Source organism: Gopherus flavomarginatus, chromosome 1 (genome assembly GCF_025201925.1).
Source record: "Gopherus flavomarginatus isolate rGopFla2 chromosome 1, rGopFla2.mat.asm, whole genome shotgun sequence".
NCBI lineage: Eukaryota > Metazoa > Chordata > Testudines > Testudinidae > Gopherus > Gopherus flavomarginatus.
The window spans coordinates 11163101-11451458 of record NC_066617.1 but is presented as its reverse complement, the minus strand read 5'-3'; the positions used below and the strand labels follow the sequence as shown (position 1 = coordinate 11451458).

At 43.2% G+C, this 288358-nt stretch overlaps 1 protein-coding gene and 1 long non-coding RNA gene across 3 annotated transcripts; one reads left to right on the top strand and one right to left on the bottom strand.

Moving 5' to 3' along the window:
* Positions 1-72948: 72948 nt before the first annotated feature.
* LOC127043201 (uncharacterized) lies at positions 72949-76485 on the bottom strand. Its single transcript, XR_007772166.1, has 2 exons — positions 76035-76485; positions 72949-75988 (listed from the first exon to the last, which is right to left on the bottom strand). It is a non-coding gene; the product is annotated as an uncharacterized LOC127043201 (long non-coding RNA).
* An 87-nt stretch (positions 76486-76572) lies between these two features.
* On the top strand, positions 76573-270033 carry MKLN1 (muskelin 1). 2 transcript variants are annotated; one of them, XM_050936878.1, is made up of 19 exons: positions 76576-76673; positions 87469-87567; positions 109006-109075; positions 123307-123449; positions 125029-125117; positions 141007-141116; positions 148115-148307; positions 157169-157246; positions 158023-158088; positions 172849-172961; positions 206729-206941; positions 208508-208729; positions 219676-219805; positions 244552-244699; positions 245881-245995; positions 250118-250257; positions 253388-253490; positions 261330-261384; positions 264889-270033. In XM_050936878.1, exons 2-19 carry the CDS (start codon positions 87512-87514, stop codon positions 265008-265010), a joined length of 2166 nt encoding a protein of 721 aa, XP_050792835.1. In that variant the 5' UTR covers positions 76576-76673; positions 87469-87511; the 3' UTR covers positions 265011-270033. The 2 variants fall into 2 exon arrangements, with proteins under 2 accessions (XP_050792834.1, XP_050792835.1); XM_050936877.1 differs by lacking the exon at positions 87469-87567 and having other exon boundaries at positions 76573-76673.
* Positions 270034-288358: the final 18325 nt, after the last annotated feature.

The window sequence follows — 288358 nt, the reverse complement described above, 5'->3', positions numbered from 1 at the left end:
TTTCTTGGTGCCTCAGTTCCCCATCTGTAGAGCAGGGATATCACCACCCCTTCATTTCATTATTGTGATGATAAATTAGATTCTGGAGTGATAAGTGCCATAGAAAAACCTATGAGGAAATTAATAATTCTATCTTGACAGCAAGATTTGAATAGCATGCAGTACGTAAGGCCTGGGCCCACACACTGAACAGTGATGAGAAGATAAAATACTGAATATGTACTCATTAAGTAAGCACTGTCCATCCTATGTACCAACTGAGGCAGTGTTCCTGTGGAAAAAGTAGAGTAATCGTGTAACTACAAATTGTATCCTAATTTATACATCCAAGAAGCCCAAATTAACATTGCACAGACAAAAATCAACCCCCTCCCTTGACTTTGGAGCCCAAGATAGAACATCTCCATGGCTGTTTTTAGCTCTGTGTTGTAAACTGTGGGAGCCTAAGTCTGTAGACCCGGGCTCCAAGACTTGGTACTGCAGGTTTCTTTGCTGTGTAGAGATTCCCTAAGTGTCTGTCTAGGATTTTTATTCTTCAAAGCTCTTTAGAAACATTAATTAATCATCACACTAGACCTGTAAGCTGATGGGTACCATAGAAATGCTTAAAATTAAATGATAATGCCCATCTAACAGAATATTTAGGTGACTTCCTCAAGGCTAGAGGAAGTCCATTTCCAGGCGGGAATTGGATACAGGAGTTTACAAAATAATAGTTGTGTATCAACAGTGCACTACCAAGTCAGAGGAAGGGTGGTCCAATGGTTATAGCAATTACCTGAGACTTGGGTAGAGTTCCTTGCTCTGCCCCAGACCTTGGGAAAGTCAGTTGGCCTCTTTGTGCCTCAGTTCCTCATGTGTATATTAGAACTGGGAAAGGTACAAAGAAGGCCAACAAAAATGACTAGGGGGAGGAAACAGCTTCCCTATCAGAAGAGATTAAAAAGACTGGGACTGGTCATCTTAAAAAGAGATGACTAAGGGAGGAATGTGATAGAGGTCTATAAAATCATGAATGGTGTGGAGAAAGTGACCATAACACAAGGGCCAGGGGTCACCCAATTAAATTAATAGGCAGAAGGCTTAAAACAAACACAAGGAGTTTGTACTTCTTCATACAATGCACAGTCAACTTGTGGAACTTGTTGCCAGAGGATGTTGTGAAGGCCAAAAGTATAACTTGGTTCAAAAAAGGAATTAGATACATTTATGGAGGGTAGATCCATCAATGGCTATTAGCCAAGGTGGTCAGGGATGCAACCCCACGCTCTGGGTGTCCCTAAGCATCAGACTGCCAGAACCTGGGAGTGGATGACAAGGGATGGATCACTCAATAGTTGTCCTGTTCTGCTCATTCTTAAGCATTTGGTACTGACCACTGTTGAATACTGGACTATATGGGACCTAGTATGGCTATTTTTATATTCTTATGTGTAAAACGGGTATAATAGCACTGACTTACTTCACAGAATAAATACCTTGAAAAGATTGTAAGGTTTTCAGATACTACGGTAATGGGGGGCCTATACGTGCCTAAAATAGATGGTTTACAGTCAGATTAAAGCCATTAGACTCCAAACTCTTCAGGGCACGAAGTTATCGCACATTCAGCATACAGCTCAGAGATTAAAATGACCTAATAAGTCACTCAGTCCATATCCTTGCCAATATGGGATTGGTTTTTATATTTTCCAGTGCTTTGTCCTGTCTAGTGTGACAGACCCAGGCCAGTGGGGTACAGGAGTTTGGTAGAGGGCAAATATACTGGTTACTGGATGAGTAGTTTTCTGTTCCCTGAGTGACCAAAGCAGGGACTGCACTTGAATAATCAGGAACCTGCTAGAACCAATTAAGGCGGACAGGCTGATTAGAACACCTGCAGCCAATCAAGGCAGGCTAATCAGGGCACCTGGGTTTAAAAAGGAGCTCACTTCAGTTTGTGGGGTGCATGTGAGGAGTTGGGAGCAAGAGGCACAAGGAGCTGAGAGTGAGAGGCTGTGCTGCTGGAGGGCTAAGGAGTACAAGCATTATCAGACACCAGGAGGAAGGTCCTGTGGTGAGGATAAAGAAGGTGTTGGGAGGAGGCCATGGGGAAGAAACCCAGGTAGTTGTAGCTGTCATGCAGCTGTTACAGGAGGCACTATAGACAGCTGCAATCCACAGGGCCATGGGCTGGAACCCAGAGTAGAGGGAGGGCCCGGGTTCCCCCCAAACCTTCTGATCAGACACAGGAGGAGTTGACCCAGACTGTGGGTTCCACCAGAGGGGAAGATCACTGAGGTGAACAAATCTGCCAATAAACGCAGGATCCACCAAGGTAGAGGAAGAACTTTGTCACACTAGTTATAAAAGTTCCAAGTAATACGGCTTCCACAACTTCTCAAGGAGAATATTCCACAGCTCAATTGATCTCACTGTCTGGAGATAACTACTCAGCCTAAATGTTTCCTTTCTTAATTTTATCCCACTAGTCCCATTTATCACCTGCATCACGTTGTAAGAATAAGTATCAAGTTAACAGAACAAGAATGTGCAAATGAGATGCTCATAATAACAGGGAATGATGAACTAATACCTCTGTTAAGACTTTGAGCATTGCCAGTGTAAATTAATGTTTCCAGGAGCATGAGCTAACTAAGGATGAGCTGTGTGCTTGTGAAATAGATAAAAATGCTGGGTCTTCTCTCCTCTTCACTAAACCTTTGCTTAGCCAGACTAAACACATATAGCTCTTTTAATCTGTCCTCAAATCAGTCCATCCTCCAATGTGATTGGATGACACAGAGGATGTGATTATAAACATTATACAGTGTGAAATATTGGTTCCATCAAACTCCGTGGCAAAACTCCATTGACTTCACTGGGCCAGGATTTCACCCTCAAAAGTTTAGTTATGCACTACATAAATCAGTGTTTTAAAATAAGCCAGTTCATCCTATTTGTTTCTCTTTACAGTTTTGTTCTGACTGTAGAAACAAAAAACCATTTGCATTTAATGGCATCATAAGTGGCATATTTTATTCAAAGCTTTAATGAGTTTCTTTGGTGCCCCTGAGGACTTCTCAATTAGGAAGCGAGTATGATACGATTTCAAGCACCCCGCTGTACACATCAAAAGCTTTTGATGACTTTGCTCTATTGACTTTTGCAGTTTCATTGGTTTTACTTTTAAATACATGCATCTCAGACTGGCAGAAAAAAGTAAACAGTACATTTTTTCAGCATTTCAGTCTCATAGAATTAAAAAGCTCCTCAGTGCTGCAGTGGGAACAGATTAACTTAGAATTAACAAGGACATAGACACATGCAATGCTTTTGTTTAGGTTGCAGGTGTGGCTGATCTTTTTAGGCCTAGTGTGTACAGAGATTCTGTACAGGCCTAACCGATTTTGGTTAGAGGTAGGTAAGGTGGGTGTTTACTAAAATCATTGCACCCATAGAACTCCTAGTGTGGACACAATTATACTGGAATAAAGGTTCACTAAAATGGTATAGCTTATTCTCCTTTCCATATTAGAAGATATTTTGTTTATAAACACATTAATATAGAGATTTCTGTCTCCACACTAGGAGGGTTTTTCAGTTTCCTAAACCAATATAATTAAAGCAGGACAACTTTTATGTTTATATGAGTCCTTAGATTGCTTTAGAATTCAGGCCTCCTCTATTATCCTAGCTCTACAACTGATTTTAAAAACTCTACTTCAACAGTCTGGGTGTACTGGAGGACATGGGTTTTTTGAATCTCCTCTGATATGCTGTAACTCCCCCATATTCAGCACTGTTACTTTGAGGGGTTGGATTACTTTACAGGATTTTTAGTTGTAACAGCAAATTCTGTATTTGGAGTTCACCTTTAGCTGCACTTATACCTTGTAAACACCAATCAAGTCATGCAGTTTTGTTTGGTTTTTAGTGAAACAAAAATCTTGTTTCACTGCAGTCTGGGCCCAATCCTGCAGTCCTTAAAACAGGCAAATTTTCTACTGAGGGAGGACATTCTTCTGACTCAGCATAATTCTAAGCTGTGCTTTTAAAGAGAAACCCTGTGATTTGGTGAACACAGTCTCTTAACTATCATACTAATGGCATCTTAGATAATTAAATCTGGAAGCATTTTTTTTTTAAATCTTTCTGCTTAGACCAAACAAATTGGTCAGTTTTATTTTGGATTATAGTCAGTCAGTTTCACTTTCTGATTCTGACTAAGTGGTTTGATATGGAGGTTGGAAACAATACAAAGGAGTGTTGATTTACTTTAAAACAGTAGTTCTCAAAGCCAGTCTGCCTCTTGTTCAGGGAAAGCCCCGGCCGGGCCGGTTTGTTTACCTGCCGCATCCGCAGGCTTGGCCGATAGCGGCTCCTGCTGGCCGCAGTTTGCTGCTCGAGGCCAATGGGGGGCTGTGGGAAGCAGTGCAGGCCGAAAGATGTGCTAGCCGCTACTTCCTGCAGCCCCCATTGGCCTGGAGCGGCAAACTGCAGTCAGTGGGAGCCATGATGGGCCGAACCTGCGGATGCTGCAGGTAAACAAACAGGCCCGGCCCACCAGGGAATTTCCCTGAACAAGTGGCAGATTGGCTTTCAGAACCACTGATTTAAAATACTGTTCTCCATTGGATTATAAAGCCATTCATGAAAACATTTTAACTGGTTCTATATTACCAAAATCTTGTTTTTACAAAATCTAACTTCTGAACCACTGTGACTTGTTAGTTTCCCATCCAGATACCATCAACATTTCCTTTTGGGGTGGATCATGGAGAAATGAAGCTACCTGTAAAAAATGGATATTTTTTAAAAACATCCAGAGGGACAGCTCTTGTATGGGGCTGATAGTAGGATTACAACATGGCAGTGGCCAGTAGAAGCTTGTTTCCTTTTCCTGGCTCTGCCATGGACTCACTTGTGTGACCCTGGGCACGTGTCTCAGCCTCTCTTTATACCTCAGTTTTGCCATCTGTGAAACAGGGATCATGACATTTACCCACCTTTGCAAAGCACTTTGAGATCTACAGCTTGGAGGGGAAATACTATAAACATGCTAAGTGTTATTAACAACATGGAGCCCTAGTACCAGATTTGTAACTGCTGGTCTTTGTGGAACAGGCTTGGATTCCCATATAGCTGATTCAGTCCTTCATTCTTCTCAGCTAGATACACTGAATTCAGTGCAGTTTACTATCAGAGGAGACCTTAAAAGCCAAGCTCCTGTCCAGTCCACATGTACAATGGGCTTTCCATGTAAGTAGGGATTGCCCCGGTTTTCTTGGCCAGAATGTTCCTCTTTGGCCACTACAATGAACCATGCTGTATGCTGACAGTCTGCCTGATTTCTGAACTTCACTGGTGCTGCATGTATATTAGGCCTGATCCTGATGCCCTCTTGATGCAGAGCTCTTAGTAACACTTCAGCGGGTCTGTGTAAAGGATATGAAAAAGCAGGGCCATGCTTTGGGGGGTTCTTTGGGATGGACGGTGCTATGCAGGAAGATAATGTTGTTCTCACTTTAGGAGAAGAAAAGACACAATCCGTCCTCCCACCACAGAGTGCCAGAGTGTTGTAGGTCTGATCCAAGGCCGATTGAAATCCACAGATACCCATTGACTTCATAGGTCTTTGTATCAGTTAGTTCTCAGTCATGGTCTTGCCTCTAAAATAACATTCCTTGGCCAAGTTCTGCTCTGACTAGCATCTGAGCAGTTCCCATTGCCTTCAGCGAGAGCTGCTTGTGTGCAAATGAGAGCAGGATTTGGCCCTTTGTTTCCTGTAAGTAAACTGAATCGAAGGATGTACTGTCCTTGACCGATAGGATTGTTTCTCTATCTTCCTGTGTCTGATTAAATGTAACTTGCACTTGCTGTATAATTTACTCTGATGTTCATTGCTGCAATTTAAGGTGTCATTACTGACACCAAGATGTAGCATTCAATAGGTAAATCTCTCATTAATTTTCCACTAAAGAGCCCTTTAATACAGAGATTTGTTGTAAGCACTAAACATAAAAGGCATAATATCTTATCTCATAGAGCTGAAAGGGTCCTTGAAGGTCGTCAAGACCAGTTCCTTGCCTTCACTAGGCAGGATTTTGCCCCAGACCCATAAATGGCCCCCTCAGGGATTGAGTTCATAACCCTGGGTTTTGTAGGCCAATGCTCAAACCACTGAGCTATCCCTCAACATACACTACATAGCTGAATGTTAGTAAAATAGTAGCACATATAGAAATGCATTACCAGTGAATATCTCTGTGTAATATAGTTTTTATATCCCTTTTTAACCTTAATGGTCTCTCACACATAGTACATTCTTAGCCAAGAATTGCTCACGATAAAAGATTTTTTCCAGCTATTTACTTATGTGCCATTTACTATGTAAACTTTTTTAAAAAAAGATCTCAGTTTAAATTCATCCTGTCTGTTTTGCACAGACATTCAAGAGCAAATGGGGCACTCTTTTGTAAGAGCGACATGCATCAGTGGAGAGCTGGCCACAAGTGAGCCCTACAACTTTATTACAATAGCAGTACTGGAGTTAATTTGATTAATTATAGCAATAATAATGGTAAGTGATTAGTTAATGCCTGGAAAAGCAATTTGAAGCGTATGAACACGATGTAAGTGCTATTAAATTATTACTTGCTTTACTCCCTTGCTTTCCTCTGTATGAACCCTCACTGTGATAAACTATAAGGAACATTATAGTTTATCCACTCAGGAATTGTATTATTGCCTTGTGAAATAGAAAGGTAGTGATGATATCACTTAAACATAGAGCAGACGGAGACCAGCCTAATATGCTTTGTCAAATACATTAAGGGAGAGCTCCCGAGTGGTGTGTAGGAGTGGAGCCAGGAGATTGTTATGTGGACGGTCTCCAATGAGCTCTAGTCACAATAATGCTCTATGGCTGCAGGTACAAGTGTCTTTTACCCCAGGATCTCAGAGTACTTCACAAAGGTGAAGACTGTTTGTTTTCCCCATTTTCCTGCTGGGGAAAGTGAAGCACAGACAAATCAAGTGATTCTACCTGTGCGGAGTCAAAGTCAGGGCTGGGAACAGAGAGCAAGGTTTCCGATTCCCAGCCCACTGCAGGAGAGCATGCTGCTCGCATATTTTCATTTATGCCACATGGTTTTCCAGACCATTTTAGAAGACACACACTGAAAGCATGGGGCTGCCTCAGATTATCAAACTTGTAATAACTAAAGCAAACCCAGTCTTCCAGGTGAAGAGACAGAAAAATGAATACTAAAACCAAACCTTTTCTCTAATAAGAGCTTTCCTATTAAATTGGAGGTGAAGAACACACTGGTTCTCCCATTAGCTCCTATCTTGTCCACTTTGCAACCACTCTCAACCTCTGCATCATCCTCCCTCTTCAGTCCTCTCCTCATGCTCTTCTCTCCCCTTTCATCTTCTCCATTACCTTCTCTATAAAAAGCTCAGTGCACACATCTGTATTTTGCTCATCTTTCCAGTGGGTAAAGAATTCATCTTAATCCATCCGTTTATCAGTTCACGTGCGATCTCTACTCTGATCTGAAGAAGTTCAACAGAGAATTCTGAGATGCCTGTAGTAAGATCTCAGCCAGGGCTGAATGCAAACAGACAGCTAGGTCTACCAGAAGCAATTACTCCAGCAGCTGTTTCCCACTGAGAGATCATCCAGGGGACAGGCAAACTACACTCTTGTTTATGATGCTTTTTAAAACTGAAATAGTGGATGATTTTAACTGAATGTCAGAATTGATTTGTCCCTTGACAGAGCTGGAAACCACCTATATAAAAATTGCTCATTAGCTGTGACTTACAGAAGAGATGGGCCAGAACCAAGCACCCTCACACTTGAGGGAAACTTGGATCCAAATTTAGACTTGCCCCTATGAGTATAATAAAGGATCCAGAAACAAACAAACAAACCACCACAAACAAAACAAAACAAAACAAATGTAAGTAACAAAGCTGCATCTATTCCTCACTAGATTCATTTGCTTGTATGTTATATCCATGCCCCCGACTCTTTTGTCTGTTTGTGCCTTTTGGATTGTAAATTGTCTAGGGCAGGGATGGTTTCTTTATTTATTGATATAGCACCCAACAGAGTATGATCTTGACCCAAGAATTTGAGTGCTACCATAATATAAATTTTTTAATAATGGTCCAGACAAACTTGGATCTGAAATCCTTGAATTGTGGGGCAATTTGGATCTGGATGTAAAGTTTGCTGTGATTGTTTCTCTTCCTCATTGCTGAGCAGCAAGAATTTAGCAAGGAAATACATGAAGTGAGCTAATGCTCCCCCGATGAGTTACATGTACAAATCCATGATCAGGTGCCTCTTGAGTTAATGTCAATAGGAATCTCACTTTGGCTGATCTCCAGGAAGTCTCCCCAGTGTGTGACTAGATCTCCCATGGTGGCTAAGAAAAAGACAACAGCAAATTAAATCCTACTTAGAGCCTAGCAGTGAAGGTTAGATACATCACCTTGGGCCGTGAGCTTGTTTGATGTCACAAGCTGAGACCTTTAGAGAAAACCCAGGGTTCTGGAGAAGTGGTGCCAGGGATTTGTTATTTATTCATTGCTATTTTTGTCATTTGCCTGGCTGTGGTGCCTAGAGGCCCCAACCGTGATCAAGGCCCCACTCTGCTATGCACTATACAAACACATTGTAAGAGACAGTCTCTGCCCCAAAGAGTTTATAATCTAAATAAACGAGATGAACAAAGGGGAAGGAATCAGCTCTGTTGTAAGGTAGGCAGTGCTATGTTGCAGGAGGCTCCATATTCCGGATGCTAAAACTGAGGTCTGCCCCTACTTATGTCCATGACACCTTTCACTGAAGCAAGGATGTGAACCACAATATCCTGGACAGATTCCAGTTCAGACAGACACACTTCCTGCCCCTAAAATTCCCTCTGCACTTCAGATTGGAGACATTCTTCTTCCTCATTTTCTACCATAAACTGTTGCGCAGTGTTTCTCTGCACTCTTAAACCGCTGCTGTGTTTCCCCCCAAGAAGTGGCTCAGTTTTGGAGGCAGGAGAAGGGATTAGAGCTGAGTGAGATTTTTTGACAAAAACTAAAAAAACAGATTCACTGACACTGAAATGTTCTGTGAACTTGTGCCGATTTTTAGCAAATTGTTTCAATTGGGGAAAACACAAAAAAAAATCCGAAAATTTAAATATTTCATTTTTTTCAACATTTTTATTTTAAATGTGAAAAACAAAAAATGGCCTAAATCAAAATAAAATGGGTTTTTGTTTTGGGTTGAACAAAGAAAAAGAATTTTTTTGACTCCTGCTCAATTCACTGAAAATTTAATTTAAAAAAGCAACTCATTTTTGGTTTGACCTGAAATTATTTTAAAAAAAAAAAACTTGGAATAGCCAGCAAACCCAAAAACTCCATTATTTGCCCTGCTGTAGAAGTCATTCTTGCATATGGAGTGGACCCGTCACGATAAAAAGTGCTACATGGAAGCTCTGGGCTGAATTGTGTTCTTGAGCGCTGTTCAGTGGGGCTGTGGTACATGGGTGGAAGTGGCCTAAGGCATCCTACCTGTGCATTGCTATTGTGTGGCACTTTCCTGGCTTATACAGTACCCCGGTGAAATCGGCTAGTGAAAGGATCTGAGTTCCCGCTCCCACTCCATTTACCCGGAGCCTTGCCTGACTTAGAGGAGTCCCCTTCCAGTCTCCTGTGTAGCAGAGTCCTCGTAACTCCCAGAAGGCTGGGCCCAGGATTCCTGGAAGGCTTGACCCCCCCCCCACCTTGTCGTGGTCACTTATGGCAGGTGCTAAGGTGTCCCCGCTCCAGGGTGCTCTCTCTGCACTGGATGCTTCCCTGACCCACTGATCATCGCATACAGTTCAAAGCAAATACAATTTATTAAATAGCAATTGATTTAAAAAAATAAGGAAAAAATGTGACAGGTTAAAGGAAAACAGGTCACCCCACTCTGTGGCATGGGGACACCACAATCAGCATCTCTGGAATGTAAGTTCAGTCTGTCCCTCACACGGCCCAGGCCCTGGCTGTGCTGCAGGGAGGCTGCAGGTCAGACACTTGCTCTGGTGGTGGCCACACGCCCTCAGGCTGTAGGTGGCAGGACCCTTCTTCCCAGTGTCAGCCTCCACCCCCGTCAGGGTTACGATCCCCTTCAAGTCTGGCCTGCGAGGCCTCTTGGCTGGGGGCATCTCCCTGCCAGGGTCCCCCTTGCTCTCCCCAGCTGCTCACCGCACCCAGCCGCAGCTCCACTCTGCCTCCGCACAACTGCTGCTGCTCTAACTCCAGCTCTCTGGGCTGCTCCTCAGGCCCCTCTGGCTCTGGTTGCTGCAGCTCTGCTCCCAGCACAGGTCTGCTCTGTGGGCTGCTTTTCTGGCCCCTCTGGCTGGCCCAGTTCTCTTCCCTAGCTCAGCTCAGACCCCTGCTTTCTCCTTAGCTGGGCTCCACTCTGTCTGACCCAGACAATTCCACCTCTCATGGAGGTCCATCTGACTCCCTGATTAGCCTGCCTGCCCTGCCAATCAGGCTGACTTGGAGCATTGGCCTCTCCCCATTGTTCCTGGGAACTGTCAGTCTCAGGGTCCTGAATTCCCATTGACCCTTCCCCTTTCTTTTGCAGCCAACCAGAACACCCCCACTTACATAGACACAGGTAGAATGCCTGGATGGGATCAGAGGACTGGATTCAGTGCAATGTCCAGTACTCGCTGCACCTCCTTTAAAGGGTGTGGATCTTTCGTTCTTCTCGCTCTAGGCCTCCTGCCAGATGCTAGCAGTGATGGCAATTGGCCACTCTCTGAACAGGGCTGGCCATGCCCCTTTGCAGCAGAACACTATCAGATGTGCTAGCTGGCCTTCCATTCAGGCTGCTGTAGGAAGGTGAGGGAAGAGAATCCCTGTATTCTCTTGCTACTCCATGCCCCAGTGTGAGAACAGCTACTTTCTACATAAAAAAGAACAACCTGTTCATCTGAGAGAAGGGACATCAGGTATGACAAATGACTCTCCAGGAATGCACAGGCAGCCCCACTAGCAGGGCATGGCTGCTCCTGGCACTAGCACAGCCCTTGTTAGGCCACCCTCTGGAGAGCACCAGCTCTGTTTCATTTATTACCCATTCTCTTTATGCCCCCTTCCCTGTTTTAAGGCTCAATGATTTCCATTGTGTTCAGAATAACACTGCGTCTCCAGCCTCACAGCTCCTCCTTTAACATCCTCGCTAGCAATGCTCCTCTGAGTGAGGATTTAAATTTTCCATTCTCAACTTTGTCTTACTGAGCCAGTGAGTCATCTTGCTCATTAGCTGAACTTTGAATCTCTCTCCTTGTTATCCGCTGGATCTCTTTCAGCCTTGTTTCCTAGCAGCGGAAGCGCCTGCCTCTCCCTTGGTCTGCTCTGGATTGCAGCCTAACAGCCTGTATCGCTGCTGCAGTAGCATGTCCCTCAATCTGAGGGACTTCAATAAAAATAGATGGGAGGAGGGTTTGTTTCAATTCATAGTTGCCTTTCTGTGTAGCGAGGTTACTTCTAATACAGTGAGTCAGATTATTCAAGGATATTGTGCGTACAATGGCACACAAGCATCCATGCATTCCCTCTTATTTTTCTTTGTGTTTTGAAAGCTACAAGGGCACTCAGCAGCAATTCTTTATGCCAGGTGCTAATAATATTCTGTTACTAACCCAGCCAAATGAGAGCTGGCTAGGGTAAATTCTCCTCTTTGTGCAACACAATGGATCTAAACTCTGGTTTTTCTGCCTTCCCTTCAGGCACTGACCTCCCAGAGAGGAGAGTAAAACATTGCAGCCAAGAGCTGCCACGTGGCTTTGAGAGGAGAATTTTGCTCTTACAGCTGAACTGTTTTTTTTTTTTTTTTTTTGGTTTGTTTTTTAGTTTTTTTGTGGGGGGGAGATGAATCAAGAATGAAAGGGGTTGGAGAAGGAAAGAGTTTTAAGAACTCCCCAGGAGTGACTTAGATGACCCAAAATTACTTCTAGACCTTTGAATTTGAGTGGATCAAGATTAGGACAACCTGTCTCTCCTGCTTCTCAAGCTATAAAGAGGAACAAAGAATGATCATTCTAAGGAGATAAATCCTGAGCAACGTCACCTTCCTACCATTTGCTTCTCCACGTCTGGATGAATCATTTCCAAATGTCCTTATCTCTTGTAGGATAAAGGGCACTTTTACATTTCATCTTCTTATTGTCATCTGGATCATTTTTAGACCTGGATGATTTTTTTCTATTTATTGAGGTTTGGCAGCTCTAATTGTCTTCCTAAATTGTGAGGCAGCATGATGGATAAATTCTGCTGTCTTGGCATACCACCATTTCTCAGTCTGCTTATGTTTCTTCCAGTAACTTGTCTCTTGTAACCAAAATGCTGGAGAGCCCTCCTCTTAAAGAAACTGATTATTCATGACCATGGGAAAGATTACTCAATAAGCCATGATTAAGACATCACTAGAGTCTTATTTATTATTAGCCCACTGCCTCCAGCATATTTGTCCTGAGTGACAATGTATTGATTGTCTTTGGGAGATTATTGTTTTGAGTGAGCTTTGTTGTATTTTGAACAAATAGATTTTTTTTAATGAACTTTTTTTTTCAGCACCTCCTCAGGGTGTTCCTTAATGAATCTGTCCTGACAATGAGGTGTTCTCTGGCAGTCAGATCTAGTACAGTTTATGATGGTTTCTCAGTAGAATTGGTGGAGTCCTTTACAACTCGACTGGCGAATACAACATAGTCCATCTTCCAAGGATTGTTCCGTATGTAACCTAAAAGGTCTTTTCTATCACTAATTTTTCAGATCCTGGGTCTCTTGTTTCTTCCACATCTAGTTCTCTAGTACACTAGGTTTCACAGAGCAGTTAAATTTGCTGGCTTATAATTTCTGGCAAGCAGAAGCTATGCCAACCTATACTATTTCTTGGAAATCCAATTAGAACATTGACTAGCATCGATTTCTGGAGCGTTGCACTGTGGGTAGCTATCCCATAGTTCTCGCAGTGTCCCCTGCCCCTTGGAATTCTGGGTTGAGATCCCAATGCATGATGGTGCAAAAACAGTGATGCAGGTGATTCTGGGTACATGTCGTCACTCATTCCTTCCTCCGTGAAAGCAACGGCAGACAATCATTTCGTGCCCTTTTTCCCTGGATTGCCCGCCAGATGCCATAGCATGGCAACCATGAAGCCCGTTTTGCTTTTTGTCACTGTCACCGTATGTGTACTGAATGCTGCTGACAGAGGTGGTACTGCAGTGCTACACAGCAGCATTCATTTGCCTTTGCAAGATAGCAGAGACAGTTACCATCCCTATTGTACCATCTGCCATGCCATTGTAAATTGGTGATGAGATGACAGTTATCAGTTGTTCTGTACTGTCTGCTGCTGTCATGGGTGCTCCTGGCTGGCCTTCGCTGAGGTCGGCCGGGGGTACAAAGACAAAAATGGGGGGGAGAGGAGCCCAGCATCCCGCTGCTATGATAGTCCAGGCAGTATAGAATCTTTTCTTTACAATTGAAAGGGAGGGGGCTCAGCCCCCAGTTGCTATGATGAAGACGGTTACCAGCCGTTCTGTACCATCTGCCGGGAATGACCGGGAGTCATTCCTATTTTTACCCAGGCGCCCCTGGTCGACCTCACCTGAGGCCAGCCAGGAGCACTCACAGGACGATGACGAGGACAGCTACCAATTCTACTGCACTGTACCGTCTGCTACCGGGCAGGGGAGGGGAGAGGATGCTGCTGTTCAGTGCCGCAGCACCGTGTCTACCAGCAGCATGCAGTAGACAGAGGGTGACATTGAAAAAAGTCAAGAAATGATTTTTTTCCCTTTTCTTTCACGGGGAGGGAGGGGGGTAAATTGACAAGATATACCCTGAACCACCCCGGACAATGTGTTTGACTCTACAGGCATTGGGAGCTCAGCCAAGAATGCAAATGCTTTTCGGAGACTGCGGGGACTTTGGGATAGCTGAAGTCCTCAGTCCCCCCTCCCTTCCTCCATGAGCGCCCATTTGATTCTTTGGCTTTCCATTACGCTTGTCACACAGCACTGTGCTGTGGACTCTGTATCATAGCCTGGAGAGTTTTTTCAAATGCTTTGGCATTTCGTCTTCTGTAATGGAGCTCTGATAGAACAGATTTGTCTCCCCATACAGCGATCAGATCCAGTATCTCCTGTACGGTCCATGCTGGAGCTCTTTTTGGATTTGGGACTGCATGGCCACCCTTGTTGATCAGAGCTCCACGCTGAGCAAACAGGAAATGAAATTCAAAAGTTCGCTGGGTTTTTCCTGTCTACCTGGCCAGTGCATCCAAGTTCAGATTGCTTTCCAGAGCAGTCACAATGCTGCACTGTGGGATACCACCCAGAGGGCAATACCATCGATTTGCAGCCACACTAACCCTAATCCGACATGGCAATACCAATTTCAGCGCTACTCCTCTCGTCGGGGAGGATTACAGAAACTGGTTTAAAGAGCCCTTTATATCGATATAAAGGGCCTCGTTGTGTGGACAGGTGCAGGGTTAAATGGGTTTAACGCCGCTAAATTCGGTTTAAACACATAGTGTAGACTAGGCCTCTAAGAACAGAATAACTAGCCTTGTGGCTCATTTCAGCCAATGGTAGACCAGGCACTGAAGAATACAGGTTCATCCTCACAGATGTTAGCCACTAATCCCTTCCTACATACTTCAGGTTAACGGCGCTCCAGATGATATTAAACTGGGAGGATTTGCAAGCAACAGTGAGGCAAGGGAAATAATGGAAAGCGACCTAGGAAGATTAGAAACATGGGCATAAAATGAGATTCAGCTTGGAGAAATGTAACCTCTATCAATGAATTGAAAATACTGAAAAAGAACGAGGAGTAACCATGGATATGCATTTGCAATAGGAGATGGCTGGGGAAAGAAGTCCCACAGAGTTTAGGGATGCATATCCAGAGTCCTCTCATCACAGAGTACATGAGAGGAGTCTCCCTCCACGCAGCTCTGGTTCAACTGCACCTCTGATATGGCATCAGTTCTGAGTAACACATTACCCAAAAAATGTGGTCAAATGGGAGCTGGGGTGTTCAGAAAAGAACAGCAAGAATAATTATGGGGAAAATTAAACAAATGAAATAAGTACAAGTTGGCTAAGTGACTAAGCCCATAAATAGGCAAAGGTGGCAAATACCAAGAAAGGAGAGGACATCGTTAGGCTGATACAAGGGATATAATTAAGGGGACAAAATTAAAAAAAGAAATAAATTAGGATGAGTTCCAGCAAAAACTTCCTGACAGTAAGGTCAATTAGAAGAGCTTCCTTGGGAAAGAGATGGAAGCCCCATAACATGGGACTTTTAAAATCAGATTTGAAGAAAACATTAGAAAAAGCACTAGACAGAACAGTCCTGTATTTTCAGGAAGAAGGGACAGAATCATAGGATGGTCTGTTGTTAGGTCTTTCCCATCTCTAACTTAACCTGATCATAGCAAATCATATAACAACTTGTGTATGGCAGAGTATGGAATCGTTGACCATGAACTATCTCTATGGATCCAAGGGAGAATCTGTGCCTCAGTGATCCCTTTGATATTAAAAGGGATGGTGAAAAAGGGGGGACTATGAGATGGAAGATACCTTTCCTACAGATGCCAGGAGAATGACTGACTGAAAATTTCACGCTCCAGATCAGCAATGGGTCTGTTTCATATTAGTGGAGTAACAGATGGGTAGTCAAACTAGCTTAATGATGGGGAATTCAAATGTCTACCTCTCTAATGTATCTGTTTTAAGGCACTTTTAAGCAGTGACTCTCAGAAGGCAGAGTTTATGGAGGTGATGAATGTCATAAATTAAGGGAGGGATAATACATTGGTGAGTCATGATACAGAACCAAATTCTGTGGTGCTTTATGTGCACCTGTTTCCAATGGCTATGAATGCAACTCAGGGAGAATTTGGCCTGCAAAGTCTTTGGACAAAAACTATCGATAGTTGTAGATATTTTGACTCAGGCTGTAGGGCGAGTGGATAGAAGCTAAAGAAAATAAAGGCCAATCCTGTCCTCAGATGCATACACAGTGTAAGAGGAGGTGCTATTGAAACTAGCATAACAACTGCTAGCTCATTTATGATTTTCTCTCCTGAACTGCCCTCGGCTTGGGAGATTCACTTTTGTGGTAGGATTAGTGCTGGCAGGGAGGCAGAGTCATGGAACTAGTATAACACACGTCTGCTTTTCCACCCCCTGCTGCAGTGGTATTGTCTTGAAGCATTTATAATTGGCCCCACCAGTGATGAGCTGCCAAAATCTTAACAACCGGTTCTCTATAAAAAGTTCTGATTTGGGGGGGGGGGGGGAATGGGAGAGAGGCCGGGGTTGGGAGAGACATACTCATGGGGCAGGGGGTCCCCGCAGGGCCTGGGGCAAATTGCCCTACTTGACCACCACCCCCCAAGGCCCTGGAGCTCGCAGCCTCCCCCCAGCCCCCGCGTTCCCTTGCCGGCAACTCAAAGCAGCAGGACGACTCAGCAGCTCAGCTGAGCTGCCCAGCTGCTGGTGACACTGCAGCTCTGTGGGGGGGGGGGGAGGGGCTGTGGGAGACATCCTTGTGGGGCTGGGGGCCAGAGGCAAATTGCCCCACTTGCCCCCCCCCCCTGCGGCCCCAGAGCTCGCAGCCCCTTACCTTGCTGGCAGCCCAGAGCTCAGCTGAGCTGCCCAATTGCCCCACTTGCCCCCTCCCCTCCAGCCTGCCTTGGAGCTTGCAACAGCCGCCCCCCCCGCCCCCCGACCTTGCTGGGCCACTCAAAAAGCGGCAGCAGGACTCCTCCGGAGCTCAGCTGAGCTGCCAAGCTGGTGCTGGTGGCTGGCCACGCTGCAGCTGGGGAGAAGTGGGGGAGGGGCTGGGGGAGCCTCAGCCTCCCCAGCTGGGAATCCTGGGAGCAACAGGATGGTCCAGCCCGCTGACCGGAGTTCTTTGCCCACCCTTTGGCCCTTTAACAACTGGTTCTCCACGAATGTCTAATTTTAGCAACTGGTTCTTGGGAACCGGTGGGAACCTGCTCTAGCTCACCACTAGGCCCCACCTAATGGAGTTGCTCAGGTAGGTGGGCAAGCAATGTTGTCACTTGACTCCTTAGATGCTATTGGCTCTAGTCCCTGGCTGGTTCACAGTGAAAAGATTATATACTAGGCTGGGAAAAAGGAAAGCACATAAATACTCACAGTATGACTGCGTCAGTTAGAGCGAGACAAACACAGCAATTTCTGACTTGGTCTGCAGGGGTTGTCATCAGATGTTTGGCTGAGTGCATGTGTTCTCTCTGTGTGCTGCCCCAGCTCTGCGCAGATAATGGAGACATCAGACTTTGATTGAACTGCCCAATGAATCCATAGATTAGGTCTTCAGCAAAGAAACTTGGCCAGTTTATTGCCAATGAAGCACAGTGCTAACACCCTGGATCAGTGGTTACAGGTACACTAACACATTTATGCTCGGGACAATGGACTGGCTCAGTTAGTGGCGGGACTTCCTACACGCCCTGACACCTCCTCAGAGGTACCTCTTTATACCCCAATACAAACAAGTTACATATTACCCCTCTGACATGGTTAGGTGTCACCCTCTGACGTGGCTAGCTACCACCCATCACTTTGTACTTGTTGGTTCAATCAAAATCGCTCTATCTATAATACTGTCAGCCTGACCTTATCTTTAAGATGGGTCAGTGTGTCCCTCTTATCTCTGGGGAGTGTACCTGTACCATTCTTAGTGTCCGGGTGTTCTGGTACTGCCCTCCTGAAATGTGTTTGCAGGAATACTCTGTACCTAGCAATTAATAGAAATGTGTGTTTCTGCAATATCAGCCCCGTTCTTGCCAGATTCTGTGAGCTTGCAAGCAGGCACAGCCACACTTGACTACTTTGCCTTATATCAGCAAAGCTTGACCATTACTTTAGTTCAGGCCTTAAGCTTCACACCAGGCCTCTGAAACAAGGCCTTATGTTTCAGGCTCTTTCTACTACAGGGGGAAGTCCAGTAGAAGAGTACAAGCTTTACCTTGTCCCATGGGGAACCCTGAGACCTAGCAACTGGAGTACCCCTTGGTAGTGGGGTGGTTGCCCCACTCCTGCCCAGAGGGGTTAAAAACAGCTCTGGGAGAGGGCTGTGGCAAGAGAAAGCAGCTACTAGGCTGATTGGGGAAGCAGCTGCAGCTGGGCCAAGGCCAGATAGGTCCAGCTGGTCCTATAAAGGCCAGTGAAGCCAGGCGCAGACAGTCTCTCTCTGTCTGGAGAGAGGGATGTGCCTCGTTGCTGGGAGCTAGAGAAGGTACCTGGAATGGAGCAGGGCTGAGGGGGAGGCCAAGGGAGCTCTGACCTAGAAACCCCCCAGGCTGTGGCCTAGTATAAGGCCAAACAGGTACTGGGGTTGCGGGGGACAGCCTAAGGCTAGGCAGAGGCAGCAGGTCCAAACCCAATCTTGCCTGTGATGAGTGGCTTCTACTGCAGTCGGCCCCAATGAGCAGGGGCTAGTTGGTGACTGGCAGTAGCCTATGACTGAGGCAAGGCTGGGATTGGCAGGCGGGTTCCATGGAGAGACCCTGAGAGTGAGAGGCTACTGCCAAGGGGCAGCACCCCAGATAATGGGGCACTGGAGTCCAGGGAGGGATGTGGAGGCCCAGCAGCAGTGGGACACTGGCCTGCAGTGGATGCTCCAAGGCTGGAAATGAGCTAATTCCCAGGATACTAGCAGGAGGTGCTGCAGGAGTGAGTCATGCATCGCTACACCCTTGTAGTCCCTCAGTCTGCTAGGCAATGAGGTAGCTGAATGCAGGTCCTAGTGGCCAGGTTCAACTTCAGAGTCTGCTGTCTCATTGGGGTATTTTCCTTCTATCATCAGAGCTAGCATTTGCCTCTTGTCTCCTGATCCCACTTGTGGGTGAAAATTTGGCTGAAAGGCCCTACAGCCTGGTATGGATTACCTTTGGACTCAACTCCTGGTCAGGTCACACTGACTCCCTCCCTGCCCAGCTAATCCCCTGCCATAGGTTTTAACTTAGGCAACTAGCCCTTTAAGAGCCCTGTAGGGCTGTTGCATCAGTGCTCCTGCCCTGAGAGTCCCCTTCAAACCTTTCTAGGCTGCTTCCTGCTGTGGCAGGTTCCCCTGTATCCAGCCACAGCCTGGCCAGAGCCATCTTTCAGGCTGCTGTCTCTGCCTGCACTCACTCTGATCCACAGCCCCATGGTTGGAGTGACCATATGTCCTTCTGCTGAATATGGGACACCTGGCAAAACTACTCATACTCAAGCAAGTTCTACTGCAATCAGTCAGAACTATGCAGTACAAATGTTCAAGCTGACTGAGCCCCTGTTCAAAAGAAATATGGTGTTGCTGGATTCTTTTTATTTACCTTATCTTTAAGGCTTTAGAGTCCACACTGGGGGGTGGGGGAGAGAGAGAGACACACACACCCCTACCCCTCACTCTCATACACCTCTCTTACATAGGGGTTTGACCAACTGACCTGCTCCTCCCTGCCCAGTGCTCTCCATCCTCCATGTCCTGGGATGGACCCACCTTTCTTGGTACCTGGCACCATGTTTTCCTGAGGCAACATGGGGGGGCACAGGGTCACATGCCCACCTCCTGAGATTTCTGCCAGGGTTCACACCAGCATGTGGCCAGCAGCAGCTTGTCAGCACTGTGCGGGAGGGAAGGGATGGGAGCTGTTCCAGCTGCAGGGGAGGAGGAGGGAGGGAAGGGATGGGAGCTGCAGGGGAGGAGGAGGGAGGGAAGGGATGACCTGCCCTTCGCTGTGGCTGGAAGCAGCTTGTCCCTGCTTCCCTCCACAGTGTCAAAAGGCAGCTAACACCTACAGGCTGCTGCTGGCCACCAACGTAACCTGTCCGCCTCCAATTACAGCGCAGGCAGGAAGGGATTAAGCCCTAAGGAGAGGGAGGGACACCTAGGGGATGGAGCAGCCCCGTGCTCCCTGGGGGCAGGACCCAGTACTGGTGGAGGGGGGGAAGACAGAAAACATGGGACAATTTGCCTATTTTTAATAAAAAGTTGGGACACCTGCAGGCTGGCTTAAATATGAGACTGTCCCTTTAAAAATGGGATGTCTGGTCACCCTACCCATGGTTCTCCCTATGAGGCTGATCTGCCCTTGCCCCCCTATGTTCCTCTTCCTGCTCACTTGGCAATGCATCCAAAGCCGCCTACTGGCTAGTAGCTGACCTGGGTGCCTGTCTCTCCCACAATGCCATGGGACCTAATACTTTCCCTTCTTTGGGGTGTTAGAGTAGCAGCCATGTTAATCTGTGTCCGCAAAAAAAACAGGAGTACTTGTGGCACCTTAGAGACTAACAAATTTATTTGAGCATAAGCTTTCATGGCTATAGCCCACGTCATTGGATGCATAGAATGGAACATATAGTAAGGATATCTATATATACACATACAGAGAATATGAAAAGGTGAGAGTTGCCCTACCAACTCTAAGAGGCTAATAATTAAGATGAGCTATTATCAGCAGGAGGAAAAAAAACTTGTCGTGATAATCAAGAGGGCCCATTTCAGACAGTTTGACAAGGTGTGAGGATACTTAACATGGGGAAAGAGATTCAATGTGTGTAATGGCTCAGCCATTCCCAGTGTCTATTTAAGCCTAAATTGATGCTATCTTGATTATCACTACAAACGTTTTTTTTCTCCTACTGTTAATAGCTCATCTTAATTATTAGCCTCTTAGAGTTGGTAGGGCAACTCTCACCTTTTCATGTTCTTTGTATGTGTATATATATCTTCTCACTATATGTTCCATTCTGTGCATCTGATGAAGTGGGTCACAGCCCATGAAAGCTTATGCTCAAATAAATTTGTTTGTCTTTAAGGTGCCACAAGTACTCCTGTTCTTTTAGTCTGGTGTGTGTGTGCTTGTATGTAGCCAGCAGTGTTTCACCGGCCCACCCCTTAAGAGTTACTGTCATGCAGGCCCCATGTATCACTGTGTGTGTCACTGAGACGCTGCATCCTCACTCACTGATGCATTGTTTCAATGCAGCATGGGGGGCAGAGGAGTTGGTAGGTGTTTTGCCTGGAAGGAGAAGGCACATGTTTGTAGGCTGCTCTTAAACTATCAACTCTGAGGTCCTAAGTATTCATATAAAAAAATCCCACAAAACTGGGCCAGAATGAGCCCCATGCTTCCTGGTGGGTTGGTGTCTGTGTGTTGGTTCTAAATAAGCCAGAGGCTGTGGAATATTGCCCCTCAAAAATGTTACAGCTTTGGCAGTTACATATGATGCACTATTAGCACACAACGTGACCATATCTCATTCTGTCCTCTCTATCCTGGCTACTTCATGGAAGATGCGGGCACTTCTCTCTTCCCACTCAATGCCTCCCTGCCCTTCACTTGCAGCTGCTGAGATGGAGTAAAGGAGGAGAGAGCCCAGATCTCCCCTACTTCCCCCCCGCCACCCACACACACACGCTCTCGTTTATTTAGGTCATCACCTTTTTAATTCCCAGCTCGCTTTACTTATGCCAATGAGCTTTAGCTGGAACTAGAGGCCGGAAGGCATGAAAATAGACTTAGTAGCAATCTGTGTCCTTCCGGTGTGCTTAGAAACAAAACATTATAGGGGAGGCTGCCATCCTTTTCTGATCTCTCTCCCCTGACTGCCCCAGAGATCTGTAGTATCACAAGGACCACCTGTTTATCCTTGGGAATCTTTCATGTGCAACCACAGGCAGAATGTGGTTCTCAGGATAGTCAGATGATAGTCTCAGATGTTACTTTAGACCTCTAGGACAGTGAGAGGAAAGGTCAGTAAACATTTGATGTGCCAGAGAGGTCCATAAACAAGCCAAAGCCTTGAAGGGTTCTTGTATAACCAATCTAATTGATGCTGATGTGGCTGGCTCCTGTTGAAGGCTGGGTCAGGAAGGAGCACATGTTTTAGTACAAGACTCCTTTGTCTTGCTGTTAGTTGAATGACTTGTCATAAGGTTCTGAAGATGCATGTGTTGTTTCTTTACATATGTAGCAAGAGGCCAGGCCACCGAGCAAGGTGATGGAAGCTCTGTGCTGAAGCTGAGAGAGTAACTTCAGAAATAATTCTGGTTTTCATTTTCTAATAAAGTTCCTTGCTCAGTGATAGCCTGTGATTGTTTCTGTGATTCACTGTCACATGACAAGGTCAAAGGCCACTTTGTCTTTAATCTTAAGAAATAAATTGTGAGATGACTGGGGCTGAGGCCCTACCACCCATCCCATGATCCAATTGTTGGTAAGGGTGTTAGCCCAAGGATGGATAGCCCCTAGTCAGAAAGACTCAATTTAATCATGGTTTTCTACATGAGTGCATTCTTGTTGGTTGTTATAACTTTCATACATATTCTTCACAACTCAGCGATACATAGACCTAAGTTTCATTTTTAGAAGGTACACTCGATACATTTTTAAACTGATTTATTTTGAAAACTTTTCAGATTAGTTTTACAGCTATATCAGAAAATGAATGATCGGTTATTTCATTTACCAAAGGTAACTGAATCAGATATTTATGAAGTCATTGGGAGGTGAACTATCTCCAATTCAACAGGTTAATCATTTAATATTTGGAGGATTTTCTTGCCATGCTGTATTAGGAAGAGAACATTACCAAACAGACATTTAAATTGTTTTTTTTTAACTAAAACAACAATGTTAAGTATTCTGGATTTTTTTCTTCAACAGCAAACGTATAATATTTTAACAAAACAAGCATATGTCCCTCACTTCTTACATCTCCAGACTTCTCCTTGTCCAGATCTATTCTGCCCTCAACAATCTTGTATTCATTGAACTTTTTGAAATGTTGTGCTCTTAGAGAGAGGTAAGGGAATTGACTCTGTATACACAAATTTGCAGAGGGACAATAGAGTTGGTCTGTTATTTCTCACCTCTATATGTTGTTTATTTATTTAAAAACATTTTTGCTGTTAACATTTTAAGCACGTTACCTCTGAAGACACAAATCTACAGTTTGAGAACTGCAAAACTAAGCATCTCTGATGGTGTCTTCTAGACCAGGGTTCGGCAACCTTTCAGAAGTGCTGTGCCAAGTCTTCATTTATTCATTCTAATTTAAGGTTTTGCTTGCCAGTAATGCATTTTAACAATTTTAGAAGGTCTCTTTCTCTAAGTCTATAATATATAACTAAACTATTGTTGTATGTAAAGTAAATAAGGTTTTTAAAATGTTTAAGAAGCTTCTTTTAAAATTTTAAATTAAAATGCAGAGCTCCCCTGACTGGTGGCCAGGACCTGGGCAGTGTGAGTGCCGCTGAAAATCAGCTCGCATGCCACCTTCGGCACGCATGCCATAGGTTGCCTACCCCTGTTCTAGACTGAGCACTGCATCCTGTTGGTAGATAAAAAGATTAACCTAAATAATCTATACAGAAGTCTGTGGAACCCTATAAGATTGGGTCCCTAATCCATGAACTTTTGGAACTCATTTACAAAATTTTTCTTAAACATTACATGAATATACTGACTCATACTATAGAATTCGAATTTATAATCCCTGTTCCATGATGAGATATCTTTGAGCTGTAGTGTATCTTAATTAAAACTATCTTTAGATAGGGTTTTTCCTCAAAAAAATGTTTTATCAAAAAATCCGATTTAAATAAAAAAAATCCATTTTTTAACATTTATTTTTAAATCATTGATTTTTATCCACCCTGGTTAGCCCCAATGCTATTGTCAAACCCCAGTCTGGATAACTAATTTGCTTATAGTGTTCTTCAGCTCTCTCCTGAACAGTTGTACAGCATTGCTGGGTACTGGTAAAAGACTGACATAGGGTAAAAAGTGCTTTCTAAATGTACAGTACTGATTGAAATACTATTAATGAGAATAAGTACTAGAGAAATCAATACAAAATGTGAGTTCAGAAAAGCTGACTGTTGGTGATGAAATGGTGGAAGAGGTGGGATTACAGGGGTTTTGGAAATCTGCGGTACAAAAGTAGTAAATATTAAAGAACAGGCAGAAGAGGCTGTAGCTGATATCCATCCCAGTTAGGTCTGAAAAGGCCATTAGAACTAAGTAACACCATGCAAAATGGGATAAATAATATCCAGACAGCTTTTAAAATATAAAACAATCTAATAATGAGGAGAAGGATTGGGTTTAGGGAAAAGCTGTAAAAAATGATCAAGAGCATGTTGCCATGGGTTGCCCCCTCTTCCGGGAGCTACCTGATGTATTGGGGTACCACTGAGCCAGCCTGTTCCATCAGCATGGGCCCCCTCACCCTGTTCTGCTGAGCCAGTCCCTCACATACAAAGATAGGGACACGCCCAGCTGCAGAAAGACACAGACACTGAGATCAGTACTGCATGGGAAGGCTTTCAGCTAAGGGATTGCCCAGCAATCAAGTGCACTCCCGCTCTGGAGAGTGAATCCAAAATTGTATTGTCTTGCACTGCACCGAGAAGTGTATAGCGTGAGCTAATTGAAATCCACCCCCTCCCTCAACGTGGAGAGAGAGGAACAGCTTCCCCACTCCAGTCATGAATTAATTAAACTGAGTTTAAAACAAAAACAAGTTAATTAAGTACAAGAGGTAGATTTTAAGGGATAGCCAACAGATCAAAGCAGATTACCTTAGTAAATAAACAAAAAACACAAACTGAGTTTAACACACTACATAGGTAGATATAAATTAGCAAATTCTCACCCTGAGTGATAAACAGGCTGGTAGACTCTTAAGGCACAATGTGCCTTGGTTTTCCCAGGTTTTCATATGCAGGCTAAAGATCCTTCAAGCTTGGGACCATCACTTTTCACAGTTCAGTCCTTGCCCCTCAGGTGTTTCCAGACGTGTTGTTGCAGGGAGAGTGAGGTACTATCATGATGTAATTTCCCCCTTTTATATCTTCTTCCTACTTGCTGGAAAGCTCTTTTGCTGTGACCTGTGTCAAACAGTTCCCATTATGCAGTGCTCTCTCTGAGAGGTTTCTATTGTACACAGTTCTGGGGTAATCCTTGTGCTTGTGAGCATTTCCTCAATAAGCCATTAACACAGTTTGGCCTTTTTATTGTTGTACCTGAAAGGCTGCTTGTGGGTCTTTTCAACCTCACAACATGTTTCAAGTAACTCATACGTAGCCAAACTTCATAACTTCACATACAGTGTTAATATCTTGTTGGATTGTATGTGTTATCATCTAGCAGATCAGGACTTTTAGAATGATACCGCACAAGACAAAAATGTACAAAATATATCAATCTGTGTAATAGGTAACTGCTTTGCCCATGTGGAGTTCTGATGCAGTCTGCTGTGAGCAGAGGTGTAGCGAGCGCCCTCCGTACCCTCCGACCAGAGGGGGCACTGCAAGGAAAGAGGCCCCTAAAAGTGGCAAAAAAAAATGTAAGGTATAACTAGGTAAGTGACATTTATTGACGCTATTGCACAATCCATGTCAGTTTTACTGACAAAAACGTGAAGTCATTATGATACATCATAATGCTATTGGCTACATCAGTTGTCTGTCGGTCAGTTTCGAATTTTAGTTGGACCCATTCAAAGAATGTGTATTTGCGTTCATAATGGCGGTCGGCGGATAAATATTATTAATTTAGTTGTTTAGTTTTTTATCGTTTCCAACGCAGAAACATGCTTAGTGATGTCTAAGAGAATGTATAAGAGTGGAGCTAGTAAACGAAAGGCAGCAAAAGATGCTGAGAAGGAACTTAAGAAAATTCCAAAGTTGTCAACGTATTTTGCGCTGCAATCCAATGTACAGGTACAGGCACATGAAACGGACAGCGCTAGCAGCGACGAATCGTATCCAGAAGTGCTTCAAGTGAGGTCGAAGGTGAAGCCAGTTGTTCTACCAAACAAACTGTGACAGATATTCCAGCTGCTGCCGAGAAAGAAGTATCTGAATCTGAACCACTGACTGATGATCCAGGAGATTGGCCGTCTATTATATCGGACAGGCAAGTGTGTGACATTGTTGCATGTGGCCCACCGCAGCAGAATGAAAGTTACAAATTTCCATTTAACGAGGAAAGATGGAGGTTCGCAAGTACTCATTTCTATTGAACCATGGCAAATGGCGAGAAAATAAGATGTTCATGGTTTAATGTGCTCAGTTCAGAAAGATGCCATTTTTTGTTGTACATTATTTGGCACTGGTGACGTACCACTACATCGTGGAACATCTGCTTGGAAAGCACTGTCAAAAAGACTTCAGCAGCATGAAACAGGCAAAGGTCATCAAGACTGTATGGTGAAATGGTTTGACCTTCGGTCAGGCATAGTAAACCGTACATCTATTGACCAACTCGAATTGCAGGCTTTTCTGAAAGAAAGAGATTTCTGGAGAAATGTTGTCAAACGCATGGTTGATGTCGTTATTTTCTTGTCTGAAAGAAACTTGGCATTTCGAAGAAGTAGTGAAAAGCTCGGCGATCCTTCGAATGGCAACTTTTTGGGACTGTTTGAATTGCTTGCAAAGTATGATACTGTCCTCAGCGAACTTTTACAGAGGATTAAGAAGGCAGAGGCACATGTTCAGTACCTCAGTCCACAGATCCAAAATGAGCTGATTCAACTTGTTGCCAGTAACATTCAAGAGGCCAACATAGCACAGCTTAAAAAAGCAAAATATTATTCAGTTATTTTGGACTGTACTCCCGACGTGTCACATGAAGAACAGATGTCTGTGGTGTTACGCTTTGTTGAATGCAACGGTGAAGATAGTGTCAATATTCGTGAAGTGTTTGTTGGTTTTCTTAATGTTCATGATACAACTGGCGAGGGCTTATTGGAAGCGTTTCTTGAAAAGGCAAACAACTTAGGAATAGACATTGCTGACATGAGAGGCCAAGCTTATGATAACGGCGCAAATATGAGAGGAAAGAATAAAAGAGTTCAAACCCGCATGCTAGAAATAAATGACCGTGCCTTGTATGTACCATGTGGAGCTCACACTTGGAATCTTGTGATCTCAGATACGGCAAAGTCATCGAAATATGCCGTTGACTTTTTGGTCTGATTAACAGAATATACGTTATCTTTTCTTCTTCACCTTCACGTTGGGATATACTTCAAGAACATATGCCAATATCTTTTAAAGGGTTATCGGACACTCGTTGGGAGTCGAGAATTGATGCTGTGAAGCCATTGCGTTATCACCTTGAAGAATTGTGCAATGCTTTGTCATCTTTGCGAGAATATGCGCTTGAAAAGAAAGATGGCAATACAGCAACAGAAGCCGGTGCGCTTTTAGACCATGTTACTACGTAGCCTTTTGTTCTGACTGTGTACACATGGTACAATATACTATTTCATGTCAATAAAACCAGCAAATTAATTCAGTCACCAGATGTGTCAATTGACGTTCTGCAGGCAGAAGTCGGTGCTCCAATGAAGTTTTTGGAAGACTATCAAAATACAGAATATAACTCTGTGGTCACAAATGCACGTGAAATAGCAGAGCATATGGGTATTGAGCAGGTGTTTCCAGAAACCAGGGTGCAACGTAAGAAGAGAATGTTTGATTACGAATGTGCTGATGATTCGAGTCGTCTTTCTGCCGAAGAAAAATTCAAATCGCAGTTCTTTCTTGTTCTCATTGATCAGGCCATATCTTCTATTTCGTCGCGATTTGACCAATTCATGGAGTGGTATAAGTTGTTTGGATTTCTGTACAACGCTAACAGCCTGAAGCAGTGTCACAGAGAAAATGAACTGGAGAATCACAGCAAAAATTTTGAAAGAAAAATGGGAGACATTGATGCCAACGAACTCATAATGGAATTGAATGGTTTTATTTATGTCATCGAGAAAGAGAGAGGACTTGTCACGGCAAACAATTTTTTAACGTACATATACAAGAACAGCCTTCAGGAGATATATCCGAATCTTTGCATTTGCATCAGAATTCTTCTGACCACACCAGTTACTGTCGCTGGTGCTGAAAGGAGCTTCAGCAGAATGAAACTGATCAAGAATATCCTGCGCTCAACCATGACAGATGACAGGCTTTCTGCGCTTGCAGTTATCTCAATCGAAAACAAGATTGCCAGATCTCTGGACTATGATGCATTGATTAACCAATTTGCAGAGAACAAGGCTTGAAAGAAGCACTTTGCGTAAATACGGAATACGTGTACACTGTAGGCCTATGTATACATAATATGAACCCTGTATATTGTATAAAATAAATACCGCGTTCCAGTTTCTGCATTGTAAGGGGCCCCGGACATATGTTCGGAGGGGGCCACATTCTTTGTTGCTACGGCCCTGGCTGTGAGCCATATCTTTCCTGGCATGATGAAGCCAGGATAATCAGCACGCTTCTTGCAATTCCTGATCTGGATGGCAGATGGATGACTCTGTCCCCCTTAAGAAGGAGTCCCTGACCACCACCATCCTGGTCTTGAAGCGTTCAAGTCCCCAGACCAGGTGTTCCAGCTTGCTTGTTATTGGCTTGGGGCTAAGTGGTATCCTGAAATGTGACATGTCAATGCTTGCTTGCTTATGCAACGAGTGAGTCTCTTATAATGTGAAGACATGAATCTTCTGGCCACTTAATAGCTTGGTCCGGTAATCACATTTCCCAGGAGAATGGCCTTTTACATTGAGCTGGTATGCACAGAGGTCTGAGCCTATGTTTCTCTCTGTGTTTGCCCTGAAAAGGGCCATTTAACTTGAGATTTTCACTTGAGTCATAGGGGCTAAGGCCAGAAGGGACCCCTAGATCATTTAGTCTGATTTTCTATAGATCCCAGGCCACCACCACCCCGCTCCCACACACTAAACCCAACAACCGAACCCAGACCAAAACATTACAGCCCGCAGGAGACCAGACTATTATGTCCCACAGGCAGAGAATAGGAGTACATACACCTGAGGGAATTCTGTGCCAATCTTTTTTTGCAATTTTTATTTGTCAATAAGTAAATGTGGATGCTCCAGCAGTGAGAAGCACAGGCCAATGGCTGCACAAAGGTGGGAGATCACCCTTCATCCTTTTGGTGTCTGGTCAGTACATTTGACTGGATGCAGGGGGGCTCTGGATGCAGGGGGTAAGGTTCATCGGGGGGGTTTCAGGAGCAGGAGGCTTGGTGGGGCGGCTCTGGGTGCAGGATAGTGAGGCTGAGCAGGTGGGTCTGGGAGGGTCTGGATGCACCGGAGTTGGTCAGACAAGGGGTAGGTTCAGCATCCCTTTCCTCCCCCCTGTGATTTACCTCTCTGCCAGCTTCTCTGGGCACCCAAAATGTCATGCATGCCTTGCTAGGGAGGGGAGCGTGACTGCTCTTGTGGCTTCACTTTGCTTCCCCATCAGAAAGTCATTTTTCTGCAGAGAAACAAAGAAATCTGCGGGGATATGAATTCTGCGTGCACACAGAATTCCCTCAGGAGTAATAGGAGGATCAAGGTGCACTAATGCTCAAGGCCTCTGCAGGAAAATGACTGAGTTCTTGTTTAGACCACAAGGCCATTGATTGGCGTTCAGTCATGACATTGATGGCGTTGGTCATGCTGGAGCACTTAACAAGAATGGCCATGGGAAGGTTGCCATATTCCTCCCCAATTTACTATCATATATGAATTTAATTAAGAGTACTGTTTATCCTTCTTCCAGATCATTAATGAAAAAAGTCTGATTCTTAACTTTGATTCCTGCTGTACCTCACTAGATACTTTGGGCCTGATTTGACACTCTGCCATTAAGCATTAATTCTGTTCTAAGTGTCTTTGACCCAGTTTCCAGTCTACATGTGTGGTCACTCCAATTTGAATTTTTTTTTTCCAAGTAAGATTTTGAGACACACTAACAAATGCTTTAACCAAAACCCAAATATGTTACATCTGTTGTTTTCCCATTGCCGACTAGTTTTGTCATTCTATCAAACAATCTCGCGTCCCTCCCCTCAAAAAAATAATTCCCTAACAAAATTGTGCCTATCATTCCAGCAGCCTGATTCTGGTCTCACAGTAGTTTTTGAGTAGTGTAAGCCATTCGCTTCAGCAAAGTTACTCCTCATTTACACCAGTATAAGTGAGATCAGACTCAGGCCCTAAATATTTAATTATATTTTCTCATAATGCTTGTTGTATTTTGTTGGGAAGATAGATTAAACGTATAGGACAGCTGTTGCCAGGTTGGTTTCTCTCTTTTTGACAATTGGTGCTGCCTTTCCTTTCCCCTGTCACACTGAACCGTCCTATGAGTTGGGTTTGCACAGGTGGATTAGAGTTACGTGTGGACCCAAGGTTCCACTCATGCAGTTGTCTGTGAATTTTCATTGTCAGCAAATCAGCATTTAGAATCATTAGCTAATTTCCTTAATAATAGCTGAGAACAAATGCTCTAGGATGTATGTAATCTGGACAGACTGATTTGTCCACATTAGATAGTTCCAAGTATCCCTTTGTTTTCTCTTTATACATAGTTATTTGTGGAGAATCTTCCTTCCTTTCTAACTGTTCTTGTTGAGGAGGATTCCGGTATCTCTCTCTTTTTGAGCTGTCGTTCATTTCATTCCCCTCCACATTCCTACTTTCCTCCTAGAACTTCTTTCCTTTGATGTATTTGTAAAAGCTTCTTATTTCCCCTGATTGGTATTAACTAGTTTTGCTATTTAGCTTCTCTTCCCTTTTCCCAGAAAGCCGTAACTGATTCAGAATATGTTTGCTTGGTTACTTCCTCTTGTTCTCTCTGAGCAGCCTCTGGGAAACTGCATGGGCTGATTCTTATTTCTGACACACTTCTGAATTTCAGTCTGTTGCCCCTTTATTAAAACATTGCTTAGGATTCCCCCAGCCTTCTCCCAAACTAGTGGACTGAATTCTTCCTCCCACTGTGCCTTGCTTGCTAGATTATTTTTAATTCCCCCCCAATTTGCTTTCCAGCATTCTGTGATCCCATTGCTTACTCTGCTGAATTCAAATCGCTCATGGTCACTTGTTCCAGGCTTTTTCTGTGCTTCTCACTCCGTAAGAAGTAGATATGGAAAGGTTGTCTGAAGAGTTATTGATTAGATTAGTCTACAGCTCCGGTCTTCTCCTGTGATAGGGGACTGTCCCACCAATTCCCTGGTGAGTACAGACTCAATTTCCCTGAAATTTCCCAGTAAAGAAAACTTCAACAGGTCTTAAAAGAAAGCTTTATATAAAAAAGAAAGGAAAAATACATACAAATGGTCTCTCTGTATTAAGGTGATAAAATACAGGGTCGATTGCTTAAAAGAATATTGAATAAACAGCCTTATTCAAAAAGAATACAAATCAAAGCACTCCAGCACTTATATTCATGCAAATACCAAAGAAAAGAAACCATAGAACTTACTATCTGATCTCTTTGTCCTTACACTTAGAAACAGAAGACTAGAAAGTAGAAACTACTTCTCCAAAGCTCAGAGAAAGCAGGCAGACAGACAAAAGACTCAGACACAAACTTCCCTCCACCCAGAGTTGAAAAAATCCGGTTTCCTGATTGGTCCTCTGGTCAGGTGCTTCAGGTGAAAGAGACATTAACCCTTAGCTATCTGTTTATGACACGCCCCCCAAATTGCAGACAGTGGGGAAGCTCACTGGCGGCGATTTCCTTCTAGAACTTGAAAATAAACAGATTAATACAACACATGCACCGTTACATATACCCCTAAGTATATAACTAACAGACTTCTACATTTTAAGAACACTTTTTAACTACTGAATTCTGGGAAACTCTCACAGGAGAGTGCATCAGCTACTTTGTTAGAAGCTCCTGTGATGTGCTGAATTTCAAAATCAAAATCTTGGAGAGCTAAACTCCAACGAAGAAGTTTCTTGTTGTTCCCCTTGGCAGTATGAAGCCACTTTAGTGCAGCATGGTCAGTTTGTAGTTGGAACCGCCGTCCCCAAACATATGGGCGTAGCTTTTCCAGGGCGTACACAATGGCATAGCATTCCTTTTCACTGACTGACCAGTGACTTTCCCTCTCAGACAGTTTCTTACTGAGAAATACGACAGGATGGAAGTTGTGATCTGTTGCTTCCTGCATGAGCACTGCTCCTATACCACGCTCAGATGCATCCGTGGTTACTAGGAATGGCTTGTCAAAGTCCGGGGCCCTGAGCACAGGGTCAGACATGAGCGTTGCCTTAAGTTGGGTAAAGGCCTTTTGACACTCATCAGTCCACTTAACTGCATTTGGCTGGGTCTTTTTGGTCAGGTCGGTCAGTGGGGCAGCGATTTGGCTGTAGTGTGGTACAAATCGCCTGTAGTATCCGGCCAAGCCTAAGAAGGATTGGACCTGCTTCTTGGACTGTGGGACAGGCCACTTTTGGATAGCATCCACCTTGGCCTGTAGGGGGTTTATGGTTCCTCGACCCACCTGGTGCCCCAGGTAAGTCACTCTGTTTTGGCCTATTTGACACTTTTTGGCCTTAACAGTTAGTCCTGCCTGTCTGATGCGCTCAAAGACCTTTTCCAGGTGTAGTAGGTGTTCGGGCCAGGAGTCTGAAAAAATGGCCACATCATCGAGGTAGGCAACTGCAAATTTTCCCAGTCCAGCTAGTAGACCATCTACCAGCCTCTGGAAGGTGGCGGGTGCATTTCGAAGGCCGAAAGGAAGGACATTGAATTCATACACCCCCGCATGGGTGACGAATGCTGACCTCTCCTTGGCAGGTTCATCTAGAGGTACTTGCCAGTACCCCTTGGTTAAGTCTATTGTAGAGATGAACTGGGCACATCCCAACTTCTCCAATAGCTCATCGGTACGTGGCATTGGATAGTTGTCCGGACGAGTTACAGCATTTAGCTTACGGTAGTTCACGCAAAAGCATATTTCCCCATCTGGTTTGGGTACCAGAACCACTGGAGATGCCCATGCACTGGTAGATGGGCGGATTATACCCATCTGTAGCATGTTCTGGATCTCCCGTTCTATAGCAGCTTGGGCATGAGGAGACACCCGGTAGGGTGGGGTCCTGATTGGGTGAGCATTACCTGTATCAATGGAGTGGTATGCCCGTTCAGTCCGTCCTGGGGTGGCTGAGAACAATGGGGCGAAGCTAGTGCACAGCTCCTTGATTTGTCGCCGCTGCAGACGTTCCAGGGTGGTTGAGAGGTTCACCTCTTCCAAGCCACCGTCTTTTTTCCCGTCGTGGTAGACACCGTCAGGCCACTCAGCATCATCTCCCTGGACTGTAAACTGACAAACCTGTAAATCTCTGGAATAGAAAGGCTTGAGAGAATTAACATGGTACACTTTAGGCTTTAGTGAGGAATTGGGAAATGCTATGAGGTAGTTTACAGTTCCCAGGCGCTCTTGGACCGTGAATGGCCCTTCCCATGATGCTTCCATCTTATGGGCCTGTTGCGCCTTCAAGACCATAACCTGGTCTCCTACCGTGAAGGAACGTTCTCTGGCATGTCTGTCATACCAGGCCTTTTGCTCTTCTTGAGCATCCTTTAGGTTCTCTCTAGCAAGGGCTAAAGAGTGTCGGAGGGTGCTTTGTAGGTTGCTTACAAAGTCCAGAATGTTAGTTCCTGGAGAAGGTGTAAACCCCTCCCATTGCTGCTTCACCAACTGTAATGGCCCCTTAACCTCGTGACCATACACAAGTTCAAATGGTGAAAACCCTAAACTGGGATGTGGTACAGCCCTGTAGGCAAACAGCAACTGCTGCAACACTAGGTCCCAATTATTGGAGAATTCGTTGATGAATTTTCGTATCATGGCCCCCAAAGTTCCATTGAACCTTTCCACCAGGCCATTGGTTTGATGGTGGTACGGGGTGGCAACCAAGTGATTCACCCCATGAGTTTCCCACAGTTTTTCCATGGTTCCTGCCAGGAAATTAGACCCTGAATCTGTAAGGATGTCAGAGGGCCAACCTACCCTGGCAAAGATGTCTGTTAGGGCCAGGCACACAGTGTTAGCCCTGGTGTTGCCTAGAGCTACTGCTTCCGGCCATCGGGTAGCAAAGTCCACTAAAGTCAGTACGTACTGCTTTCCTCTGGGCGTCTTTTTTGGGAAAGGGCCCAGAATATCCACAGCTACTCGCTGAAATGGGACCTCAATTATGGGGAGTGGCTGGAGAGGGGCCTTGACCTGGTCTTGAGGCTTTCCCACTCTTTGGCATACCTCACAAGACCGGACATACTTGGCAACGTCCTTGCCCATCCCCTCCCAGTGGCAGGACTTCCCCAACCGGTCCTTGGTTCTGTTCACCCCAGCATGGCCACTGGGATGATCATGGGCTAAGCTTAAGAGCTTCCCCCGGTACTTAGTTGGAACCACCAACTGTTTTTGCGGCTGCCATTCTTCCCGGTGTCCACCAGAAAGAATTTCCTTGTATAAAAGTCCTTGGTCTATAACAAACCGGGATCGATTAGAAGAGCTGAGAGGCGGTGGGGTGCTCCGTGCCGCCGCCCAAGCTTTCTGAAGGCTGTCATCTGCTTCCTGCTCAGTCTGGAACTGTTCCCTTGAGGCTGGGGTCACCAGTTCTTCCTCAGACTGTTGACTTGGGCTTGGTCCCTCTGGAAGCGATGTAGATGATGGGGTTGTTTCCGTTGCTGGTGTACCGCTCTCCGCTAGTGCACCTGAGGGTATTTCAGGCTCTGGCTGAGCCTTTTGGGTATGGCTGTCTGTTGCTTCTGCCAGTTGTGGCTCGCTGGCGCCCACTGGCATTGAGTTTGAAGATGGGGTTGCAATCGCTGGTGCTGGTTGCTGTTCCAGTTCCGGGCCTGGGACTGGAGGTGCTGTGGCTGTTTCAGTGGTTGGCATGGAATCTGGATCCACTACCTCTGTCTGGGTCTCTGGTAACCCAGACGGGGCGTCTGTGGACGGTTCAGGAACAGGAATGGGTCTGGAAGCTTGCCTGGTTTGGCTACATGTAACCATTTCCACTCTCTTGGCCCGCCTCACCTGGTTGGCCAAGTCTTCCCCCAGTAGCATGGGGATAGGATAATTGTCATAGACTGCAAAAGTCCACATTCCTGACCAGCCTTTGTACTGGACAGGCAGTTGAGCTGTAGGCAAGTCTACAGCTTGTGACATGAAGGGGTAAATTGTAACTTTGGCCTTTGGGTTGATGAATTTGGGGTCAATGAAGGATTGGTGGATAGCTGACACTTGTGCCCCCGTGTCTCTCCACGCAGTAACCTTCTTTCCGCCCACTCTCAAATTTTCCCTTCGCTCCAAGGGTATTTGAGAGGCATCCGGGCCTGGGGATCTTTGGTGTGATGGTGGTGTAATGAATTGCACTCGCATGGTGTTCTTTGGACAGTTGGCCTTGATATGTCCCAGTTCATTACACTTAAAGCATCTTCCATCTGATGGGTCACTGGGCCGAGGTGAGTTACTGGAGACTGGTGAGGTGGAAGAGTAGGGTGTCTGTGGCTTTACTTGGGTGGTATGTGGGGTCTTTGGCTGTCCTCGGTTGTAGGGTTTATGGTCTGTGTGCCCCCTGGGGTAATCGTTCCCCTTGACAGTAGCTTTTTTGCTTTTTGCCAGTTCCATCCATTTGGCTCCAATTTCCCCCGCCTCAGCGAGATCTTTGGGTTTTCCATCTTGTATGTACCGTGTGATGTCTTCAGGAACACCATCCAAGAACTGCTCCATTTGTATGAGGAGGTGCAGTTCTTCCAAGGTTTGAACGTTGTTTCCTGTTATCCAGGCCTCATAGTTTTTTGCAATGTAGTAGGTGTGTTTGGGAAATGACACCTCTGGTTTCCACTTTTGGGTTCTGAAGCGCCGACGGGCATGATCTGGGGTTATCCCCATTCTGTATCTGGCCTTGGTCTGAAAAAGTTTATAGTCATTTATTTGCTGCTTAGGCATTTCAGCTGCCACCTCTGCTAAAGGTCCACTGAGCTGTGACCTCAATTCTACCATGTACTGGTCTTCGGGGATGTTGTACCCAAGACAGGCTCTTTCAAAATTTTCCAAGAAGGCCTCGGTGTCATCACCTGCCTTGTAGGTGGGAAATTTCCTGTGCTGTGGAGCAATAATTGGCGCCGGGTTGTTAGGGTTGGCTGGCACATGCAGCCCAGCTTTTGCCAACTCCAGTTCATGTTTTCTCTGTTTTTCCTTCTCTTCATTCTCTTTTTGTTGTTTTTTCCATTTCTTTTTGTTGTTTTTCCATGTCTCGGCGGTGGGCCGCCTCTTCTTCTGCTTGTTTCCTTCGGTAGGCCACCTCTTCTTCTTCTAGTTTTCTTTTGTGTGCTGCCTCTTTGATTTGTTCTTCTCTTTCTTTCATCTCCATCTGTTTTTGTTTTATTTCCAGTTGTCGCCTGTGTTCAGCTTCTTTGAATTGCTCTTCGGCCTCAATTTTTGCCTTAGAAGTCATGGTTCCTGTTTTCTTGTGTTGGGGTGCTCTCCGGTGTTTATCTTCTGCACTGCAGGTTCTCTGTTGCCTCCTGAAGTCTGCCTAGCAACAGTGCCTTTAGCTAATCTTCAATGTTAAGTAAACCTGAAAAACCACTTTATTTGCATGCATATAGTGCTGGTACTTGCCTCCTAATGGGAGGGCTATTGCATGACAAAAGACCCTTAACAGTCTGGTAATGGCTTCTTGCTTAACATGCAAGCCACAAACTGCCAGAGAGAGCAGAAAAAAAAATTCTCTCTGGTTCCCTTTTAAAACCAAACTGTTTCTCTCTGCTAAAAAGCCCTTAGCAGAGAAAAGAAAAATATAATATTCCTACTGGCTTCTGGATTCTGTCTATCTCCCACCACTGCACACCATATCATAACCTTAGTCCCAGATTTGGACCTTAGCGTCCAAAATATGGGGGTTAGCATGAAAACCTCCAAGCTTAGTTACCAGCTTGGACCTGGTACCTGCTGCCACCACCCAAAAAATTAAAGTGTTTTGGGGCACTCTGGTCCCCCTGAAAAACCTTCCCTGGGGACCCCAAGACCCAAATCCCTTGAGTCTCACAACCAAGGGAAATAATCCTTTTTCCCTTCCCCCCTCCAGGTGCTCCTGGAGAGATACACAGACACAAGCTCTGTGAATCCAAACAGAGTGACTCCCCCTCTCCGTTCCCAGTCCTGGAAACCAAAAGCACTTTCCTATTCCCCCAGAGGGAATGCAAAATCAGGCTAGCAAATCCAACACACACAGATCTCCCCCTGATTTCTTCCTCCCACCAATTCCCTGGTGAGTACAGACTCAATTTCCCTGAAATTTCCCAGTAAAGAAAACTTCAACAGGTCTTAAAAGAAAGCTTTATATAAAAAAGAAAGGAAAAATACATACAAATGGTCTCTCTGTATTAAGGTAATAAAATACAGGGTCGATTGCTTAAAAGAATATTGAATAAACAGCCTTATTCAAAAAGAATACAAATCAAAGCACTCCAGCACTTATATTCATGCAAATACCAAAGAAAAGAAACCATAGAACTTACTATCTGATCTCTTTGTCCTTACACTTAGAAGACTAGAAAGTAGAAACTACTTCTCCAAAGCTCAGAGAAAGCAGGCAGACAGACAAAAGACTCAGACACAAACTTCCCTCCACCCAGAGTTGAAAAAATCCGGTTTCCTGATTGGTCCTCTGGTCAGGTGCTTCAGGTGAAAGAGACATTAACCCTTAGCTATCTGTTTATGACACTCTCTCTTTTTGAGCTGTCGTTCATTTCATTCCCCTCCACATTCCTACTTTCCTCCTAGAACTTCTTTCCTTTGATGTATTTGTAAAAGCTTCTTATTTCCCCTGACTGGTATTAACTGGTTTTGCTATTTAGCTTCTCTTCCCTTTTCCCAGAAAGCCGTAACTGATTCAGAATATGTTTGCTTGGTTACTTCCTCTTGTTCTCTCTGAGCAGCCTCTGGGAAACTGCATGGGCTGATTCTTATTTCTGACACACTTCTGAATTTCAGTCTGTTGCCCCTTGATTAAAACATTGCTTAGGATTCCCCCAGCCTTCTCCCAAACTAGTGGACTGAATTCTTCCTCCCACTGTGCCTTGCTTGCTAGATTATTTTTAATTCCCCCCCAATTTGCTTTCCAGCATTCTGTGATCCCATTGCTTACTCTGCTGCATTCAAATCGCTCATGGTCACTTGTTCCAGGCTTTTTCTGTGCTTCTCACTCCGTAAGAAGTAGATATGGAAAGGTTGTCTGAAGAGTTATTGATTAGATTAGTCTACAGCTCCGGTCTTCTCCTGTGATAGGGGACTGTGCCCAGAGGCTGCGGGGCGGGCGGGGGGAGGGGGATAAATAGGGAGCCCCCTGCAGTCATGAAGCAACAGGACAGGATAGTAGCCCTAAAAAGCCTGGTAAGGGACCTGGTCTGCTAGCTAGGGGTCTTGAGTCCCTCAGTTCTGACTGTGCGTAATTTATTAAATTAGGCTTGAATAAAGACTAGGAGTGGATGGGTCATTACACAAAGTAAAAATGATTCCCCATGCTTATTTTTCCCCTACTGTTACTCACACCTTCTTGTCAACTGTTGGAAATGGGCCATCTTGATTATCACTACAAAAGGTTTTTTTCTCCTGCTGATAACTCATCTTAACTGATCACTCTCGTTATAGTGTGTATGGCAACATCCATTTTTCATGTTCTCTGTGTGTGTGTGTGTGTGTGTGTATATATATATATAATCTTCCTACTCTATTTTCCACTGCATGTATCTAATGAAGTGGGTTTTAGCCCACAAAAGCTTATGCTCAAATAAATTTGTTAGTCTCTAAGGTGCCACAAGGACTCCTTGTTCTTTTTGCTGATACAGACTAACACGGCTACCCACTCTGAAACCCCAATCCCTCTTGTGATTCAGCCCTAACGAACTGACAGCTTTGATTTTGTGGATGCCTTCAGAAACTGCTACGTGACCCAAGGGATTGGAAGATTTATGACTGTGCTGTCACATTCTAGTTTGGAGTTAGTGGCCTGCCTTAAAAGTGTTGCCTGGCATTCGGTCAAATGTTCCTAGAGGTGGCCTCCGTTTTGTGATACACCATCCCTGTCCCTAAGGTTGGTCCTAACAGTGTCCAGGCCATGCAGAGTTCTGTGTGATAGTTTAGGAGGATCAAGCTTAAGGCTATCATTGGGAGGAAGCACCAGAAATCTTCCAAGGCAGCCTGTTTCCAAGTGCCCTAGAGCCTTGTTCGGCAGCCCAAAGAGGATTGTACGAGGCTTGGATAAATATCCTATGTAAGACTTCAAACATTTTGTAGTTTACCTGTCATTACATGTGCACCGTGGCTGGCATCATGGTAGCTATAATATTTCTCTGATTACATCAATGTCGTCTTTTCTCTTCCTGCCTGGCAGTGATCATATTTTACCCTTCTAGAGCACTTCCTATACATTTAGCCCCAGATCTCCAAAGACATGTAGCTACCTAACTCCTACTGAACTCAATGGAACCAAAATACCTTTGACTATCTAGGCCCTAATCCTCGTGAGGCAAAATTTTACAGATGGGGAAACTGCGGCACATAGACGTGTGTCAATGGTAGGGTTACATCTCAGGAGTCCTGACTTCCAGCCCTCTCTACTCGAGCATGCTTCCTGCATGTCAGGATTGTATGGATCTTGGTATGAGAGAGGCAGTGTGGTCAAGTAGTCTGAGCACAGCATTATGTCAGGTGCTACTAAATTCTAACACTAGTTCTGAAAATGATTTTTGCCTGAGGCCCTGGGCAAGCTACTTAACTTCATTACCTCTAGTCCCTATGTGTAAATCAGGAGTGATGATGCTTACCTACTTAACAGAGTCTGACACTGATTTAATCCTTCTAAAGCTATGCTTCTTATGTCAATTTCTGAATCCCCTGGCATAAGAACGGCCATACTGGTCAGACCAATGGTCCATCTAGCCCAGTGTCCTGTCTTCCAACAGTGGCCAGTGCCAGGTGCCCCAGAAGGAATGAAAAGAACAGGTAACGATCAAGTGATCCATCCCTGCCGTCCATTCCCAGCTTCTGGGAAATAGAGGCTAGGGACACTTCAGAGCATGATTTTGCATTCCTGCCCATCTTGGCTAACAGCCAATAGCCTCCATGAACTTATCTAGTTGTTTTTTGAACCTTGTTATAGTCTTGGACTTTACAACATCCTCTGGCAAATTGTTCCACAGGTTGACTGTGCGTTGTGTGAAGAAATACTTCCTTTTGTTTGTTTTAAACCTGTTGCCTATTAATTTCATTTGGTGACCCCTAGTTCTTGTGTTATGAGAAGGAGTAAACTACATCACGCAGTATTCAAGATGTGGGTGTACCATGGATTTATATAGAGGCAATATGATATTTTCTGTCTTTTTATCTGTCCTTTTCTGAATGATTCCCAACATTCTGTTCACTTTTTTGACTCTCACTGCCTATTGAGTGGATATTTTCAAAGAACTATCCACCATGACTCCAAGATCTCTTTCTTGAGTGGTAATAGCAAATTTAGACCCCATCATTTTATATGTATTGTTGTGATTATGTTTTCCAAGTGCATTACTTTACATTTATCAACACTGAATTTCATCTGCCATTTGTTGCCCAGTCACACAGTTCTGTGAGATCCCTTTGTAACTCTTCGCTTTGGACTTACAAAACTACCCAAGATAGTTATGATCTTCAAATTTTGCCACCTCACTGTTTACCACTTTTTCTAGATAATTTATGAATATGTTGAACAGTAGTTGTCCCAATACAGACCCCTGGGGGACACCACTGTTAAACTGACTGTTTATTCCTACGCTTTGTTTCCTATCTTTTTAACCAGTTACTGATCCATGAAGACCTTCCCTTTTATCCCAGTACAGCTTACTTTGCTTAAGAGTGTCTGGTGAGGGACCTTGTCAAAAGCTTTCTTAAAATCTAAGCACACTATATCCAGTTGCTCACCCTTAACCACATGCCTGATGACCCCCTCAAAGAAGTCTAGTAGTTGGTGAGGCATGTTTTCCCTTTGCAAAAACCATGTTGACTCTTCCCCAATAAATTATGTTCATCTATGTATCTGACAGCTAGGGTAACCAGATGTCCTGATTTTTGGGTCTTTTTCTTATATAGGCCCCTATTACCCTGACCCCCATCCAAATTTTTCACACTTGCTGTCCAGTCACCCTAGTTTCAACCAATTTGCCCAGTACTGAAGTTAGACTTACTGGCCTGTAATTGCCGGAATTGCTTCTGGAGTCTTTTTAAAAAATTGGTGTCACATTAGCTATCCTCCAGTCATCTGGCACAGAAACTGATTTAAATGATAGGTTACATACCACGCATAGTAGTTATGCATGTTGATTTCCTTCAGAACTCTTGGGTGAATACCATCTGGTTCTAGTGACTTATTACTGTTTAATTTATCAGTTTGTTCTAAAACCTCCTCCAATGACAGCTCAGTCTGGGACAGTTCCTCAGATTGTCACCTAAAAAGAATGGCTCAGCTGTGGGAATCTCCCTCACATCCTCAGCTGTGAAGACCGATGCAAAGAATTCATTTAGATTCTCCACAATGGCCTTATCTTCCTTGACTGCTCCTTTAGCATCTCGATCATCCAGTGGTCCCACTGGTTGTTTAGCAGGCTTCTTGCTTCTGATGTACTTAAAAAACTTTTTGCTGTTACAGTTAGCCAGAGACTCAAAAATATCTTCAAATTCTTTTTTGGCCTTTGTAATTATATTTTTACATGTCACTTGACAGAGTTTATGCTCCTTTCTATTTTCCTCAATAGGATTTAACTTCCACTTTTTAAAGGATGCCTTTTTGCCTCTAGCTACTTCTTTTACTATGTTGTTGAGCCACGGTGGCACTTTTTTGGTCTTCTTACTATGTTTTGTAATTTGGGGTATACATTTGAACAGAGCCTCTATTATGCTGTCCTTTAAAGGTTCCGTGCAGCCTGCAGGGATTTTACTTTTGGTGCTCTACTTTTTAGCTTCTTAACTAACTTCCTCATATTTGTGTAATTCCCCTTTCTGAAATTAAATGCGACTGTGGTGGGCTGGTGTGGTGTTTTCCCCGCTATAGTGTAGTGACTATTACTAAGCGGTAATAGTGCCCTTTAGCATTGCTCATCAAATAGTACATGGTTATTTATTTAGCACAGACACTTTGCCTGGTTCTACTCAGATGTGACACTCCTCATCTCCAAGGAGTTTACGGTGCTCATGCAGTCGGCTCTGCATAGGCAGATTAGATTTCTGCCTGGACCCAACATTCCACTCCTGCAGCTCCATGTGCAGGAGCTGAGCCCAATTCAGGTACAGAGAAAACAATTCAGATATAAAACACTAGGGGACTGATGCTGCTCCCACCGAAGTCAAGGGCAAATAGGGTGACCAGATGTCCTGATTTTATAGGGACAGTCCAGATTTTTGGGTCTTTTCCTCATATAGGCTCCTATTACCCCCCGCATCCTCTGTTCCGATTTTTCACATTTGCTGTCTGGTCACCCTAAGGGGAAAACCCCCATTTACTTTGATGGTGTAGAATCAGAGCCCATATGAGGCACTAATCAGGAATGCAATTTGCAATGCTTGTGGCACAAACTAGGAATGGGGCTGAGAGGAGAAAGGAAATGCAATATATTCACTGGACCCCATCTCCCTCTGGACCTTTGTGAAGTTCTACCAGTGCTTGGAGATCTGCTGGGAATGCTGCAGTGGTAAAGATGGCTTGGTTCTCTAATCCAGTGCTTCCAGCTGTACAGATGCTATCCTCACTGTTATCCTGGAATTAAACCTCCATTTTATTTTTCTTACTTCCAAAACAAACTTCCTCTTTGGCAGTCAGGTCGTCAATCATCACTGGGAAGAAAAGTTGTGCAGACTTTTCCATCCAGTCAATGGCCTCTATGGGTATGTGTACACTGCAATTAGACCACCCGCTGCTTGCCCATACCAGGCTCTTGGGGCTCAGGCTAAGAGCTGTTTAATTTTAATGTAGACATTTCGGCTCGGGGCACAGCTTGAGCTCTGGGACCCTCCCATCTCAAAGGATCCTAGAGCCTGGGCCCCAGCCTGAGCCCTAATGTCTACACCGCAATTAAACAGCCCTTTAATGCGAGCCCAGTCATCTGTCATGGGCCAGCTGTGGGTGTCTGATTGCAGCGTAGACATGCCCCAGTGTTTCCCGTTCACCCTGAGACAACCACAGGGAGAAAGTCTAATGTTAACAGCAAACTGAAACACACTGGAAGCTGCCCCTTCTTTAAATACATACCACCCTGATTGAAACAAGCCAAGCAGCTCAGTTGAAACGTGGAATTAAAACTTAAACAATGTTGCTTTTAAGTGCTAGAGCTATGATTTTTTTTTTAATATCAAGATGGTGCTTGAGTGTAGTGTGTGTTTTAATTTGCATTAAGTGAGAAGATAATTCCTTAACAAGTTTCACTATTAGTAAAGAGACAGGTCAAGAAAGGGTATGTAAATATACTTTGTCACTGCAGTCCCTATTTTGGTATAGTCGGTCCTTTGTATTGCTAAAATGTAGTGCATTGCTTCCATCCGTTCACTCCTTTGGCTGGGCTGCACCATGTGATTTTCTTTTAATGCATTCATGTTTATTTTTGTTTTTTCATGAAAACTTAATTTCACAACCCATCTTGTGCAGTTCTCATGGAGAATTCTGTAAATCTAAATCAGTCAAAAGCACCAGGATCAGTCACTGTCAGATGTTTTTGAGTTTAGGCTGGTTAATTGCTTGAGTGCATAAAATTAGTTAATGCTTTAAAGATGTAAAATGTTATATAAGTGCTAAATAGTTACATAAGTGCATAGTGTGGTGTATTTTGTTGCGAGGTTTTTTTATAGTATTTTGCACCTAAATAGCACCTTTCATCCTAGGAAATCAGTTCTTTACTAACCTTAATTAAGGCTGCCAGCACCACTATGTATTAGGTTATTATTTTACTACCTATTTACATCTGAGGAAAATGAGGCTAAAAATGATTTATGCACAGTCATAGAGTGAGCCAGAGGCCTAGCTGGGAAACAAACCCAGGAGTCCTTGTTCCCAGGTAGGGTTGCCAACTTTCTAATCGTACAAAACTGAACACCCTAGCCCCGCCCCTTCCCCAAGGCCCTTCCCCAGGCCCCACCCCGCACTCACTACATTCCCCCTCCCATGGTGGCTTGTTTTCTCCAGTCCTCACTCATTTTCACTGGGCTGGGGCAGGGGTTGGGGTGCAGGAGGGGGTGAGGGCTCTAATTGGGTGTGCAGGTTCCAGGGTATGGCCAGAAATCAGAGTGCGGGAGGGGGCTCTGGGCTGGGGCAGGGAGTTGGAGTGCAGGGTGGGTGTGGGCTCTCGAGTGGAGGCCGTGGATGAGGGGTTTGGGGTGCAGGACAGGGCTCCAGGATAATGGTGGGGCTGAGGGATTCAGAGTCAGGAGGGGACTGCGGGTTGAGGCAGGAGGTTGGGGTGTGGCAGGGGGTATGGGCTCTGGGCTGGGGATGCATGCTCTGGGGTGGGGCCGAGGGGTTCAGAGTGTGGGAGGGGGCTCTGGACTGGGACAGGGGGTTAGAGTGCAGTGGGGGTGAGGGCTTCAGCTGGGGGTGCAGACTCTGGGGTGGGGCTGGTGATGAGGGGTTTGGGGTGTAAGAGAGGGTTCTGGGTTGTTGGGGCCCAGGGCAGAGGGTTGGAGCATAGGCTTATCTCGGATGGTTTCCAGTCAGCAGCGCAGCGGGGCTAAGGCAGGCTCCCTGCCTGTCCTGGCAACATGCTGCACCCCAGAAGCGGCCAGCAGCAGGTCTGGCTCCGAGGCAGGGAGGCCAGGAAGATCTGCACACTGCTCTTGCCTGCAGGCAAGCCCCTGTCACACAGCTCCTGGCCAATGGGAGTTCAGAGCCAGTGTCGGGGCCGGGGAGCACGTGTAGTCCCCTGGCCTCCCCACCTAGGAGCCGGACCTACTGCTGGCCACTTCCAAGGTGCTGCACGGAGACAGGACAGGTAGGGACTAGCCTGCCTTAAATCTGCAGCATTGTTGACCGGACTTTTAATGGGCTGGTTGGTGGTGCTGACTGGAGCTGCCAGAGTCCCTTTTTGACCAGGCATTCCAGTTGAAAACTGGACACTTGGCAGCCCTAATTCCAGGTGCCTGCTTCAACCACTAAATGACATTCCCTCCCACTATGATAGATCCAAAGTAGCATAACCGCATGTGCAGCCTAGACTCTCTCTTTTAGCTTGACACAGTAGCAGGGTTATGTGACAACTCCTTCTGACAATTTGCAGAATCAACAAAATCTTTATTTTTGGAGCGAAGGGGAAAACATCAATCAATTTGCACAGGGCAGAAATGCTTTGAATGAACTCAGCAGATGTTTTTAACCTCAAGTGCTGGCCATTTTTGATTTATGGAGAGTCATAGAATTCCAGTTCCGAAGGGACAGTTAGATCATCTGGTCTGATCTCCTGTATATCACAGGCCATTACATTTCACACGTATTTGGCTAAAGCATATCTTCCAGAAAGGCATCCCAGGCCAGATTCAAAGACATGGAGAATCCACTACTTCTCTTGGTTGTTTGTTCCAATGTTAGTCACCCTCACTTAAAAAATTGTGCATAATTTCTCATTTGAATTGTCTGGCCTCCGCTTCCAGCCACTGGTTCTTGTTCTGACTTTCTCGGCTAGATTAAAGAGCCCTTTAGTACATGGTATTTCTCCCTGGGAAGGTTCTTACAAATTAAGTCACCTCTCAGTTTTCTTTTTAATAAGCTAAACAGATCAAGGTCTTTAAGGATGTCTACACTGCAATAAAAGATCTGTGGCTTGCCTGGATCATCTCACTTGGACTCGCAGGACTCAAGCTGCAGGGCTATAAAACTGCACTGTAGACATTTGAGATGAGCTGGATCCTGGGTTCTGGAACCCTCCCCATCACAGCCTGCTAGATCCTGAGTCCAAATGCCTACCTTACAATTCTGCAGCCCGAGCCCCGTTAGCCCCAGTCACCTGGCCCAGGACAGCTGGGCCTGGGCTGCAGGTCTTTGATCGCAGTGTAGAAGTACCCTGCGTCTGTCACAGTAAGGCAAAATTCTCCAGCCCTCAAATAACTTTTGTGGCTCATTTCTGCACCCTCTCCAATTTTGCAACTACTTTTGTAAAATTTGAATTAACATCTAATTGTAGGTTTAAGGAAAATCACTCCAACCTCCCAAAAACAAGCCACACTGCTGACTGTGGTAGTTACTTAACATTTGTGATAATTGGATTCTCAGAAAGCCAAACACTTTCTGAGCTATAATGAGATTCATACTTTAATTGCTGTGTCCTTTTCCCAGGAATGCAATGGAGCCAATGCAGAAAACAACCACAATCAACTCTTGAATGTCTTGTTACAAGATATGGCCTCAAACGACAGTGGTTTAGCGTCCTAATGAGGGTGCGTTCTTGAAAGACAGTTTTAGGGCCAGATTCTGTTATAGTGGGGCCTATTTGTGCCATTGAGGAGATGCACAGGGATTGGATTCTGGTCACAACAACAATTTCTGGCCAGTGCCGAATTTCCCCGGCAGAAGGGCTCTCCCCTCTGGTATAAAGCCAACAGAGCTAGCTCCTGTGCCAGCTACCCTCACCACCGTGCTATAGGGAGCATGCTAGGGCAGGGGTGGGCAAACTTTTTGGCCCGAGGGCCACATCGGGGTTGTGCAACTGTATGGAGGGCCGGGTAGGGAAGGCTGTGCCTCCCCAAACAGCGTGGCCCCTGCCCCCTATCCACTCCCTCCCACTTCCTACCCCCTGACTGCCCCTCTCAGAACCTGCAACCCATCCGACCCCCCCTGCTCCCTGTCCCCTGACTGCCCTGCCCCCTAGCCACACCTCTGTCCCCTGATGGCCCCCCGGCCAGGAGCTGAGGGGCCAGGCAGGACTGTCCCACAGGCTGGATGTGGCCCGCGGGCTGTATTTGCCCACGTCTGTGCTAGTGGATGAAAAGGGCAGGGTGTCAGGGCTGTGGCATGGCAAAGCTACATTCCACTGCACCAGTCCTCCACTTACATACAGTCCCTTTGGGCCAGACGCAAGTAACAGAAATCAGAGCAGCCCCAGGGTTGCTGTAACTCACCCTAGGGCTGGGCCAATGCAGAAGCAGTAAGCCATCACCAGCACCCTGACAGCTCACAGCCCCCTCTTCCCTTCTGCACTGAGCCGAGCTCAGAGCCAGAAGACTAAAGCCCTGAAGCTTGAGTGAATCCTCCTCTGGCTTTCTTACCTCCCCACCAAGGGAGATATTTGGATCTACCGAGCCCCAAAGTGCCATTACGAAAGGGATTCAGCGGGCATTCTGAATGGTGGTTAATCCTAGCTCAGCTATCCTGCATCCACAGTTGTTTCTGGGCATTACCCAGTGTGGGTGGCTGCACAGGGCCTCATGAGTTTAGGGACCCTGCTCTCAGCACCTACAGCCTTCCCCCTCTGCTGACTTGCTGTGACCCTGCATCTTGAGATGAACTGGGACTCGGTCTCCTTAGCCCTAGTGACGTTCACCCTGCCTCGATACTTCCAAACTTCCCCCTGCCCTCTCAATAACAAGCTCCTGAAACCACCACCCTGCCCCCGCTGCTGCAAAATCCTTTTTAACACACCCCAGTGACAAATGCCTTTTTCCAGCCTCTGCTGAAATCCTCTCTGGCTCCCCTGGTCCAGCCCCACCTTCTCGTTGGAAAACCCCAAACCACAACTGTCAAGCATCAACAATCCCCCCGCCCTAGCTAACCTCTTCACTCAAATATGCTGTGTGGTTTACCAGAATGTGTCCTGGGCACAACATGTCTCTGTTACTGCAGGGCGGTGCAAAACCCAGTGCCAACTCCACCTACAAGGAAGCCATCCATTGTGGAGCCATCAAACCACAGTACTTAGCACAAACTCACACTGGGCAGAGGGACAGATTGGAATACAATATCCTCTCACCAGCTCCTCCTGAAGCCATACAGTTCAAGCCCTCCCACTGGCAGCATTCACCTCCCAGAGTCAGCAGAAGGCAATAAAGCCAAGCTGTTCCAGTTGGTCTTACTGAGGTTCCTCTTAAAACCATCCCTTTATCAAAATGGGAAGTGAATCCCAAAGGGGCCTGAGAGATTCGGGATCCACCATGCATCATCTTATGCTCATTCTTTCCTTCACAGGGGCGGCTCCAGGCACCAGCGCAGTGGGAGACGGCGTGCCGGTCACTGTGAGGGCGGCAGTCAGGCAGGCTTCAGCAGCATGCCTGTGGGAGGTCTGCCAGTCCCGTGGCTTCGGTGGCCATTCGGCGGTGGGTACACCTAAGGCGCGGGACCAGCAGATCACCCACAGAAACGCCATCAAATCCGCGTGACCAGCGGACGGTAGCTGAAGTTGTGTAACTTAGTCGATTTCCCCCCCTGTCCCCCCATCATAGACCAGGCCTCAGTTTGCATCTAAGGCTTATCTCAGTGACTTCCCTAGTCTGACAGATTGCTATTCATAATTATCCCATCCTCTGGTTTTCAGTCCATATGACAGTGCTCATGCCCAAGCCAATCGGAATTAATGTTTAAAGGAAGCTTTTGAAAGAAACTGTATCCAATGCTCTACTAACATGTTGGTATATTACATCAACTGGGTTCCCGTCATCTACTAACTTTGTAAATTGATGGAAAAGTCTATCAAGCTTTTTCTGGTATGATTTGTTCTTTATAAACCCCTGCTGCTTAATGATCACGCATCTTTTACCCTCTAGATGCTTACAGATTTATTTCCCTTCCTGTTCTTCCCATGATTGTACTTGGGTATAAAGTTAGATTTACTGGACAACAATTACCAGGATCACTGTTCTTTCCTTTTATGGAATATCTGTATCGCATTTCCTCTCTTCCTCCCCAAACCCTTTGGTGCCTCTCCAGATTTCCAGGACTATTAAAAAGTAATTGCTCTCAATTCTTTTATTCAATTAGCAATTTAGGACACACATTTTCTGGACCGCTTGATTTTTATAGAAGATATACAGACACACTATGAAAAATGTATTTCTTTGCCTGCTGTTATTGTTAGCTATATTCAAGGGGGTTCATTATTTCCTGATAGTATTGAAGCAGGAAAGCCTGGAGAGCAGCTTGCATAGTGGTCATCTTGTGGCCTTACAGTTTCTGCCATGTTAATCCTCCCGGGAGGCCCCAGCTGCTGCCTCAATCACCCCCTACATGCTCAGATTGCTTCCCCAGAGCTTGTCACTGCAAGGGAGCCTAGGGGGACCTGGACCCACCCACTCCACTGGGTGCCAACCCAAGGGTCTCTTAAAAGTGTCCAGCCCAGTTACTGAGCTACCCCAAGTAAAGTTGCCCTCTGGGTCACTTTCTACCAGTCTGGAGCACCTCAAGTTTGGGCATGTACTTTCTCTAGTACATCTTGCCTTGATATACTTATAAATCCCCTTGGCCCTTGTACCCTTTTGGAAATTTCTTCTGCTTTTTTCCTCCACCTTTACCTCTTCCATACAAAGTGTAATTGACTCATTTCCTTGTTTCTGTGTTTTCCCATTTCAGCATGTCATTTTTATCCTCAGATCTGCATAGCCCTTTGAGGAGCCACATTGGCTGCTGCTTCTTAGTATGCTCTTTTTGTCAGAGGAAGTGTAGTCTGCTGTACCTTGACTGCGGTGTCTTTTTAGGGTCCAACGCTGCTGCATTTTAATTGTTATATGGCATCATGCCCTATATGCTAAGTGCTTTCCAAACACTCAAGGTGGACAGTGCCTGATCCAAAGAGCTCAAAAGTTAAGGACCGATATACAAGTAGGCCAGAGAGAATGGGAAAAATAGGCAAATTATATGCACTGTGGGTCAGGTTACCAACTTTCTAATTGCACAAAACTGAACATCCCTGCCCCGCCCCTTCCCTGAGGCCCCACCCTCGCTCGCTACATCCCCTCTCCCTCCATCGTTCGCTCTCCCTCACCCTCACTCACTTTCACCAGGCTGAGGGAAGGGGGTTGGGGTGTGGGGTGAGGACTCCAGCTGGGGGTGTAGGCCCTGGGGTGTGGCCAGGGATGAGGGGTTTTGGGTTCAGGAGGGGGTTGGGGCAGGATGTTGGGGGGGAGGGTGTGGACTCCAGGAGGGAGTTTAGGGGTGGGAGGAGACTCTGGGCTGGGGAAGGGTGTTGAAGTGTAGGAGGGTGAGGGCTTCAGCTGGGAGTTTGGGCTCTGGGGTGGGGCTAAGGATGAGGGACTTGGGGTATGGAAGGGGACTCCAGGCTGGGGCAAAGGGTTAGGGTGCAGGAGTGGGCCTGGGGTGTGGAGTCCCAGAAGTGCTTACCACGACTCCCGGAAAGTTGCTGCCAGGTCTCTGCAGCCCCTAGATGCATGTGCAGCACCAGGGAGGCTCCGCATGCTGCCTCACGCCCTCAGACACCACCCCTGCAGCTCTCATTGGTTGCAGTTCCCAGCCAATGGGAGCTGCAGAGCTGGTGCTCAGGGTGCAGGGAGTGTGCAGAGCCTCCCTGGCTGCCCATGCATCTAGGGGCTTCAGGGACCTGGGACCCACACGGAACTAGGTCAGGTAGGAAGCCTGCCTTAGCCCCGGTCCCACACTGTGCCGTTGGCCAGACTTTTAACGTCCCAGTTGGCAGTGCTGACTGGGAGCCTCCAAGGTCCCTTTTTGACCGGTCGTTCCGGTCAAAAACTGGATGCCTGGCAACCCTAACTTTGGGTCTGATCCTCATTTATTAAAGTGGGCGTTCACTTTAATTACACTCACTCTAAGGCTCCCTTACACTGCCAGAGTGGTATCAAAGGATCAATGTAAATGAGAATCAATCCCTTACATATAAGTCAATGTGCTTCACCATAGGCAGCATGGCAGAAATAGGTTTGAAGTGTGGACAGGATTGCAAATGAGCTCAGAGAAGTTATAATGTGCATAGGGGGCTGCGTGGACAAAAACATGGCTATATGTGTTGACCTTCACCCCGACCTGTACTAGGGTGACCAGATGTCCTGATTTTATAGGGACAGTCCTGATATTTGGGGCTTTTTCTTATATAGGCTCCTATTACTCCCCACCCACTGTCCTAATTTTTCACACGTGCTCTCTGGTCACCCTAACCTGTACTTATGTGTCCACATTACTTTAAAAGCAGGAGTTCCATTCTGTAGTGCATGAAACAAGATGCTCACTGATTCAAACCAGGAAATACTATTGTATCTCCAGGATTATTCTCCCCTTTTACGGAGACAGAGAACTTCATTCAATTCCGCAAGGAAACTACGCAGCTAAGGGTGTTAGGTGCATACCTAATAACCAACAACTTTGAAAAGGTTCTAAAGAATCCAAGTCTTTGTTTAAAAGCCATGAAATTTGCAGAGATTCAAGAGTGGGAGAAAAAAACTTAGCCCAAAAAAATGTTAGGGAACTTTTTTGCATTAATTTACTGCTGTTACGTAACTTAAATGGCAATGCTATTTGTTAAATGGAAAAATATGTAAATACTGTAGTCATTCTCTCTTACTAGGTCTGTGGTATGAGTTTAGTTTCAGTCACTTAACAGGGAACAACTCTGGTACTAATTCTATGATAATCTAACCCTTGATTGTTCTGAGAATCAACTAGTTTCCATATAGCTAAGGGGAATGTGTAAAATATGTAATTAATAACTGTGACAGGGTACACTCCCCTCATGCGCACCTCCTGTCTGCTGGGTGTGAACCTGCACACTGTCTGTCTCTCTCTCTCCCTCTCTGTTTGTGGTGCCCCCTGTCAGCTGTTGCCCTGACCAGGTGAGTCTTCAGTGGCTCAGCCTTCTGGCTAAGTCATGTAGTTAACATGAACGAACAAACCCCTTCTGGGGTAAAAGGTTCAACTGGGCCTCTCACTGTGCCCTGGTTGGTATCTGCAGCCCTGTCCCTGGGCTCAGTTCTCTGCCCCTTCTGGGCTAGTTTTAAGTTTGTCCCTGCCCTGTTCAAGAGCACTGTCCCCAAGACTTTCTCCCAGGAGAATCTTTGTCCTCAGCAGTTCTCACAGACCCAGTTCACCAGCCAAGTCACCTCTCACATTCACTCCCCTTCCAGGGCGTAACAAAGTTAATCAAAATAGTTGACCATCTTCAGCCACATTCCAGAGCTCTTTAAACTCCAGCCCTGTGCTTGGACTTCTGCATGAAACTTGTCCCTTTCTTCAGGCTTAGGCCAATTCCCCAGGGGCAGGACCCAGGCTAGCCCACTACTCCAGGTCCCAACCCAGGGACCCTACAAATAGCAGCCATGTGCTGCTTCCTTTAATAATCCACTGCTATTCCCAGGTCCACTTCCCATATGGCCCCTTCAGAGTTCTCTGTCTGTTCCATGCCTGAGCAGGGTCTCTCCCAGGCCTCCTCACCTGGACAGTTTCACAACCTTACCCCCTTCTAATCTCACTCAGGAACTGCCCTATTCAGCCCCTGCAGCTCTTTTAAACTGGGCCTGCTGCGCTGTGATTGGCTGCTTCTCTACGCCTCTCTAGGCAGGCCTTACTGCTCCTTTCCTGGGGCAGGGTGAGGTAGGATTGTGAGGTCTCCAAGAGGGGGCATCAAAGGGGCCTAGTAGACCCCCTCACAATAACCTTTATACAGACAGTTCTCTTACAGCCATTTCTTTTCTCATGGTTCTGATAATCCTGGATCTGGATCCTTACGCCTGTCTAAAACTTCTAAACTGATGTTTCCATGCTCACTCAAGGACACACCTCACCTTAGGCCCAAGTCACCAAGGCAAGTGCTTGACTTTAAGCACGCAAGTTATCTTATTGACTTCAGTGGGTTTACTCACATTTTTAACTGATGTCCATGGAACTACTTGCATAAAATAACTACTTTGAGGAAATAGTGTCTTGCTGATTAATGACTAACCCAGTCAAGGTAAAGATTCTGACATATATGACATTCTGAATTTGTCGTGATTAATTTTATTTGAGATTCAACACAACAAGCAAACTTCATATTGCTTGCAAATCTCCCTCTCCCAGAAACATAATATTGGTATAGAAAGGGAGGCGAAAGCAAGCTATATGGTAGCTTGCTACATGATTTTATCCGTGTTGAATTAGTTGGGAACCACTATTAGAGTACTGAAGTATAGTAAACAACACTGGTACCGTGAGATGTTTGTTGACTGGACTTTTGTTCATCACTAGATGTGACTATTTAATAACTTTGTTCGCTTTGGGTGAAATTCATCCCCATGCAGGGCAAGCTTAAGCCCTTATTTGAGTGTATAAGTTGGACATAGGTGGAGCATAGTCTTTGGTTGAATCAGCTTGATTCAAAATGAACGTCCTGCCCCAAATTCTGCCCTCCCGAAATATCTTGCCAGTCCTACCTACTTAGGATAAACCAGGAGTAGCTAAAGCATTAAGCGAATTTATATGGCATAGATAGTACCAAAAATCATCTGATGCTTCAAAGACAGAAAACAAGAATTCACATTAGCCTCTTCACCTGGAAATACTATAACTGGGCAGCTGTAATTCAACATGTTTGGAACTCTTTACATTTTAGGGAAACTCAAAACAACAGGCAAATCACTGAAGAATCATACTGCTCTCTTTATTCTTTCATGCCTGATTTATGGCAAAGACATTTTGCTCAGTCAGGAGATCAGACATCAACCTTTTTTCCAGCCAGGAAAAAGGCAATCAGCTACCTTTGGTAGCAAGCCAAAGCTCTCATCAACTTCCTATGTGAACTAGCAGGGTTTCCTCTTTTGAGCCAACTCCCTTAGGTCTGGGGGCTGCTGTGGGGATCCGTACAGGCAATGCTTGGAGAAGAAAGAACTGTTACTTACTATAGTAATCATGGTTCTTCAAGATGATTGCCAGTATGGATGGACACTACCCAGCCTGCTTCCTCTCTATAGTACTTCAATCTTATAACAGATTTTGTATTTAGTGGAAGGAACAGAGTGGTGATTGGGGATGCACTGCCTTTTATTATCCTCAGGGAATATAGAATATTATCAGAGGACATAAGCAGTGTGTATATGCAGCTTCAACACACTGATACCTAGGAAGTTCTGAGCTTGTGCGCTCAAGGCACAGCTAGATAGCAAATGCTAGGGATGACCTCCCTGTGGCTACTACTTAGGCTCTCACTGGAACAGGAAATAGCAAGGGTCTAGCAACATAGGCTGGAAAATACCAAAGGATCACATGGGTCTAATGGGGTCCCCAGGGTGCAAGTGGGACTGTGGGATTGCTGAAACCTCTTCCCACCAGCCTGGAGTATCCCTCTCACACTGATGCTGTGTCAAGCCGCAAACCTCTGGCAGGTACTGCACTTATACAGACATCCACAGGCAGGGACATACCCAACTGAGTTACATGAATGACCTCCAAACACTCAAGAATTATCAACCGAGAGGCTCCAGCCAATTCTCCCCTTGCTTTGCACCCTAGATCCCGACTGTCTGGGCCAGTGTAAGTTCATTACCCAGTCCTCCCCTTCCTCTATATGGAGAGGACACACACTAGTTTTTGTAAACTGAGCTGAGATTTCCCAAGCACTTTAACCAAAACACACTGTTTTAGGTGAAATATAAAACAGATTTATTAACTACAGGAAGATAGATTTTAAGTGATTATAAGTAGCAAGCGTAGAGATCAAAATTGATTAATTAAAAACAAAAATAAATATTCCATCTGAATTCTATAAACTAAACAGGATTTGAATCAAGCAGGGCCTCACCTGACGCATGGTAAAAACAGGTCACAGATCCTCAATTCACAGTCTGGAACTGCCTTGCACCCTTGGACCACCCTCCCCAGTCCAAAGACTTTGTCCTCCAGATGTTTCTTCCAGGTGTTGAGTCGGCGGGAGGGGGGATGGAGAGAGGCCAACTGATGATGTCACTTCCCCTCTTTTATAGTTTCTTCTAGATTGCTGGAAAAATCTTTTGCTGTGCTGTGGGGACCAGGCAGTTCCCACTGGTCAAGCAGTCTCCATGGTATATGTGCTCTATGATAGTGGATGCTTTCTTTGATGGGTGTTGATGAACCATTAACACTGTCTGGCTATCCATAGCTACTTCCTTGTTGTACCTGAAAGGCTGATTGTGGGTGTTCCCAACCTCACAACTTATTTCAGTGACACATACAGCAATATGTCATAACTCCATGTACCATGATAGCACCTACAGTGCTACAGGATATTAATGTTCAATGGATCAAGACTTTTACAATGATACCTCACGAGATATATGTTGTACAAAGCATATCATACGTATATGACAATGGTGAATGTGGGCATTCCAGGGTGCTGCGCTGAGGTAGAGAGTGGCACAAAGGATCTAAGGCCTTGTCTACACTGTCAAGTTTCTCCAAAGGTGTACACACTGCCAAGCCACTTAGTGCACAGAAACTGCACAGTTGCAGCACTGTAAAAATAACACCCGATGAGAGGCGTACAGCTTTCTGCGCCGGGGCTACGGTGCCAGTGTAGATACCCTGGTTGATAAAAGTGCTGCGATTGGCCTCCGAGAGGTGTGAACACACAACAGTGGATTCCCTTCAGCATTCTCCAAGCGGCACTGTAACTGCCATCGATATAACTCTGCCAGCGTAGACGTATCTTAAGACTGTGACTATCTCCAGGATGCAAAAAAGCATGAGAAATACTGACTGAGTTCTAAAATAGATATTATTATTAGCAGATAAATATGTCCAGTGGTCTGTGAGGGGATGTTAAATGGGGTGGGATCTGAGTTACTACAGAGAATTCTTTCTTGGGTGCTGGCTGGTGAGTCTTGCTCACATGCTCAGGGTTTAACTGATTGCCATACTGGGGTCTGGAAGGAATTTTCCTCCAGGAAACAGTGCTTCCTAACCATAACAGTTTCCCTCTTAGATAGGACTATTGGCTAGATTTCTAGATTTTCCAAAGTTGGAATTTGTGAATGCGGTGATGTTTTCCAAGGCAATTTTGGGAGAGCACTGATGTGCCATTAATTTCAAATACAACGGGGGGTTGAGGGGAGTATTTGTTTGGAAATCAGGAAAATAAATAGCAACTATTCAGAATTTTTTTTAGGATTCTCATTCCAGCAACAGTAAACCAAATCCAATGTTTTATTTGTGTTTTAAAGCATCTAAAGCTTAAGCCCAAAATCAGCTTTCTTAATTGCACCACTCTAAGGCACTCATTCTACATTAAGCACAAAAAAATACAAGAGAGTTAATGCACGGGTCTAAGAAGCACACACTTACCAAACATTGTGATTCATAGACTCATAGATTCATAAACTTTAAGGTCAGAAGGGACCATTATGATCATCTAGTCCAAGCTCCTGCACAATGCAGGCCACAGAATCTCACCCATCCACTCCTGTAACAAACCCCTAACCTATGTCTGAGTTATTGAAGTCCTCAAATCGTGGTTTAAAGACCTCAAGGTTCAGAGAATCTTCTAGCTAGTGACCCATGCCCCATGCTGCAGAGGAAGGCGAAAAACCTCCAGGGCCTCTGCCAATCTGCCCTGGAGGAAAATTCCTTCCCGACCCCAGTATGGCGATCAGTTAAACCCTGAGCATGTGAGCAAGACTCACCAGCCAGCACTCAAGAAAGAATTCTCTGTAGTAACTCAGATCCCACCCCATCTAACATCCCCTCACAGACCACTAGACATATTTATCTGCTAATAATCAAAGATCAATTGTCAAATTAATTGCCAAAATTAGGCTGTCCCATCATATCTTCCCCTCCATAAACTTATCAAGCTAAATCTTGAAGCCAGATATGCCTTTTGCCCCCCACTACTCCCCTTGGAAGACTGTTCCAGAACTTCACACCTCTAATGGTTAGAAATCTTCATCTAATTTCAAGTCTAAACTTCCTAGTGTCCCAGTTATATCCATTTGTTCTTGTGTCCAGATTGGTACTAAGTTTAAATAATTCCTCTCCCTCCCTGATATTTATCCCTCTGATATATTTATAAAGAGCAATCATATCCCCTCATAGCCTTCTTTTGGTTTGACTAAACAATCCAAGCTCTTTGAGTCTCCTTTCATAAGATAGGTTTTCCATTCCTCGGATCATCCTAGTAGCCCTTCTCTGTACGAGTTCCAGTTTGAATTCATCCTTCTTAAACATGGGAGACCAGAACTGCACACAATATTCCAGATGAGGTCTCACCAGTGCTTTGTATAACGATACTAACGTCTCCTTATCTCTACTGGAAATACTTTACCTGATGCATCCTAAAACTGCATTAGCTTTTTTAACAGCCATATCACATTGGCGGCTCATAGTCATCTTGTGATCAACTAATACTCCAAGGTCCTTCTCCTCCTCTGTTACTTCCAAATGATGCATCCCCAATTTATAACTAAAATTCTTTTATTAATCCCTAAATGCATGACCTTGCACTTTTCACTATTAAATTTCATCCTATTACTATTCCTCCAGTTTACAAGGTCATCCAGATCTTCCTGTATGATATCTCGGTCCTTCTCTGTATTGGCAATACCTCCCAGTTTTGTGTCATCCGCAAACTTTATTAGCACATTCCCACTTTTTGTGCCAAGGTCAGTAATAAAGAGGTTAAATAAGATTGGTCCCAAAACCAGTCCCCGAGGAATTCCAATAGTAACCTCCTTCCAGCCTGACAGTTCACCTTTCAGTAGGACCTGTTGTAGTCTCCCCTTTAACCAGTTCCTTATCCACCTTTCAATTTTCATATTGATCCCCATCTTTTCCAATTTTACTAATAATTCCTCATGTGGAACCATATCAAACACCTTACTGAAATTGAGGTAAATTAGATCCACTGTGTTTCCTTTGTCTAAAAAATCTGTTACCTTCTCAAAGAAGGAGATCAGGTTGGTTTGGCATGATCTACCTTTTGTAAAACCATGTTGTATTTTGTCCCAATGACCATTGACCTCAATGTCCTTAACTACCTTTTCCTTCAAAAATTTTTCCAAGGCCTTGCATACTACAAATGTAAAACGAACAGGCCTATAGTTACTCGGATCACTTTTTTTCTCTTTCTTAAAAATAGGAACTATGTTAGCAATTCTCCAGTCATGCGGTACAACCCCTGAGTTTACTGATTCATTAAAAATTCTTGCAAATGGGCTTGCAATTTCATGTGCCAGTTCCTTTAATATTCTTGGATGAAGATTATCTGGGCCTTCCGATTTTGTTCCATCGAGTTTGGCTTCTACCTCAGATGTGGTAATATCTACCTCCATATCCTCATTCCCATTGGTCATCCTACCATTATCCCTAAACTCCTCATTAGCCTCATTAAAGACTGAGGCAAAGTATTTGTTTAGATATTGGGCCATGCCTAGATTATCCTTAACCTCTACTCCATCCTCAGTGTTTAGCGGTCCCAGTTCTTTCTTTGTTTTCTTCTTATTTATATGGTTATAGAACCTTTTATTATGGGTTTTAATTCCCTTTGCAAAGTCCAACTCTACATGGCTTTTGGCCTTTCTCACTTTATCCTTACCTGTTCTGACCTCAAGGTAGCTTTCCTTGCTGATCCCTCCCATCTTCCACTCCTTGTAGGTTTTCTGCTTTTTCTTAATCACCTCTCTGAGATGCTTGCTCATCCAGCTTGGTCTACAACTCCTGCCTATGAATTTTTCCCCCTTTCTTGGGATGCAGGCTTCTGATAGTTTCTGCAGCTTTGATTGAAGTAATTCCAGGCCCCCTCCACCTTTAGATCTACAAGTTTTTCAGTCCAATCCACTTCCCTAACTAATTTCCTTAATTCTTTAAAGTTAGCCCTTTTGAAATCAAAAACCCTAGTCCCAGATCTATTTTTGTTTATCCTTCCATCTAGTTTGAACTGAATTAGCTCATGATCACTTGAACCAAGGTTGTCCCCTACAACCATTTCTTTTATGAGGTCCTCATTACTCACCAAAACCAAAACTAAAATGGCATCCCCTCTTGTTGGTTCAGCAACTTCTTGGTGAAGGAATCCATCAGCTATCGCATCCAGAAAAATCTGAGCTCTATTATTATTACTAGCACTTGTCTATATCTGGGAAGTTAAAGTCTCCCATGATTCAGAGATATTTAACTTCTAGGAAGCATGACTGAGATCTCACCTGTTCTAATTGGGAGATGTGACAATGATTGAAATTTTATCCATAATATAATTCACAGAATCATTGAAATCAGAGATGTAAAATTCCTATTGGGTCAACTCTACTTCATTAGTTCTGGGACCAGAACTGGACTAATCTCTACAGTATATTTTCAAGTGTGCTGTCTGTGTCCAATATAATTTTAAAAATGTCTCAAGCAATGGGGCTTCCATCCAGGGGCGGCTCCAGGCCCCAGCACACCAAGCACTTGCTTGGGGCGGCAAGCCGCAGGGGGCCGCTCTGCTGGTCGCCACAAGGGCGGCAGGCAGGCTGCCTTCAGCGGCTTGCCTGCAGAGGGTCCGCTGGTCCCGCGGCTTTGGTGGACCTCCCTTAGGCCGAAGCCGCAGGACCAGCGGACCCTCCGCAGGCAAGCCGCAGAAGGCAGCCTGCCTGCCATGCTTGGGGTGGCAAAATGCCTAGAGCCGCCCCTGGTTCCATCAAATCCCTTTGGAGATTATTTCACAATTTACTGCTAATTTATATGTATATCACAGTAGTGTCCAAAGGCCTCATTTAGCATCATGGCCTCATTGTATTAGACATGCTGCCAACACATGCATAATCCCTGCTCTCAAGAGAGTCAAATACAGCTCACTATTAGGAAATTTTACCTAATATTCACTCTACATTTTCTCTTTCTGAATTATCCCATTATTCTTAGTGCTAGTCTCTTGCACTTTAAACAATTCTTCACCCTTTGTGGGGTTTATCTTTTTCAAATACTTGTAGACAACTATCACATACTCCCTCAACTACTTCTTTGTCAACAAACTAGGTGATAACACTCAACAGAGGCTGAACATCTGAAATACTTAGATCAGACCTAATGACAAAGTTAAGCACATGACCAGTCTTGTTGGAGCTCTTCTTGTAAAGCTCCCAAAGTCTCTCACTTCCAAGGAGACACGTTCTGGCCTATCTGATAACAGTAATAATAGCGCTTAGAAGAAGAGAAGCATTACACAAAGATTAGCTACTTATCCTCACTATCCTCCTGCAAAGTTGATAATTAAATATTTATCTTCATTTTACAAATGGAGCAACTGAGGCACAAAGTGACGTGACTTGTCCAAAGCCATAGAGGGCAACAGTGTCATAGTCAGGGTTAGGACTCAGGAGTTCCTGGCTCCTAGACCCATGCTCAGATCACAACCCTCTCTCTTTTTCTGTCTCTCTTTCTCCTTTTGAGCCAACATCAGCCTGCATATTGAAGTCTCCAAGGTTCAGAACCTTACAGGAGGACTGCAGCAGCTCAGAAAACTGAACTGTGACATTTCTTCCCAAACCTGTTAGTCCCCTTTCTTCCCAAACCTGCTGGCCAGGGGCACCAAAGACAAATACTCATAACTCATTTCAGTGCACAAGTAAGGTATGTAACAGAAAACCTTTAAAATATAAAGACTGAGGCTGGTTCAGGTCTAGTAAAGAGCTGAGCAATGTATTTCATACAAATGTGTAATTATGGCACTATAGCAGCCATTGAATTAACTAGCATATTTTACATCTGAGTTGTAGGAAAGAGCATCCTCTCTGGGTAATTCACAACAGATAATCGTACCGTACACACATACCTTGTGTTTAAAGAGAAAAACATTTAAAGCGATTAATTGTGAAGGGGGATATTCTGTCTTGGTGGTATGCAGTGAACTGCATACCTGTGAGCTCCTGTGAGCTGCACTGACTCATGCATGTATTGAAAGGAGAACAGAAAATACTAATATTTTTGGCTTCTTTTGTCTTGCCTTTGCAGTACAGTTGGGAATATCTTGCCTGCCTGTTTAAAAAGACACTGCGGAGAGATTTTTGTATCCTCAGCGGAGTTTATGACGGCTTGAATACTCGAAATGCTAACATCCACTTTCCTACCCCACGTCATGCCCTCCACTGTGTGCAGCCCCCTTGGTTTATGAAGGTGAAGTCTGTGAAAGAGAGCTGTTACTGACATTGACTTTTAATATTACATTTTGAAAAGGCAGCAGTTTGAAATTGGTTTGAACACTTCCTCAGCGTGTACACACATATGAAGAAAAGGGATTGAATTTAGGGGCATTTTCAACCTCACCAGAATCCCTGTGATTGCCAGTGAGATCTTTCAGCGATTTAGGACTTTAACATAGTCTCTGAATCTGCATTGTGTAGTGTGCGAGACATAAGTCTATGCTTAAATAATTTACTGATTTGGTTCTGATTGCTGGACAGGGCCTACATGAGCTAACGCAGCTTATCATGATATGAGAATGAAGGTGCAACCAGTTCCTATCTATCTCAGAGATAAGGAGGAGAGGAATGAAGGAGGGGTAAAAGAACTATTGCCATGTGACCTGTTCTCTCACCTCCTCTCAGTGTGCAAATACCATGAGGTCCCAGTCACAGAGAATGCACTGTAGGTATTATATCCTTAGCTCTCTTTTGTAACCAAGTTTCCTGTTGGATTACCTGATGCTTAATCATTCATTTTCTGTGGAATCTACCTCTATTTTGCATTGTCTCCTGTGCTGTGTTAGGCACCCAGTGTGAATTCCTTTAAACAGTGCCATCAAAGAGGAATATAAAAATAGCATCTTTCTGCTGTGACCAAGGCCTCTTGAAGGCACATTTCCAAACCACACTCATTCTAGGCAAATGGGCCTGCTCCTCCTATTTGACTGAAGCCCCATTTCCAAAGGGGGGCCCTTTCTTTTACATTTAAGACAAGCCAAGGATTTTGCAGAGGGAATCTAGTGAGGCAGAAAATAGTTACCCAAATCACACGTAACAACAGTACTTGAATAGAAGCATACTCTACTTTTATGAACAGTGCCATGGGATCTTTAGTTATAAGACTTCATTTTTACTTCTTGTCTGAAAGATGGTACCTCTAACAACACAGCTCCACCAAACATCCTTGGTTCAGTCCTGTCTTGGCTGGAAGAATGCTATGTAATGAATCACCTGCCTAGATTTTCCATTAAGGTCTCCAGTTCAACTGCTGACCAGCTCTGCGGCTCTTGAGATCTAGCTGGATCAGAGCCTGAGATAGAGTGGCTGCAGGCCATGGGTTTGTTTGTATTCCTAATAGTTTTGTCATTACTTGGCACTCTAATGTCATTTATTTTCGCATCCAAATACTCACACGCATTTTACATGAGGAAACTCAAAACATGCACACAAGATAAGCAAGTTTTTGAGTAAGGCCAAAATGTTTGTATAAGGGCAAACACAAACAACAGTCAAATCTCCAAGCTCTCAGTGGATTTCAAGCATATTTAAGATGATGATGATTCTGGTGTTGGTGCAGTATGTTCATCTCACCAGCAGAGGGCAAGTCTTGCTGTCACTCTGGCCCTCACCACCAGCTCCATCCCATGCCTGAGGGACGAGTGAGTGAGCTGGTTAGACAAACCCCTGTCAGGGATGGTCTAGATAATATTTAGACTGGCCATGAGTGCCGCGGACTGGACTAGACGACCTTTCGAGGTCCCTTCCAGTCCTACGATTCTATGATTCTATTATGTTCACAGCCCTCACACAGAGAAGTTAGATAAAAACATAAAATATTGGTTCTGGAAGGTGCAATGTAACACTACTTTGTTTCTTAGAATCCACAACCCTAACCTATAAGAAACTAAAACAGAGAGAGGCAAAGCAGGCTACTCCCTAAGATCGAGAGGCACAACTCACTCCCACCTTACTCCAGGCTGGCTCTTTGCAGACTAACTGCTGAAGATCTAGACTGCACACTTCCCAACAGAGCCCCCCAGCCTGTGAGCAGGACCAGGAAAACTCTTACTCTTAAAGTGATAGCTTGTAATTTTAACAGTTTTTTTATACACTACTCTCCCCAAGTCCTGACATGAATAGGACCACCACGAAGGAACCATCTGGAGTTTCCACACTCATCAGCCAGCAGCAGAGAGTGCAAAGTGTGAATATGCCATTTCTCCTGCCCCCTATGATCCAGCCAGGGGCCAACTCATACTATGGGACGTAAGCAAAACATCAAGTGATGAGGTTTAGGAAGAAACTTCTTTTAACAGCTGGTTGTTCCACAGCTGTTCTTTTTGGGGTTTCTTGCCCCTTCCTCTGAAACGTCTGGAACTAGCCACTACTGGAGATAGAGTACTGGACTAGATTAATGTTGTCTCTTTTGCTTTTTACACAACAAACATAATATGAAGGAACCATATGGACACAGTGGGGCTCAAATAACTATGCTTACTGAATATCCACAGTACGCAAGGCTTGGCTACATATACCCAGCACTGCTCTGGTTGGGTTCTGGTGGCTCCTCAAGCATAGAACACAGCAAGTTCCACCAGGGGGCTTACCAACTATTTAAAGGAATACTGCCCTAGTCCTATATATTACATACTCTTTCCTCCTGTAATATAAAGAACATAAACAAGTTACAAAGGTATTACTAGCTAAACTACTGTCACTTCGGGTTGCCAACTTTCTAGTCGCACAAAACTGAACACCCTAGCCCCGCCCCTTCCCTGATGCCTTGCCCCTGCCCCACCCCTTCCCTGAGGTCACGCCCCCACTCACTACATTTCCCCTCCCTCGGTGGCTCGCTCTCCCTCACCCTGACTCACTTTCACTGGGCTGGGGCAGAGGGGTACGATGTGAGAGGGGGGTGAGGGCTCTAAGTAGGGGTGAGGGCTCTGGGGTGGGGCCAGAAATGAGGGGTTCAGGATGCGGGTGGTGGCTCTGGACTGGGGCAGGGAGTTGGGGTGCAGGAGGGGGTGAGGGTTCTGGCTGCGAGTGGGGGCTCTGGGGTGGGGCTGGGGATGAGGGATTTGGGCTGCAGGAGGGGGCTCCAGGCTGGGGTTTGAGGCTGAGGGATTCGGAGTGCGGGAGGGGGCTGAGAATTGAGGCAGGGGGTTGGGTGAAAGGGGGTGAGGGCTCTGGGGTGGGCCAGGGATGAGGGGTTTGGGGTGTAGGAGGGTGCTTTGGGCTTGAGGGGAGCTCAGGGCTTGGGCAGGGGGTTGGGGCATGGGCTTACCTCAGGCGGTTCCCGGTCAATGGTGCAGTGCTGGGGTGGGGCTAAAGCAGGCTGCCTGCCTGTCCTGGTACTACGAGAACCCTCTGCCAGAAAATCAGGCCTCTTTAAGATGTCTCACATTAGGCCCCCAAAGTCACTAGTAACTTTTCAAAAACTTGGTCAATATTCTTTAGCCTTCAAGGAAGCGGAGTGAATTTTTTGTTTTTTCAATTGGCTTTTGTTGCTGCACTCTGACTCATTTTCCTAAAATAAAGCTAAAATATACATTCTCTGTGTTAATTTAATCTAGTCAGGCACCTTTGTGACCTAGCTGGCCAGATCTATTTCTCTAGCTGGTCATCTTCAGGAGATGTCTGTTTCTTTTGCCTCTCCTCCTGTCCTAAGATGTCTCCCTTTTCCATTCCAGAGGCCTCTAGGGGTACAACATCTTCACTACAATAAAACACCCATGTCTGGCCTGTGTTACCTGACTTGAGTTTGCAGGGCTTGGGCTGTGGGGCTATGAAATTACAGTGTAGACATTTGGGCTGGAGCTGGAGCCCAGCCGTGGGTGTTTTACTGCAATACAGATGTACCCTAGAACTTCCTTGTTGCGGTCCTAAACCCCTTCCCTCCAACATTACCCTCTCTGTATCTCTCAGGCCTTGACGGGCCATCTCTCTTCTATCTATCTCCTTCTCTGTGTCACCAGAACAAACAGACTTCTAAAGCAACCTCTCCTAGAAAAATCCATTAAAGATTGCCAAACCCACTAGACACTCACTTAACTGCACAGGACTTCAAAGAAAGCCTCCAGGTACTTACACCTGATACATCCTGTGGTCTGGGTAATATGTCAGCTAAAATGATGAAAATCAGCACTGTGTAAATCTGGAAGTCTGTCTGAGAACTGTCTAAACTAATTCTCCATGACAGATGTTTCTCCAAGATATGGTCAGAGGAGCTATCATCCCAATCCCTAAATATGATGATGTTCTCAATCCTACGGAAGTATCTGTGTTATTAGCAACATCAATAAGTTATTCTGTGGATTCAACGGGAAAGTACTATACTACTTAACAACACATCTGCCACAATACATAATAAGAGTCATACTGAATCCCTTCCCAAATTACAAACCACGGAGCACACATTCACAACACAGTTGCTTATCAATAAACATACAAACAACAAACAACAAAAATGAGAAAAGATAATTGTGTTTTTCGTAGACTTAAAAAAAAACCTTGTGATTTACTATAGCAATTTAGGCTCAACTTTCAACTGCAGCCAAATGGAGCTGTTGGCAAAACATATGACATAATTAAATCTATGCACCAATCAGTCAGCTGCAGGATAAAAATAAACCACATGCAAACACATGTCTTCAAAGACTAAAGAGAGGGGTAAAAGAAGGAGGCGGATTCACTTCCAACTTGTTCCAACACCTACATCAGTGGCCTACCTATTCTTCTCTAACAGTCTCTAATCCATTCAACTCCTCAGAAAGAAAGAAAGGTAGTTTGACATGGATCACAAAATATTAAGAAATGTGGGGCCAGAAACTTAGCTGGTGTAAACTGACATCAAATAGCTCCACTGACATACCCTGAGATACAGCAGCAAAGGTTCTGGTCCAGGAGGGAAGTATTCACCAGTTTATCAGGCTCCTTCACCTACTTACACACCAGCAAAAATATTTTTAAAAGCCTCTAGCTGAGTCTGGCGCCACGAGCTATGACTTTAAATTATTGTAAAACAGAACAGGAGGCAAAACATATGACATAATTAAATCCATGTACAAATCCATTTGCTGCAGGATAAAAACAAACAACATTATGGTTGCCAACCTTCCAGGATTGGCCTGGAGTCTCCAGGAATTAAAAGATTAATCTTTAATTAAAGATTATGTCATGTGATGAAATCTCCAGGAATACATCCAACCCAAACTGGCAACCTTACAACATGCAAACAGATGCTTTCAAAAAGAAAGAGGAGACTGGAATTAAACCTTCAATCTGTTCAAAATTATTTAATTACCAAATTAAAAGTGATATTTCAGTGTTACTCAATCCATCCCAAACACATCAATAAATAAGTCTGAAATAAATTATCTACTCTACTCAGATGACCTTGTCCTACTGGTGCCCAAACAGGACAGAAGAATCTATACCTTCTTTCTCTGTTCATGTTTATTGAAATAACTTCCAAACCCCCCCAAATTACTGTCGCAATCAGAATCACAAATTATCAAAGAAACCACCGAAACCCTTCCCACTGCAGACTCTGTGTCCTGAAAACATGAAGATCAATCTGATATCATAGGCCTTCATGCCACCCACCATTTTACCAAACTCATTCTTTTTTCTCCACCATTGCCAGTGACCAAATAACCACACCAGTAACGTGCACCAGAGTTTCAAGTGTGTTGTTCTGTGTCCAAAGACAAGCTGACCAGCGACTCAGCCATAAGTAGTATAAAACCAGTGTTAACAACTGCCAGAGTCTCAAATAAAAAATATGTGGCAAATGTCTGTCCTTGATCGAGGCATGATGCTGAGTCCTCTCGTGTCTGAAAAAGTTCAAAAGCCAGTACATAAGTCTGGCCACACAAGAGCAGGACTCACAGTTTTGAAGCCAACAAATCCCAAATGTGGACACTAAAGGAACAGAATACTAAAAGGTGCTCTTTTGTCTCTACTGAATCAGAGCATGCTTCCTGGGGACAATCTTTATATACTATATGCTTGCCCCATTATCTCTAGCATCTGAAGAAGTGGGTTTTTTACACACAAAAGCTTATCCCCAAATAAACCTGTTAGTCTTTAAGATGCCACCGGACTCCTCATTGTTTTTGTAGATACAGACTAACATGGCTACCCCTCTGATACATAAGATACCCACCACTATATATCCCTGTTCTGGAAGGGAACTCTATTATTTTGAAAGTACAATAATGACCCACTGAGACAATCTTCTGGGCAATTCAGTCATGCTAAATGGTGTTCTGAAAAAGTTCCTTAAGCACCCTCTGGTACAGCACTCTCCTAAACTGTAAGCCACCGGGCCTGGAATGCTGTTGCCTAACTTTGCCAGTGGGAAATACTTCTTAAAGCAAGTTGCATGTAAAGTGCACTATTGCAGGAGAAAATACCATTTTGTGAGCTGCATTGCCTTTTTCCCACCAGTTACTCCATTTCTTCCCCGTGACATTTCCCAGCAATGCTGGAAATTAATGGCCATACCCTGCCCCTAGCTGCACAAACCCTATGAAATGTATAAAACCATGCCTAAACCGCCTTCTTTAGCTGGCAGGTAGCCTATGCTTCCCTTCATTAGGTTATATTTATTCCCTCAGAGCATCTGAAAAAATAACCAACAATTTTCCAGGGGGAGGATACACATAGAATCATATAATATCAGCATTGGAAGGGACCTCAGGAGGTCATCTAGTCCACCCACTCAAAGTCCACTCAAAGCAGGACCAACCCCAACTAAATCATCCCAGCCAGGGCTTCATTAAGACTGACCTTAAAAATCTCTAAGGAAGGAGATTCCATCACTTACCTAGGGAACCCATTCCAGTGCTCCTAGTGAAAAAGTTTTTCCTAATATCCAACCTAAACCTCCCTCGCTGCAACTTGAGACCATTGCTCCTTTTTCTGTCTTCTGCTACAGTCTAGATCCATCCTCTTTGGAAAAGCCCTATAAATCCATAAATGCAAAGGGGTAACAGGAATGTTTTAATGAAACATATCTTACACTTCATCACCTTGCTCTGGCAGGAGGCAAATTGCTTCTCCCAGTTCAACTCAGCTATTGACTCACCACTGACGGTGAGTCTCAAAATATCTGTAAAGCCCCAGGAGGGCTCATCACAATCTGCAATGAATCTGGAAGAGCAAAAAAGCAACCCCTAATCCCCATCCCCAAAGCACTGCTCTTCTACATGTTAATTGCTGTTTTGGCTGCAGCTGGTTAATTAAGTGTCAAAAAATATATTCCTGTCATCTGTCCTGTCCACTAGCACTGTGACATCATCAGCATGGGCAAAAATTGCCATTGACAGAGTGAAATTCTTCTCCCCCTTAATCCACCCATTTAAATTCCCTGTTACCAAATACTGTCTACAGCAAAGGGCGCAAAGAAAAACAATATAACCACGGACTCAAGGACAACCTTGCTGTACCCCAGAAAGTCTCTGTATAGCCCACTTTTCCCTGTCATTCGCTAAAGGGATTCATAGGGCATGAACATAAAAGAGCTGTAAGCCAGTTAATAAGCTGTGAGGGAATGCCATATTGAGGACGGACCAACCATAATTAAGGCAGGTTCACTCTGTCAAAAGCTTTGGCCTGATCCAAGGCCAAAACATAACCCTGCCATTTTCCCCGTCGCCCAGTTTCAAATATCTCTCACACACTACACAAAGTGTCTGCTACTATATGACCTTTAACTGCCTTAGACTGACTGGGATACAGTCATTTCCTGGCTATTTTCCCCAATCTCTTGGCTACAACAGAAGTCAAAATTTTGTAATCCATGTTCAAAAGGCCAATAGGCCTGCAGTTCCTGATATTTTCCAAATATCCTTTTTTTTTTTTTTTTGCCAAAAAATCAAAAGGGCTTCATAAAAGAGCCCAATGTGCTTCTAGTCAAGCCATTACTCCTGGAGAAATTTTGCACCACTGTGAGTGCGCAGAATTCATGTCCCCTGTAGATTCCTTTGCTTCCCCACAGAAAAGTGGTTTTCTGACAGGGAAACAAAGGGAAACTGCAAGAGCAGTCACACCTCCATCCCCAGGAGCGCAGGTATGTCATTTCAGGTACCCAGAGCAGCTGGCAGAGAGGTAAATCACCGCCGGCCTGGGGACACCCCAGACAGTGGCTCCTACCCTGTGCTGAGATCAGCCGCTAGTCCTGGCTGGGCTGGAGGCGGGAGAAGACAGAACTTCCTCTTCCCCTGAAAGGAGTGGCTGCGACTGTGTCAGACCCACCCCCAGAAACCTCTCCCAACTGCAGGGAGCTCAGCATCCTCCCCAGTTTTTTTCCACTATTGCTCCTCAGCTGCAGGGGGAGGGGTCATTGTATGGGGAGCTGCTCCCCCATCCACCCAGACCTCCCATACCCAGAGACCCCCGCCAAGCCATGCCCGAACCTCTCCCCATTAAACCTCAACCCCTGCATCTAGAGCTCCCTTGCACCCAGATGCCCTGCCTCCAGACCCCCCACTGAGCTTCCTGCACTCAGCCCCCTACCCTGATGAGCTCCACCCCCCTGCACCACCCTGAGCCCCCACATCCAGACCCCCATGCCACTGATCCTGAACTAGCTATAAACAGACTCCCACCCCAGCCCCAGCCCCCAGCCCCCTGCCTGCTGGGTCCCCCACATCCAGACCCTCCCCTCCCCCGCTGAGACCCGAACCACCTTCACCTGGAAGTCCCTGCAGAGTTCCATTGCCCCTGCGGCTGGAACCCCCGCCACAAGCCTCTGTGCATCCAGATCCCCCCAATCCTAGACCCCCCCACTGAGCTGCCTGCATCCAGACTGTCCCACACAGAACCCTCTCACCCCACACCTGGACACTCCCCCCACTGTGCACCTTCACACCTGGATCCTACCTGGTTGAGCCTGCCTACCCACACCTGGTACCCCTGGCTCAGAGGGGCAGGACCCCAGGGTGTTTCGGGGGCAAGCCCAGACCTTGTGCTGTGTCAGGATTGGGTTCAGCCTCACCGCTGAGTCCTTGTCTAGGGGGTAGCAGGGGCCTTCAGGGTGATCTCCCACCTCCATGTAGCCAATGCCATGCTGGAGCCTTCGCATTTATTTATTGACAAATAAAATGTACAGAATTTTGCAGAATTTTAAAATATTGGGTGCCATCACTTTTAATTTTTTGGCACAGAATTTTTTATTTTTTGGTGCAGAATGCCCTCAGGAGTAATCCATCACTGAAAGCACATTAGAGTACCATAGAGGGGGGATCCATAAACCTCTCATAAAATTCTTCTGTCAAATCATCGACTCCTGGGACAGTTCCCTTCTGCACTAACAAGATATCTGCATGAACCTCAATTTCTTCTGTTGGCCTCACAAGTGAGTCCTGTTCCTTATCTGCCAATGTTGGAAAATCTGTGATACTATCCAAAAACTGCTGCTGCTGGAAAGGAGGAATGGTTTGTTCCTGAGAGATCTCATTGTAATATTCCTGAACTATCCTCAACATGCCAGCAGGGTCCCTGTGGACTTGCCCAGCAGTAGGATTCCATAACACCATCATATGCTGCTGCAGTCTCTTTTCCTCACATCCTGCAAATACATTAGAGGAGGCTGTTCCACGTTTTGTCCTGAATCCTTTGCAAATTTATCTGATTCCAGCCATCTCCTTCAGTACTGAACCATTTCCTTCTTAATTGTCTCTAAGACCCTTGCATCTACGTGTTCCCGAGCTTGCAGTCGACTATGAAGATCTCTCAAATGGCTCTGCAGTACTAAATAATGCTTGTAATCAGATGTATACCGACGTCATGAAAAGGAACGTAGAGAGGTCACCAGGCTCCTCTTAGTCAGTTCCCACCCTTCTGTCTGGGATGCATAAAACTCGTAAACTGTCTCTTGTTCCATAAAGATGCCTTCAACCTTTCCACATGCCACTGCATTATGAAATAAACAGGTATTTAGTTTCCAATAACCATGGCCAAAGTTCACTGTTCTGTACTCCCTGAGTTTAACTTGGACCAAATACAGTGATAAGAAAATTCGACAGGCTGCACTCTGCAGCATCCGCTCACTGAGATAGCTTTCCCAAACACCCTGTCCAATCAATCAACCATTTCCCCTCCACACAGTGTAAATGCCCCCTTCTTCCTTAAATTAGGATGCCCGAAAACATCAAGTCAATGGAATCACGCACTGATTACAGCTCATAATCCTTTGAGTTGCTTTGCTTTGTCAGCCACTGCAGCTAAATAACTAAAATCCCCCATTAAAAACAATTGTTGAACCATTAATACAAAAGGAGCAACTTCTATAAAAAAAGATCTTTCCTCAGCTTCCGACGCTGTGGGCCACAGATGTAACACAATGATACTTCACACTCCAATAACAGAAATCCAGTAATAACCCTCTCCTGGCTGTAGTTCTACCACCTTCTGCACCGATATCACATAAGTATAAAATTACCCCTATTCCATTAGCTCAGTGGACCAAATCAGATGGGTCTCTCCTCCGGTCCCTCTGAGCTACAAAATGTCACACCTAGAACATAGTCTCATTTCCTGGATACCTAGTAGAACCAAACCCTGCCCATCCAAAAATTGAAAGATCATTTGGTGCACACTGGTGCACACTCAGGATGGGGCACATGTTCTAAATTGCAATTTTCGGTATCATCTAAACAAAGGTTCACAGCTACTTGTGGCCCCCATCTAGCTGACTGCCTTGACGTTGCTATTAAACCCTCTGACTTACCCTCTTCTCTTGTTTTTTCTTTACCTACTTTCTTCTTGCTGACTCGTTCATTTCTCACAAATTGGGAGACCTCCTGAGTCCCCAGATCTTGATCCCAATTCTGATACACCTCTACCTCGATATAACGCTGTTCTCGGGAGCCAAAAAATCTTACCGTGTTATATCAAACTTGATTTGATCCACCAGAGTGGGCAGCCCCGCCCCCCCGGAGTGCTGCTTTACCGCGTTATATCTGAATTCGTGTTATATCAGGTCGCATTCTATTGGGGTAGAGGTGTAGTTCGTTCTGAAGTAACTCAGACCCAATAGCTTGTGGGTCCCTTTCCCTCAATGAATGCACATTTAACTCACCCACAGACTCCTTTCTCTGCTGTTCCTCATCCGCAATAGCACCTAATACAGAAAACTTGTAAAGTGTTTGAACTGTGAAAATGCTCTGTGGTTTGGACAGTTGTAGGGCACTCTGTCACTGTAAGCCCAGCTGTCTCCTTGGAGCCTCTCTTTCCGCGTGTGATTTCAAGAAACTCTTCTATTCCTGAAGCTAAGCACATCAAATCCTGTTCCCCAGCTGTCAGGTCTGCCAGATCCATAGCCTGCTAATCCCTCTGCGGTGGCTAGGATTCCTGCATAACAAATTTCGCCTGTGGATTTTCCTTCCCTAGTTTCTCTTATTCTCTCCGCCCCTGCCATCTCTGATTGTGTCCCCCACTTTACTAGTGCTCATGTCCCATCTCTACTGTCCTGGTTCTCAGTGGTTCCCACTCCCTTACCTTGACCCCTTCCCAATCCTGTATCAGCAAAGTACAAGGTCAGTCCTTCCTCTAAAAATAGGGAGGCCCTGCCAGTCAGAATGGGGCTTTCTCCAATCCTTGCAGAGCTGTTTGGCGTTCTCTGACCCTCTGGCAAAGAAGGGTCACTCTGAGGCTAGGAATGATTTTTTCTCTATTGTGCCATGCCTTTAGGCACTGCCTATGAACAAGTCCACTTTTCCCACACGTTGCATCTAATGAAATCCCGGCAATCCTCAGTCTTGCGTGCATTAGAGCAGCAGTGCATGCGCTTCCTCACCACAGCCCACACTAAAATGTTCTGTCTGGTCACATGAAAAACATGTGCATAGCTGCCAGGGATACCTACATCAAGGGTAGTCAATAGGCAGACCATGAGCCAAATCCAGACTGCCAGATGCTTTTGAGCCGACCCCGAAATCTTTTTATTTACTTATTATTATTATTGTTGTTGTTATTTTCGTATTATTTTCTCTGGAATCTAGACATTGACTATATCTTGACCGATACATTTGGACCTTGACAAAAACCAATTGACTACCCCGACCTATAGTAACTCTGCTTAGAACCAATGTAAAATATATGGAGGAGCTGTTGCATTATATTATTTACTTCTATAAGTTCAATGGTGCCTTTAAATTCATCATTCCAAACCCTAAATCAAACATAAACTTTTACTGGGGCATCAGAGAAACAAGGCTCATAACATCAGCTGATAGCGCCACAGGACAGTGCACAATGACTTCTGCATATGTCTCCACGATCACATCCAAAGAACTTACTCAAGGAGTAAAGCCTCCTTTGGCCTCACCATCTGAGGCTGCAGCTGTCTCAGCTGGAAGAGGAAGCAAGAATGAATTTCACTCTCTGTCCCCCACATACTCCTCACTGTCATATCTACTTGAAATATATTGCAGCACATTTGAATGATAAGAGTCAATGTAGGAAGTAAGGTCTAGTGCAGGGGTTGGCAACCTATGGCATGCATGCCAAAGGCGGCACGCGAGCTGATTTTCTGTGACACTCACACTGCTCGGGTCCTGGCCACCGGTCCGGGGGGCTCTGCATTTTAATTTAATTTTAAATGAAGCTTCTTAAACATTTTAAAAACCTTATTTACTTTATACACAACAATAGTTTAGTTATATATCATAGACTTATGGAAAGAGACCTTCTAAAAATGTTAAAATGTCTTACTGGCACGCGAAACCTTAAATCAGAGTGAATAAATGAAGACTTGGCATGCCACTTCTGAAAGGTTGCCAACCCCTGGTCTAGTGAATAGGGTGTTGGACTGCGACTCGAGAGACCTTGGTAAAATGGGGTATCTCGGGGATCTTACCTAACAGGCGTGTTATGAGGATAAAATCCATTAATGATTGTGAGGGGCTCAAACAGTGACATGGGTCATATAAGTACCTAGATAGGTAGTACCAGCCTGTCCCTCTAACCTTAGAAAACATCCTGCAAGCCCAACTCTGCACACTTATGAAATTTGCAGCTGACTCTAAACTGTGAGGAAGTATGGAGAACACTCAGAAATAACACAGAGGGGGATTAAAGAAATGGACAGAAGTTCAGCAAACAATGCAGTTAAATTCAGCAGAAATGGAGACTAATATGTTTTCATACATTCCAAGGCCAGAAGGGACTACTGTGATCATCTAGTCTGAACTCCTGTATAGCATGGGCCATAGAACTGCCCCCAAATCATTCCCAGGGCCGATCTTTTTGAAAAACATCCAATCTCGATTTAAACATTGTCAGTGATGGAGAATCTATCACAAGTCTTGGTAAATTGTTTCAATGGCTGATTACTCTCACTGTTAAAAATGTATGCCTTATTTCCAGTCTCAATTGGTCTAGTTTCAACTTTTTGGGGGAGGAGGATTTGAAATACAGATATTCAGTGGAAGGGAGAAACCTGAAAAACAGTAATGGTACTACACAGCAAGTTAGCTATGAATTTGCAGTGGTGATTTGGTCACAAGGAAAAGGCCAATGCTGAGGTGGACTGCTTATGAAAAAAACAACAGTCAAGAGCAGGGAAGTAAAATGTCTCCTCTAAAGGGCTGTGGACCAACCCCACCTAAAATAATACATTCACTTCTAGGCACCACATTACCAGAAAGAGAATTTTAGCTCCTTGGGGTAGGGACTGTCCTTTTTGTTCTCTTTGTACAGTGCCTAGCACAATCGGGTGTTAGTCCATGACTAAGGATCCTAGGTACAATGTAATACAAATAATAAATACTATTATATATTGACTAACTGGAGGGGATTTAGGGACGATGAATAAAAAGGATCTTGGCACTGGAAGGACTGACTTCTCAGCAAAGAATAAAAGAACGGAATGTGTCCTACTTAGAATAATAGAATATCAGGGTTGGAAGAGACCTCAGGAGGTCATCTAGTCCAACCCTCTGCTCAAAGCAGGACCAACACCAAGTAAATCATCCCAGCCAGGCTAAGTGATGACTAGGAAGGGAGAGGAATTCTTTAGTTTAGTAGCTGTGGGTAAAGGAATTATATGAAATTAAGAAAGGGGAAAGTTAGGCTGAATATCACTCTGACATTGAGGTGTACTAGGTTGTGGAATAGTCTACAAAGGGATGTGGTGGAAACCCCCTCACATGGGACTTTTAAAAATTATTTGTACTGTGGCACCAGAAAGGAGCCTCAGTCGTGGACCAGAACCGCATTTTGCTAGTTGCTGTACAAAACACTGAACAAAAAGGACCCCTGCCCTAAAGATCTTAGACAAGACACTCTCAAATACAGTCCTACAGTGGCCAAAGGGAGACGGACTTGATTGTCTAACAGGCCTTGCCCTTTCCATCTCTAACATCTGTGGTATCAGCAGAAATAAATGAGATGGCACACAGCAGCCATGAACCAGCAATGGGTGCTGATGACAAATAGGGTGACCAGATATCCCAATTTTATAGGGACAGTCCCGATTTTGGGGTCTTTTTCTTATATAGGCTCCTATTACCCCCCACCCCCGTCCAGATTTTTCACAGGTGCTGTCTGGTCACCCTAATGACAAGTGATCCTAAGGGACAAAGCCCTGCTTGTGTAGTTTATTTGTTTTATTCGTTTTTTCACTGCCCAGTGCCAGGCAATTCCTCACTATATTGCTGGGCCTCCTAGCAGACACGCCACCACACTGCAACCCAGGGACCGAGCTGGGCTTGGCCTGCCAGAAACCACTTGGGCTTGGATCTCAGCATGTGTCTGTGAGCCCCTCGTCTGTCCATCCGTGCGGGAGGCCCAGGATTCAATTTTGTTCTCATCCTGGTCTGGAAGTGCCTACATGCCAGCGCGTAATACAAGCAGGTAGAGACACAGCCAGGAAAGCCAGACGCACTGAACTGCCTGGCCTGGCCTGCCCATCTACCATCGCTGCCTGCAGTGTGGGTCTGTCTGCTTGTTTGTTATGTCTGCCAGGGTGTCTGCAGCATCTGTCTGCTTGTTGTCTTTCCGCAGGGTGTGCCTGAGGCCGCCTGCAGTGGCTGTAGTCTGGGTCTGTCTGTCTGTCTGTCTGCAAGGTGTGTGTCCGGCTGTCAAAGCCTGGCTGCGGTCAGTGTCTGCAGCGAGGGGCTGTGCTGTCCGCCCGTCTTTCTGCAATGGGTCCGGGTCTGTCTGCTTGTCTGCAATGTCCGCCTGTGCTGTCTGCAATGGGTCCGGGTCTGTCTGCTTGTCTGCAATGTCCGCCTGTGCTGTCTGCAATGGGTCCGACTGTGCTGTCTGCAATGGGTCCGGCTGTGCTGTCTGCAATGGGTCCGGGTCTGTCTGCTTGTCTGCAATGTCCGCCCGTCTTTCTGCAATGGGTCCGGCTGTGCTGTCTGCAATGGGTCCGGGTCTGTCTGCTTGTCTGCAATGTCCGCCTGTGCTGTCTGCAATGGGTCCGGGTCTGTCTGCTTGTCTGCAATGGGTCCGGCTGTGCAGTCTGCAATGGGTCCGGCTGTGCTGTCTGCAATGGGTCCGGGTCTGTCTGCAATGGGTCCGGCTGTGCTGTCTGCAATGGGTCCGGGTCTGTCTGCTTGTCTGCAATGGGTCCGGCTGTGCCTGCGGTGTCCGCCTGTCAGGCCTGTCCGCTGGCGGCGAGCTGTGTCCGCTTGTCTCTCTGTCAATGCCAGACACACGGACAGGCCGGAGCGCGGGTCTCTCGCCTCCCCAGTCTCCCAGCCCGGCTCGCTCCCCTCGGGCTCGGGAGGGCGGCGGCCCCTTTAAGAGCGGCTGCCCCTCCCCCCTCCGCCACTGCTGCTGCTGAGAAGATGGCGGCGGCGGGGCCCGCGGGTCCGGCCGGGCCCGAGAGCCGGGTGCTGGGCTACACCCTGCACCGCTGGAGCAGCTTCTCCTCCACCTACCTGCCCGAGTGAGTGACCGAGCCGCCGCCGGGACCGCGGGGGCCGAGCGAGGCGTCGGCTCCCCGCTCCCGCCGCAGCGCTCCGGGCCTGCGCGGGCGCGGCCGGGGGGCAGAGCGGGCTGGGGACGCGGCTCCTGAGAGGGGCCCGTGACCGGCTCCGGCGCTGACCCAGCCGGGCCGGGGGCGGAGGAGCCGCTCCCCCCCCGCCAGCCCCGGCCCGGGGTCAGCTCTGCCGGGGCGCTCCCAGCCCGGCGCCGCGCGGTGCCCCCGCCCCGGGCAGCGGTGGGGGAAGAGAGGCCGGCGGGGTCCCGGAGCTCGGTGCCCTGATGGAAGATGAGCGGCGGCTGTAGGAGGGGGACCCCGGGGTGGGGGGAGGAACCAACTTTAACCCGGGGAAGGGGGTGACCCGGTCGCTTCTTCGGCCCAGTGTGGCCCGCCTGCCACCGTGGGACACAACCGGGGACTGTCCCATCCCTGTGCCCTATTCCTGCTGCTCCCCCGGGGGCCTCGTCCTTGTCCAGCCGCTGAAATGCCCCTAACCGTGCAGGGAAGGGCTGTTCACTGCACGCTGTGTCTGTTGTTAGGAGTTAGTGTTTTCTGTCCCTCTCTTTGGGGTGTGTGTGTGTGTGTGTGTTTGCTTGTAAGTAGGCTTTAAGGTTTGATCCAGGCCTGAAGAAAGTAGCTGAGAGTTGCGTTTTACTGTAGTCCCATAGCCTCGTTAATGAACACCCAAGTGGTGAAATCTGGGTGAATGCGAATCTAGGTCATACTGCCCACTGGTTATGACCTGTTAAATTCCGATGCCTGTTGACAGTAAAATGAATAAACTTTATAAGTATCATAAAACTATTATGACCTGGATTTGTTCTTACTGATGTCCACTGTGTACCAGTTCAGTTTTGAATTTTTCATAGGTTTTTAAGATCATAGTGACCACTATGGTTCTATATAAAGTGCTCTTATATGTACACAGTCTGACCATCTGCATGAAACAGGCCATAAAATTCTGGTTGAACCAGAGCGTATCTTAACTCCATCACTTGAAGTCTAAGTCAAGACTGGATGTCAGTCATCTCATTCTCTATTTCCATTGGTTAATTACTGTTACTCATGTTCTTAAAAAAAGTTTTACTTCGGGTTTAAAAATTATGTATGTATGTATGTATTTATTTATTTTAACTTCCAGCCATTGGATCTGGTTATGCCTTTGCAAGTCTGGATTCCTTTAGTGTCAGATATCTTCTTTGTGTATGTACTCCTAGGCTGTGACATCTCTGCACCTTTCCTTTGATAAGCCATATAGACTCAACTCTCTCTTTGTAAGGCTTGTTGTCCAGACCTTGAATCTTCCTTGCAATTGTCTGCTTTAAAAAGATTTGAGAAGCATCAGGGTTGATACCTGAACTGGACAAGGTATTCTAGTATTGGTCTCACCAGTGCTATTTACAAAGGTAAAAACTCCCCATTGAATAGTTCTACTTATACAGCCAAGCATCCTCTTAGCCCTCTTTGCCAAGCATCTCATCAGGTGTTCCTGGTTAGAGGCTATCTACAATGCTGCTCTAAGTTTTTTTTAGAGACTCTCAGCTCTTCAGGATACAATCTCCCATTCTGTAAATATGACTTGTGTTTGAGGATGTGACACTTTACATTAAACTGTATTAAAATTAATTTTTGCGCTTGACAGCCCTAATCACAATAGTGCGATTAATCATGCTGTTAAACAATAATACAATAACATTTATTTAAATATTTTTGGATGTTTTCTATATTTTCAAATATATTGATTTCAGTTACAACACAGAATACAATGTGTATGTACAGTGCTCACTTTATATTTTTATTACAAATATTTGCACTGTAAAAAACAAAAGGAATAATATTTTCAATTAACCTAATACATGTACTGTATTGCAATAGCTTCATTATGAAAGTTGAACTTACAAATGTAGAATTATGTACAAAAAAGGTATTAAAAAATAAAACAATGTGTGACTTTATAGCCTACGAGTCCACTAAGTCCTACTTCAGCCAATCACTCAGACAAACAAGTTTGGTTACAATTTGCAGGAGACAATGCTGCCCGCTTATTGTTTACAATGTCAGCTGAAAGTGAGAACAGGCGTTCGCATGGCAGTGTTGTAGCTGGTATTGCAAGACATTTACTTGCCAGGTGTGCTAAAGATTCGTATGTCCCTTTATGCTTCAACCACCATTCCAGAGGCCATGCATCCATGCTAATGATGGGTTCTGCTCGATAACGATCCAAAGCAGAACGGACCAATGCATGTTCATTTTCATCATCTGAGTCAGATGCCACCAACAGAAGGTTGATTTTCTTTTTCTTTTTTGGTGGTTTGGATTCTGTAGTTTCCACATCTGAGTGTTGCTCTTTTAAGACTTCTGAAAGCATGTTCCACACCTCATCCCTCTCAGATTTTGGAAGGCACTTCAGATTCTTAAACCTTGGGTCCAGTGCTGTAGCTATTTTTAAAAATCTCACATTAGTACCTTCTTTGCGTTTTGTCAAATCTGTAGTGAAAGTGTTCTTAAAATGAATAACGTGCTGGGTCATAATCTGAGACTGCTATAACATGAAATATTTGGCAAAATGCAGAACAGGAGAAATACAATTCTCCTCCAAGGAGTTCAGTCACACTTAATTAATGCATTATTTTTTTAACGAGCATCAGCAACATGGAAGCATGACCTCTGGAATGGTGGCCGAAGCGTGAAGGGGCATATGAACGTTTAGCGTATCTGGGATGTAAATATGTTGTGACACTGGCTACAAAAGTGCTGTGCGAGCAACTGTTCTCACTTTCAGGTGACATTGTAAATTAGAAGTAGGCAGCAGTACCTCCTGTAAATGTAAACACTTGTTTGGTTGAACAAGGAGAATGAGTGGACTTTGTTTTGTTTTTGAGTGCAGTTATGTAACAAAAATCTACATTTGTAAATTACACTTTCATGACTGAGATTGCACTACAGTACTTTGTATGAGGTGGCTTGAAAAATACTATTTCTTTTGTTTATCATTTTTCCAGTGTAAATATTGGTAATAAAAAAATAGAGTGAGCACGTATACTTGTATTTTGTGCTGTAAGAAATCAATATACCTGAAAATATAGAAAAACATCCAAAAATATTTAATACATTTCTATTGTTATTCTGTTGTATAGCAGTGAGATTAACTCAAAAAAATTAATCATGTGAGTTAACTGTGATTAATCGACAGCCTCCATTAAAATGTATGTTTTAGTGTGCCCAGATAACTAGCAATCTGGATTACTCTGTATTGGTGACATATCCATACATCCTTATAATTTTTTTGTTGTATGAAATCATTGCTGTTAGAGTTTGCATGTGTTCTTCCAGATCATTGATAAATATTGAATAGTTGTGCTGAGAATGATCCTAGTGGTAATGGACTAAAACCCTTCACTTGATGATTTCACAATAACTGCTATGTTTGGAGACCTAACAAACGTGATACCAAATGTAAAGGCAAGGAGCTGTCCTTTACCTGGCTGCAGGCTAAAGTATTCAGCCAGTACTTGGCAGTCCACTCACCTGTTTGGCAGTTTAGACTCACCTTTGGCACTCAGCATGATTTTAAATATAAAACAAATTATGAAATGCAAAATCCTTGTCCCTGTTGGCCAGTTAGAGCCCTGCTAGCAACAGTTTTTTGAATCCGAGTGGGGATGTGAGTCCATTGTTGACTTAAACTGGTAAGTGGTTAAAATGTAGAAGTCTTGGAACTGAAGTTTAATTTTTAAACAATTAACATGATTCTAGGTATTATTGGTAGCATTCAGATAACTCTCTGGTTGCTTTCTGTTAATATGAGGATGGGGCCAGGAGGCTGGAATTACAGCCAGTACTTGGTAGTCCACTCACCTGTTCGGCAGTGACAATAGGGACAGCTTCTTTGGGACTTTCTGTTCATTTGTTTGGTGGAGGTTGGTGATTGCAATAACTACTAGTTTAGCAGAATCTGAAGTCAGACTCCTTAAAAATAGGTTTTGTCTCCGTGTTTGTAGATAATCTTCCAAATATCACTCAAGGAGGTATTCTCTCAAATTTGCAGAAGGACAGCTCCAGCATCTTTTACAGCTGTTCCTGAGTTTCCCAAGCAGTCAAATGAAGTTAATGATCAGGACACTTTTGATGTTGTTATTCAGAACTCCATGGGCAGCAGCAAGGGTGTCAAGAATCCAGGAATCATGTCATTGATTCTGTTGGTTCTTAGGAAAGTTATAAGTTGTTGCCAGGAAAATTGAAACAAATTCATACACTTATTGCTAGATCACTGTATTTCAAGTGTCAGAGGGGTAGCTGTGTTAGTCTGGATCTGTAAAAGCAGTAGAGAGTCCTGTGGCACCTTATAGACTAACAGATGTATTGGAGCATGAGCTTTTGTGAGTGAATACCCACTTTGTCGGGTGCATGTAGTGGAAATTTCCAGGAGCAGGTATATATATGCAAGCAAGAAGCAGTAGTGCCTAGTTTAGTCATTGTTTTTATGGTGCTGGAGTAGCCTGGTACTTGAAAGGAAAGTCCAGTTTTGATTCTTCTCTTGCATCTCTTGCTCTGACTCACTGTAGACTGGCATTGCCAAAGAGCTGGCAGGCTCAGCCCCCAGGAAGAAAGGGCTGTCTCATGTTGCTGACAACTTTGCTGTGACTTTTTCCACCACTAAATGTCCTATATCTTTTTTCTATGAAGCGATAAAACTAGGAAATTCCCTTCAGGGTTTTTATTAAGTGAAACAGAAAAGGTACTGTGTTTCACTTCATAAGCATGTATATTCTTCAGACCTAAAACGTCATAGATTCATAGATCCTAGGACTGGAAGGGATCTCGAGAGGTCATCGAGTCCAGTTGCCTGCCCTCATGGCAGGACCAAATGCTGTCTAGACCATCCCTGATGGACATTTATCTAACCTACTCTTAAATATCTCCAGAGAGAGATATTCCACAACCTCCCTCGACAATTTATTCCAGTGTTTAATTACCCTGACAGTTAGGAACTTTTTCCTAATGTCCAACCTAAGCCTTCCTTGCTGCAGTTTAAGCCCATTGCTGCTTGTTCTATCATTAGAGGCTAAGGTGAACAAGTTTTCTCCCTCCTCCTGATGACACCCTTTTAGATACCTGAAAATTGCTATCATGTCCCCTCTGTCTTCTCTTTTCCAAACTAAACAAACCCAATTCTTTCAGCCTTCCTTCATAGGTCATGTTCTCAAGACCTTTAATCATTCTTGTTGCTCTTCTCTGGACCCTCTCCGATTTTTCCACATCTTTCTTGAAATGCGGTGCTCAGAACTAGACACAGTATTCCAACTGAGGCCTAACCAGCGCAGAGTAGAGCGGAAGAATGACTTCTCGTGTCTTGTTTACAACACACCTGTTAATGCATCCCAGAATCACATTTGCTTTTTTTGCAACAGTATCACACTGTTGACTCATATTTAGCTTGTGGTCCACTATTGACCCCTAGATCCCTTTCTGTCATACTCCTTCCTAGACCGTCTCTTCTATTTTGTATATGTGAAACTGATTGATTGTTTCTTCTTAAGTGGAGCACTTTGTATTTGTCTTTGTTAAACTTCATCCTATTGACCTTAGACCATTTCTCCAATTTGTCCAGATCATTTTGAATTTTGACCCTGTCCTCCAAAGCAGTTCCAATCCCTCCCAGTTTGGTATCAGCTACAAACTTAATAAGCGTATCCTCTATGCCAACATCTAAGTCGTTGATGAAGATATTGAACAGAGCCAGTCCCAAAACAGATCCCTGCGGAGCCCCACTTGTTATACCTTTCCAGCAGGATTGGGAGCCATTAATAACTACTCTCTGAGTACGGTTATCAAGCCAGTTATGCACCCACCTTATAGTAGCCCCATCTAAATTATATTTGCCTAGTTTATCGCTAAGAATATCATGCAAGACCGTATCAAATGCCTTACTAAAGTCTAGGTATACCACATCCACCGCTTCTCCCTTATCCACAAGACTCATTATCCTATCAAAGAAAGCTATCAGATTGGTTTGACACAATTTGTTCTTTACAAATCCATACTGGCTATTCCCTATCACCTTACCACCTTCCAAGTGTTTACAGATGATTTCCTTGATTACTTGCTCCATTATCTTCCCTGGCACAGAAGTTAAACTAACTGGTCTGTAGTTTCCTGGGTTGTTTTTATTTCCCTTTTTATAGATGGGCACTATATTTGCCCTTTTCCAGTCTTCTGGAATCTCTCCCATCTCCCATGATTTTCCAAAGATAATAACTAAAGGCTCAGATACCTCCTCTATTAGCTCCTTGAGTATTCTAGGATGCATTTCATCAGGCCCTGGTGACTTGCAGGCATCTAACTTTTCTAAGTGATTTTTAACTTGTTCTTTTTTCATTTTATCTCCTAAACCTACCCCCTTCCCATTAGCAGTCATAAATTGTACAGAAATGTTTTAGTCTGGGGGAATTCTGCACCACTGCACATGTCCCCTGCAGATCTTTTTGTTTTCCTGCAGAAAATACATTCTGCTGAAGAGGTGCTGCAGTTATGCCTTTTGCCCACCAGGGGTTGCGATGGCACCAGGACAGAGGGTACCTGGCTCACCCGCCGTAGCAGGTACTTTTCTGTATTTTTTCCCACACAAACTCAAGAGTCCTCCAGGTTCACTCCCAGACTCCTTCCCAGCAATTACTTCCTTTTCCCTCAGTTCCTCCTTTTCCCCTGACTTCCCCCAAGACTTTGTACTGCTTTTGTGGGGTGCGGGGAATACATTTCTGTATTGTAATTTAAATGAATTATTACTCAAAGCTCTGTATTAATATGCCTAATAAGGAATCTGGTCAAAAAACATTTCCTGACTCTCTCTTGTTGCCTGTATTGTTAGATGTATTTGCTGATCGGTATTTTGAAATAATTGAAACTGGCATGATTATATTGTGTTGCTTTGACAAATAAAATATGCAGAATTCCCCCCAGGAGTAAACTAGTATCTACCATTCTTGTATTTACCCTTAGATGTGGATAGACTTGCTTTTTCACAATCTAACCTATTAAAAAGTTTTTGATCAGAACAGTCAAAGTGCTAAGAATGTGCTTGATTGACTTTGAGCTGGCTGGAGTGACATTTTGTTTTCATTTTTTGAAAACCCAGTAACATTCTGAATTCAGCTGTCTTGTTTTTTGAGATTATATCTCCACAGTTTTTCTAAACAACTGATGCGACAAGCTTCTTTGTAGACTGAGTTGAAATTTATATCTTAATTTTAAATGGTAGAAGGAGAGAACTCACTTATGTTCCATGAGTCACAAATCAGCTTTTTCTTGTTCTGAACTCAGCCTTTGATTTGTGATCAATCGAGACTAAGTATGAAAAGTTCCTGAAGCTTGTTTTTGGACTTTTCTTAAGTAGTTCCAGTTCTTTATTAATTAAGTGAAAGCAGATTTCTATTTGGACTGCAACAGTAGTGTCATCAGATGGCAGTCTGTCAGGTTCCTCTGAAAATGCCTTTGTTGGCTTTTACAGTAGAACTCAGAGCTATGAACACCTCTGGAATTGAGGTTGTTCGTAACTCTGAAATGTTCTTAACAAAATGTTATGGGTGTTTTTTCAAAAGTATACAGCTGAACATTGACTTTCTACATAGTCAACTTTCAAAACTGTATAAGACAAATGCTGCTTTTAACTATCTTAATTTGAATGAAATAAACACAAACAGTTTCCTTACCTTATAAAATCTTTTTAAAATCTCTTTATATTTTTAGTAGCTTACATTTAACACAGTACTGTATTTACTTTTTGTTTATTTTCTGCTGATGCCCGATTGCATACTTCCAGTTCCAAATTAGGCGTGTGGTTGACTGGTCAGTTCATAATTCTGGTGTTCGTAACGCCGAGGTTCTACTGTATATGTTTAGTGCTGTTATGTAGAGTCCATTAGGTAAAAAGCATGCTGTATTTTGATCAGTCATCCTTGTACACAGTGCAAACGTCAACATGCTTAATGACAGTTGGATGCAAATGTAGAGAAACAATTTTCCTGAGTGTCTCAGTTTCTGCATTTCATCCATCCATCTACCGTCTTTCAGTCAATTATACTGCTAATGGCAGTTGTGGAGGAATGTTTGAACTACCACAATGTGCTTTAGATTTCTTTAGGTCTTAATACTTTCTCAGTGAGCTGAAGTGTGCTCTCCATTGATATGTCAGAAGTTTAGGTGGTTGTACCTAAATTTTCATCCTTATTTCATTTTTGTTTTCAGAGTAAATGAGAGACCGTATCATGCTTTTATCTGCATTCTTGGATGGCATCTTCAGCAACTTCTATGCAAATGAGGTTTTCCTTTTAATGTATAGAATCACTTCTATTAAATAAGAACACATTTTTTCCTTTTGAGATTGTATAGTACTTACTGGGTCGATTCTCAATTTCAGCAAGTGATATGAATTAGTGTGCCTGATTCTTTTATTCCTCAGTTCTTTCCCTAGCTTTTCTGTTGCTGCATCTAGTAGTGAACCAGCAAGTTTAAATCATTCTGGAAGAGTATATCCAGGGCAAAGTGCGTGAACAATTTAAAGAAATGAATTTTTCTAAAGGTTATAAAAGAGATGCAACTTGAAGTTCAAGTCTGCCTTTTTTTATGGCATAATCACTGATGAAGCTTTACTGTACTTTTGGGTGTTGAAGATGAACAGAGACCACTCCTGAATTTAGTTGACATGGAATTGCTACTGGAAACTCGGAACTAGACACTTTTCCTGGCGATATTTTTGATAGTGGCATATCCCTTGCTGGGTCATCAAAAACTGTCTTCTGGTCTTCTATGTCAATAGACAAGTTTCCTTCAATAATGAATTTGACCTTGAGTTATCCAAAGCAACTGATTATTTTTTTACTCGATATGAGCATGAACTTCTTCGATCTTACTACTTAACAGCTTTTGTCAACATTTACATTTTACTTTAGAAAACTTATCTATTTTTATTTCTTTAATTTATTCAATTGATTGTGTTTAAAAGCAAAGGAAGACATTGGAAACAGTCAGATAAATACTCACACTATTTGATAGTGTTTGTTAATCCCTATGCACTAATGTTAGTCTATGTTTTCAGTATTGATCAGCTTTAATATTTATTGTTGGAATCAGAAACAACCATAGAGTGAATTCTGACACTAACTAGTGGAAAATAAGATGAGCTAGTCAGCTTTATCACATTATTAGATGCACAACCCACCTTGGAGTTGTTCCTAGATTCTACCAAACCATGTGCTTTTAATAGTTTAGGACTTTACCCTCTTCCTTCTTTTCAATACTAAATGAAAAGTGATTCTTCCCATTAGTCATGCCTTGCTCTGTCTTCAGAGACTCCACCCGTTTCCCTTCCCCACAAGATTGTTCTAGAACTTGAATTTATTGTTTCCTAGTAGTCATATAAAAATCCTAGGTTTTTAATAACTTCTGTTTTAGACTTGGTAAAGGTCTCAGTCACAGACTGAAGCTGGAACCTGATGTTTATAGCATCAAAAACATTTTAAAGATTATCTTTACATGAATACGTCAGGGTAACCTAGGAATTGAAAAAAATTAGAGGTCCCATCCATGGAATAACTAACTAAAAGCACTGAAGAGTCTGGGAGGTTCACAAGGCTGCAAGCAGCTTCATTATCAGTTGGCCCATGGCTCTGATAGAAAAGGATGTTATGGAGTAGGTTAATTCTTCAATGTTCACCTTTTCCTAACGTCAGCCTTACCTGGGTTCACTTTAACCTGGATGGTGGATCTTCTCAAGACATTGGGAAGTCTAGGAGATAGTGCTGCTTAAATCTGATTTGAAGCATGTGTTGAGCAGAGTATCATCTTCATATTGCTGACATTTTATACTGTGGGGTCTTACTATATTCCCAAGTGTTACAGTTGCTGCAGTAAGATGGGGCACAGGATAGAGCTTTCCTGGACTTGGTAGATGAATGCTCTGGGAGTGTTGGAACAGTTTCCCATCACATCTGTCTGGGTTGGTCTGAGGGAAGATTCTGACAGTTTTAGGATGAACGCTTATAGTTTCTTGAAGGGAGATAGAAGATTGTGGTGGTCATCAGCTGTGTTGAATGTCACATATAGGCCCAGTAGGTTAAGTTATGCATTTCTATGGACAGGAGGATATCATTCACAAGGGCGACAAGTAATGTGTCTATGCCATGCCTTGGCCTGAACCCTGACTGAGATGGCTCCAAGGCTGTGAAGGATGTTATAGTGGATCTGGAGATGATTCTAAGCAAGCTAATCAAGAAGATACCATAGGAAGTTGAGGCTTAACATAAGGTGATAATTAGTCAAGCTCACCTGTGCAGAATACTAATTTCTTTAGGACTAGCTGGAATACAGTTGCTTTATGGTCGGAGGTAGCATTTTCTCTTTAAGGAAATATTTAGTCTTTTTTGGGGGGTCCCAGGAGATCTTTCGCTAACCAGGAGGAACCGAGATCAATCACATATGGTGGACTTGATTGTTGTTAGCGCTTGTGCTATTTGTCTGTAAGCCTGAGAGAATTGGATGCGCTGGTGTTTATTTTAATTAATCTGAAAAAGGACTATGTGTGATGCAGAACCCAAGTGCCTTCTACTATCTCTGAGCAAGTGGGACATGTGTCCCACTGGTTCTGGGAATTGGCCTATGGAAGGTGCAGGCTCTCTCTGTGAATAAGTAAATGGCAGCAGAAGCTGTTAGAGCAACAATATCTCAGGAACCCTATTGTGAACATCTTACTTTGCTTTAACAGGGATGCGAATCTCTGAAGGCAGTGGGTGGACCTTGAGAAGTGAATGGCCTGCAGAAAAAGGAGGTCACCAGAGGAACTGTATTTTTGTATACATTTAAAGTAATGTGTTGATGCATATGTACATATTTACCAAGTATTAACATAGGTGAAGGCTGAAGTTAAAAAGAAGTGGAAATAGGGGGAGGGGTTTTAGGAAAATATCCCCCTCGGTACTCCTAATTGAATCAGCTTAGATGGTGCACAATTTGATGTTCCATTTAATTGTGTGGCTATGTCACCGTTAGCTTTATATTTGGGGTTTACTGACTTCAAATCAAATCAGTACACATTTTAGAAACAAATTTTTAGCTCTTCTGTAACCGTCTTTACCTATTTGATGTATGAAAAATATAAGCTAACTGCTTGAAAGGTTGTAATACTTTCTGGTAACATATACCTGCTTTCTTTAATCAGTGTTTTACTAAATTACACTTCAGGGATTTCATTGTTAACTAATATAAATTAGCAAGTGCTATATTTCTTATTTATTAGATCTTTATATTTAAACTTCCACCTCATTTTTATTCATTGCTTAGCAAAGGAAGACTATTCCTCCCCCTCCTCCCCACTTCTGCATTTTCTGCATCCAGTTGGTTTCTCAGGTTAGGATGAAGTCGTCCAAATTTAGAAAATGAAATTTCAACACCTTTAGAACAGACTCCTCCTGGAAAATAAGCAGGGTTGTCACTTCTATTAACTCATGACCAATGTGGCTGGCCAGTGATTTCTACTTTTTAGTTATGACTACCTGATAGTGTGTCAATATTGGTCGTCATCCTTCATACCAGTAGCCCACTTCTCAGGATGCTATCAATCTCCTATCGTTTTAGTCTTTTTACATGCTTGTGATCCTCTCAGAACACTAGTGAATGATACTGGAAACTCATAAAAATATCCCCAGATAGGATCTCTGAAAACCTGGAGAGATGGTAGGTTTCCTCCAAAATGATGGGTACTACAATGTATGCTCTAGCTTAATCACAATTTATTAGGCTTGTTCCAGGAATCACTGTAGTGATATTCTATGTCCTGTGTCTTACAGGAGACCAGAATATGAGAGTCCCTTCTGGTGTTAAAATCTGTTAATAATTGATATAATACTGTTAAAACTAGTTACTTCTGCACAAGTTACATAAAAAGTAACCGTATTCAAGTTAAATGTTCTTGATTGTTCTCCAGTTGAAAAAGTATTATCGAAGAGTGTTTCTACAAATGGAAGCAGGGTTACTGAAACTATAAAGACTAGCAACCATTCTGTAGTTCAGCTATAAAATTCCTTCATCCATTCTATCCAAGTTAAGAACCTAAGTGCTTACAGGTTCAGAGCCCTAGATTGAGGCTCATTGAGGCAGGGACTCCCTGCGTTTATACATAACCTAGTACAGTGGGACTGCGATCCCTATTAGGGCTTTTTTATGCTGCTGTAAAATAAATTTAGTAGTATTGTTTAGGATATTAAGGATTAGAAATGTGGAAAGAACCTCAAGGGATCTAGCAAAGCTAACTGAATGACAACATAATGGCAAATTAAAATCCATTGTGACTAAATCCCAGGTCAGCATGGAGAGGAATAATTTAAATAAGCTGTAAACGTCACTATGTTCCAAACTAACTGTAACCACACAGGAAACACTTGGGTATCGTATTCAGCTCTATTAAAAACAGCTGCTCCATGCTTAGCAGTGGTCAAAAAAAGCAAACGAAGTTCAGATGTACAAAGAACAGAATAAAAAAAAATTGTCGTTATTTAGATTGAAGGTAACCCTCACCAGGAATGCTGTGTTCAATTCTGGTTACCCCATCTAAAGAGAGTATACATAGATGTGGTCCAAGGAAAGGCCACAAAAATGGTTATGTAACTGAGTCTTTTGTATGAGGAGAGATTGAAATATTAGGACTGTTTAAAGAGGGGAGTGACTAAAGGGGACATGATAGAAGTATACAAAATTAATCTGGGGTTCAGAGAAAGCAAGTTAATTGTTCTTACTTATCTTTTCCAATAATGGATGAACAAGGGGACATCCGGTGGAATTGAAAAGTAGAAACCTTAAAACTGATAAAAATAAATTAGATTTTATGCGATGAACAATTAATGTCTGGCAGTAATGGCTGCTGTATATTGAGGCCAAGAGTTCAGCGAGATTAAAGAAAATGCTCAGTTTTTGAATAATGAGGACATACAGTTACATTTAGAGTCGAAAGCCTAAAACTTCAGTGTAGAATCAGCCACTGAGTGACCAGATCAGAAAGAAACTTTCCAATTGGCAATGGGATTCTTGCTTTTTCTCTGAAGTATGTGGTACAGGCTGCTGTTGGAAACAAGTTACTGATCCAGTTAGTACATTGATCTGATCTAATATGGTGGGCCCAATGGTTCTGTTAGTTTGATAATCAGCCCTTTCTGGGGTTAAATTTTTATTGGAACACTTTTTCTTAAAAAGATGGCTGCTTTTCCTACTGAGTAACAACACCAACTGATTATTTAGGGACCAAATTAGCAATATGGGTTCAAAACCTGCATGGTTTATGAAGAATTTCCAGCTCCTGGTTAATTATGGTCTCCTTTTTTTCACATGTAATACTTGAAAATGTTTTCCTCTTACTTATTACACAGATATTCTTACACTACTTTATTGTACTCTGCAAAGTTTAGAGTTGCTGGATTTCCAGTAGCATCTCTTCATTGGTGATACGAAAGAATCATTAAGATTTAAGAAAAACTGGTTCTGGATGAGAGTAAATTGGCTTGTGAGAGTAAGAATAACTTACTTCAGGTATTTGCTTTTCATGGCTGAGTTTGATCAATTAATCACCTCAGTCTGTACTACTTCTGAAGATGTACATGGTAAGAAAACTGTCAAGTATAAATTAAAGGTGAGATGGGGGGCAGGGGATCTTTCAATCCCTTGGGTTATTACATTTTGCCTGAATAATGGTTTTCTATTGACTAGTTGTGGAGGGAGAGACTTTTCAAGCTATTTATTAGGGCAGATTTCAAAGCGCAGAAGAACTTGTCTTCAGGTAAAAATAACAGGGGTGGAACAAAACCCTTACTATGTGGCAGAATTTTCCAAAGTACACTTTAAAGACAACCTGGTATGAAGTTAATTTCCAGGGTGAATTTTTTGAGTTCAAAATCCAGTTGAACAAAGTAAAACACAACCATAATTTCATTGTAATTGAACATAACTGTATACAAACAATTTATTTAAAATAGCATATATGATTGTTAAATACGGTAACTCCTAGAGCAAGGTCATGTTTTCACGGAACAACTTCCTCAGGTGGAAATGCACTTTATTCAGAATTAGTTTGCATATTTTAGCACGTTGGGGAATTAAATTTGACTTTGCTGTACTTAGAATTTCACTGTATCAGTTTCTGTAAACGAGTCTTACTGTACTTGCCTAAAAGCATTTAGAAATAAACAAGTCTTGAGCATGCAGTGTGTTTGAGAGAGTTAAGAGTGAATCTATAAGACTGGTACATGTTAATGGGTGTGGTTATGACAGAGAGATTGTATGTAAGTGAACAGCTCTTAAATCAGATTTATGAAAGCAGGAATTCACCTTCCTATGTAGTGAAAAAGTTAATAGTATTGTGATGCTTGTGTAAGAACAATGCTACAATATTGCAGAATCATTGCTGAATATCTTAAAATTCTTGGCTTTCATTAAAAACTTACTTTATGGATATTTTTTATGGATCTTTTTTTTTGGTTTGACAGTTGCCCAACTTCTTTGGCGATCTTACAAAATTCTGCAAAGAATAACCGGAGATTCACACAGATGTATGTTGTCTGTTGTGTTACTCTGGTTTTCTGGCAATACCAAGAGATCATTTCTGTATAGATGAAACACAAGAATGGAAATGCATAGCTTAGATGCTCCTGTAGTGTCTTAAATATGTCATGACTCTGTGTTGAGCCTAAAGTATTAGAGGTTTAAGAGAATGCAAAAGATAGAGCTTATGTCAAAAAAGACTTTGGGGGCCTGATTCGCCTTTCTTCCTGGTGTAAATTAGGAGTAACTCTAGTTATCCCTTTGTCTAAAACTTGATACTGTGTTCATCTTTATTCTGAAGATGACACAGAAAAACTTAAACCTCAATCTGTTTAATTCTTTTAAAAATTAAAACACAAGTCTTGTAAATAGGGTTAATAGTGCATCACAGCTTTGAAGCTACATAAATTATAGTAAATTTATTTGGGTTCATGAAAAGAAAGAACTAGTGAGGAATTAACTCTGAAGGTGCTCTTGGAAACCTATTAGCTGTAATGCAAAATGTGAGCGCAAGCTCTACTATTCTGAACAGCAAGTTTGTTTATGGAAAACATTGTAGCAATATGAGCCACCTATTTGTTTTGGTTCATATCCTTAAGAAATTAGAAATGGGTCTATAAAGTCCCATGTAAAGCTAAATTTGGTTCTTTCATTAAAAAAAGAACTGTGTAATTGGGTCACAGCACAAGTTTTAAAAGGTACAAAAACTTAACAGTACTTCTTTTATAAGAGGCAGTCTGTATGCAATTCTGGATTGAAGTTGCTGTAGCAGCGAATACTGTGCTAGCTTTGTTTTGTTAAATGTTGTCATTAGCAACTTAAGGTGAGTGCTGCTGTTTCATGGAACTCTTGGGAAGTATATTTGAACTAAATTTCTTAGTCTGCAATTATTCTGCTTGTATTTTTCCATTAATTAAAATATGGATTTTTTTTACCTTGGAGTTAGTCTAACTTTTTTTTTTACATCAGTTCGTCACTGAGGAAATGGTTAAAGCTCTCCTATTATAAACATTTATGAACAGAATCGCAACACTCTTCCATGTATCCTGATGATTGAGGGGCGAGGGTGGCAGGGTAGATTTACGTCGTGCTTCCCAACTGGATTTTAGGTTGGTGGAGATGAGAAATAGGAGCAGTGGATTACTGAAGAAATGTATGTGATCGTCCTTTTGTGTCAGTGTTTTGGGGGCATCAGCTAATTCTTTGCTCCGCTAGTCGATTTGCTGATGTAGATTTTTCTCATTTTGGGGACTGTGGAAAGGTACTTTCAATAGATTAATAGATTTGTAATTTGAAGGGATTGTTTGTGCAAGTCTAGTTTGACTTCCTGCATAACACATGCCATAGGATTTCCTTGTGTCAGTTCCTGCCTCGAGTCCAGTAGCTGTGCTTGAATTAAAGAATAGCTTTTAGTAAAACATCCAATCTTGATTTTAAAAATGGCCAGTGATGGAGAATCCACCACAACCCTGGGTAAGTTGTTCCAATAGTTAGTCCCCCTCAGTGATAAATTCGGACTAGAAATATGGCCCAAACTTTTATCTGGCTTCATCTTCCAGTCATATAATAAGAACGGCCATACTGGGTCAGATCAAAGGTTCATCTAGCCCAGTGTCCTGTCTTCCGACAGTGGTCAATGCCAGGTGCCCCAGAAGACTGAACAGGACAGGTGGTAATTCATCCCCTGTCGCCTGTTTCCAGCTTCTGGCAAACAGATGCTAGGGACACCATCCCTGCCCATCCTGGCTAACAGCCATTAATGGACCTATCCTTCATGAACTTATATAGTTCTTTTTTGAACTCTGTTATGTTGCTGTACCCTTTGTCTGCTAGGCTGAACAGCTCTGTTATCAAATTTCTGTTTCCCGTGTAGATATTTATAGACTGTGATCAAGTCACCCTTTATCTCTTCAATGAGCTATATTGAGCTCTTTGAGTTTCTCTATAAGGCATGTTTTCTAGTCCTTTAATCATTTTTGTGGCTCTTCTGTGAACCCTCTCCAATTTTTCAATATTATTCTTGAAGATAGAATTAGTGATACCTCTGCAAGCCAAATCCAACCTATTTTTGATGGTGAATAGTCTAACATTTTTTTGCAGTGAATATGTAGCCAGAGTTATCTTAAGGGTGGGAGGGGGAGGAATTCCCATTAACAATCCTGCTGTAAAATCCTGGTGGAGACAAGGCACTGTCATTTTTACTCCAAAGTCAACCACATGGTAAAAATTAAACAATGCCGTATCTTCATTATGATTTTGTAGTGGAATAGGTAATGTGCATCTGCTATCCTGTGGTAAAAATGCTCCCTTTTTGTCTGTAAGACAAAGCTTGTATGATTGTCATATGGTAAAGAATTCCCTTAGTATGTTCACCTTATTCATGTTTACCTGTAGCAACTGTGGGTAAGTACTATGCTGTATTCTTCAGAGTATAGTCTAGCTGCTGTTGCTGTGACAAATCTTTGATCCTGCTTTGCCCATTCCAATTCCTACAGTGTTAAGAAATTTGCAAGTCATATAATGTACTCACAGAAATGCTCAAGAAAATGCAAACTTCTGTAGGTTGCAAGGTTTGACGGAAATTGGTCCTGTTTTTTCTTAATTTGTGAAAGTGTGATGGAATAAGCTGTCAGGTTGAATGCTGAATGAAGACTACTTGAGGGATAAGTGGCTATTAAGATGCAAGAGTTTGATTTGTGACTTTTTTGTTTGTTTGTTAAGCTTCGGTTTGGTTTACACTAGAAAATCAGGTTGGTGTAACTAGGTTGGTCAGGAGTGTGAAAAATCCACATCCCTGAGCGGTGTTTTTAAGCCAGCCTAACTCCCCATGTAGATAGCCTAGGGTGACAGAAGAACTCTTCAGTTGCTTTAGCTCCGCCTCTAGCTCTTACCTACCCTGATGGGAGAGACTTTCCTGTCAGCATAGGTAGTGTCTATACTGAAGTGCTACAGTGGTACAGCTGTGCCACTCTAGCATTTTAAGTGGAAACAGGCCCTTTAACTAACTACTTTCCCATATAGAGGGTAAATTTCTAGTCCTGTATGATTAACTGAATTAATTTCTTGTATTTAAGTATCCATGAAGCAGAAAAATCTCTTGATCTTTAGTTGCTTTTGCCCCATGAAATACAAGCAAACTACTAACTACAAAAATAAATTCAGCAGAGTCCTTGAAGCCAAGAAGAGGAAGTGGAGAAGCCACCTCTGCCAGAGATTTCAATCTTCAGTGCACAGACTCCATCCATGTCTCTCCCAAACCCTCTGAAAATAAATGGGATTTGCAGCGTGCCTTGCACGTGGACAATGTGGGCTATTTTGGACAAGTTGAAGGGAGAGGAGTGAACTCAGAGTTCAGGGCCACTTCCAGATAGCATGCTGCTAATAATAACTTCCTTTCTTTTAAATTGAGGGGGCCTCAGCTTGTGCACATCTGCTGACCCAACTTTTGGTAATAGGACAGAAGAAGGGATGTGATTTCTCAAATTGGCAGGTCCCATGTCTTTAAGGCCATAATTGCAATGCATATTAGCCTGGTTCCTGGCTGTCTGAAACAGCCTCTCCCTCTGCACTGTTGTGACAGTTCAAGTCATCTGAGGTACTCGAGCTCCTTGCGCTTAGATTTGCGTGTCTGGGGCAAGGACAGGATGTTCTTAGTGGAGTGTCTTCAAGTCTGGAATTTTGTTTCCTTGCTGGGCTGAAAGCAAGACCTGCTGTCAGGCTTTTGCCTGATGGAGTGGGTGAGGAGCTGATGTTCAGTTTTCTTGTGCAGTACTGAAGCATTGTACATGCATCCATAGAACTTTCTTTGTATTTGCATTTTGTAAATAAACAAAGCTGAGTTTCAAATAACCCTAAAGTTATGAATAGTAGAAACAGAAGGGGCATTGTGGCTATTAAAAGAAATAAACAGAAGGGGATAAATGTTGAAATCTAGTGAGTGACAGTTGACTTTTGTCAGATTAAATAAAACAACTGGATTCATAGACTCTAGGACTGGAAGGGACCTTGAGAGGTCATTAAGTCCAGTCCCCTGCCCTCATGGCAGGACCAAATACTGTCTAGACCATCCCTGATAGACATTTATCTAACGTAACCTTAAATATCTCCAGAGATGGAGATTCCACAACCTCCCTCGGCAATTTATTCCAGTGTTTAACTACCCTGACAGTTAGGAACTTTTTTCCTAATGTCCAACCTAAACCTCCCTTGCTGCAGTTTAAGCCCATTGTTTCTTGCTCTATCATTAGAGGCTAAGGTGAACAAGTTTTCTCCCTCCTCCTGATGACACACCCTTTTAGATACCTGAAAACTGCTATCATGTCCCCTCTCAGTCTTCTCTTTTCCAAACTAAACAAACATAATTCTTTCAGCCTTCCTTCATAGGTCATGTTCTCAAGACCTTTAATCATTCTTGTTGCTCTTCTCTGGACCCTCTCCAATTTCTCCACATCTTTCTTGAAATGCGGTGCCCAGTTGAAGCCTAACCAGCGCAGAGTAGAGCGGAAGAATGACTTCTCGTGTCTTGTTTACAACACACCTGTTAATGCATCCCAGAATCACATTTGCTTTTTTTGCAACAGTATCACACTGTTGACTCATATTTAGCTTGTGGTCCACTATGACCCCTAGATCTCTTTCTGCTATACTCCTTCCTAGACAGTCTCTTCCCATTCTGTATGTGTGAAACTGATTGTTCCTTCCTAAGTGGAGCACTTTGCATTTGTCTTTATTGAACTTGATCTGGTTTACCTCAGACCATTTCTCCAATTTGTCCAGATCATTTTGAATTTTGACATGCTAAAGGTGAATGTCAAAGAGGGAGTCATGCAACGAGAGCTGCTGAATCTCTAGACGCAGAAAAATGAGTACTTTAAATACATATGGCATGGTGAGCCATAAAATAGTGCTCCCAATGTAGGAATATACAGATAAGACCCAGACTGGATCCCTGGAGATGACATAGGCAAAATATTCACACATCCCATTTAGAGAAATAGAAACTTAAAACAGGTCCAAATGATGCCAAGTAAACAGCTCCTGGGGATTAGTGGGAGTGAAATTCAGTTTTTCTGATAATTGTCTAGTCTTAGTAGAAATAATAAACGTGCATAATATGAGCAGATATGGTTCACCTGAGAAATGTACTTTGAACAAAAGCCCAGTTTGGGGCCACAAAGTCTTAAATTTGTTGAGAGTTTTGGGGTAGCACCACAGAAACCAGTTACCAAATTAAACCAGTTCTGATTAATCTGTGACTATGTCAACTTTGTCATTGGATTATGTTAATTATTTTTGACTTCTTTTAGGAGAAACTTACTAATAAGGTGCATTATTGCTATGATCCAAAGATCTTTAAAAATTAAAAAGAGCCAAGTTAGAGTGGTTCAGAACGTATTTTAAAAAAACCCTTTTGTTAGAAGTTTTGCTTATTAAATCGTTTTTTATAAACGTTTAAATAAAAAATAGCAACAAATAAATGGCAATCAAATTCTCAAAGCTAGATATTACCATGTGAGGATTTACAATATTCAGGAATCATTCAAATGCTGACGGTAACTAAATTCTCCAAATTTTTGAATATTTTCCCATAGCCAACTATAGAAAATTATCTTAAAAAACCCCAAACAAACTTTGTGCAGCCTGTTACTGTAGGAGAATTTATTAAAAACAATTGATTGGAAATCTAAAACAGGTTCATGTGACTCTGGAGCTACTGCTTTTATGGATATCAGCCTCAAATTACAAATGTTAAACAGCAACAGTTTGAATCTATTAGTCTGTGTTTTCTGTAAAAGTTTAACAGCCACCTGTAAGTGCTAACTTACGCAAATACACCTGTTTCACCTTGTACTCCCCCAAATGCCATTTGCCTATTCATCTGTTGCTTTTTGTCAAAGTAAATTGTGAGCTCTCTGAGATAGAGAATTGTTTGTAACTGTCTGATACAGTAGGGAGCCATAATCCTTAATTAGAATCATTGGGTCCTACCACAAATGAAATAACTATTAAATTAGTGAAATGATTATGAAAAACGAGGCATGGATTTGCGCTATTGCAGCATTTTAAAGCCAATTTTCCTTACGTGCCAGGAATTCCTAAACTCTGTGAAAAATGTGAGATTAGAAAATGTCCTACATAAAGGATTTTTGAGTAAAGGGGAATATAGCAAAAAACCAAAACCTGCTTTTTTCTTTTTTAAATGATCACACTGGAATCTTCTGTAATATCACCAATATAGCAGTCAAACAATCCAGTGTTTCACCAGCTCATTCCCTAGATGCTGAGGTGTTTAACTATGTAGAGTCAGACTATCTATCTGTGTAATACTTTGAAATTGGTTTGGGATTTGACACTACCTTTATAACCATTGTATCATTGTTGGATAGGAATCCGCCAGCAAGAATTTTAATTAATGCTATCTCCTTCCCAATTACTTTCCCCACGTATGGAAACCAGACAGTTACCACAACTTCTGCACCCCTTGAATTAGTGAGTTGGTTCTTTGTCCATTGCTACTAAATGTGATTTGACTGATGCCTCTCAGTGTGGATATGTTTAGATTACACTTGCATTTCATATAGTATATGTCCGTGCACACACATTCCTTTACTTCATTTTTTTTGGCAGGAACCATTTTATTTTCTTGCGACTTATTACAAATTGAGGGAAACAAATCAGTGATCAGGAGGTGGAGTGATACTACACCTCTACCTCGATTATAATGTGGTCCTTGATAGCCAAAAAATCTCACCGCTTTATAAGTGAGACTGCGTTATATCGGGTTTGGTCCGGTACGGCGTACTGGCAAGAGCCAGTATGCCGTGCTGGACTGGACTGGACTGGCTTCTCCTGCGGTGATTTAAAAGATCTGGTGCTCCAGCTGTGTGCAGTTCTGGTCTCCCGTGTTTAAGAAGGTTGAATTCAAACTGGAATAGGTACAGAGAAGGGCTACTAGGATGATCTGAGGAATGGAAAACCTATCTTATGAAAGGAGACTCAAAGAGCTTGGCTTGTTTAGTCTAATCAAAAGAAGGTTGAAGGGGGATATGATTGCTGTTTATAAATATATCAGAGGGATAAATATTAGGGAGGGAGAGGAATTATTGAAGTTTAGTACCAGTGCGGACACAAGAACAATGGATGTAAACTGGATACTAGGAAGTTTAGTCGTGAAATTAGACGAAGGTTTCTAACCATTAGAGGAGTGAAATTCTGGAACAGCCTTCCCAGGGGAGTATTGGGGGCAAAAGACATATCTGGCTTCAAGACTAAGCTTGATAAGTTTATGGAGGGGATGGTATGATGGGATAATCTAATTTTGGCAATTAATTTGGCAACTGATCTTTGATTATTAGCAGGTAAGTATGCCCAGTGGTCTGTGATGGGATGTTAGATGGGATGGGATCAGAATTCTCTGTAGTAACTCATTCTTGGGTGCTGGCTGGTGAGTCTTGCTCACATCCTCAGGGTTTAACTGATCGCCATATTTGGGGTTGGGAAGGAATTTTCCTCCAGGGCAGATTGGCTGAGGCCCTGGAGGTTTTTTGCCTTCCTCTGCAGCATGAGGCATGGGTCACTTGCTGGAGGATTCTCTGCACCTTGAAATCTTCAAATCACAATTTGAGGACTTCAGTAACTCAGACCATAGGTTAGGGGTTTGTTACAGGAGTGGGTGGGTGAGATTCTGTGGCCTGCATAGTGCAGGAGGTCAGACTAGATGATCATAATGGTCCCTTCTGACCTTAAAGTCTGAGTCTGTGAGCCCTGGATCCTTTAAATCACTGCCGGAGCTCTGGCAGTGGGGCTCGGGTGGGGATTTAAAGGGCCTGGGACTCCACACGAATTCGGATATAACGCGGTAAAGCAGCGGGGCTCGATTGGTGCTTTAAAGGGCCTGGGGCTCCCCGCTGCTCTACCATCTTATATCCAAATTCGTGTTATATCAGGTTGCATTCTCTATGGGTAGATATGTATGTAAAAATGGGCCAAAACATGAAATTTGGACATTGAAACTTAAAAATATGACTTGTTATGCAGAATAATCAGGACTGACACAGGATTTATTATTTTTGTCCAATCATATGACAGGCCTTTAGGTAGTTCTAATGAGCCTGGAAGTTTACTAAGTGCTGTTTAAAATCAAATGACCTGTTTCCTGAGTGAGCAGGCGTTCTTTGTCCAATATATAGATCGCTGTTTGTTTGCCAATAGTGGTTTACTTACTGCTCTATAAAAAAGGCCTTTGAGTAATAGTTAATTATAGTCCATTCGCTAAAAGAAATATACCAAATTAAAAAAAAATGAATTATTGCATCACTAAACAATTGCAGGAATTAATCATCCTTCAGTTCTTGTTATCCTTCTATGCCATTTTAGACAGTATATAAAAGTTATCATTCTGACAGATGAGGAGATACAAGAACATTGCTTTTTTTCTTGTGACTTTACTCCTTTTTGAAACTATTTATTTAGGGAGTTTTAACAGCCTTACATATCTTTGCTATGTGAATATCAAACAAAATGATAATCATTATGACTGAGGGTGTGTTTTTTTATTTTTTTTAATTAGAGAAACATTATGCAGTAATATCAAATATCCCTTGAACAGGATGTTACCACATTACAGAGAGAGCATCTTTACCTCATCCAGGAGATGTTGTTTCTGGTGATTTTTATTAAACTGAGTGAAACTATTGACTCTACTCATCGATGTGCTGTTGTCTTGCAGGAGGGTAGTTACCACTTATTCACTACTCAAAGTCTAAATACAGAAGTACTTGTTTGAACTCTCTCTAATTTGCTGGGTACATAATTGATAACTTTTCCATAACAAGCTCCTATGTTTTTTTGGAACCATTCTTCCATTTTTGGACTTTTTTCCCCCTTTTCATTGAGATGCTATTAGTAGTCTCATCGTTATTAGCAGATGAGAGATGATTAAGCCTATATACACCTCTACCCCATATAACGTGATCTGATATAACACGAATTCGGATATAATGCAGTAAAGCAGTGCTCCAGGAGGCGGGCTGTGTACTCCGGCGGATCAAAGCAAGTTCGATATAACACGGTTTCACCTATAACACGGTAAGATTTTTTGGCTCCCGAGGACAGCGTTATATCGGGGTAGAGCTGTGTGTATATATATAACTCTGTTTCCTAATGGATCAGAAGCCATTGCTTGTATTAAAGTTAGTTTTCTATATGAAACATCTAAACAAGTTTTTAATTTCTAAATAAGATAAAATTCTTAGAACACCCTGCCAACCATGTGTATTTCCTGGCTCTCCCAGTCTTTAAAACTCAATGGTTTGTGGTTTGAGTTCAAATCTGGATAGTTTGCAAATGTTAAACGTGATGAAGGGAATTGTTTCTCTAGTTCTAGCCCAAATCATAGCATAGCCTTTGGAGAGCGATAATTATACCTTTCTGGAAGGTATAATTTTTTTTTTTTTTTAATTTAAACCCTGGTAACCTAGCAGTATATCCACTGCCACAGTTTTCTTGCTGAATACAGATGAAGTGTTTGGGTGAATTAGAGCAGGGGTTCTCAGACTTCATTGCACCGTGACTCCCTTCTGATAACAAAAATTACACGTGACCCCAGGAATGGGGAACCGAAGCCCGAGCTCTTCCACCCCGGGCTGAAGCCCTCAGTCTTTGGCCTCGGTCGGTGGGACTTTGGCTTGGGCTTCAGCCCCGGGCCCCAGCAAGTCTAATGCCAGCACTGGGGACCACATTAAAATGGGGTTGCCACCCACTTTGGTGTCCTGACCCACAGTTTGAGAAGTGCTGGATTTGAGCACCCCAAACCACTGTTGCTTTGAGTTGTCTGGTTTGATATTACTGCATAATTGGAACAGCTAGTACACCCTGTTAATGGTGCTTACGAAGTATCTCCACTCACTCTTGGTCTTTCCTTACTTCATATAAGTTGTAACGTTCTTTGCATTTCTGCTAGTTTTATCAGACGATTATAGGAAGATTTTGAAACAAGAAAGATATCTCTGGCAAAAAAGTCATTTTGACTGTGACTTTTTTCTACCTAACCATGAAACTGTGTAATTTTCTCTGCACTCTATTTTTTTTTCATTTGCTAAAGTAGTGATTTTGACATTGAAATTATACAGCTCTTCTGGTTTTGTTTTATATTTGAATCCCCAGGTATTTTATAGAACTTGTCCATTTGTACTGAAATGTTTTCTGGAGGGATGACGTTTTAGAGCCTAGCGAATATAGAGCTAACATTTCAGATTTGGCATAAATTACTTTAAAGCCAGGAATTTTTCATTTAGTTAAAATACTGTGTCTTCAGAATATAAAGCTAATTTCCGATGTGTCCCTGTAAGTTTTATCCCTGTGATGAATTCATTGTTGCTTTTCCTGTGTGTAAAAGGCTCCACGGCCAGTGCGGACAGTAAAGGAAACGATGGACATCTCTGCTTAGTTTCCACATGTAATTCAAATAAAATGTAACCCCATTGATTCACTTAAGTTTTTTTTATAGCTGGTATAAAGAGAAGTTATCCGTTTAAGGGACTGGGAGCCTGTGAATTTATGGTACAGGACTTCAAACAGAAAGTTTCACTTTATTCTATCGAAAGCTTTCTGTGCATCAGGTGATACAAGAAATGCATCTCTTTTGGTGTGGCACCATGACAGATTCCAAATACTCTGAGAATGTTACATGACACTTGTCTGTCAGTTAATCTGGTTTGATCCAAGTTTATGTAAACTGAGAGCGTGAACTGCATTTGGTTAGCTAGTATTTTTGCTAAATTCTTTATAATGAGTCAGTAGTGACAAGGGCCTGTGAAGAGCTGCATATGGTAAAGTCTTTTCCATCTTTAGGGAGAGCAGCAGTAGCTTCTTTCATGGAGTAAGTTCCTCCCTTAACAGAATGGCATTAAAGGTACCACAGACCTGTTTATAGCTCTTTAAATATCTTGTCAAAATTCTGCTGGGAAGCCATCAAGTTCTGGAGTTTTACCACTCTTCATACTTACGATTGTTTATAAGAAGACTTCTGTTATTTCTTTATCTAAATCTTCATTATCTGTTTTGTTTATCTTTGGCAATCCAGCTACTTACAGATGTTCTTGAATCACTTCATAGCTTGGAATATGTGAAATACAAATGTCAAAGCTGATTCCCCACTCTGGCACTTTGAGTGCAGAAGGTGGTGGCCCCCAAGGATTCTAAAAATTAATATTGGTCACTCCAGGCTGGTATTAAACTCCCAGGGTTACAGCTTTTCTCTGACCTTGAATGGGTAGATGCTGCCACAACCCAAGTGCAATAAAACCCCTTTGGACCCAGGAAGGCGCACTTGGGAATTCTTCCCTGTGGGGTACCCTCCAGCCCCCGCCCCCCTGGAAGAGCTGAGAAAGAAAACAAAGGAATTAAACAACATAGGCACAAAACTCTTAAGTCACAAAAACCCCCAATCCTGTTCTTAAAGGTAAATTTTATTTAAAAAACAAAAAGAAAATATATCTGGAATGTAGGCTATTGCTAGATTTTAAAAAAGATCAAATATAATAAGTAAGCATCAAAAATGATTTTCTTGAGGTCCAGCTTGAGGGTTACAAGCAAAACAAAAGCACCTGGCGTTAGCACAGATAATAAGAGATAAACCTAATTGCATCTTCCTAGACATTCTCTGATCTACTTACATATCTGGGGTTTCAGATAAGTAGTTTCGAGGTATGATTTGATGATTTTTTTTTCATACATGGTTTAAAACGTCTTACAGCATTGCTGCTCTGTCTCTTCTCTCTCCGGAGAACAACAGACAAAGGGAAAGTGTCCCCCCCCAATTTTAAAAAGTTCTAACCTTTCCGTTCGCTCTTTTGGACAGGTGCCCACTCCCTTCCTTTTACCTGTGGGCTTTTTTAACCCTTTCCAGGTAAAACAAATAGAGAACAGCTATTAACAGGGATTTTGTAGCTAGCTGGCTGGCTGGGTGTCCATAAAAGAAAGCTACTTCCCCCCTTCGTTTATTACAACACAGGTTTTTATAAGAAGCAGGAAAAACTGCACATATTTCATTAGGGTATGTAGCCATCTTTTGCTGATTGTTCTTAGTTGGTGAAATAATGTATTGCTCTCATCTCTTTAAGCATTTGGTCCAATAACTTATCACTTTATTTCCTTTTTCATAAAATGTATGCTTTGAGACAGGTCTTCAAACAGAAAGTTCCACTGTATTCTAGTAAAATCTTTCTCAGTGGTGTCTAAACATTGTTTCTTCCTGATTAATACACTTTCTTCAGCTTGGTTTTTATGAATTCCTTTTAACCTTTTTGTCTCCTGTTAGTTTTAATTTTTCTTGAGCTCTTTCAAATGAGAGTCTGCTTATCAACTGACTCTTAAATATTACTTTCTGCCTTGTTTTATATTTCTTTATCATTTATTTGAAAATATTCAACAATATCCTCTTTAATTGCTGCAACCGGATCTTTGACCTGGAACAGCAAACAGTTAATTTCCCATAAAAATGATCTTTGAGAGCCGTCCATCCCTTTTTAGCAAATTACTTTTGGTTGGGCATGAGCTGACCATGTAATGGCACCAATTTCTGTAGACTGTATCTGCTTCAGTAAGGATTTAGATCAGGGATTCTCAAACTGGGGGTCACGATCCCTCTGGGGGTCGCAAGCTATCAACCTTCACCCCAAACCCCACTTGCCTTGAAGATTTATAATGTTAAATATATTAAAAAGAGTGTTTTAATTTATTGGGAGGGCGTCGCACTCAGAGGCTTGTGATGTGAAAGGAGTCGCCAGTAAAAAAAAAAAAGTTTGAGACCCACTGATTTAGAGATTAACATTAAATCTATTTTAGTATATAAACGAGGGTATGACTAACGTGTATAATCTCATTCCCATGGGTGCAGTTCTCTCCAGCAATCTGAGCAACTGATTTGTTATAGAAAGGTTAATGCTGCACCTGTTTCCTTCTCTCCTATGTTGTTGTCTTCAAATCTGGGACAATAAGGAATTTGGTGTACAGTAGAAGTCTCCTCCAAGTATAATTTCCCTTTTCCAAAATGTAATATTTTAAATAAATCCTTTAAAAAGCTTAGAGCTTTTTTCTTTTGATTGGGAGCATACACTGAGCCCTTTGTTAATATTCTACCAGTTGTGTCCTTTAGTAAGAAACTGTCCTTACTTATCTTGAAATTGATCTTTAATCTGGAAAGGTACGTTTAAAATATTCTTCCCTTATTGAGTTTTCTACCTCTGCGTTTTCAGGCAACTTCTTAATTCAAATGTTTCTTTTCTATTTTCTTTCAGATTTAAACTGCATCTCTCTCTTTCTCTCTCTCTCCCCCCCCCCCCCCATCAGTGCCAAGCCGTTCTGCAGCTCTCTCTCCATTGTTTCTCTTTGGCCAGTTTTTAACACTGATTTGAGAGATTGAATTACTGTAACTTCCCTTTTTTCTGCTAGAATCATAGATATCAGATCATTTGTTTTGGCTTTAAATTCAGATCAACTCCCTGCTGTCCACCTTGGTGCTCAGTTGATTTTCTTTGGCTTTGGTTCTTCCTGATCTGCTGTGTCCTCACTTGGAGTCAGAGAGGCCTCCCTAATCTGTGAGTCAAACACTCTTTGAGGTATCTCTTAAAATTTTCAGATTTTTTTGGAGGGTCCATCGAGTTCAATCATGTACTCTGCTTTCTTGGATGTTCAGTGGGTTTAGGGCAGTGGTCCCCAATGTTATCACAGGAGGGCCACATAAACCTCAGCACAACTTTGAATGTCCACAGTGGGTCAGACTAATGGTCCATCTAACTCAGTGTCCTATCTTTCAATAGTGGCCAATGCTAGGTGCTTCAGAGGGAAAGAGCAAAACAGGTAATGATCAAGTAATGCATCCCCTGTTGCCTATTCCCAGCTTCTGGCAAACGAAGGCTAGGGACACCATCTCTGTCCATCCTGGCTAATAGCCATTGGTGGACCTATTCTCCATAAACTTATCTAGTTCTTTTTTGAACCCTGTTATAGTCTTAGCCTTCACAACATCCTCTGGCAAATAGTTCCTCAGGTTGACTGTGCACTGTTAAGAAATACTTCCTTTTGTTTGTCTTAAACTTGCTGCCTATTAATTTAATGTGGTGATCACTAGCTCTTGTGTTATGAGGATGAATAAATAACATTTCCCTATTTACTTTCTCCACACCAGTCATGACTTTATAGACTTCTGTCATATCTCCCCTTAGTCTACAGAATCTGCATATTTAATAAAGTCTAAAGTCACCTGTATTAATTTATATTTTAAGTTCAGCTTGTTCCATATGTATTCAGATAAGTTGTTTCTATGTACAGTATTGTCTGTTTACACACTTGTGTATACTAAAATGATGTAAATGTGACAAAACACTGATGAATTGGTCCTTAGTATATTATATTCATAAGGCCCGCAGCCTGCTTCAAATATTCTCGTGGGCCATGTACGGCCCACAGGCGGTAGGTTGAGCACTCCTGGCTTAGGCAGTTGATATAACCAGATTACTTTGGTATGTCCTCAAACTCAGGCATCAGGCAACTATCTTAGTCCATCCCTCTGCATATTTTCTAAATGTTACTCTGGTACTGGACTGTCTGGAGACTCCTTACATGCTGATGTTTCTTCCTGTTTCTAGTATGTGGAGAGAGCTACTCTTCTTGAATGACCCTGTTAAACTTCTCAATTACCTTTTTTCCTTTAAGCTTTTACATAAACTTTCCCTTCTCCAATATTTTATACTAGTCAATATGTGTAGAGTTCCTCCTACATAGCAGATGGAGAGATAAATCTTTTTACGTTATTCCGATGGTTAGGAAAGATAGAAAATGTGGCAAAAGACCACCTTGGCTTAACCACGAGATCTTGCGTGACCTACAAAATAAAAAGGCATCATATAAAAAATGGAAACTAGGTCAGATTACAAAGGATGAATATAGGCAAATAACAGGAATGCAGAGGCAAGATTAGAAAAGCAAAGGCACAAAATGAACTCAGACTAGCTATGGGAATAAAGGGAAACAAGAAGACTTTTTATCAATACATTAGAAGCAAGAGGAAGACCAAGGACAGGGTAGGCCCACTGCTCAATGAGTAGGGGGAAACAGTAACGGGAGACTTGGAAATGGCAGAGATGCTTAATGACTTCTTTGTTTCAGTCTTCACTGAGAAGTCTGAAGGAATGTCTAGTATAGTGAATGCTTACGGGAAGAGGGTAGGTTTAGAAGAGAAAATTAAAAAAGAGCAAGTAAAAAAACACTTAGAAAAGTTAGATGCCTGCAAGTCACCAGGGCCTGATGAAATGCATCCTAGAATACTCAAGGAGTTAATAGAAGAGGTATCTGAGCCTCTAGCTATTATCTTTGGGAAATCATGGGAGACGGGGGAGATTCCAGAAGACTGGAAGGAGGCAAATATAGTGCCCATCTATAAAAAGGGAAATAAAAACAACCCAGGAAACTACAGACCAGTTAGTTTAACTTCTGTGCCAGGGAAGATAATGGAGCAGGTAATCAAAGAAATCATTTGCAAACACTTGGAAGGTGGTAAGGTGATAGGGAATAGCCAGCATGGATTTGTAAAGAAGAAATCATGTCAACCTAATCCGAATGCATTCTTTGATAGGATAACGAGCCTTGTGGATAAGGGAGAAGCGGTGGATGTGATATACCTAGACTTTAGTAAGGCATTTGATACGGTCTCGCATGATATTCTCAGAGTGAAACTAGGAAAGTACAATTTAGATGGGGCTACTATAAGGTGGGTGCATAACTGGCTGGATAACCGTACTCAGAGAGTAGTTGTTAATGGCTCCCAATCCTGCTGGAAAGGTATAACAAGTGGGGTTCCGCAGGGGTCTGTTTTGGGACCGGTTCTGTTCAATATCTTCATCAACGATTTAGATGTTGGCATAGAAAGTACGCTTATTAAGTTTGCGGGTGATACCAAACTGGGAGGGATTGCAACTGCTTTGGAGGACAGGGTCAAAATTCAAAATGATCTGGACAAATTGGAGAAATGGTCTGAGGTAAACCAGATCAAGTTCAATAAAGATAAATGCAAAGTGCTCCACCTAGGAAGGAACAATCAGTTTCACACATACAGAATGGGAAGAGACTGTCTAGGAAGGAGTATGGCAGAAAGAGATCTAGGGGTCATAGTAGACCACAAGCTTAATATGAGTCAACTGTGTGATACTGTTGCAAAAAAAGCAAACGTGTTTCTGGGATGCATTAACAGGTGTGTTGTAAACAAGACACGAGAAGTCATTCTTCCGCTTTACTCTGCGCTGGTTAGGCCTCAACTGGAGTATTGTGTCCAGTTCTGGGCACCGCATTTCAAGAAAGATGTGGAGAAATTGGAGAGGGTCCAGAGAAGAGCGACAAGAATGATTAAAGGTCTTGAGAACATGACCTATGAAGGAAGGCTGAAGGAATTGGGTTTGTTTAGTTTGGAAAAGAGAAGACTGAGAGGGGACATGATAGCAGTTTTCAGGTATCTAAAAGGGTGTCATCAGGAGGAGGGAGAAAACTTGTTCACCTTAGCCTCCAATGATAGAACAAGAAGCAATGGGCTTAAACTGCAGCATGGGAGATTTAGGTTGGACATTAGGAAAAAGTTCCTAACTGTCAGGGTAGTTAAACCCTGGAATAGATTGCCTAGGGAAGTTGTGGAATCTCCATCTCTGGAGATATTTAAGAGTAGGTCAGATAAATGTCTATTAGGGATGGTCTAGACAGTATTTGGTCCTGCCATGAGGGCAAGGGACTGGACTCGATGACCTCTCGAGGTCCCTTCCAGTCCTAGAGTCTATGAGTCTGAGTCCTCCTCCTTTGCCTACTAGGGGCTTCCAGGTCAGAGAACTCAGCTGGTCTCCAACCTGAGCAAAGAAAAAACAATAGAATGATTTATCCACTGAGGTTCAAGCACCTAACTTGGTGTTTGTGCCTTTTACCATCACATATTCATCTATCTTTCTTTCAACCCAAAGTAGTTCAGTATGTTAAATTACAAAGGAAGACACAATGGTCACTGGTATCTCTTAATACATGAGAAGGCAATGCAGGTTAAGCATTTTATGAGACTTCATGTTCCGTGCATCAGTCTAGACCTATTGACAAGGGGTGAAGGTAACTTTAAATTTGAGGGTGAGAGATGAGTTTCTAATTTCCCCACCGTGGCAAAACTTGAAAGCAAGCTAGCAGCTCCATTGCTCTCCATTCTAGTATTTAGTGTCTAACAAATAGAAGTATACTTTAGCTAGATTATGCTAAAATGATAGTGAAATGGTTAATGTTATCATAACACCTCACTGGGCTTTAAGATTCATGCCCCGTTGAGGTGAATGAGACAGTTCATGCCTCTCTGAGTTAAGGTTTCAAGTTATCAGCAGACTTGAGTAAACATAAATGCATTGGTTTTCATCTATTTCACAATTTGGGATGATCTTCACAACAAGCGCTAGAGGCTTGACTTATCTTAAAAAAAAAAAAAAAAAGATTCTGCCACACAATTATGCAGCAAATTCAAAAAGAACAACTACATAGCAGCTTAGGTAGCTTCATAAATGCATTGTTGACAGGACCATATGTGTTTGTGTTCAAACGATAGGAACTATTGACTGAAGTGTAGTATTTTCTCTGCGAGTTAACCATTTTGGATTTAAAGATTAGTATTGTAAACATACCTTTGTTTTTCATTTTTTAGGAACATTTTAGTGGACAAGCCTAATGATCAGTCTTCAAGGTGGTCTTCAGAAAGCAACTACCCTCCCCAGGTAAGCATTTTAATTCTACATTAGTACTTAGCCGTATTGTGGCTTCCAAAGGCCCAAATTTTAAATTGCAATTTATATTACATCTTGACTATTGTTAATCTAAACAGCTGGTTAGTCATGCTGGTATTGACTGATAGATCTGAGTGATCTGATACATAAAACGTTACCTCTCTTGCAGCTTTTCTGTCTCTGTTCTTGGCAGGAATATTTACATTTCCACCTAGGGCATGGTTGCCTCCTTGATTTTTTTTTTTTTTTAAAGCATTTTCCTTTTTGGGGTCATGTTACCTGCAAAATTCACTTGTGGTATCTTTTTATTCTTCATTTCAGACTTCAAGAATAAAATTAAAAGTGATTCAGGTTCTGCTGTCATTGAGCTAATGGTGGGAATCTGCCATGCAAGCCCCATCTCCTCAGCACCTTGAGGAGCTGTAATAGAGTTCCTGTGCTTGCCAGTCTTGCTTCAATGAGTATAGTCTGTCCTCTAGAATAGACCACACATCCTCCATGTTCATCGCTTAAACTGCCAGACTTCTAAACGTGTAATCTGTTAGAAACAGTAAATTGTATTTCCCCTTCTTTTGTCTGATTACTGTTCTAGAACGTGGTTCTGCTTGTTCTTTTGTCTTAATGTCACAACTTTAGTGTCTAACATCTTTCTACTGTGATATTTTGGTTTCTGGAACTTCTGAGAGAAGGAAAATCTGTTCATCCTACCACTTCTCTTTCAAAATATTTGTTTGGCTTTTTCTCCAATAAATGTAAGCTCTCCTGTTGAGCAAATAGATTTGCACATTCGCAAAATCTGCTATTCCGCTTACCTCTTAAACAGTCTAGTAATGTTGGTAGAGTGCTCCTTTTTATCAGTCTTCTGGGACCACTTTAAGCTCACAAATTTTGTCCTACTTATATATAAGGCTAAGATTGTCACAGAAGTCACAAAATCTGTGATTTCGAGACCTCCATGACATTTTCTGCTTCCACTCCAGGGTGGTGGGGCTGGAGCTGTTTGGTGGCAGAGATGCTCACCCAGAGTTGCTAGCCACTGTGGGAACAGCAGTGGAGGGTGCTGAACTCCACCACGTTTTGTCAGTTACTTTTAGTAAACAAAAGTGACATGTCTATGATATTTACTGAAAATAACTGTGACAAAATCTTAACCTTACTCATATGACCTCACAGTGCTTTTGGCTGCATTTGTTTACTCTGTTTTCCAGCCTGGTTGTTTTACTCTGAGTTTACATTTTTTCCTGATCTAAGCAACAAGAGATTTTTCTTTTTTCCCCCAGGACTAGTACTATTTACAAACTTCCTTGTTGCTTTTACTTCACTATATCACAACTTCTCTATCTTTTTTTTTTGTTTTTGATTTGCTTTTAAATTCATTTATTTAGCATGTAATGTACCTACTGCCACACAAGAGATTTATGCATGTTCATAATGTGCAGCAATAGTAACCCCTCACTCACCCACCCAAGAAACATGAGAAAATTAATCAAAAGAGAAAATGCTGCAAGACTTAGACTGTGTGTGGGGCAAATACGTACCTGGAAAGATGAATGTTCTGTTTTAGTCTGAAGGCTAACAAACATGAACAGGACTGACAATATTCTACAGCAGTGAGATCATCCAGTGTGAATATCTTGTCTAGAGCCTTTCAGCAAAAGTATTTTCAATGATCTCCATTGACACAAAAATTCATCTGCAAGAACTCTTCCCCACCATAAAGTTTTGAAGTTCAGAAAACATTTCACAATGTGTGCAGTTGTCAAAAGCTGTGATGAAGAATGACTCCTTTTGGATCCTGTTGGTCAAGATTTCTGTTCAGGGATTGCTATTTAGGTACATGCATGGCCACATCACTGTAGTATGAGCACCTGTTCTGGTTTTGGGAACATTATTTTTTACCTATTTGGTTGTTATCTCTGTGTTGTCTTCTGACCTCACAAGGCCAGAGATTCAGGGAAAACCAAATAATGCATATTTCACATACCAATTTCCTCTGATCCCCAGGGCTAGTACATCTGCTCAGTCAGTTTAAAATTACTTGTTTTTTAAGTCTTGTACAGCACAAATGTGTTGGTTTGGAACTGTAGAAAAATTTGTTCCCCACTTCCAAGCAGTCTTAATCCATCCTAGAATGGTTACAGGGTAATAAGTATTGAGATTAAAAAAAACTTTCTTGATAGCAAACCATCTTCTGCTTTCTCCCTCCTTACAGCCTCTGTGGCAGGCAGCATGTTCTTACTTTGTAGTATCAATTAATAAGGAAATGTCATGTGGTATATTCAGAGCATTCAGCCTCACTTTCTTTCTTAGATTGTTTGGCAAGAATCTAGTTCTCTGCAACTGGAGACTCATGTGTCTATCATGGCTTCAGGTCAAAAACTGTTCGTTGGTTTGAAATTAAGCTCCTTTTCCTTAGGTGTGTTTCCCTTTAATTCTACATCTCAGATCCTTCAGAGTTCTTGACTTACTTAGGTCACCTTTATTCTCATTGTGAAGGTTTATTAGAAGTTTACTCTCACTCCTTTGTTCAGAACAGACATCAGTAAATTGAACATTTAGCCTCCTAATTTCATAACTGTCACTTAAAAAAAACCCACTGAGAAGTAATAATCTAACCAGAGGGTCAAATTGGAATCCAGCTGAGTAAGAACCATTTCTTAAGCTTAATATGGTTACTAAGAACGTAGGGACATTTTCTTTTATGCCTAATAATTCTCAAAGGGGCGGCCTTTCTAACAGGTAGTAAAAAGGGATCGCCGGTTTGGGGAAGGGATAGTCTGTGGCAGGGGTGGGCAAACATTTTGGCCCGAGGGCCACATCTGGGTATGGAAATTGTATGAATGCTCACGAAACTGGGGGTTGTGGTGTGGAAGGGGGTGATGGCCCCAGTTGGGTGTGTGGGTTCTGGGGTGGGGCCAGAAAGGAAGATTTCAGGGTGCGGGCTGGGGCAGGGTGTTCGGGTGTGTGTGTGTGAGAGGAGGGCTCTGACTGGGGGTGCAGGCTCTGAGGTGGGGATAAGGGGTTAGCGGCGCAGGAGGATGCTCTGGGCTGGGACCGAGGGGTTTGGAGGGTGGGAGGAGGATCAGGGCTGGGGCAGGGGGTTAGGGCACAGGAGGGGGGCAGAGGTGCAGGCTCCAGGTGGCACTTCCTCAAGCAGCTCCTGGACGCAGCAGCATGTTCCCCCTAAGTCTCCTACATGGGGCCCAGCCAGGCCTCTCTGCATGCTGCCCTGTCCTCAAGCGCCACTCCTGCAGCTCCCATTGGCCGTGGTTCCCGGCCATTGGGAGCTAGGGGGACAGTGCTTGGGACAGGGGCAGTGTGTGGGGGCCCCCTGGCTGCCCCTACACATAGGAGCAGGGACATGCTGCTGTTTCCAGGAGCCGCACGGAGCGTGGCCAGCCCCCAACCCCACTCCCTGGCTGGAGTATTGGAGCGGGGCAAGCCCTGGACCTCACTCCCTGGCAGGAGCTCGAGGATCAAATTAAAACGTGAAGAGTCAGATGTGGCCCCTGGGCTGTTGTTTGCCCACTCTGGTCTGCAGTGAGCTTTTTTCTTTCTCTGACACATTTTGCCTTCATTTTGTTAAGCTCTGTCAAAACAGTGGATTAGTTGGAAGTGAGCTTGATTTTTCTTATGAAGTCAGCTATTAAGTCAATTTAAAATATATTTTTCTCTTGGCTATAGTTTTTATTCAGACCTCCTAATAAGATCAGGATACCCCTTATGTGTAGACGTCCCTCTGTGCAAGTCTTGAGGAGGGTTGGTGCATGCGTGTGTGAGAGAAAGATTGACATGGTTTGGCACTGGGAAAACTTAGTTTTGTTCCACTCTGCTGTTTGTCTTATGCTTAGCGGACAACCTATGAATCTCTTGATATGCCTGTAGTGAAATAAATTTTGGCATCAGAATTCTGTTTGTTGCTAGGCTGAATTCCATGGGACTCTCAAGACTTGCGGCCAGTATATTATCAGTGTGGAATGGTGGATCTGAGTCACAAGCCCAGTTTTCAGAGAAGAAATAGTTTAACAGGTTCTTGTGTAGAGTCTAAAGCAAGAAAATTCCTGTGGACAAACACAATCTAGTGAAGTAAATGTTCTGTAATGTGTAAACTTGGTTTTGATAGCGCTTCATCAGATATGTGTATCCACCCAGGTCGTTGCCCAGCCAGTCCCACTTCTCTCCCTGCACCCCAGGTTCTTATCAGATCCATCTCTTGTCATCTCCTTCACTACTGCTGTGTTGGGTCCCTGTCTCTCCTCCTGGCTCGTAATCTGGTCTGTTCTACCCCCTTTCTACATGTGCAATCTCCAGTCCCTGTGCCCCTCAAAAACATGCTTGTCTCAATCTACTCCCACTATAAATCTGACTTTTGTTCCCTCTGCATTTGAATTCAGCAGCTTACTACTTGGGGCCAGCAGGGTGGTCACTGAGAGCACAGGAAAGACTTGCTGATTTTAGTTCATGCCCTTGGACCGGGTATGACCTGCAGTTGCTTACCAATTGCAGGGAGAGTGCAACCCAGCACAGACTGCATGTTAGGGAAATTTAGCTATTAAAATCAGAGTTCCTACTGAGTGGATTTTTACAAGGATGGCAAAAGGCACATCCTTGATTTAAAGACTATTTGTCAAATTTAAAGTCCCTGCTCCATAACATGGGGGCACCATAGCTTTTCAAAGCTTGTTAGGATTTTTCAAACAACTTATTTTTCACTAGCTTCATTCTCCGAAATGGCCAAATAGTTTTGGCTGAAATTTTCTGAAGTATTCAGCTGGAGGCAGGCAGCTGGCATGGAAAACTTCAGCCCAGACGGTTGAAGTTTGGCTAAGTTTTATAAACAACTAAAAACAGAGTCTTCTATTGAAAGTGTTGGGCAACTTTAACTGGATGCCCACCAGCCCTGCCTTTGATAAGCTGGGGAGATCAAAATTCTAAATATATTTTATATCCATGCCTAGATATTACAGTAGTAAGGGGTATAGAAATAAGAAAAACAAGTGCATATAGATTGTGGAACAGAAACTTGGAGTGCAGCAGAAGTCTTATGACCTGATTTTTCAGAGGTGTTGAGCACAACAGGTCCTGTCGAAATCTATGTAATCTGAGGGCTTAGCACCTTTTGTCATAGGCTCCTTCCTGCATTCTACATGTTTGTGAGTAGAGCATCTATTCTCCTAAAGCAGTCGAGTTCACGCATATGGGGTTCATTTTATCTACCATTGAAATCCAACTATTTTTGAGTTGGAACACTGTTTTAACTGTATAGCAAATTGCCAAAATTGCTTAGGACAGGAAGTTAACTATGCTATACCTAACTAAAAAGTGAAAGTAAAGTTTCCCTTTCTGTGATATAAGTCCTTCTGTTTTGCCCTGATTATAGTTCAGACAGACACTGCTCTGACACATTTTAAAAAATGCCATGGGATATTTAATAAACTGACTTCCTGACTAGAACTGGGTGAAAGTTTTTAGATAAGTAGTTTAGTTGCTGAAAAGTGCACTTTTGAGTTGAGAAACTATTTGTGAATGCATGCTGAATAGTTTCAATTAAACTGAAAAAGTCATGTTTCAGTAATGCCAAAATAATGCCAGTGACCATAATATAATAACATTTAACATTCCTGTGGTGGGAAGAACATCTCAACAGCCCAACACTGTGGCATTTAATTTCAAAAAGGGGAACTATGCAAAGATGAGGGGGTTAGTTAAACAGAAATTTAAAAGTTATAGTGACTAAAGTGAAATCCCTGCAAGCTGCATGGACGCTTTTTAAAGACACCATAATAGAGGCCCACCTTAAATGTATACCCCAAATTAAAAAACACAGTAGATAAACTGAAAAGAGCCACTGTGGCTTAATAACCATGTAAAAGAAGCAGTGAGAGATAAAAAGGCATCTTTTAAAAAGTGGAAGTCAAATCCTAGTGAGGTAAATATAAACACCGCCATAGCATAAACACCGCCAAATTAAGTATAAAAATGTAATAAGAAAAACCTAAGAGGAGTGTGAAGAACGGCTAGCCAAAAACTCCAAAGCTAGTAACAAAATTTTTTTTTAAGTACATCAGAAGCAGGAAGCCTGCTAAACAAGCAGTGGGGCCCCTTGATGATCGGGATACAAAAGAAGCCCTTAAAGACGATAAAGTCATTGCAGAGAAACTAAATGGATTATTTGCTTCAGTCTTCACAGCTGAGGATATTAGAGAGATTCCCAAACCTGAGCCGGCTTTTGTAGGTGACAAATCTGAGGAACTGTCATAGATTGAAGTGTCACTAGAGGAGGTTTTGGAATTAATTGATAAACTCAACATTAACAAGTCACTGGGACCAGATGGCATTCAACCAAGAGTTCTGAAAGAACTCAAATGTGAAATTGCGGAACTATTAATTATAGTTTGTAATCTGTCCTTTAAATCGACTTCTGTACCCAATGATTGGAAGATAGTTAATGTAACGCCAATATTTAAAAAGGGCTCTAGAGGTGATCCCGGCAATTACAGACTCGTAAGTCTAACGTCAGTATTGGGCAAATTAGTTGAAACAATAGTAAAGAATACAATTGTCAAACACATAGAAGAACATAAATTGTTGGGCAAAAGTCAAAATGGTTTCTGTAAAGGGAAATTGTCTTACTAATCTATTAGAGTTCTTTGAAGGGGTCAGCAAACATGTGGACAAGGGGCTCCAGTGGACATAGTGTACTTAGATTTCCAGAAAGCCTTTGGCGAGGTCCCTCACCAAAGGCTCTTACGTAAATTAAGTTGTCAAGGGATTAAAGGGAAGATCCTTTCATGGATTGAAAACTGGTTTAAAGACAGGGAACAAAGGGTAGGAGTAAACGGTAAATTTTCAGAATGGAGAGGGGTTTATTAGTGGTGTTCCCCAAAGGTCAGTCCTCAGACTAATCCTATTCAGCTTGTTCATAAATGATCTGGAGAAAGGGGTAAACAGTAAGGTGGCAAAGTTTGCAGATGATACTAAACTGCCCAAGATAGTTAAGACCAAAGCAGAATGTGAAGAACTTCAAAAAGACCTCACAAAACTAAGTGTTTGGGCGACAAAATGGCAAATAAAATTTAATGTGGATAAATGTAAAGTGATGCACGTTGGAAAAAACAACCCCAACTGTACATACAATATGATGGGGGCTAATTTAGCTACAACAAAACAGGAAAAAGATCTTGGAGTCAACGTGGATAACTCTCTGAAGACATCCACACAGTGTGCAGAGGCGGTCAAAAAAGCAAACAGGACGTTGGGAATCATTAAAAAGGGGATAGAGAATAAGAAGGAGAATATATTATTGCCCTTATATAAATTGATGGTATGTCCACATCTTGAATACTGCGTACAGATGTGGTCTCCTCTTAAAAAAGATATACTGGCACTAGAAAAGGTTCAGGGAAGGGCAACTAAAATGATTAGGGGTTTGGAATGGGTGCCATATGAGGAGAGATTAAAGAGGCTAGTGCTTTTCAGCTTGGAAAAGAGGAGACTAAGGGGGGATATGATAGAGGTATATAAAATTATGAGTGATATTGAAAAAGTGGGTAAGGAAAAGTTATTTACTTATTCCCATAATACAAGAACTAGGGGCCACCAAATGAAATTAATAGACAGCAGGTTTAAAACAAATAAAAGGAAGTTCTTCTTCACGCAGCGCACAGTCAACTTGTGGAACTCCTTACCTGAGGAGGTTGTGAAGGCTAGGACTGTAACAGCATTTAAAAGAGAACTGGATAAATTCATGGAGATTGTCCATTAATGGCTATTAACCAGGATGGGTAAGGAATGGTGTCCCTAGCCTCTGTTTGTCAGAGGGTGGAGATGGATGGCAGGAGAGAGATCACTTGATCATTATCCTGTTAGGTTCACTCCCTCTGGGGCACTTGGCATTGGTTACTGTCAGTAGATAGGATACTGGGGTGAATGGACCTTTGGTCTGACCCAGTATGGCCATTCTTATGTAAAATGAAACATTTTGTTTCAATATAAAATATTTTGTTTTGAATCTCAGGCATTTTGACAAAAGCAAACAAAAGATTGACATAACAGCGGATCGGTGGCTGTGCATAGTTGTAAGCTTTAGCCCAGCAGTTAGGGTAATCATGTGGGAGACCTGGGTTCAGCTCTTCCCGCTGCCTGATGTAGAGAAGAGCTTTGAAGTTGGGACTCCCCCTCCACTTTTGCAGGAGAGTGTTCTAACCACTAGGCTATTCTGGAATGGGGCTTTCTCAATCTTTGCTCTTGAAGCTGCTCTGCTTTCTCTAAATAAAATGTAGTTGCAGCAGGGACTTGGGTCTCTCACGTCCTAGGTAAGTGTTCTAACTAGTAGTCTGTGGAGTCATTCCCAAACTCTTTCCCTGGCCCAAAGACTATTCATTGACTATGAACTGTTAATTTGAATGGAAATTGGTCCAACAGAAGATATCTCACGCACCTTACTCTCTAATATCCCTGGACCATCTTGGCTACAACTATTGTGCATGTTTATTTACGGAAAGTGGAGCAGCTTCAAGAGCAGAGATTGAGAGAGCCCCATTCCAGAATAGCCTAGTGGTTAGGCCACTCTCCTTCAATGGGCGAGGAGACCCATGTTCAAGTCCCTTCTGCATATGGGAGGAGCGGGGAATTGAACTCAGGCCTTCTATATCCTAGCTGAGGCCTCCAACTGCTGGGCTAAAGCTTATAAGGAAGGTACTACTTCCTTTTCTTCCTGTTTTGGGAATCCTGTGCTTGCTTTTTGTCAAAATGCTTCAAAGTATAAACAAAACGTTTATTTTCAACGTCACTGAAATATTTCAACTCAATTTTTTGTTTCAATAATGTTTACACTTTTTGAAAATTTTCAACAAGTCAAAACGTCGTTTTTGGTTTGCCCTCAGATTTACTACTTTTTTTTTCAAAATTGCCTACAAACTGAAAAATTCATTATTCACCCAGCTCTAGTCCTGACCAGTAGGGTTTGTCTCTTCAGAACAGCTGCACCTTCAAAATCAGTGTTTTCTAATGCCATTTTGTGGCACTGGTTCTGTGCTGCTCAATGAATCTTCACCACTTAATTGTTCTTTGTGTTGAATTAAACATGCCTTTCCTTCTCTTCTTTCCTCCAGCTTGTTGCTGGAAAGAAGGAATTGTCCATAATAAACTTCTTCATTTGAAGAGCACATATGATGGGCTTGATAAAGAACCTGAGTAGAACGGGAGAAAATCCACCAATTTGCAGAGTAGCTGAGGGAAATGAAATGTCATTTGATTGGTGCAGTAGGGTGTTAGGTTGTTCATTGAAAGAGAAACTGAAAGTGGAAGTCTAAAATCTCAACATACAACTGAAACATCTGACATACTACCCCTTGGGTTATATTTAGTAAAGGGGTTTTCCAGCTATGTGGTTATGGTAGAGTTAAATGGCTCTTGTGGCCTTGAAGGCCATGAGTTGATTAAGAATGAGTGCCAGCAAAAGGAAGTACACTTCAGCTGTTAAACTGGATACTTTCTGGATGCACTCTTGAAATAGAATGACCCAGAAATTATATGTACAATGGTGATGTTATTTAGGCAGAAGCTGGTCTATTCTCTCTTTTCTTACTAGTTCTAGATTTACAAAGGAAATGTAATAAAATTGATAGCATTGGAGGCCAGACTTGCATCTTATAAGAGAATCTTAGCTGTGGTTGTATTCTGAATTAGTACAGTGTACATACAATATGGATTCCTGTGGTGGTTGATGACAGTTAATATGTAAAAGAACATGTTTTTAGATGTAATCCTTGTTATAAACATAAAGTAGACCTTTAATGCAGCGAATGACATCTGCAGTCACTATGCCTGACTTAACTTTTTTTTTTTATGATCTTGTATTTCTGTGTTTTATATACAGTACCTCGTGTGTTAATGAAATGCATTTACCTCTAGGGTGAAATCATGACAGCTGATTATTAATGAACTGAAATTGTTTATGTTGAAAAACTAGCAGAGTATGTCGTGAATCAAATTGCAGGGTAAATAAGACTTTTAATGTCTGATTCAGCCTATTGGCTCTGGAGAAATCACAGTTTGAGCTAATACAGAGCAGAAGTATTCTATCCTTGTAAAAACGAAAGCGTCCGAAGTGACAACTTCAATTTGCCAAGTACGTGAACATTTTTCTGGTTCAAAAGATTCTTGTATCCCTGCAGAGTAAAGAGATTTTGGGCTTCTGCCTAATCCCAAAATTTTGCCTCTTGATTCTGCTCCTGCTGTGCAGATCATATCAGGGAGTGATTTAAAGTATATTGTTAAAACTTGTTCAACTGTATGTGGTAAACACACATGTAGATTCAACATGTGGCCTGGGCCAGATCTTCAAAAGAACTCAGTTCCCGCTATGACACATGGGGTCACATTTTTTGATGCCTGTGACTGGGTAGCGGTTGCTAAGGTAACATGTATAGTTTTGTTACACTCCCTTTTCCCCTGTACCTCAGTTTATTTCTCTGCTGAAGCACAGGCTGAAGTTTCTGCGGTTTCAGGACTTCTCAGAAAAATTATTGAACAAAGTTAATCCTCAGAATTATAATGCAGTCCCCTGAATGTTGGTGCTACTAGCAGTTGTCTGTCAGCCTCAGGAAGAATACTATATGATTTTCTTAGTGAACAAACATTTAATATAAACAAAACATTTGGAATACTTTTGAATAACTGGTTTAATAAAAATGTTAGGCACTGAACCTATTGGTGCTCCTTGTACAAACTCTCCCACTTTTTGTTACTTTTACATATAAATCAGTGCATGATTTCCATTGAGCATATGTACCCTTTATTACTTTCTGCTCTGATCTTCTCTCAGATTTTTTCAGTTTCTGTAGGGTGGCATCACTCTGTGTAGTGTGTCAGTCAGTCAGTCACCTGGATCATCTAGAGCCTAAGGAAAATGAGAGCCTCAGTTCCCTTCCAAACACTTCAGAACCTTCTCAGCACAACAGTCAGGTGATCTTCACAATCAGCAGCAATTTCAGTCCCTGAGGTAATAGTCTACTGTCTCCTCTTCCAACAAGATTAGATACAAGCTGCGTATTCCTAAAGTGGAGAGGTATTGGAACGCAGCCTTTACAGCAGATGCATTTCTTGATCCTGTGTTGATCGGCCACTGAGTCCACAGGTCTGTCTCCAGCTCCTGTTTATAACTTTCACCCTGTGAGCTCTCTTTGGCTCTTTTCTCTCAGATGGTGAGTGTGTGGAACCTGCAAGACTGCTCATCCTCAATTGAAACTTTCTGCATAGCTTCTAATACAGCTAGTAAGCGTGTCCGCTAATTACCACACCTCATTTCTAGAGGTCTCTGCCCTTCCAACTAAGATGCCCTGCACATGTTATGCAGAGACAGGTTTTGACTAAAATCCATGTCTCCTCCCCACTGTTTCTCTCCCTTCCTTTGGACTAAAAATAATAAAAACTGCAGCATTTAATAAGCATGTAGACTGCATGTGAGTTTGAGTCTTCCGAAAATCTGGCATTAATATTTGCCAGAGGGTGTGTCTTAGTAACCTAAGCATCTGATGTGGTTTCAAGGAATTTAAGAATTCCGTAAGTTCAGATCTTGATACGGTCAGTTCCAAGCCTTCAGCTTTCTCAGGTAAAACTGTGTAATATATAACTTGTGGTACGAGATTTTTGGGAAAGAACATAAGATCACATGGGGTTTGTGCTAGTGTCCTAGGCCAAAAGTCCCCCATCTACTCCTTTGTTCTTCAGCATGCCCCACGCCAGTTTGCTCCGCTTGCTGACCACTGTCAATTCCAGAAGAGGTTGGAGTTCAGTGCTGCTGAATTTGTATGGTTTGTGAAGTTCTTTGGGATACTCTGATGAAAAGAGGCATGTAAAATAATAAAAAATGTGTAGATGGCTAGAAAGAGAGACTTGTGTTCAAATATGGCGTTGAGCTATGTGAGGCTTTGCAGAGAACTACTGGAAAAGCACTATGTCCTCACCTTGCATTGTAACTAGCTATTGGCAAAGTGTTGGTATACCTCTTTTGTCCTAAATTGTGAATAAACTTTTAAGATTGGTTTTCCTTGGGTTTGTCTCTTAATGCTGCTATTTAACTAAAAAATAACTTACCAAATCATGTTTAAAGATTCCTTCATTTAGTATTAACCAGATGCTTTATAGTAAAGCGTTTAGCATGAATGCTGCTTCTTGTTGTGTTAGTAGTGTTGTGACACAGTGCATAGATATGTAAGTTTTTAAAAATACATAATCATTGCTATGATGTGTATTTAGGTTTGGCAGCATTCAATTGTATTTTTTATAATTTACTGCAAAATTATGGGTTTAAAGCATTTTTCTTAATGTTAGCTATTTCAGTTTTCAGTTGTGGGAAATTATGTATGAGGTCAGACCATAATTCTTTAATGACAGCAGATGAGATATAAAAATTTTAATTTTTGAAACATTAAACCACAAATTGTCAACATCACGTCAAAATATACAAAGTAAATATCCTTAAATCAAACTCTGTTCCTTTCTTACTCTGCTTACTTGTAGACTTCAATTATTATTAATGAAAATATTCTTTCATTTTGTCTAATTCTTTCTAGCTTGTGTGTTTTACAATAAGACTTAGAGGCGCCCATTGAAATCATGGTCCCATTGAGCTGGTGCGGTATAAACACTTAGTGAAGGCCTGTTCCTGTCCTCAAGAACTTAGCCTAAATTCACAATTTTACTGCCCTAGGTACAATGTGGTGTTGGTCTCAGTCCAGTTTCTAGGGACAGTTAGAGGTGACTGTATGATGGAGTCACAGCAAAAAGACCAAAGTCTGTCTATCTGACTGGTTGTGGAGAACAAATTCCTCCATCACCCTGGAAGTTGTAATGCTAGGTCAAGTTTGAGGCATGGTGGCAGGGCAGTTTCAACAAAGTTTGCATATCTGCTTTCTGTACTGTACCTGCTTTGTGGATAGATAAGACTCCAGTCTCTAATCTGGAATCTTTGAAAGCAGTCACTTGTATTTAAATTCTGTGGAGTCTGTCACTATCAAAATAGTTAAACTTAAAATGCTAATCATCTTTGAATCTGCAGTACCATTTTATGGTTGGACTAGGGCTCCCCCCCCATGTAGTTTGCATTGGAAAGGTTTCTAGGATATTGTATATGTCTGTTCATACAGTAGCTTCTATTGAGGTTTTTGGGTCAAAATCAAGGGGAAGGTAGTACATGTGGAGTTTATTGTACATTTTTCAACCTTTTACTTGTTCTATTGTGTGAGTGTGACAATCCTGTTGTAGATCTCCCTGTTGTGAAGGTGGGGAGCAGAACAAGATCTGCTACTCAGGAGTAAATTCTAGATTGTTCTGCTTTTGTTGGGGGGAAAAACCTTCTTTTGATTCTCTCAGAGAGAGAGAGGAGTTTTTTTTTTTTACTCTCAGCTATGCAAAATTAAAACGTCTTGATTCCTGGTGTCCAAACAGACTATTCAGTAGGAACATCTCCCTTCAGAGGCACTTAAGAAGTAGGATTCTTTCCCTCAGGCAGTGCTGGTTAAGGTGACTGATAGGGCCAGAAAATGTGATTATGCAAACCCCTCTGTGCCCAGGGGACAGCTGAAAGGAGAGCCTCATGAGCCAAACCCTTCAGATCAGTTTCCTTATGGACTAGGAGGGGCTCCCTATAGCAAATGAAATGGCCAAATATCATTTGATATGCTTTATAGGCAGCTGGTTCACCTATTACTGACGAGCCAAGCTTTTCGTGGCTCACTTTGCTCTCTGGGACCAGGTAGTCTCTGAACTGACACATAGTTAATGGAAGTTGTAGGTTAGCATCTAAGAGAGATTGAATCAACAGAATGTACTCCAAAGTTAAGCTTCAGTTCAAGCATTAGTGCATAGCAGAGTCACAGTTATCCAGAGCCTGGCCATACCTTGCAGTGCCTTCTGAAGTCTGTCTTCCAACTCCCAGGAGGAATACATGAGGTCTTGAAGAGCATATGGGGTCTGACTTATTTTCTGGTTGTGTAGATTTCTTTTAAAGCAGTACTTCCTAATATGCAGCCCTCATCTTCTTTTGTTTAATCTCATTCACAGGCAGGGACCATATAATTTGGAGTACCAACATTAATCGTTGTCCTGCAGCCTTGGTGTTACCTATGAAGGCTGTAATTTTCCTCCTTCTAGGCGTACACTCTGTGGCATTTATTGTTGTGCTCAAAATTCATCCTGTTTTTCTCCTCTTTTCACAGTATTTGATTCTGAAACTCGAAAGACCTGCCATAGTCCAAAGTATAACCTTTGGTAAATATGAGAAGACTCATGTCTGCAATTTAAAGAAGTTTAAAGTCTTTGGTGGAATGAATGAAGAAAACATGACAGACCTTTTATCCAGGTAAGAAATGATTTCAACAACTTGTAAATCATCCTATATCAAAGACTGGACCACAGTGTTCTTCCCTCCCCTCTTTTCTCCAAATGGCACTTGGTTAACAGTGCAAAAAGGCTGCTAGTGTAAGCCTGCTATTGCTCTTGTGGTCCCATGGGCAGATAACTGATGTATGCTCCCTGGCCTGACCATATCACATGTCAAAATTTAGCTCTGGGAAACCTTCCCTACTTTGTTCTAACCACAAACGATTTGTGGAGGGTGAACTCTTGGAGGTTTTGAAGAGCCAGGGCGTAATACTTGTGGGCTGAGATTCCTTTCTTCTGCATACCTGAGACTTGCACCTAAATTTGAGCTACAGTTGTGGAAAACTTTTAATAGCTCTTTAGGAGTTCTGTAGTAAGTGTTCTCGATTGCATATGTACAGAAACTCATTGTAACAGTACAGGTCTGAACTACTCAGCTGCTTTACCTTCATGTTGATTGATCTGTCAAAGGACAGAGTACAAAACTAATTTCTTCTTTGTCTTAAAACCATGTGATTTGGTAGTCCAGTGGTAGGTATTTTGTGGAAGGCAGCCTATTACCAGTTTTAGACTTATCATAGATCTTAGAATAATTACTAATGTAAATTTGAGAAGCCCACCTAGCAAGTCTCCTGCCTCCTAAAGGGACAGATAATGTTTAGATCACTCACTGTACTTCAAGTGCAGAGGAGCCATACAGCAAGAGCCAGTGTTAATTGGAGGCCAGCAACAGGAAAGCCCAGTTATAGGGAGTGTGTTGCTAGTTTGTTGAAGTAGTCAGTACTCATTGGCTGCTCTTCCTTGATCAAAGAATCAGACTAGTGCTGCCTTACCAAGTGAAACCATGTGGCATGAAGAACCTAGCATAGATATCCTGCAGGATCATGTTGTAGGATTTCAAAAGCATCTTCAAATTTGAGTTACCCCAATTTAGTAACTTTAAATTGCTATTGCTTAGTGCTTGAATTGTGGGGAAATTTGATGGGAAGAGCGAAGGTTTGAAATAGGGAGGAAGGTATGCTAGTAGTTTGCTGGTATAGTTGAGCAGTCTTTCAGTGTCATTTGACTTCTCAATTTGTCAGGAATTACTGCTTCATGTATCATTTTTGATAAAACTGGACTTTAGTATAGTTAAAATTTATTATGTATCTTGATACCTTGCACTTTATGTAGTACTTTTTCATCTGGAAATCACAGAGCACTTTTAAATCAATTAATACTCAGAATGCTCCTGTGAGGTAGGCAAGTGTTGTCTATGGCTTACAAATGGGAAAGCTGAGTTGCAGCGAAGTGACTTTCCTAAAGTTACACTTTGAGTCAGCATAGATGGGAACAGAATCCATGTCTCCTGACTCCAGTTCCCTACTCATATCACTAGACATGCTACCTCCTTGGGAGTTAAAGTGGCTGACAACAGTCCAGACACTGGTCCAGCATGCATACTTATGAATCAGTAGTAAAATGAAACCATCACCTTTCAGACATGACCTAGGTTGCATTTACTAGCTAGTTCTAAAATACGAGGTAAGATTTAGTAACTTTATTTATTTTTTCCACAGTGGCTTAAAGAATGATTATAACAAAGAAACATTCACCTTGAAGCATAAAATTGATGAACAGATGTTCCCCTGTCGATTCATTAAGATAGGTAAATGCATTTTTTCAGCATTCTGAATAGAAAATAATCTCTTCTTATACTTGTGCCAGTCTTGGCACTTGTGACTATGCTGTACTCAGGCAAAATATCCAAAATAGTTGTTCCATTTCATGACCTTAGACTGGTTAGACTAGAACACAGTGAAGCCTTGTAACCAAGGAGTAATAGCGTAATATTTTAAATCCTGTGGACTGCAAGCAAAGTAGAATACAAATGTAAAGAAATGTAATCATATAGCCAAGTAATATTGCTGGGGATGCTGCTTACTGTCCTATTATGAATGACAGTACAGAGCTTTAAAAAAAAAAATTCAAGTAGTTTACTGCTGATAAAAAGTTCAGCATTGATAGCCTTCAAGGTTGAAAAGAGTTGAATTCTTCTATTCCTAAAACAGATACAGCATTGTTAGCAGGAACAGAAGCTTCCCTTGCCCCTTCCATAACACGTAGACCCACCCTGACTAAAGAGACAATATCTGGGGAAAACAGCAGGTCAGTCCTCATGATGTACTGAGTCATTGGTCTTTCTGTCAACAGGTGTATCAATTAGGGCCACTTGTGTTGATGGTTTTTGTGATATGAGCATTTGTCCGCTGAGAACTGGACCGAGTCATTTCCTCATTTCACCTGGCCCACCAAGCACAATAACACTTGGTCACTGTTCTTCTTTGCTGCGTTTCAACAAGTGACCTAGAGGTGAAAGATTCCAATTTATGAATTAGCTGAGCTGTCTGGTCCCTCAGTGTATGTCTACACTGCAATTTAAAAAAACTCAAGGCACTGAGTCTCAGATCGGTTGAGTCTGGCTCACAGGGCTTGGGCTGTGGGGATATAAAATTGCAGTTTCGATGTTGGGGCTTGGGCTGGAGTCGGGGCTCTGAGACTCTTCTCTCTCGTGGGATCTCAGAGAATCTGGGCTTCAGCCTGAGCCCAAATGTTGACATAGCCAGTATATAGTCCCGTGAGCCTAATAATGCCGATCCGCAGCACAGCCACAGCTGGCCTCCAGTCTTATATTGTGGCATTAGACATATCCTCAGGTCAAGAAATATTGTGGCATTAGACATATCCTCAGGTCAAGAAATAGATAAGTTTATGGAGGATATTCCATCAATGGCTGTTAGCCAGGATGGGCAGGGATGGTGTCCCTAGCCTCTGTTTGCCAGAAGCCGGGAATGGGTGACAGGGGATGGATCACTTGAAGATTACCTGTTCTGTTCATTCCCTCTGGGGTACCTGACATTGACCACTGTCAATACTGGGCTAGATAGACCTTTGATCTGACCCAGTATGGCCATTCTGATGTTCTTATTTGCTTTGCTGTAGTGACTGTTCTTTGAAAGGAAAACAGCAAGGACATACTTGCAGAACAGTGGAGGAATGAGGCAGGTTATTAATACAACTCACAACATACGAATTATGTAGCTTGAGTATCTTGAGGTCCTGTTTTTATCTTACCTCGCTCACCTAGACTTGGCTGAGACTGACTGACTGAGGCTCCTCTTGAAAGCCATTCTTTCTGTCACTCATACCTCTGCTGTAGAGTTTTGTAAAGATGTTGTCTCCATTGTGTGCCAGCACCCAGGGAAGTGACAACTTAGGCCCAAGAATTTAATCTGTGATTTGTTTGATAACCAGAAGCCCTAATACACTTGCACACTTCTTTGGGATTTTTTTTGTTTACTACTGCCCCCACCTTCCCCCAATGATCTTCTTGGCCATATAATCTGCAAAATTTGGCTCTGAGGTACTTCATGACAGAAGAACAAGGTAATGCAGCATTTGTGCTGCTTTACCGAATATAGAATATGTGAATGTATTAGCAAAGTTGTATTGCCCTTAAACATGCTGAGGCCTATTTATTTTGTCACAGGATAAAAATGTTACATTATGGTATTACTTTTCATATGTTGTGATGCAAGGTGCAAAAAGTAACGCCAGTAACTTTTTGGTCATTTTTTGAGCATTAAATGTATGCTGCTTTACCATTCAGAAAATGATTCAGATGCTTTTTTGAGCTCAAATTTACAAATGGCAGTTTTAAAAATTAACACTTGATATACATAATTGCAAGCTAATTCTGAATGTGTGCTTTTCTGTGGTTGAAAGAAACCATTTTGATAGGTTATGAATATCTAACAGTTGTGTGGAATGTGTGTACTTCATTAATTTATGCATGTGCCAGAGAGAGCGGTTTGGAAGGCCCACAAGTGAATATTTATTCCCAGCATTTTTCATAGATCAGGTGTAGGATGATTTGACATTACTCCTGGGGGAATTCTGCACCACTGCGCAAACGCAGAATTCATTTGTCCTGCAGAATTTATTTGCCCTGCAGAAAACACATTTTTCCCAAGAAGTGCTGCAGTTCTGCCTTTTGCCTACTGGAGGCTGTTGTGGCACCAGAACAGCCAATGGCATGAATGCAGCTGGCTGTTCTGGTGCCACAGTGGCCTCTGATGGGCGAAAGGTGGAACTGCCGCACTTCTTGGGCACAGTATATTTTCTTCGGGCCGGGGGTGAATTCTGTGCATGCACAATGGCGTAGGATTCCCCCAGGAGTAGAAGTTCATCACAGTACCCTGCCTGCGGAGCCAGGTTAGAACAAACAAAGTGGGGCACACCGGACTGCTGGGGGCAGGGGTGTCACGGATTAGGGTTCAGAATGGCTAGTGGGGGGAACAGACTAGGGTGTGGGCTCGGGCTGGTGGGGTAACAGCGTCGAGCCAGTGGTTGAATAGGAGTGGGGGTGCAAAGTCATATGGGGAGGGGGAAGGAGGGCTGCAGGAACATATGAAGATAGGGGGTGTGGGAAGAGGGGCAGGTGTGTGTGACTGAATGGGAGAGGCTTGGGGTCAGCGAGGGTCTTCATGGGGGAGGCTTCTGAACTCCCTAACAATCCTGCCTCCCCCCACCTGTTCCATACTTCTCCCACTCACACCCAACAAACTTCCAGGTTCACTCCAGGCTCCTTTCCTCTCCCACAGCTCCTCCATTACTCCTGGCTCCCCCAAGCCTTTGCACTGGTTTTGACGGGTGCAGGAAATACACTTCTGTATTGTAATTTGATTTAATTACTCAGAGTTCTGTATTAATATGCCTAGTAAGGAATCGATTTCTGAAAAAAATTTCAGAATCTTATTTTAATCTGTATTGTTACCGAGAAACTTGCTGAAAGATATTTTGAAATAAATTACCAAAATAATTGAAACCAGCATGATGATACAGGTCTGTCGCATCTTACGCGCATTTAACATGCACGATTTCAGCTTTACGTGGTCGGCAAAAACAATAAAAAAAGAGAAAATTAACAATTTAAATACTGTTTCTGTAGTGCGGGCGATTTCACCCGCCGTTCAACTCAGTGTAATTTTGATTGTACGTGGTTTTCGCTTTACGCGCTAACCGCAGAACGGAACCCCCGCGTAAGATGACAGACCTGTTGTTGTTTATAAAATATGCAGAATTTTAAAATATTGTGTGCAGAATTCACACAGGCGTAGGACATGCTAGTCGAAGAGCTTTGAGATGTGCCTTGATACCAGATAGTGTTTCTTTTTCTAAAGAGTATGGTATTTTGCTCTGTCATTAACACTCAACATTTTACTTTTGCAACAATTCTCAACTTTTCACCTTTTCATTACCTTCGTGATATGTAACAATGACATAACAGAAGTGTGCATGGACCTGGGAATGAATGAACTGTGGAGTGTCAGAGGTCACTGCTGAAGTAACAGTGGCTGGATAATCTAGAATAGGGCTCGGCAACCTTTCAGAAGTGGTGTGCCAAGTCTTAATTTATTCACTCTAATTTAAGTTTTCGCGTGCCAGTAATACATGTTAACGTTCTTAGAAGGTCTTTCTATAAGTCTATAACATATAACTAAACTATTGTTGTACGTAAAGTAAATAAGGTTTTTTTAAATGGTTTAAGAAGATTCATTTAAAATGCAGAGCCTCCCCAACCAGTGGCCAGGACCCGGGCAGCATGAGTACCACTGAAAATCAGCTCACGTGCTGCCTTCGGCACACATGCCATAGGATGCCTACCCCTGACCTAGAGGAATAGGTCTGTGTGGTTCTGGACTTGTAAACAGATGCAATAGGCAAAAACTAAGTACAGTTAGGTCTGGTCTGTCTTTTGATGGAATATATCGGAGAGGGGAATGAGTGTCTGTTGGTTTTGTACGCCAGACGGTTAATTACTGGACTACTAGTGACTGCAAAAGCATAGCTAGAAGTCTTAGCATGAGAACAACCTTGCATATAATGCTTCTGAATACCAAAGCCCCTTCATCAGTTTCTTGCCGAAATGGATTCCTTACAAACAGAGAATCTTCATTTGTTACCCTTCTACATCCATTGAGATGGGACTCTCCATTCTAAGCTCTTTTTTTTTTTTTTTAGTAACTTAATTTCTTGATTCCTTTCTCTTTTGGGATGAATTTTTTTATGCTTTCTGCATGCCTGGAAGTAAACTTTGGTTGTGGAAAATTGAAGAAAGTCTACATAGCCACTTGGGAAAGATTAGGCATTTAAAAACTACAAGTGGCTTATAGACTGAAACCTATTAAAATACTTTCTATTTTGTTTTATGCAGCATTGTTCATATAATAATGTGACATGAAAGTGTTTCTATTGTGAAAATGCTATTGTGAAATCTGTTATCTTTCATGCTTACAGATCAAATTTGCTCAGTTTACGAGTCAACTTTATTCTACTTGCTAGCCATGGTAATTTAACTTGGGATAGGAATGCTATGCCGTGTTCCTTGTGACATCACCAATAATCAAAATTCTGTAAGCCAAAATTTGCTCTTCTGTGAGCCTACTGGGTAAAATCCTGACTTCAATGAAGTCACCCACTGTCATCAGTGGGATTGCACAAGTGTAAATTAAGACCTAATTTGGCTCAGTGGTTGGAATTTGGTTAGCAGTTCTATTAAACATGCCACAATAGACTCAAACTTCCGCTTCTGTAGTTGAATGAGCTCTGCAGAGTTAGCAGAAGGAAAACGATGTGGGGAAGGGGCGGGGGGAACGCAACCAAAGCCCCAAATGCCTTATGTTGTTTGTGTTCAACCATGACTCCTAACTTGAAAGGAGTAGACCTGTTGAATAAGAAGGCAACTTTAAAAAAACATCTATTAGAGTTGAGCTACACTTTTGTAATTCTGACTGCTTGACATTGTTGGGACTTCGTAGGCCATGCAACAGAGCAGTGGGACACATTTAACCCTTACAACAAAACTCTGTTTTGCTTGGTTGTTCATTGAAAGACTGGGCGTGGGTGAGGGAAGCAACTTACTTGGATATTCCATATACCAATAGAAAGCTCATATATTCATTTCTTATCTCAACACTTTCATTTCTGGCCCTTCTGCCTGCCTTGGTTTCAGGAAGGTTTGCGTGGGGAAAGCTCTTCATTGAGAGGGTGTGAGGGTGTTGTGAGGATTGTGATTATACTGAAAACTTATCAAGAGGTGTGTCTGACATACCAAATAATTGGCATGAGTTAATTAGTCCGTATGTGCCATAAGCTTTGGCATAATGGAATGGAACTATACTTGCTTTACTGTTGCTGCTCTGGTAAGTCTTTTGTAAATAAGTTGGCTGTAATGTTATCTAAATTGTATCTTGTAGCATGTGTTTCTATATACAGTAACTCCTCACTTAAAGTTGATCCGGTTAACATTTCATTGTTACGTTGCTGATCAATTAGGGAACATGCTTGTTTAAAGTTGCGCAGTGCTCCCTTGTAAGGTTGTTTGGTAGCCACGTGCTTTGTCCACTGCTTGCAGAAAGAGCAGCCCATTGGAGCTAGCTGGTGGGGGCTTGGAATCCAGGGTGCACTGGCAGACCCTCCTATCAGCTCCCTGCTCCCCTATGTTTCCTATGTGGCAGCTGCCCAGCAGGCTATCAATTGCCGGGCAGTTCAGCCGTCTCCCCCCCCACTGCTGTGTGCTGCTCCTGCCCTCTGCCTTGGAACTGCTCCCAGGAGCCTCCTGCTTGCTGTGCAAGGGAGGACGGGAAGGGGTGTTAGCCTCTACCTCCACTCCTGTACCTCATCTCCATTGCAGGGGGCACTACAGGGCTAAGGTCTGAGGGAGCTTGCTGGCAGAAGCTGCTCTCTCAATTTGCTAATCTACTTAAAAAGGCAATGTACTTACAGTGGGGTCAGTGTACTTAAAGGGGTAATGTGCATCTTTTTCTCTCTCTCACACACAGGGTGTGTCTCCCAGTTTTCTCTTCCATGCTGTCTCCCCTCCCTCCATTTGTGCTGCCTTGTAGAGTGAGGCTACATTAACGTGTTAATCCTTGAGGGCTCAGTGGAGTGCTAGTTCATCTTTTAGCAGTAAGGCATTCCCTGGGAAATATCCCATCCTTGGACTCACTCCACCACCTCAACCAAGCTTCACAATCATCATTGCTGTGTACAGTATTAAATTCATTTAAAACTTATACTGACTGTGTCTGTGTGTGTGTGTGTGTGTGTGTGTGTGTGTGTGTGTGTGTGTACATACATATAAAATATAGTCTTTTTATCTGGTGAAAAAAAATCCCTGAAACCTTAATTCTTACAGGGAAATTGGATTCGCTTAACATCATTTCGCTTAAAGTAGCATTTTTCAGGAACATAACTACAGCATTATGTGGGGAGTTACTGTACATATATGTTGTGTGGCCAAGTACCATAATGTCAGCCTGCAACTCTGTAGTTGAGGTTGCTGTAGATAATTTAAGATTACGTTTGAAATAGATGAACTCAGACTTCAATCACGTTTCCCTAGTCATAATATTTCGGATGATGTTTTCATTTCCATCCTCTATCACATGCTCCCTCAGTAGGCCTGTTCTTACATCATTTTATGAAAACAAAAGCACTTTAGTGCCACTTGAAATACCTGTATGTCTTGTAAGTGCCCTAAATATCTTTACTTCTTTTGATCTTGTTAAAAGTGTGGTCAGTTGTCTGGCTGCGAGCAAGTTCTCTCCGTGTGCTGTTGCAGCTCTGTGCAGACAGTTGGCACAGCAGACCTTGAGCGAACCACCCAATGACCACAAGAGTTATTAAAGTGCGAAAACTTCCAGCCAGGTTTATTGTCGACGAAGTACGATAATAGCACCTGGCAGACTCTACGAGGATACTAAGACGTGTATGTGTGATAATGGACGCAGCTCAATCCATGATGGGACTTTCCACTGCTCCCTAGGCTGGCCACAGATACTCCCTCTGAGATGGATCTTTATACCTTGATATAAACAAGTTATGTACTGTCATGCTAACCTTATCTTCTAGGAGGGGTCAGTGTGTTTGTTATCCTTGGGGAATGTTTTTGTACCATCCTTGATATCTGGATGTTCTGGTACCACTTGATATAGGGATGTATCTGCATGAGTACTCTGTACTTAGCACTTCTTAGGATGTTTCTTTTTGCAGCATCAGCTCTGTTCTTGCCAGATTCTGTGAGCAGGTTCTGCCTCATACCGGGCCTCTAATACAAGGGCTTATGCCTCAGGCTCTCTTCCTATTACAAAAAGTATATTGATTTCTGCTCTGCACCAGTTTTTTGTTACTATGTAGCAGTGATTCATTTGATCTAAACTGTTTACATGTTCAGTACTGATTGCTGTAGTACTTGCAACAAAATATGCTGAGAATCTGTAAGCAGAGAGCTGTTCTGACGGTTTTTACCGTGGCTAGTATGAGCCAAAGATAACTAAAGCTCTACTCCCAAAGGGATGGGAGTGCCTAGCACAGTGGTCCCCAACCTTTTTCGTTTGGTGGGCACCAGACGACGAGCTACGGAGGACCGTGGTGGCAGACAAGCATCCGCCAAAATTCTGCCAAGTGGCAACGTCAATAGGTGGTGCCGCCGACAAAGAGCGTCATCCAGAGGCGTCACCGCCGAAATACTGTCAAAAATCGGCTGCATTACAGCAGCGCCGCCGCTGAATGGCGCAGCTTGTCGGCGGCATTTTGGCGGATGCTCGTCCACTGGCCAGTATGCGGGCGCACTTAGACGCCCCAGCGGGTGCCATGGCACCTGAGGGCACTGCATTGGAGACCCCTGGCTTAGCATAATCCAGTACAGAACATACACATAATAGGGCATGGCCACTGTGGTGAGAATACTCTTGCAGAACAAATCTATGGACTTCATTTTTACAGGGGCTACTTCTCAAATACTTGGGAAGGTTTTACAGGCTTGAAGGGCAACACAGAAGAATATATGTAATCTGGGGTGGGTGAAGGAGACAAAGGGAACTGTTGGGAAAAGAACTTTAGATGGGGCATAGGTATTAACCTCCTCCTCCTCCAGATCCTTCCTCAAAACTCGCTACTTTGTTGCTTTTGCAAATATTACAAATAAAATAAATTTACAAGAAAACTAGCTCAGTACATAACAAAAATAGGGTTACCCCCATGACCATATTTTGTGTGAATCTCACTGCTCTTTCAAACTGCATCCCACCGTCTGTCTCTCCTTATGTCAGTCTAATTTAAATAGTTGCTACCCCAGCCATATGACACTTTATCTGAAATGCTATGCACATCTCTAGGAGCTGTATAAATGAGAGGGCAGAAAACTGTGAAAGTGAAGATGAGAAGCTTGCCCTTAATGTAGAAGAGTGGGAACCAGGGCGAGATTCAAGACTGAGGAGATGTGCTTAAAGTGATGGAGAAGGAATCCTAAAATGTCCTATGTATTAGAGTTAAAGGGCAGGTTATCTAGCCATTCAATTGATACTTTTTTTTTCTCTCTACTCTCATCATTTGGAGCAACTTTAAAATATCTGATGAAATTTTTCTTGGGCTTTGTAGCCCCTGCAGGGCGTCTGTCATCTTCCCTTCCCAAATGTGGTATAACTTCTGTTTTAATGCTACTTGTTTTTAAATACTTGTGAAATAGAATGATCCTGCGTAATGGAACTCTGATAGTAAAAACACCACTGCTCACCTCTTTTCTGTTTTATTTGTGAACAAATGTAAGACCTTGTTGAATGTTTAATGAGAGGTATTGAGCTGTTTGTGGTCTTACATCCTTGTGGTATTCATGGTTCACATTCCTGAAGTACCTGTCACCTTAATATCTGGACATGTACATAAATGATAAGAATGATCTCTAAATGGGATTTTAGCTGTCCAACCTGAACCTCCATTTCATGGCCTCTCAGGGTATGATTCCAAGTAAAGTGGAGTGAGGTGTAAAAAGCAACGAGTCCTGTGGCACCTTAAAGACTAACTAAAGTGGGCTGAGGTGAGGAACTTGCTATTCCATTAAAACACCTGTGTAAGGAGAAGTCTTTTTCCTGGGTCCGGTGTTAAACCTGGGCTGTTAAATCTTTGCTAGAAGCCAGGTCCGCAGTTTGGGCTCTCCATTGAGAAATTCTGTCTCGGTCCATGTGAGGTGTACCTTGTGCTCTGACAGCTTTCCAACCATCAGCTCATGTTTCAGTGTGAGGGACAAGTGGCAACTGTTGAGATAGATGGGCCACAGCCCCTTAATCATTTAGCAAATGATTGCTAATACCTTGAATTGGACTTGGAACTGAGTAGGTAACTAGTTCTGAGGGTGATGCTCAGGGGTGGAATGTTCTTGATGCTCTTCCTTGCTTAGAGAGGTTGCTGAATGGTATGCTAGTTCTAACATTTTCAGGTCTTCATAGCTCTTACTTGATTTTCCTCTCTTTCCAAGCTTTTTGGGGGCTGGGGTGGATAGACGGATAGAACCAATAGCACTTAATAGCTTTTAGGTTATTTATTTTGTTTTATAGCCTCTAAAATTGTAGTGTGAGGGACAATGCTTTTTCTTGTAGAGAAGGAACTAAATGAAAACAATCATATTAAACTTTTATTAACCTTTAATTTTTTTTACATGCAAATCTGTGTGTGAGAGAGAATTTGATAAATTGCTATATATGCTCTTGGATTAAATCCACTTCTAATCAAGAGAAGAATGTTAGTAGTGGTTGCTGATGAGCAGGACCTGTTACTAAAGTCCTTTGTTCAAAGGACAAATATAGTTAAGGCAGCAGGAGCATAACTTTCACCTGCACTGTGCATCAGTCCTGACCTGAAAAGATCACCTCATATCTACAGGGGGCTTCTGCTCTCCAGAGCCTGTTCAATCCTTTTTGCTTCATATATGTTAACCATCGCCAAGCAGTATCTTTGTTGGGTTTCTCTGGATGTGACAGCTCTCCACTAGGAATTGGACTGTGAGTAACTCTCTTGGAACTCTGAAAGGCCATCAGATGGTGGGTCACTTTCCAAACTGATGAATTTGAACAGATGGCCTGAAGGCTTATGTCAGACATGTTACAAATTCCATAAATTATCAGATCGCAAGTATAGTTTTGATACTGCTGTAGTATGCCCCACTCAGAGTAGGAGATGGAGTAGGGTGCAGGTTCTAGTGCTGCATTAGAGAGCAACTACTGTGTAATATCTTCTCAGTTTGGATTTTTGTTAGGTTTTTAACTTTCAAAGTGTCTGAACATTGTGGTGTGGAGGACTGTACTCTATGAAGTGATTTAGGGTTTTATTTGCATGTTTAGCAAAGAGTGGAAGAAGCCATCCCAACAGTCTAGATTGTAAAATTTGGAAGACATGGAAAAACAAATTGTTCTTTATGGGAATGTTTATTTTTCAAAATAAAATAGGAATAATACATATCCTGCAGGCACAGCATTTGGCAAATCAAAGATTAAGAGCCAGGCAGTGTAGTGAGGAAAACAGTTTTTAATAGGTTTCAGAGTGGTAGCCATGTTAGTCTGTATCAGCAAAAATGACGAGGAGTCCTTGTGTCCCAGTTAGTCTCTAAGGTGCCACAGGGACTCCTCGTAGTTTTTAATAGGGCATCTTTGGTAATGAAAATAGTCAAAAACAGTGGACTGGAGGCACGTATAAAAATCTTCAACTTTGTGTTGTAGAATTTGGTGTTTTGTAACACTTTCCATACTACTGGTGTCACGGATTAGCATTTGAACATCATATGCAAATATTGTAGCAAAATTTTTTTCCTTTGCAATAGCTAGTAAAAGCACTTGCACACTAAGACATGTTCAATTGAGGGACATAAAGGTATCCAGGACTCTGGAGGTATCTGTTATAACATTTCTTCCCAGATCTGGACCTTAGCGTCCAAAATATGGGTGTTAGCATGAAAACCTCCAAGCTTAGTTACCAGCTTGGACCTGGTATCGCTGCCACCAGCTAGGAATTATACAGTGCCTAGCTCACTGTGGTCTCCCTAAAACCTTCCCTGGGGGACCCCCATATTCAGATGCCTTGAGTCTTACAACAAAGGGAAATAACCCCCTCCCCTTGTTTCCTTGTTACCTCCTCCCAGGCTCCCCTCCCTGGACGACCCTAGGAGATTTCCTGCTTCCAGTCCTTGAAACACAAGTACCGAGAGATCTAATCTCTCTTCCCCCTCACCCAGAGGGTATGCAAAGTCAGGCTTAGTAAATCTAACACAAAGAGAGTTTCCCCCTGACTTCTTCCTCCCACCAATTCCCTGGTGAGCGGCAGACTCAGTTCCCTGGAGTCCCCACTAAAGAAAAAACCCCAACAGGTCTTAAAAAGAAAGCTTTATATAAAAAAGAAAGAAAAAGACATTAAAAATAATCTCTGTATTAAGGTGACAATATACAGGTTCAATTGCTTAAGGAAAAAAGTGAATAAACAGCGTTATCCAAAAAGAATACAATTTAAAACATTTCAACAACTACACACATGTAAATGCAAAAGAAAACAATATAAACCTATTGTCTTCCTATTCTTGTACTTACAACTTGGAAACAGAAGATTAGAAAGCCTGGAGATAGAAAAATCACTCTGAGCCGAGAGGGTCACCGAACCAAGACAAAGAACAAAGAACTCACACCCAAAACTTCCCTCCACCCAGATTTGAAAAAGTCTTGTTTCCTGATTGGTCCTCTGGTCAGGTGTTTGGTTCCCTGTGTTAACCCTTTACAGGTAAAAGAACATTAACCCTTAGCTATCTGTTTATGACAGTATTCTCTTTTTTTATGTTTCAGAAAATGTCCTAATTTAGTTTAGTATCAGACGGGTAGTCGTGTTAGTCTGGATCTGTAAAAAGTGACAAAGTCCTGTGGCATCTTTTATAGACGAACAGATGTATTGGAGCGTAAGCTTTTGTGAGTGAATACTCAGTTCGTCAGATGCATGTAGTGGAAATTTCCAGAGGCAGGAAATTTGACGCCATCAGCTCAGGATTAAACAAAGACTATGAATGGCTAGCCAATTGCAAAAGCAGTTTCTCTTCCCTTGGTGTTCACACCTCAACTGCTAGAAGAGGGCCTCATCCTCCCTGATTGAACTAACCTCGTTATCTCTAGACTGATTCTTGCCTGCATATTTATACCTGCCTCTGGAAATTTCCACTACATGCATCTTGACGAAGTGAGTATTCACCCATGAAAGCTTATGCTCCAATACATCTGTTGGCCTATTAGGTGCCACAGGACTCTTTGTCGCTAATTTAGTCTGAGACTTTGTAAGTGAAGAGAGAAGGTTTCAGTGAAGTGAATAATAGGAATGAGGAAAGAGAGGGTGGAATAAAAATCATAGCCTGCTGAGGACCCTCTGGATTTCCTTAGAAATCTATGAAGTAATAACCTTCTGGTGGTCATTCCTAGAATCTTGGGTAACAATTTTTATCTGGAAAGTTCTGAAAGGACATAGTAAAATCTAGGCATTGTGTATTTAAGTAGTTGCTTTGCATCCAGTTTTTTTGTTTTTCACACTGCACCCATCATTTGTTTCTTGTCACGTACAAATATTCTTAAATCAGCCTGCAACTGCTAGGCAGTCAGTTGAGACAAATCTACTGCTCTCTGTGAGATCCGTCTGGACTGGGGCCAGGACTTCCTTAGTCCAGCAAACCCACGGTTTATCTATGGTGCCCCATAGTCTATGGTGACTATAGGGGTGTGTGTGTGTGTGTGTGAATACTGAAGTACTGCACTTAAATTCCTCTATGTGGATGCTGCGGGAGTGAATAAAAAGGTTCCTAGTTCGCATTAACATGGTCCTAAAGTAAATTAGGAATCTTTTAGTTTGTGCCTGCAGTGTCCACATGGGAGTTCTGCTCAGCACTTTGCTGCGCACTGCAATTCATACCTTTGATGTCTGAGCAGTAGTGCAATGTAGACATAGCCCAGGAGCCTAAACCATCTTTTGTCATGTCCTGAAAGGCAGTCAGCAAGGAGTGTATTAATTTTGGCAAAGACATTTTCTCTCCCCTCCCCGCGCTTGAGAGGTTCCCTTTTCCTGGAATCACTTTCATCCCTCTCCTTTGTTTGGCAATTGTTCCCTTTCATGCAGTGATTTTTTGTTTGTTTTGTTTTGTTTTTGTGAGAGCTATTTGCTATGGTATCAGGTACTTTGGTTCTGGTATTCCTTTGGAATGGATTGGCTATTATTTTGTTTACAATGCATTTCCTCCCCCCCCCTTTGAAATGGGACAAAACGTTGAATTTTTGTGTGGAATAATCTCGATTTGGAAATGGTGGTGTTTTGCTTTTGAAATTTTAAATTGAAACAAAACATTTTGATATTCTTGAATTGGAATGTTTAATGTCTGTTTATTTAACTGACCCAAAATGTATCACTTTGAGTCAATTCAACATTAAAAATCATTTCCCTATAGTTTTGCATTGTCTCATAGGAGTTGTAGAGCAGGTACCTGATGCCCTCTTTCCCCTGTGGACTAGACTCCTTGCCCAGACTACAGCTTCTGTGTTACTTCCATGTGTGACTTCCATGATGCACTACACAGTGTGGTCAGGGGAGATCATGTTGCATCATGAGATGTAGTGTGGCCTCTGCCTGCTTCATAGGGGGCATGGGGCATCTGAATTACAACTTCCATCATGCAACGTGGCAGTACAGGAAGATGCAGTTCAGCAAACCAAAATAGTTTTACTTGTCAAACTGCCAAAATTAAACATCTTGTTTCAGTTTTTCCCAGAGGAGAACTGAAGAAGAACCAGTCAAATTTCCAGAAAATACATTTTCTGTCAACGATTTTGGACAGAAAATTCCCAGCAAACTCTAAACCTAGTATATTGTGTTGACTTGGTATATTTGGCTTCCTATATGGAGCTTGTGTATCTAGCAATAAGCACTTTTTAAAACTAAGCTATTTAGGAGAGGAATTGAAGTCTCAGTTTAAACTACAGATAGATATTTAGTTGTGCAATTGTAACTATCAATGGGAATTTGGCTAGGACATCAGTGTCAATATCCTTAAGAGTGCAGTAACAGACACTTTTTTTTTTTTTTTTTTTTTTTTTTTTTTTTTTTTTTTTTTTTTTAATTACCACCAGTGGTAAGAGGATATTAGGATTGTAACTGGAAAAATAAAATGATACCTTTACTCACTAGTATGATCAGTTGGGATGGAGTTTCTGTACCTCCTGTATCTCTCCATAGTTTCAGGTCTATGCTGCAACTTCAGTGTAGACTCCTCTGTCTTGGCTTGTGTTGTATAGTTAACATAGCTAAATGCTATAGATCTACAGCATTACACTTTATTCATATTAGATCTGCCTACAGACCGGCTGTTAAAATTTTGCACTGAATTTTGGCATCCTTTGCTATTCCTAAGAGAGAACATGTCATTTTTTCCTTAGTGTAACATTTTAATAGCTGTTTTCACTTTTAAAGGGATATTGTCAAATAGTTTAAGCCCCAAAGCTATCTATTGTACCTCTAAAATTAAGGACGACGTTTTCCATGTTCCATAACTGTTTGTGTTGTGCTTCACGTTTTCTAAATGCATGTACTATTTATTCCTTAACCTTCATTAGCAGGTCTCTACTGCTGTGGGCTTGAGCATAGTGTACTCCTGGGGAAAATTTTGCACCAAACATTTTAAATGTCTGAGCACAATATTTTAAAATTCTTCATATTCTGTATGTCAAAATAACACAATATAATCACTCCATTCAATTATTTTGGTAATTTATTTCAAAATACCTGTAAAGCACATCACTTTTTTTCCTCCCAAGCTTCCGGGACAATGTTGCAAATCATCTAAAGTTAAAAATAACCAAACCTGATATCCTCTTCCTTAACCAGGGATGGTGTTTCTACTGTTGGCAAAAATGCAATAAACCACACACTTTAAATATCACGTACTGCCCTCAGTTTGCCCATGTAATGTCCATCAGTGTCAAAACACATTGGCCATTTGAACTGTTGTATTCTGACCCTACTTTCCTCTACCTGTGTGCAAGCGTCTAGTCCAGGGGTCGGCAACCTTTCAGAAGTGGTGTGCGAAGTCGTCATTTATTCACTTTAATTTAAGGTCTCACATGCCAGTAATACATTTTAATGTTTTTAGAAGGTCTCTTTCTATAAGTCTATAATATATAACTAAACTATTGTTTAGTAAATAACTATTGTAAAGTAAATAAGGTTTCAAAATGTTTAAGAAGCTTCATTTAAAATTAAATGAAAATGCAGAGCCCCTCGGACTGGTGGCCAGGACCCGGGCAATGTGAGTGCCACTGAAAATCAGCTCGCGTGCCGCCTTCGGCACCCGTGCCATAGGTTGCCTACCCCTGGTCTAGTCTGTAAATATCTGCTGTCTTCTTTTTTTCCACTGCACGCTGTTTTGAGGCACAACTTAATAAGATGTATGGCTGGTAAATTTTCTAACCTTACAGAAAATCAATAACCAAAAATTTGTGTGTAAAGGAAGAGAATTTTATTCTTGTTAAATCATTATTCTTCCTGGGCTAAAAATGCATTCTTTGGCTATAGTGTTGTAGGTTTGATCAATAATCTAACAAGTATTTGACATTTATATACCTTTCTTTTTTCCCCACTCTCTCCCCCTCCAGTTCCACTGTTATCATGGGGGCCCAGCTTCAATTTTAGTATCTGGTATGTTGAACTTAATGGCATTGATGATCCAGATGTGGTCCAACCCTGCCTCAACTGGTACAGCAAGGTAGGCCTGCATTTTAAATGACTGCACCACTCTCAAAGCAAACACAATCTCAGGACACTGTAAAACTTACTCTTGTGCAATTGCACTATTTCTCTTCTGTTCTGCAGATATCAACTGTTTAAATGAGCTTGTTTTTTCTTTTTTTAAATTATGTATAAAGCAAGTGCGGAAGCTTAAATTCAGACTTTTTGAAACTATCCTGTGCTTTAAATTTGTATGATTTATTGTGTACCAGTGAGTCTGTGGAATTTCTGAGGCACATTTGTTAAATTGTGATCTTTTTTGCCTTACACCCTCTTCCAGTAACTTTTTTTTCCTATATCTTACCCTTTCTTTAAAGGGTCTTGAATACACTTGAACACTTGGTTATTTGAAGTAGGTGGACTTGTATTTTGTATTTGGTTTTCACTAGTGAAGCATGGCTTACACATACCAGGACAATTGTAGGCATAAGCTTCAGCATGGTGGGAGAGGGACTATGTGAGCTGTTCTAGGACACTGCTGTAATACAAACATAGTAAGTTGTTGTTCCAGGACAAAACACTAAAGCTTAAACATATAAGGATCTTGGTGGTGATTTTCAATATACATTCCCATGTAAAGTGTTCTTTTATAGAGTAATATTAAATCTTGTCATACTGATCAAGGTGTGTGTGTGTGTGTGTATGTATAGATGTACACGTTTTCATACACACTTTTTTGTCTTTGGTCAGTATGGTGAAATTTGATCATTTGAAGTCTTGTGTTCAAGAGAGCAGTTTATACAGAAACATCAACAAAGCGTGTGTGCGCATACAGACCACCTCTGTTTTCCGAAACAATAACGGTTGATAAAGGTCAATCCAAATAGTAATCCATGCAACTTTTCACCTCCCCTTTCATCTGTCCTTTTTCCTGTCACTAGGTTCTTGAATTCTCAGTGTTGCCATTACATCTTTATAATACTTTACTTTGATAGGTCAGCCTCAAACCCTGTTGCTTTTATGGACTCTAAATGAGGTTTCTTTTTTTGTTAAAATATAAAACTCCTCTCCAGAATTCCTGGTTCAATTAACCGCATTCATCAACATCAGAGCATTTTTGTAGTTTGCTTTTGCTTGACTATACTTCCTGTTCTTGTTCCTGCATTTGCTAGTGAATAGTAGAAAGCTTTTGATGCTACTTAAACTTTAAGGTTAGCTGCAGTGAACTGTTTTTAACATGATTTCTTTTTTTGTCTCCCTATCCTGTTGTTAAATTATGAGAAGTTTATTAAAAGTCGATCTACAGCTATAGTCTGGCTCGTCTACTTGAACCTTGACAATGGTGTAAAAAATAGTCTTCAGTATTTGTATAATGAGAGAGGCGCTACTTGAATTGTGGAATGATTATCAAAAAAAAATTGCAGCTGAGTTGCAGACAAGCTATGGAAAACTGCAGGAAAGTAGTAATGGACCTTAATGGACTTTATTACCACAGATAATAAGGTCATTAGTACTTTTCAGCGATTTTTTTCCGCTGTTGGCCATCCGGGCTGAGAGTGAGGGCCCCCACTGACAAAATTGCGATGGAATCTTAATATTGTGGAATCTACAATTTCCACAAATATTGCAAGTTAAGTAGAGTCTTAATAATAGTATCCAAAAGACCAAACCAGGAATGGGGCCCTGTTATCCTAGTTGCTGTACCAGTGAAGATATGGTCACTGTCCATGTATAAAAGATCTTGCAGTCTAAGAAGATGAGCAATCTTAAGGGTGGGAGACAATGAAATATATAAAGTGTGTAATGTACTCATAGCTTTTCCCAATAAAAGCCATGCCGGACCTCTTGTTGGTGTTTTAAAATAACCATTTATGCTCTTAGGGGCATTTCATTGTAAATATTGACCATGAAAATTGGCATCCAACATTAATTTAAGTCTTTATGGACTAAATATATCAAATGTATTCATGCCCTCAGTGGAGTTACACCAGGGTTTAATTTGGCCTTATGACTAAACTAGGGAGTTGAATATGCTCCAGTCTGCTTTTTTTATCCTTCCATCACTTGAGTAATTTAGGAATTTTCTGTATAGGTTTCACTTTAAAACTAGGTAGATTTTACTGATGTACAAGTGAACACTTTTAAAGTTCTATGTTATATGGTGTATATATAGCCACATCTGGAGTATTGTCCAGAAAGGGCCCCCTACTACAGAAAGGATGTGGACAAATTAGAGTCCAGCGGAGGGCAACAAAAATGATTAGGGGGTCTGGGGCACATGACTTACGAGGAGAGGCTGAGGGAACTGGGCTTATTTAGTCTGCAGAAGAGAAGAGTGAGGGGGGATTTGATAGCAGCCTTCAGCTACCTGAAGGGAGGTTCCAAAGAGGATAGAGCTCGGCTGTTCTCAGTGGTGGCAGATGACAGAACAAGGAACAGTGGTCTCACGTTGCAGTGGGGGAGGTCTAGGTTGGATGTTAGGAAAAACTGTTTCACTGGGAGGATGGTGAAGCATTGAAATGGGTTACCTAGGGAGGTGATTGAATCTCCATCCTTAGAGGTTTTTAAGTTGATGGCTTAGTTGGGATAGGTCCTGCTTTGAGCAGGGGGTTGTACTAGATGGACTCCTGTGGTCTCTTCCAACGCTAATCTTCTATGATTCTGTGTCGTTTTTTCATACATTCAGCTATATTGTGAAGCTGATCTTCTTGCTTTATTTGCATATTCCAGTAAGTGTTCTGTGTTTTTTGTTAGCACACAACTTAATCTCATTCACATATGTGCTGGTGGTTGATTTTTAAGTCACAGATAACATTCGCTCCCAACATTTTCAGGTAACTACCAGTTCACAGATGACTGTTGCAAATAATTTTGGATTAAGAATGATCAACACCGCACTTACGACTATTGTAGATATTTTTTTTCTACTTGTAAACTTTTTGTCACAAATTTTGTCAAAATTCATCCAACTCTAGGCTTTTTGAAATATACTAAAATACAGAAACTGACTTCACCTACTGAAAATGTTTAAAATAAAATCTGTCAATATTTGATACCTACGTTTTAAGAGGCAAAAAGGTGAAATTTCAATAGTTAATGAGAGAGCCCCAAATCCAATTACATGAAGCTGGCATGTTTCTCAGTCATAAAAGCTAAGGGTAGGATGTTCAAAAGTGCCCATGTGGTTTATTCATAGCTTCCAAGGTAAGAAGGAACAATTGAGATCTCTAGTCTGACCTGTATAACTCAGGCCATAGGACTTCACCAAAATAGTTACTTTTTGAACAGAAGCATACCTGTAATTTAAATTGGAATTTAAAAATATCCAGTGACAGAGCACCCACTGTGACCCTTGGTAAATTGTTCCAATGGTTAAACAGAGTGTTTAAAAAAAATCACACTTTATTTATATTCTGAATTGGTCTAATTTCAACTTCTAGCCACTGGTACATGTACTTTTCTCTGCTTGATTCTAGAGCCCATTATTAAATGTTTGTTCACCATAAGGGCACATATAGATTGTGATTAAATCACTACTTATCCTTGTCTTTAAGCTAAAGAGACTGTTCCCTTGAGTCTCACTGTAAAGCATGTTCTCCAGCCCCTCAATCATTTTCATGGCTCTTCTCTAAACCCTCTCTGATTTAGCAATATCTTTCTTGAAATGTGGGCACCAAAACTGGACAGAGTACTCCAGCAGAAGTTGCACCATTGCCAAATACAGAGGTAAAATAACCTCTCTACTCCTACTTGAGATCCCCCTGTTTACGCCTCCAAGGATTTTATTAGGTCTTTAGTCACAGCATCACACTGGAAGCTCATGTTCAGTTGATTATCCACCACAACTCTCAAAGCTTTTAAGAGTCACTGCTTCCCAGGATAGAATCTTCCATCTTGTAAGTATGGGCGTATGTTCCTGTTCCTAGATGTATACTTTTACATTTAGCCATATTAAAACGTGCATTGTTTGCTTGTGCCCTGCTTACTAAGTGAGCCATATTGCTCTTTATCAGAGATCTGTTCTCTTCATTATTTACTACTCTCCCAATTTTTGTGTCATCTGCAAACTTTCTCTCTGATTTTCTTTTCTTCCAGGTTGTGTTAAATAGTGGAAGGGATCAGTTCTTATCACTACATGATCCCATTAGAAATGCACCTGTTTTTTATGATGATTCCTCATTTACTGTTACATTTTGAGACCAGTTAATTAGCCATCTTTTAATCCACTTCATGTGTGCCATGTTAATTTTGTATTCTAGATTTTTTTTAATCAAAATTTCATGTGGTACTTTAGTCAGGTGCCTTACTACCAAACTTGTAATCTCATTAAAGAGATATGGGAGCACAAGTTCAATGAAAGTGGGTGTGCTAAGTTGCTTACACACTTTGGAAAATGTCACCCTGAATTCCTTCCATCTAGTTATTGCTATTAACATATTTAAAGCTAATGATAATTAGGGCTGTCGATTAATCACAGTTAACTCATGCAATTAACTAAAAAAATTAATTGCAATTAGTTGCAGTTTTAATTGCACTGTTAAACAAAAGAGTGCCAATTAAAATTAATTAAATATTGTGGGTGCTTTTCTACATTTTTGCGTATTGATTTCAGTTATAACACAGAATACAAATGGTACAGTGCTCACTTTATATTTTTATTAAAATATTTGCACTGTAAAAATGATCAACAAAAGAAATAGTATTTTTCAGTTGACCTCATGCAAATACTATAGCGCAATCTCTCTAGCATGAAAGCAATTTACAAATGTAGATTGATATTTTTTGGTTACATAACTGCATTCAAAAACAAAGCAATGTAAAACTTTACAGCCTACAAGTCAGCTCAGTCCTACTTCTTGTTCAGTCACTAGCTAAGAGAAACAAATTTGTTTCCATTGACAGGAGATAATGCTGCCCACTTTTTATTTGCAATGTCACTTAAAAGTGGAACAGACATTCGCATGGCACTTTTGTAGCTGGCATTGCAAGGTATTTACGTGCCAGATATGCTAAACATTCATATTCCCCTTCATGCTTTGACCACCATTCCAGAAGACATGGTTCCATGCTGATGAAGCTCATTAAAAAAATTATGCGTTAATTAAATTTGTGACTGAACTCATTGAGGGGGGGAATAATATGTCCTCTGCTCTGTTTTACCTGCATTCTTCCATACATTTCATGTTATAGCAGTCTCGGATGATGACCCAGCATGTTGTTCGTTTTAAGAACACTTTCTCTGAAGATTTGACAAAATGCAAAGAAGGTACCAATGTGAGATTTCTAAAGCTATATCTACAGCATTGGACCCAAGACTTAAGAATCTGAAGTGCCTTCCAAAACCAGAGAGGGACAAGATGTGGAGCATGCTTTCAGGAGTCTTAAAAGAGCAACACTGTGATGCGGAAACTACAGTACCCAAATCGTCAAAGATGAAATCAGCCTTGTGCTAGTGGCATCTGAGTCAGATGCCGAAAATGAACATGCGTCAGTCCTCACTGCTTTGGATTCTTATTGAGCAGAACCCATCATCAGCATGGATGCATGTCCTCTGGAATGGTGGTTGAAGGATCAAGAGACATATGAATCTTCAGCGCATCTGGCATGTAAATACCTTGTGACGCCGGCTCCAAGAGTGCCATGCAAATACCTGTTCTCATATTCATGAGACATTGTAAACAAGAAGCAGGCAGCATTATCTTTCGCAAATGTAAACAAACTTGTTTTAGTGATTGGCTGAACAAGAAGTAGGACTGAGTGGACTTGTAAGATCTGAAGTTTTACGTTTTATTTTTGAATGCAGTTATTTTTTGTACATTATTCTACATTTGTAAGTTCAACTTTCATGACAGAGATTGCACTACAGTACTTAAGTGAATTAAAAATATTATTTTATTTTTATAGTGCAAATATTTATAATAGAAGTAAATATGAAATGAGTAATCATAGAATATCAGAGTTGGAAGGGACCTCAGGAAGTCATCTAGCTCAACCCCCTGCTCAAAGCAGGACCAATCCCCAGACAGATTTTTGCTCCAAGTCCCTGAACTCACAACCATGGGCTTAGCAGGCCAATGCTTAAACCACTGAGCTATCCCTTTGTATTCTGTGTTGTAATTGTAATCAATATATTTAAAAACATGAAAAACATTCAGTTTAACAGTGCGATTAATCGCGATTCATATTTTTAATCGCTTGACAGCCCTAATGATGATATATCTTCCCCCTCTCTGACAACTAAAACAGTAGCTTTTTCAGATGCTGTTTTTTGAGTTTTGGGTACTGTAAGTCACTGGATCTCCTCCAGACCCTAGTGTCAAAATCCTGCACTGTTGGATGGCAGGTGGGCAGCACTGATATACTGGGGGATATGATGAGGAGTTGGTGTGAGGGAATAGTTTGCAGTGCTAGTTTTGGCATGCACACCAGTTTTTTCTGAATACAGTTATGCAAGACAGCTGGGCTTTTGAGGCTATGGGCTTTCATGCTTTTTTACTTTGTTTTCAAGTAATGGCGATTAATGGTCATTGTCTGTGTGTATATGGTATATATTCCTGTTTAATACTCTTCCCTTATGCTCTTTGGCTTAGAGAAGCTGTGACCTACTTACTGTTTTAAAGTATTTTGTTATATAATTTATGATTGTATAACTTTGGGAGTGAAGGGTTTTTTCCACTTTCTTCCATTTTCGTGCAGAATTCAGCAGCAGTAAGACCAAAGAGAGAAAAGGAATGCCAGTGATTTTAAAGATTTGGTTTTGTGGTGAAGTGTGCAATCACATCTTGTAACTGTATCAAAAAATAAAATCATCTTAAAGAAAGAAATAGCACAATGTTTTGTCTCATCTCCTTGGGAGGCAGATGCCATGGAAAGTATATTACGTTTAGTATAGCTTTGTAGGCTATGAACAGTTAACATATGCAATATGTATGAGAGCTTGCACTTCCCTGTCATCCCAACAAATTTGTAAGAAATTCCTGCTAGTACCAGCCAGGGAAATCTACCCTTCTCATAGGTTTTCTTGTGTTCCAGTAGTACCGTGAACAGGAAGCCATTCGTCTGTGTCTAAAGCATTTTCGCCAGCACAACTACACTGAGGCTTTTGAATCACTGCAGAAGAAAACCAGGATTGCGCTAGAGCACCCAATGTTGACAGATCTGCATGACAAACTAGTGCTGAAAGGAGACTTTGATGCTTGTGAAGAATTGATAGAAAAAGCTGTAAATGGTAAGTGAATCCAAAGCAGCATCTTGTCTGGAAAGCCTGCTGATGTATAAACTCTTTCCATAATGTACATTAAATATACACAGCTCTATTGTGATAGCTTTTGTTTTGCATTATGTAAGGGGAGCTATTTAGTATCTGAAGCATGATGCCTTGTAAACTCTTGCTGGACACATGATTATGATCTGCGTGAGAAGAGTTAGTAAAGGTTGACAAGACTTACTAACATTTTCCCTGGTTATAACACTACAAGAGAAGGTAATAAACCAGGCCTGCACAACATACGGCCCGCGGGCTGCATGCGGCCTGCAGAGGCTCACTGTGCGGCCCGCGGCCGGGATTCAAAAGGCTCTGAGCTGCCCGCAGTGGCAGGGAGCCCAGAGCCCCTTAAATCTCAGCCGCGGCAGGGAATCAAAGGGCTCTGGGATTCCCGCAGAGATTCCTGTCCACAGTTGAGATTTAAAGGGCTCAGGGCTCCCTACCGCCACGGGCAGCCCAGAGCCCTTTGAATTCCGGCCGCGGCTTCAGCGGATGGACTGGGGCTGGGATTTAAAGGGCTCGGGCTCCCCTCAGCGCCAGGAGTCTGGGCCCTTTAAATCCCTGCCCCAGCCCCGCAAAGCTCCACGTTCCCTCAGCTGCCGGAGCCCCGGGCCCTTTAATTTGCCCTGATAGATCCCAGCCACCTCTTCAGCTGGGAGCCCGTGGTTGATTTTAAAATCAACCATCACCTCCCCACCCCCAACCTTCCTTTTTGGCCCACAGCTGTTTTGGTGGGGCGGCGCTGGGGAAGAAGGGTTTGTTTCTGCAGGGCTGGGCGGTGCTGGAGCCGGGTGTTTCCACAGGCAGGGAGGTCCTGGGAGGGGGGAGATGTTTCTGTGGGGCTGGGGGGTTTCGGCCCTCAGCTGTTGTCTTTGGAGTAATGTGGCCCTCGCTGCTTTAAGAGTTGTGCAGGCCTATAATAAACAAAAGAGAAGTTGAGAGGAGTGTAAGGGAATGACAAGATTTCAGTAAGACTCACCAATTAACAGGGCCATCTCTTCATTATGGTTGATTTTGTTAAATTTAATGGATTGTTCTTTTTAAACCTACCTAATTGGGCAACACTGCAGACATAATATTTTGGGAGGGATTTGAGTGAGGGCAGTGGCTTTGTTAATGGATGTAGGGACAATATGCCTTGTAATAGGAATCTGCTTACAGGAAGACCCTGAGGTGAGAGTGGGAGACAGGCTCTGACTTTTGGAGCAGAGGCCCAGCGGCTAGATTTGTTATAAATAAATTTAAGATTAACCCTTTATTTAGAGCTTTATTTAGAGTGCAGAGGGAGCTTGAGTAGCAGAGTTGAAGTGTCTTTGCCCTGCACAGCAAGCTTGGAGCACAGCCACGGTTAGAACTCAGCAAGTCCTGACTCTCAGGATTGTGCTCTATGTTCATTTGCTCAGTCTAGGTGAAACTTATACTGGCATAATAAAAGGAGAATCTTTGGGTAACTCCTTTGACTTCAGTGGCATAATAACAATGTAGCATGATGGCAAGTCCAGCCCAGAGCTTTGTCCTTCTGAGCTCAACTCTCCTGATTTGTAATAGCTGCGAATAAAACACAACTTCCAGAAGTGTGTATGTGCCTGCTGGCAACATCAGTAATGCAGTTTTTATCAAAGTAGTGATTGGTTCCTGGGGTGCAGTGGGAGTGAAAAGAAGTGTAACAAAAGATAGCCTCATAGTTTGTGTCTCCTTTATAAATCAAGTATATCAAATAGCATGTTCTGTTTACTGTGTGGGATTGTGCTGTGCTACTTTCCACTCCTTTGGGACTGCTCTATTTTCTCCAGACTTGTAGATTGTGCTTTTTCTAGGAAGTACTTGAGTACTTTCTTACTTGAACAAATGATTCATAACTGCTGCAATGTTCTCCTGCTTATCCAGGTATAGAAGTATTGGCAAAGGACAAGTATGGCAGATTCCTAGATCCAGTATTTCACTGGTTAAGAAATCACGGTTGCTTTCCAGTTTAATTTTTTTTTTGTGGTGAAGAGTCAACCTGCCTAGTTCCTGATACAGTTTTAAATGTCAGGTTTGCATTGACTGCTGACATCTCTTGGCATAGAGCAATGGCCTTGAACAACTGATTGCTTGCTTCAGTTGCACCTATGCAATGTGCAAAAAAACTCTGGCCGTCTAGCTCTAGGCCAGGTCTACACTAGAAGAGGTTTGCTGTTATAGCAATACTGGCAAATGCTCCTAGTGTTAGACGCAGTGTATACTGGTTCCTTGAGTGACATAAACTAAGCTGGGAAAAGCACTTTCATGTTGGTATAACTGCGTCTACACTAGGGCTTTTGCCAATACAGAAATTTGCTTAAAATAAAAAAGAACTTTGTAAACTGACGTTAGCAAACGTTTCTGGTGTATGCCTGACATTAGGCTATGGCTACTCTGGAGAGCTTAGTGGCGTAGCTGCACTGATGCGACTGTGCTGCTGTAAGCTCTCTTGTGTACCTGCTGTAAGCTGATGAGAGAGAGCTTTTCTGTCGACTTAATTAATCCATTCCCAACGAGTGATGGTAGCTACATCAGTGGGAGAAGTTCTCCCACTGACCTAGCACTGTCCACACCCGCACTTAGGTCAGTGTAACTGTGTCGCTCACAGGGTGGCTGATTCACACTCGGAGCGAAATAAGTTATATCAGCATAAGTGGTAGTGTAGACGTAGGCCTGGTCTACATTACGCGTTTATTCTGATTTTAGCAGCATTAAACCGTTTTAACGCTGCACCCGTCCACACGAGGCCCTTTATATCGATATAAAGGGCTCTTTAAACTGGTTTCTGTACTCCTCCCTGATGAGAGGAGTAGCGCTGAAATCGGTATTGCCATGTTGGATTCGGGTTAGTGTGGCCGCAAATCGACGGTATTAGCCTCCGGACAGTATCCCACAGTGCACCACTGTGACCGCTGTGGAAAGCAATCGGAACTCGGATGCACTGGCCAGGTAGACAGGAAAAGCCCCGCGAACTTTTGAATTTCATGTCTTGTTTGCCTAGCGTGGAGCTCTGATCAGCACGGGTGGCGATGCAGTCCCAAATCCAAAAAGAGCTCAGCGTGGACCGTACGGGAGATATTGGATCTGATCGCTGTATGGGGAGACAAATCTGTTCTGTCAGAGCTCCATTACAGAAGATGAAATGCCAAAGCATTTGAAAAAAATCTCCAGGCTATGATACAGAGTCCACAGCACAGTGCTGTGTGACAACCGTAATGGAAAGCCAAAGAATCAAATGGACGTTCATGGGGGAAGGGAGGGGGTACTGAGGACTCCAGCTATCCCGCAGTCTCCGAAAAGCATTTGCATTCTTGGCTGAGCTCCCAGTGCCTGTAGGGTCAAACACATTGTCTGGGGTGGTTCAGGGTATATCTCATCAATTTACTCCACCGCCCCCTCCCCCCCGGTGAAAGAAAAGGGAAAAAAATCGTTTCTTGACTTTTTTCAATGTCACCCTATGTCTGCTGCACGCTGCTGGTAGATGCAGTGCTGGGGCACTGAACAGCAGCATCCTTCCCCCCCCCCCCCCCCCCCCCGGTGGCAGACGGTACAGTGCAGTAGGATTGGTAGCTGTCCTCCTCATCGTCCCGTGAGTGCTCCTGACTGGCCTCAGGTGAGGTTGACCGGGGGCGCCTGGGTAAAAATAGGAATGACTCCTGGTTATTCCTGGCAGATGGTACAGAACAGCTGGTAACCGTCCTCATCATAGCAACTGGGGGCTGAACTCCATCAGCTCCACTCCCCCCTCCCTTCATGTCTAAAGAAAAGATTCTGTACTGCCTGGACTATCATAGCAGCTGGAGGCTGCCTCCCTCTCATTTTATCTCACTAAAAAGTCAGTGTTTCTTATTCCTGCATTCTTTATTACTTCATCACACAAATGAGGGGACCCTGCCACGGTAGCCCAGAAGGGTTGGGGGAGGGGGGAAGCAACGGGTGGGGTTGTTGCAGGGGCACCCCCTAGAATGGCATGCAGCTCATCATTTCTGTGGGATCTGACACGGAGCAGCTGTGCTCTCTGGTTCTCTAGTACACTGGTTCTCTAGTACACTTGCCCCATATTCTAGACAAGACTGACTCTATTTTTAGATACAACGTAAAGGAGGGAATGACCTAGGGGGTCATTCCCATTTTTGTCTTTGTGCCCCTGGCCGACCTCAGCGAAGGTCAGCCAGGAGCACCCATGACAGCAGATGGTACAGAACGACTGGTAACCATCTCTGCTACTTTACAAAGGCAAATGAATGCTGCTGTGTAGCGCTGCAGTACTGCCTCTGTCAGCAGCATCCAGTACACATACGGTGACAGTGACAAAAGGCAAAATGGGCTCCATGGTTGCCATGCTATGGCGTCTGCCAGGGCAATCCAGGGAAAAAGGGCGCTAAATGATTGTCTGCCGTTGCTTTCCCGGAGGAAGGAATGAGTGACGACATTTACACAGAATCACCCGCGTCACTGTTTTTGCCCCATCATGCATTGGGATCTCAACCCAGAATTCCAATGGGCTGGGGAGACTGCGGGAACTACGGGATAGCTACCCACAGTGCAACACTCCAGAAATCGATGCTAGCCTCGGTACATGGACACACACCGCCGAATTATTGTGCTTTGTGTGGCCGCGTGCACTCGACTTTATACAATCTGTTTTACAAAACCAGTTTATGTAAAATTGGAATAATCCTGTAGTGTAGACGTACCCATAGCCATAGTTAACTTGATACCTGCAACGTTAAGCATGTTGTGGCATTGCATCCTTTGTTCTTGTCCCAGTTTATTGTAACGACAGAGTGAGCTATTCCTTTCACTAGCAATCTATTTGAATGACTTAGCATGAATTTTTTTATTTACACATGCTATTCTACATTCTGTCACTGATTCTGAAGGAATATTCTAAATCTGATATCAGTACTTTTACGATATAAACCTATTATCCAGTACCTGGCTAACTGAAGCTCCTGGTTACGTGTAACTTGCATTACTCCCGGCTTATCCTTTACTGCTTCCCCTTCTGTTGCTTTGACCACATTATCCCTGAACCCCTTCGCTGGCTTCTCCTGGCTTTCACATTAGATTTTCGCTCTTTAATTCTACTTTTCACTCATCTTTCCATCTACCTTTCCTTCTTTGTGTAGCTGCATTACTTGTGTGCTGTTATCCTCACAACGTCCCTGTGACGTAGGGAAGTAGTATTATCCTGAAGCACATTAAATGACTTGCCTGAGGTCACACAGGAAATCTGTGGCAGAGCAGGGAATGAATCTGTACTTCCAGAGTCCCAGGCTAGTGCCCTGAACCACTGGACTATCCTTCCTCTCATTGGCCTTCAGGGCCAAACATCTTCATTCTGGTCTGCCATGTTTCATTCTGGACTTCTACCACCACCTGCTCACCATGCTCTTTTACTCTCTTATGCTGTCTTCTGTGTTTGAAATGCCTTCTCTCCTCAGGTTCCCTGCTTAAAACTTTTGTGAAACCTTTCTACAATAATTTCTTCAGATGCAGAGTTTGGGACTTTTTCATTCCTGAATTCTTGTCCTGTGTGTTAGCTTTTCAGATGAGTTTTTGTTTTGGTCAGTATAGCGTTGTGTATACTTCCAGTGCTGTGCAAATGTACATTTAAAGAGAAATGTATACAAATGCCCAGTTGACTTTGAAGGCCTTCAGAAACTCTGAACTCTCCTGGCCATTACATAGCTTAAACCTGGGGATGTGAACTTTTGGCCTCATGCTGATCTTGAGGTTCATGGCCTTAACCTCATTTCACCAGTTCATTTTTCTTTAACAGGGATGCCGCACAGTTAGTTTAGCACAAATTGACTTAAAAAAGGGGGCAAATATTTGTAATGCTGGGTTGAAAAATGTGACATGCCATACTTCTTGCAGGCCATCACTGTATTAGATGGGAAGAATGGGTCTGCATGGGTGAGAGGAAGTAGAAGTAGATTTTTGTATTGCTAGTGCTGAACACTGATGCCTTCCACCCTACCTCACTGGATAATTTCTTTTGAAAATTTTTTGGCAGGCAATCACACTCTTCCCACAGATTCTTAGGACTTCCTCATGCGCATTATACTCAGAAAATGGGCATATTGAAACTCTGGCAACTGGCTGACTTCCTCTCAGAACTAAAAGGTTCCCTAAATCTCAATTGCTTCTCAGATGTAGCTCAAATACCTCACATTTGGATTCATTCCTGCATCTTCCAGACAGCCTACGCTCTGACAGACAAGTCTGGTTAATATTCCTGTACAGCAAATGCAGAATCCAAGTTACTTAATGGAACTGCATGCAACTACTGTAAAATGTACTTACAGATTAGATTTCTGTGTGCAAGCTACAAGTAGTGTTCTGGTTTCACTTTTTTTCAAGGAGGTGCTCCATCTGGCTGTTTGTTCATGTCAGTATCTGATGTTTGATCATCCACTAAGTCACTAGCCAGAAGTCTTATATTTGTTGACTGTGCTCAAAGTGCTTAGGGTGTATAAGAAGGGAATGGTTGAATCTTCCTGGAAGTTTCAGAGACACTGCAGTTTTGGGGGGTAATACTAAGCCATGCATAGTCCTTTCATTCAGTTACTCTGTAAAATCTCTTGCTACATAACATTCAACTGGCTGACAAAATAGTCTCTAATATTAGTAAACTGTACCTCACTGAATAACCTGTAATCTCTAGGAGTTGGATGTTACTATATGCAAAATGCATCCCAGTGTAGGTGTAAAGGAGTTAATAGATAGTGATTACATAATGAATCATCATCTTTGGACATAATTGTAGAGTAGACGTGGACATTGGCTTGTGTGAAAGGCCTCATGGGCTCTGGAATCTGATTTTTCCTTTAAAACTAAGTGCTCTTAAAATTGTTTCTGCGATGGAGTTGAAAATATCATTCTAAACACCACTGTCACTGTTTCATTGGAAACAGATGATAAAAACCTAATCTGACCTAGCTCTGATCCTCCACCGGGCCTATGCAGTACGTTGTCTCTTTCTTCAAACATGTCAGGTCAGCTTAACTGATAAAACAGGAACTACGAGCAAGGTACTAGAATAGATAGATACCCAGAAGGAGATCCACCTAGGGCCCCCTTCTGCCTATGTGCCAAACCACTAGTGAGTGGTTCAACTTCCAAAACAAGCCACTGCTGATTTATAGTGCAAGTAGAATGAATGTGGAACTGCTCCCAGCTGAAAGAAACATTTCTGGGAAGAGAGCTGGAATATCTCCAAACCAGTGTCCCATGGAAGAAAAGAAGCTTTATTAAAAGAAGCTGAAGGCACAGCAGGGGAGAAGTGTTCTGTCTTGACAAGTGCAGCCCGTGGGTGTTGAGTACGGGCGAGAGGTTAAACCACCCTTTTCAGGTCATATGGTGCAATTCATCCTCTTGTTCTGTGTCCAATTATCTGTTCGCTGCCAAAGGGATTGATGCTGCTGTTAAGTTCCTTTCTAGACGACCAAACCATCCTAATGTTCCATAAAAGAATGATTTATTTTTTTTCCTATCGGTTTGTGGCTAGTAAAACGGGACTGATTCTGTTAACGTGGAATTTTTTACTAGTGTCAAATAACAGAACATATACTGTGCATGTATCTCTGGAGCGAATCAAAATGCATGAAAAATTTCGCAAGTTTTGTAGCTAGAATTGACCAACGTAACTCTTGTTTGAGTTTGTAAATGATGTGTAGTGTTTGGGGAGACCAGACTTAAGAACCTTAGAATGCTCAGCCTCTTTCAGGAAGCACTCATTGACTTGCAGAATTAAGCCTTTAATTTAAACCTTGATCTCAGTCCTGACAAATTAAGACCAGACGAAAATTAAAAATATGATGTGGAGAAAGTTCATCATGTACTACACAATTTAGAACTTACTCAGTTTTGATTTTAACTTTTCCACTTAGAGGCATCTGGGGTATGTAGTACACTTCTGAATATGCAGCTGTATTTTTAGGAAGTGGACGTCTATCAACTAAGTTAATAACTTTTAAAGTCCTTGCCTTACCCCCAAATCCCTGGGCTCCTGAATGGGGAAGAGTACCCACTCCACCCCCCTCTTCCTAGGACTGACAGTCCACACACAGTAGAGATGAACAAGCAGGTGTTAAAGTTTTTTTTGTTTAGATTTATAAACTTCATCTTGTGGTTCAGGAAGCATACATATACCCTGTACAAATCTGCTTTATCAGGGGCCCCAAAAGCCCAGTCCCTTTTTTGCATCTCTGTCCCCTCCTCTCTTCCCCCCCCCTCCAAAAAAAGGGACCACCAACACAAAAACGCTCTTGGGTACACTGAGGAGGGAGATGGGATTTAAGACTAATTTACTTTCCTGTTTTGATCCAGTGCCTGTTCCTTTCTTCTCAGCATTTACAACTATCTGCTTTAACCTTTTTCTCTTAGATGAAGCTCTGGAGACGCCATCTGACCCAGTTTCAGCTCAACATGAGCTAAAATGGCTGACTTTATAAGCACTTGCAACTTCCTCCCTTGTTTAAATAATGGAAATAGGAACTCATTCTTAATTAAAACATGTCACGCTAGAGATTTATGGATAACTGGCATGAGATGGCAATCAAGCCAGGTTGATTCTTGATTGATATAGTGCCTAATGTTTACTCATTTTATTTTGTCAAAATACAAATTGAATAAGGTGTGACTTATGAAAATGTTATTAGTAACTGACATGCATATGACAGTTCAAAGAGAGCTCTAGAGTAGCAGTTAAGTTTGAATGAGCACATCTTATTTTAATCTGAAAAATTCTGCTACAGCACAATGTAAGTGCAAACATTACATGCAGCAATAAGTTGGTTTTTCTGTGTTTGCAGATGGCTTGTTCAATCAGTACATCAGTCAGCAGGAATACAAACCGCGTTGGGGTCAGATTATCCCCAAAAGTACCAAAGGTAAGAGTCTAGATGAAAACACTTTTTTTTAAATTACCCATGCATTAGTAATTGCCACTATAATAGCTGGTGGATACAGTGCATGAAGGTGATAAAAGGGAGGCTATGAGACAGCTTAGTCCTGCTTTTTACAGGTGCAGCTGATGTCACTTATTTTTCAATCTGGCACAATGCATTTATCTTGAGATACTAAAATAATGTACATCAATGTACAGTTCAATAAGGAACCGTTCATAGAACAATAGCTTTAAACCAAAAGTTATACAAGATGGCTTTTCTGGAGTGGTGGAATATCATTTAAGGTGCCATTCCAGCTAACTTGTCTTCAGGCAATTCTGGGGCTACTTTTTACCATGCTGGGAGCTGAATTAGCCTTTGTCTGTCCCCACTGTTGGGGCTGCAAAGGTTAGTTCAAGCTCAGTTTTTATGGACCTGAGGATATGTTTTCACATCCAGGGACTGTTAAGGTCTCCTCTTGCAAGACACTCCCTGTACTGATAGAGAGCATTGTGTTCGCTACTTTACACATGACAATGATTTTTCTCTGGAAGATAGATACAAAAAACAATTGGACAATAAAAAAAAAAATCTTGGTTGCCTTGAGTATAAACATGCTGTTCTCCAGATAATTGCTATGTATATTTTGAATGTTTGAAGAACTCTGGGCTATTTAAGTTATGCTACCTCTGCTCAGCTTATATGGCATGAATGAATGAATTATATATTTTTTTAGAAAATCATGTATAATAGAAAATCTTTCCTTTGTCTTTAACAAGGTGATGGAGAGGACAGCAGACCAGGAATGAGAGGAGGCCATCAGATGGTCATTGATGTACAGACAGGTGAATGATCATTTAGTCTTTAAGAAGAATGTTCTGTCCTATTTTTATTTTGGGACTTACTTATATTGAACTGGTACCAGCTCAGCTATAAATATGCAAACATATCTAGTTCCTTTTGTATTTTCTTTTTTTTCTGTTAGTGTTGGGACAAAACTCTGCTCTTAGTGCATCTAGATTGTTCTGCTTTCCCTCTATGGAGCCCTAGTCCACTTTCCTAGAATTTAGGCTGCTTGTTTTGGTGATGCAGGAGTGACTTCTTCCGTAGGTGATCTGATCTTTTGGTTGGGGGAGGGTGTGTTACGGGTGCCCTTTCCGCCCCTATCTGCTGCAGGTCTGAAGGCTGGAAGCAATCTCAGCCTTTGCTGGCCAAGTGTTACTGGTCTCTAACTCACATTGATAACCTGGAAACCTTCTGATTAAGAGCCAGGGCTTTTTCCTGAAGGGGCCTGGGATCTTTAAAACTAAACCATTCTTCGTCTTACAATGATTGGCCATGTGCTATGAGCGCCACTTTTCTAAGAACTTACTCTTGGGGAAATTCTGCACCAAAAAATTAAAAACTGCACAACATTTTAAAATTCTGCATATTTTATTTGTCAAAATAATGAAGTATAATCATGCTGGTTTCAATTTTTTAGGTAATTTATTTAAACTACAGTACAATGGATGGAGAATGGAAAGCATTAGAGGAAATCTCTAAACCCACTTGCCTAATCATAGAACTGGAAGGGACCTCGAGAGGTCATCTAGTCCAGTCCCCTGCACTCATGGCAGGACTAAGTATTATCTGGACCATCCCTGATGGTCGTTTGTCTAACCTACTCTTAAAAATCTGCAATGATGGAGATTCCACAATCTCTCTAGGCAATTTATTCTAGTACTTAACCACCCTGATAGCAGGGGCGGTTCCAGGCCCCAGCATGCCAAGCGTGTGCTTGGGGCGGCAAGCTGCGGGGGGTGCTCTGCCTTCGCTGCGAGGGCGGCAGGCAGGCTGCCCTTGGCAGCTTGCTTGCGGAGGGTCTGCTGGTCCCACAGCTTTGCCTGCCTGCCGTGCTTGGGGTGGCAGAATTCCTAGAGCCGCCTCTGCCTGACAGTTAGGAAAAACTTCCTAATGTCCAACCTAAACTTGCAATTTAATTGCTTCTAGTCATATCCTCAGAGGTTAAGAACAATTTTTCTCCCTCCTCCTTTTGTATATTTGTATATTTATTACAATTAAACAGCCACAGTGAAAAAGTTGTTACCTTTTCACTGTGGCTGTCTAACTGTAATAAATATACAAGTCCCTATCCTATAGCTACTTTTGTGTGCACTGCTATGGAGGAAGAAAAAGTGTTAGGTTCTGTGTAAACACACAAGAATGGTACAGTCCCTGCCCCAAAGAACTTAGTCTGTCGAAAGATAAAGGAAAGGGAGATACAAGTAGGATGGTCAGGGTTTGATTGACCATATCTTGATAGGTTGATATGTAATAACATACACTATCTCCAATTACTGGTTAACCTTGCTGTTACCATTCAGAAGACTTTGTATTGCCCTCAACTTCTTATTTAAATACTCTTAACAAACGTGGTTTCTAACCCATATGATTAATACAATGTAATAAAGGTGACTTACTGTTAGTGGAGAGAGGAGCGAGTGCCAAGCCTTTGGGTACATCTGTACCACAAGTCGGGCTGCAATTTGCAGCTTGTGTAGGTGTGCGTTTACTAGCTTTAATCTAGCCATCTTGTGAAAAATAGCAGTGAGGATATGGCAGTGCAGGCTGCACAAGCCTGTTTCACCCCTCTGGGTAGGTACTCACTTGTGCTGCCTGCTGCGTCCTCGCTACTATTTTTAGCAGGCTAGCTAGATTAAAGGTACCGTGGGTATGTCTGTGCAAGCTGCAAATCATACCCCAGCTACAGTGTGATACCTCTTGAGGGGCAAGGAAGAATGTGGGATTATTATTGAAAATTTGGGGGAGCTCAGGGTGGCTTTATTGGTTGTGGGTGTATAGATAGAGAGTTGAAGGCTGTAAAAAGTTAAAGTGCATGGGCCTGAGGATAGAATATGTTTAAAAATAACTAGGGCTGTCGATTAATTGCGGTTAACTCGGGATTAATTAAAAGAAATTGTGATTAATCAGTTTTAATTGCACTCTTAAGCAATGAAATACCAATTGACACTTATTAAATATTTTGGATGTTTTTCTACATTTTCATATATATTGTATTCTGTGTTGTATTTGAAATGTGTGTATTTTTTATTATAAATATTTGCACTGTAAAAGTGAAAAGAAATGGCATTCTTCAATTCACCTCATACAAGTACTGTAGTGCAATCTTTTTGTTGTGAAAGTACAACTTACAAATGTAGATTTTTGTTTATTACATAACTGCACTCAAAAACAACACAGTGTAAAACTTCAGAGCCTACAAGCCCACTCAGTCCTACTTCTTGTTTAGCCTATCACTAAGGCAAACCAGTTTGTTTACATTTACAGGAGATAATGCTGCCCTCTTCTTATTTACAATGTCACTTAAAAGTGGAACAGGTATTTGCATAGCATTTTTGTAGCCAGCATTGCAAGGTATTTCCGTGCCAGATATGCTAAACATTCATATGCCCCTTCATGCCTTGGCCATCATTCCAGAGGACATGCTTTCACGCTGATAACACTTATTAGAAAACAATGCGTTAATTAAATTTGTGATTGAACTACTTGGGGGAGAATTGTATGTCTCCTGCTCTGCAGGTAAAACATTCTGCCATATATTTCATGTTATAGCAGTCTCGCATGATGTCCCAGCACATGTTGTTCATTTTAAGAACACTTTCACTGTAGATTTCACAAAACGCCAAGAAGGTACCAATGTGAGATTTCTAAAGATAGCTATAGCACTAGACCCAAGGTTTAAGAATCTGAAGTGCCTTCCAAAATCTAAGAGGGGTGAGGTGTAGAGCATGTTTTCAAAACTTATAAAAGACCAACACTCCAATGCGGAAACTACAGAACCCGAACCACCAAAAAAGAAAATCAACCTTCTGCTGGTGGCATCTGACTCAGATAATGAAAATGAACATGTCAGTCCATACTGCTTTGGATTCTTAGCGAGCAGAACCAGTCATCAGCATGGATGCTTGTCCCCTGGAATGGTGGTTGAAGCATGAAGGGACATATATGAATCTTTAGTGCATCTGGCACATAAATATCTTGCAATTCTGACTAGAACAGTGCCATGAGAATGCCGGTTCTCACTGTCAGGTGCAGGCCTGGCTCCAGGCACCAGCAAAGGAGGCAGGTGTCTGGGGCGGCCAATAGAAAGGGACGGCACGTCGGGGTCTTCGGCGGCTCTTCGGCGGCAGCCCAACGCTCCGCTTTAGTCTTCAGTGGCAATTTGCCGGCGGGTCCTTCACTCTGTCTCTTCCTCTTCGGCGGCAGCTCAGTCTGATTTTTTTCTTTTCTTTGCCACTTGGCGTGAAAAAAAAAAGGCTGGAGGCGACCCTGGTCAGGTGACACTGTAAAAAAGAACTGTGCAGTATTATCTCCTGCAAATGTAAACCAACTTCTTTGAGCGATTTGGCTTAACAAGAAGTAGGACTGAGTGGACTTCCTGGCTCTAAAATTTTACATTTTAGTTTTGAATGTGGTTTTTGGTACATAATTGTACATTTGTAAATTGAACTTTCATTATAGAGATTACACTACAATACTTGGATTAAGTGAATTGAAAAATACTATTTCTGTTGGGTTTTTTACAGTGTAAATACTTGTAATCAAAAATAAAGTGAACACTGTATACTTTGTATTGTGTTTTAATTGAAAACAGTATATTTGAAAATGTAGAAATCATCCAAAAATATTTAAATACATGGTATTCTATTGTTTAATAGTACAATTAATCATGATTAATTTTTTTAATCGCTTGACAGCCCTAAAAATAACTTGCTTGTTCACCATTATGGTTTCCTGGTTGATAAAGTTCTAAAACTTTGTCACCCAATATATAATTATTGCCCCAGAGAGGAAGTACTTCATTTGTATGAGGCTGGCAAACCATTCTTCTTGGAGAGAGGTAGAAGAATCTGAGGAAGATCTATGAGGATAAATTTTCCTTGTTAGAGATTGTGTTGAGAGAAGCACTACCATGGGAAATGAAAGCTGTGAAGCGCACTCTAGTGGCTATAGAATATAGTTTTTCAAGATCGGGTGCTTATTTCAAAGCAGCAGGAGTGGTGATGATACACGTAAGAGGAATATATGCATTTTGACATGAAATGTATTAAACATTTTCGGAATGAATGCATTGGTAAGTGTGATTCTTCCTCCCTTACTCAGAGCAAGCTGACTAGCTCAGGCTTTGACCTGTGATCATTCTGATATTAAATAAGGCAGGGAAATGGAGTCAGTCTTCCAGTTTCTTAAACTGATGTACTTTGTTTTCAGGAAGAACTGGACTTCCTCCCATTCTTTTAGTCAATTTCACCGCCAAGCTTTATGCCTTCTAGTGACAGAAAGTAACTTTGGATCATTCTTACAGCTCTGGAGAAGAGATTCCCTGTAGGCTTCTTGGGAGGCTGTACTCAGTTTTGCTTCAGGGCCTGCTTGGGCCTGCAAAGTCAGTATGTTTTATTTGGTGGTGGTTTTGCTCATGAGGAAGTTCTGGGTGTTTCTGGTATTTAATTTGGCTCATGAGAAGGCCAGGAAGGTAGCTGATACTGTTTGTGTTGTAAAACCTGCTGCTTCTACTAATGGCCGCTCAAGCTTCCTTTTGTGCTTGGGCCCATTTATCGAAGGTGTGGGAATTTGGCTAGGCGTGGCTTTGGGGTGTATTTTACAAACAAGCTAGTCTCTCTAGGCAGTCTCACGCATGCCTAATGTTAATGGAAAAAGGAAAAAAAGGAACATACGCCTTGCCCCACTTGCTGAACTGTTATGACATAGATCCTAGGGATGAGAGGAATAATAATTTGCGCTTAACACTCTTCATCTAAGTGACTTTCAGAGATTGACATTATCCTCATTACCATCTATGAAAAGTGAGGTAGGGAAAGGTTAAGTGACTTCTCCATGTCTCACAGTAAGTCAGTGTCAGGAACAAACCCCTATTCCCTGATGCCCAGGCCTAACCTGTGCTGCTTTCAACCTTGTATTTTGTAGCTTATATACAGTTCTGCTCTTGCTTAGTTTCCAACAAAAATGAGCCAGCAAAAGTGAAAGACATCACTGTCCACAGGCTTAAAATAGAATACCAAAGCTTATGTTACTCTGTTGGGACAAGTATGATTTTGGTATGTAGCTTCTAACAATTTAGTCATGCAGGGCAAGTTAACACTAACTCTGCCCTCTTACATGTATTTCTGGGAATAGACTTTTTTTTTTTGTGAGTGGAGATGAAAGGGGATAAATACATTATGTTAAAAATTCTGTGGGTTACTAGGTTACCTCTCCTTTAAAGTAATCAGATGATATTAAAAATATTTTAAAAACTAGTTGTACTGCTCTAATGCTACACTGAGTGAAGCTGGAGGCTCAAATTAATTTATTATTTTTTGTGTAGTGCTGCTTTTCTTTTTATTTTATTTTATTTATTTTTTATTTTTTAACACACGTGGGAGCATGTTGGGGGGGACGGGCAATTCAATTCTGTGGCCCAAGAATATAGTCAGATATGCATGGTGCAAAAAGATCTGATGCTCATGCTGTAATCCATAATGTCTTTCCTAACGTAAGATAACTGTAGCTTTAAGGTAAGATAATTTTTTCAGGACCAGACAGTACTCCAGTCAAACACCACAGCAGAACCAGGGCTGGCTCTAGCTTTTTTTTGCTGCCCCAAGCAACCAAAAAAAATGGGGAGGGGGGCAGGGGGCGGCAGCTGGAATGTGCTGCACCAAGACCGGCTGCCCCAAGATTGACCGGAATGCTGCCCTTAAAATTTGCTGTCCCAAGCACGTGCTGCTTCTGCTGGTGCCTAGAGCCAGCTCTGAGCGGAACACTCTTAATATATTTGCACAGAAGTATATTCATTAACCAGGCCATGCCAGGCTTAGATCAGGGACAATAACTTTATACATCCACAGGCGCAGTTTAAAATGTCCATTTTCATTTTTTCTGTAAGATGGACCTATTTTTAAATCACTGTTTATATGGGAGGCAGGACAGTTTTCTGTACGTTTTTTAGGGGAAGAAAGTTATGACTGCATTTTGGAAGCTCTAATATAAGGAAACATGGGTCATCACCCAAGGACATTAGAGGTAAGTGCTCTGCCTAGTTCTGTAACAGAACTACAGTACCTTCTTACGTATGTAGATTCTGGCAAAATACCCAGAGGACTGCAGTCTTTGATTTCAGTGCTGTATTCCCAGCTGAACAGAGCTGCAAGTAGCAGAGTCATTGCCTTGATGCATTTTGTAAGAGGATTCAGACATCTACTGCTGGTATCTTTATCAAAATGACCTAATCACGCTTTGTCAGGCCATTTATTGAGCAAATGAGAGGTAGGTTCCGCATAGAAACAGAAAAAACATATATATGTATATTGCGGATGAATTCTGCTACTTAATGTCAGGATGTCAAACATAGGTTTTAAGGAATAACAGTGTGTCTTTGACAGGAATACAATGCATATTTTGTTATGGAATCATTCCTTGCAGTCCCATAGTTAAGTTTGAGTTGAGTTTTGCACTAGAAGCAGGGATTCAATCATTTTATATATGAAGCATACGTTGTAGTGTCCCCCAAATAACAGCACTTGTTTCTTGAGTACAGAATGAATGTTCTGATAATTTACATGTAAATTCATTAACTGGTTTAAAGTTAAAATTAATTAAAAATATTTCCGTTGTGAAATGTTTGTGTATCACTGTACTTTTATTCCTGATGATCTCAATTAAATAAAACTGACTCTGCTGACATTGCATAGCTAAAGCTCACTAAAATCTCATGCATTGGGCTGCATTTGGATTAATGGTGGTTCCCCCCCCCTCCCCCTCCGGTGGTGTTATGAGTGAAAGCTGCTTCTTTATGGAGAAGCAGATGAACAGTCTCCTTCACGGAATTCCACAAAGAACTGCTCTCTTTGAAAATGGATACCACCTCCCGTTGTTTCTCATGGAATGAAGCCAAGCTATCCTCCAGGAAGGCCCACAATTTTATACTGGAGAAGGTAGGCAAATTACACTAGGTAGCTAAGCAGCGGGAAGGTCAGTGGAAGGGGAGTTGTGATAGTCAGCTGACCACAGATGAAGGCCTAGCTGAAGGTTTCAGCAGAGGTGGAATGAAGGCAGCAGTACACATGGATAATGGTGAGTCAGATTCAGACAAAGGCATTACAGGAAAAGTAGCAGAGGATGACACCAAGGTTGGCGTAGGTATGGTAGAGGCAGGTGAGAGGCTTAAATTGAGAAAAGAAGGAAAGAAAATGCTGATTTTACTCAAAAGCGCTTCTGTCTCAGGACGCTTACCTAAAAGCTGAGAATAAGACATGAGTTTACTTGGTTGAGGGGGGAAAGAAGGGAGCACAAGGTATAATCCAGAGGGTTCTCAAACTGGGAGTTGGGACCTTTCAGGGGATCACGAGGTTATTACATGGGGGGTCACGAGCTGCTGCCCTCTATCCCAACCCCTGCTTTGCCTCCAGCATTTATAATAGTGTTATGCATTAAAAACACTTTTTTCTATATTTGAGGGGGGTCACAATCAGATACTTGCTGTGTGAAAGGGGTCTCCAGTACAAAAGTTTGAGAACCCCTGGTATAATCAAAGGTACTGGGAGAAGCACTGTTTGCATGTCATTTGGTTCCATTACTGTAACACAGTGAATATGACTAAACATTAATCTTCCCCTCCCCGAGTTGTCTGTTTAAGTATTTACCTGGGGTTGCTTATATTAGCCTACTCTGTTGAAAATTGGTAAGTATATTGAGAGAATTGGGGGAGCAGGAACCACTTCATTGGTATCGTATGATATATGAGTGAACCTAGTGATTGCTCTTCAGTACGGTAGAATCTAGTTAATTCAAACTGTCTGAGAAGCCATGTTGTGACTCTTGTGAGGTAGCAAGTGACACATTTAATGAAAGAACAAGGGTAACTCATTACAGTGTTTTGTTTTGACAAGTCTAGTTCAATTTTAATGTGATCTGTGCTTCATAATGTACTCGTGCTATTAAATGCACTGCAGTATATTGTAAAATAAAAAAGGTAAAATTTCCTAAAGTGCCTAAATCTCATTGATTCAGTGGGATTTAGATTTCTGAGTGACTTAGCAACTTTTGAAAAATTTACCCGAAGTCATCTTAGTGTGAGATTTAGTTCCATTGCCCTCGATTTACACTACTAGTGAGGAATGTAATCTTTTGTGCAGACTAAGAGTGACATGAAAATGGCTGCGTGAATGCACAAGTTCTCTGGAGAGAGGCAATCTGACTGATGTGTTGTGTAGCATGTGATGGGAGAGGGTTACTAAATACTCTTCTGAAAAAGGGAAGCTTAGAGAAGTTGGTAAGCAGTATCCAGGTTGAGGCATGGTGATAAAGGATGGACAGAGTAGTGCAGTTTCTTGCATTCTTGGGAAAGGGGGGTTGTTGACGATAGCAACAGTATTGAGAGTAAGGGAAGAAAGGGGGAGAGCAGAGTAGGCCTCTTAGGGCCTGCTTTTTTGCCAGAATAAGCAATTTAGAAGTGCTCTTGAATATAGTTTTTCGAAGAAATACTTTAATTTTGAGTTTTGGGCATGGCAAAAACAGTAGGGAATTCTGACCTCCAAATTATAGCTGACAAGGGCTTGGATGGATGTGACAGTGCTATAGTCTCTTGCAAATGTTCACTGGTTGATTTGGGAGGAGAAATTCCAAATTTGGACCGTGAGTAGGAAAGGAGGAGTTGAGTGGGAAGCTGGAGAGTGATGCAACATTATCTCTAATACATATTATTGGGCGCAGGGAGAGTCTTTTCCTGTATATTTTTACAATATGTAGCACAGTGGAATCCTGATCTCGACTGAGCTCTTGGGGTGCTACTACAATATAATTATCTTGACATGCCAGGCCTTTGCCTTCTCCATTCAGATCTGTCCTCCAGTACCCATTGCAATGCCTGCAAGAAATGACATTTTAAAAGAAAAAAAATCTAATTTGGTTTGTTTACCTTCTCTCTGATCACTTTACTTGTATGTCGTTATATTTGTGTTGTGGGAGTACCACAGTCATGACAGGGCCCCATCATGCTGTACAGGCACAGGGGGGAAAAATGATGGCCCCTTTCCCAAAGAGCTTACAATCTAAGTATAAGACGAGACAGTAGGTGGTTACAGACATGGGAGCACAAAGAATAAGACATTACTGTTTTCTCCCCTGTTTGTTTTTAGTCTTTAGATTGTAATCTTAGAGGCACAGATCATTTCCCTATATGTCTGTGCAGTGTCTGGCACATTTTTGGTGCTACCGTAGTACTAAAAATAAGGATTGTTCACATCTCAGATGCATGGTAGAAAAATATCTGCTGTACAAGCTGATATTCCATCAGTCTTTTGTTTAACTCAAATACACAGTAGATGTTTCCTCTCCCATCTTTTGCATGCAAAACTCATCTTGATCAGAGTACAGATATTTGATATTTAAAAGATCAGCCTAATGGAAGCAGCACGCAATCTTGAAGAGTTGCCTTGCTCCTTTGTCATTGAAGACAAGCAGCTTTAACTTGGACATTTGCTATTTTATGTGTTTCTTTGGTCTGCTTGAGAGTTCTGAGGGAGCAGGTGAGAATGTAGGGTTCCTTGCCTGGGATGAGTTTGTTCCTATTCTTACATGTAGTTTTAACTCTTTTGTACCATCTTAGAATTAAGACTTTTAGTGATCTTTAATCATGTCAGACAGGACAATAAGGCTGCCAGTGAGCCTTTCTGGGCACAGAGGTTGGAATGCTGCATCAGACTTGCAGACCTTGTCCTGGAATACTGTCTGACTCTCAACTGTATTGTAAGTATCTGAAGAATTGAGTGAAAATGAGGTTTGCCACTGCCTGCTCTTCTACATTGTAACTTGTATTATCAGAATAGCACCACTGGGAATGGATCAATTTTATCTTCTCTCCCTCTGTCTCACAATCATTGTGAGATCGAATTGTTTTTCTACAATGGCTGCACGTGAAGCTTCCTTTTACCTTTTTGTACTTTTTGTTCTTTTAAGGGACACATTACCTTTTTTGCCGTTTTAATGTTAAATTGACTAGATTACCAAGAGGTGTCAATTGGAATTGGAGCCTCATTGCATTAGGCAGTCTTCAAACACTTAGCCTGGTCTACACTACAGGATTAGGTCGAATTTAGCCACGTTAGATCGATTTAAAAATGACTGCGTCCACACAACCAACCCCATTCCGTTGACCTAAAGGGCTCTTAAAATCGACTTCTGTACTCCTTCCTGACGAGAGGAGTAGCGCTAAAATTGACCTTGCTGGGTTGAATTTGGGGTAGTGCAGCTGCAAATCGATGGTATTGGTCTCCGGGAGAGTGCTCCATTGTGACCACTCTGGACAGCACTTTGAACTCTGCACTAGCCAGGTACACAGGAAAAGCCCCAGGAACTTTTGAATTTCCTGTTTGGTCAGTGTAGCGAACTTAGCAGTACTCAGCAGCACAGGTAACCATGCAGCCCCCCCCCCAAGAATCATAGCGCGTAGAATGTTTCTACGCTCCCCCTATCATCTCCATCCCTGAGGTTATCGCAGATTAGAAGTCGAAAAAAACCACACTCGCGATGACACATTTTCCAAGCTCATGCAGTCCTCCCATACTGATAGGGCACAGCTTAATGCATGGAGGCATTCAGTGGCAGAGGCCGGGAGAGAATTAAGTGAGCGCAAAGAATGGAAGCGGAACACGATGCTGAGATTAATGGGGGAGCAAACGGACATGATGAAGCATCTCTTGGAGCTGCAGGAACGTGGTCAAGAGCACAGACCCCTGCTGCATCCAGTGTATAACCGCCTGCCCTCCTCTCCATGTTCCATAACGTCCTTACCCAGATGCCCAAGAACGCTGGGGGAGGCTCTGGGCACCCAGCCACTCCACTCACTCCAAAGGATGGCCAGGCAACAGAAGGCTGTCATTCAAACAGGTTGATTTTTAGTGTGGCTTCAATAAGCAATGTGACCTTGTCCTTCCCTCTTCCCCCACCCCACTTGGGCTACCTTGTCTGTTATCTCATTTTTTAAAATTAATAAAGAGAGAATGCATGGATTCAAAACAATAATTACTTCATTTTGAAGGGGGAAGGGTGGTTGGCTTACAGGGAATTAAAATCAACAAAGGGGGTGGGTTTGCATCAAGGAGAAATGCACACAACTGTAACACTGAAGCCTGACCAGTCATAAAACTTGTTTTCAAAGCCTCTCTGATGTGCAGCGCGCCTTGCTGTGCTCTTCTAATTGTCCTGGTGTCTGGCTGCTCAAAATTGGATGCCAGGCGATTTGCCTCAGCCTCCCTCCCTGCCTTAAATGTCTTCCCCTTACTCTCTCAGATATTATGGAACAAACAGCAATAGCAATGGGAATGTTGGTTGCGCTTAGGTCTGAGCGAGCTTTTAAACATCCAAAGGCACATTCTACAACTATTCTGCACTTGCTTAGCCGATGGTTGAACTGCTCCTTACTACTGTCTAGCCTTCATGAGCCATGGGAGCAAGGGGTAGGCTGGGATAGATGCGACCACACGGTGCTGCTAGCTGGGAGAGCAGCCTGAGGCAGAAGCCTCCAGCTCGGAACAGCAGCGGTGAGCTGAGTGGGCTCCATGCTTGCTGTGCTATAGCATCTGCATGGATAACCCAGGAAAAAAGGCACAAAACTATTGTCTGCTGTTGCTTTCATAGAGGGAGGGGCGACTGACGACATATACCCAAAACCACTTGCGATAATGTTTTTGCCCCATCAGACATTGGGAGCTTAACCCAGAATTCCAATGGGCAGCGGAGACTACGGGAACTGTGGGATAGCTACCCACAGTGCACCGCTCTGTAAGTCAAAGCTAGCCACGATAGTGAGGATGCACTCCACCGAGTTATTGTGCGTAGTGTGGATGTATGCAATTGACTGTATAAAATCGATTTCTAAAAATTGACTTCTATAAAATCTACCTAATTTCGTAGTGTAGACATACCCATAGGAACATGTGATCCCCGTCTTGACTAGCTAGTCCATTTACTTAAAATGGTGGATACTAATATTGTGTTTTCTGGAGGTAAACTGAAAGTTTCAAAGTGCAGCCTCTTTATCTATAAGTATGATATGTTGCCTAAGCCAAGACCAAGAGGGTCAGTATCGCCATCAGACTACTCCAAATCCATTCACCAGACTTATCCTCTTTCACAAGTCTTGGATCCTGTTGAAATGTTTTCACTGCAATCATCGGCCTAGTAGCTATATGTGTAAGTGTGGTTAGGGAAAACAGATACTGTGATTGCTCTAAACAGCCAGTGCAGCATAATCATCATTTACCAACTGTTAACACACTGTGGTATTGGGAATATTGTGGTATTTTGTTACGCTGTGAACAGAGATAAATGCAGTATGGCAGAGACTATGAATGTAATAAAGTTGATGACTTAATGACGAGCCGAACATTATGGAGGATGTCAGATACCCAATTTGATGGTGGAATAGTGCACATATATAAAGGGGGCTAGGAAGTGAAACTGTTGCTGCAAAATTGAGTTACTTTGGATTTGTGGTGAAGGATAAAAATACATGTTACTTAAACCTTGGAAGAATAGTTTCAAACATTAGAAGAAACCATTTAAAAACAAAACAAAACCATGAATCTCTTGGCAGCAGATAAATTTATATTTGGAAACACCGATGTCCTTCTAAAAAAAATCCTCTAAATAAATAAATTTTACAGTACATAAATTGTGCTGGCAATACAATAAATAATAGATGTTTGGTTTTATTTTGTGCATCTGCTAAAAAGCCAGTAGAAAGGGAAGGAATGTCAGTCATTCTGGACTGGGTTATGATGGAGCCTTTATCGCTGAGCTGGAATGTAGTTATGCAGTAAGAATAAAAGCAAATTTGACATTGTGTACATTTATCTTTTCGTTGCCACTTGTAAGCACTGAGGTGCTTACAGTTGGCATTTACTTTATGATGATATTTCACTCCTTTTGAATGCTTGCAAGATTATTTCATTTTACCAAGTTTTCTTAAGGTAGATAAAAAGGTTTAGCTTTCATCAGATTTATTCAGGTTTGCTATTAAACTTCAACTGGTGCAACAAAGCCTTCATAGGCAGGCATGACATTTTGGCAGAGACCCAATAGGATACGTGGTCTGTGCCAAATCTTTTATTTTCTTCGGCTATCAATGAAGCTGTTGTGGTAATGTGGGTTTTGTGAACTGTGAGAATTTATGAGCACAAAGGGACTTGCTCTTCGCAGGGAACATTGGGAGCCCTGAGCCCAAGAGGAAGGGTAATTAAAGTTAATGAACCAGGATAACCTTTTCATGGTGGTGCCCACTAGCACAATTATAGACAAGGGTCAATAGCCATTTAAATTCTATATCACATTTTTAACTGTGCTGTTTAATTGGTACCGGATTGAAAGTTGGCAGACAGTTGTTATAGTAAACTAGTGCATAATTTTTTTAGTAGTACTTTAGGTGAATACTTAAAGGGTTTTGAAAGCTGCCTATCTCCCTCCCCTCCCCCCCGGAAACACTCTTAAATTTTGAGAAAAATTAGTTTGAACTCTAGTTCACTAATCAATTTGCTTTTTGAAATTAAAATCAAATTTTCTTTTGAGAAGATCTGAGACTTCAGAGCTACCAAGCCAGTACACTAGATGTTTCCTACTCCTCTTTTTATTAGAGCATTGAGATTCTTTTTCACTTCTCCTTTGTGCAGAGACTCTGTCTCTCACACACATTGTTATATCTGAGCATGACTGCCTGGGACACCTGTTGGAGACCATTATATTGGTCATTAATTGGTTGGTGGGGTCATAGGTTTAATTTGCCTCATATGCTGATGTTTAAATCTTGATGGGTAGCAAGCTCTGGAGGAATGGGCTTGGAACTTGAAGTCATGGAATTTTCTGGCTCTGCTACTAACTTGTTTGTGTGGCTTTCCTCACTTGTCAAAAAATCTCAGAGCACTTCATAAGTTGTAATTACCTCACTGTTAAGGGAAGCATATCTGATTTACAAAAGGGCAGACTAAGCTAGAACATTTGTAACTGAGTCAATGTCAAATCGCAAGCCTGCCAGAGCTTGGAATAGAACCCAATTTCAGGTTCTAGTGGATAGCCTGCACCACATCCCATACAAAATCCCAACACCTTGTTGAACAAGCTGTATTTATTCAACCAATATTCATGTTCAGGGTACGGTGAATTTTTTTCAGTACTTTTACAGCGAAATACTGGTTTTGATTCTCCCTTCTGAGATAGAGACATTATAAATAAAATTTGAATAGCCTAGAAAATTGGCTGTATATCTAAGGGGGCTGCGTCAAGCCACTCTGAAAACCTAATTATTAGATAAACCACTTCCTTTCCATTGCTCCTTCAATTAACGGGTGAGAGAGAATTGCATTCAGAAAGGAACTGGCTTGAAATTAGTACCATTTTCCATGTCCACTGACTTATAAATTGATCAATTTGTACTGCCTTTTCATCCTAGGTAGATCATAAGTATGTTTTAAGATCTTGCCTCTTCAAGGCACTCAAATTAACTGGTTTTGTGTTTTTTAAAATCCATGTATGTTCTTTCATTTTTATAGAAACTGTTTATTTGTTTGGTGGCTGGGATGGGACTCAGGATCTGGCTGACTTCTGGGCATACAGTGTGAAGGAAAACCAGTGGACCTGTATATCTAGAGATACTGAAAAAGAGGTAAGTTTCCCCCAAACATTCATATTACTAGTATCTGATTAAATGTCCTCTGTTACAGTTACAAAATTCATCACACTTCTGTAATACTCGTGTTAGAGTGTTGCTTGCATTAAGATTCAGATTTCAGACTCTGAAGTTCTACTGGACTTTTGAAGTGCTTATATTGGGAGAATGTGAAATAAAGTGACTTCTCAGTCTCAAATACTTTTCAGAGTAGAGGAGGGAAGAGGTGGTTTTATTTGTCAATAGCAGAATAACCCACAAGTTAGAGAGACAAGATGGGTGAGGTAATATCTTGTATTGGATCAACTTCTGTTGATGAGAGAAGCAAGCTTTCCAGTTACACAGATCTTTTGTTAAGGTCTGGGAAAGGTTCTCAAGTGTCACAGCTAAATAAAAGATAGTTTAGCATAAGTAGTTTGCATATATGCTAAGGGACCATTCAAGGTGATGTGGCCTGTTACACACCTCTTTAGTCACAGGACAGAAAGAGGGGTTGATGGGCTACAGATTGTTGTAATCATCTGTAAATCCAGGGTCTTTAAATTCAAAATCATAGTTTTAACAAGATCCCAGGCTTATCTTTTGAAAGTGTTGGTGCAGGTTTCATTTGAGGATGACGTAAAGGTCAGATATAGAGTGATTGCTTTGTAAAAAGTGTTCACCCAGAGGTGATGGGTGTTTTTGTCTTTTATCATGTTCCTATGCAAGTTCATTCGAGAACGTGGAGATTCTGTCAGATTTCGCCCACATAGTTGTTGTTGGGGCATTTAGTGGACTGCATGAGGTACACCACATGTTGTGATAGGCATATGAAGGACCTATGGATCTTGAAAAGTGTGTTTGGAGGGGATGTTAATCTTTGTGCAGTGGAGATATGTCGGGTTTTGTATCTGTTCTGGCAGAGTCTGGTCCCATTTTGAGCTTGTGTGTCCTGGTCTGTGGAGAGCTTGCTTTTGATGATGAGGTTGGGGGTTGTTTGAAGGCCAGAAAGGAGTGTGAGGGTGGGGTTTCAGGAAAGATTTCTTTCAGGATAGGGTCCCCATTGAATATTGACTGCAGTTGTTAGATGATACCCCTATGGGTTCCAGTGTGGGGTGGAAGATGAGAACTAAGGGTGGGCGCTCGGATGGGATTTTGTCTGTATTGAAGCAGGTTCTCTCAGGGTATGTCTACACTACAAAATTAGGTTGAATTTATAGAAGTCGTATTTTTAGAAATCGTTTTTATACAGTCGACTGTGTGTGTCCCCACACAAAATGCTCTAAATGCATTAAGCTGGCGGACTGCGTCCACAGTACCGAGACTAGCATCGACTTCTGGAGTGTTGCACTGTGGATAGCCAACCCACAGTTCCCGCAGTCTCCGCAGCCCATTGTTGATTCTGGGTTAAGATCCCAATGCCTGATGGGGCAAAAATAGTGTCACTGGTGGTTCTGGGTACATGTCATCAGACCCCTCTCTCCATGAAAACAACGGCAGACAATCATTTCGCGCCTTTTTTCCTGGGTTACCTGAGCAGACATCATACCATGGCAAGCATGGAGCCCGCTCAGCTCACCGTCACCGTACATCTCCTGGGTGCTGGCAGACATGGGACTGCATTGCTACACAGCAGCAGCTCATTGCCTTTTGGCAGCAAACGGTGCATTATGATTGGTAGCCATCGTCGTCATATTCCTGGGTGCTCTTTTAGCCGACCTCGCTGAGATTGGTCAGGGTGCCTGGGCAGACATGGGAGTGACTCAGCCAGGTCATTCCCAACTTCTGCCGAGCACCCAGGAGATGACGATGGCTAGCAGTCATACTGCACCATCTTCTGGCGAGCAGCCAGGAAATAATGATGGCTAGCAATCGTAATGCACCATCTGCTGCCAGCCTACGATCTAAAAGATAGATGGATCAAAACAAGAAATTGAACAGATTTGTTTTGTGAAATCAAGGGCCTGCTAAACCCAGGGTTTTGAGTTCAGTCCTTGAGGGGGCCATTCTGTGTGACAGTTGTTTGTGTTTCTCCTTGATGCAAAGCCACCCCTTTTGTTGATTTTAATTCCCTGTAAGCCATGTCGTCAGTCGCCCCTCCCTCTGTCAGAGCACTGACAGACAATTGTTTCGTGCAAAACCAGGCGAGGGGGTGACGGCAGCGCGGTGACGAGAGGGACATGGTCATAGACTTCTCACAAAGTATGGGCTGGGCAATGTGCCCTGGCGGTGTGCACACCATGCTGATGAGCTCTGCAAACACGCTGGCCAAACAGGAAATGAAATTCAAAAGTTTGCTCCCTTTTCCTGTCTACCTGGCCAGTGCATCTGAGTTGAGAGTGCTATCCAGAGCGGTCACAATGGAGCACTCTGGGATAGCTCCCGGAGGCCAATACCATTGACTTGTGTCCACACTATCCCAAATTTGACTTGGCAAGGCCGATTTCAGCGCTAATCCCCTCGTCGGAGGTGGAGTAAAGAAATCAATTTAAAGAGTCCTTTTTTTTTTTTTTTTTGACTTAAAGACTTCATTGTGTGGACGGGTCCAGGGTTAAATTGAGGTAACGCTGCTAAATTCGACCTAAAGCCGTAGTGTAGACCAGGCCTCAGGGTATTTGGGTGTCTCCTTCAGTGTTACAATCTGCTTCTCTGGTGGAGCGTTCTTGTTTGGTAAAGGTAGTTTTGAGTATGTTTAGGTGTATATCCTGGACTTTCTCCTCAGAGCATATTCTGTGACATCTGAGTGCTTGGCTGTAGATAAGAGTTCTTGGTCTGTTTTTAGGGTGGTTACTGGGTCTGTGAAGGTAGGTGATCTGAGGGATTTTTTCGTATATAGTTCTCAGTAAGGTTCCATTGTTGAAGCTGATCGTGGTGTCCAGGAACTTGATGCTGGTGTGGGAGTGTTCCAGAGAAGAGTTTGATGCATGAATGGTGGTTGTTGAAATTGTGAAAATCTGTGAGGAAGTGTCGTCTGTCCAGTGGATGAATGATATATATAATTGGTTTTGTGGTGTTTTTGTCTAGAAATTCTTCTTAATACAAAAAGATAGAATTCAGCAGGTAGCATGTGTGGAAATAATTTGATAGCACTGAACAGGCAGTCTGCCTAGTGTCACATTCCAGTAGTGGTTCTGAAGCTACATCAGTACAGAAATAACTTTATTTCCTTCAGCTTCTCTCAGCTACAGAAATAAAACGGACACTTGAAAATTTGAACCCAACTAAAAGGGAGGAGTGCCAGAGGCTTTGGAATCCTAAGAGCTTCAGTGATTTTGCTTGTGCCATGACCTTCAGCCTGTTTTGCTTTATATTTGATGTATGAAGCTTTTGGAGCTGCTGCAGTTTGGGCTAGTAGGAAGCAACAAAAAGCTTTATAGATTCATAGTTCAAGGCCAGAAGGGACCTTGAGATCATCTAGTCTGACTTCCTGTATATCACAGGCTATTACTTTTCACCCAGTTACCCTATACTAAACCTAAGTATTTGCGTTTAGAGAAAGTGTATCTTCCAGAAAGGCATCTATTGTTGATTGGAAGACATCAAGAGATGGAGAATTCACCACTTGCCTTGTTTGTTTCAATGGCTAAAAATGCATGCCTTGTTTCTAATGTGAGTTTGTTTGGCTCTAACTTCCAACCATTGTTTTTGTCTTTTTTAAAAATCCCTTTAGCGCCCAGTATTTTCTGCAGGTGATGGTTCTTATGCACTGTAATGGTCACCTCTGTTGTCTTTTTGATGATCTAAACAGACTGAAGTTTTTGTAAATCTTCTGCTGTAAGGCATTTTTTTCCAGCGATGGAATCAATTTCGTGGCTGTCAATTAGACTCTCTCCAATTTTTAAACATATTTTTATAAAATATGAACACCAGAACCGTACATAGTACTCTAGTATCCATCTCACCAGTGCCATATACACCTCCCTACTCGCAACTCCTTGTTTATACATCCAAGGATCACATAATCTCTGTTTGCCATAGCATTGCTCTGAGAACTCCTGTTGAGAAGCTTGCCCATTATAACTCCTAAATCCTTTTCAGAGTCATTGTTGTCCAGGATACAGCCCCCCATTCTGTAGTTATGGCCTGCAGTCCTTGTTTCTACATGTATAACTTCCCATTTGTCTATACTGAAATACGTTACTTCTGGTGCATCATGGTTCGCATACTTGTGCAACTCAGCTGAAGATAATGAGGTTTCACAGGCTTCTGCATAAATACCCGGCGGGATTGGTGAATATCTTCCCCCTACCCCCCGCCGCCAAAAAAACAACAACTTTTGGTGGGCTGTAAAGGGGAGGTTGTGAAAGCAGTAGAAGGGACAGAGAAGAGATTCAGAAGTTGTTTTTTGCAGCAGTGCTCAGCATTCTATTTTTCCCCTCTTTCCTGCTGCTGATGAGCTATTAATAGCTCAATAGGCAGGATACAGTTGCTGCCTTGTGCCGTGGGAAGGAAGGGATGAGTGGAAAGTAGGCCATGTCCTCTTGCTGGACAAATAGGAGCCCATAGCTCTGGTTCATGTCTCACTGGGCTCAGTTCCTACTTTGTTTGGCCACCATTCCTGCCAGCTTTGAGCATCTGCAGGGCAGGAGGGGCCTGGCTGGAAAATGATAGAAGTTTCCACCCTAGCGAGTGCTCGTCCACTTCCCCTTTCTCGCCTTAGTGGGCGAGGCACGAGGAGCTATGAGGGGCACTGATATGATGGAGGAGGACAGCTATGGATGATGGACACTAGGTGGTGACAAGGTACTAAGGGATAGTTATGGGAGGACAGTCTGTGGGAAACCGTTGAGATGACAGGCACTAGCAGTGCTAGGATCTCGGGGGGCAGCTATTGAGGAAAGGGAAAACAGGGCAGAATATACAAGAGGGAAAGGAGACAGGTGCAAAAAACAGTTTGAGGAGAAAAATAAGGGTTTGGGGACGAGGGGGAGAGAATCAGGTAAATTTTGAGGTAAGGAGGAGACTGGGGGAGTGTAAGGAGGATGGATCTTGGAAAGGAGTGACTGGTTTTTGAGGGAATAATCAGAAGTAAGAGGAGAACAATGGCTTGGGGGGAGAGAGAGGAGACAGGGTAGTTTATGGGGCAATCTGAGAAGACTTCACAAAGTCTTCAGGGGAATTTGAGGCAGAGAGAGGTTTACAGTGTGTGGGACTTTTACTGATTATTGAAATGGGGCATATTCAGAATTCAAATATACTGTCAGTATATACTATATATTATATGTACTTACACACTAATAATGCCCTTCTTTCTTATGAGCTCTGAGTATAACAAGTGAAAAATGGAAAGGTTAGAATCTCAACTGGATAGGTACGCTAAAGAAAACACTCCAGATATTCCTCTAACAAGGAGGTCAGAATATTCAAAAACAAGTCGCTATAAGGAATAGTCTGACATGGAATTGCTGAAAATATTCAGAGAGATCTCAAGAGAACTTGAAATCTTTTCTCTTCATATTGTATGTATGTATTTTATTTCTATGCCTTCAGTGCTTATTAATTTGGCACTCGTTAGCTATTCACACTAAATAATTAAACTGTTAAGCTAAAATATGAGCAGAATGCAATAAACATATCCCTATTTATCCAGTATAATCTCAAGGGTAATATAAAGTAACCAGTTCTAGGACAAAGAGGTGTAACTATAGGGGAGACGGTAGTGGTCCATATATTTTAGGTAGCCTAGCGTTTTTTATGAAAGATTGTATTTTTTTTAATTTAAATTTTTTTTTAAAGAAGCTGTATTGGCTCAGTTGTTTGCAGCAGTCCTTTGAAATTCGTTAGTGAGAGAGCCGTCAGGCTAGAGAAATGCCTTTTAAATTCCATTCATGTTTAGCTGAGTTACAAACTGAAAATTGTATTCTATGGCTGATGCAGTCAGCAAAATTTGGGCCCCTGGACAAAATAACAGGAAATAATATTTTAAAGCATTAGACCCACACAGGAACACGGCAGCAGCAGATGATGCTGTGCTCAGAATTTGAGGAGTAGACAAGCAAGCTGTTGCCAGAGCAGCTGAAGCAGAGTGGAGTGAGCAGGGCTGAGCTAACTACCCCTCTTCCTATCATGGATTCAGTGCATGGACCCAATGGTTCATCTTCCCACTCTGAGAGTACCATGTGGAGGCAGATCCCTCCATCTCCGGGAAACCCCTGATCACCACCCAGACCCAGCATTCATTCCCTCTTTTACTTCTCCCCTGTAACAGGCTTCTCTGCATATATGGTAACTTTACAAACATGTTACCTCATGAGGAAAATATGTGACTTTAAAGAAGTCTTATAGTCTTGTAGCCTATATTATCACATCTGTCATGTTATCCTCATTCCCTCAATATCCAGTTAATTCTTTCATTAAATATCAATGTTACTTGGTCTCTAGTTTTACTATCAGTTGATAAGTATGAAATGTTTCTTGTTTTTGCGTTTGCTTAGAAACTGGCACTGTAACGAATAACTTTCAAATATCAGATTTTAGTTTTCCTGAAAGAGATCATACGTGAATTTAGTGAAAGTAATTAGAGACGGAAATCTTTGGCTCATTGGGTAGCTGTATGAAAGACTGCAGTTATAAGCTAATCATTATCTAAAGTTTATAAATTTTCTCTTCCTGAAAGTCCCAAAGCCTCTAAATTGGGTCAGAACACGGAAGTTTTTTTGGGAGTCCCAGTGGCTCTGATAAATAAATCAGCAAACTGAATACAATGATAGTTTGTTTTTGATATTTTATCAATAGTACCATAATTCCTGCAATAATTTATTTGTATTACAGTAGCTTCTAGAGGCCCCAACTGATATCAGAGCTCCACTGTCATAAATGCTGTACAGTCACAAAGAATAAAATCCTATGTTTACAATCTTAATAGACAGGACAGGAAAAGGGTAAGAGAAAGGGGTGCAATGTATAAGCAAAAGACTGAGAACTGAGGCTCAAAGGAACTAAGTGATTTACTGAGGATTGCACAGAAGGTCTGCAGCCAAGTGAGGAACTGAACCCAGATCTCTGGGGACATCCTTCCTTAGCAGGGTCCTGATTTAGCAAGGTTTTTAGGCACACGCCTAGCTCTAAGCATGGGAATGGGCTTATTGGAGATGACAAAGGTGTTGGTAATCCCTTTCTCCCAACCTTTGTCTGTCTTTTCCATTTAGATTGTAAGATCTTTGGGACAAGGATTTTCTCTTTGCTATGACTTTGTACAGTGCCTAGCACAAAGGGACCCTATAGACAGCTGCAGCTTTGTGCTATCTAACAGATTTAATGTAATCTTTTAAAATCTAGAAATCCTGTTCACAGATTTGTGGTATCTGTCACCATGGGCACAATACCAACTTCTATAACAGAAAAGTTCATAGTCACGCTGCTCACAGTATATGAGAGAGGCTAATATTAGGGATGGATTACTTTCTGTCTTTTTTCAAGCATGTCAAATTAGAGTTACTGTGATTGTGAGTTTTTAATTGTTAAGGTGCATTAAACTTGTGTAGGCATTTTTGTAGACTTTTTAAAACTAAATAAACAAAATAATTTAAGAATCTAGTATTACTTCTATTGCAGTTTGCGCACACGTACCTTAGTTAGTATCAGGTACCTGTTATGCTAGATACCACACCAACACACAGGGAGAGATGGTCACTGCCCCAGAGAATTGGCAGTGTATTCCTGCAAACATGCATGTGAATACCTTTTACACACACGAGTTTGCAAGATCAAGGCCTAATTTTATTATTGCCCTTGCTTATTTTTTATTTACTTGTAACCTCTGCAGTGGTTTCTGTTAACCCCTCCCTGTTTTTATGATGGTTTCTAACCCCTGCTTCTTCCAGTGCAAACAAGTACCTAGAACTATTCACTTCCACTCCACTGCTCTCCATCACCTTCACTTACAATTCGCACTTCTGACCGTGATAAAACTGCATGACAGCATTCCAAACTTCAGGCACTTTCAAAACGCCAAATGTCCAAAATAAGCATCTTTGCACTGAAACATGGAGAGTTTCACAGCAGCTTCACAGAGGGTCCCAAACCTTGGTCCTGGGAGATTTTGGGAAGGAACCGGTTCTCCCCTCGGATCACCCTTCTTCTGAGAGAGCTCAATCATTTGTGTCTAGGCTAAGGATGCATACTCAAGTGGCATAAAAGATATGTGGTAGCATAAGTTATGACATGCTGAATTGAGAGCCACTCTTCTGTGTTTGTAACACCACGTGTGGCATGTATAATTGCTCTGAAAAGCTTTTCTTTTAACAGAGACCACTGTTTTAGTTGTATCTTACGGCTTGTGTTCCTGATGAGACACCACAGAATAGTAGTCTTGTTCCAGTTCTCTGACCTTATTTGGAAGATCACTTACCAGTTTATCTTAAGGATTCTACAATAAACTGAAACTCCTCCCCATGATGGTTTAAATGCCTCCTAGTACAGAGCAGTAAACCCTTGGATTTCTTTTAAAAGTATTATAGCATTTTCAACTGGCTATTTTAGGCCATTTTTAAGAGGGGAACAGGTCTTTCCAGTTTCTTCTAGAGGGGAATCTTAGTATGTTAACTTTAGGATTGATAGGCACTTGTTCTGAGTAGTGGCAGGTGCCAAAGGCTATCCCCCTTGTTCTGTGTGCGCACAGTTCATGCGAACAAATTTCTTCAGCACCATAGGTGGTTTATAAGCCAATGTGAAGACTAACAAAATTCAACCAGACTAAAAAACACTTCTTGCCTGTCGGGGAAAGTATCTCCAAACAGCATTCAGATATGTCTGTAAAGTTTGTCGTCTTTGCATTTCTTCTCACCTATTAGAGACTTTGTGTTGGACTCATGCAACAACTAAAATTGCACAGATTACAGTGAGATTTGACAGAAGTAACGTTAATAGCAATTCCAATTTGGTAAAATGGAGGAACCATTGATTTTCAGAGCCGTAGACAGATACTAAGCTAATTTGTTGAAATGTACCTTGAATTTAGCAGTATTCTTTCTCAATCTCTTGTGACTTTGCTGGCAGGAAAGGGTATAATTGTGTATTAAGATTATTATACTCAGTTCGTGGTTAGTGAGGTATTAAAGTTCCAGCCAACTCAGTTTCTTAAGTCTGTTGGCATCTCCCTATAGCAAATGCTTCTTGAAAGAGCATTGCATCTCTCCCTTCCCCCCTCACCCCCCCAGACTTTTAGGCTTTGAAAGAGCTCCAGTATGTTTAATAGGACTTAATCCATGAATGTTCCATAGCAAGCATGTGATTTGGTTAGACACCATAAGAAGTAACAGGGCCAAGAGGCTTGAATTTAATGTTGGGAGCCGTGAAATCCTGAGTTCTAATCCTAGTACTGTGTTGACTTGCTGTGTGATTTCACTGCTCTTCACATCTTCCCAATCGGTAAAATAACACTTATTCATAACATTCTTGTGATTTTGGCTTAGTTACACATGCAAACTGTGTAGAAAAATGGAAGTGCTCTGAGCATCCTCTGCTCAGTGCATTCCTCCTTGGGAAATTCCCCCTTCTCTTGTCATTGTTAGTTATTCCCCAGACCCTCCCTCTCCTACATTCTTGCCCTGCAATGTCTATTGTGTGTTTATATATGTAAATTTTTCAGTTCCTGAGGGCAGAGGATATATTTTGCCTTCTGTGAACTGTCATGGTCATTTTCACCTCTGTTAAATGTTTAATCACTTTTGCAGTTTATTAACTCGCTTTATTTATTAGTTTATTAACTGTAGTACCTGTTAAAACATCTTTTTTCTTTGAGAGGAGGGGTGGTATTGCATGGACATTAGAGGTGGAAAAACATCTGTTAGATCAGTGGCTCTCGACCACGGGTCCAGGGCCCCCTGGAGGGCCACGAGCAGGTTTCAGGGAATCTGCCAAGCAGGACCAGTGTTAGACTTGCTGAGGCCTAGAGCAGAAAGCCGAAGTCCCACTTTATGGGGCTGGAGCCCAGTGCCCTGAGCTCTGCCACCTGGGACTGAAGCAAAAGGCTGAGCAACATAGCTTCACTGTGGTGTGGCCCTGGGCAATTGCCCTTCTTGCTACCTCTTAATGCCGGCCCTGGCTTATGTATGCAGAAAACCAGTTATTGTGGCACAAGTGGGCTGTGGAGTTCTTGTAGTTTGTTGAGGAGTGGGGAAGGCAAAGAGAGAGAAAGTTGAGAACCTCTGGATTAGATCATCCAATCTACCTCACCTCTTTCTTGACTTGTTTTAGAAATGGATGGTTTTAGAAATGGATGTTTTTAATCTTCATAGGGTTTTCCATTTTTCATACATGATTCATCTTGCTGTAAATTAGTTAGGCTATGGCCAGTTACTTCTCTTTGAGTTGAAGTATAATCTGATTTACTTCAAGGATGATGGTGGTTTTCTTTTGTCCCCCTCTCCCCCCAAAAGTCTGGTTCTTCGGTGTGTCTTGCCACCTCCTGTTTCAGATAGAGCAGGCAAAGGGGTAATTGTCATGATGATTAGAACTTTCTTTACAGTGGTAAATAAGTTAATTGTTCCCAAAGGAAATTATTAAATGAAAATGTGTCTAGATTTTTATTCAGGGAGCAGGACTTTGTGATATTTTATTCGTTTGCTGTTATGGTAAGGCTTGTTCGAAGTGGTATTTTGTTCTTGACGGTGATGATGGTCACAGTGGTTCTGATGTTTACTGGAGTGAGTTAGAAACTTCTGAGCAGTTTCTGAGACAACAGTCTCCTGGGTGCAAAAGTTTAATGCTTTAAGTTGATACATTGCGCTGGAACAATGGAGCTATCTGTCATGGAAGGGCATGATCATGCTTGGTGAGGGTAACTTGTGTAACAGTGCTTTGAAGATGAGGATTGAAACCTTGCATTTCACCTGATGTTCCATAGAGAGTTAGTGAAGAAAGTGAAACACTGGAGTGATATGTTCTTGGTAGCCTGTATGACTGAGCAGATGGGTTACTTTGTTATGAGACAAGTGATCTAGATTCTTCTTGTCACCTTCCATTTTTAGGCTCTAAACTGATGTATTTTGAACCAGATTAGGGATCTTACATTTCTGTTCACTTTTTAGGGTTATCTGCAATGCAACTTGCAGTTATTTGATTTTAATTATTTATTTAGATTTCAAATTGATGCCTATCCAAAGCTCTAGGCATGTTAAGTTAATCATATAATAAACACTATTAGATTAATCCTCAGCAGCATTAAAATCAGTTCCACAGGAATTTGGTCAGCCAGCCAGCTAGCTACTTTTCATCTAGAAAATGTACCATTAGCCGTCTCCAAAAGCTCTATCAAACCTATATTTTGCAGCATGCCTGGAAGGTTGCCAGGTTGGGGCTATTTCAGACTGTTGTGAGGAGATCACGTTCCAGAGTCTGAGCCCTAATGGAGAAACACCTTGCCTGCCAGTCTGTCTTATTTACAATGAGGGGCTCTAGCTTGAGCACCCATGCTGACCACAGCTGTGGTAGTATGGCACGGGAAAGAGGCAGTCCCAGGCCATATAGGGCTATGTAGTTCATAACCAAAACCTTAAACTCCACTCAGTGAGCAGCAAGTACACATGCTGCAGCCCAGGTGTCATTTGTTTCCAGCAAGATGCCCCACTTTATGTAAGTGAACTGCCGTGTTCTGCACTGTCACTTTTCAAATGGCTTACAGTGTAACCCCATGTAGAGTTTTTATTGCAGTAGACTAATCTTGAGGGAACAAAAGCAGGGATAACAGAGGCAAGGTCCACATCTGAAAGAAAAGCTAGCGGCCTCCTAGCCCAATGTAGATGGTAAAAAGCTGACTGAGTCACTGCCGTGATATGATTGTTCAACACTGCTGAGGGGGCTAATATCACTCCCTAAATTTTTAGACACTATTAACTAATGGTGGATGCTCCTTCAGTCCACGGAGGGTGATGTTACCTCCTCCGACGGCATCTCCCAACTGGGCATCATCGCCTCAGACTTGTCTGTTTTGTGCCTCAGCCACTCTCTGTTCTCCAAGCCCCAGCATCAGTTAGATACTGTCTGAGGTGCTAAACTGCGTTACCTAAATCAGATGATAGAGACGTACAGTTGGGTGTCATCAGTCTATTCAAAACTCGAAACCCTGTGCCTGCTTACTCAGGGCTGCTCAGAAGGGGGGGAGACGAGTAGGGCAATTTGCCCTTGGCCCCACAGGGGCCCCCATGAGAATATAGTATTCTGTAGTATTGCAACTTTTTTTTATGGAAGGGGCCCCCGAAATTGCTTTGCCCCAGGCCCCCTGAATCCTCTGGGCGGCCCTGTGCTTATCAAACTTTCTACTGGCCCCATATACATATTGAACAGGAGAGTTGACAGAATGGGACCCGGTAATACCCCACACTTGAGAGCTCTTTGAGTGGAAGAGCAGTTGCCTACAACTACACATTGAGCTCTCCTTGAGAAGAAAACTAAGTTGCTGAACATCAGCCCCTCCAGAATCTGCAGGTGAGTTAGTGACACCTCATGATTAAGGCTATGATTTAGTCAGATATTTTTACTAAAAAGTCATGGACAGGTCATGTGCAAAAATCAAAAATTCATGCCCTTTGAACTGTTAATGACTTATACTAAAAATACCTGTGATTAAATGTGAGGGGGGGGCGGGGTAGAAGGGGTCACTGATGGGGGGGAGTATCAGAGGGGTACTGCTGGGGGAGGTGGGGGGGATGTTGAGGGGGGATGCCTGAGGCCAGGGACACCAGGTCCCCGGGGCCACGGACTGTGGCTGCTCTGGCTGGCCGGGGGCCACAGCTGGTGTGGCTGTCCCTTGGGCCACCTGAGATCTGGCCCCTGCAGAAGTCACGGAGGTCATGGAAAGTCATGATACGGAGCCCTACTCATGGTAATGAAAACAGCGTATAGATTTAATACCAGCATTGGACATCTTTGTGCATTGTAGGAGATAACTGGTCAATGCAGTCTCTGTGTCATTGCCAGATCTCCGATTGACAAGAATCAGAGATCAAATGCATCTGTGAGTTATTTCACAACCTTCTCAGCAGCCTTACCCAGAAAGCAAGGTGTGATACTTTTTGATTATTAATGAAAGCAATGACTTTTTAAGGAAAGACCTCATTATTGCTTCCTTCAAAGCAGTAGGCAACCTACCTTCTCTCTGAGAGGCATTGACAATCTCCACAAATAAAGTACTGTGGGCAAGTACTTCCCCACTGGCCTTCATTGGTGAGGAAGGAAATGGTTCCAAAGTGCAGGTGGTGGGATAAAGTTCTTCCAACACCTCCAGTATCTCATGGAACATCACTGGTTGAAACTCTGCAGGAGAAGAAAAGGCCCTTGTTCCCTCAAGACCTTACTCTGCTATCACGGAAACAGACAGCCAATCCCTAAATGTTCGATCGTGTCCACACAAAAAGCAAACAGTTTCTTCAGTGGGAGGGACTCAGATCAGCTACTGAGTGGAGGTAATCTAGACTATCACCTGAAACAAATTTGTTATCTGAGATTTTGCAGATGCTGTGATGGAAGAAAAGGTTTTTCTTTTTCTCCTACACAGCCACATTGTAAGAGTTTAAAAAGTCTTTATGCTGCAACCAATCAGCCTTGGCCTTCTACTTTGTGCTCTAGCTGTTTTCATCTGTTGCAGATCATCTGCAAATCAGGGTAACCTGTGAAAATGAAGCTGGCCAAGATGGCACCCCATCAATGATAGACAAAAGGGGAGTATTGTGTGTATCCTACCAACCCACTAAAGGAGTGGTCTGTGGAACATGATTCTTCCTCAGCTCTCTAGAGCGTTTCTGGTTCCATTAATCTTTCAGAGCAGATAATCAAAACAAGCCTCTTGCCCCAATAGGAGGGATGAGCCCCAGCCTCAAAATGCAGGATGAAATGGTTGGTCCATGATACAGGTTTAGGATCCAGTTGCCTGACCTTCACTCAAAGTCCAAAAACTAGTTCCAAAATGTGACCAGCCATATGAATTGGATCCGTACCTACCTGGGATAGCCCCATGGTGGCCAGGAAATCCTGAGCTGCCTTAAAAGATTCTCAAAGTTGCTGAGAACCATCAATCTGTACATTCTAATGCAACTGTAATGAGGAATTTAGCTGGCTTACAAAATGACTTGGTAGTGCCATGGGGCAAGTGATACACACATACCAGCCTCATATTAATCTCATCCTCTGACTCTCATGTAAGTTGAAACACTGTATTAGATCCAGTTTTGGAGAAGAGCTCCTACATTTAAGGCTTGCTGCGGTCAACATGGTCACACCTTCTTTCCACTGAATTCTCTCTCCCTCCTCTCTGTGGTTTATGATGACACCTATGCTAAAACTGGCCAAGCAGCAGCATCTACCGAAGTTTGTGTAATGTACACAAAGTCAGGGAGAGGGTCTCATCTTTTAATAAATGATAGATGGTTGGTTAATTTCCCACCATCCAATCATTAATTGTGAACTGAAGGCCAGGTTCCTTGTCTCCTGACAACTTGACCTTCTGAGGTGAAACCAAAGAAACAAATTAAACCTCCTTAAAAATTTTATTACCTTGTTTCTCCTTCCCAGCTACAACAGAGATTGAGAATTCAAAGTTCCCACAACCATACCCACCCAGCCTCGGGCTTCCATATTCCCACTACAGTAACTCCTCATTTAACGTTGTAGTTACATTCCTGAAAAATGTGACTTTAAATGAAACGATGTTAAGCAAATCCAATTTCCCCATAAGAATTAATGTGAATAGGGGGCTTAAGTTTCAGGACAGCCTCCCCTACTCTGCAAGCACTAGGGGTGGGGGGCTCAACCCTCAGCCCACCCACTCCACCGCTTCCCCCAAGCCTCCACCCTTGACCTGCATCTTCTCCCCCACACCTCCTCTCCCTTTACTTCACACACTGCGTCCTGGCTCCTCTCCCTTCCAAATGCTGCCACGTTTGGGAGGGAGGAGGAGCCTGCGTGCTGCGTCCTCGCTCCTCCCCCCCCTCCTGCCTCCAAAACGCTGCAAGCCAGCTGATTTACACCAGCAGGAGGCAGGGAAGGGAGGGGGGAGACACGCCGAGTCCTTGCTCCTCCCCTGTCCCTTTTGCCCAGGGCAATAGGCTGACTTGTGGCGTTTAGGAGGCAGGAGGGAGGGGGAAGGAGCGAGGACTTGATGCAGGATCCACACGCCCCCACCTCCTGTCCCGGGCAATCAGCTGGCTTGCCATGTTCGGGAGGCAGAGGAGGGAGGGGGAGTCTGTGCGCCGAGTCCTTGTTCCTCCCCCCCCTTCTGCCTCCAAAACAGCACAAGCTAGCTGATCGCTGCATGCAGGAGGCAGGGGGGAAAAGGGGAAAGATGCTAATCCGCAGGGTCTACCAGTGTGCGGGAGGCGTAGGGAGGCTGCTAGCTGTGGAGAAAGCAGGCGGCCAAATAACATAAGAGTGGAGTGTTGCACAACTTTTAATCAGTATGTTCCCTAATTGATAAGCAACGTAACAACATTGAGCGGGATAACTTTAAGTGAGAAGTTACTGTATATGGCAGTGTTTTCCCACCCTCTGTGGCACTTGACGGTGGTGATCAAATGCATGCAGTTGGTTGGCTGGGTAGTGACCCCTAGAGCTGGTTAGAAAAGATATCTTAAAGAAAAACCACACCCTTGCTAGCCCACTAACCACTCACTTTCGCACATTGAAAGGCCATTCTTCCCTTACAATGCACTCATTCGCTCTCTTTCTCTCTCAGAACAAAGAGAGAGAGAGTGTCTCCCTCATTTCTACAGTTGTCCTTCTCCTCCCCATGACCACACTGCCACTGTGGCCATATGGTGAGAACATCACAATGATTGCTCACATGCTTGGTCCCTAACCTGCCAGTCTAACTGCCATGGAACTAACAGGGCAAAGTGCTGTACGGTGTTGTTGGAATTGGATCTGGACAAATGGCTTATAGCAGATAATTAAACATGTCCTAATTTTTATTCATAAGTTGTGATTGTTTGAATAGGTTGCAATTGTTCTCATTTTCCACAGGGGTTCTAATTTCACCTAGTGAATAATTCTTGGTTTGGAGGTGATTTGTAAGCGTTTTGTTGCAATACTCAAAAATGAGATGTATAGATTCCAAGGCCAAAAAGGACCATTGTGATGGTCTAGTCTGACCTCCTGTGTAATACAAGCCATAGAACTTTCCCAAATTAATTCTTAGAGAATCTCTTTAGAAAAAATATCCAATCTTCACTCAAAAATTGCCAGTGATGGCGAATCTACCAGGACTCTTGTTAAATTGTTCCAGTGGTTAATTTCTCTCACTGGTAAAAATGTATACTTTATATCCTGTATGATTTTGTCTACCATCAACTTCCAGCCATTTGGTCATGTTATATCTTCGTTGGATTGAATAACCCATAATTAAATATTTGTTCCCAGTGTAGGTACTTATCGATTGTAATCAAATCACTCAACCTTCTTTTTGTTAAGATGAATAGATTGAGCTCCTTAAATCTATCCCTATAAGACATGTTTCCAATCCTTTAATTATTCTTGTGGCTCTTCTCTGAACCCTTTCCAACTTACTAGCATCCTTCCTGAACTGTAGGTTGTCTTCACTTCTGAGTTAACTCAGATTCTTAGCTGGCTATTACCCCTAACCCTCCTGTTAATTTAATTCTAGCAAATATTATTGTATAAAACACATTTGCTCAGCTGTGCTGGATCAGTCCTTCACTACCTCCTGGGAGATGGAAAAAGATGGCCCTAGTAGGATTTTGTCTTTAGTCTAATCTATGAGCAGTGATGTCCTTTGTAGTATTCTGGGGGACTTGTACACCACTGCCCCTGCACATTATTTTTTTTGCAGAAAATAACTTTGGTTGTAGAGTTACTGCAGTTCTGCCTTTTGCTATCAGGGGCTGCTGTGGTGCTAGAACAGAGCAGCCCCAGCTGCCGATAGGGAAGAGAAGACACTGCTTTCCTTCAGTGCCCTGTGGTGCGGCTGGGCAGGAGACAAGAGAAATGAGGGGACAGACAGTGTGGGGCATATGGGGCAGGTGGGGGGGGGTGTCACAGACTGGGGTTCCTAAGGGTTATTGGGGGAGGACAGACTGGGGCAGGGGCTGAATGGGAGTGGAGGCACAGGGCCACTTGGGAAGGGGGTGCAGGGACACATGGGCCTGGAGGTGGGGTGGCTGACGGAGTGCAGGGCCACAGGATGAAGAGCGTGGCTGAATAGGGGCAGACACACATGGGGAAGGAGTGCAGGGACACATAGGGATGATGGGAGGGGGCTGACTGAAGTAGTGCAGAGCCACATGGGGAAGGTGCAGTAGCTGAGTGGGGGCAGAGAGACACATGGGTGCAGAGGGAGGGGGTGCTGGGCCACCTGGGGACGGATGAGTGCAAGGTCACATGGGGGAAGAGAAGTGACTGAGTGAAGGCACAGGGACACATGGGGACGGGGGAGGGGTCAGGGCAACAGGGGGTGGCTAAATGGGGTGCAGGGCTACATGGGGGTGGGGGCTTCGATGTCGGGGTGGAGGGACACATGGGGATGGGGGCAAGGGATGCAAGGACACATGGGGACAGGGGCAGATGTGCCTGACTGAATGTACAAGGCCAGGGTCTGCATGATGGAGGCTCCCTAACAATCCCTCCCTTCCAAAAAAACCTGTTCCATATTTCTCCCACCAACACCCAACAACGATCCAGGTTTACTCCCAGGATCTTTCCCTCTCCATCAGCTCCTCCATTACCCCTGACTCCCCTGTATTGTTGCAGACCTATTTGCTGACAGATATTTTGAAATAAATTTACCAAAATAATGAAACTACTGTGATTATATTGTGGTATTTTTGACAAATATGTGCAGAATTTTGCAGAATTTTTAAAAAATTTGCTCAAAGTTCCCCCAGGAGTAGTATTGGAGTATAACTGAGACTATAAATCCTTCATTCCTACTTTGAATATTCAAAAGAAACTTTAGTATGTACACAGAATAAAAAAGTCTAATAGGTTCTCTTGTATCATACTAACTGCTTTCCTGTGTTTTTTTTTTAATTTTCATCGTAAATCATAGCGCTGCTAAACAAATCACAACTGCATGCTAAAAGCTGCCTCTGACTTTAATCCTGTTCCTGCATGTCTGAGTCAGATGCCCGGAAAAGACTTTAGCTGTGACTGAACCTGTTTATTTGCATATGAGAGTACTTGTAAGCATATCAGTCAGAGCCAAAGTACTGCATTTGCTGCCTGAATGAAGAATATTTCTTCGTCCTTTCCCCCTCACTTGTGACTATATACGTCAGTGGAAAATTATCTGCAAAAATTGTACTTGTTTTCTTTTTGTACCTGAATCTAAAAAAATCCCCAAATGGTTTGTGGAAATGGCATCAAAGCATTCTTTCCAAAGGAGTACTTAGAGAGAACCTTAAATGTGACAAATTTTAGCCAGACTTCTTGTTTACAGGCTACTTCACAGCCCTTTTTTACCGCAAGATCATAGCTTAGAGTACCTCTAAAGCTACAGTACTTGAAATTTTTTTTAAAAGCCCAGGTGGACAAAAGCACCATGTGGGTGAAATCATTATAGGTATTGAATTGTTGCAAAAGGATGTCACGTGTTTGATTGCTTACGTTCATATCTGTGGCATGTTTGCAAAGTTCATGTTTGTGGCTGTAGTAAGGGTAACTTCCAAGTTCAAAACAAACTTTTGGCTGGATTCTTGTCTTACACTTTTATAAAACCGCTTAAAACATAAGTTACTCCTGACTTACACTATTGTAACAGACCAGAGTCTTCCCTATGTTATCCGTTGTGTGAATTCTGAAGAAGGCTTGCTAATCATGCATGTTATTAGTGAGTGCTTTTATTTAATTTGCTAGCATTTATCCCACATCCAGTTTATTTTGTAGTTTGGCCTTGTGGGCTAATAGAAGTGCAGTATGCTACAATATGGATGCACCAGCATCAATTCTTCTGCTAAATCTTTAGCATCCTTGGCTTCAAGGGGCTCAAAATAGCTTCTAAGCTGAGTGGGATGATGTCCATGAATGTACAGGATCTGTGGTATGCCCTGGCCTGTAGATAGTTTCCTGGGATTGCCCCTTGAAGTTATGTCTACACTATGAGCTGGTAGTGTGATTCCCCAGCTCATGTACACATACTCAAACTAGCTCTCATTGATCTAGCAAGTATGAGTAATAACTAGCATTGTAGGCATGGAGCAGCAGTACAGTTTATCTGTGCCAAATATGAACCTGCCTGAAACCAGTGGGTATGTACTTAGCATGGCTAAGCTGTGCCTTTGCTGCCCCTACACATTCTACTGCGGTTACACTGCTATTTATACTTGCGCTAGCCTTATGAGAACTAGCTTGAGTATGTTTACGCAAGCAGGGAAATCACAACCCTAGCTTGTAGTGTAAACATACCCCCAAGGGATCGCAGTCTTGCACTAAGTGAGGGTGCAGCACCTCACTACCTCGGAGACTGAGCTTCTACGCTCCAACACTCCTTGTTCAGAGACTCTTACCCCCTTCAAGGATCAATGCACTTCAGCAAATATCTGCAGAAACTCTGTGCAGCCCTTTCGAAACAGAGTAGGATTTATTAATCAACTGGACTGAAGCATCAGGAAGTCCTTAGGTTAGCATAGAGAAGCAAAGGTTAACACAGTGTTCAGACTGGCCAATGCCACGGCTCCGCCAAGCTGCTGCAGAATCCATCTTCTTTGTCTGTCAGTCAGTCTCAGATGAGACCTGCTGTGTCTCCATGAGGCCAGTTCTGATCACAGCTTGTGGTTGGTCACCTCTTGGTCCATTGTTGTTCTGCTATGGAGCCATGCTGAATTCACATGTCACCTGCTGGGAGCCTTCAGTTGTTGAGTATCCATTGCTCAATCATTGGGTTCCCATTATCTTTCCAGAACCTCCAGTGATACATGTTGGTTCCAGCCAGTCCTTGAGGACCCGTTGATATCACCCCAGATAGTTATGTAACACAAACCACTCATGTCTCTTGCCCCAAGAGCAGCATTTTAATCCTTCTGCACCCACGCAGTGCCAAGGTCATAGGTGCAGAGTCATAAACGTAGTTCATGAAAAAAAAATTACAGAAAATTCCCACATTCGTCACACGTGGGAGCTCGTTTTATAATGGTAGCTAGTTCTGCTGAATCTGGGATAGCATTGACTGACCTAGAAGGAAGAAAAGTCCTTTTTGACCAAAATTGTTGTCTTGGATCAATCTTGCTTTGTATAAGCATTGTGGGGCAGCAGTGTCCTGATTTTTGACTCATTACAACATGTTAAACACTAACAATATTTTTGTAAAGCAGAATAAATTTAGATGAAGGTAGCATCATCAAGAATAGTATGCACTCCTGTTTTCTGAGGATTTTACTTGTGGATGGTTTATCCATTCTAGTCCCCATGGGGAAAAAAATTATGCTTCTCTGTGTCTTTATGAATTGTAATCTGTTAAGGGAAATGGAGAACAATGAATTTCTGCAGCTGAGTACAGACAGGTGGGAGTATTTGTGGAATGACAGCCTGCTCTTGGAAATACAGGCAGAGTTGATTTATTTTTTTAGATGTCCTCATCCTAGTTTGCTTCAGGACAAGAGTGTTTATCTCATGATGCTTATTTCTAAACTTTATACTGGAGACAATGTTCACATTCCATTCAGTCTTTTAAAGCTCCTAAAAGGGCTAAATGGTCAGCTGTTTGTTTCCCTCCCCTCCTCCCTGATTTTTAAACAATGTCCAGACCTGCTCCTGAGGTTTCTCATCTGGTTCAATCCATGTACAGCAGATTATCATTGCCTATAACTCATTGTTAGCAAAAAGTTATGACATCCAAAACCAGCTAAAATTCCCTAAGCAGCCTTTTCTTTAGGGAAAGGCTAATTGGTTTTCTCCTGCCTTGTTACATGGAATCTGCTTTAGTGTGAACATTTATTTTTAAAAGATGCAAAGTGCAAAAAAAAATTTTGTGCTTTATTGTAGTATACCAGGGCTATGTGTTGCTGCAATGATGCATAGTAACTCTGGCATAGATAATCATTTGAGCAGACCCTAAGGAGGAGTTACAATCCTTTCTCCTTTTTGCATAAGAGCAAATAATTTTCGAGAGGTAATGCCCACTATGGTGCTAGAGAGCAAAAATAGCTGAACTTTTGAAAATATTTCCTAAGTTAATCCTTAAGTGGGATAATTACTTTTTATATTTGCAAGTTAAATGAAGTTAAGTCTTCACTGAATTTTATAATGTGGTATAGTGCATATTCAGAAGATATTTTTCATAAAATATACTATGATTCAGCATTGCATGGCACAGTTGGGTATTGAGTGTTTTTTTGGTATTCCTCAAAGTCTTTGGCATTGGTCACTGTTCGAGACATAGTGAACTTGAATGCCCTGTGTATCTTAGATACTTTCATGGCCCCTTTTACAGCAGTATCTGACTGCTTTACAATTTTTCATCACTGTGAGGGCAGTACTATTAACCCCATTTTACAGGTGGGAGACTGAAACACAGACTGTTGAGTTTTCCAAGATTGCAGAGGGAGACGGTGGCAGAACAGAGAACTGAAGCCAGGTCTTCTGAGACCCAGGCTATTGCCCTAGCCAGCAGACCATTCTTCTGCTCCATGGCAAATGGGATATTGCTGTGTAACTTTCCATGCTACCAAGCAGCTGTGTGGCATACTTATGTTGTAAGATCCTATTGGTTTTAGTTGTTCTTTTTACTAAGAGAAGTGTAATTTTTCTACTGTCTAACTCAGAATCATCCAAGCTGTGGTGATATTGGCCTCCACCAGCAGGGGTGGCTCCAGGCACCAGCGCAGCAAGTGCATGCCAGTGTGGCAAGCCGCGGGGGCGGCCTGCTGGTCACTGTGAGGGTGGCAGTCAGACAGCCTTTGGCGGCATGCCTGCGGGAGGTCTGCCAGTCCTGCAGCCTCGGTGGTAATTCAGCGGCTGGTGCGCTGAAGGCATGGGACCAGCAGATTACCCGCAGAAACACCACTGAATTCTTGTCCCCAGCGGACTGCCCGCAGGGGTGCTGCTAACGGCCGTCTGACTGCCGTGCTTGAGGCATCAAAAAAACATAGAGCTGCCCCTGTCCACCAGTGTGGGAATCTGGCATCTCTGGACACAGGTAGCAGTACAAAATGCTGGTGCACGAATCTTCACCAGGAGAGAGAGCAGTTGTTCAGATAAAATCGTACTATTGATGGCAATGCTTCTGTATCGCTTGAGAATATTATTCATTTGCAAGTCTTGGAGGATATTTAATCCTTTCAAGTGCAGATATGGTCAGAGTGTAGAGATTTTCCTTTTGTACTCAAAATTTAGTCACAGCAGATTATCCCCTTGCTTTACTTAGGAAACAATGACTTTACTTTTCTTCTCTCGGCCCTGTGGAGCCACTACAGATATGGAAGAGGGAGAGCTGACTGTCGTCTTCTTTATGTATTATCTGCAGACTTATTGATCAAATTCAAGTTGCAGAATATTTATTTTGAGGAATACATAATACCTCTCACTTGTATCTGAATTTCATGCATAATTTATATGAGGGCCTATTTACACTGGCACTTAACAGTGCTGCAGCTTCACACCTCTGAGCGAGAAAAAAACACACCACCCACCTGAGCGCTGTAAGTTTCAGCATTGCAACGAGCCAGTATAGATAGTGCACCAGCGCTGGAGCAGTACTGGTAGCTATGACCCTCGTGGAGGTAGTTTTTTAGAGTGCTGGGAGAGCTCTCTCTGTCAGCCCTGTGCTGCAACTACACAGTCCATGTTAAAGCGCTGTCATGGCAGAGTGCCTTTCCCACACCTGAAGGAGAGCTCTGTGGAGTTCAGAAGCTTATTTTTTTCACTAACAGAAGTTGGTCCAGTAAAAGATGTTATTTCGTCCACCTTGTCTCAAGCATATTCTAAGACCAAGATGGCTACATCATCATCTCCTGAACAGGTGTTTATCCTTGTCACATAATTTACTTGGATTCTTGTCTGTTCCTTCGTTTGCACACCAGAAGTCTCAGAACAGAAATGGAAAAGGTTCCCAAAGCTAACATTTGTTAATAGGCTGAAAGTCACTAAATGTTACTGTCTGTGGCAAGTAGTCAAAAGTGAGATGCCTATTTCATAATTGTCTCCGTTAAACTAGCTAACGTTCTTTTGAAGCTACCGCTAACAAAGCTTGTAATTCACATGTGCAAATAACTTTTTTTTTAAAAGAGATTATAATATATCTAGGTATTTAGAGGAAATGTTTAATGTAAAATATGCCCTTTACTACTAATTGATTAGCACTTCGGCTTCCAAAGTAATAGATAAGTAGAAAGCAACATAGAGTCCTGTGGCACCTTATAGACTAACAGATGTATTGGAGCATAAGCTTTCATCGGTGAATACCTACTTCGTTAGTCTTAAACACCTTTGTTTATTTACTTATCCATGATACTTAAATTTTTCTCAAGATCACAGACCATGCTGGTGGCAGAGCCAGGATCACAAAGTTTCTCTTAGTCCCATGCTCTGCTCTCCAGAGCACACTGCCTCTTTACAGTAGAGATGCCTTTTTAGTTGACAGTTCTGTTTTGAGTGGGAGGCTGTGATGGATAAAATCTAGTCAAGATTTGTCTGTCTTGCTTTGCTGTCTTCCACTGGAAAATCTGTTCCCAAAGAGTGTGGTATGCATGTTTTCGGTAGTAAGTTTTTTCTCTTCTCTCATTCATAGACGGGGAGGGTATGTGTAAAATTTCCCTCTTTATCAATGGATGTGCACCATACAAAGTGGATCTGTGTAGTGAGAGTACTAAATACTTAATCAGTTTGCAGTTTTAATGGTTCTGCCCAGATTCAAGAGAGGTCATAATCTCAATGGGGTCTAGCCACCTTGTGACATTGTTTCATGGAATTTGGGCCAGTCAAGGCTCTGGAAAAATTTATTCTGTAGCCCTTTCACCATATTTGGTCTTTTCCAGTACTAGTTAAAAGGAAAGTTATATCTACTATAGACTCTCTTCCTTCCCTGTTGCTTAATAAATAAGGAGTCAAGATTTTTAAACACTTGCGGAATCAACAAACTCATTCCCATTTGAATTCAGTCAGGTCACTCTCTCGATAGCAAGCTCTTTGACTGTATCCTTTGTCTGGACAACAGGCCTGCTATTGTAGCTATGTTAAGTAGACTTCTTTGGATGAACATTCTCAACTGCCCACAGGCTCTTTATTCATTTCATCACATGTTGCTGTAAGTGTCTTATTCATTTTCTTTTGTCCAGAGTATCTATACATATCTTTCTTCATAAATGGACATTGTGTCCACCCACTGAAGTGTATTCCTATTACAAGAGCATGTGTAGACAAATATAGCAACCCTCAAGCAAGTGCAGGTTTAGACCTTTCCACTATGGTTTCGTTTTCAAAATAAATGACACCATTGTTTAAAGCCATTTTAAAGGAGTTGTAAGCATCGCTACCAAAAATTGGTAGACTTCATGATTGGAAGCTTCCAGTGGATTTCTTATACCCCTTTTCACTATAGTTAATGCTTTCATGCATGCACAATTTGAGTTTCTGAATAAGCTACCAATTAAGCACTCTTCTGGTGGGCAAGGCTTGTACTAGAAAAGATGTGACAAGCTGTGGAAATTAACTTCCTTTTCCTAGAGGTGTACCCTTCAGGTTAGGGATTAAATGTTGTTAGGGACCAGTCTGGGGAAGCTTGCATTGTTACTACCCTTGCTGTGCCTGTTATCTGAATAATAAAAAGAGGAATTAGGTCTCCAGAAGCTGTTAATTCAGCACATATAATTAAAAAAACCAAAAATTATGTATTATGAGACTTGAAGGATCACTTTGCCTTTACCTTGGTATTCCATTTAGATAATCGGAATGAAATATGGTACTGCTGTCCATTTTTGTCTTATAAGAATCTCTTCTTATGGTTTGCACCGTTCCTGTGTTGTGTACTGCTCAAAAGTAAACAAACTCCTTTACCTTTGGTACCAATGCCAAGAATTTGGTACTTTAAGGTATCAACGGTTTAAGGTTTATTTCTACTTTTCAGAGAAATATCACTTGAGAGGAATGATGGTCTTATGGACAAAGCACTCATTTCAAAACAGAACATCTGAGTTCAGTTCCTGGCTCTGTCACAGACGTTGTGACCACGGGCAAATTGTGTACTCTTAACAGTGCCCTCTATTCACCGTCTGTAAAATGAGGATAAATACTTCGTCTTGTCTGTTTAGACTGTAAACTTTTGAGGCCAGAGACTCTCCCACTATGTCAGTGTCTATGTACTTAGCTTGATTGGTTGTCTCAACTACAAATTGATGCAATATCTTGATGACATTGTTGCTTGTGTATATCACTTCATGAATTTTTGAAGTATATTCAGCCTATACATTAAAAGCCTTTGATATGAAAACAAAAATGGCACTTAAACCATCAGGTTCAGTATAAAAAGGACTTGACTTGCAAGGGCAATGACAACAATGGAGGATCCATAAAACATGTACTTGAAATATAGACATTGGTCTTAACATTCCATCGAAGTGGCCTCTTTAACAAGCATAAAATGTTTTACTGTTCCCCTTGCCAAAGAGCATCCATAAGTGTCACAACTGCATAAATGTGCTCAGAGATGGGCTTTCACTTTTGTGTTACAGGGATGACCTGGCAAAGAGGCTGGGGGTACCTCTAAGAAGAATTAAAAACTAGGGCTGGCAAGCGATTAACAGCACAATTAATCACGATTAATTTTTTAAACAGTTTAATGCATTTATTTAAATATTTTAGAATGATTTCTACATTTTCAAATATATTGATTTCAGTTACAACACAGAATACAACATGTACAGTGCTCACTTTATATTTTTTATTACAAACATTGGAATTTTAAAAAACAAAAAACAGTATTTTTCAATTCTCTTAATACAAGTACTGTAGTGCAATCTCTTTATCATGAAAATTGAACTTACAAATGTAGAATTATGTACAAAAACCCCTTACATTCAAAAATTAAACAATGTAAAACTTGAGAGCCTACAAGTCCACTCAGTTCTACTTCTTGTTCAGCCAATCGCTAAGAGAAACAAGTTTTTTTACATTTGCAGGCGATAATGCTGCCCACTTCTTGTTCACAATGTCACCTGAAAGTGAGAACAGGCGTTCTCATGGCACTGTTGTAGCCAGCGTTGCAAGATATTTGCATGCCAGATGCGCTGAAGATTCATATATCCCTTCATGCTTCAACCAACATTCTGATGATGGATTCTACTTGATAACAGTCCAAAGCAGCGTGGACCAACGCATTTTCATTTTCATCTTCTGAGTCAGATGCTACCAACAGAAGGTCGATTTTCTTTTTTGGTGGTTCGGGTTCTGCAGTTTCCGCATCAGAGTCTTGATCTTTTAAAACTTCTAAAAGCATGCTCCACTCCTCATCCCTTTCAGATTTTGGAAGACACTTCATATTCTTAAACCGTGGTTTGAGTGCTGTAGCTTTCTTTAGAAATCTGGTTTTGTAACCTTTGTATTTTGTCAGATCTGCCGTGAAAACGTTCTTAAATCAAACAACATGAGCTGGGTCATCATCCGAGACTACCATAGCGCATAATACATGGCAGAATGCGGATAAAACCATGGAGCAGGAGACATGCAATTCTCCAAGGAGTTCAGTCACAAATTGAATTAAAACTTTTTTTTTAAGCAAGCATCAGCAGCATGGAAACACGTTCTCTGGAATGGTGGTTGAAGCATGAAGAGGCATATGAATGTTTAGAATATCGGGCACATAAATGCCTTGTAATGCAGCTATAAAAGTGCCATGCAAGTGCCTGTTCTCACTTTCAGGTGACATTGTAAATAAGAAGCGGGATAGCATTATCTCCCGTAAATGTAAACAAACTTGTTTCTCTTAGAGGTTGGCTGCACAAGTAGGACTGAGTGGACTTATAGGCTCTGATGTTTTACATTTTGTTTTTGAATGCAGTTATGTAACACAAAAAATATATATTTGTAAATTGCACTTTCATGGTAGAGATTGCACTACAGTACTAACTAGTATGAGATGAGTTGAAATACTATTTTTTTTTCATTTTTACAGTGCAAATGTTTAATGAAAAGTCATATAAAGTGAGCACTGTACACTTTGTAGTCTGTTATAATTGAAATCAGTATATTTGGATGTTTTTCTACATTTTCAAAAATATTTATTTAATTTCAATTAGTATTCCATTGTTTAACAGTGTGATTAAAACTGATTGAGATTAATTTTTTTTAAGTGATTAATTTTTTTGAGTTAATCTCTTGAGTTAACAGGACAGCCCTAATAAAATCTCAGTTTTGTTGAATTGGAAAACCCGCCCCTTCAATATAAATGTTGTCATTCGGGAAGCTACAGTTGTCAGTTTCTCCTAGATAATCAAGCTGTAGTGAGTTTCTGTCACTCCCTCCCTTCCCTTTAGTACTGGTCCTTCCTCAAGAGGAGCATGGAGAGAGTGTGGTGAGAGGTTTAAGAAATATGTCCAGAGAAGGGATGTGAGAAGGGTATTTAAGCTTTGACGTGAAAGTACTGAACCTTGCTGCATGTCAGATGTGCTGCTGAAATTGTCTTATAAGGCTTGTCACAGGTCTCAGTTGAGTGCCCCTCTCACAACTCGCTAGACTGCTATGAGGAAACCCAATGGTGGGTCCGTGGGTGTTTTAAGCCTCTGGATTCTGAACTGAACCCAGTCACTGCCCCAGTCTTGGGGTCCTTAGGCATGCTCTCAGCACACAGATCTTCTGTCTTCCAGCTCTTAGGAGTGATGCTTCAGTCTTTTTTTTCTGTAGCTTACACATGCCCTTGCTTAGAACTCCACTCGAACTCCATTCCACTCTTCTGGTTTACCTCTTCAAGGGGCCACTTAGTAGGTCTGAATGCTTAATATACAGACTTTGCAGAGATATCTAACTCATGCTTTCTCTTTAATCGCACAGGAATTAGAATACCGATAATTTAGAAAACAGTGAATATCCTCAACATAATGCCTTTCACTAGCTCACCTTTTCCTTGGGGAGTCCTTGTGGTCCCCTGCCTCATGCAGATCCCACATGCTGGGTTGCTTCCCTCTCCTCATGAGCTGGAGAAAAATGGCCCTGAATAGATACGTTCCTCCCTTATTTAAAGAACCTTTGTCTCATTTGTCAGGTGACTCCCTCATCAGCCTCAACACGTGACCAAAGATCCCCTTACAAGGTGACTTCGTTGCCCAGGTGACCTAAGTTTTTCTGGTTGGGAGCCAGCCTGTTGTCTAGAGTATTAAATGTCAGTGGTTGAGTACTTACATTAAATGACCCTCTATTGTTAGGCCATTGAAAGAACAAGGGAAGTAACTAGCCCCACATTTTCACTGAAGACTGACTGGCATGTTTAGGTTGGCTCAATTGCGGAAGTGCTACACTCCTGACCTTTGTTTTGTGACATCAGTGGCTACCCAATGCCATCCACAAGGTCAGTTCTCAGTGACTTTCCCAACCCCACCTGGCCTTGATTTACGTAGACCTGAACCATGCTGGAATCTACAGTCTGCTGACTGCTCCTGCTATGTGGTGATTATAGAGGGCTTGGTAAACCGAATCCCACAATATCTGGCTTCTTACCACTGGTTTGTAGGTCGTCTAATATTGGCCACCAAATTGAACAGGGCAAGGGCATTCATTCCTTTGCTGGACTATGGCTCCCAGTTTTGGCAAGGCACTCCTCCGGCAATATTAAGCCAACAAAAGTCCTGAAACCGCAATAGCATTGCTTGAGTCTTTGAACTCAGCAAGAAAAAGGTGGTGTGAAACTGTGACAGTGCTTGACTTTACAAGGTCAAACCTCAATGTCTGAAAGTGCCTCCTTTTCAAACCACCGCAAGTAAGTGAAGATGCCATCTCCTCACAGTTAATTGCCAACTCCTGTGTGGCAGTGGATAAAAACATTAGGCGGCAAGTCCAGTTGTCTTCACCCCTTTCTGACCCCCTATAAAATAGATGAAGTGGATAAGAGTCTCTCCAACACTGAGTCGGAGAGAGTGGCAGAAATGGACAGAATATATCCAAAATTTCTGAAGAACCTTGGTCCAAAGTCAAGAAGGTGGCTGGCAGACTTTTTCTGCTATAATACCAAAAGAGTGGATGTTGCTGAAGTGGAAGATAGCCAAGGTCATAGACAGTTTTGAAGCCTGGAAAAGAGGCCACTGATTCAAAAAGCTACCAGCTTATCTCCCTCTTTAGCAGCTGTTATAAACTGTTGGAGTGGCTCATGCTTCAGAGGTTACAGCCAATAGTGGAGCAGCTGGTCCCCAAAGAGCAGGCTGGATTTAGAGCCAGTCACAACTGTTGTGACTAGGTGCTGGTCTTAACCAGTACATAGAATCTGGCTACCAGTGAAAATTTAAAACAGGGGCATTATTCGTTGATCTGTCTTCTGCATATGATATAATATGGCACAAAGGTCTCCTGCTGATGATGTTAGCTTTTCCATGGCAGTCAACCATCAGACTCATCACCAAGATGCTGAGTAACGGAAGATTCATCTTGGTAAATCTGTCCACAAATTACAGTAATTGAACAACAGCCTCCCACAGAGGTATTTTTTAACACCTGCACTCATCAGGCTCTATACCAGCAACATTCCAGCCACATCTTCTTGTAAATTCATCTATGCAGACAACATTGCACCAACAACACAAACATCCTTTCTGAAGGCCACATCAAAGGTCATGAACAATGACCTCCAGACACTTGTAATGTATTTCAGAGCTTGGTGACTGAAACAGCATGCTTCAGAAATACACATCTCTGGCTTCCACTTGAATAACCATGAGCCCGAAGTGCTGCTGAAAGTGGACTTCTGTGGTCTGCCTCTTTCGCCTGACCACAATCCATGGTATCTTTGTGTTACCTTTTGATTGGACGCTGAGCTGTTGCCAACACCTTGACAACAACAACAAGAAAATAGAGACAAGGCTTAAAATGATCCAGAAGCTCACTGGCATATCCTGTGGATGTGATACATGCACGCTTTGAACATCAGTACAAGCCCTGGTCTTGCCAATGGGGAGTACTACACACCAGTTTTGGTGCAAGCAACTCCCACACCAGTCTGACATTGAAATCATTGCCGTGTTCAGGATTGTTACTGGCTCTCTCAAATCAACACCAGTACTCTGGCACCTAGTTTTGGCGGGCACTGTGCCAGCCAACATCAGGTGAGAGGTTGCTGTGGTCCAGGAGCATGACAAGATCCTGATAGCTCCAGACCTGATGGCTCAGGACATCAATTCACTGCCACTCTCCTGACTAAAATCCAGGAAGTCTTTCTGGATCCATGTGTCAGCATTACGTGCCAACTGAAAGGATGCCAGCAGGCTCTGGCTCAAATTGTGAGCCCCATATGATATCTCAAACAGAGACCTGATTGAAGATCCAATGAAAAGTCCTAGGATTTTGTCTTTCTCATAGGCAGTGGACTATGCTCAGCTGTGTTTTGAACAACACAGAGAAGGTGTGGATCCCTCCTCCACAAATGAAAAATCAAAGGTGGTACAAACAGTGAGACGCATCATGGACAACTGCCCCATATACACCTCTGCCCTGACATAACGCGACCCGATATAACACGAATTCGGATACTATGCGATAAAAGCAGCTCTCCAGGGGGGCAGGGCTGCGTGCTCCAGCGGATCAAAGCAAGTTCGACATCAGTGTTTCACCTATAATGCAGTAAGATTTTTTTTGGCTCCCGAGGAGCTTACAGTGGTGGCAGAAGGAGGATCCACCTAGCTACCCTAGAAGTATTAAAATGGCTTTCAAATCTCAAGAGTCAATTTTCTCAGCCTGTTGCTTTTCAAATGTCATTTGAAAGTAGAAGACTAGCCCAACATTTCCAATTTGGAGTTTGGCTGCAGAAAGCTCCGTCTCACACGGAATTGATAAGTTGTATAGATTCTCCAAATTGTCTCAATGCTATATATTGCTTTTATTTAAAATAATCTTTTTGCCTATTGGTAACATAACTACTATGTAATCTTCAGAAAGCTGTGTTCATGCCTGTGATATGATAGCATATCCTATTTATAAAATGCAAGAGAAATTCAGTACAGTTTTTATAACATTTCAACAATTTAGGGTTGCAGGAAATAGTGCTTGCAATATTTTATTCCTTTTTTTTTTTTAACACAATTTGAATTCTTGTCCTTGAAAACACCAACATTAAGTCTCTTGGTTGAGGCCAATACTTAAGTTTTGTGGTCATTATTCATCTCTCAAATATACTGAGGCAGTTTCACATTGTGTGCTTAGACTTCAACAGTAGTTTTAGAAGTATTTCTTTGTCCTGATATTGTATAATTGTGATTTGCCTTATGACATTTTAGATAAAATTATATATAATGGACTAATTTCATTTATGCTGCTGACTGTCATAATTCCACCTCTGAATGAGGGATTCCCTATTTGGCTTTTATTAAAGCTGAGGTAAATAAGGCTCAGTTAGTTTTCTTCTGTAACTGATCTTTTCATAAGGGAAAACTTACATAACACAAATTCATGCAGGGGCAGAGGATTTTTGTATATTTCAATAAAGGTAGATTTATTACTGGCATATTTTAATCGTGTCACACTACTACATACTAAAACCTCTCGCTATTTGAGCTTGATTTCCAGCCTCTTCCCACCCACCGGGGCTCATGGAGGTTTCTGGTCTAAGCTTTCTTTGTTAACACTCTGCATATCAGTGCTGGCTCCTGACTCACTTTCATTTTGAGTCATTTGTACTTCTCACCTCCTAGCTTTTAGACTCTCCAGCTCTAATATTGAGCTTGCTGGTCAGCTATATTATTCAGTGTTTTGGTTTCTTTTTGTCAGAATGCTAAAATTACTCACGGAACTCTTCTTCATGCCCCAGCAAACACCTAAAATGACTGACAAAAGCAAAATATCTTTTGTCTCACATCACTTCCAGATGTTGTTCCAAGTGATTCAGAGCAAGCCAAGATTAAGATCAAATAAAGTGGTTCGTGTATAACCTGGAAGGGCGAAAAAAGCCTTTCTTCTTGTAAAATCTTATGTGAATAATAAAGTACATGAAACCTTGAATAAATCTTTGCACAACTTGCGACTCTGACAACCTTGTACATACACACATCACTTTTATATGTATTCCTGCATTGGAGTATGGAGTCACTTTATAGCCCATGCTCTGCAGAAGCATTGCGGATACTTCCTCTATTTTTTTAACTTTTTTGTTTTCTCAACCAAGTATAGAAATGTTGGTTGTTATGTCCTGCATATTCAGGTTTGATTGTGTTCAGCCCTCTTGGTTGGATAGATTTTTCTGTAAATTTTGGAATTTGGCTAATTCCAAGGTTTTTTAGCAGCAGATCGTGACTAGTAGTTTTTTTGGCTTGTAGTAGGGAATTCCTTCTTGAAGTAGTTTTACCTGCATAGGAAGGACAGTTCTTGTATTTTTTGCATCCAGATCCAGTCCAGGGTGTAGCTAACTGTGTGAATATCTGGAAAGTATCAATCAGAAAACAAAAGTGGAGCATTCTGATAGCATATCAGAGACTTTGCTGGATGAATGTTGAAGTTTCCATCAGAAGCCTTTGGTATTTGGGAGCCAATGAATTAGCAGGATGCCATGTTAGTCACTTCTTCCTTTTTAATGTTGGAAGGGACCATTGTAATTCTGTAACCTCCCAAATAGCTCAGGCTTTGGGATTTTACTTCATCAAGCCCCATAACTTGTGGCTAAACTGGAAAATATCTTCTAGAAAGACTTCCATGCTTGATTTTAAAAATTTAGTTTTGGTGAATCTATCATATCTCTTGGTAGGTTGTTTCATTGGTTAAGTACTATTACTCTTAAAAATTGGCACTTAATTTTCAGTTTGTCTAGTTTCAACGTCCAGTTATTGGATTTTTTCATGTCCTTCCTGCTTAATTAAGGAGCCCGCTGTTGTTGCATCATCTTTCCATATAGGTATTTGTAGGCTATGATATTTGAACTTGTGCATTGAGTGATCTACTACAGTTATTTTAATAGCTTAAGTAGATTTCACATGCACCTGGAAATTGTCACTCTTTTAAGGAAAGTTCTGAAAAGACTGCAGGTCATAAATTAGCTGGCGAAGACGTGTATTAGGTCATAGTGTCATTGCCTTTCTAAAGTGAACTGGACCTTTACAGTGTATGAATAGCATGTGTCCGTGCTGTAGGGCAGGGGTGACCAACCTGAGAAGGAGCCAGAATTTACCAATGTACATTGCCAGAGAGCCACAGTAATACATCAGCAGCCCCCCATCAGCTCCCTCTCCCAGCACCTCCCACCTACCGGCAGCCCCACCGATCAGTGCCTCACCTGCCCTCCCTCCCTCCCCGCACCTCACGATCAGCTGTTTCGTGGTGTGCAGGAGGCTCTGAGGGAGAAGGGGAGGAGCAAGGGCACAGCAGGCTCAGGGGAGGACACGGGAAGGGGTGGAGTGGGGGCAGAGTCTGTGGCAGAGCCAGGGGTTGAGCAGTGAGCACCCCCCAGCACAGTGGAAAGTTGGTGCCTGTAGCTCCAGCCCCGAAGTTAGTGCCAATACAAGGAGCCGCATACTAACTTCTGAAGAGCCACATGTGGCTCTTCAGAAGCTGTAGGGAATATCACTAGGGATGGAAATAAAGAATTTTATGTATTCTTCAAAGCAGATTCTTTTATAAGGCTATATAATTGTTGAATGAGTACTTATTTACCTGACTGTGCAAATATCTGGGGCCCTAATAAATGTATTGTGCCTATTAAAATGTTTTCTTACTTCCTTTTCTAATAGAATGGTCCTAGTGCCAGATCTTGTCACAAGATGTGCATCGATATTCAGCGAAGGCAAATCTACACACTGGGCCGTTATCTGGATTCCTCCGTGAGGAACAGTAAATCTCTGAAAAGCGATTTCTACCGTTATGACATTGACACGAACACATGGATGTTGCTAAGTGAAGACACTGCAGCAGATGGAGGTCCCAAGCTGGTGTTTGATCATCAGGTCAGGTGCAGAGATAAACATTGAGTGCACTTTTACTTCCCAGGCTTTGCTTAAAACAACATTTCTTACCATAGCCCATTACTAGAATTGAGAAGTTTGTGCAGCAGGTAGTGCAACTAAAAATATATATTGGGAGAAATGGATATGATGTATTTTTTTAAAATGTACGCTCCTAATTAGCAATGTTAATGTTAACAATATAAAAAACCTACCCTATTTATTTTTTTTCAAGAACATGAAGTTATTTGTTAGTATCTTGTAATCTCCTATAAAGATCAAGAAACAATGCAGCTGTGTCTGGGAAAGCTAGTCTTGCACAGTGATGTCCTGTCACTGAGTAACAGTTGCTCATCGCTGGGATTGTGGAACCGCAAACATATTGTAGCCAGCATTGAGTGTTACTGTGGACAACAGTGCAAGAAACAGTGCAGATATTAGAGAAAAGCTTGGGTTTTGATCAGAATTTGGCCTACCTTTAATTTAAAAAGAATGGTGTGTGTGTGTGTACATATAAATGTATATGCACTTCATAGGCATAGGAATTCATTATGGAATTGGCTGCCAGATTTTCTTTGGAATATTGTACCTTGAAGAATAAGAATTAAAATTAAATTGATTCTTTTTGCTACCTTTTGTGCCTAACCTGTGCTGAGGAGCCACCTAATGCTGCTGTATTTCATCTTCTGTCCTCCTTCCCTGCATCCCCTGCTTTTTCCTACTTTTTCGTAACTCCATTGTGGTTTCATGTCTGAAATAAGTTTTTTGGAGGCAGGGACCACATTGTCATCTTTGTACTGAGAGGCACTTTTTGGGTGCTGTAAAATACAGTTATGTTTCAAGCTTTAGAGATTGTTTAATAACAGTACATATCCCTTAATATCTATATTGCCATAAGACCTAGAGACCTTACAAGGTCAGGGACCTGCTGTTTTAGAAATAACAGGTAAATTAGACAAAAAGGAAGGCTGTTGGAGGAAGAGGGGCAATGCTGAGCATGGGGTTACAAAAACCAGAGGCCATTTTAATGCTAGCTGTGTGTGCAATCCTTGGCCAGTCATCAGTAATCTTGACTCCCCCTGCCTTGTCGTTATCAGATGGTAGCTTTTTGTATATGTTATGACAGAGGTTATTGCAAACAGCAGAGTAAAAAAGCAAACCATTGATGTCTTCATTTTTACTCTTTTATACATCAAATTTTGAAAACACTATTGAAAACTTAGTGACCAAAATGCGGCCTGTGGTTGCCCTCATCTTACGCAGATGGGGAGAATGGAGACACTAGACCCTGGCATGCAGTGTTGCTTCATGTGGGCAGCCAAGCCACATTGTAAACTAGGGGCCAGTTACCTCTGTGTGCTGCATCTGTATTACCCATGGAGTTAGCTGCAAACTGCATCATTTACTACAAATTAAGTCAGGAGGATCTGCTGATGTTAACTCATGCTGAATATGGCTGTTCTGTTGGTTACCTCAATGAGCTAAGGGTTTTTTATTGGCTGATATGAAATATTAATGTATTCCTGATTAAACAAATCTAGTTTAACATGTATCTCTTGCTTCCTACAGATGTGTATGGATTCAGAAAAACACATGATCTATACATTTGGAGGTAGGATTTTGACATGTAATGGCAGTGTAGATGACAGCAGAGCCAGTGAACCTCAATTTAGTGGATTGTTTGCTTTTGACTGTCAATGTCAAACATGGAAACTGTTGCGAGAAGATTCGTGTAATGCTGGACCTGAGGACATCCAATCCAGAATAGGACACTGCATGTTGTTCCATTCGGTAAGAGTTAACTTTGGATTTTAAGTCGTAATGCCTGATTTTAGGGAGTGATAGCTGTTTAACTTCATTGAGCACATGAATCTTTCTTCAGATTATTCTTTTGGATGAGAAGTAAAACATATTAACCACTTATAATCATTAATACTGGCACTGTTTGTAGGAGACTGTGGTAGGACTGTGTATTTTTGTATACTTTAAAATTCACCTTGTGATTTAGTTTGAAACGGTAGTCATCTGAACTGTAGTAATGCGCTGCCATTAAACAGCTGTTGCATTCTGCCCTCTCCCTCCCCCTTCAGGGATGCTACATTTCTGTGGGGTCTCAAGTGATCTTTGCTAAAAGTTGGTAAAGCATTTTGGGATCCTTTGGCCTGATAGATGATGCATATTATTAATGGCAACAGATGGTGACTTGCAGATATATCCATATGTTTGAGTTCATTGAGAAAATAAGGGCCTGATTGCTGGGTACTGAACATTTTTGGCAGCTTCTGTTCTGGAAAGGCGTTAGCGGGTGCTGAATACTCTTGTAAACCTGGTTACTTCATAAATTCCAAAGCCAGAAAGGACAACTGTGATCATCTAGTCTGCCTCCTATGTAAAACAAGCCATAGAATTTCCATGAAATCAATGTTTGAATTAATGCTTTGTTTTAAGAAAAACATTCCAGCTATGATTGAAAAATTGCCGGAGTTGGAGAGTCTGCCACCACCTTTGGTAAATTGTTCCAATGGCTAATTATCTTCACAACTAAAAAATTATGCAGTATTTCCATGCTGAATTTGTCTAGCTTTGACTTCCAGCCATTGGATCTTGTTATACATTTGTCTGCTAGGTTGAAAAGTCCATTATAAAATTTTTGTTCGCTATGTAGGTACTTACAGACTGTGATCAAGTCCGCTCTTAACCTTCTCTTCGTTAGATTCAAGCAGCTCAGTCTCTTTAATTTATAACTATAAGGCATGTTCTTCAATCCTTTAGTCATTCTCATGGCTCTTCTCTGAACCTTCTACATCTCTATCAACATCTTTCTTGGATTGTGGGTACCAGAACTGGTTACAGTACTGGCTGTATATACTTGATCACAAGCTGGTTCGTTTATAAGCCAACCCCTGCAAGATGGATGAGTAAAAATTGAAAGTTTTTATAACCCGTTCATAAGCTGACCCTATAATTCAGGAGTCAGCAAACTTTTTGGCTCCCAGGCCATCAGGATAAACTGCTGGCGGGCTGAGATGGTTTGTTTACATTGAGCGTCCGCAGGTATGGAGGTAAACCTAAGTAAACAAAGGCTCCTGGCACGCCAGCTGCTTACCTTGATGGACTGGGACAGCAACTGGTGGGGAATTTTTTTTTTGTGGGGGGAGAAGCTGGGAGTCGGGAGTAACCCCTGTGACCACTCCTCACATGACCCCACCCTGGGACTCCTACACTCCCCTATCCCATCCCTTCCCACCTTATCTGGGAAGGGCCAGGGAGGATGTCTCTGACCTGGCTGGAGCTGCTCCGGTGGGCCAGACCAGGCGGCGTGGCTGCAACATGTTCCAGCAGGCTGGGCCGGGTGGCACGGCCACAGTGTGCTCCAGCGGCGTAGCCACAGCCTGCCCTGCGGCGCAGTTGTTGTAGTATAATTCCCAAATCTGGACCTTAGCATCCAAAATATGGTTACTAGCATGAGTTTCTCTAAGATTAATTACCAGCTTAGATCTGATATGCTGCCACCAATCAGGAATTTTCCAGGGCCTGATACCCTCTGGTCCCCCCAAAACCTTCCAAGGGGACCCCAAGACCCAGATTCCTTGAGTCTCACAACAAAGGGAAATAAACCATTCCCTTCCCCCTCCCTTCTTCCTCCCAGCTCCTTCCCGCCCTGGGAACACTAGGAGATCGCCTGATTCAACTGCTTGAATCACACCGAGAGGAGTGTTACCTTCCCCCTCATCCAGAGGCAATACAAGCTGCATGAATATAACACAAAGAGAAAATTTATCCTTCCCTTCTTCCCACCAATTCCCTTGAACCTTAACTAGGAGAAAAAAATTAACAGGTCTTACAAGCAAACTTTTAATAAAAAAGAGAGAAAAAAAGTAAAAGGTTTATCTCTGCACTTTAGATGGTAAACAGTTACAGGGTCTTTCAACTTATAAACAATAGAAAGAAACTTTCTCCAGCAGAAACACAATTTAAGCTACTTCCAGCAAGTACATATATATAAATGAAAAAAAACAAAAGACTATGACTGCCATTTTTCTTACTCACAATTCTGAATAGATAAGATACTGTAGCAGGGAGATTGGCAGAAACCTGGTTGCATCTCTAGTCCTGTCCAGGACCCAGAGAGAACAAAGCCAAACCCAAAACCCACAAACAAAGGCTTCCCTCCATGAGATTTGAAAGTATCTTGTCTCCTGATTGGTCCTCTGGTCAGGTGTTTGCAGGTCACTGTTTGTTAACCCTTTATAGGTGAAAGAGACATTAACCCTTAGCTATCTGTTTATGATAGCATGGCTGCAGCCTGCCAGCCCCGGAGCTGCAGCTGCTTCAGAGGCTAAGGGGAGAGCAGCATGGCTAGAAGCGGAGAGACTCTGGCCCCGCCTCTTCCCTTCTGGCTGTGCTGCCTCTCCATGCTCCCTCTGTTGGAGGGAGGGGCTGTGTCCCACCTCTCCCTCTCTATACCCGTTCATAAGCCAACCCCCTTCTCTGGTGCTTCCAAAAATTTGGCTTATGAACAAGTATATACAAGTATTGAAGAGCTTAAATGTGATCAGAGCTTTTTGAAAATCTGCCCTCAATTGTGGGCACTGAAGATTTTCAAAAATGTGTCCTTAAATGCCTAACCGCTATTCAGGTTTATCTAAGAATTTTGGTGACAATATGAACTTTATGATTGAAGTCAAGCGTGGTTTTTACATATTACCAGGCCTCTGAGGTTAGAGTTTCACAGTATGTATAGTTTAGTACTATATTTTCCACTGTCTTAATACTGCCAACTTAAAACATAAAATTTAAATTGTAGTGATTTTATTGTGTTCGTATTTTGATCCCTTAGGAATTCCTTTCTCTGTTCATTTTAGTACAGGGACAGGCAAACTTTTTTTTGTCCCAAGGGCTACATCAGGTTTCTGAAATTGTATGGAGAGACGGTTAGGGGAGGCTGTGCCTCCTCAAACAGTCAGGCATGGCCTGGCCCCCCGCCCCCTATCCGACCCCCCCTGCTTCTCACCCCTGATGGGCCACCCCCCGGGACTCCTGCCCCATCCACTCCTCCCTGTCCCCTGACTGCCCCCCCGCCACCCCATCCAGCCTCTCCTCTCATTCTTGACTATGCCCTCGGGACCCCTGCCCAATCCAATCACCCCTTCTCTCTGACCGCCTCTGGGAACTTCTGGCCCCCACTGCCCAATCTACTCCCCCTCCTTTTTGACTGCCCCTCCCCCCACCGGGACGCCAGCCCTCATTCAACTCACCTTTTCTCCGCCCTCTGCCTGCCCTGACCCCCACCCCAAACTCCCCTGCCCTCTATCCAAACCTCTCTGTTCCCGCACACCTCCCTCCCCCACGCTGCCTGGAGCATTGGTGGCTGGCGGTGCTACAGCCATGCCGCCCAGAACACCAGGACAGGCAGCTGTACTGCCCGGCTGGAGCCAGCCACGCCACCACGCAGCACAGAGCACTGGGTCAGGCTCTGGCTCTGCAGCTGCGTTGCCTGGCAAGAGCTCGCAGCCTACCATCCAGAGCATTGCGCCAGCGGCATAGTGATCTGAAGCTGCAAGGGAGGGACCGGGGGCTAGCATCCCGGGCCAGGAGCTCAGGGGCAGGGCGGGAGGGTCCCACAGGCCAGATGTGGCCCATGGGCCATAGTTTGCCCACCTTTGATTTAGTAGAAGATACTTTTTTCAAAGTTCCACTTTGTTTTAAATTGCCTTCTAAAGATTTAGAAATATTGCTAAGTTCTTCTTCGAGTGCTTGCTCATATCAATTCCAATTAAGTGTGTGCACGTCGCTTGCACGATTGTCGGAAGATTTTTACCCTAGCAACACTCGGTGGGTCGGCTGTGGCGCCCTTATGGCGCTGGATATATGCCCCTACCAACCCAGCGCCCCCCTCAGTTCCTTCTTACCACCTGTGATGGTTGTTGGAACTGTGGAGCACAGCGTAGCTGATCTCCACTTCCCCAGCTCTTTACTCATCATTTCTCTAGCTAGTTTTGTTGTATAGTTGATAGTGGTTTCTAGTTGTAGTTAATAGTAAATTTTGTAGTTAGTGTATATAGCAGTTGGAGGAAAGGGGGTTTCTCTCATGCTAGGTCTCCGGGTTTCAAGCCCTGCTCGGCCTGTCTTAAGCCGATGCTTATGGGAGACCCCACGACTCCTGCCTGAAGTGCCTGGGGGAATCCCATCAAACAGATAAGTGCTGCATCTGTAAGGCATTCAAGCTGCTGACAAAAAAGGAGTGGGGCTTTCACTTGAAGCAACTCCTCATGGAAGAGTCACTTAGCCCGGTGCTCTTAGGCCCGAGCAGAGACCCAGCGCCGTCGGTTCAAAGCGCACCTCCGGCACCGGGACGACCTGGCACTGGCAAAGACTCTCGGCACCGGACGTCTCCGGCCCAGCAGCCAGCGTGACACCGCTCGCTATCTCCGGGGTTTAAGAAGCAGCACAAGCAACTTGCTGCTCCTGCCCAGTCGCAGGCATCGCCTGTGGCCGCCTTGGAGCAACGCCCCGGACCAGACTGCCCCGCGAAGACTCCAACTCCAGCACCATCGATTCCGGTGCCGTTGATTCTCTATAGCCCACGACTTAATCGCACTCACTGAGTCGGGACTGTCGCAGCCTCCGGCACCACTGGTGCAGTCTGTCCCATCGATAGGGAAGCCTGCTGTCATGCGCCCTCCATTGCAGACTGGGATGTTTTGGCACCGCTCCAGATTGTGGTCCCGATCTAGATCTAGATCTCTCTCCCGGTACCGATATGATCGTCGGTCGCGGTACCGATCCAGGTCTCGGCGCCCATCTCCATCCCTACAGCGCGGTCCAATGATGCGGGATAGTGCAACACAGCACAACTGGTTGGCCCTACCTTGGCATTCCCGCCCTAACTCGAGGTCATTCCAGGCAGAGAGTGGCTAACTCCGTCCATGACCAGGACTAATGATTCCCAGCGCTGTCCTCCTCTTTGTTGACGAGGCAGTTGTGGGCATGACCTTCTCTGGCCCACCACTTATAGACTTCCGTGCGCACCAAGACTTGCTGCGTAGGGTGACACAAAACATGAACCTCCAGGTGGAGGAGGTGGTGGAGGTTGAGGATCCGGATGGTGGATATCTTGTCTGCCAATCCCCCCACATGCATAGCCTTGCCGTTCATCCGGACCATCCAGGCTAATGCCAATACGATCTGGCAGTCCCCGGCGTCTATCCCTCCCACTTCCAAGGGGGTTGAGAGGGAAATACTTAGTTCCCTCCTGAGACTATGAATACTTGTACATTCACCCCCCACCGTGCTCCCCTGTTGTACAGTCAGTCAATGAGAGGGAAAGGCACAGTCAACAAGTGCCTGCCCCTAAATCCAAGGACGCTACGCGCCCGGATTTATTCGGGCTCAAGATATATTCAACTGGCGGCCTACAACTTCGGGTGGCTAATCAACAGGCTCTCTTGAGCCGTTATAATTAAACACTTGGAACTGAATGGGGAAGTTCAAGGAACTGGTTCCTCAAGAGTCCAGAGAGGAGTTTGGGGCCTTGCTAGAGGAGGGCAAGAAAATAGCCAGGACCTCCTTGCAGGCTTCGATAGATGGGGAAGACACGGTGGCAAGGACTCTAGCCTCCAGTGTAGCTATGCACTGCATCTTGTGGTTGCAGGTGTCCGGTCTTCTGTTGGAGCTGCAGCAAACAATTCAGGACCTACCCTTCGATGGCCAGGGGTTATTCTTGGACAAAACTGACTCTAAACTTCAGAGTCCAAAGGATAACCGGGCCATCATGCTCTCACTGGGCATGCATACCCCAGTGATGCAGTATAAGCCCTTCTGGCCCCAACCGCAACGCACCTACCGTAACCCTCGGTCCTGACAGGACTTCTCCAGAAAAGGTGGCAGGGGTGCTAGGAGGAGGTCTGGTGCTCAGAAGGACCAGAGTCAGGCCCCTCCCAAACCATCAGTGGGACCCAAGCAAAACTTTTGAAGGCGCACCCAAGTGCGGAGCACCAGTCTCCTTACAAGATCCTTTCCCACCTTTCTCCAGCCGCCTCTCCTATTTCCTCCCTGCGTGGTCCCACATAACATCAGACCGCTGGGTCCTGTGCATGGTGGAAAGTGGATACCATCTGCAATTTGTTTCATTCCCTCCCCGTCCCTCTTCAGGGACTGCTCTCACAAGCAATTCCTTCTGCAGGAGGTTCAGTTGCTCCTGGCTCTTGGAGCGATAGAAGAGGTTCCAAGAGAACTGAGGGGCAGGGGGTTTTACTCCCGTTACTTCCTAATCCCCAAGACAAAGAGGGGCTACAGCCCATTCTGGACCTGCGTGGACTCAAAAAATTCATGATAAAATTGAAGTTCTGCATGGTTTCCCTGGGGACCATTATTCCTTCTCTGGATTCTGGAGACTGGTACTCTGCCCTCGACATGAAGGACGCGTACTTCCACATAGCGATTTACTTGCCACAAAGATGTTTCCTCCACTTTGTGGTCAACCAGCAGCACTTCCAATTTACTGTACTTCCCTTCAGCACCAAGGGTCTTTACGAAGTGCATGGCCATTGTAGCTGCCTCACTCTGTTGACATTGGATCCAAGTGTTTCCGTACCTTGACGACTGGCTCATTCGGGGTCACTCCGAGCTCCAGGTGCAATCTCATGTTCGATTCACTATGAGCCTGTTCAGACAGCTGGGCCTGCTGCTCAATGCCGAAAAGTCCTCTTTGCAGCTGACCCAAAGAATAGACTTCATTGGAGCAGTCCTGGATTCAATCTCGCCCGTGCATGCCTCCCACATGTCCGCTTCCAGGCCATGGCAGTCATTGTCCACAGCCTCCAGAGCTTCCTGACCTCCACAGCTCGCACATGTCTCAGTCTACTGGGGCACATGGCATCATGCACCTTCGTGACCAGACATGCCCGACTATGCCTCTGTCCACTCCAGGCCTGGTTCACATCAGTGTACCATCCAGGCCGACATGATTTGGACACAGTGCTCACGGTACTGTTGGAGGTCTTATCCTCCCTGGCTTGGTGGCTGAACCTCAACTTAGTATGCGGGGAGTGCCATTCCATGCACCACAGTCCTCCCTGATCCTGACCACGGACGCGTCATCTCTGGGCTGGGGTGCTCACCTTATGAACCTTCATACACAGGGCCTTTGGTCCTCTCGAGAGAGAGCCCTGCACATCAACATGTGGGAACTTAGAGCATTTCGCCTGGCATGTCAGGTTTTCCATAAGCGCCTTCAGGGCTGTTGTGTCGCAGTCCTCACGGACAACACAACGGCCATGTTTTACATCAACAAGCAAGGGGGAGCGCGATCGTCCCCCCTCTGTCAGGAGACCATCAAACTGTGGGAATTCTGCATAGCCCACTCGATCGACCTGGTAGCATCATTTCTCTCAGGATACCAGAACACCTTGGCAGATCGCCTCAGCAGATCCGTGGTCAATTCGCCTGGACGTTATCTGTTCTGTTTTCCAGAAGTGGGGATTTCCCCATGTTGACCTCTTTGCCTCTCGCAAGAATCGGAAGGGCCAGGTGTTCTGCTCTCTCCAGGGATGCTCCCCGAGCTCACTATTGGACGCCTTCCTGATACCGTGGAAAGATCATCTGTTTTATGCCTTTCCTCCATTCCCATTAGTCCACAAGGTCCTTCTCAAATTGCAAAGGGACAAGGCCCACTTAATACTAATTGCCCCGGCGTGGCCCAGGCAGCACTGGTTCACCACACTCCTCGACCTGTTGGTGACCACACCAATTCCTCCCCCATTGTGGCTGGACCGGATCACTCAGGAGCACAGCTGACTGTCACCTGGACCTGCAGTCCCTCCATCTCACAGCATGGATGCTGCATGGCTAACTCATTCTGAGCTGCGTTGCTCCCACTTGGTGCAGTGTGTTCTCTTGGGTAGCAGAAAGCCCTCTACGAGGTCCACATATCTGGCCAAGTGGAAGTGTTTCTCCTGCTGGTGTGCCCTGAACAATCCTGGATTTTCTTCTGTCGCTGAAACAGCAAGGTCTAGCTGTTTCGCTGCTAGATGTACTCTGATGGATGATTTTGGCCTTCCATCCCTGTGAAAAGGGGCACTCAGTTTTTCAATCCCATAGTCAACAGATTCCTCAAGGGATTGAAACATCTGTATCCACAAATTTGGCATCTGGCCCCTACTTGGGACCTCAACCTGGTCCTGTCCAGACTCATGGATGCTCCATTTGAGCTAATGGCAACCTGCTTGCTTGTGTACCTTTCATGGAAAACGGATTTCCTCGTCGCTATCACCTCGGCGAGACATGTATCGGAGCTGAGAGCTCTCGCATTGGAACCACCCTATACAGTGTTCCACATGGACAAGGAAGGTACAGCTGTGACCACACCCGGCCTTCCTTCCTACGATGGTGTCTGCCTTCCATGCCAACCAAGACATCTTCCTTCTGGTCTTTTATCCAAAGCTGCATGCTTCTCGACGGGAACAACAGCTGTACTCCCTAGATGTTTGCAGAGCCTTCGCCTTTTACATCAAGTGAACAAAACCTTTCAGAAAGACGACCCAGCTGTTTGTGGTGGTGGCAGACCGGATGAAGGGTCTTCCAGTCTCCATGCAGCGTATCTAGTCCTGGATTACATCATGCATCCGGGTGTGCTATGACTTGGCAGGTACCCCAACTACGCACCTTACTGCCCACTCAACTCGGGCTCAAGCTTCGTCCTCCGCCTTCCTGGCTCATGTGACCATACAGAATATCTATAGGGCAGCAATTTGGTCATCAGTACATACCTTTGCTTCCCACTATGCGATAGTGCAGCAGTCCAGGGGTGATGCTGCATTTAGTTCAGCAGTCCTGCACTCCGTGACATCTCTCTCCGACCCCGCCGCCTAGGTGGGGCTTGGGAGTCACCTAATTGGAATCGATATGAGCAAGCACTCGAAGAAGAAAAGAAATATTGGTAGGATCTAATACTGCTAACCCTGTATGTGCAGAACTTGTAATTGAAGTCAAGAGTTGCGTGCACCCTGGGCTTTCAGGATCTGGCCCTGGATCAGAGTTGGGAAGCAATGAGCATAACAAGATCCAGTCGATGGAAGTTAAAGTTAAATAAATTGAACCTTTTAAAATAAAATGTTTCTTAGCAGTCAGGATAATCTAAATATTGGAACATTTTATCAAAGGAGATGGTGGACTCATCATTGAGGCCACTAAAATGGGATTAGATACATTTGTAAAAGAGATGCTTTAGTCCATCTTCGGGTTGTGTGCTCATGATGGAGCCTTCTGGCCTTGGGATCTGCAAAATCCTCCTGTTCATCACCTTCCTTCATGGGCCTGGAAGTGAATAGGATTGTACATATTGCCCTCCACGTGGTCATAACATCTGTAGCTCTACATTCAGATGATGATAAACAAGCCTCATGGTTCAGGGCTTCAGGGGTCCACAAGGAATTTTTATTCTCAATACAATGGCCAGATGTATTCTGTTTTTTGTTTTGTTTTCTTTAATCTTGCTCTGTGGCATCAGAGATTGGCCATAGCTGAAGATAAGGTACCATGTGCGGTGGACCAGTTCTTTGAAGTGGTACAGTGAATCCTTTTCTTAGATGATTGATTAGTGAGTCTTGCTCTCATGCTCAGGGTCAAAGCTCCATAGCTGGAGTTTGGGAAGAAATTTTCTCCAGGTCAGACTGGCAGATGCCTTGGTGGTTTTTTTCATCTTCCTTTACAGTGTGGGGAATTGCCTGCTAGGATCATCAGGCATATCTCACCAAGCCAATTCTCTGCCTTTGCAAGGCCATGGGCACTGATGGCACTTTGGTCTTGTGTTCCCTGCCTGTGGCACAGGCCATTCTTTTGAGGCCTGAAATGCTTTAGTTCAGTGTTTCCCAAACTTGGGATACCGCTTGTGTAGGGAAAGCCCCTGGCGGGCCGGGCCGGTTTGTTTACCTGACGCATTTGCAGGTCCGGGTGATCGCGGCTCCCTCTGGCCGTGGTTCGCTGCTCCAGGCCAATTGGGGCTGCTGGAAGCGGTGGCCAGTATGTCCCTTGGCCCACATCGCTTCCCGCAGATCCCATTGGTCTGGAGCGGCGAACCACAGCCAGTGGGAGCCGCAATCGGACGGGGCAGGTAAACAAACCGGCCCGGCCTGCCAGGGGCTTTCCCTGCACAAGCGGCGTTCCAAGTTTGGGAAACACGGCTTTAGTTTAACTAAAATAATTGGGCTCAATATACAAGTATGGGGTAAAATGTAGTGGCCTGTGATAGACAAAAGGTCAGAGTAGGTGATGTTATGGTTCCTTCTGGTTTTAGGGCTTATAGTTTCATAAAGTTTATTTAAACGAATGTCTTCATAGTTTACCCATGTCATCAAAACATCATAAAATGCTGAAAGATGAGTGGATTTGTAAGCATACTATGTTTGAAAGGTTCCCCCAGTAAATGCTTTATTTAAGAGCAAACTATTTGCCAAATTAAATAAACTGCTTTTTCTGGGGAAATCTTTGTGGGGGCAGAAATCAAAAAATATAGTGAGCTCAATTTTAATATTTTTTTTTGTACATTTCCCATATGCCAAAATAGCCAAACTGATGTAAATAATTTTCCCTTCTCCAGCTAAAAATGTGCCTGAACTATTGCTTGTTTTCATGATTCACTGATGTTTTTGCAAATGCTTACTGAGAGCTGGTTGGCTAAGAATTTGTTTTCTTGAGCACAGTTCAAAAATTAAGCATCTGCTTTCCTTCCTCTCCAGAAAAATCGCTGTTTATATGTATTTGGTGGACAGAGATCGAAGACTTATTTGAATGATTTCTTCAGCTATGATGTTGACAGTGATCATGTGGATATCATATCAGATGGCACCAAGAAAGATTCAGGGATGGGTAAGAGCTTTACTGTGTAACTTTGGGCTTGTCTACATCAGAAAGTTGCAGCGCTGGTGAGGGAGTTACAGCGCTGCAACTTAGGAGGTGTACACATCTGCAGGGCACCACCAGCGCTGCAACTCCCTGTTTGCAGCGCTGGCCGTACTCCCGTTTTGTCTCGGGTGTAGAGGATCCAGCGCTGGTGATCCAGCGCTGGTAATCAAGTATAGTCACTTACCAGCGCTTTTCTTGACCTCCGTGGAATAAGCAGGTATCCCAGCATACCTGAGGAAGCCTCTGGTAATCAAGCTGGTCTCCTTCCCCGGCTTGCTCTCGCGTTCCCCGAACCCCGAGCAAGCAGGTCTCCTTCCCTGAGGTTTGCTGGGTGGTTCCGGGAAGGCGAGAGCAAACCGGGGAAGGAGACCAGCTTCGCCGCGGTTTGCTCTCGCGTTCCGCGAACCCCCCTGCAAACCGCAGGGAAGGAGACCTGCTTGCTCGGGGGTTCGGCGAACGCGAGAGCAAACCGGGGAAGGAGACCAGCTTCGCCGCGGTTTGCTCTCGCGTTCCGCGAACCCCCCTGCAAACCGCAGGGAAGGAGACCTGCTTGTTCGGGGAACGCGAGAGCAAACCGCGGCGAAGCTGGTCTCCTTCCCCGGTTTGCTCTCGCGTTCGCCGAACCCCCGAGCAAGCAGGTCTCCTTCCCTGCGGTTTGCAGGGGGGTTCGCGGAACGCGAGAGCAAACCGCGGCGAAGCTGGTCTCCTTCCCCGGTTTGCTCTCGCGTTCGCCGAACCCCCGAGCAAGCAGGTCTCCTTCCCTGCGGTTTGCAGGGGGGTTCGCGGAACGCGAGAGCAAACCGCGGCGAAGCTGGTCTCCTTCCCCGGTTTGCTCTCGCGTTCGCCGAACCCCCGAGCAAGCAGGTCTCCTTCCCTGCGGTTTGCAGGGGGGTTCGCGGAACGCGAGAGCAAACCGCTGCGAAGCTGGTCTCCTTCCCCCGTTTGCTCTCGCCTTCCCCAAAACCCCTTGAAGCCGCCCAACAGCGCTGCAGTGTGGCCACATCTAACACCACTTGCAGCGCTGGTTGCTGTAAGTGTGGCCACTCTGCAGCGCTGGCCCTATACAGCTGTACTAATACAGCTGTAACAACCAGCGCTGCAAAATTTTAGATGTAGACATGGCCTTTGTCTTGTTGGTATAAATGAAAGACTTAAGGTATATTGCAGAAGATAAGACCTCAGTGACAGAGGATAGAGGCTGTAGTCCTGTTAGATCACAATGGCTTGTTTACAATAATGGTATCCAACTAGAGCTTGCCCACTCTTGCCCACTCTGTACCTCTTAGTTAAATAAATGGCTAACTTAATTCTCCAGTTCTGTGAATTTGACATCTTCACCAGTACTATTTTTAAGGCCTACAAGTAAATCACAGTTTGTTAGGTTTTACCATTCACCACAGTCTTTTTGACCTTCTAGCTATGTGACTTATATTGTTTCCCTCATTCTTGCAAATGATCAATGCTCATCGCCTTGCAGCCTATAAAAATGGAATCTTAGCAAAATATTTGCTAAAATATTGGTTTCATGATTGGTCCCAATCTCTGGCAAATACTGAAAACAAAAGAAGTTCTACATATAGTTTGTTCCATAAACCAGTGTAGTGTAATACCCCCTTATTTTTACAGCGTCTTTCATACAAGGAATGTTCCAAAACAGTGAAGCGTCTCTGTTCCAGCTCTTTATTTGAGGGATATATAAAGTCAGCCAAGATGAGAAATGAGCTGTAGAATTGATGAAGCAGAGATATAGGGAAAGTATTCCAGATGGCACAAGCCGCTTGATAGTAGCCAGCTTCTGTAATAGGACAGAGAAATTTTATGCTAAATGAAATGAAGGGACTAAAGGAGTAGAGGAGAACAGGTTTGTGAGTTAGGCTTGGTCAAGTCCGTGTAGAATTTTCTGAGGAGAATGAACAGTTTTGATCTGATCCCTAGAACAAATGGGAAGCAAGTGGAATTGTGTGAGAATCAGTGGGTGATTTGATGCACTTTTTCTCTGTTGAAAGGCAAGTAGCAGGTATTTTGCAGTGTGGAGAAACGAGCTGAAGGGGAGCCATAGAGGGGGGGGGGGGAAATTGCAATTGTGTAGGCAAAAGGAAATTAAGGCCTAGATCAGGATTTCATCAGAGGTGCAACTGAAGCAGTGACTTACACATAAAGTGGCACTCCACACTCAAAGCATTTACTGCCCATTGATGTTAATGGAAAGACTCCTTTTGGCCTCAGTGAACTTTGCATTGGGCCCATTCTGCCTTATTAGGAATTTTTAGTAAGACTTCATATGTAAGTCTTGCCTTAGTTTTTTTTCTTCCTTCCCTTGAAGAAATCCTGCAGTACAAGTTGGTTTGAATGGATCATGTGGCTTGTAACCATCTCTGTATTATGATCTATCAAGAATCATTTTGGTTCTAAAACCTTGTCAAGAATACCATGTTGACAGGTGCTTTCAGAGATTATTAGAGAGAGAAGGTGGGTGAGGTAATGTCTTTATTATTATTATTTTTTATTTTTATTTTAATATTTTGAACCAACTTTGTGTGTGAGAGAAGCTTACACAGAGTTCTGCTTCAGAAAAAGACCCAAAGAAGTTAGTTCAGTAAAAGATATTACATCACTCTGTCTCTAATATCCTGGGACCAAAACAGCTACAACAACACTACATGCAAGAATGATTATAACAGAATCAGAAACACTGTAATCATTTTTCATCTTCTCGCTCTGACACTTACTTTCCTCTCTAGGGTAGAGTTACAAAATTGCTGATGTACATTTCCCTTTTTATGAAAGGGAGAAATTTTCTGTATGTGCACAAACTGTGTTAAAGTATGTAAACAGCAGTTTTGTCTTCCTTGCCAAGTAAAGGAAGGGCCATAACTCCCCAGAACTAGTGCCTGTTATTTAATTGTGAAATTCCCTGTCACATTCAGCCCTCAGCAGGGAAGCTAACAGTTGTTTTGGGGTGTGCCATTACATTTCTGTGAGAATATTATGTATATTTGTAAGAGTTGCTCATTTATGCAAGTGGCTAATTTTGCCTTCTGTTTGTTTGGGAAACAAATCACTTATGTTTAAACACACAGCTTCCACCTCTTATTTTGATCACTTTTTTTTTTAAGGCAAGTTTATTGGTTATTTCAATCATACTCTGAAATTGCTCTTTGCTCTTTTAGTTTGCTCACTTGGGTTAATTTCGTTGTCTAAAGATTGAATAAATCTCAAACAAAGGATAAAAGTTCGTGATACTTTTCCTGCAAAGTGATTTTTTTTTTACTCTTCACTGTCTTCCTGTGGGAGATCCAGATTGCATTCCATTCACAATCTTATTTAAATGCCCTCTCTGTGCTTGGCGCTGCAGTAGGACACGCCCCCCCCCCCCCCCAAAAAAAAAGACCTTGCCCACAGTTTAAAGGAAAGAATATCCTTTACTAGTCTGCTAGCACTTGATTATTGAAGGGAACTGCAGTTTTGAAAATCTAAATGACAAACATTTTAGAGTGTGTGTGTGGGGGGGCGGGGGGCTGGCTTTTTAATGAACACCTGTGATGAGTTCAGATTTTAGAAACCAGACTTGTCTTATGACTAGTGAGCACAATGAGCCACATTTCTCTGGCCAAGTATATTAATTGCACGTTTCAGTTAGTCAGACAAATGAGAACATAATAATTAGCCCTCTTCGCCCCTCCCTCCAGCCCCTTTTAATGTTGAATAGCAGACTGTGACTAAATGACTCATTAGAAATCATTTATGAATAGATTTCCAGTTTGCTGTCCTCATGTCTGAGAAAGTAAATAAACTGAACATTTCCCTTGTTTGTGAAAGGAAATGTTAGAATTATTTGCTTTTAACAAGAACAGAAGAAAGGCCTTTTATATTTGAAACCACAAATGCTGTCAAAGAATTATTTTGGTCAAAGAAAGCAAGTCTGGATTGGAACCCTTTTGAGAATGTTTAGTAATAAGGCACTGGTTTAGTAAAAATAATTCTGTGACAGGCCACTATAATATAAACTTGATTCATCCCTTTAAATGCGGTTAAGGATGCTTGTTTTACATGTTAGTATCTTTAATGCATTGTACTTCATTTTGTTCCTGGTTTTCAGTTGTAGGATTAGATCCCAGAGTCTTACAATTCAGTTATATTTTTAGTCCAATGTACATCTAATGCCTTTTCAGCTTGGGAGAGCACCATAACCCTGATAGGTGCTCTGTAACAGTCTTTCTCCCCGAGGACTCAAAAGTCCAGGGACAGTTGGCTCAAATTATATCTTATAGACCAGCCTGTGGGATACTATTAACCCTGAGGAGATTGCCAACAGCCAGACTGGAGCTGAAAAATCTTTGACCAGTGCTCCCTTGAGCAGACACCATACTCTGGGCCTCGGAGAGAAGAAGTCATCAAAGAAGATGCCAATAACATTGCAACCTCAACACCAACTATCTCGTCATGGGCAGCCTCAGCAATGGCATGAGTTACCTCATCTCTGAACCTGACCGTGCTGGTGTCCTCACACCAAAGGGCAGCATCAAGAGGCAAGACCAGATGGAGCATAAACATGGCTCCAAGCGCCACATGGAACCACCTCTCAAGGAGGACTTTAATGCCATTCTTCCAAAGACACAGCTTCCAAACTCCTTACATCTCCAAAATTGGAGGAGGCAAGCTGGTTGGCTGGTGAGGCGCAAGGGGCTTTTGGTCTGGTGCCAATCTCACTGCTGACACCTGCACCAATAGCTGAGTCTGTCGAGGGTCATACCTCAAGGAAGAACTGGAGACATGCTCCGCACCAAAACAGCTGCTGGCCTCAGGGGAACACCACTCTGTCCCTACCATTTGAGGAAGAATACACCTCATCACTCTCTGTGACCTATTTGTTCTTGCTGGCATCAAGTAGGGATTCCTATCCCTTACTGTTGGAGGACTCCCATTCCAAGCAAGATATTAATGGCACTGGGCTGGCCAACTTCAACCTAGCCAGTACCCCATAGCATGCTCCCTTAGCCATACTGGGGACTATCCATCCTATATGTACTGGAACAAATCCTCCTGCTGTTCCGCAGTCAAGAGGAAGAGATTCTGCTCCCCAGCAGCATCAATAGGGAGGCCACCGACTCAAACAATGAAGGGACAGCAACAAATCCAGCCCCAGCTGAAGGAATTGTCATAGTCACCACGTGAAGCAGTGGCCCTGGCACAGGTGGTCAACTCGAAGGCTTTCCAGGAACTCCTCTCACAGACCACAGAGCCCCTGCCATTGAAACCACAGTAGTCCAGGTGAGGTCTTGTAAACTCTTTGATATAGTGAGCTCTGCGAACTCAGCCAGGATCTCCCTTCTACTCAACAAGGGCTTAATCAAGCTAGTGAAGGGACTGTGAAAGACCCTGGATACTCTGGCCTTTGCATCTAAGCAAGTAGGGAAAATAGATACCCTGCTGCCACCAAAGCACTTCTGTCACTTTGGTGCATGCCCGGATCCTGGGTTTCTGATGGCATTGGCAATCCAAGAGAAGTTCACTTCAAGAAGGCATCTCAAAGCAAAAGAATCCAAACAAGTAAAGTATATTCCTCCACTTCATTGTAGCTCTGTGTTGCAAGCTACCAGGCTGTTCATACAATGTAACTTTCTCACCTAGAAGAGAGTAAGTCCCTTCCTGTCCAAAATCCCACAGGACAACAGGGAGGAACTGAAGGGGATCATAAGAGGACCAAATGGGGGCCAGGACAGCTCTGTAAGTGGCTAAGAACACATTAAATAAGACACTAATTTTTCATGGCAGCTAGTATCAGGCATCCCAGAAGAGGATCTTCTCTTTGAAGGGGTGTAGCTCTATATCAATATGCCTTATGCCTGAAGAGCTTCCATCTCTAGATGAAGTGCTCCATTTGCTGAAAGGCTTGAAGGCCATGTTACGATCGTGTGTGTGTGTAATATAGGCTCTCATGGAAAGTACTGTAATTGTCAATCTCAGCAGAAGATCTAGTCCTACTCCCAGAGCAGACAGCCAGAGTACCCGCCAAGAAAAAGATCCCACTACTGCAGGAGACACCCATTGTTGTCCTCAATCATTCCCCCTGCAGCATCACAGAGGCAGAACGTTTGACAGGGACATGGAGCTCTGATGTTGCATCAGAAGCTTGCTATTGCCTTGCCCCTTTCCACTGGGCTTGGTCTACTCCTTACAACAGAAAATGGATGTTGGACATCATTTCCCATGGCTGCCATTGGCTTCATTTCCACACTTACTCCCTATCCTAGCTGCTTCCCTAGCCCTCTTCAGGGTCCCTTCTCATGAGAGCCTATTGCAGACAGTGGCCCCATTGCTGCATCTGAGAGGCGTAGAACTGGTACCTCAGGTGTACAGGGGAGTAGATTTCTACTCCTAATATTTCCTTCTCCTGAAGAAGAGAGAGTCTTCCTCCTCTCCTAGACCTGAGGAGAATGAACAAATACATATGCCATCTGAGATTCAGAATGATAAAGCTTGCCTCCACCATTCCTTTTCAGCAGACTTAAAACTGGTTCATAGTTCTCAGCTTGTAGGACACATACTTACAAGTTGCCATCCACTGACCCACAGAAAGTACTTGAGATTCACTCTGCAGCCAAATGACTATCAGTACAAGGTACTTCCCTTCAGACACTTCGTTGGCCCGAGAGTTTTTGCAAAATGTGCCTGGTGGTAGTGGTTGTAATAACCTTAGTCCCAGATTTGGACCTTAGCGTCCAAAATATGGGGGTTAGCATGAAAACCTCCAAGCTTAGTTACCAGCTTGGACCTGGTACCTGCTGCCACCACCCAAAAAATTAGAGTGTTTTGGGGCACTCTGGTCCTCCTGAAAAACCTTCCCTGGGGACCCCAAGACCCAAATCCCTTGAGTCTCACAACAAAGGGAAATAATCCTTTTTCCCTTCCCCCCTCCAGGTGCTCCTGGAGAGATACACAGACACAAGCTCTGTGAAACTACACAGAGAGACTCCCCCTCTCTGTTCCCAATCCTGGAAACAAAAAAGTACTTTCCTATTCCCCCAGAGGGAATCCAAAGTCAGGCTAGCAATCCAACACACAAATCTCCCCTTGATTTCTTCCTCCCACCAATTCCCTGGTGAGTACAGACTCAATTTCCCTGAAGTAAAGAAAACTCCAACAGGTCTTAAAAGAAAGCTTTATATAAAAAGAAAGAAAAATAAGTACAAATGTTCTCTCTGTATTAAGATGATACAATACAGGGTCAATTGCTTAAAAGAATATTGAATAAACAGCCTTATTCAAAAAGAATACAAATCAAAGCACTCCAGCACTTATATTCATGCAAATACCAAAGAAAAGAAACCATATAACTTACTATCTGATCTCTTTGTCCTTACACTTAGAAACAGAAGATTAGAAAGTAGAACTACTTCTTCTTCGAGTGATTGCTCACATCCATTCCAGTTAGGTGTGCGCGCTGCGCGTGCACGTTCGTCGGAAACTTTTTACCCTAGCAACTCCAGTGGGCCGGCAGGTCGCCCCCTGGAGTGGCGCCGCCATGGCGCCCAATATATATCCCTGCCGGCCCACCCGCTCCTCAGTTCCTTCTTACCGCCGTGTCGGTCGTTGGAACTGTGGAGCGCGGCATAGCTGTCCTCCACGTCCCTAGCTCTCCTTGTTCTCTATCGTTATCTCTATTGTAGTTGTTAGTTAGATTGTTAAGTAGATAGTAGTAGTTAACTGATAAGTAGTTGTAAATAGTTTTTCGCCGGGGGCTTAGCCCTTCCCGGCACCCGGCACCGGGCTCATGCCTGGTTCGCCGGGCTTCAAGCAGTGTGCGGCCTGCAAGAAGCCGATGCCTACCAGCGATCCCCACGACGCGTGCCTGAAGTGCCTGGGGGAATCGCACAGATCCGACAAGTGCCGCATCTGCAAGGCTTTTAAGCCAAGGACTAAGAAGGAGAGGGATCAAAGGCTCCGGACTCTCCTTATGGAGGCAGCACTTGACCCGGCGGCTTCGCAGGCCGTGATGTCGGCGCCGGCACCGGATCGCACCGGCACCGAGAAGACTCCCCGGCACCGACCTTCTCCGGCACCGGGGGCAGAGCCTAGGCCGTCGAAGTCCATTACTCCGGCCAGGCAGACCCGAGTGGAGCGCCCGGCCTCAACATCGGCCGCGGCGCCGCCGGCACCGTCGACTCCGGGCCCGGCGGGTCCGTCGAGTCCGGTGCCGCCAAGCTCCCCCATGACATCTGGGGTCGAGATAGTGGTGCCATCCACACCAGAGACCTTCGCCTCGGCACGGGACCTTATAGCCATGACCGAGCCCACTCAGCTACCACCCCCGGTACCTCCGGTGCGGGTCGTGTCCAGAGGCAAGCCTATGATGTCGGCACCGTCTCGGGACTCACGGTCTCGATCCAGGTCCCGACGGCACGGTCGCTCCAGATCCCGCCGCCGCTCGCAGTCCCGGCACCGCTCCCCTCAGCGGTACCGGTCGCACTCGCGGCACCGGTCGACATCACGACGATCGTGGTCGGACTCCAGCCGCCGTTACCGGCACCGCGACTCCAGGAGCCGATCCAGACATTCGCCGCACCGGTCGACCTCCCGGCGCCGAGCTGGTGGCAGGTCCCGGTCCCGGTCGACCTCCCGGCACCGAACCGGTGGCAGGTCCCGGTCCCGGTCGACCTCCCGGCACCGAACCGGTGGCAGGTCCCGATCCCGGCACCGAAGCGGCGCTCGGTACCGGTCCAGATCCCGGCACCGTGACAGAACCCGGTCCTGATCCCGGCACCGATAGAACTCCCGGCACCGGTCCCCGGCACCGAGACGATCGCCCGTGCCGGCCCGCGCGGACCCTTACCATCCAGGGTCCGCCCCGCCATGGCCCTCTAGACAGCCGTCCGTGTCTTCATTAACGGACAGTGGCTACGCGCTCGGCACCGACCGGCAGGCGGCGCTCTTCAGTGAGCCTCCACAGCAGGACCAAGGCCCGCAGCAATGGGGTTTCTGGACACCCTGGGCATACCATCAGGCCCAGGGCCCCCAACAGCTCCCTGCTAGGCCGGTAACTGCGGAGCGCAGGGCACCTGAAGCCTCCTTGTCTCGCCCCCCTCCCTCCCCGGATGGGGAGGAAGGGTCCAAGCATCAGGACTCCGCTTTGGCTCCTGAGGCAGAGGCGAGGGCCGAGGGAGACCCCCCATTAGACACTCTCTTGCCGGGGGTCTCCTCATCCTCCTCCCCTGACGAAGCGGTGGCTGGGACCTCCTCCAACAGCCCCCCCCCCGCTGGACCTCAGGGCGCACCAGGACCTCCTCAGGCGAGTAGCCCAAAATCTGAGTCTGCAAGCTGAGGAGGTCTCGGAGGTAGAGGACCCTATTGTGACCATCCTCTCGGCAGACGCTCCCACCAGGGTCGCCCTGCCGTTCATACGGACCATCCAGGCCAACGCCAACACCATCTGGCAGTCTCCGGCCTCCATTCCTCCCACTGCGAAGGGCGTCGAGAGGAAGTACATGGCTCCTTCTAAGGGCTACGAGTACCTCCATGTACACCCGACTCCGTGTTCCCTCGTGGTCCAGTCCATCAACGATAAAGAGCGTCACGGCCAGGAGGCTCCGGCCCCCAAATCCAGGGAGGCCAGGCGGATGGATCTCCTCGGCCGTAAGGTGTACTCGGCTGGGGCGCTGCAGCTCAGGGTCTCCAACCAGCAGGCCCTGTTAAGCAGATACGCATTCAACTCCTGGGTGGCAGCGGATAAATTCAAGGAGCTGCTGCCACAAGATGCTCGTCAGGAGTTTACGGCCATCTTAGAGGAAGGCAAGAAGGTCGCACGCACGTCCTTGCAAGCCTCTTTGGACGCTGCGGATTCGGCTGCCCGTACCCTCGCGTCGGGTGTAACTATGCGTCGCCTCTCCTGGCTGCAGGTTTCCGGCCTTCCGCCGGAGCTCCAGCATACTATTCAGGACCTTCCTTTCGAAGGCCAAGGATTATTCTCAGACAAGACAGATCCCAGACTCAAGAGTCTGAAAGATAACCGAGTTATCATGCGGTCACTAGGGATGCACACACCAGTGACGCAACGTAGACCCTTCCGGCCGCAGCAACAACAACAGCGCAGGCCGTATTCCCAGTTCCGCCAGCGGCAGGACCTTAACAGGCGCCGCGGCAGGAACGGAAGGCGCAGGCACTCGGGGAACCAAGGGGGGCAAAACCAAGGCTCCTCTAAGCCCCCGCCTGGACCCAAGCCTTCATTTTGAAGGTGCGCCCGAGGGCGCAGTAACAGTTTCCCCAATGGATCCTTTCCCCCCGTTTTCCAACCGCCTTTCGTTTTTCCTCCCGGCGTGGTCCCTAATAACATCAGACCGCTGGGTCTTACGCACGGTGCAGTCGGGATACCGCCTGCAGTTTGTTTCATTTCCTCCTCCCCGCCCCCCTTCCTCGTCCCTCTTCAGGGACCCCTCTCACGAGCAATTCCTTCGGCAGGAGGTGCAGACGCTCCTCGGCAAAGGAGCTATAGAGGCGGTGCCGGAGAACGAGAAAGGCAAGGGGTTTTATTCCCGCTACTTTCTGATCCCCAAGGCCAAGGGAGGCCTCAGGCCTATCCTCGACCTGCGAGAGCTCAACAAGTACCTGGTGAAGTTGAAGTTCCGCATGGTTTCCTTGGGGACCATTATCCCATCCCTGGATCCGGGAGACTGGTACGCCGCCCTCGACATGCAGGACGCGTATTTTCACATTGCTATCTGGCCACCCCACAGGCGCTTCCTTCGCTTCCGTGTGGGGTCTCTGCATTACCAATTTGCAGTCCTCCCATTTGGCTTGTCCACGGCCCCGAGAGTGTTTACGAAATGCATGGCAGTTGTTGTGGCGCAGCTTCGGCGCAGTCGTATCCACGTGTTCCCGTATCTGGACGATTGGTTGATTCGAGGCACGTCGCACCAACAAGTCTGCAGCCATGTCCGTGTGATCACCGACATGTTCGCCGCTCTGGGCCTCTTGGTGAACACAGACAAGTCCACCCTGGCCCCCACACAAAGGGTGGAATTCATCGGGGCCGTCCTGGACGCCACTGTGGGCAGGGCCTTGCTGCCATTGCAGCGGTTCCAGGCCTTGTCGGCCATCGTGCAACGGCTACAGACAGCCCCCTTGACGTCAGTGAGGACGTGTCTAACCCTGCTAGGCCACATGGCGGCCTGTACTTTCGTGACCAATTACGCTCGGCTCCGCATGAGGCCACTCCAGCTGTGGCTCATCGGTCATTACAGGCCGACAAGACAGCCACTAGATATGTTAATCACGATCCCCCAGGGGGTCTTAGATTCTCTCGGCTGGGGGCTGGACCAGTCAGTGTTGTGTGCGGGTCTCCCCTTCCACCCATCTCAGCCCTCGGTGTCCCTAACAACAGATGCCTCAGATCTCGGCTGGGGGGCCCACGCAGGGACCCTGAGGACGCAGGGCCTGTGGTCCCAGGAGGAGGTGGGGCTACACATCAACATGCGGGAGTTGAGAGCGATCCGTCTTGCTTGTCAAACGTTCTGTCATCAGCTCCAGGGTCGTTGTGTCGCGGTGTTCACCGACAACACGACGACCATGTATTATATCAACAAGCAGGGCGGCACCAGATCCTCCTCCCTGTGCCACGAGGCGATACGACTCTGGGACTTTTGTGTAGCCCACTCCATTCACCTCATGGCTTCCTTCCTCCCCGGAGTACGGAACACGCTGGCGGATCGATTGAGCAGATCCTTCCTGTCACACGAGTGGTCCCTCCGCCCAGACGTCGCCCTCTCCATCTTCCGGAGGTGGGGTTATCCCCGGGTGGACCTCTTCGCGTCCAAGGGGAACAGGAAGTGCCAAGCGTTCTGCTCCTTTCAGGGCAGGGAGCCCGGGTCGATAGCGGATGCCTTCCTCATCCAGTGGTCGACCCACCTGTACTATGCGTTTCCCCCATTCCCGTTGGTCCACAGGGTCCTTCTGAAGGTGCGCAGGGACAGGGCTCACGTGATCATGGTAGCCCCGGCATGGCCCAGACAGCACTGGTACCCCATGCTGCTGGACCTGACCATAGCCGACCCAGTTCCCCTGCCCCTTCATCCGGACCTGATTACCCAGGAGCACGGGACCCTCTGTCACCCGGACCTGCAGTCGCTGCACCTAGCGGCGTGGCTCCTGCGTGGCTGACTGGCTCTGAGCTGCGCTGTTCCACGCCGGTGAGGGAGGTGCTCTTGGGCAGCAGGAAGCCGTCCACAAGAGCGACATATTTGGCCAAATGGAAGCGCTTCTCCTATTGGTGCGTGGAGAGAAATCTCCGCCCTATGGAAGTTTCAGTAGCCGACATCTTAGACTACATTTGGTCCCTCAAAGGGCAAGGTCTGGCCATATCGTCGTTACGAGTCCACCTGGCAGCTATCTCCACCTTTCACCCGGGTGCGGATGGTCGCTCTGTTTTTTCCCACCCGACGGTGTCTAGATTCCTTAAGGGGCTGGAACGTTTATACCCTAACGTCCGTCCCCCTGCTCCAACCTGGGATCTTAACCTGGTGTTGTCCCGGCTCATGGGGCCCCCCTTTGAGCCGTTAGCTACTTGCTCCCTGCTTTACCTCTCTTGGAAGACGGCCTTTCTAGTAGCTATCACCTCAGCTAGACGGGTGTCGGAACTCCGGGCTCTTGTGGTAGACCCCCCATATACGGTCTTCCACAAGGACAAGGTGCAGCTGAGACCACACCCTGCTTTTCTCCCCAAGGTGGTCTCAGCCTTCCACGTCAACCAAGAGATATTCCTCCTGGTTTTTTTCCCGAAACCTCACTCCTCAGGCAGGGAGCAGCAGCTCCACTCGCTTGATGTCCGTAGGGCTCTCGCGTTTTACGTGGAGAGGACTAAGCCCTTCCGCAAATCCCCCCAGCTTTTCGTGGCAGTAGCGGACCGCATGAAAGGGCTTCCTATCTCCTCCCAGAGGTTATCCTCTTGGGTAACGTCCTGCATCAGGACCTGCTATGACTTGGCCCACGTCCCTACGGGCCGTGTGACTGCGCATTCTACCAGGGCGCAGGCGTCGTCGCTGGCTTTCCTTGCCCGTGTGCCCATCCAGGAAATCTGTCGGGCAGCGACCTGGTCATCGGTCCACACCTTTGCTTCCCACTACGCCCTGGTCCAGCAGTCTAGAGAGGATGCGGCCTTCGGATCTGCTGTGCTCCATGCCGCGACTTCTCGCTCCGACCCCACCGCCTAGGTATGGCTTGGGATTCACCTAACTGGAATGGATGTGAGCAATCACTCGAAGAAGAAAAGACGGTTACTCACCTTTGTAACTGTTGTTCTTCGAGATGTGTTGCTCACATCCATTCCACACCCGCCCTCCTTCCCCACTGTCGGAGTCGCCGGCAAGAAGGAACTGAGGAGCGGGTGGGCCGGCAGGGATATATATTGGGCGCCATGGCGGCTCCACTCCAGGGGGCGACCTGCCGGCCCACTGGAGTTGCTAGGGTAAAAAGTTTCCGACGAACGTGCACGCGCGGCGCGCACACCTAACTGGAATGGATGTGAGCAACACATCTCGAAGAACAACAGTTACAAAGGTGAGTAACCGTCTTTTCTCCAAAACTCAGAGAAAGCAGGCAGCCAGAAAAACAAAGACTCAGACACACACTTCCCTCCACCCAGAGTTGAAAAAATCCGGTTTCCTGATTGGTCCTCTGGTCAGGTGCTTCAGGTGAAAGAGACATTAACCCTTAGCTATCTGTTTATGACACGCCCCCCAAATTGCAGACAGTGGGGAAGCTCACTGGCGGCGATTTCCTTCTAGAACTTGAAAATAAACAGATTAATACAACACATAGGCCTTTACATATACTTCTAAGTATATAACTAACAGACTTTTACATTTCAAGAACACTTTTTAACTACTGAATTCTGGGAAACTCTCACGGGAGAGTGCATCAGCTACTTTGTTAGAAGCTCCTGTGATGTGTTGAATTTTAAAATCAAAATATTGGAGAGCTAAACTCCAACGAAGAAGTTTCTTGTTGTTCCCCTTGGCAGTATGAAGCCACTTTAGTGCAGCATGGTCAGTTTGTAGTTGGAACCGCCATCCCCAAACATATGGGCGTAGCTTTTCCAGGGCGTACACAATGGCATAGCATTCCTTTTCACTGACTGACCAGTGACTTTCCCTCTCAGACAGTTTCTTGCTGAGAAACACGACAGGATGGAAGTTGTGATCTGTTGCTTCCTGCATGAGCACTGCTCCTATACCACGCTCAGATGCATCTGTGGTTACTAGGAATGGCTTGTCAAAATCCGGGGCCCTGAGCACAGGGTCCGACATGAGCGTTGCCTTAAGTTGGGTAAAGGCCTTTTGACACTCATCAGTCCACTTAACTGCATTTGGCTGGGTCTTTTTGGTCAGGTCGGTCAGTGGGGCAGCGATTTGGCTGTAGTGTGGTACAAATCGCCTGTAGTATCCGGCCAAGCCTAAGAAGGATTGGACCTGCTTCTTTGACTGTGGGACAGGCCACTTTTGGATAGCATCCACCTTGGCCTGTAGGGGGTTTATGGTTCCTCGACCCACCTGGTGCCCCAGGTAAGTCACTCTGTTTTGGCCTATTTGACACTTTTTGGCCTTAACAGTTAGTCCTGCCTGCCTGATGCGCTCAAAGACCTTTTCCAGGTGTAGTAGGTGTTCGGGCCAGGAGTCTGAAAAAATGGCCACATCATCGAGGTAGGCAACTGCAAATTCTCCCAGTCCAGCTAGTAGACCATCTACCAGCCTCTGGAAGGTGGCGGGTGCATTTCGAAGGCCGAAAGGAAGGACATTGAATTCATACACCCCCGCATGGGTGACGAATGCTGACCTCTCCTTGGCAGGTTCATCTAGCGGTACTTGCCAGTACCCCTTGGTTAAGTCTATTGTAGAGATGAACTGGGCACGTCCCAACTTTTCCAATAGCTCATCGGTACGTGGCATTGGATAGTTGTCCGGACGAGTTACCGCATTTAGCTTATGGTAGTCCACGCAAAAGCGTATTTCCCCATCTGGTTTGGGTACCAGAACCACTGGAGATGCCCATGCACTGGTAGATGAGCGGATTATACCCATCTGTAGCATGTTCTGGATCTCCCGTTCTATAGCAGCTTGGGCATGAGGAGACACTCGGTAGGGTGGGGTTCTGATTGGGTGAGCATTACCTGTATCAATGGAGTGGTATGCCCGTTCAGTCCGTCCTGGGGTGGCTGAGAACAATGGGGCGAAGCTAGTGCACAGCTCCTTGATTTGCTGCCGCTGCAGACGTTCCAGAGTGGTTGAGAGGTTCACCTCTTCCACGCCACCGTCTTCCGGACATACTTGGCAACGTTCTTGCCCATCCCCTCCCAGTGGAAGGACTTCCCCAACCGGTCCTTGGTTCTGTTCACCCCAGCATGGCCACTGGGATGATCATGGGCTAAGCTTAAGAGCTTCCCCCGGTACTTAGTTGGAACCACCAACTGTTTTTGCGGCTGCCATTCTTCCCGGTGTCCACCAGAAAGAGTCTCCTTGTATAAAAGTCCTTGGTCTATAACAAACCGGGATCGATTAGAAGAGCTGAGAGGCGGTGGGGTGCTCCGTGCCGCCGCCCAAGCTTTCTGAAGGCTGTCATCCGCTTCCTGCTCAGTCTGGAACTGTTCCCTTGAGTCTGGGGTCACCAGTTCTTCCTCAGACTGTGGACTTGGGCTTGGTCCCTCTGGAAGCGATGTAGGTGATGGGGTTGTTTCCGTTGCTGGTGAACCGCGCTCCGCTGGTGCACCTGAGGGTATTTCAGGCTCTGGCTGAGCCTTTTGGGTATGGCTGTCTGTTGCTTCTGCCAGTTTTGGCTCGCTGGCGCCCTCTGGCGTTGAGTTTGAAGATGTAGTTGCACTTGCTGGTGCTGGTTGCTGTTCCAGTTCCGGGCCTGGGACTGGAGATGCTGTGGCTGTTTCAGTGGTAGGCATGGAATCCGGGTCCACTACCTCTGTCTGGGTCTCTGGTAACACAGACGGGGCCTCTGTGGACGGTTCAGGAACAGGAATGGGTCTGGAAGCTTGCCTGGTTTGGCTACGTGTAACCATTCCCACTCTCTTGGCCCGCCTCACCTGGTTGGCCAAGTCTTCCCCCAGTAGCATGGGGATAGGATAATTGTCATAGACTGCAAAAGTCCACATTCCTGACCAGCCTTTGTACTGGACAGGCAGTTGAGCTGTAGGCAAGTCTACAGCTTGTGACATGAAGGGGTAAATTGTAACTTTGGCCTTTGGGTTGATGAATTTGGGGTCAACGAAGGATTGGTGGATAGCTGACACTTGTGCCCCCGTGTCTCTCCACGCAGTAACCTTCTTTCCGCCCACTCTCAAATTTTCCCTTCGCTCCAAGGGTATTTGAGAGGCATCCGGGCCTGGGGATCTTTGGTGTGATGGTGGTGTAATGAATTGCGCTCGCATGGTGTTCTTGGGACACTTGGCCTTGATATGTCCCAGTTAATTACACTTAAAGCATCTTCCATCTGATGGGTCACTGGGCCGAGGTGAGTTACTGGAGACTGGTGAGGTTGAAGGGTAGGGTATCTGTGGCTTTACTTGGGTGGTATGTGGGGTCTTTGGCTGTCCTCGGTTGTAGGGTTTATGGTCTGTGTGCCCCCTGGGGTAATCGTTCCCCTTGACAGTAGCTTTCTTGCTTTCTGCCAGTTCCATCCATTTGGCTCCAATCTCCCCCGCCTCAGCGATATTCTTGGGGTTTCCATCTTGTATGTACCGTGTGATGTTTTCAGGAACACCATCCAAGAACTGCTCCATTTGTATGAGGAGGTTCAGTTCTTCCAAGGTTTGAATGTTGTTTCCTGTTAGCCAGGCCTCATAGTTTTTTGCAATGTAGTAGGCGTGTTTGGGAAATGACACCTCTGGTTTCCACTTTTGGGTTCTGAAGCGCCGACGGGCATGATCTGGGGTTATCCCCATCCTGTATCTGGCCTTGGTTTGAAAAAGTTTATAGTCATTCATTTGCTGCTTAGGCATTTCAGCTGCCACCTCTGCTAAAGGTCCACTGAGGTGTGGCCTTAATTCTACCATGTACTGGTCTTCGGGGATGCTGTACCCAAGACAGGCTCTTTCAAAGTTTTCCAAGAAGGCCTCGGTGTCATCACCTGCCTTGTAGGTGGGAAATTTCCTGTGCTGTGGAGCAATATTTGGCGCCGGGTTGTTAGGGTTGGCTGGCACAGGCAGCCCAGCTTTTGCCATCTCCAGTTCATGTTTTCTCTGTTTTTCCTTCTCTTCATTCTCTTTTTGTTGTTTTTCCATTTCTTTTTGTTGTTTTTCCATGTCTCGGCGGTGGGCCGCCTCCTCTTCTTCTTGCTTCCTTCTGTGGGCCAACTCATCTTCTGCTTGTTTCCTTCGGTAGGCCACCTCTTCTTCTTCTAGTTTTCTTTTGTGTGCTGCCTCTTTGGCTGCCTCTTTGGCTGCCTGTTCTCTTTGGTAGGCTGCCTCTTTGATCTGTTCTTCTCTTTCTTTCATCTCCATCTCTTTTTGTTTTATTTCCAGTTGTCGCCTGTGTTCAGCTTCTTTGATTTGTTCTTCGGCCTCCATTTTTGCCTTAGAAGTCATGGTTCCTGTTTTCTTGTGTTGGGGTGCCCTCCGGTGTTTATCTTCTGAACTGCAGGTTCTCTGTTGCCTCCTGAAGTCTGCCTAGCAACAGTGCCTTTAGCTAATTTTCCTTTTCTCTCTCTAGCTAATGTTCAATGAAGGGAAACCAGAAAAACCACTTTATTTGCATGCCTATAAGTGCTGGTACTTGCCTCCTAATGGGAGGGCAATTGCATGACAAAAGACCCTTAACATGCAAGCCACAAACTGCGAGAGAGAGCAGAAAAAAAAAATTCTCTCTGGTTCCCTTTTAAAACCAACTGTTTCTCTCTGCTAAAAAGCCCTTAGCAGAGAAAAGAAAAATATAATATTCCTACTGGCTTCCGGATTCTGTCTATATCCCACCACTGCTACACCATGTAATAACCTTAGTCCCAGATTTGGACCTTAGCGTCCAAAATATGGGGGTTAGCATGAAAACCTCCAAGCTTAGTTACCAGCTTGGACCTGGTACCTGCTGCCACCACCCAAAAAATTAGAGTGTTTTGGGGCACTCTGGTCCTCCTGAAAAACCTTCCCTGGGGACCCCAAGACCCAAATCCCTTGAGTCTCACAACAAAGGGAAATAATCCTTTTTCCCTTCCCCCCTCCAGGTGCTCCTGGAGAGATACACAGACACAAGCTCTGTGAAACTACACAGAGAGACTCCCCCTCTCTGTTCCCAATCCTGGAAACAAAAAAGTACTTTCCTATTCCCCCAGAGGGAATCCAAAGTCAGGCTAGCAATCCAACACACAAATCTCCCCTTGATTTCTTCCTCCCACCAATTCCCTGGTGAGTACAGACTCAATTTCCCTGAAGTAAAGAAAACTCCAACAGGTCTTAAAAGAAAGCTTTATATAAAAAGAAAGAAAAATAAGTACAAATGTTCTCTCTGTATTAAGATGATACAATACAGGGTCAATTGCTTAAAAGAATATTGAATAAACAGCCTTATTCAAAAAGAATACAAATCAAAGCACTCCAGCACTTATATTCATGCAAATACCAAAGAAAAGAAACCATATAACTTACTATCTGATCTCTTTGTCCTTACACTTAGAAACAGAAGATTAGAAAGTAGAACTACTTCTCCAAAACTCAGAGAAAGCAGGCAGCCAGAAAAACAAAGACTCAGACACACACTTCCCTCCACCCAGAGTTGAAAAAATCCGGTTTCCTGATTGGTCCTCTGGTCAGGTGCTTCAGGTGAAAGAGACATTAACCCTTAGCTATCTGTTTATAACAGTGGTGCATGCACCTGAGGAGATGGGACATCCACATTCTACCCTTAAATTGATTGGCTGATCAGGGCAGATTGCAGCAGTAGACTGTAACAAGCCTAGATTACGCGCTGTCTCTCTCTCTCTGTCTCTGTCTCTGTCTCTGTCTCTCTGTCTCTCTGTCTCTCTGTCTCTCTGTCTCTCTGTCTCTCTGTCTCTCTGTCTCTCTGTCTCTCTCTCTCTCTCTCTCTCTCTCTCTGTCTGTCTCTCTCTCTCTCTCTCTGTTCAGCCAGCTGGGTCTCCTACTGAACTAAGAAAAATCACTTCTCATCCCCCTGAAAGTTAATGGGAGCAGGTAAGAGAGAGTACTTGCCAAATAGGTTCCTGTCCTTATAATTGGTATTACTCAAGATAAAATCAAGCCTGGCTACAATGTAGACTTGTCTTGGAATGTTAGGCCATATGCTGGCATGCATATATGTGATGTTGCTTGCCATACCTCACCTGCAAGTCAGGCTCAAATCAGTCTTCTCTCCCATCAATCACCCGATGGACAGAAAGGACTTGATGCCACCTCACATCCTTGCAGAACTGGGATCATGTCTAGAACCCAAGAACATGAGAAAACAGACTCTAATCAGACTCCTCAGGGACAGGTGTGGCATCTGACCTGGTTCACAAAAGACAATGAGAATTCACATAAATGTCCTGGGGTTCCTGTGATAGATCTGTTTATCACAAAGGACAATGCCAAGTGTTAGATCTGGACCTGATTTTACCACACTGTGGTAAAGTACTCTATCCAGCTCCAAAGGCCCTCCATCTGATAGGCTGGATGTTGGTTGGTTAAGTATCATGGATACGGATTGCTCTAGACAAATTCAGGAAATTCTGGTGCAGAGCAGGGATGTCCACCAAGAAAAATGATTTGTCAAAATGGAAGTAGTTCTCTCTATGGGCATCCCAACGTGGCCTGGATCCTCTGCAAACTACAATACTGAAGATCCTGAATGACTTGCTGCACGTAAAACACTCTAACCCTTCACTGAGCTTCACCTCTCACGTTCTCAGCGTTCCCATCTGCCATGCAGTTGTGCTAGTCTTTTCCCACCTGATGATATTGAAGTTCCTCAAGGGTCTGCTACATATTTATCCACAGGTCAGAAAACCTGCCTCTGCCTGGAACTTCAGCATTGTCCTCTTGAAACTCATGGTGATTCCTTTTGAACCCCTTTCGGAATGCTTCTTTCTTCATCTCACTCTGCAGATGGCTATTGTAGTTGCTATCACTTTGGCCAGGAGAATGAGTGAGCGCCAAGGATTTATGGTTGACCTCCCTACACAATATTTCACAGGGACATGGTAATGTTGAAAGCGCATACTAGGTCTTTTGCCAAGTTGGTCTGAGTTCCATTTGAATCAGTCTCTTAATGTATCTGTCTTTTCTCTGAAGCCACATATATGTTGGTAGAGAAGTTTATGTAAACTGGATGATTCTCGAGTCTTACTTTACTACATCAGCAAAACCAAACCATTCACTGTCTTCCCATTTATTTTTGGCTATCTCTGGCCATTCCAAAGGCCAGGCCATCTCATCACAAAGAATATCTTGTGTGGATAACGCAGTGTATCTCACTGTGTTGCCAGTAGGTTGTTGTACCTCTCCCACTGAACATCAAGACTCATTGCAGCAGAGCTCAGGTTACATTCTCCTGTTTCAGAAATATGCCAGTTTCCGAGATGTGGAAGGTTGCACCATACATGCTGCTAATAATCTAATGTTTTTTTTGCCATAATATTATAAACAGTTTCTGAGGAAAGTTCTGAAACGTAAAACTTTATCACAGTCACCTGTTGCTGTATTCTTATTCTGAGCAATTGGACACTGAACTGACAAATAATGGAGATAATCCATGAAAACATCTTCCATCTATTAGATGGGCTTATTTCCTTGATTTAGTGTTGATTTAAGCATTGAGAGCCCAGTGGCTTCTCTGAAGGAATGACACACAGCGTCATGGGCGAGTTCCTGAGCCCCATTTCTGTACCCTTTGGACCACCTGAGTGGCTCAGAGGAGATGTGAACTGGCTGTAGTTGACCACGTGAGGGATACCACTGGCTGAGGGGAATTCTCAGCAGGTGTGAAACCACTGGAGTCTGCTCCAGTGTCAGCGGCGTCCCACCCAGTGTAGTGGAGGGGAGAAGGTAGGGAGCAATGGAACAGAACTTCTGAGCAGCAGTTCTGAGCGTGTATACTCCTAATTTACCACAAATGAGTATGATCCCTCAAGAACAGCTATGCGCTCTCCTTATCCTGAATGTATTTTGGTGCAGGAGAGACTCTGTCCCCATATTGGTCATCACGTGTTATGCTAAGACATCAGAATGGTAGATCCCAAGCAAGTATTTGTTGCCTTTAGTAAGGGTTTAATAATTTTACATGCACTTATATTTTTAAATGTCTTCTTAAAGAGACTTTTGTTGGCTGAATACCCAAGAACGCATCTTTTCAGAAGCTCACTACTCATGTACACCCCTCAAATGACTGAGGTTACTACATTATAGTTTAATTACCATCAAGTACTTAATACATTGTGTGCTCCAGATGTAGATATTGAAGTTGTACCTTCTATCGGAATGGTTAGTTTTTCGTACAGTTTGGTGGTTTATATGTTTTTGTGCTCATTGATAAGAATCAAACAAACATCTGGTAAACACCCTTCAAGGTTTCAGTGTTTTCTAGGCTGAAATATTGCTCTACCCAGCATCTTCCAATTAGCGTGCCCTAGTTCCACTGCTGTCTGATCAATTTTGTTGTTTTCAGGAACTTGTTCAGTTCTGAGCCTTTTTTCATTCTGTTCCAATAATATTTTTACTTTCTTTCTCTTCCTGTGTAAAGGATTGAGTAAAAGGCCTTGTCTCAACACAAACTTGTGTGTTTAACCACTTCAGTTTCTAAGCTAAGTGAATTGAAGTAATACAACTTGTGTATGTGGTCAAGGTGTGAGGTTCTAGTTCTGCGGTTATCTGTTCCACCGCTTTCCCCATGTTAAAACACCAATACTGTGGCAAGCGGCCTACCTCCTATCCATCTCCAAACTCCCTCCATTTTGAACCTTTTGTCAGGAGGTGGTTGACTGACACTTGGGGGTGGGGGAGTGAGTGAATTTGAACCATTTTTTATTCTCATTCTAGGTGAACCCTGAAATTTCACCTTGAGTGGATCTCATCTGGTCTTACTCCCTTTTGTTCGTTACCTTTGCCAGTAAGCTTTGTATTTTCTTTGCTCTTACAGGATGACCTTTTCTCAAAGATTTTCTTCTTCATTTAAATACGATAAACTTACTTTATATAGTATCCTTCATACACTATGGAGAATCACTCCTAGGCCAGAGGGAAATGCAAGTGTTTTACAACAGCATTTAAAGAGGGAGGCTATAACTAAATAGTCTGTTCTTCAAGGATCCCAGTTTTCTCACCCTTTTTTTCTGAATATATTTATGTTCGCACAAAGAAAGAAATTGAAAGCAACCATAACTGGTTTCTGTTAAGGGAAAAACCACCCACATAAGCCCTTAAAAGCAAAGAAATGTCAGAGTAAGAAATTCTTTAACATATCTAACCCCCAACAAATCACATTTTACTGACTGACTCTACCTCTCTATAAAGAAGTCTATATACTTCCAATGTGTACAATAGTATAATACATGCATCATATTCCTCTCAATTGTACTATAATGCAGCTCTGACCTAGGGAGTCTGTTATGTATATATGCACTATTTTTTTAACTGTTCGTTACTCTGGATAGTCCTACAGAGCCAACACAGGTACGAGAGAGTGAGGTACTGGGTCTTTGGGTCAATTTCTTCCTCGCTTGCAAGGCAGAAGATAGTAGTGTTGCATAGATGACATTTCTGACCAAATTCTATTTATCACTAAAGATGATGCACAGGCCAGAAACAGCTCAAATGTGCATTGCTGCTAGCTAGAGGCAACCTTTCACTCGTAAACTTGACATGGAAATTGAGACAAAAGCTACAGGTAGGAGCGGGAAAGACTAGGTTAGTTAAAGATCTCCAAGGACTTGTGCTTTCCACTGAGGAGCATAATTGGAGCCTGGAAAGAACCTTGAGCAGTGCTTAAATGTGCAGTTTCACTGGTGCATTGTACATATTCAAGTGTGAACTAGATGTATTATATATGTCTGTGTTTTTATCTGACTACAGATTTGAATATGAGACTTACTGAATGGCTTATGTGTCTTTTTGTAGAGAAATGAGTATTGTCCAGATTTTTTTTAAATCAGTGTAAGTTACTTTCCTGACCCAGCATATGAAAATAGTGAAGCATAATACTAAAATCTGTTGCAAACAGGCTTGTAAAATGCAATTCTGTATATTGTTTCATAATAATGTAAAAAAGTAGTTAGCACAGGGCTTCCCTTCCAAGGAAGAACAAGATTTTATATACGTGTATGCAGTTTCATAGTTAATTGGAGGGAGAATTTGCTACATGTAAGCGCCTTGAGAGTTCGCCTGCCAAGCAACTTGACTGAGAGCCAGGAACCTTCACCAGCCTTTGTAAACTGACCCAGAAAGAAAAATGAGACGAGCAGAATCGATAAACAAAGATCACGTGTTGGTTATGAGTGCATTTGAAAGGATGGTTGCCTGGGGAAACAGGAAATAAGAATTACACAACAAACAGTTAGGACTGCCAAACTGCTAATTTGATGACGCTGTTTCGGGGAACTACATAAAATGAAACCTTCAGGAATCTTCAGTATGTCACTGTTTCTAAATCTGAAGGTAGAAAAGAGAAGAATACCTTGATGTTTATACCACAGCTTTTCTTAATGCAAAAAATACAACTTCCTCACAGTACCCTTTTGTCCAGGGGTAGTCAGTTATTTTTTGTCATGGTCAGAGGTGAAAGTAACTTGCAGGAATTACTGGTACACTGGAGTCCTGAATGGGGGTGTGGCCTCAACAGGAAGAGGTGTGGCCTCATCCAGAAGAGGCGGGGCCTTACAAGATTTAAAGGCTCTGGGGATCCGGCTGTGGCTGGGAGCCCCAGGGCCTTTAAATCACCCCTGGAGCTACCAGCTGTAGAGGTGGCTGGGAGCCCTGGGGCTCAGAGGCAAATTAAAGGGTCCGGGGCTCTGGCTGCTGCAGAGCTCCAGGCCCTTTAAATCACTGTGGGAGCTCTGCCGCCACCACCTCGGGGTGGCAGGCTCGGGCGGGAATTTAAAGGGCCCAGAGCTCCCTTCACTTGCTGAGATTTAGCAGCCGTAGTTCACAGAAAAGCTGGCAGAAACCCCTGTCCATTTCAGTGTACCCTAAACTTGTTGCTAATAGGTTTAAACTAAAGCAAAATAAGCCTGGTTTAAACCAAAAAGTCTTTTTGCACTGATTTAACTGTTTAAAACCACACCTTGAGCTTCAGCTGGTGCAACTCTGTGTAGTAAAATCCACTTAGCCTTGTCTTGGTTTAAAAAAAAAAAAAAAAATTGTGCCCTACTGAATATTATCAAAATGAAGCAATTGCCCGTAGTTCTTTGCAATCTTCTCCCTCTAACAGAGATGTGGCACCTTATTACCGTGGAATTAAAAGGCAAAGAAGTTCTTGGTGTAAATCAAAGGATTTACTTAGGTGTTTCTTTAATACCAAGTATATCTCAGCAGTGTACAGGACATAAGAGAAAACCAGTCTCTGCTAAATAAAGAATACCTAGCTAAATAGAGGTCCCCATGCCTAACAAGCAGACTCTGCTTGCAGATTATATTTTATTTTCATATTATATCCGATTCCTTCAATTCTCCCTTCTCTGGTATCTGCTTCCATTGTTCTGTTTAGGATGTTACATTTACTTTCTCTCTTACTGAACAGTTCCTATGACAGGTTTCACTCAGAGAGCCACCATTGATCCAGAACTGAACGAAATACATGTGTTATCTGGGCTCAGTAAAGACAAAGAGAAACGGGAAGAGAATGTTAGGAACTCTTTCTGGATTTATGACATTGTGAGGAACAGCTGGTAAGTAAATGAAAAGCTTCTCTGAAAGCAAGATGCAGTTGCTAACCTCCCTAATTTTTGAAAATTATTCCATTTTGTACTTGTGGGATGGTAGGAAAGTAGTATATTTAAAAAGCCTCTTCCCCCTACAACACTTTCAGATGCAGACAGGGTTGACTCAGGCTTTCATCCTACTGAGTTGGATAACTTGGTTTCCCTGCAGCTTTACTGGGTGGGTGGGTAGGGGATGGCCTCCAGCGAGAGACCTTTAAAAACATACGGTCCAGGGTCACTTCCCAGGTAGCATCTTTGATCCAAACCTCTCCTCTTACTCCTGTTTCGTGTGATGTATACCAGTTGGGTGCCACTACACGACCCCAGAAAATTAATGGGTGAAGTCATTGTCCCACTTAAATTAATGGGTCATGGGCTACTAAGTCATTTAAATGCTTTGAAAATTTTGCCCTATGTAATTAAAATGTTATAGCAGTTTCAAATTAACCGTTTGCCTACTGAGTACTGTAACAGCTACCATGCATAAGGCAAAACGTAGCTGAAGTAGAAATTAAAAAGCTAATGTTAAGAAAAATTATATAATACATGGGTTAAGAAATGTGCCTGTACATCTGGATATAGTGCTTAGGTTATCCACAAATACAAAGTTTGTTTTAAAAGTCAAAAAATACATAATCAGTAGTAACCCAAATTTAGGTGAAGAAATTTAACAATACAGTTTAGATATTAGAATCCGAATACTTGAGAACATCACTCGTGAAAAGTTACACAGAGAGTTGGTTGTGGAAAGCAAATGTAATTACATTCTGATGCTGTATCGATCACATATTACCCTTCGGAAGTGAGTGTTTCATACGACACCAGACTTGAAGTAAGGTTGCCAACTGTGGTTCACAGGGAAGTCATTTCCTATATGGTATATTTATATGGGATTAGGTGGGGCAAACTGAAACTAATAAATAAGACCTCCTGTTCCCTGGAATGGCCATTTGTCGCCTGCCTTTTCTCTGATAGTCTCCCACAGCCCTCTGTTAAGGAGCCAGATACCTACCTTGCACACAGTGTGAGTTTTAATCAACCACCACATTTTATGCAACCTTCTCTTTCGCTAACTGCTTGTTCTACCTGTAGCTAATTCTCATTTGCTAGTGGGAGAATGTTTGTTTGAATATTACCTTGTATTCCAGGTCTTGTGTCTATAAGAATGATCAAGCAGCAAAAGATAATCCAAGTAAAAGCCTTCAGGAAGAGGAGCCCTGCCCGAGGTTTGCCCATCAGCTGGTGTATGATGAGTTGCACAAGGTATGGGTGTCTATTTTCAGAGTGCTAGATTTCAGTTGTATTTAGTGGGCATAACTGTAGATCTAAAAAAGAAGATGGTTGTGTCTTTGCCTGTGATAAAGCAAAAGAAGCTGGTGGTGATATGACATGGTGTAATGCACTTAGCTTTGTCTAATAGTTGAGTTTGGCCCTATGGGTGATGGGAAGATCTATTGGTGATGGTGAATCAATTCAACATAAGAGTTACTGAGCTGCTGCTGCTTCCTTTATAACAGGGGTAGGCAACCTGTGGCACACGTGCTGAAGGCAGCATGCAAGCTGATTTTCAGTGGCACTCACGCTGCCTGGGTCCTGGCCATCAGTCCGGGGGGCTCTGCATTTTAATTTAATTTTAAATGAAGCTTCTGAAACATTTTAAAAACCTTATTTACTTTACATACAACAATAGTTTAGTTATATATTATAGACTTACAGAAAGAGGCCTTCTAAAAACATTAAAATGTATTACTGGCACTCGAAACCTTAAATTAGAAAGAATAAATGAAGACTCGGCACTGCACTTCTGAAAGGTTGCCGACCCCTGCTTTATAATATTAATAGGCATGATAGTGCTAAGTTAGGCTGCTTTTTTGGCCGCCTCTATGGGACAAATGCTGCCTATAAAGTTTTGTAGTGAGTTTAGCTCACAATCATTCTCATGTTTAAAACATAGGTAAAGCCCATGGAGGCTAAGTCCATGCATGCAGCACTCCATCTTGATCTGCTCAATCAATACGGAGCAGCACATGCTGGCTGGCTTATGCTGTCCTATTCAATTGCATAGTACAAGTGAGGGTGGTTGCAATCTTTTCCATTTCACATACCCATCTTGTGGGCTCCCAGCAAATGGCGTTGTGAGAGACAGGCAGTTTTGGGGCATGTAATTCAAATTCACCAAACTTTAAAATCTTGTATTAATTTAGGAAGAATAAATATTGCTTGTACAGGGGAAACTTGTCATTCAAAATACTGGTGTGGAATAGACAACTGGTGCAGTAAAATTAACTGCTGTCACTTAAGAATAGGTCTGTACTGCAATCCAGAACTCAGCTGCAGCATGGATAACAGCAGCAGTATGGATGCAGCATTGCAGGCTTCAGCACAGGCTTTCAAGCATGCTGGTGACCCTTGGGTGTGTACTATCGGGGGAGGGATAGCTCAATGGCTTGAGCATTAGCCTGCTAAACACAGGGTTGTGAGTTCAGTCCTTGAGGGAGCCACTTAGGGATCTGGGGCAAAATCAGTACGTGGTCCTGCTAGTGAAGACTGGACTCGATGACCTTTCAGGGTCCCTTCCAGTTCTGAGATAGGTATATCTCCATATATTTACTTGCATTGCTAGTCTGCATTAAAACCTGTGCCACTACATACACTCTTATTTTTAGCCATGTTAGCATGGTTAAAGCTAGCATATGTCTAACCATGCTGCAGTCACACCTCTAGATTGCAATGTAGACATATCCTAAATGTGTTAAACCATACAAGACTGAGAGCAGAATTCTACAGGGTTGCTGAATCATGGCTCCTATCTTGAATTCACTCAATATGAGAAGCCATACATACTTTTAGAAGCCTCTGTTCAAATGACCGTTCTGGACTCCCGTGATATAACTGAGGAATCTCCCTTCTATGGACTCTAAAATTGTGATTTTGGGGAGGAGGGGAAATTTTTGAGTCTCTGCAATTGCAGAACCCCCTGGGATATTTAGTATTCAACAGATGAGTTTTCAGGTCATGAGTGGGGTTTTTTTAAATCCAGTAAAGGAAGAGAAAAAATCACTACTTGCTTTCCACTTTCCTTGTGCTTTACATCTCCTTGTTGTAAAGAGGTCATGAACTCTGCCTCATAATTAGAGGGAAACATCTTAGTTATCTTGAAGTGCTTTCAACAACATGACTTTGTTTTTCAAAACTTGCCCTTAATGCTGGCAAAAATAGAGGCTTTGAGCAGAGATGTTGTAATGCATTTACCAGTGCTGTATCATTTAACTGGTTATTAGTGCCACAGCTTCTAGTAATTTGGGTATGTAGGAATACTTACCTGTACAGCCTTCTGATATCTGAGACTAAAAGTTGTAACGTTGAGTTTGTGGTACTGCTGGATGCAAACCAGCAGAATGTGAACTGTACACCGTACTTGTTGTTTATACATATAAATCTTTTTGTGTATCCCTAAATGATAAAAACGGGGAGATGGGAGCAAGGGCTTTCTCAAATGTATTAATTTTCAGTGTCTTGGCTTTTCCTTCCTTTTTTTCATAGCAACTCCTTAGAACTTACTGTGTGCAATTAATTCTTCTCTCTTTTGCAGTGAATTATAATATTCATCGGTGCTTTATCTGTTCCAGTGCAATAATAGCAATCACTTATGAAATCCTGGGTGGGGCTGGTTCATTTCAGGATGCATCCTTTCCAATTTGACACTTTATCCCATTAGCTCTTTGCTTTGCCTCCAGTTAAGGTAGGAGCTGAAGTGAACAAGCCTCTTGTAATTCACCATGTAGAACATCTCATAACTAGACTATTGTATTATAAGATAATGAAAACAAATCTGTCCTTCCAGAGGCTACTTGAGTATTCGTCCATATAACTATGGTCGTATTAAGACAATAGGGGCCTTAACAGTCCCTATTGACCCATTCCTGTTTGTGTGGGTAGCTCCTGATACCTCTACTCTTAAAAGCATTCTGCTGGACTGGGATCAGCCCACAATCACTATCCTTTGAGCGTTCTTTAGGCCTCCCTAGAACAAGGTTTCTCAACCTTTTTCTTTCTGAGGCCCCCCAAACGTGCTATAAAAACTCCATGGCCCACTTGTGCCACAATAACTGGTTTTCTGCATATAAAAGCCAGGGCTGGTGTTAGGGGGTAGCAAGCAGGGCAGTTGCCCAGGGCCTGTGCTGCAGGGGACACCACAAAGCTAAGTTTCTCAGGCTTCTGCTTCAGTCCCAGGTGGTGAGGCTCAGGGCCCCAGGCTTCAGCCCCATGCAGAGGGACTTTGGTCAGCTATCTGCCCTAGGCCCTAACAAGTCTAACATTGGTCCTGCTTGGCGGACCCCCTGAAACCTGATCACAGCCCCCCAGGGGCCCTGGACCCCTGGTTGAGAACCACTGCCCTAGAAGACTGGTCCTTGTCTTCAGATGAGTTGGGGTCTAACTCAGAAGAGAGGACTTTGCTTTCACAAACCCAGAGAGCTGCTCACATCAATCAGAATCGTGATTCAGTGGTAGCAATGAGGATCCCCCCAATGTCCTCTGCTGTGGTGCTGGCACTTCCATAGTAATGGGTTTCCAAGTTGTTAACTCATTAGGATGACTAGGATAGGTAGTACATCAGAGCACCATTGTTGCAGGCTGTCTGCAAAGTTATGTTTTCAAGACTTTCTTTGCAACCAAAAGAGAGATTGTGTTGTCATGTGACTCCAGGACCCTGGGCCCTTGGCCTTATAGTAGCTATGCTCTGATTTGGCCCTACCACACACTGGTGTTCTGCCTCTGGCAGATAACTGTTTGTCTACTTCAGAGTCAGCGTCTTGGAGGTCAAGAATGAAGAGTATACTGGCAATCTGTCACTGTCGAGAAGTCATTATGCCATAAGTCTTTCTGAGCAGCAGTGCCAGAAAAGCCTAATGAGCAAAATGTATTGGGAGACGATATACAATAAAAAGGTTGAATTTCTATTGTTACTTCCACATAGCCACTGTCATATTCACTTTGAAGGGCTGTTGCATTAATATGGGCTTCTCTTCAATAGATACCGTAACCTAAAGAACATTTTGAAAGAAGTTGTATAGTTTATGGATATTAGAGATCATTTCAAGATGTCATCTTAAAGTAAGACACATACTAGTCTTTGGCAGCACAGACTTATATTTTTCATCGTGCTAGACAGTAAGCTTGAGGAGAATTTCTAGTTCTCAATTTATTGATCAGCAGATTCAGTAGAGTGAAGCAAACCTAGTAATAACTTGGAATAGGTTTTCAAAAAAACCCACCTGTGTACGTAGTAGAATAACATCTTCAGAGACGTGACTTGCCAAATGTACAGTAAATGTTTAATACATGTGCACATATCAATTTAAAAACTATCTCTGGCTTACATAGGTTCATTATTTGTTTGGAGGAAATCCTGGGAAATCCTGCTCTCCAAAGATGAGGCTGGATGACTTCTGGTCACTGAAGCTCTGTCGGCCTTCGAAGGAATACCTGTTGAGACACTGCAAATACCTCATAAGAAAGCACAGGTATAATAGCTGAGATGGCTTCTTTTGAGATGATTAATTACAAGTTTTAGCCTTTCCAAAAGCTTTTTAGAGAATTTTAATACTATGTCATTATTTTGTAGATATGTCATTGCCCTGATTATGTAACGGGTTATAAGTTTCCCAATTATTTTTCATTTGTGTGTTTTTCAGCATATACAGAATTGTATACTGAATGTCCATGGAGTATCTGGATAGAAGTTTTGTGGGGAAATAGGGAGACTCTTTGAAAATTGTTATAGGTTCCCCTATTATTTTTTGCTGCTTTTCAAAATAAACCCAGATATTCTTGTTGTCTCTTAAAGAAGTCAATGACACATTCCTAAAGCAGTGTTCTAGTAGGCAATTATGTCTTCCAGTGGTGTTAGCAAGGCCATGTGTCCAAATTCCCCTGCACATCTGAAAATTTACACCCTTACTGGTTCACATGAAAATGTTTCTAGGATTCATATGGACCTAGTTGGTTTATCAAAGAAAAGGTTAAGAAGAAAGTAGATGAAAGTCTACAAGTACTTGCATGGGGATGAGATTTCTTTGATGTCTTACTGTGCAGTAGAAGTATGTGCTCGTATCATGCAGCTATTAGCTAAAGTTTCAGTTTAGCTTTTCAGTAAGAGCTCTTTTTTCAAATGGCCATGTAGATAACAGTGCATGAAGAGGTAGATTTGCATAGTCAGGCATGCTCAGGTTTGTAAATTTGGGCTTGAATGTCCTGTTTTATACTGTACAATATCTGAGGCCTCTAGTCATATGAAATAGAGCTGAAGTTTAATCAGCACTTACTGGTGAATCTGGTACGCTGTCAATATTACATCAATCTCTCCTACCCCTTGACTGCTAATTCATGGTAACTTCTGCCTTTGGACCATCCATGCAGCTTCCTAAAAGATGTGAACTTTTTTTAAAGGAAGGAGATAATCAAAGACAGAGTGACTTGATTTAAACCAAAATCATTTATATTACTGATGTTAATCAGTAAGCTATAAACTTGATTTAAATAATGTATTATAATCATGTTTTGCATTAGTATCTTTATCTTGATAAGGAGAGGTTGATTCTCATTGGTTAGTAACCATTAATACATATTGATTTGCAACTAAATTTGAGACTTTGCTAACCAAAAGGATGTATTATTATATGCACATTTTATTTAAGCAGTTATTGCTTAACATAAATGTATTCGGTTTCTTAATTTTTACTTTTGAGAAATTGTGAATAATGCATTTGTTAATTACTGGGTTTTTTTCATTATTCATGACAAAAACAGAATTTTTAAATTGTTCTGTTCGTTAAATAAAGCTACCTTAAATGTGCTGGATACATAAGAGAGAGTCAAAACATGTTTTCCTTTTAAAACTAATTGATTGATTAGAGGAAGTATATCTGTAGTTAGTGAATTGAACTGGTTGTTTCTGGCCACCATGACCCTCAAGATTTTAGAACTAGTAGATCTCATCCCCTTACCTCATTTTTATTTGTAGAGTGGAAGAGAACAAGCTTTCTTGCTTCAACTCACAATTGGTTTCTCAACTTAGAATGAACTAGTCATTGAATTGAATAAACTGAAATAAAGAGAATATTCTCTCTGCAATTGCAGAAGAGGCTAGTGCACTTCAGCAAACTCTGGTTCCAGGTGCTTATGCAGTGATTTCAATCAGTTCAGTATGACATTCTTTAAAACTTTGGCAGCAAATGTGATGCTTGAAATATTATTTAATTTATTTTAATAAGTCATAGTAAATTTTAGGCCTTAACATATGTTGTCACAATTTCCAATACATTTATTTTAAAAAAAAAAGAAAATATTTTTAATTTAAATAAAATACAATGTGAAGAAACAGATTTTTTTTAATTTTAAGCCAATTTTATCCACCCTGATCAAAGGAGATGTTCTAAACCAAACTGAAGGAACTCCTTAGTATAGCACAATTGGGTTGGCATTGAGGTTCAGCCTGTTGAAAAATGTAGATATAGAACTGCATCTTTTTGAAAAAAAATTGCTGACATTCTCAATTTGGCATCTTTTTAAACTGAGTACTGTATTGGCTGATGTGTCATCTCTGCCCTCTACTGGGTGGAATATAAGACCTGTTCAAGTGCATGAGTGGCCTATAGAAGAAGGAAACCTTATTGCTACTATTGCAGTGAAATCTCCATTTAGCTTCTAAAAAGACCCGTGCTTTCTGAAGCAGGTTATTCCAAGTTCTATCCTCCCGAGATCCACAATGAACAAGGTAGATAACAATTGCTAAGTGCTTTTGGTACAGAAAAGTCACAGCAGCTTCTTTTGTGACTTGTAAACATGCTGTCGGTTTGAGAGTGGCTGCTTCGATCGATATTACAAACCATAGAACTAGAGGGGTCTTTCAGTAATAACATGGGGGGGAAACTGATTCTCTCAGTTACACAGGCTTTTCATTAGGTTGCTTGAAGAATTAATCTCCAAAGCAAGATTGTCCGATCTGTCCATTCACTTGTCTTTGGGTCAGACCAACTTGAAGTCCTAGGTTTATTCCTTTTTGGTTGGTGGGTGCCTGAATACCATACTTTTAAGACGTTTGCAGCCCTTGTATTCATTCCTAAGGGAATATTTTGGATGAAATTTGCTACTGGTTTTTTTAAAGGTGGTTATATCAGGTTTTGGACATTTTGTGTCTTGATTGTAGGTAGTGGGTGTTTAGAAATTTTGAGTTCTAGCTCTGAATCTGCTGTTTTGGCAAATGACTTCACTTCCTCATGCCTCAGTGTATCTCTTTATGAAATGGATACACCACACTTATTTGCCTAATGTTTTAGTACAGAGTACCTTATGAACAACAGCTTGTAAAGCTTTGAGGTACTTGGTTATTTTAGCAAAGGGATCAAAGTCGCTAGCTTTGATTTCCCCTGAGCACCTTAGAATGCTGCTTCTGAACCCAGACTTTTAGCAGGAGGGGGCTCGTCTGGCATAGAGTTCATGTGCTTTAAGCAGTTCACTGAATAATTTGCATGTGCGACTTTTGCTCCCATAAAACAGTGTTTAGTAACTGAGTTCAAGGTAAATGAAAACAGTGCTTGTTTTGAGTGTGTCTTACAATCACATACAAGTTGCTTATCTCCTTCCACTTTACAGGTTTGAAGAAAAGGCCCAAACTGACCCACTCAGTGCACTGAAATACTTACAGAATGACTTATATGTAACTGTGGATCATTCTGACCCTGAGGAGACAAAAGAGGTAAGGGTGAAAACTACCTCCCTATTTTTCAGTTAAAAAAAAAAATAGAATGTAAAGGTTCATACTGTGGAACTTCTAGAGTTACCTTAGGTTTTCTTAGACCTTCTCTACACACATGTATTTCTTTAACTGTATCAGAATAGTTTAGAGGTACGACTCCCTAATGTGGTTGCAGTTATACTGATATGAAGGTACTTATACCAGTATAGCTTATTCCTTTTATATATGGGAATAGCTACACCAGTGTAAGGCACCTTTATGCCAGTATAACTGCATCTAAGTTAGGGGATTTACTAGTATAACTATATTGCTATTTTTTAAAAAACTCCAGTTTTTTCAGTAATCAAAATAGCTATCAGTAAAAAACTGCATGCACAGGGGGCCTTAGATTTAATTCTAACGGGCTGTCTTGAGTTTGGGGCTTTTAATGAAATATAAACTCTGTATAAAATGGCACAGACTTATAGTTAATTGGTTGTGCTATGGAAAGTGCATTATATTGCACCCAATAAAAGGAAATGCTGCTATTATGTTATATTAAGAAGATGTAAAAGGATACTCTGATATCAGACATCGCCCCTGAAGGTGATATCTCAGAATATTTTTTCATTTGGGTTGTACATATTTAAATAGTTCTGAAGGAAAAAATTGAGCTCTTCTCCAGAATATATATTTCTCACTCTGGATTTTTTTATGTATGTTGATCACTAAGGCTTTTATATGGCCTTATCACATTTTTCAGTGCACATATTTGGTTTTTTCAGGAGTAAGTTGGTTCCCACAGCACAAATGAAGCCATAAGTTCCCAAGAGCTGTTGGGAATTTCAGGCAGCTTCTCTCCATTACATATGTCACTTTACAAAAGGGATTAAGGAAATCTAATAGCAGCCCTAGATAACTTACTGAATTTATGAAGTTTTAGGATAGGCTTTTGGGTTTTGCTTCTTTGTGCACTTATGTATAGTACTTTAGACCTTCAAAGTGCTGTACAAACATGTAACCCTTATCACTCTGTCTCAGTTGCCTCATTTTAACTGGTTAGAGTGTTCCTTACTTTCCTTACATTGGTGCAAATGAGAAGTAGCTCCACTGAAGTCAGTGGATAGTTACCCTTGTAAAGCTGGTATGAGGCGAGAATTGGGCTCAGTAACTAAATGTCTTGCCCTAGTTCATGTGTCAAGTCAGTATCAAAGCTGTGATAAAAACTTAGGGAGTCTCTGGCTCAAAGCCCCTTTGTGTGCTGGCTAGATCATATAATTGTTCTAAGCAAATAGAAGTTGTCTAAGTATAGCCTCTAAAAGCTTTGTTTTTGTGGGGCTGTTACTGAAGGCCATATGCAATATGGTGCTGCGGTTATAGGGTGACAGGACTTTGGAAACCAATTTGCTGGTATCAGGATCCTGGAAATGGTTGTTTAATTACTTTATCATAGATTGCAATTCATTTTCAGTAACATAATTGACATGCTAAGGTTATGTTGCCAGATTTAATAGATAACATATCCATACAACATGTCTAAATTATGAGCTTCACACTGAAATTGACTCATACTAGCTGTCTTCACATCTTTTCTCTCATTTGGGACAGATTAGGAAGAAAATAACAGGAAATGCTTGCTACTTTTCAGGTTGAAAAGTGTTTGAATTAAATTTCATGGAGTGCATAGAGGATCCCAAAATATTTCACAATACTTTCACAAAGTCTCTGCAAGATACTCTCACAGTAAACTGCATGCTATTCAATTTATCTGCCTTGCAAGCGTGAAATGTTTGAGTTGACCATGGTACCATGTGAACCTGTGATTCCAGGGAACAGCTTCAATCCCGATGTGCAGGGCCCTAAGCCTGCCTGCCTCTCTCTCTCTCTCTCTCTCTGTCTCTGTCTCTGTCTCTGTCTCTGTCTCTGTCTCTCTCCAGGATAATAGTTGTAATTTCACTACACCTTATCTCTTTGCAGGCGTAATGCTTGAATTTTTTGACCTTTTTCCTCTTGCTTCTCTTTGCCAGATCAGTATTTACTATTTAGCAGAGTAAGAGCAGCTGCTGAAAATCTTTTGCAACTTCTTCCTTTACAATCTCTTCTGTTCCAGTAGCTTCAATTCTCATAAGCTTGTTGTGTAAGAACAGAGCTGCCAGTCAGATGGCTTTATGCCCATGCTGCACTGATACTGACGGGGTATATTTCCATGACGTCAGTTTCCCTTCCGGTTATCTCATTGAGTTGGCTTCTGGCACTGCCACGACATCTCCAAATGGCTCCTGAGTGGTGTTCTCTGTACTGATGCCATATTTTGGATCAAAATTGAAGCAGAAGTTTCATTGTGTCCCAGCACAGATGCCTGCACGATCCCTGGCACCACCCATAACAGAGATGTGGTCTATTTCATAGCAAGGGCAGTATATCTTATTGACTCTGTGTGCTGAATATAGCTCAGCATTATAGGACTGCTAAGTTTGATTCTCTTCAGATCTCCTCTTACGGCTGTCTTTCCTCTCTCCTTTACCTTCCCCATCTCTGCTCTATCTCCAACCAACTCGTATTCACTGGTCACAGTTTTGCAAAGCAGCAAGCTGATTGGATTTGTCTGTTATAGTGTAGTGTGATTGTTTGTGGTGTTCAGTGTCAGTTGGTGTTCACGTTGTGAACCACAGATTTCAGAGGTTTGTAAGCATTGCGGTAAAGGATTGCACCAAGGTAAAATTCTGCATAAAATGATCCTAGCTTAGGAGGAGTAATTTCATTTTTTAAACTTCATTTCATATCTTTTCAGCTGTTTTTGCGTTGTGCCAAAGAAAACAGACAATTTGTTCTTGAGAAACTTGCTCTGGCTTTGGTAACTAATTTTGTTTAATGTAGTGCGGATGAGAGACAGCATGGCACCTCCAGAATTTTAGCAGTTGTTATGAATTTATCGGGTTAAGGGAATTTTCTTTTTTTATTTTCTTAGTTTTTTAATTCTGGAATGTGGCTGAGAACCTCTTGGCACCATTTAGCACATGAATGCTCATTACATTGCTCCCACGGGCCATAAACAGGTCCCGGCTATGCTGTCACTCACCAACACAACGGATTTGTAATGTGGTTCTGACTTGTGCAGATTAATGATGATCCCACTTGAAGTCATGGTGGATCCCTCCAGGCAGTTCATCAGCTTCACAGATAGAAATGGGGCTCTGGGTATGTCTATACTACGGGATTATTCTGATTTTACAGAAACCGTTTTTTAAAACAGATTGTATAAAGTCGAGTGCACATGGCCACACTAAGCACATTAATTTGGCGGTGTGCTTCCATGTACCGACGCTAGTGTTGATTTCTGGAGCGTTGCACTGTGGGTAGCTATCCCATAGCTATCCTATAGTTCCCGCAGTCTTCCCTGCCCCTTGGAATTCTGGGTTGAGATCCCAGTGCCTGATGGGGCAAAAAACATTGTCGTGGGTAGTTCTGGGTACAGCCTCACCCCTTCCTCTGTGAAAGCAGCAGACACCTGTTTCACGCCTTTTTTCCTGGGTAAACTGTGCACACGCCATAGCACAGCAAGCATGAACCCTGCTCAGCTCAAGACTGCCATCGTGGACATTGTAAACACCTTGCACATTCTCGTGCAGTCTATGCTGAACCAGGACCTGCAAAACCAGGCAAGGAGGCGGCAGCTATGGCAGCGCGGCGACAAGTGATGAGGACATGGACACAGAATTCTCTCAAACCGCGGGCTCCTGCGCTTTGGAGATCCTGCTGTTAATGGGGCAGGTTCTAGCCATTGAACGCCGATTTTGGGCCCGGGAAACAAACAAACAGATTGGTGGGACCACATAGTTTTGCAGGTTTGGGACGATTCCCAGTGGCTGCAAAACTTTCACATACGTAAGGGCACTTTCATGGAACTTTGTGACTTGCTTTCCCCTGCCCTGAAACGCCAGAATACCAAGATGAGAGCAGCCCTCACAGTTGAGAAGCGAGTGTCAATATCCCTCTGGAAGCTTGCAACGCCAGACAGCTACCGGTCAGTCTGGAATCAATTTGGAGTGGGTAAATCTATTGTGGGGGCTGCTGTGATGCAAGTAGCCACAGCAATCATTAAGCTGCTGCTATGAAAGGTAGTGACTCTGGGAAATGTGCAGGTCATAGTGGATGGCTTTGCTGCAATGGGATTCCCTAACTGTGGTGGGGCAATAGATGGAACCCATATCCCTATCTTGGCACCAGAGCACCAAGGCACCCAGTACGTAAACCGCAAGGGGTACTTTTCAATGGTGCTGCAAGCACTGGTGGATCACAAGGGATGTTTCACCAACATGCACGTGGGATGGGCGGGAAGGGTTCATGACGCTCGCGTCTTCAGGAACACTACTCTGTTTAAACAGCTCCAGCAAGGGAATTACTTCTCAGACCAGAAAATAACAGTTGGAGATGTTGAAATGCCTGTAGTTATCCTGGGGGACCCCGCCTACCCCTTGATGCTATGGCTCATGAAGCCATACACAGGCAGCCTGGACAGTGGTCAGAAGTTGTTCAACTACAGGCTGAGCAAGTGCAGAATGGTGGTAGAATGTGCATTTGGCCGTTTAAAGGTGCGCTGGCGCACATTACTGACTCACTCAGACCTCAGCCAAACCAATGTCCCCTTTGTTATTGCTGCTTGTCTCTGAGGGCCAGGAGCTCCTTGAACCAACTGCACACATACGCCACCCGCCCACAGGGCAGGTAATCATACATGCTACACTCAGTGCAATAAACTGGATAGCCCCCACTCTGCTGCTGGGCTTCTGCCTGTATTGTCTCCTAGTTAATGAAAGGATGGTTTAAAGAAAGGGGTTTTGGAATATGGTTTGGATTATAGGTTTTAAGGGGACTACAGGGGAACAGGTAGGACCAACAAGGGACCCCCCCTCCCTTCCCACTCCCCTTCCAAACGCCCTTGCAAAACTCCCTGTTAGCAGCCCCTGGTCGCAAACTCCCTGGTCGCTTGTGCATGGCTTTATAAAGCCCTGCCCTGAGTTAATGCCCCGCCTACTGATTAAGGCTTAGCCAATTACCAGAGGCTTTGAGCTTTCAAACCTTCCTTTGAAGCCCACAGCCTCCAACTGCCAGCCACAGCACACTGTCCTTCAAACCACCAAACAAACAAACAGACTGACAAACACAAGCTCAGCACACAGCAAGTAACCCCCAAACACACACACATTACAGACAGTCACTTACCCCACGGATGCTGTATTTGCTCCTCCTTCACTTGGAGAACTCCCTTACAAAACTCCCTGTTAGCAGCCCCTGTTCCCTGTGACTATACCTGGAATGTTACTGTTGTTCAGGAGGATATAAACAAACCTAGAGAAAACACAGAACAGAAGTATCTAAGGAATGGAGAGTAAAATAATTCTGTAGGGCAAGATTGATAGTGAAACTTCCCTAACACTGGAAAGTGAACTTGAGTGGGGACACATGATCACTCTATAAATAAGTTCAAGGTAACTGTATAGATGAAAAGAATCAGTCACACTCAGAAGATGTAGAAGGAGCAATGCATTGTAACTAAAGAAGGAAATGTTTTATGCTAGGCTGTAGGCGGTGCTATGTATAGGCAGGACTGGGTAGATCTGCTTATAATTATTTCCCGACACTTCCCATTATAAGACCACTTTTTCAATTTAGTATCAGAGGTGTAGCCGTGTTAGTCTGGATCTGTAAAAGCAGCAGAGAGTCCTGTGGCACCTTATAAACTAACAGATGTTTTGGAGCATGAGCTTTCGTGGGTGAATACATGCATCTGACGAAGTGCGTATTCACCCACGAAAGCTCATGCTCCAAAACGTCTGTTAAGTCTATAAGGTGCCACAGGACTCTTTGCTGCTTTTCAATTGAGAGTAACTTTGCCAAACTCTAACCATTTGAGCTGAAATTTTCCGTGCCAGTTGTCTGCCTCAGTCAGAAATTTTTGGGAAAACTCCAGCTGAAACAGGTCAGCCATTTCTGAGAACAAGGCTAGGAAAAAGTATGTTTTGCCCGTGTTGCGGGGGGGGAAAATAAATACTGGTGACCTTTTCTTTAAAGAGCTCCAGCTCCCCTATGCTTTGGAACAAGAACTTGAATTTGGCCTGGGTAACAGGGAGGTGGTGATCTTGTGTCAGGGATGTGCCTTTTGAAATCTCAACAAAAATCTGCCCAAATTTTGCTGAGTTATAGAACTTCTGAAAAATTGCAGTTTGCACATGCTCAGTAGAGACATCTGAGATGGTATCTGCTAAAATAAAAGAATCCATCCAGACTGAGCTTGCTTGAGCCTCTCATAGCTCCTAAGTATGACTGGACTGCACATGTGCCATCCCCACAGAGCAACTGAGCATGCTCCCTTCAGCCCAGAGCTGCAGGGGTAAGCTGGTCTCCTTCAACTTGGGAAGAGATCCCTGCAAATATTTTCAAAGCCACTTTATCGTTCCTCTTCAGATCCCTCTTTAAACTCCACTGATGTGTGATGCCGTCAAAAAAATTTGACAGTGGTTAGGCTGCTGGTGGGTTAAGACCACAGGCTCTGATGCTGACCGATATTGTCTCATTGTTTCCTTATATTGCTCTGTCTGTATCTGTCTGTTTACTCTTGTCTTACACTTAGATTGTAAGTTCTCCTAGTTTGATTTGTGCAGCACCTAGCACAAGCTGGTCCTGGTCCATGACTGGAGCTCCTAGGGCCATGGATAATACAAATAATAAATAAGCACCTTGCTGAATCAGGGCCAGAATCACACTTTCATACATTGCCGTTTGCAGTGGCAGTGAAGCTCATCTTTAGCACTGCAAGCGCACTAAGCTTAATGATTGGTTTTAGTTCTGTTTTATGTATGTTTATACTTCACCCTTCCTTTGGAATCTGCACATCTCAGTACCAGAGGGATGCAGGCGAACAGGAGGAAGGTCAACATAAATGATAAAGGGCCTTAAGGGACTGATTATCTTTATGGAAACATTAATTACTCGATTTGTTTGTACAGCTCTGCTAATTGGCGACTAGCGGTATGGTGAAGGGGGGGTTGCTATATATAGCTGCTTCCTGATAGCTGAAGGGTACAGACATGAAGGATGGATATTACTACATTGAAGTTATTCTTATCACATTCTCACTCTTGAGTCTCATGCTCCTAGCCTGAGAATCTTTTAATGAAAACCCCAAAACTTATGGGACTGAATGGATGGGGATTGGCACTGAGATATGGATGATTAGGCCCAGGTTAGTAGTGACCAGAAGTTATTAACCATTTAAAGGTTGCTTGGCCTATGAACAAAAGTTGGTGGTTGTAGTCAAGTTCCTTCTGCACATCATGAACATCTGTCTCATTCAGTGCTAATTGGCACCCTTAGTTGTCTCAGCTGGGCAACCAAGGATTGAATGGGCATGGAGACAGTATCACACTCATATCTAGAAGGGGCCATTCCAAGACAGAAATGATCTGGAGGGGTAGTTCAGGAGAAGCTTGCATTACCTTTATGATGTGCGTCTTCTTTGCAAAAGTAGGACTTTGATCTCAAGGGCTCTGGCTGTTGCCTTTCATGATATTTATGCTAAATTTTAAACACCGAATTCACTTAAAACTGAAGAAAAAAGGAGGGATGGACACATGTAAAATCTATATTTATAGTTTAAAAAAAAAATACAGTTGCAAAATCCTGTATGGCTCTGCTTGCCTCTGTTACAACAACCACTGTACCATACAGCTGAATGAACATTGTGCTAGGTAAACACAGCACGGGCCACCTTTAATGCAATTTGCTGTTTTAAGAAGCTTTTGTTTGCCTTATGTAAACATCTGGATAATTTATGTGGCTCTTGTTTTTTTTCTCCCACAGTTTCAACTTCTTGCTTCAGCACTGTTCAAGTCTGGTTCAGATTTCACCACTCTGGGTGAGTATTATAATGAACCAGAGACGAATTATGCCAAGACCACAAAGTGTAGCCAGGTTTATTACTGTGATAAGATTTCTGCTATTGCTGTTGAGGTGCAACAGGTGTAGGCCACAAATGTGTTAGCACATTCAGACTGTAAAAGCGTTAAGTGCTTTTTTATGCACTGTTACAGTTTTGTTGGTCCCAGGATATTAGACACACAAGATGGGTGATAGTTTCTTTTATTGGACCAACTTTTGTTTGAGAGAGACACAAGCTTTCAGTCTTACCCAGAGCTCTTCTTCAGATAATAAAAGAGCAATAAAAGAGATTACCTTGCTCACCTTTTCTCTGAAAAGTGCCTTTAAATATCTGAGAAGGATCATTTCTATTCAATAGCGTTTATTGCCCCAAGCCCATTTTTAAAACAGCCAGTTATCAGTGGTCTCAAATTCAGGTATCAGTGGATCATTTTGCAGCTCTTGTTACACCATTTGCTGCGTCATTACCTGAATAAGCAGAAGCCTTGGTCAAAAGAAAGGAACTTGTGTCGTGTCATTTTGGAATCCAGCAGCATGGTTACAGATTTCTGTTTGGTGTGAAAACGCAGTGCAGTTCCTAGAGCAATTTGGTTGGTTCTTCTTTGCAAAACTGGCTCTTTAGACAGAATGTCAAGAATAATAAAGATGACAATGTTGTAAACTTACAAAAACAAGAAATCCCAAAACATAATTTGTTTCCCCTGACATCCAATAACAAGATATTTTTCATAGTTACTTGAATGATAATTTGGAGATTGACCTATGAGAAGGCCAGAGGCATTACTTGGCTTTTGTTTTTCTAACTCTGTGCTGCCTAGTAGTTCCTCGTTTCATGCTATGTAAGCACTGATAATTTTGGTGTTAGCCGAATTGGCAATTTGCATCTCAAGAATAAATAGGGTAGGAAAAAAAGACTGCACAGTTTGTCCAAATGGATGAGGAGGTTGTGCTGATCTTGTTTAAGCATTATCAACAGATACATTTGTCTAAGATGAGTTTTAAATAAAAACTCCTTGACACCAGTGGTTGAAAATTTCCAATTTTTTTGTTCTAATGTAACAAGGCAAATTAGCCTTTATCACAGTGGTGCCAAGGAATTATCTACTGTAACATTCTCACTGTGTATAAGCCACAGAGTTAGATTTCCCATGAAGAGCATGTATATGATTTTAAAGAAACTGAATACTTAAATTGTATTTTAGTAGATCATTTTCCCCTTGATTTTGCCCTATTCATGTAAAATATTTCAGCTTTAAAAAAAAAAATCCTAACTTTAGAAAGCATCTACACTGTCTTTATTTCTTAATTGGATAATATGGTATTCCAATATTTTGCAGTACATGATTATGGTAATACACAAAGGTATTTTTCTTTTTAATCCTGTTAAGATTAATATCTGCGTTGTAACAATGAGGATATGTTGCACCTTTCTTTGTGTCCTGTATCTTTTTAAAGGAAAATTCCCCTTGTTTCAGTCAATGTGACAAGTCTGCATTCATGTAGTAAGAACTAGTTATGATTGAAAGTGACCCCTTTGGGATACCAGTGGTGTGAATCATAGAAATTGGAGAGGACGTTCCAGTACATATAAATAGGGCCCTACCAAATTAATGGTCCGTATTGGTCAATTTCACCATCATAGGATTTAAAAAATGGTAAATTTCATGATTTAAATCTGAAATTTCACAATGTTGTAATTATAGGGGATTCTGACCCAAAAAGGAGTTGGGGGTGGGGGTTGCAAGGTTATTGTAGGGGGTGTTGCAGTACTGCTGCCCTTACTTCTGTGCTGCTGCTGGTGGCAGCGCTGCCTTCAGAGCTGGGTGGCTGGAGAACGGTGGCTGCTGGCCAGGAGCCCAGCTCTGAAGGCAGATCCACCACCAGCAGCAGCACAGAAGTAAGGGTGGCATGGTATGGTATTACCACTCTTCCTTCTGCGCTCTGCCTGCAGAGCTGGACCCTCAGTCAGCGACTGCCACTCTCTGGCCACCCAACTCTGAAGCAGCACAAAAGTAAGGATGGCAACACAGCAACCCCCTTAAAATAATCTTGTTCCTCCCCCCGCAACTCTCATTTGGGTTAGGAATTCCAATTTGAGAAATGCTGGTCTCCCCCCATGAAATCTGTATAGCATAGGGTAATATATAAGCCGTTATATAAGGCACTGGTGAGACCTCATCTGGAATACTGTGTGCAGTTCTGGTCTCCCATGTTTAAAAAGGATGAATTCAAACTGGAACAGGTTCAGAGACGGGCTACTAGGATGATCCGAGGAATAGAAAACCTGCCTTATGAAAGGAGACTCAAAGAGCGTGGCTTGTTTAGCCTAGCCAAAAGAAGGCTGAGGGGGGATATGCTTGCTCTTTATAAATATATCAGAGGGATTAATGTTAGGGAGGGAGAGGAATTATTTAAGCTTAGTACCAATGTAGATACAAGAACAAATGGGTATAAACTGGACACTAGGAAGTTTAGACTTGAAATTAGATGAAGGTTTCTAACCATTAGAGGAGTGAAGTTCTGGAACAGCCTTCCAAGGGGAGTACTGGGGGCAAAAGACATATCTGGCTTTAAGACTAAGCTTGATAAGTTTATGGAAGGGATGGTGTGATGAGATAGCTTAATTTTGGCAATTGATCTTTGATTATCAGCAGATAAGTATGCCCAGTGGTCTGTGATGGGATGTTGGATGGAATGGGATCTGAGTTACTGCAGAGAATTCTTTCCTGAGTGCTGCTGGTGAGTCTTGCCCACATGCTCAGGGTTTAGCTGATCGCCATATTTGGGGTCAGGAAGGAATTTTCCTCCGGGGCAGACTGGCAGAAGCCCTGGAGGTTTTTCGCCTTCCTCTGCAGCGTGGGGCATGGGTCACTTGCTGGTGGATTCTCTGCAGCTTGAGGTCTTCAAACCACAATTTGAAGACTTCAGTAACTCAGACATAGGTTAGGGGTTTGTTATAGAAGTGGATGGGTAGGGTTCTGTGGCCTGCTTTGTGCAGGAGGTCAGACTAGATGATTATATTGGTCCCTTCTGACCCTAAAGTCTGAGTCTATAAAAGCACACTAAAGACCAGATTTCATGGTGGGGAGACCAGATTTCATGGTCTGTGACGGGTTTTTCATGGCCGTGAATTTGATAGGGCCCTACATATAAATCCATTGCCCTTGTATGATGTTGGCTTGAATGTGGGGCAGACCAACTCCAGGCTGGTTTAGAGTATTTATAATGGATAAACTGGTGGCAGTGGATAGCGGGGCTGAATAAACAGCCTGGACTGTTAATGTTGATGTGTGATGCAAGGCTGGGAAAGACTTTTGGTCACAGCCAGTGCAGTGATGTGTATTTCAGAAAAGAGTACGAGGAGACAGTTGCAAGTATTCCGCATTCCTTTAAAATGTAGGTACTTGGCATATTTCATTGCTTCATTTATTTCATGTTTTAAATTTGACTTATTTTTTTCCTGTCGTTCTCACTCACCCAGGATTTTCGGATGTTGACCATACCTATGCGCAAAGAACTCAGCTCTTTGATACGTTAGTAAATTTCTTTCCTGACAACATGACTCCCCCTAAAGGCAACCTGGTAGACCTCATTACACTGTGACAGAAAAATCACTGGACATATGGAAGAAGAAAAAAGCATCCATTTTCAGTATTTTAATTTTTTTTACTGCATTGATTGACTGCTGGGTGCAGTAATGTAGTGACCCCTGGGTCTTTGAATGGGGCTTTATACTTGTATAATGAATACCTGAGGTTTTTCCCCTTGTTGAATTAGGCTAATAAAATGTAACTGACATAAAAATATATATATATATATGTATGTATATATATTTTCTGATTTTGACTTAAGAATTAGCACATATAAGAAGAAATCAATCAGGCAGTCATCCTTTTTGCTTGTAGGGGAAATGCTAAGATATTTCAGGCTCCTTGAAACTGAAGATGGTTTTACTTTTTTTTTTTTTTAAATGCCTCTTGCTTGATTGTAACTAGTCATGACATTTGCTTTGCCCTACTGGCTTTATTCACAGCAGTTATGTAGCTTGGCAGCAGGACACTGCTGTACGTTAAGGTAATGTGTGTCCTTTTTGACTTGAGTCCTGTAATTGTAATGTACAGTGTGAAGGAGGATGTGTCTCAAATTTGCCACCCTCTTATAGTCTGAGAAACTGACTAACACTAGTGTGTAATTGGATTTGCTATAGAGTGTGAACATAAATATTTAGCTGGTGCTACTGTAAATGCCTGGCTTCCATTCTCTGAAGCCTTCTACTTAAAGCTGGCAGTCAAGTTTGAACCTCAGAGAAACCTTTGAAAATAGAGTGCAGGACGTGCTGGTACAAGAATTTCTTCAGGGATGGCTTTATGTCTGTGCCTCTCTTGTGCTGCTTTCATGACAAACTTTGCAAGTCCTTGTAGAGTTCTACAGAATTGGGTCTTCCACATCCCCCATGCACACGCTGCACCTCTACAGCACTTCCGTCTGGATGCAGTTTTCCAAAGCAGCATGTCTGGGTTTACGTACATGTTGGCTCTGTGCGTATATTTGTGTGTGAATGTGAAATTTAATGAGGATTGTTCTCAACAGCTTGTTTTTTGTCTGTTCTGTGTAGCACAGCTCATTTAAGTGCATCTTAGAATTATTCTGTGCACAAAGGCCTCTCCCCTCATTTAAAGGTTGGATTTATTAAAATACGCTGAATGCATATGTCCAGAAATTGGACTTTATTTTCTCCCTTGCAGAAAACATTCTTTGTATGTAGGCCTAAGGGCTTGGAGCTGCAATGTGTCTGTAAAGTATAATGAAGGACACATGCACCTAGTGTTAGCATATACTTAAATTCAGTGCCAGAAAGCATGCAGTTGAAACTGGTTGATAAATTATATAAAGACTGTAGAGATTCATGTCTAGAAAGCCAACAACCCATAGGACACGAATCCTGAATTTCCTGTGTCTGAGTAACTTTCTCTGAATTTACTGGAAGTATTGTGTGTGCAGGGATGATGGAGTAGACTTTTTTTAAATGAAAAGAAATGACAGTGAATATTTTTTTCATAGTTCTAGTTATTCTTGTGCTTTCATTCAGTTAGTCCCCTTCTTCCTCACATTTTGTTTCCAGTTTCAGTACATTGGAAATCATGATGAAAAAAATTGTAATAATATTTAGCTTATTAAGCTATTAAACACTCAGAAATTAACAGTAAATTAGAGGCTGGATTTGCTTTAAAAACTAAGTGATTAGACTTGACTTTTTTTTTCCTTGAAAAGATTATAGATGTAGCTTTTTTTTTTTTAAGTTACCGCTAACTTACTGTTTGGCAAGTAAGTTAATGTAGTTAACAGGTAGCAAATCAAAAAATCAAGGGAATACACAGTTTAGCAAATACAGTCTGGTTAAATATTTCAAAGGAACAATGTCAAAAAAAAAATAATTCTCCAGTAACATGAAAAAGTGCCATGCTACAGTGTTTTTTACTGCATGTTGTAACCTTCTGGTTCTTTGCTAGGTAATGGCTAGGTTAATCTTGTTGCTTCCATTAGCACTGTGCCATAGCACTGCTGTTCTGTAACTAAACTACATTTTTCAGTCCTCAACTACTGAGGTTTACAACGTCGTGTGCTGTTTATCTTGGGGCTATGATTATGTATTCTGTTCACAGAAACAAACTTGCTCACAATGTCAAGCGGGTGACTCTTCGTTTTTGGTGGCTTTTTTGCACGCCCCCCCCCAATCTTTCTAAGCAGTTTACCCGTCATTTACTCTTCTAATTTTCATTTTTCTAGCTGGTGCGGTTTATTTTCATGTCACTTTTTAACTTTATTTTTATTTAAATAAAGTTGAACCAAAGTGAAGCAATTATAATAAAAATAACCAAGAGTAGCTTTAGTGGAGGGTCTAATAAAAACACCAAATATTTTTGGGGTAGTAACCTCATTGAGAACCATATCTTGCAAATCAAGCTGTGATTAAGTGACAACATACTCACTTCATTGAAGTAAAGCATGATCTTTGTGTGATCTGATTCGAGATTTGCAAACATAATTGGCTAGGGTGTGTGTATGTGATTTTCGCTGAAAACTACTGGGACTAAAATTCTCAATTTTAAATTATCTCTGTTGTATATAGACAGACACACAACAGCAAATGTTCAGTCATGGGCATAAGCCTGCTCTGTGCTACAGGCAGGTGGGGAGGTTGTGGATGCCTGCAAGTGCAGAAAGTTAAAGTTGCTAGCTTAGTACTTCCTACACAATGACTGACAATCCCAGGCTAATGGGAGTACTTGAAGAATATCAAATATTGACATACCTTGTCTGTGTACATAGACAAGTTTATCCCCCCCCCCCGCCCTAAACCACTCAGTGTGCACTTTATTGCTTCCAGCTGGTGGTTAACCAGCTGCCATTTCCACAGCTCCTTTCCTTTTTAAGAACTGCTTGATGTACAACCTAACACAGCAAATGCATTTGCAGCTGTATATTTGTGAAGCAATAGAGGCACCCTGTGGCCAGATAGGTTTATTCAAAGTGAGTATTTCCTGTAGATTTTCTAAAGGGTATCCACTACTTCCATGCCCTCTTGAAGGTTAGTAATCAAAATTATATGATTGGTGCTTTGCAATAGTATACTCTGCATCTCTTGTATAGCTGATAAAAATAGGTAGTATTAAAAAAAAGTATTGCTCAGTTTCCTGAGAATGTACAGAAATTCCTGTAATAGCCTGTTAAAATACAGTTGTGATATTAGATTTTGGGGTTGTATTATGCATGGGCTTAAGCTGTGAGTGTCATTCCAGGAACTTATTAGCTCCAATCATTATGGAAATACAAAAGTCCAAACAGAAGAGATCCTCCACCTTGTTTGGAAAGGTCATTTTAGAAGACATTTTGTTGTATAGTGCACTCACTGGATAACGGCGTAAGTGTAAACACATGCTTTACTTTGTACCATCCCGGTACTTGATCCTGCTGATTACATAGTGCCTCAAAACACTTTAACACCGAGCCTGCTTCCTGGTGTGGAGCACATGAAAGAACATGTAGTATACATGATCTCTACTTTGTAAATTTACTACCACATATTATCCACATTGCAACTGTAGGCCACTTCATTACATGGAAATGTGAATTGGGCATTCTAAAGTAAACCTTGCCCCATTTGCTTAGGTGAACACTTTCTACCAACTGAAGTCTGTAAAACAAAGATTATTTTAAAATATAGCTGGTTCATTTGTAGCGATTTATAAGGCAAAAAACTTTGTACCAACAATTTGAAGAATCAGAAGCTATAATTTAAATGTCTGCTGTTCCCAGTGCTTACTAACTAGTAGAGACTTCGAGACACAATGAGCCAATGTCTACCGATATTGGTCTTCAGAATGTTTGTCCTTGGGATGGTGTTCAGTAGGTAAGTTTTTGTTCACACAAAGCTTGTTTTATGTTAATGTCCCTGAGAAGCTGTGCATAAATCTTCCTCAAACAACAAGGCCCTTTACCTACTGCAAATTGCCAAAACTAAATCCAAAGTTGAATGTATAATCTTAGACACGGGTCATGAACCTGGGGGAGAGGAAACAATCTCTGTATCACCCCACTTGCCAGTGGGTCAGAAGGCAGAAATCCATAGATGTCCATGTTTGTTGTGTGTTTTAGGTAAATCTGTATCTTTTGGATTCTTCCAAAAATGGTATCTTCAGGTAAAAGCACCATTGTAAAACATTTAAACATATTTTGCATGAGGCATATAAATGCAAGGGACAAAAGGAAGATTTTTGGTTAATTTTTTAAAGAAATCAAATTGACCAACATTCCATTTGACTCTTACCTGTTGTGAGAGGTCTCAGTGGCAGCATTCCTACAGTGGTGAGACATGAATGTTGCCTATACCTGTCTGCAGGGTGGTAATTATTTAAACTAGCTACATCCTGATGCTTGCTGAGAAAGTTTTGATGTATAGTTGGTCATAATCCAAGCTCTTTTTTCCTTGTAATCAGAAGATATGCTTATTCTGCTCTTTGCTTCCATGCACAGTACCTCATATATGTAGGGTTTAGATGGAAACAGTAGAAATTTAAATAAATACTGATCCATTAGGTTGTCTATGATTTTGTGTGTATGTGTAAGGCCACAGGTACTGTGTATGGAATTGTTTTCAAAACCATGTTGAAGGATTTATTTTGAAAAATGGGTGGGTGCAGACACAGTTGCAAAGGGCTTGCAAACAGACCCTGGAGATCAGACTTTAGGTAAATCTGCCTTGATAATGTACTATAGAAAAGCCTCTGCACTGGTTTCTTTCTTTGAGGATAGCTTTGACCGTGACATGGGGATGGCATCCAATTTAGGCATTCTTTTCCCTAAGCATGGAGTTGCTTGAGGAAACCATCTTTCTTGCTAGAGACATCAGTAATGTGAAAACTGGTGAGCAGAGTGTAATTCATCTCCAAGTTTACATAGCTCTGTTCCTAAGAACGAATAGCAGTAAAGAATCTATTATCTCTGGATGGGAGATATTGTCACATCTCTTATGTTCATTGCTTTTTCCTTTTTCTTCCCAGAAGCTAAAAAGATTTGTAATCCCGTGTGTAGAAATGTACTTCATAAAACCAGTTGCTGGAGGAAACAGACTTGGTATATTGAGAGTTTTCTTTTTCACCTGTTTCTTCTAGGAACAAAAATCAGGAAGTCTTACATTGCTCATGAATGAATCCTATATCCAGTGTAGTAGGTTGCATGTCTGACTTAACGTTTTTTTCCTTCAATAGTTATTTCTCTTGTGAGATGGGGAGTATAAAACGAGTCATAAATTTGCTATAGCCTGCTGTAGGCTGGGGTAGAGTACCACACAGATAATAAAGCATTACAAAACAGGCACCAGTGTAAACTCCACTCAGAGGTGATTAGAGATAAAGGCTATGTACATAGTACAACTTAAATTGGTATAAGTTATGTCACTCAGGGATGTGAATAAGCCACCTCCCTGAGCGATGTAAGTTACATCAACTGGTGTGGACAGTGTCATGTCAGCGGAAGAGCTTCTGCCACCACTCGCAGAGTCTGGAATAATTCATGGGAGAGCTTTCTCCTGTTGGCAAAATTGTCATGAAATATACTGCACACCTGTGCTAGGTAATCTGCTCCAGGCCTTATCTTGATGACTGGGCAAGTAGAGTTTTGCAGTGTTGAGAAATGCTATATCTTTGAGAGTTGGGAGTAAGTGTTGGCGAAGGAATTTAGACCAGGTGGCGTGGTGTAAGGGAATAAACTGCTTGTGTAACCTGAGCAGATTACAGTAATCTAAAGGTACACAGTCAAAAAGCTTCTATATAAAACAAAACTGACGTGTAATGAGAAATGTACCAATCCTAGTATTAATACACGTTTGGTGGAGTTATAGCACAAAGGTTTTTTAGTTGAATGACTCCCCGCTACCCGAGCAATGTGGGAAACAAATACCCATTGCATTGGTGCAGGAGCATCAGAAAGTTAATCTAATTGAACGTGAATGTGCATACTCCCTGGCCAAGTCCAATTTTATTGTTGAGGGTAGCGGAGTGTAGTGGGAAAAGTTACGTCAGCATAAATGGGAAAGAGTAGAATAGGTAAACTTCCTTTACTATCTGAGGTCGGCGACCCTTTATTTACACAGTTTGAAATCAAATCCCAGCTACTGTATTGTTGTCTTGTTCTTCGCATCCAAAAAAGCCAGCTCTGTGGCCTAGGGGAAGTGCTGTGTGCTGCCATGAGGGATACCCTGTAAAAGAGATGGAGTTCTCTTCTGTGTGGTGTTGGGACATGGGAGGAATTTGCTGTAGAGCAGTGTCAGGAATTACCATTAGTTTGAGCTCTGGTTATCTCCAAAGACGACCTCTATTCTTGACCGTGGAGAAGCAGAGGCAAGATGTGGGTGTGAGGGGAGATTGAGACGTGGTGGAGTGGGGTTGAATTAAGCAAAGACGATTGCACCTTCTGGGGCATGGAGTTGAAAATAGCAGATAAGAGAGACCTGGAGGATATAATTGCATCTGGACTTCAAAAGACTTTATAAAACATCTTTAAGAGGCTGCTAAGGAATCTTGAAAACGATGGGGTGGAAGGAGGGGAAGCTCTCAGAGAGTAGAGAGGAAAGGCAGGAATAACCAAGTAAGGGCTTGTCTACCCTACCACTTAAGTTGATGTAAGTTGTATTGCTCAGGGATGGGAACCCACTCTCATTACCACTTCAAAAGTTTTTTCCTCCCTTGGTTATCCTATTGTTAATTGAATTGTCTCATTAGACTGACCTCACACTTGGTACGGCAACTCCCATCTTTTCTTGTATTTATACCTGCTCCTGTATTTTCCACTCCATGCATCTAATGAAGTGGGTTCTAGCCCACAAAAGCTTATGCCCAAATACATTTGTTAAGTCTCTAAGGCAGGGGTGAGCAAACTTTTTTTTTTTTTTTTTGGCCCGAGGACTACATCAGAGTTGCGCAACTGTATGGAGGGCCAGTAGGGAAGGCTGTGCCTCCCCAAACAGCCTGGCCTCTGCCCCCTCCCACTTCCCCCCGCATAACCCCCAACCCATCCAATTCCCCCTGCTCCTTGTCCCCTGACCGCCCCCTCCTGGGACCCCAGCCCCCTATGCAACCCCCCTGTCCCCTGACTGCCCTGACCCCTATCCACAGCCACCCTCCTGCACAGGACTCCCACCCTCTATGCAACCCCCCTGTCCCTGACTGCCCTGACCCCTATCCACAGCCACCCCCTCTCCAACCGCCCTCTGTTCCTCGTCCCCAACCACTCCCTCCTGGGACCCCTTGCCACTAACTGCCCCCTGGGATCCAACCCCCTCTGCTCGCTGTCTCCTGACTGCCCTCCCAACCTCATCCACATCCTCGCCCCCTAAGAGGCCCCACGGGACTCCCATTCCCAATCCTCCCTGTTCCTCATCTTCTGACTGCCCATTCAACCACTCCCTTACCCAACCCCCTCACTTCCCGCCCCTTTGCCAGCAGCAGGAGCTCACAGCCATGACACCCAGCCAGAGCCAGCTGCACTCCCCACGCTGCCCAGCAGGAGCGGCGGGCCAGAGTGCAGCCTGTGCAGCGGTGGGGCTGTGGGGTAGGGGGGCCAACAGATACCAGGCTTCCCAGCCGGGAGCTCAGGCGCCAGGCAGGACAGTCCCGCGGGCCATAGTTTGCCCACATCTGCTCTAAGGTGCCGGAAGGACTCCTCATTGTTTCTCCCTGAGCAACGTAATTACGTTGGTATCCACACTGCACTGGATCGGTAGGAGATGCTCTCCCACCGACGTAGCTTTCGCCTCTCACTGAGGTGAAATGATTATGCTGTGGGGAGAGCCCTTTCCTGTCAGCATAGCACGTCTTCCCCAGGCACACTACTGTGGTGCAGCTGTGCTAGTGTAGCGCAGTAGCAGAGACTAGCTCTAACTTTTGGCTGTGGGATAATGTTAATGTGCATGGAGACTAGTGGCAACTAACTCGGAAAGTACCCGGGAAAAGATCTAGCCAGTATTGTGGCAGCTTAACAAAAAGTTCTGCTTGATTCAGAGCCAAAGAGTGAAGATGATGGGCTGCATTACTAAGGGGCTAGAGAATAATAGGAAAATATGGTATTGAAGCCATAAATCGTAGTAAAAGTTCCCTCCTTGAAATCCTGAGTCTTGGTCATTTTTACTAAATAAGCACTTTTTGAGCTCTGCGTAGTTAGCCAAGTGCATTATCAGTGGCTAACACTTTCCTCTGAAAACCACTGGACGTGGTTCATTTCTTTATGTGACTATGAATTTAGAAGATACTCTAATGCGTGCAGCTTTATACTGTCTGCAACATGAGGACATCAGCTTTAAGGTATTTAATTATTACTCTTACTTGGCTAGTGTCAGTTCATTGAATTGGTAAATGAGGATTCTGTATATACACTAAAACAGCAGTTCTCATACTGTGGGTTGCTGAAGCCCGAGCCCCACTACCCAGGGCCTAAGCCAAAGCCCGAGGGCGTCAGCCCTGGGACTCAAGTTGCAGGCCCCCTGCCTGGGGCTGATGCCCTTGAGCTTCAGGTTGGACCTGCTTCCCAGAGCAGTGAGGCTCAGACTTTGCCCCACCCCCCAGGGACAGGGCTTGGATGGGCTCAGGCTTCAGTTCCCCCTCCTGGAGTCGTGAAGTAAATTTTGTTGTCAGAAGGAGGTCGTGGTGCAATGAAGTTTGAGAACCCCTGCACTAAAAATACCTGGAGAAATAGGATTGGTTGGTTGGAAATTGGTGTTGCTAGCTGTAGGCTCTGTTTTGCTCATGTAATACTAACGACACTTGGGGAATCGGTCACTTGCTTTCAGGTTTCTGGTCTTTTAAAAACATTTCTTGGTTTGATGGCTGATCATTTTGCCACTTCAGTGAACTTAAGTGTTCAGGAAACAGCGTTTCTTCCTTCTCCCTTCCAATGTTTGTTGCTGGTCTGTGCTATCTAACAGTACTGATGGATGTCAGTTTGCTAAACTTTGAAAATAAGTGGTGACACATTGTTTCAGACCAGTGTCAATCAGGGATAAGACCTTGCCCTACTCTTTCAGCAACTTTTCCAGCATGTTAACCTATGCGTTTTTAGTGGTGTCATTATTTGGTTTCTTTGAAAGGGAGGGGTTAAAATGTCAGAGGCGTCTTAAGGCTTATCAGTAGTGGGAAATTTGACCAGAATTGCTGTTGCAGAATAGCTCTCCATGTGGACACTCCGTTCCAGAAAACTACTCTGCTTTGGAAGTGCACTAATTATTATGGAGTAAGATGAGTTTTATTCCAGAATAGTATCCATGTGGGGGTTTATTCCAGTCAGCTCCCCCAGGTAGACATGCCCTTACAGAGAAGGGTTCCCTTTGGGGAAGCTGAGAAAGGGTGAGATGTGATAGGTTAGTGTAGTTTTCAGAGGTCTGACCTCTCTCATATACAGCTTAGTTGTAACAACTAAAGCACCAAGTGCATAAAATCCACAAAAATCATATTAGTAATTCCGCAGGTATTAAGAGGAAAATAAGGTGAGGATTCAGTCGTCATTACAGATGATGCAAGAACATGCCAAGAGAATTATTTGTAATCCTACATGTCACGATAGGACCTGAATTGGGAAGGAGAGTCACGTTGCTCTAGAGGTCTTATTTAATGCAGTTTGTTTAGTATATTTAACTCTGCACAGAATAAAAATTTACATCTCCTGCATCTCTCTTGGCTTGTGTAATACTGTTATAATACATCTCTTCTTGTTGGAAAATGCCAAAATGATCGGTTACAGAGGTACCAGGTGGCAGTGTGGTTAAGAGTGGAGAAGTATCTGTGTTGACACAATGTGAATCCAGGCTACAAATTTTGAATCCATGCCCCGTAGTTCGTGGGTGGTTCAGATTTGAGTATAGGTTTGACCACTGTAGAGATAAGTACTTAACAGCAAAATGGGGAGTCAGGTCTGGATTCTGAAGTGCTCAAGTCACTTTTGTCTTGCTGCACAGTAGCAGTTAGTGGAAGCATATTATACCAATATTTATCGTTGTGATCTGTCTGCTTTAGTATAATCATGGGAAAACACTACATTTAATGAGTTTGAGGAATGGTCTTTATTTCAAATCAGTCTCGGTAATAATAATAGCTCTTACATAATGCTTTTCAGAGGTAGATCTCAAAAGTGCTTTATAGGGAAGGCACAGAGAGATTGTACCTTGCCCAAGGCCTAGCTGGGAATAGAACCCGGGTCTCCTGAGTTCTAGTTCAGTGCTCCATCCAGTAGACAACACGGCCTTTCAGTCCATTCTTTAGTCCATGGAGAATTAGACCAGTTGACAAAACTATTTTTCATGTGTGATGAACTAGAGAGAGCCCTCGTGCCCAAGAGAAGGGGAGGGGAAGCTTACTGGAAGTGCATGACTTGTTTCTATTGGCTGTAGTTTTGACAGTGGTGTAGCTTATGCCACAGCTGTGAATATTGATGCATTAGATAGATGTAAATGTGTGGTAACACCGTATTACAGTGAGGAGTTCTTTAATATTGATTAACATGGGCACAGTGGGTGTTTAATCACTGTACTGTCATGAAAGGGTTGCGTTAAAAACTTTTCAGGTTGTGGTAATCGGAATTTTTATGCAAAATTTTTGCTCTCTGGAAAGCACCTGTGTTCTGATGATCCAAAAAAGATAATTTGGGGAAACTGTTAACATGGCATATAGAACAGAGTCTTTCACCTCTAGGACACTGATTGAAATCCATCAGAGAATGGTTATGGTACCATCTGATGAAATCCTCACTACTGTCTCAAGTGACCCCAATACAAAGTACTCCAGTTAGTTCAGATAGTTGACATTCTCAGCAGAGGGGCAAAGGATTGAATGGAGATGAAGCCTGGGTTATCCATCCCTATGTCTCCAGAACAGGGCTGTGACTTTCCAATAGTGAGTGTGCAGGGACCTTGTATTACTGTTGCCTATGTTGTGCCTGAGGTTGACTTAAGAACTTAAATTTCCAGGGTTGCCAGTACAGCACCTTGACAAACACTGTGATTAAAAAATAAATGTAAACATTTGCACTGATGCGAGTTTCTACGTGCAGGTGACTTCCAAGCTCTTTTCACCTGCAGTGACCCGAGTTTGGGCTTCTGTTTCTGAAGTTAACACCTGGAACCCCAGGGAGCTCCTTCCTTCTAGGTGTTGGCATGCCATCACCTATCGCATCAGAGGAAGAGAACTTTCAACTCAGGCTTTGGCATGGCAGTGAGGGGGAGAGCAAGATGGGGGGACAATCCTGCATCTCTTTCCTTGTAACAAGCCTGCTGAGATTCCATTGATTGGTCTGGAGTTTAACTATTTGAGGCCCGCTTGAATTTAATTAGCAGCATTCAACATCGGTGTGGCATCGTATTTCATTAACCAAATGAACACAGGTCAGGATAAACTGCTTTACAGTTGACCTTTTAAAGTCTCACATGTGGAAGATGAAAATCTTTGTGGCTACTATTTTCTTTTTGCACATTCCAATGGACAGCAGTTGATCATCCAGGCCTTCTTCCCAGTTCTTCTCCATTGTGACTATTCATTCTTCGCCAGGGTCCAGTGCACACCTAATTTCCTGATGCTGATGTATTGAAGGGGACTCTTCTTGAATGGAGGCTGTGGTGGATCACTTTCATTGCCTTCCATCAGGGCATCATTGTGACTCTTTCTGTCCAGAGCACCTCAACATCACTTCTAAAATAAGGAGTCGCTACAGATTGTGCCAGCCCTGAGCCACACTCTCCTCGAGGCCTGCTGGCCCAAGAACAAAGGACATGAAATCATGCACGCTGATCCCCCTCCCCCAGCAATAGCTTTGTTCTGCCCCTTATACCACTGTACAGGAGAGAGCTGTGTATTCACATCCCTCAGAACAACCAACATTCTGCTGAGGACGCAGAGGCCCTAGACTGTAATAAGACCTTATTCCAAGGGTGGCGTATGGTTTTATATTGCATCAGCAGTGTGCTAGCTCCTTTGCAGAAGTATGAGGATAGAGATCTTGTCTTGAAGTTAACAAGCTAAATAATGGATTGGGGGTCATGAACAGGGCAGGGGGACCCTTCTGCTTATGTAATGTAGATAATTAATATCAGCTTTCAGGTTTATTGTAAGTTGCAGTCTCCTCTACCTTCCCTCCCTGTTGCAAATAGGAATATAAACAGCAGGGGAAGGAGGGAGGCGGGCTTGGCCTCATAAACTGCTTTATTAAGTGAGCTGTTCCATATGCAAAGATTTTTGAAACCTGTCCCCTCCCTTTCCACCTCCAGTCTATAAATTTGCACCATTAGGAAAGTGTGTCCTCTCACTATCCAGATTCCCTAGATCACCCACCTGCCCTCTTTTTAAAATGAAATTAGTGCAAGAGCAGCCTATTCCAAATGCCAGGGCTGCACTTCAGGCAGGCTTTGCTGCCTCTCTTCTCCACACGAGAACATTATATTGATGTATAATGTTAGACAACACTTTTCTGCTTGCTGTGCCCAGTTGCAAAGAGAAGCAAATCTCTTTAGAACGTGTTAAGACCTATCAGATGTAATGCAGAATAATCAACAAACCCACCAGAAGGGGCCGTCTTGGAAGATGAAAAGTAGGACCTAGAAAATACATCTGACAACTGGAAGCAAGGGAGATTCAACTAGAAGATGTTATAAGGTTCCTTCTACTTAAACTTTAACACACACAAAAAAGTGGGCTAACGTAGGTGAACTACTTTTAAGTGAAAATAGAAGACAAGGTCTATACCAAAATCTCAGCTCCCACTGACACACCTATGCTGTTCCAAGCTTTGTAGATATTAAATGGCACATGTTTCTCAATGTTGATTTTAAAAATTCATTTAGTATAATTACCTAATTCATTGCTCTTCAAGCAATGAACCAATTGATGCACACTTCCATGGCAGGATGCTAAAGCTGCCTTTTCACAGACTATCTTGTGTTAGGGGAGAAGGTGATCTTTGAAATCTTTGGGAAACAACTTAATTCTGTTGTAAGAGAAGTGATTTTTTAAAGTGTTCGTCTTCAGCTCTGATAAACTTTGCTTAATTTACAAGCAAATAAAATGACTTCGTCTAAACACCAGCTGTTCTTTCTACCTCTGATATCTATTTCGGCTGTCAGCTTGGCTGCTGCGTGAGGCAGGAGAGTAGCCAGCTTCCTCTCCCACAGCGGTGTTGATTCTGCTGCAGTGGTGAACAGAATTCATTAATTTGCTTTGTTAAACTCTATATGTGAGATTTAGTGAAACATGAGGAGCAGCCATGTTGAGTAAGAAGCTGGATTTTTTTGACACTTTCCATCCTGTAACTGTACTTGATGATTCTTTCAGTTACCAGGATATTTTAAAAGGCAAAATAGCATTGAAAACCTAATGTCTTCATTTTTGTCCTTTGTCTGTTGAAGGTTAATGTCTTAAGGTTGCCGTCTTGGGGGGAGAGTGAGCACCTTGCTTTCCTCCCGTGTCATTCTCTAGGCAGCTACCACCCTGTGCTCTGGTAGTAGGGCTTAATCTTGCAAACTGTTCCTGCAGAGTTCATGGTGAACCTGATAAGTTCTGTGCACTGTTTGCAGAGTCTGGCTTTAAATCAATGGCCTGATGTTTGAGTAGTCAGTCAACTAACTTGGACCCTCTAGTTCATTGTGGGATATTGCGAGATTGCATTCCAGTAACTTCCGCATATGATTATCAGGTGGATTTTACACATGCAAACTTTGAGGTGTGACCTTGCCTCAGGTCTTTGTAAATGTTTTCCCTACTCCCTTAAAACACCTAGGGCAAGTTCTGTATCTCTAGGTTCACTGGCTGCTTGGACTAAGCTGTGGTAGTCTCAGTGGATGTCATTAAAATCTCCACATCCAACAGTTGTGGGACAGAGATGCACCAAGCCCTACGTATATAGAGAGGGTATAGTTATTTACAGTACTTTGGAGAGTAACTGCAGAGATCTTAATACTGCTTACCATGAACTTTCCCCTTGTACCATTTGGGCAAAGGGCCTTTATCCTCCATCCCACTATCCTGAGTTATTAGCACTTGTGCATCTGATTAATTGATGATTTGTAGGGGAAAGGGATTGAATCTTACATTGCATGGTTCCCGTTAATGCTAATAGGAGTTGTGCCTGCACATAAAGAGAATATGTTTGACTGTTGTAGTAGTCATTGAAGTGGAACCTCATTCCTTACCCTCCACCCACATTAAGCCCCCACAAGCTGTCTCCCATATGGTGCTTTGAAATCTGAACTTCCCCTCGTCAAGAATTTGGCACATCTACATTTCTCTTTGATCGCTGATATGGTGCCTAGTTGCATTTCTAGGTCAGTCCTAAGTATGCTTGTGCTCATTTTGAGGTGGATATTCACTGATCATTTGCCTTACCCCCAACTGCTGCCATAGGAGATCTGGACTGAGAGTTACAGGAGAAGGTTTGACTCAATGAGGGTCCTGCAGAGATGCATTCTGTGAGTTGCAGTGACATTTTCATGAGCAGTTACAGGTCTGTGCTGAAAATTCATACAGAGCTGATGGAGCGCTTAGGATACAAATCACGTTAATAATGAATGCTCTGAGATACTGACAGGATTGTCCATCTGCATCTTATCACCTCTTCCTGACCCATTGCCTCAGCTACTCAGATTTTTTTTTTCCATCTTGGAATGTTAATTTCCCTTCTCTGGGCCCTTGGCAGTGTTATGATTCCTGGGTTGATAAATACGTAAGCAGTGCTCTGTGAATAAATGAATGGGTGAGCTGGTGAACAATGACAAATGTAGAATTCCGCTGTATGTAATGTACATATGGAAAGAATGTATTTTCATTTTTTCTTAATAAAAATATATATACAAACTGGATGTGATATTTTGGTTACTGTGTGTTCATTCCAGTACCATTTTCTCCTAGGAACTTGAATGCACCTTTTGGAGGGGGCACATGGAAATAGTGATTCTTTTTTTGGTACATATTGAATGTATATTACAGGTTCTGCAAAAAGAATTGGGGCAAGTCTGTCTAGCATTCTTATATGCCACAAAGAGAGCTGAGTACTGAAATGAGTGTTTAGCTGTGTCCGTGTGCCATGGATCTGGTGCTTAACAATCAATCACAGCTTTTGTATTTGTAAGTAATATACAGTCAGAGCATAAGGGCGGGGGAGATGCATAGGTGGGATAGAATGCAAACAGTGACATACAGGAGACACTCCTCCCACCCTCCATGGAACAGTCAGCCCAGCCACTAGCATGTTACTGGGTTTCAGACACTGTACGGGGATTGTGGTGAGGTGTCCATCCCACACAGGATTAGGAAGAGTTCATGGAAGCCAGATGGGCCAATTAACCTAGTAGATTAAAAACTGAGAGGAAAGCCCTAATTAGAGGAACAGGCTCACCTGTGCAGGAACAGATGGGGCCTGCATAAAGCCAGGTAGCTGGCTGCTGATGGGGGCTTTTGCTGGGAAGGGCTGCAGGGAAGTGGGCTGCAGTCGTTCTTTGAGTGGAGGGAGCTGGAGGCTGGAAAATAGAGGGGAAAAAGCCATATAAGTAGGAAAAGGTCTAAGGCAACACCAGCAAGAGGTAGGACTGTATGGGGACTGTGGCTACTTGTTACAGGGTCCCTGGGCTGGAACACAGTGTAGAGGGCAGGTCTGGGTTTCCCTCCCAGCCACTGGGAAGTGGCAAGGGCTTGGAGATGCCAGCCAGTGGGTCTGGATTTTGAATTCCCCTGAAGGGGAGGACCTTCGTGATCTGGCTGGAGAGCCAAGCCATGAAGAGGAAACTGCAGATCTGGAAGTGAGCAGAGTCTGCAGAGTGAGGCAGGATGGGGAGAAGATACCACCGGAGGGAGAGTGCTAGCCTGAAAGAGTTAATTCACAAGGTGGCCAGCAGGAGGCGCCACTCACAGTGAGTGGACCCTGTGGCAGGGATGTTTAACTCAAAGCAATCTTAAATATTGGAAATATATTTGCAATTCATGCTTAATTTGTGGCCATGTCCCTTTAACGCAAGCAGTCCCCCCTTCATCCCAACCAAAAACTAAGTCCCGTTTTACACACAAGAATGTTTATTGACAGAAATACATGGTGTCTTCAAAATATATTTTGTAGGAAAATGCAAGAATTATAATCTCTACAATCCAGTTGCTCAGTAATTTCCAGTGTAAATCAGACTCCTGTCCCTGTGAGAGATGCCACTCTACAGCACGCTAGATAGCTGTATTGTGTACATGTGAAACATTCAACAACAAAATAGCCTCTTTAAACATGTATTTTCCCTCCCCACAGTCTGTTTTGGGAATGATTTTGCTGTGGTGGCAATAATATAAACCTACTGTCAGCTGGGCCATGGCATATGACTATGAGCATAAAATATGCATTATTTACACTTCTATGATTCTGAAAATAGAAGTCTTGCAAGAACTTGTCTTACCAAAATGTAAAGGTAACACTGTACAAATAGAGATTGTGTCTTGAAGTTAAAGCTATTGTTTTGGGGAGGATTTTCATCTTTTTTGGTCTAACACACACAATTATGGCTACATTATACTATGCAGTTTTAAGGGCAAATACGCTCAAAGTTGCATTTTCTGGTTCTCCTATTTCCTAGGGGACTTTGAAGAACACGCTCTACTATGTATCACTTTCCATTCTTCATAGGAAATCTTTATTTAAAAAGTGGGAGGGAAAAAAATCTACTTTTAAGATTCTTGTGGTTTAAAAATATGGTGTATGGAAAAATAAATACATTTCACAATTCCCGTTCAAATGTTCAGTCATTGCTTGCTGAGCAATGTTTGCTCTAAATAAGACCTGTAATTTCACAGTGTCAAGCCCTGGACCTGCATCGTGTTCTTCCAGTCTGTGATATCAGGTCTCTGGACTCAATTCAGCAATGCAGTTAAGTATATACCTGATTTCATTAGGGCCCAAGCATGCGCTTAAAGCTGAGAACTACTTTCTGCTCCAAGTGCAAGGCACATTTTTTTGAGTTTGCCTCCTCTAACATAAATAGCAACGTGTATATTTAAAAAACAAAATAAACACCCTAGCATGCTTAAATGTGGTTTTCCCCTGTGGTTCGGGTGAGAGAACGAGACAGATATTAGTCACATGGCAGAAGGCACTCCGATACTCTGGTGATGAGCATGGTGTAAGAACACAGAGAGTAGACGTTAGTTGAATAGGAATGATTTGCTGAATTGAGGCCTTTATGATAATATCCTGCAATTAAAGATTCCTTGGCACAAACAAGCAGAAAGACTCAACATTATGTAAAGGGGCAGACGCAAAAGCTTTCAAATGGATGAGTTGTCCATTAGAACAATTATGAATCAACGTGGTTACGAAAGTTATTGGAAATGCTGAGACCAGCTCCTTAAGGCTTTTTGTAAGGCAGGTTGAGCCTGTTTAAATATAAAAACAAAGCTGCTTGTTCTAATGCAACAGCAAGCTTCAAAGACTGTCACTTGGCCACTGCTGGTCAGATTTAGCCATCACACTTCACCTTAGAACACAGCAAGTGTCTTCTGGGCCTACCAAAAATGGTAATCTGCCATTTCCCATTGGCAAGCTATGGCCTGAACTGTTCATCCCCTTTAGTTTGGATCCGATTCTCATCCCCCTGCTGCAGGCAAAGAAGTACTTGCCTGTGGGAGTACTCTTAGCCCTTTCAATGGGGGCTGCTCTCACAGCACTGGGTTCTGAACCTTGCCTTTATTTCTCCCCCCTCCCCCCAAGGCAGTGCACAAAAATGCAAAGTGTGCCTTGTACATTGCTGCACCACTAGCAGTAATATTTACTTATTGAACATACATCAGTTTAAACACTTTTCAGACTCTTTCAGTGTATGAGAGAAGGGGGAAGGGTTACTTGTACTGGGTACTCTGTTCTGGTTGAGATCCCTCCCTCCCTCCCCCCCCCCCCCAAACCTTTAACCTGTGTGAATACCTTGGATGATTAACACCTGAGACTCCAAAATGTTTACTTTTTCACCATTCCTGCTGGTCTGCACTTTTCTCAGCCTGCATATGGAAATGCGTAATGCTCCGTGCATAGCCCTCTTCATCCATAAATCTGAACCCGCTCTACCAGAGAGAGTAAATATTCCCCGCGATTCACAGAGCAGGATCTTGGGTAATACTTTCCCATATTTCTATATCAGACATTTAAGCACCTCGGTCCCAATGGCTTTCACTCATAGTAAGGCTCCTTAAGTGCCTTTTGCTTTTGAAAATGGGACTTTGGTGCTGCTTCTGGAAACTTTACCCTTGAGAGCACAGAGGTTAAGGGCCAGATTTTTAAAGGTATGTGGGTGTAACGCTGACAGACCCTGGGCGGGATCAAACCTAGGACCACTAAAGCTTAGTGTATGAGCCGCTACTGCATGAGATAAAAGCCAGGTGTGTCTCAGCTGAGGTTGTAGCAGACTCATCCATCTCTAGATGGTCTCGGTGCCACTAGAAATGGACACAACACATCAAGGAGGCCTGGGTCATACTTCCCCTACCTGAGGAAGCACGGCCCAAGCTTCAGAGACTTACTGTTGATATCCTGGACAAGCTCCCACTTGTAACTGAAACCAATTGGAGTTAGGTGCCTAAATACCTTTTTAAAATTCACCCTGAAGAGTTTTGCCCTAAGTTTCAGAGCCAGGGCTAGCATCTATTACCCTGTCCTCAGACCACACTGCCTTCCAATTAAGGAGATTACTTTCATTTTCTGCATCTCCTGCACCAGCACACAAGTCTCTGGGTTTACAATACTGCAGATGAAATTAAAGGGAGACTGTTCACTTAAGCCTACTGTTAAAAGATTTAAAGTAACTTATTACCACTACACCTGCCCATGTGACTTCCTGTCAACTACTGTGGTTTCACAATCCGGTTCCTATCTTTTAAAATGCTCTCACTGCTGCTGTGTTGAAGACCCACAAAAACAAGAGAGGCTGGTTACACAGGGAAACTGAACCTGACCATAAACCGAAAAGACAGAGGAAAAATAATTATCTAATCACTTTCCATTACAGAAGATGAACAAGATGGTCCTTGCAACAGGAGAAGACAATGTTTAGGGCCAGATGTATGATGCCTTTTTTAAAGTAGATGGTGTCCCTTTTCAAAAGCGAGAACCGAAGTAATCATTTGGGGTTTTGTACCGTGAAAGCCTTTTTTTTTTTTTTTTTTTTTAAATGCACCTAAATTTGGAGTCTAAATAAAATCAAGTCCTTTTTAGAGAAAAGAATAAATTGTCAGGGCTTCGGGTGACCGTTGTTTTTTAAAAAAAAAAACATTGGTCTGAAGTTCTTATATAGGCAAAAATCCCTTTGATTTAACCAGCCATTCTGCCAGCCCAAGGGCTGTCGGGGCTCTGCCCTGGTGTCTGAAACAGATAATGGGCTTTTCAGTGCCAGTGCCCTGGCCCTATACACTGAGCCACCCAAGGATCTTCAGTGAGCAGCACGGTGGGCTTGAGGGTCTGCCGGGGCTGATCAGACGGCAGGACTGGGGCCTAGCTGAGTTTCAGACGGGGAAATACCCTGTTTCTTGAACCCGCTCAGACTTCTTAGGCGACGCCTTTTGCGGGTTCTTAAACTTAAGACTGTGCTGGAAGGAGACTTGATAGATAAGAAATCTGGGAAGAAATTCAGAACTTGCTCAGCTTTAGACAAAGCAGCCCTGGGATGATTCTCGGTCACGGTGGGGGGAGGAACACACCCTGAAAACTCGCCTCTAGCTCAGATCTTCCCCCCCCCCCCGAAGTCTCAGAAATGTGAACTCTTCTCTTCCCTCCTCTTCCCTCCTGTAATGAATTTTGGATCTTTCCTGCAATCCTGGTGTATTTCATGCGAAAGCAGCGCTGCCCGCTCTAATGGCTGGAATCTGTACGGTGGCTTGACATGGCTACTGCCCCCAAGCTAATGAGGGGCTCCTTTTGCTCAGAATACCAGGGTTGGAAGGGAACTCAGCCCACTGGTCCATCCCTGCCCATGACCCAAGCAAGGGCCACACTTACGAACTGCTCCGTGGTGCCCAGCCATGAGGGAGAACAGCGCTGTACTATGTTAGCGTGAGTTACAGCAGGCGAGGATGACCAGATAGCAAGTGTGAAAAATCGGGACTGTCCCTATAAAATCAGGACATCTGGTCACCCTACGCTAGGCTCTGCTTGCAGTAACGATCACGTTGGCATTTAAGTGCAGCTCACTGTAGTTTGCCCTCTGCTGATACCTCTCGCAGGTTTTGATGCCCAGCCTGGCACAATCCAAATCAATACGTAGGTGATTTCCAGGACTCTTTGCCTAGTAAGGTGATGACATGAGAAGGTGGCTTTTGCTTCACTGATGCTTCCCTGCTGCAAAGTGTCATTACATACAGCTAATGTATAAACCAGATTGGCCCCAAAACTAGGGAGTTTGTAAAATTCATAGCTGCCCTTTCATCTCTGCAATATTGCTCCACAAGCAGAGGCCAAAGCAAATTCTCTTTTGATTTATATATTATAGATAAGGGTGGCAACACTCTGCTCCGGTCTATGCATAATTGGGCAGGTTCCTATCAGGAGTTTGTGGGAGCTGCGAAGCAGAGGAACCCTGCAGCCTGTGCCCAATTATGCACAGGCAGGAGCAGAGTGTAGCCACCCTTATCTATAATACGGAGGTGCAACGTACACACATTTTGATCCAAGTGATTAGGTGGCTCAGATCAAAAGAATACTGCATGCTGGGAGATGCAGTCTCCACACCCTGTACTTCTGTTCATCCCTGCTGTTACACTTTTAACATGTGCCAGGACACCTGCCCTGCTTAGCTCATTGGTGAGCTCTCTATGCCTGCAGTAAACCCAAAACCCAGCCAGCTTGTGTGAAATCGCTGCGCAACAGAGCAGATTTTGTACAATGGCCTTATCCTGGGCTCCTTTGTTAATAAATCTTTGGAAAGTGCACAGAACAGTGGGGCTTTCAAAGAAAAAGGTCTGAATGTCAAAATCCAGCCCCCGCTTTGCCACTGAAGTAAAGTCTTTTCAGAGTGTGTCTCAGCACCATCAATCGGCAAGCACATAGGCTTTTAAAGAGGAAACACAAGAGGGGCCATCCAGACATACCAGGAACATCAGCCTCATTTGAGAGGTAAACCCAGTAACTGAATTGCTGGAACTGTCTGCATGCAGGTGAGATCACTATCCATGTGCTTTTCTTTGCACTTACATTAACTTTTCACAATGGTTGACCCCATTTTAAAGAAAATATCCTACATGCACACCCCTCTGAGGCTTTGCAGTTTGTATCTCTTGTAACATTCTAGATTAAACATTAAGTCAAGGAGTTGCTTTTTCTTTCGCAACCTCCATTTGCCTTTCCTCTTTTGAAACCTGTTGATTTCAACTGGGTGCGTGAATTGGCAGAAATTGACCCGTGCCAACTGGATCCAGATAAGACATTGGGTGAGCTCCTACCTTGATGAAGCCAGCTGTTGTTTAGCCTGATTGCTGAATTCTCTTTTCCTTTGCAGCTGGGCAGAGCTTTCAAATTAACTGATTACACAAAATTCTGACAGAATTGGGACTAGCTCACGTCACTCAGACCAGCTCTAATTTTGGCACTGACTTCAGGTTCCCAGTTGCACTGGGCCCCAACACATTCTTCTGCTTATGGCAGGGGGAGCATTGCTAGTGTGTGTTTCAGCAGGTCAGTTTCAGGCTGTAAAACAGCCTTGGTATGTGTTCTTCTAATCCTGTGTTGGGGACCTTTGCAGTGTTTCTGCTGAAGCGCAGGAGTGCAACACGTGTCCTTAAAGGAAACCTGCAGTGATTAACTGACGAGCGACGTGATTGCTGCCCACCGTGGAACGGATGACTGGTTTGGCACATTCTAGAAATGCCTGTTGCCATTTCGCTCTCTCTCTAATAGTGCCTGGATTTGCTCTGAGAGTGGCCAGTGTTACTAACGCTTTCCATGTGTGATGCCACGGGATCGGAGATGAGGGGGGGCAGCCCTGTCCTGGCACATGACACAGATTTTTCAGGTGTGTAAGAGAATTTTTGGGTTAACAGCAGAAACTTCACTAAGTTTTTCCCCAGCACCAGCCCTTGCCTCACATAATGGCTAGATCTACAGTGGGGGGGTGGGGTGTTGGCTGTTGACCTAAGATATGCAACTTCAGCTACGCAAATAGCGTAGCTGAAGTCGGCATCTCTTAGGTCGATTTTACCTTGCCATGAGGATGGTGGCGAGTCGACCTCTGCCGCTCTCCCGTCAACTCCGCTTCCACCTCTCGCCGTGGTGGAGTTCCGGAGTCGACGGCAGAGCGATCGGGGATCAATTTATCGCGTCTACACTACACGCGATAAATCGATCCCCGATAGATCACTCACTACCCGCTGATCCGGGTAGTGTAGACGTACCCGGTGAGTTTGAATCTCTCTTGCATTCACACATTCAGGAAATGCAGTTCTGACAAGAGTCTGCCTGCATACCAGACAATCAAGGTGGCAGTCTCCTATTTGCCTGCTGTTAGATGCCTTTTTATGAGCCGTGAGAAACTTCACGGTGCGTTTTGAGCGACTTTGTCATTGGATGCAATGATGAAACAGGGAGACTAGTCCTGCTTCAAATGCAGATCTCACTAAGGACCCCTACTGGGACCCTCCCTAAATACATGGTGGGCTTCCTACACACTTGCCCTTTAAACTTCTATGACCTTTGGGCTAGGAGCTAGAAGAATGGGCTTGAGAATTTCATTTCAATGGCAGAGGCAGTGCAGGTATTTCCTGCTCAGTTTGTTTATGGACATAATTCCAGCCAAGAATCAAATAACTAACTCTGTTTTGTTTTGCTGTAGTAAGGATGCTACGGTATCTGAAAAAACGCTGCATTTTAATGCTTGAGAAGGCAACATCCCAAGGCTACATCTACCTACAGTGGCTAAAGAAACCCAGCAGAAGTGCAGTCTTGGAGCCTTAACATTGCCCCGTCCTGAAGGAAGAGTGTATCCTCAACAGGATCCTGGTGTCAGTCAGCGGAATTCACACTGCAGGCCAGGAAGGTCCGTGTAGGACAGGGGGAGTATTAAGGACCCAAGAGTGATCACTGGTGGTTGTCAGGGGAAGCTTTGGTGAATGAAAGCATTTTCCATAGTGATGCCAGGGAGACTTTGCAAATGACCAGGCAATCATGTGGCTTGGGATGAGGGCAGTTGCTGTTCTTTCCCTTATCTCCTGTGGCTTAATAACTGGCACTTCTATAAAGTTTCTCTGCACATAACAAATGGGGAAAACAAAAGCACAGAGCACCAAAGTGACTTATTTAAGGTCACACAGACTGGACCCCAAATCCCCTACCCCATGCTCTCACCACTGCCCCATCATTTGATTGGAGCAGAACCTGGAGGTTTGACTATGGAAATGCAGGTGACAATGGAGGTTACA

What these genes read in the sequence shown, in the direction of transcription:
- MKLN1 (XM_050936877.1), top strand. Translation starts at nt 76,573, where the DNA reads ATGGCGGCGGCGGGGCCCGCGGGTCCGGCCGGGCCCGAGAGCCGGGTG. An exon ending in TCCTCCACCTACCTGCCCGA is followed by an intron (nt 76,674 to 109,005) that starts GTGAGTGACCGA and finishes TTCATTTTTTAG; the next exon opens with GAACATTTTAGTGGACAAGC. An exon ending in ACTGCATGTTGTTCCATTCG is followed by an intron (nt 208,730 to 219,675) that starts GTAAGAGTTAAC and finishes CTTCCTCTCCAG; the next exon opens with AAAAATCGCTGTTTATATGT.